Source organism: Thermobia domestica, chromosome 15 (assembly GCF_964235325.1).
Source record: "Thermobia domestica chromosome 15, izTheDome1.hap1.1, whole genome shotgun sequence".
NCBI classification, from domain to species: Eukaryota; Metazoa; Arthropoda; class Insecta; order Zygentoma; family Lepismatidae; genus Thermobia; species Thermobia domestica.
In genome coordinates, this window is record NC_137468.1 from 154,731,227 (window position 1) to 155,019,584 (window position 288,358).

A 288,358-nucleotide genomic window follows, 5' to 3' on the forward strand; every position below is an offset into this window, starting at 1 on the left:
AAATGGTCTGTAGATCCTTGGATCCACCACATTGTATAACTGAAAATCAAATGACTTGTCCAAATATGTAAATGAGGGCAGCTATCAGACACGAAAAGCTAAAATAAAGAAAAAGCAATTTTCTAGTATAGGTACTGAGTGAATCCGCTCAGCTCAGTACCCACAAAAAATGCTCACATAGCCCCTAAATTAAGCTTATATCGCACCGGGAGCCTATCTCATGCACTACACACGGAATTCTTGTATTGTGCCAGCATTATAAAACTGTTCCCTAAAATTTCAAGAAAGCCACATAACAGTCATGAAAATTAACTCTTATTGTTTCTGTTTTTGGCGCATCACATCTGAATTTTATGTTTACAAGTGTTGGATTATTAGTCTAAACTTACTACAAGTGGTTTACGACGGATAAAATAAGTGAGTTGATATGGAAGATGTCTGTATAGAAACTATTTTCCACCGGCGGTGAATTTCTGCACAGATTACAGAAGTTGTATTTTGTTTACAAGTGGAACGCTACTGTTATGATTATTTTATTGAAATATTAAAAAAAAACTTTTTTATATGAATGTACGAACACGAACTTTTAAATAGTGTAGTACTAGAGAAGAATAACAAAATACGTCATGAGACAAATAACAAAATACGTCATGAAACAAATAAGTTGTTTGTCACGTAGTTCACTCTCTCCAACCAGTATATAAGCTTCGGAAAATTAGAACTTTTATGAATCAGGAATCAGACATCGACTCAGATCTTACATCATACTTTGCGTCTCGCATTTGGACTAGAAGCCACGACGAAGATGGTCAACATTGAGTTGAGAGAGAGACCTCCGAACTACACATGTAAGTTTTATCCTTTCGAATAATTTCAGTCTCTAAGAAGAAGTAATTTCTTCTATGGCAGTCTCCTGCTAAAGGCCTCATAAATAACAGATTCTTAAACTTTGCTTTATTTGTTAATTTCTTTATTGTAAATCACTGCAGACAAACTTGAGCTCATTTATTATTTGATTTATTATGTCTGCATATTGTAAAGTAACATTTATTCTTTGTAATAAATACATATTTTGAAAATTCTATTCTTTTCACAAATACTACTGAATTTAGCAATTTTACTGGTATTATGAGAAAGATACTAACCACTATACTAAAAGGTAAACACTCAGTGAACTAAAACCTTTTAAAGTAAACATGGCTATCCCCGCAAGCAATAGAGACTAAAATATTCAAACAGCACATTAGCTTTTGCTATGCTAAATAAAAGAGGCCTAGGTTACGAAACTACTTCTTCATGAGCATTGAAATACAACATATATACGATTTCTGCATGTCTTAAGGATTTCTGGCTTATATTTCTTTTGGTTTTTAAAGTACTTAGTAAACAATGGCTCGTAGACAATAAAATAACAATACTTCATCAACTCCTCCTACTATAGCTTTTCCCATGTTCATAGATACCTTTGCAAATTCCGAAGGTCAAGATGCGGAAACATTCATTCAGAAATTTGAACGATTTTCTTTATTGCATAAGTTAAATGAAGATACCCAAAAACAAGTCTTCAAACTTTCGTTGACCCAATTCCCAGCACTTTGGCTTAACAGAAATGAGCAATTTCTAAATTTATCGTGGTCAGCCTTGAAAGCCAAGTTTTTGGAACAGTTTTCCCCTTCTTCTTCCTCTCTTGAGGCCACATTTTTGTTTCAGAAACGGCAACAAGAAAAAGATGAAAAACTCATTCCGTTTTTGTATGAGAAATATGACCTCTCACAACGCATTACACCTCCCATGCCTTTTAAATCGTTCTTATTGCAAACAATTATATCTCTGCAGCCTAGATTTGTTCCTTTGTTTGCTCAACATCAGTTTGAAAATTTTTCACAGTTAATAAACAAAGCACAGATTATAGAACATTCAGATACTTTATTAAGATACAGGACGGAACAGGAACACAAACACGTTGCATTCCAAGACTCTGCTACCTCCCCTCCTTCCGCATTGTCTTCCACGGATGAACAGTTAGAAAAAATATCAAAACAACTTGAAGCATTGCAGGTAAATTTAGCAACGCGTGCAGAGGACAGTCAGGTTATTGCTTCAGTTTCTCAACAACAAGGAAATTACAAACAGTATTTCAGGAAATCCCGTAGTGTTTCTCCTTACAAGAATAAAAATCAAAACAATGGTCAAGGTAGGCAAAATAACTCACAAAACAAAAATAAGAAGAAACGTAAGTTTTCCAATGGAAAACAAAATTCTAAGAGGTTTTATCAACAGTATTATGCTGTTCCCCCTTTTCCATATTACATGCAACCTTTTGGACAGCCATATGGTTCCTACTTTCCATCTTTTACTCCACAAAATAACTATCCTGCGTTAGAATATGGACCATTATCAAAAAACGGGAATCAATAGGGGATGGGAATAGTATGTTTTTTCGTACTCCCACCCCGCAATTTAATGAATTAATCCCAATATATTCTCTGCCCACTAGAACAAATTCTGTATATTCCCCCTCAAATTTAAATCCGGAATCACCATCTTTTATACCTACTGCAAACACAAGCTTGCACGTTCCTAGAGAAAGTATCGATACTTTTCATGAAAGGCAATCATTTCACTTGCCGTCCAAGGCAACAGCAAGTCAAGAGTCACATACCAGTTTATTATACTCACAAACTAATTCCCTTGCAAGTGATATACCTAAAGCTACTACTATATGTGTGAAACAAAACAAGCATGAAACACATGCCGTTCAGTTTCAGCAATCACATACTAAAGTAACAGTCCCTTTAGTATTTAGGAATCAACTTCCGTATGTAACTGGTACCATATCGAATCAACAGTATAACTTCTTACTGGACACAGGCGCTATGACATCTCTGATACATTACTCCTTAGTGCCGCGTAATTGTAAGATATTTCAACTAACTACTAAAGTATATGGCATCAGTTCTACTCCGTTACATTTAACAAAAGCAGCATACATTCCGATAGTTATAGCGGGTAAAACTTTTCAAGTTTTATTCCGTAGTTCCCCCTATTGCCAATATTCCTATTTTACTTTCTAACAGATTTTTGACAAATCATGAGGCTAATATTTCATATAAAGCTAACACTGTTACTCTTACCCATTATGGGGACACCCATAGATTTCCTAGGGAAAGTGACAAAGAAACATCATTGTCAGCTAAAGTGAATAGAAACTGCAAATTCAATTTTTATGTTAGACAAGGTACAGCCATTCCTCCAAATTCAATACGGTATGTTCCTCTTACTCTTGATACTCCAGTCTCGAATACTGAATTTATTGTTCAAAATCCAATCATTAGAAATATGCAAGGTTGTGTATTCATGCAAACAGCAGTAAATTCCAATATGTATTTACCGATAGTATATCCGTGAAATACTAAGAAATATTTGTAGAAAGGAACACATATAGCTCAGGGCGCTTTATTACCAAAGGACACACAGAAGGCTCATGTATATCTCATACGTAAACTTTACGAACCAACGAAAAAACAAACACGTGATAAGGTGGCCAAACGTCTTGAAAAAATCAAACCATACATAGACTACAGTAAGTTTAATATTAATCCTGATTTAACGCCAGATCAACAAGAGAAAATACTTTCAGTTTTAAAAAGACATCCAACATGTTTTTCTTGGCATAATAAGGATTTCCAAGTTATAGACTGCTACTCTGCTACACTTAATGTAGTAAACAGAGAACCGTGGACAGTTCCTACATGTACCATTCCTTTTCGTCTTCGTGCTAAAGTCAAAGAAAAGATACAAGAAATGATTGACAATGGAATCATATCAAAATCAGACAGTTTCTATAGAAACAATCTCATTGCAGTTCCTAAACGAGATTCGAACCAAGTACGTCTCGTCTTAGATCTCAGAGAACTTTCATCCCGTTCAAAACCGGTCAGCGAATTATCCCCTGGTGTTCAGGACATATTAGACCAATTAGCACAGGCTCGTTACTGTATAAAAACTGACATGGAGCAAAGCTTTCATCAGGTCAAATTAGACGAGGCAGATCAAGAATTAACCAGTTTCAGCGTGCATCAATTAGGGTTACCTCACAGTCTCTTTAAAATGAACACTTTACCCCAAGGTTTTCGGACATCAACTTTAATTTTACATAGGATAGTTGAAGATATGTTTAGAGATTTCTCCCCCAAAGAATTTCTTTCGTATGTGGACGATTTAATTTTCTTTGGAAATACGTTTGACGGAATGCTTAGAGTCTTAGAAAAAGCATTGCAAACTGCAGAAAAATTTGGTCTTTTATTTAGTCCAAACAAAACTCAATTTGGAGTACAGAAATTTAAATTTCTTGGATACATAATAGATCAGGGCACTATTTCACAGGACCCTGACAAAGTCAAGGCATTAACTTCATTGGAACGTCCGAAAACTCCCAAGCAGTTAAAAGCATTCTTAGCTGCATTGCAGTATAATAGAATGTTTTATAACAAACTGTCAATAGTTGCCGCCCCATTACACATATTTGCTGCAACAAAAGAAAAGCTGTTGAAGTGTACCCCAGAATTAATTGAAGCCTTTGAGAAATTAAAACAAATGGTCACTTCAGCCCCCATGTTACAAATTTACAACCCGCCGCTGAACATATGCTCGTCACAGATTCCAGTTCCATTGGCTGTGCTGCGGCGCTTCTGCAGAAACTTCCAAATGAGAAACACTGGTCTATTGTACAATTTGCTAGCGCTACTCTCCCACCTAGAGTAAAAGCATACCCTATTTATTATGCTGAACTTTTTGCGGTGTTTTTCGCTCTTCGTAAATTTTACAGATATCTCATAGGTGGACACTTTACTATTTTGACAGACAATTTGGCATTAGTAGCTGTCAAGAAAACTACAAATCTCACAGCACAAATAGTCAGGTGGTTAAGTTACATACAAATTTTAGATTTCACTATTCGCCACATTAAATCCAAGCAGAATGCCCTTTGTGATTATCTTTCACGCCATCCTTTAGATTTATCCCCGGAAGAATATGAAGAAATAGAACCGGAAGAACATCCCTATGCTTTCTTGGTTTTAGATAGTAATACTGATATAGCTGAATTACAACGTTCAGATCCGAAATTTTCTAAAATATACAGGGTGTTACAAAATAAGGAGACCACTCATCCTAAGTATGCACTTTGGTCCAAGCAATATCAAATACAAGATCATAAATTATACAGAATCATTTATACACCAGCAGAAACTAAATTACGACTAGCATTCCAGATTCATTGAAAGATACAGTCTTTCAAGAATTTCATTCAGACACCCATCCTGGTTTTCATAAGTTAAAATTTCTAATCAAAGATAGATATTATATACCTAACTTACAAAATTGGCTCCGTTCAAAATTAAATGGATGCATAGAATGCAATAAATTTAAGCGAAATTATCGCCCTAATGATATTCACATACAAACACATCAGCCGTCAGTACTCTTTGACACCTGGTTTGTGGATGCTATAGGCAAATTACCCACGTCAAATAGTTACAATTATATTTATGTGGCTACAGAAGCAGTAACCTCCTATGTAGTGGCTAAACCTGTCAAAGATATGACTCCTGATACATTTCTCCAATTTATATATGAGAATATCATTTTGCAGTATGGTTCGCCAAAATGCATACATATGGATAAAGCTCCGAACCACACCGCCATTAAAGTACAGGAATTTTTTAAATCACTAAATATTCAGGCAAGATATGCGCTTCCCGCATCACATCGCTCCATTGGTTCTGTAGAGGCAGCAATCTCCAAAATTCAATCTGCCATTAGGTGTCTATCTAAACTAGACCATTCCACATGGTCTCAGTATGTCCAACAAGCTGTAAGTGTTTGTAACAATACGCCACTGACTCAATCAGGTACAGCTCCTTTCACATTACTTTATGGCCAACAATACAGATTTCCCATAGATAATATCTTACAGATACCTACAAATAAAGAGGACCAAGACAATAGACTATTACAAATTGATGAACTCAGGTCTTTGGTTCATTTCCATAAACATAGGATCTTTCAGCAATTAAAATCCAAAACTCAAAATAAGCCCAGGGATTATCCTTTAGGAAGTCAGGTTATGGTTAAGAAAATGCACACAAAGAAGGGTGAGTCACCATCAATGTCTGCACTCTATACAGGACCACATACAGTGAAAGCTAAGTCCTATCACAAAAATGAGTATATTATAGACATTAATGGTACATTGCAACCCATAGCCATAGATCGTTTAAAGCTTTACATCCCTGATACATCTCCAGATCCTATTTTTCAAGCCAAATATAGAAAATACATGGCTAATAGTGTACCCAAGTAGTATTATAACTATAATGTACATAGTAGATACATATATCTCATTTCTATGAGTACTTTTTATATCTCTTATAATTGCTATATATATGTATATTTACATGTAACATTGAAATGTTATACATTTCCTTTAGGTTGAGATGAGAGATGAAAAAAAAGTTAGTTATTCTGTTACGTTATTGTTTCATATGCTTTCTTTCTAATTGCAATATTTTAATGCACAGACATACTTATTTCAATATATATATATATATTCATATTTAGTATTTGTATATTTAGTAATATATTTAGTTCATACATAAAATATGTCTGTAAATAGTTTAGAATATAGGTATAATAACATCCTCTCCCTTACTCTTACAACCCTCTCCCCTATAATTAGTACAACCCACCCCAATATAGATCTAGTACCTACTCTATTCCTCAATCCTTACTATCACTCAAACAACAGAGTTTGATTGACAAGTTTATGGGTATTTTAGGTCTAAAAAGAAATTTGGTTCAAAGAATCGAAATTAGGTTAACATTACTTTCTAAAAGGAATTTTTAAAGGTATTACATATCTCAATTTATTTATTTTCAATAATATGACAGAAAGTCCTTCAGTTCTTCCATATTCATCATATTGCAAAAAAAAAAAAAAAAAAAAGTCAATAAAGGTTATTCCTCCTTCTTATATATAGTTTCCCACTCACGTCACTTCAATTCTGTTATTTCTATATTTTTATTTCTATAACGGCATTTCCCGTTATGCATATACTTCAATGAAATTTCTCCGAAGTGTGCGTGGTTTATTTCAGAGCCAGTTTTCTTTCAGATCTGTTGAATAACGTATGTATGTAATAAATCCTCTTTCCCCTTATCCCATTAAATTCGCGTTGTCACACCCTATATCCTAATCCCTCTCACTCATGTATATATATTATTTAAAATATCAGTCATTAATCTCTCTCTCACCTCTCCTCATTCTACACGGCTCCATGCCATCGCTCAGCTGTATTCAGCCTCCGAGATGATCTCGCTTCCAGAGATCACAGATGTCTACGTATTAAGGACGACCAGTCACGATGATTGACCGAAGACAGCAATCTACACAGCATTCCTGATACTTCAATTGTCATCAGCAGCATCCCAGGCAGTCAACGTTCCAGTTTCCAGCAGGTGTTTCCAGTGGTTCTCCAGCAGACGCCTCATCGAAGTGGACTCAGCATGGACACGAACCAGTCATCTCCAGTGATCCAGTCCCACCTGATGGACCCCAGTTCAATTTCCCACCCCACCCCCATGTGTTTCACTCATTACATTCACAACAAGACGCCACAAACTATCGTCTTCAACTATCGTTTGTGTTACATCTTGTGTTCATCATCTCTCTCCAGCATCATGGTTTGGTAGCTACCACCCTTGCAGATGACCAGCGGCAGTATTGACATCTTAAGACACCAGTTCGCAGCCAGGGTTTCCGTCATCCGACATGATGTTCAGTGCAGTCATCCCACGAAGAGCTGGCCTCTCAACAAGGATGCTCCCTGTTACGTCGCCCCTGCCTGATACGCAGTCAGCGTGATTCTATGGAGTCGCGACCATGAGAATCAGCACGCTCCTGTCCAATGGTTTCGTCTCTTACCAGATGCTCCATTTCTCATGTCACCGATCATCACAGTTTATCATCAAAGGAAGACGTTCCTTCTCAGCCGATCCACTTTGCTGTTTCTTCACTGTCAAGGTCAACTTTCTCCAAGACAATGAACTCGGTTTTCAAGTCACCGTTAACCTCTATGCTTCTATGTTTATAAACACTAGTGAAGTGCTTTTCAGAAAGTGAATGTGTTTTCATTTTCGTTTTCTCTTCCCAGTGTACTCACTATATACAGTATACATCCATCACTTCGAAATTTTTGAAATATTAAAAATATTATTCTTTTTTTAATTTGATGCTAAAACATTCAAATGAAAGAACAATTTTAGCAGAAGAGGCTATGTTATGATTATTTTATTGAAATATTAAAAAAAACTTTTTTATATGAATGTACGAACACGAACTTTTAAATAGTGTAGTACTAGAGAAGAATAACAAAATACGTCATGAGACAAATAACAAAATACGTCATGAAACAAATAAGTTGTTTGTCACGTAGTTCACTCTCTCCAACCAGTATATAAGCTTCGGAAAATTAGAACTTTTATGAATCAGGAATCAGACATCGACTCAGATCTTACATCATACTTTGCGTCTCGCATTTGGACTAGAAGCCACGACGAAGATGGTCAACATTGAGTTGAGAGAGAGACCTCCGAACTACACATGTAAGTTTTATCCTTTCGAATAATTTCAGTCTCTAAGAAGAAGTAATTTCTTCTATGGCAGTCTTCTGCTAAAGGCCTCATAAATAACAGATTCTTAAACTTTGCTTTATTTGTTAATTTCTTTATTGTAAATCACTGCAGACAAACTTGAGCTCATTTATTATTTGATTTATTATGTCTGCATATTGTAAAGTAACATTTATTCTTTGTAATAAATACATATTTTGAAAATTCTATTCTTTTCACACATACTACTGAATTTAGCAATTTTACTGTTATTATGAGAAAGATACTAACCACTATACTAAAAGGTAAACACTCAGTGAACTAAAACCTTTTAAATTAAACACTACTAGTATAAAACCATTACAAATACTATTGTAACTCGTATCATTGCTAAAACCCACTCGTTTTCACTACCCTCGCTTATGCGGATACCCACCTTTGCTGACGCGCCTGTTCCCTTCAGACGTACCCTCTCGTTAACTCTCGGGCCCTACAGCTTTGCTCTGCTATGACTCGGTTAGATAGCATTCGTACTTTTCAGTGGCGACCTAGCGCAGGTTGTTTTGTGCTTTTTGGTCTGTGGTTTTTATGCATGCATCTGGAGGCTGTATTTACACGCAAATCGTAAAAGATTTATAATTTTTCAACAATTGCTTCTGATACCCCCTTGAATTTTAACTATGCCATCTGGATATTTTCATGTCGTCCAGCATAAATCATTTAGAAAACAATAAGAAGGTAGTGAAAGAATTCTAATTTTTGAACAATTATTTCAAGTGGTGCGTCAAAAGTAAATCTTCACGCTTTTCTAACATGTTAAATTTTTTTTTGGTATACAAATTGCACAATAATCACCTATTTATATTCTCTTAAAAGATGTAATTACATTTGCTCACAGCTGTAGTGTTCGGGCGGATACCTTCACTGCATACCTTTCGTAAGGTCTTTATTCTTGCATTTTTATAATAATATAAATCCTGCTACAAAAAATAATATTTTTCGTATGACTGTATTAATACTATTTGTGTTTCTCTTGTCCAGGCAGCATTGTTTTGAGATTACAGCGAGAAATAAAGTTGAATGTCGTGAGGCGCTACTTTTCTCTGATTGGTAGTTGTATGTAAGTCCAAATGAAAATAGAAACTGCTTCTATTTCTTCCAAGTTAAGATCTAAATAAGCACAGTAAGAAATTTCAACCTGAACTAGGGCCAAGTTAATTCTCACACGATCGTTAAGTAAGGTCTTGAATTATAGATCATGAATCGCAGCTTTACTTCAGTCCCGTCTGAAATAGGCTTAAGTAAGGTCGTGAATTTTAAATCGTGAATCGTAGCCTTACTTCAGTCCCGTCTGAAACAGACTTTAGATGTAAATATACTCCACGTTCTAGTGCTTGCAAAAATCCTGCAGAGTGAAATGGGTGCAAAAGTGGCAATCGTCTTTTCTTTATGCATACGTACACACACACACATACACAAACATGTATATGTAATATATATATATATATATATATATATATATATATATATATATATATATATATATATATATATATATATATATATATAAATTAGGGATGGCCAATTCCGGAATATTTACTTTCCGAAATCCGGAAAGTAAAATGAGAAAATTCCAGATTTCGGAAAAATTCCGGATTCCGGAAAAATTACGGAATTTGAAAAAATCCGGATTTCGGAAAAATTCCGGAATTGAGAAAAACTTCCGGAATTTGGAAAAATTTCGAAATTCGGAAAATTCCGGATTTCGAAAAAAATCCGGAATTCGGAAAAATTCCGGAATTTGAAAAAATCCGGATTTCGGAAAATCCAGAATTCGGAAAAATTCCGTAATTTGAAAAAATCCGGATTTCGGAAAAATTCCGGAATTTGAAAAAAATATTTTTTCTTTTTGTAATCCTAGGAATGTATGATGCAAGTTAAGCTGAAACTTACATTCTAAAGTATACACTACTCAGTCTTTCCATGGTTAATGAGATGTAGTTCAAAAGTACGATATACTCCTAATATTTAAAGAGCTCCTCCGTGGCTAAGCGGTTAGCATACGCGCTTTTGGCGTGGGAGGCCCGGGTTCGATTCCCGGCGGGAGCTCATGTGGTTCGGATTCCACGTTAATCAGTAGGTCCACGTCTCATATAGCCTCGCTGCTGAAAAGAGGCGTTAAACTCAAAATCAACTCAACTCCTAATATTTAATTTTTGTTTTACTGTGATATTGTCCAGAGGTAAGACATATATCACACTGAGATAAACAACTTGACATAATGAAGATGTTATCATACGTAGTTTTTCAGAAAATCGTGAGAAACTAAATTTTATGAAGCTAAAATATGCCTCGCTTGTTGCCAGTGTGATACAATTGATAACTTTTATGCTGGAATAGTCTTATTATTATTATTATTATTATTATTATTATTATTATTATTATTATTATTAATCGTTTATGTACTGTAAAAGAAAAATATGAACCGTTAAGTATTAGTTTTATCTGTTGTTTTTTGATATCTTGTAACAGTAATAACAAACTGCTTGTAAATACGCAATGATTATCAAGGACAATGGCATATTAATGTAAGGACCACTCTGCAGACTAGCAATAAATAACAGATTAGCAATAGTTGCAAAAAAAAGTAACTAAATTAGGCACGTCAGGGGACATCCACGTTGCGCATTATGTTCGCGAGAATATAGGGACGCATTGAGACTCTAGCAAAGAACGTGGTGTTATCATGTTCGTTTGGCTAATTTTAATAAGGTCAGCCTGATGTATAAAGTTGTTAGTCATATTATTACTCCAAGGGCCGTACGATGGAGGCATTAACATTAATATTAATGGCACTAATGAGCACTTACTTGCTCGAACGGTTGACCTCATTTTTGAGATGATTCTTAAAAGTGGGCGTGTTGGCATGCAGTTAGAAGACCTATATCCATTATTTAAAAAGCACACGTTATCTGTGGAGTACTAACGATTTGAGTCACTATCGAACACTAACGTAGCACTAGCGACGTTTAAAGTCGAAATTGGGGTCTGACATAAGAGGCTTGTCAACTTCACGGACATTATATTTTCCTTGAATGCGAGAATTTTGCGCCCGGGAAATTTGAGCCTTACCACAAATATAGGGGAAAATGCTCCCCAATATATTTGCACTGGGATGCTTGCGCCCTACCCCAAAAAGAGGAAAAAATGAGCCGGCTATATATTTGTACTGGTATGTTTGTGCCCTACAATTCAACTTATTTTTGTATTGTGTAAAGTAACTTCCACTCACACTTGAACTATGGTTGCCTCTCATCGTCTCCGTGACACTCCATCCGTTATAATATTCCGAAGAAATGAAAAAAATACAATTTTAGTTCACTAAAAGGCAATCCATACAAATATAATTTTTTATTATACTACAAAATTTACAATAAAAGTATAAATGACTGATATATAATTATTTATTAATATAATCAAAGAGTATAATTTAATCTACAAAAGGCTGTTTGGCTCTACCCAGATATCTCTGTTCACAATCCTTGCGAGTTGTTTGGCTTTTCAGGACACAAAATATAGAAAAGGAAATGTAAAGCAAATGTAAAATCAGTTCAGTAATATTATCAAGAAAACTATGTACTGTACAATGTGTTTACTTGCTGGAATTACACTTCAAACACACAATTGCGTCCAGTCGTTCTTTCAGAAAAAATGTTCCGGGGAGCACACTTAGTATTCCGAAGGGGGGTCACTGCTCGTACTATTCTATTTATTACTATATTATAGACGTATTGTTTTGGACTCCTTCGAGGGGGCACTCTGAGAGCTCTGGGGAGGCCAGTGTTCCCTCTGAAAGAAGCAGTGATTGCGTTGATCCGTTGTGTTCTTTTGGCTTATTTTGAAGTTTATTCTCCCCTTATATAGCCATAATGAAAATAAATCACAAATGGCATGGCTGTGGGGGAGAATTGTTTATGCTGTAATGTCAGCCTCTCCGAGCAAATGCGTAAGCTCGAATAGGTTCTTTTATTTCGCAGGGCTCAAACTTCCCGATGGAGGTACATCGCAGGCGCAATTTTCCCTGTTCTTGAGGTAGGGCGCAAATTTCCCAGGCGCAAAATTCTCGACACCGTTTGAATGACCTCGGAAGACTATATCTTTTTCAATACTTTTTTTATATTCTTCTACTCGAGATTTCTTCATAGCTCCTTATTAAAATACTTATTAACATATCCTCATTTTATTGTCCTAACCAATCAATATGGGTATGTTGTCAGTAAAATATTTAGATTGATCAAGCCCCTGGTGTGTATCCACAGTATTTCATATCATCTCCCCGAATAGAAATCTTGGCTAAATGAACCAATATATGTTGCCAATAAAATAGTTTGGATTTTTTATATTCTTCTAATCGAAATTTCTTCATAGCTTCTTATTAAAATACTTATTAACATATCCTCATTTTATTGTCCTAACCAATCAATATGGGTATGTTGTCAGTAAAATATTTTGATTGATCAAGCCCCTGGTAAATAACCACAGTATTTCGTGACAGACCCCCCCCTTCCTATTACATTATTCCAGCTACGTGCCTTACTCAGCTAATTCTCTACATTGTTTACCAAGCACACATTTTCTAAAGCGGAAAATACTCTCTAAATACCTAAGCTTATTATTTTCAGCAGATGCACAACTTGGGTAACATTCTATCTACATGAATGTTATATATGTCAATTACTGGAAACCTCTTCTCGCCATCTATTACCATATTTACTATATAATGATTACCGGAAATGATTGATTTGTACCGCTTCCAGTTTGAATATTACATTCATCAGGGAACTCGATTCTTAACTATTGACTCTGTACATCGTGGCCAAAATTGATGGTAATCCATCAGATAGTTCTTGAGACTGTTTGTTTCACTAACGGACAGAATGAATATATGGCTACAGAGTTTTGAAAAACTAAATTCGTTAATGAGTGATGATGGAACAAATATAAGAAAGGGAACCAAGAGTACCACCGGGAAAATTTTCGAACACAAAATTAGCCATCGAAAACCCACATGTCCTGGGTTAAAATACCATAGATGAAAACTCTACCACTGAGTCATCAATCACCCGCTTATTAGTTTTATTAATTATTATATTAATATAAATTAATGAATGCCTACTTATGTTAATTATTGAACAATTACATTGTATACTTCGTAAAGTCAAAAATTATAAATGTGTATTTACTGTACATAGGTACGTTGACAATAAGCGAATGTTATTAGAATATTTGTTGAGATTTATTTCTTTTCCTTCACTGCTTTTCGTCTGGTTAAAAAGTAGTTTGCAGTGCTTCGAAGCAGCTGCAGGTGGGAACACGATAATGTTTGAGACATACCGGCGACTTTTTTACGTGTGAAAATAAAACCTTTCTCATAAAGCAGTAAATAACTGCAGTAGCAATTGTCTACGTAAATGATAAAGACATATGCAACTACAAGAAACTATAGTGCGTCCAGTAAGAGAACGTCTCTGACAGCTCGCAGTGACATTGCCACTACTCGCGTGTCAAGGTTTTTGTCGGTCCAACATTAGTGGCAGTTTAATTAATAGTATAAAACAGAGTGATCGTGGTTGGTAACACTAGTAGCTATCAAAGTAGGGACTGCAATGTCCCACCGCATGTGGTAAGAAACGTCAGAGACCATATCTTGTTGGCCGTGCTATAATATAAGTATATATATTCATTATTGCTTTTCTTTTAACAGCTACTAGCTAGGGATGGCCAATTCCAGAATTTTTACTTTTTGTAATCCGGAAAGCAAAATCGGAAAAATTCCGGATTTCGGCAAAATTCCAGATTTTTTCCGAATGTCGGAATTTTTCTGAATTACGGAATTTTTCTGAATTCCGGATTGTTTCCGAAATCCGGATTTTTTCCGAATTCCGGAATTTTTCTGAATTCGGGAATTTTTCCTAAATCCGGAATTTTTCCCAATTCCGGAAAGTAAATTTTCCGATTCCGAAAATTAAAATTTCCGGAATCCGGAAAATTTTGGCCATCCCTAATATAAACAATATGTAGCAAATTTTATTTTTTTCCATAGTGTCTTGTTCAAACGGAGATTGCTACGCAGAAACATCCTTGCTTAATACACAGATATATTATATTAACGGTAGCGATTTTAGTGGATTTCGAATCTGATCTAGTGCTAAACAGAAACTTATAGTGGCAACGATGGCGCCATCTGCGTCGTTTTGGTATATGGTACGTTCTCTCGCTGGTGACTGGTATATACTAATGTTGGATGTTTCATAAAATTTTGTTTACTTCCCTTACAGTGTCAGTTCCTACAAGTTTTTGAATTAACGAACTTTACTTGTGAAGTAAGAATATTGCTGGTCAAGTTGAGGCATACCACGTTGTATAAATTTTACAGTGCATATAAAAATATGTTTGAGAAGAACGAATTTGCGTAGGAAAGAGAAATAAGGTGAAGGTTTACTCTATGGATCCCAAATTTTTTAAAATTAGAGAACAAATTAGTAATAATATTTTAATAGACTTGTGTTTTTACTAGTGAGATGGATATCTACGTAAAAGTACATTAATAGAAGTCGAACCTGTTATCCAGGAGTTCGACCTCCATAGTACACAAATTGAAGTCAGTATAGTAACTCACGACGCGCAACTTTAGAAATGTCCGAAAGTCAAGTGATCCACATAGTTGTGAAATTTACGTTATTAGTGTGTTACGTTACTTCGCAACATAAATACACAAACAATGAAAAGAAATCGGGATTTTGGGGGCCGCGGTGGCTCAGTAGTAGAGCGTTCACCTCTGGTGCATGGGGTCCCGGGTTCAAACCCTGCTCCCGCCAAGTGAACTTTGTGGTGGACAAACACCGTGTGCGTGGGTTTTCTCGGGGTTCTCCCGTTTCCTCCCACTTTCTTCATTCCACCATTTCATTCATTTCTCATAATCACCGTCTCCTTTAGCCTAACCGGCATAACCGTGGGACGTAAAACTCAAAGATTTCATTTCATTTCATTTCAAATCGGGATTTTATCTTTGACATCTTCAGTAACATAAAAATATATGATTCAACACGTTGGCTAAGTAATTTTTTGCCATATACAGTGCCTGCTCTCTACGGACACACCCCGTTGCTTAAGGCTAGTTTTAGACGGAAGCATTTATCGTAGCATTTCTCGTACCAGATGTGCTGCCAAAAATCTTGTATAATATTCTATGGCATCAAAAGTATATTGTGCTTTTACACGATAGCATTTTGATAAGCATTTAGTCGTGACGTAGCAAACAAATCACTGCAGAAGAGCGCAATTATGGCTCCAAAACTATAAACAGATATTTAAGTCACTATTTCTTCTGAAGCCCTTTTTCGCATATGCTTATTATGATACAAAGGACTTTTAACGGTGCAGTTATACTATACAGATCCATAGATTTTAAAATTTACAGAAGAAATTTGTAATATTATAATATAGTAGTGTATAAGTAATGGAAATATGGTGTGCACTTACATCTGAGATGCGTATTTACGTGGAAATATAAAGATTAAAGTCGAACCTGAAATGCACGTAATCTTCAAGAAGCTGCCATAAAATTTTGGCAAGTCTGTAATTTCCCCCCGTTCCTACTACTGCTACTACTACTACTACTACTACTACTACCACCACTATTACTCCTACTCCTATTCCAACTACTATTACTATTACAAAGTGCTGCTACTGTTACTATTACTAAGTACTCTTACTAATACTTACTCCTCCTACTCCTATTCCTACTACTACTACTTACTTCTACTATTATTACTCTTACTACTACTACTACTACTACTTCTACTAATACACCTACTACTACTTACTTCTCCTCCTCCTCCTCCTCCTCCTACTACTACTACTACTTATACTATGGATCCGTATAGTAAAACTACACGTTGCCACCTGTTAAAGTGAACCTGCACCGGAGAATGCAAGAGCACACCTCAGAAATGATTGCTGAAGGTACAATAAATGAAACGAAAAGTTTTTTTAAATGAATTTCTGTGGATCCGTATAGTGAAACTGCATGCTTTTAACTTTGTACAAACAAGGATGTTCCTCATATTTTTTTATCAACATAATAATAGTATCCCTTCTCCGACTCATTTTTCTTTACTACAATTCAATTTCCCATACAAAACAAAGAGCATGGATATTTGAAACAAAATCTTTCGCTTCCTTTTAACACACCACGGCGCTGCAATCGAAGCAGAAATGCTGGGGAAAATGCTACGAAATAGAGCAGGTTCTATCGACAAGAAATGCCATAGGATATGCCATGGCATGGGAAATGCTATAGCATTTGCTACTTTACACGGTAGGATATCAATGATACGATTTTTGCTACGATAAATGCTTCCGTCTAAAACTAGCCTAAGCTCGGGCCAACTGCTGTGATCCTGCTCTGTCTCGATTAAAGAGGGTTCGTGTTTTTATGGTCACGGAGCACAAGTTGGTCGTTGTTTATGTACAATAGTTCGAATTGTTTAGTACAATGAAACCCTTCTAAAGTAAATATGTATAGGGGAATGCAAGTCCACTCTTCAGAATGATTGTGTAAGATGCAAAAAGTTGATTTACTGAAAAAGAAGTAAATATGCATTGAATTTATGTATAGATCCGTACAATAAATCTGCACTGATTTAAATAGTTTGTAATACTGATGCCCTTTATGGTTATTAATGAAGGGTTGCTAGTGGTTTACGACGGTTAAAACCAATTATTCTCTATTAAAGACAGGGTTGGCTGGTTTAAACCAAGGTGGTTTAAACCAGCTGGTTTTTTCAAAAAAACCAAATGGTTTAAACCAAAAAAAAGAAAAAAAAACGAAAAATGCTTTAAATCGTGTGAACTTCATGGTGGCGTCTCCACATATCACACCCTCTTCATTCCGTTTATCTACTTTTCATTTCTTAATCAAGGGGTCCCGTGTTCAATTCTCGGTCGAACCACAACCCATCTTTCAAGTGTAAACCAAGTAGCGATTCGAGGTGTCCCTTTGAGCGAAAGTCTTCTCCCTGATAACCTTGGTATTTCATAAGGATGTTAAGCCTAAACATACAAAGGAAACCAAATTATATATTTCTACTTGCCTGAATGCCTGTTATTTTATAAAGAAGCCAAGGTTGCTTAAATATATTGATAGAAATTGGTAAAATGTGTCAACTACTTACGTAGCTTCCAACATCAGCTTGGATTCGAATTTGTTTTAATTTTATTGAATGATATCTACATACCAAATTTTAATTTAATACATCAGTTTTAGCGTAGTGATTATGATCAAGTTGACCTTAAAATTTTACATACAAATACACTTAAAGTAATAACAGGATTTTCCCAATGGCTAAGGCGGGAGTTTCCCGATTTATATATAATTCAGTATAATGTTTTTACTTATGTAACTGTTTATCATTTTGTTCTTCTGAAATAACTCTTGACATATTATATTTTAACAACTAGGCCTATGTAAAGATCAGTACAACGTATTTTTATCAGGAGTCCTTTGTGAGGGAGTCGGCAATCGCATTTGTGACCAATTAGTCCCGGTTTCGTGTCGAAATGGATAATTTCTCTTGGATGTAAGCCGAGAAACGGTTTGGATTCTGCTTTAAGCTTATGTGACCACTTCCAGCATAACCTTGTTGTTCCATAATAACACCAAGGCGAAACAAACTAATTTCTGTCCATATCTAATATAAATACATAGAGTAAATTATTTAAACCAAAAAACCGGGTTTAAACTAAAAAACCTGGTCTTTTCGTTTTTTCAATAAAAATCATGGTTTTTGCCAACCCTGATTAAAGATGACTGGACTGAATATAGATTTTTTCTCGCCGGGGAGTGTTTCGCATAGTGTACAGAAACTAAATTTTACGGATAAGTAGTGATGGGCAAATTCTCAGTAAGAAATTTTTGGGGAATATTTCCGGGAAGATGCAAAAAAAATGAAAATTGTCCGGGAATTTATGTTCAATCACATGAAAATTGCATTCTATTACTATATTACGATTTCAAAGGCAAATTCGTTTCTTCTATCACAGTATGTAAATATTTTTGTCTCCAGAACATTCCTTAAAATGTATGTTTTGACCGGTATTATATTATTTCATTATATTTAGAGAGTACGCATAAATATATATTTACTTACAATATGTTCTATGCAAGTAAATATGTGGAAGAAATAGTATAGTAAGTTCACATACTCTTACACCGGTAAACAGTTCAGGTTTATATGTAAGTGGATTTTCTAAATTTGACTCTATTGCTGATATTATAAACATATTCATTTTTTAAATGTTAGAAACAAGTAGGTTTAGTAGCTGCCAGAAAACATAATTCTCACCATTTTATCAACTTTTGGGCATACATATTCATATTCAAAATATTTCCAAGGTACTGACTTATCTTTATAATTTGCACGTAACATCGCCACATACGACCTTCCTTCCTACCTATTTCTCGAAATTTAATGCGGTAATTCACATGTATGTGAAGTCCGAGTACTTCTTCAGAAACTCGAGTCAGAGACAGTCGAAATTCGGTGTGCATTAATAGTACTTCATCTCAATTCTACATAGTTTTTACATTACTTTACAGACTGGTTCGTTTCCATCATTTGTAAATTAGTACTTTTCCACTTTTTAGAGCAAATGGAAATGTAACTAAAAGAATCATATTATTAGATATATAAAGTAGTCTTAACGAATTTTAATTTCTTTAACCTCCAAATTATTTAAAACCTAGAAGTAAATCACAATAAATGAAAATAAAGTGTTTAATCATATAATTGTTAAATTTGAAGATAATGTAAAGAAATGGAAATAAATTCCTTCCCGGGAATGTATATGCCAGGAAAAAACCCAGGAATATTCACATTTTTTATTTTCCTTCCCACCGGGAACATTTCCATTGGCCATCGCTACGTATAAGTGAGCATTATGTGCGTTATAAGAACTAGTATCACTGTGAAAACCCACGCGCTGTCACCAATTTTGCTTACACGCGGACGTACCATCTTAGCTTTGCCATAACTCTGCTACATATTCGTGATTTTTAGTTTCATTTAATACAGGTTAGTTTGTATCTTTTTTACTGTAATTTTTGTTCCAAATGTCGTGACGCTGTGTTGTTACGCAAGCCATGAAATAATATTAATTTTCCAACAATTACTTTTACTACTTCCTTTAAATTTCATCCATGGTAAGCGCGATATTGTTATGCCGTACTAGTCAAATGTTTCAGAAGATTAGAAGAAAAAAATTAGTTTTAATCTGCATATATATATATATATATATATCAACGGAATGTTTTCATCTGCTTTGCTCTAATTTTATTGAATCAAAAGATGTGGTCATTCTATAGAAAATATGGAAAATCGATTTAGGCGCCGTCGAAAAATGTTGTCGCCCCTCATCCAAGCTTCAATACATTTCATTCAGTCAAAAATTTTCTTGTACGCCTCACATACGGTGTACTGAAATACAAACTATCACTTAACTTAGTGTAATATGTTTACTCCATAGAAAATACCAAAGGATGATTTAGAGGCCGTTCAAAAATGTTGTGGCACCTGATCGAAGATCCAATATATTTCATTCAGTCAAAAATTTTCTTATAGGACTTATATCTAGTTAACTACAAATAGCGTATCGAAACACGAACTATCACTTAAGTCAGTATGATGTACTTATTCCGTAAAACATACCAAAACTATATTTACGGGCCTTTCAAGAATTTTGTTTCCTCTCATCCAATATATTTCAATCAAAAATTTTCTTATACTCCTTATCTGGAGAGCTAAATATATTGTAGTCAGACCCAAACTATCAATGAAAGCTCTGTATGATGTGCTTGTTCCGAAAAAAAAAAAAAAAAATGAAAACTCGATTTAGGGCTTTCAAATATTTGTGACCTCTGATCAAAGAACTAATTATTGTCCGAGATAGTAGTTGTGATTTTTTTCCATAATTCATAAAATTCTTGGCGAAGACCGCTATCTTTTGATCCGCTTTTGGATCAGTCCAAAAATTCTTCTTTTTCTTATTGTTTTTATTATTAAATTCTGATGGCGTTTTCCATTTAATATAATTAACTTTTTACTAATGTTAACGATTTATATTCAGTTCGTTTAGTTACACTCGGATTTCAGTTATAGAAGTTTAGTGAATATGGTATTCATCCATGTAAAATTTGCTTTAACAATAATGGCTTATGATTTAAGTTTCAGACAAGTAATAAATATTACTAGTTATTTATCACTGTGGTAAGCGTACGTTCTAGTTTTCTGCATTAACTAACTAGCTTTATGGCCTATGGAACCCGGAGATTCTATGCCTCGTTCACTAAAGTTCTCCATTGACTTCTATCCTTAGCCAGCTAGATACAATTTCTACTTTCCTATTTCTGGGAGATCTATCTTAATATTGTCCTTCCATCTACTTCTAGGATCATTTTAATGGTCGTTTGCCGAATGGATTTCCAGCTAAAACTTTGAAAGTATCCCTACTTTCTTCCATTCTGGCTATGTGATCTACCCACATCAGCCTCGTAGATTTGATGAGCTTAAAAATGTTTGGTAAACGGTACAAATTATGTAGTTTCTCGTAATGAAATTTCCGCCATTCATCATTCTCGTTTCTCTTGGGTCTGAATAGTCGTCTCATAATCTTGTTCCCAAACCCTTTGTCTGTTTTCTCCCCTCAGAGTAAGCAACAATTTTTTTTTTTTGCAACCATACAGAACAACAGGCTTGATTATCGTTTCGAATGTTTTAAGCTTCAAGTTCCTCTACAGAATTCAGGATGACAAATGATTTTGAACTGAATTATAACACGAATTCGGTGCTTTTGGTCGATATGTATTTCTTCGTCAATATAATTTTTGTCTGTTAATATTGATCCTAGGTATTTGAAAGTATCCACGTTATCGAAAGTATTGATTGATATATTAATGCACCCATAGTTTGCAGTATTATGATCTCGTCGGACTTCCATGTATTTTGTTTTCTATGTATTATTTCTGAACCAAAGTCCCTGCTAGCGGTTAATATGACCTCTGCATTTCTTTCGTTTTTTCTTCTATCATCTCGTATTGAATTCACATCATCAGCATGTCATTACCTGGTTAATACCATTTTGCTTTAGATCGTGCTGCAATGATTGATTTTCCTTATAGCATACTCCAGGACAAAGTTGAAAGATTTTCGAAATACTTTAGAAATTTATGCAAAAAACAGTATATCGTAAATTGATTGATTGATTGGGTTTAATGAAGACATAAGCACCGAGGCAATAAATAAACCAGCAAAGGACTTAAAAAACTCATAGAACGTGAGCAATATTACAAGCGTGCCTAGAAGGAAGTACGCGCTCAACAATATCAATATCAGTGCCCAATGCACAGTCAAGTGTAAGCAAAACGTGTGACTGATCTGAATATTGAGAACATTTTAAAATTGTCCCGAATACTCAGTAGGGCAATACGGAGGACTCAAACCATGCAGCAAATTACTGTGTGAGATTAGACTGTTCGATACGCGAACAATAAAGAGCTCTTCATCTTGACGTGTAGGGCGAGAGAACGTGCGTGGCTTAAGTGCGTGAAGTTTATTTTCATTTTCCTGGTCTTAATATGCTTGCCAACTACAAGGAATCAGTGAGTGGAAATGGCTACAGAAATCGGAGCGAGGAAGACTATGCTTCAATACAATCTCGAACAAGTGCACGTGGTTGGAAGCTCTATCACGTTTTTGATTCTCCGAATGGTGACATGACTAGGCACCAAGCAGACAGCGGCACAAGTTCGTTGCTCTAGTTGGTGACATCTTACAAGAAAGTCTTGAACGAGGGTGTACTTACCGAAGATATTCTGTAGGCTCATAACTGCCCTCCGAGAGTCAGTGCAAACCAGCATGCGAGGTAACGAAAGTTTAATCGCATGCTCGAGGGCAGGCTTAGTTGCAGTTAATTCAGCAGTATATATATTTAACACAAGCGATGCAAACTGAATTGTGATAATATCATAAATTTATGACTCGTATTGTGGTGGAAAGATTTATTTTTCACGTACTAGAAGAGAACCGTCAAAGTTACAGGATGGAATGGTATGTTCACCTAAACCAGCACTAGTTAAACGGAAGCAGTAAAACTTCCGGGTTTTTTGGACAATCTGAAAGCCACAGCGTAACAGAAAGACTTATTTCGTTTCCAACCATTAATGATCCCGACGTATGCTTTTGCCTGATAAACTCCTTAATAACCCACATGAAGTACGGAAAGAATGCGTACAAACAAGACTTCCAAAAGCACTTTGCTTAAGGTTTACTCAAATTCTTCACATTATATGTAGATTTGCTTTATGGAAGAAAGATAGTAGTTACAGGCTGACAGGTTAGAAGCATATCTTTGCGTCTGTAATGTAAATGGAGGGTATTTTACCCAGTTCTTAGTGTCGTAGGGGAAGTAGTTATCAGTAGTAATATAACTTTAATCATTGCTAGTTTACGTAATTTCTTAACGTTATGTTAAAGAAATGTAATTTCAGTCTTCCCGATCATACTCAGAATATGTAGTAAATGAAACTGGATGACTCAAACGATTAGTGAAATGAAACGTACGATCAGAGGGAAGACAAAACGATGAGAAAGCTCATGCACTCACTACTGCTGAGTAGTAGCGTACACAGGATTTCTCCAGGGACAGGCACAAAATTCAAGCAAAATTTTTGCTAAACCGATAAAATCCAAGACGGCAAAATTAAAGTAATAGAATATACTGTATTTTATACACATCATTTTTCAGTATATAGTATTCTATTCAAAATTGACTATATACCATTAAAAAAGACTAGATTCAAGAGTCAATCATCGCAGAACATCGTGTAGAACATAAACGTCGCACTACCGAAGAAGCTGGAAAAGTCTGTCAGTTACGAATAAATATGAAGATGAAAGCTTCGAACCCAACTTTTAAACTTACTGAAGTTAGTCCACATAATTGGCATGTTTAAAGGATGTAGTGTATTGTGCCTTCTAGAAGTCACACAGACCTTCGATGCGTACCAGTTATACAGTTCCGAAAGTGTGTATCTCTAAATATTATGACTATTGTGATTGACTTCGAAATGGCAATGATGAACGTGGTCAAAATGTTTTCGGATCAAATATAAGTGTGAAGAGTTGTATCTACTAGTCGTCACATTTTACGTGAAGGACAGTTTACGAAATATGTTTGATACAGGGAAGATAAATCAGTACATGTAGTGGAATGATATCGTGGTTAGAATTTCTACTAGTGAACCATATTGAAAGTGATCCGAGTTACGTAATGGAAACGCACCACCTAAAATACAGACCTGCTAGATTATTTTGGCTTATGTAAGGAGGACTTTTCGTTGAACTCAATATCCAATTGAGGGTCTGAAGAGTAATTTAACCGCCATCATAAAATAAGTTGGCCTACTATTTACCAATAAATAATGCGTTGCATCGAACGGTAACTTTCTGTAGTTGATTGAATTTAAGTGCTTATCCATGTGGAACATATAATTCCGAATATTTAATCGCTATCTCCCTTATCCTATCGTGGGATTTTATATTTCATTTCTTTTTCTTTGATAAACCTCTCACATATACAGAGGTCTTAAATGGTATAGTTATTCTTTGATTATAATTTTCCACTATCTTCTAATATTTAATGAATATCTTGATTTCATTCTTTGTATTCCAATATGTGGCCGAGGTATATAATGGTTGAGTGTAATATTCATTAGTTTAACCAATTAATTTTAGCAAAATAAAATATAATAATTATCCATAATAATTGTTCATTCGGAGAAAAATAGTAGTGAATAAGAATGTATTACAAGGAAGAACTACCATATTATTTCGATATATATATCTGTTTAGCTAGTATTGAATTTCACTTTCCTTCTATATCTTTGTATGTTACTGAGAGGTTTCGTGAAACGCCAGTGTCTTACAATAAAGTGTAAAATAACTTTTATTAAAAGGCTCAGAATTAAATGGTGGCTATTTCGTAAACGATGTCTCACACAACACATGTTTTTCTCCATGAACTTGTTAATTACGAAGATAATACATACCTTTTATTTAAAATTATCACCTGCCCTCCGTCACCTAACCTTTGAAATCTTGTTTTTTGACTTACACCCATGTCGCTGACAGACCAAATGAATATTTTGAGTGCAATTTTGTTTCAAATAAAATCTTTATTGTCCTTTATATCAACCAAATATATTCTTCCTCTTTCTAGATGAACGCATTTTTCTTCTGTCCTGTGCAATATTGATCGAATCCAAATTATGGGTGGTTGAGTCATGTTATTTTTACATCCACACTGAATGGAAGAGTTGGCTAATTCGAGATGTGTGCGGTCAGGATCCGAAGTTCTCGCGATATATCAATTCTAACGAGCAAGTTGGAGCAGTAATATAACCGAATGTGCAAAATTAATAGTTTGTATCGCAAATTTCTTGTTACGATTGGACCATCAGTGCAACTTGGATCATTTCCTTATCAGTTCCACTAGATAGACATACGTCTCAGGACAAGAATGGTGCCATATTTAGTAGTTTCATATTCATTTGTAGTGTGTCGTCGTAAGCGACAAACATTTTTGACTGAATATTTCTAATTAGTATTTTTGCTTGTGTTTTTTCCTTTCTAAGAAAAGCAAGTGCCTAAATTCCATTTTTCTAGTCAGAAGTAATTGTATTTTACTAATCCTAAAGCAAACAAAGCTACTTTCTTTCATTCATTTAAGTAAATATGAATGTTGGTTGTAAATATGAGTAAATATGGTCATTCGTATCATAAGGCACATATCTGGATAGAAGTAGCGGATGTTGTATAACCCCAGGGGCAGGATATGCCAGGGGATATGGTACCAACAGTTCCTTGCATTTCCGTGCCACTTCAATTGAAGTCACTTTTCTAAAGAGTGGTTTGCGCACCATGAAATAATTGCATACATCGATGAAATAAAATAGCAGGAAGGCCATTCCTTTTTTTTGTATAATAGTAATATTTGCGTTTGACATTGAAACTATTTTTTCATCCTGCATATAAAGGCAGTCTCAAGCATATTTGTATATACTATAGTCTGTTGTTTCTACATACAAGGTAATATTACTTTATTATTATAGCCTTTTATTAGAATTCAACTTTCTTTACGGCTTGTCTATGTACCAAGGGACAATATTTTGGATATAATGAGCAAGGTAATTTATTGTAATGATCTTAAGGGTATATATGTTTGAAATTAAGATGGCTAATTCCATATTCATTGCATGTTTTTCAGGCAAATGATCTGACAAATCTGCAGTATACTTGATTTACATGCATGATGTGTTTGCGGTTATTAAACTTATTTTGTGAAGCAAAAGTTCAAATTCTAGTAGAAATAGGTTATGGTCCTTGTATAGTAATTTTTATCACTCTTTTTTAAAATTATTTGCTGGAACCAGCCGATTATTATTAGAGTAAGCATAATCAAAAGTATAACATTAACTATTACTTCGCAAATATTGTGAACGTACCAAGGAAAAAGAAAACCCTTCATAAATGATCTTTGAATTTATGTAGCCACGTACGGGTCAGGAGGGTAGCGTATGGGAAGGTCCCAGCTAGGGCATATATTGTTTACTTCCATCCCTGTATTCACCTGACATGACTTAAAATACACCCTGGAAATTCTCAGGATGGACGGCTAGGAATTCAATCACAGAACATCCCCAATACCAGTCCAACGCACTGCCACTAAGTTTCGACTGGTGTATGGGCAAGTATTACAATTTAACAAGGTAGCTTCTATTGGCAAAAGGGATGAACCGCAAAATCGTCGTTGCAAGATTGATCCAAACAACATTCAACATACTCAAGATAGAATATTAATCACTTTCCCAAATATTGTTAAAATTATTGTTTGCTATATAACTATCTCAGAATTTCCTTTCTATTTGCTAAACAGTTTCCAAGAATGACATAAATGTCTTTTTACCAAATTTTCAGTCCTCTTTCTTCGAAACTAGTTTCGTTTGATTTGGCCATTTCGTTTTCAACGCGTCAATTATTAACCTGGTACTCCTTGACTCATTTATGTTATAAGATTTCTACACATTAATTTTTTCAATGACATGTATTGCTGAAACCTAAGTCTAATTTAGGTTATTAGGACTTTGAAGGTGACTTTCCACCGTACTTATTGGATGATGGTCGTTTCTAAAACAATTTTATTTTTCGTTATCATTCCCATAGCGTCGAATACTATAATCTGTCCCACGTAACCTGATAGGAAAAAGAAGAAGTTTTTTCCCCAACCACGCTCAAGTATAGGTGAATGTAGGTGTGCCGTATTTCACCACCAGCCCGCGCACACAGAGGTATAAAGTGTATCTAAATGGTATAAATAATAAATTACAACTTTCATAATAACACTAAGTATTTTAAAACAATTACATTTGTCTGTATTAGTGAGGTAAGTAACACGTGTTTTAATGGAAATTTGATTGACCAGTTGTATTGCTGATTTTCCTTCTTTTTCGAAGACGGGCTTGTGACATAATGTTGAAATAACAAGGGATGGCAGTGTTTCTGATTGAATAGGTATTTATTTATTGATACAATAATTTCATAATATATAAACGAAAACCGAAAATGAAATCTTTCTAAGTTTTACTCCACACGTCTCGCTTTCCAACTTCAAAAAAAAATCGTTTTTCTCAATGTGTTCCAGAGTTGGATTCCTAGTACGGGTATGTATAAAAGGTGTTTTACCGACCCAAGTTGAAGTGTTGGATAGCTTCGTTTTAAAGGAATCTTGTTTAAAATATACACCTAAAGATAAATTATAGTCCATTTTCCTGGATCATAAACCAGTGGAAATACGTTTGGGTGCTCAGTTCCTTTCCAGGGTTGGAAATTTCATGTTTGCTGTTAGCTTTCTCTTTGCTGCATCTCCCTACATTATGGGAAAAATTAAATGGAATCTTTAAGTTTTACGTCCAACGTTTATGCCGGCTAGGCTGAAGGAGACGGTGGTGCTGAGGAATGAATGAAATGAAGGGAAATGGAAATGAATGAAGAAAGTGGAAGGAAACGGGAGAACCCCGAGAAAACACACGCACACGGTGTAAAATCGAAAACCAAGTACAATATGTATGGGTACATTATTAGAGTGTTAAGATGATAACAATAGAACATGAAATGCTAAAAGTCCACTTCTCGTTTCCTCTCTTATTAACAGATGTTCTTACATTAAAACAAGAGAAATATATATATATAATTGTTTTCCAATAATAATTTTGTTTGCTGTGCGCCTGTTGCAGAAGAGAGAGAAATGACTTTTTATTGTCTTTTAGAAATGTTATCGGTCTTCATTAATTGGAATAATAATTTGTAGTAATTAACTTGCAAGCGAGAGACGGTTATATCGTCCAGAATATAAAATGAAATCTTTGAATTTTCCGTCGCACAGTTATGCCGGCTAGGATAAAGGGGAAAGTAATTAAGAGAGTGAATGAAGTGTTGGAATGAAGAAAGTGGGGGAAACGGGAGGTTCGAAGGTAACCGGGCACGCAGCGTTTGTCCCCACAAAGTTCACTTCGCTGAGCTGTAATCGAACCAGGGACCCCATGCACCTTAGTTAAAATCTCTACCACTGAGTCACCCCGGCCCCAGACGGGCAGGATTGTGTAATGTTGATGTTGGTTTTTAGTTTAGCGTCCCTTTCACCAGCGAGGGTATATGAGACGTGGACCTACTGATTAACGTGGAATCCGAACATGAGCTCCCTCTGGTTTTGTAATGTTGTGGCAAGAGTTGATTATTGTATAAAATAGAAAGAGTAACGATAAATACGAGTTCGTTCAATTATACAAAAATTGCGAACGCTTTGGCTTAAACAGCTCAAAGGCTTATCGTAGCAGAAAAACTTTTCGATTAGATTTTAACCTGCAAAAAGTGAATATGCCGTGTTTGTTATCAACCATCCTTTAAAGATTGTTTTACATTGTCCGAAAGCCTTCTCTTTCGGCCAGCTAATAGTTTCCTTCGCTAAGGCTTTTTGAGTAGGACTTGGTGATTTGGTGCGTGTTTCACATACAAGCAACGTGTCACGCTTATCTTATACGTATTAACTTTATTATTTCTATAATACACGATGGCCCTTAGTTGTTGTGAAATAAAAGCTTGTATAGCGTTTTAGTTCACCTGAATGTATGCCTCTTTTGCTCCAAATATGTTTATTAATATTTTATTTTAGAAACCCCGCAGTTCCTGTTCGTGTATTCGTGTTACGGATCTAGTTTCACATTCATACAAAATTGGGCAGATTGAACTCTTACTGATTTAATGTTTTCGATATTTGTTAAGACAATAAAATGTTTTACTAGTACATAAATAATATGCAATACTTTTCTACAAACAAAAATTAAAAAGAGTAATTGTTTTTTACTCGGCATTGATAGGTAAAAAGAACAGCAGTGCTTTCTCAACATTGGGTGCGAGCGAATTGACGTACGAATTTAGAGTTTACACGATTCTGTTTAGTAGAAAGCTTCCCTCCCTGTGATGGTCAACGACTATCCTTCCCCTTCTGCAATGGTAAGTGGTGAGAGGTAGGGGAATATCTATCAGGTTGCCTGCAACAGATTTTAGTTGTTGTGTAGCTTACAGAATGAAAAACGTAGAATTTCTGTTTGCACTTAGTTTATTTGAATACTTGTCACAGCTTGCGACTAGGGCATGCCAACTTGATTATAATTAATAAAACGATGAACCAAGTAATTATTCATTATTACCAAATAAAAAACTTACACTAATCGTACTTTTAATGAACCAAATTCTTGGACTGAAAAGCGTTTACGTATAATTCTCTAGGAAAAGTAAAGATATGTCTTACTTACACATTTATTTTTTCCTTACAGACGCTATTATTACGTCCCTTACTATCTTTTAAAGGAAAAATTTTAAAAACATCACTAAAAGACAACTTACGTTGTTAGTTAATATTTATGGGATTATGCGTAATTATCTGAACCATTAACTATGCTAAATAATTTATTTTTCATAAACCGCCTTCTTTCAGGTATTTCACCTTAATCTGCTGTTCCATACCTGTTGAATTGGAGCATTGTCACATTAAAAATAAACCAAATAACCTCTGTAAATGTCTTCGGAAATATTATGATAATGTCATAATTTCTTTCAAGAAGTAATAAAAAGTAAGTCATACTTACCTCAAACCTTTTTCATCATGATACAATTCACCTCAATAATACCATGGTTAGAGGTGTGCACGAATACGTAATATTGTATTCGCCGTATCTTAATTCGCATCAGCAAACAATAAGGTAAAAATTACATATAACTTATTTTTTCCTACCACAATTTTGACTTCAAAAGTGTCTAACATTAAAATCTTTATGTTTTGTGAGCTATATATATTATATCATATTAGTAAAACTTCTCCTAGGCAATAAATACGATTCTTTCGTATTGTAAATGAACTATGCAAAGGAATGGAATAAAATTCATGCAAAAAACAAAGAAAGGAAAAAAAAAGATAACGAAAACCTTTAAAACCTATACATTTAAGGTCCCTTTCGCAATCAAATTTTGTAACAAGAAGATTATCAAGTTGTTCATATGGTATATCTCTGTTAATTTCAGAGCAAATCTGTTTTAAAAATCTCTTAATCTCAATAAATGTAAGCTACTTGTAAGCGTCTTTGGTTAAAATACAAGTTACGCAAAAGAAATTTACATGTTGTCACATGTGAGTTTTTACAAAAAAAAATCTGGTGAAACAATTTTGCTTTAGTGGTTATTTGCTCCTTAATCTTACATACTCTACTTCCTAACGTCAATACTCGTGTCTTCAGAAGTATTTGTAGTTTTATGCGCTAGCAGCACATCTAAAATACACCCTCAAAAAGCTATAATGCAGCGGATATCCACATCCGCGTAAATTTCTTACGTCGATGCATTGACGTATCATTTAGCTCCGATGATACAAATTGCCTCTATAGTCTAATATTATGAGCTATCAGAGATGTTTTTGAATGTAGTAGATAAGTTTGTCATGTTTTTAGGTCTTGGTTTGTTGAATGTAATATAATGAATAATGTTTCTTACTGCTTTAAGAATTGTTCATTTCATTCAAACGCTTACTCTTGTAGGTTTTAAATCTCTAACGTAAACATCTGTTTGAATGAAATAATTTTCGATTTCTTAAACTGTTTTTCTATTTCAGTTAAAATGAAAACAGAAAATGTGTCTATTGCCTACTGCAATTATGAAGTATGTAATAAAATTGAAATGAAAACAGAAAGTGAGTGTAGTAAGGGCTGTAATTATGAACTAAGTAATAGTAGCTCTAATTATTTTGAGCATCAGCATCTGCTTTCAACGTCGTGTATGTCACATTTAAAATGTAACGAAGAAGAAGAAAGTGGAACGCAGACCGATAATGATTTTAAAGTATCTATTTTGGGAGAAGCTATAACGAATGATTTTGAATGCGATATGGGAGTTTCTACCCAACACATGTCTGTCATTACTGGGGATCAAACGGAAGAGAACTTTCAGCAAATTGATTGTCAAGAAAAAGGTGGCAGTAGTCCTGGAATCAGGTACGTTTCCATGTGTTGAATTCTTCAGAGTTACTGTTTATATAAATATTTCTTTCAGCGCTTGCATTGTTTTGATAATTACCCTGTCTTTGTCTAGCTTTAACTAGTGAAGTAGCAGAGAATTGAATAAAATAAGGCACAATCAATGGCCTAGCTTTGCAAGCATCGAAACACACTTGTCTGACTTACACAATGGAAGTGCTCCACGTTTCCCTGAATATTGGATCTACTTTTTACTGTGATGAAATCTTATTACCTTTGACCTCACTGCCATACATCATTGTCATTATCAATATTTATTACGTTGAAACTCAATGTAGTCAGAGTAAACTAATAAATTACAAAATCAGGATTCGCCTGATACACAGAGAAATGTCCTCGTACAGAAATTCATAAATACCTAACAACTCCTGGAGATCGCTGTCTCTTAGCTGTGCTTGGTATTTTCGGGTTGATCTTAAAAGCACTAGGCAGTAATCTGTATCAACCATTAGCCACAGATTACCGAGTTCTCGTACACAAGCTTTTATCTCAATTCACTCAGCCTTCAATTGTGTCCTTACCAGCATTATTTCAATTGGCTCAAATTTACCTCTCCCGTGCTCTCGAATTTCTTTTCGATAAAATGCCACCATAAGAAAAGTTTGTGAGGATAATATTTTCCAGTATGATTGATAGGATCAACTTGCAGTGAGCTCTCAACCAAGACTCACAGGTTTCTTTCAATATTTTCATAGCAATTGCTAACATCCAACTGTATCTTACATTGCGCGATAAGTCCGCTATTTATTTCATCAGTTATACATGCTGATGTAATCCAGGAGGAGTGGACTGTTATTTGGTGTCGGCTACGAAGCGTCAAGGCTAGGTTAAATACTCCTTTTGTCCAGAGGGTTTCCAACACTCCGAGTACTAAAATCCAAGATATACTCTCAACCCGGCAGAGGAGGGTACATGTTGGAAATCTCATTTAGACTCCCCTCAACCCTCCTGAACTTTGACTCATTTGGAGGTCTCCTAAAATCCACAAAGTTCTTTCGATCCTACCCTATCTACATAATTTTACGTATTGAGGTACCACATATTATTACTGGACCCAATAGCATGCGCTAATTGCAAATTTCGGAGACAAGATAAACATTTCCATTAGCAAGCCGAAGAGTTGAAACAATAAATGTGGCACTAAAATAAGTGCCGAAATGTACAGAAGCCGTGGAAATTACCAGTACCTACTGTCTCACTGTTGAGTAATGTCAACAGTAATGATTATTTTTATAAACGCACTACTATTAAAAATAGGGTGGGTTGAATTCAGGTAACATTTTAATGGGTAACGATACATGAAATTTGTGCTTCGTGGCGTCCTGATAGTGGGACAAAAAGAATTTTACGTTTAAGTGCTGTCTATTGAGGCGAACTTTGAAGAGATGGATTTTACATCAATTACACCCAGATATGAAGTACAGATTGTATACGCATTCTGAACTGCTACGTCCAGTAATATAGTAGGACAGATTCCAGACAAATTCAGATCGGAGCTCTATTCAGTTACAAAGTAAAATGTGTTAAAAATAATTCATTCCAGATTCGTTTGTTGCTAACAACATTTTCTTGGTTTTGTTGTTTTCAATTAGTGCCTCAGTGTAGAGTGCAGAGTAAATATTCTCAAATTCTTACATGCTGAAGCAACTGGCAGCACAAACTCTTATCAAAATTAGTCTTTGTACAGAAGATATTTCTGTTCTAGAATGTCTGGTTTATAATATTGCACCATGACGAGAAGAACGATCAAACACTCTAGCACAAACAGCGGATACATCTTTGATATTGCGTTCAACATCGACCAAATGACACGAATACTTTGGTTGAATAAGTTGTGTAGTTGATGAGAGAACAACTAATCTAGCGACACATGAAAGACCTATTACCACACTTTTTTTTTTTAATCCTCAGTCCATTACTATGCTTCAGCCTATTTCACGCTTTGTAATTGATATTCCTAAGCCATTGACGAAAGATCTAATTTCTGATCAGCTGTATTTACTAAGGACATACATACTAACTCAGTAAGGGGCACAAAATTCAGATCCCTGTTCTCTAATAGTTCAAAACTTCACATCTATGTGCCATAAGCAATGCATTATGTGTAGCTAAATCTAACCAACTACTTCGATTGTACATTTCAAACGAATCTCCATCAGAGGAAGTAAAACGTTCGGTACGATTCGTTCTATATTTCTATGCTCCTGTATTGCTCTATATTCTATCCATACTATCAAAATGGTGTAAAGAACTATTACTTCATGGTATCACTATCAAAAACTTACTCCTGAGGACCACATGATAATTCTCTCCGTTCCCTTCAATAACTCCTATTTCTGCCAAGCTGAAAACATGTCGGCGCATTCCTGAAGCATGAAAGAAGACTCCCAGCAGTATGTAATTTTTCTGCTTTCATAAAAAGCAACAAAAATTGAACCTCAGAGCTACTACTTACATGAAACTGGGGAGTACTCCCATCCTCCCTCCATCTTTACTTGATGACGTTGGCGATGATATTCTGCAGGGTAATCAGCAAATTCTACCAAAGTATCAGTGTCATTCGGTCGAAGTTGAACGCAAAGTCAAAGATATATCCGCTGTTTATAATGGGTCTTTTGTCATTTTACTCGACATGGTGCATACAAACCAAACATTCTAGAACAGAAATACCTTCTGTACAAACGAAGTCTAATTTTGTATGAGAGTTTGTACTATCGGTTGCTTTAGCATGTAAGAGTTTGAGAATATTTATTCTGCACTCTACACTGTGGTAGTAATTGAAAATATAAGAAAAGCAAGCTAACGTTGTGACCTCAAACGAATCTGGAATGAATTTTTTTTAACACATTTTAGTTTATGCTCCGATCTGACGTTGTTTGCAATCTGTACCACTATGCTATTGCAGGTAGCAGTTGAGAATCAGTTCTTTATAGGACATAGTACCATGAAGCTGCTTAATGCATGGTAGAAATTCACAGAAATTGGCGATTGTCAAAAGTTGTTTGTGCATTAGTAATTTCCACACATATATTGGTATCGAGAATAAATCCTTATTAATGGAAGAATCGACAATTATATGTATATTCAACAACTAATTAAGAAGATTATTTATTAATTCCAAACAAATTAAGCCGCTTACAACATCTACAGTTTAAAAAACGTTGGATAAACTGGAACAGTGAGACCATCCACTCTCCTGTCCCGCAACTCTCGCCCGGTATTTGCGTCAAATACAGCACTCCTATGTTTGTTGAGTAATACTATTATTTAAATCAGACTGTAAGTGATTTTTTTTTTTTTTGATCAGAGACTTCAGAATAAGACTTCATATAAAACAGATCGCTATCTTCATTCGAAAGCCCACTTCATTGAGTTTAAATATTTGCGATACTAAGAATTTTTTGGTGAAAAAACAAAGAAAGTTAAACTAAAAATGTTCTTCAACAACATAATAGTGAAATCAACTCATTAATATTGGGGACAAAAGTCGATTTTAACCTTGTCAAATTTTTATGTACAACAAGCGCTTTATTGATTTTTTTCCACAAATTTAGTTTTTTCCGGAAAAATCCAATTTACTGGTTATTCTAGTGGAGCTGTTAGAAGTATACTCATGGCACACTTCTATCACAAAAACAGAGACCGCCTTCCAGATTCCTAAATCATAAAGAATGAACTTAGCTCTCTATGAATTTAACTCTGCTTACTTGGAGACTCATTTTCTGATAGTTGGAAATCGTACGATAATCAGTGCATACATGCCGTAATTTTGTTTGTGCATAGTGTATGGTCAAAACATGCTTCCGCAGGAGGAAAATGCAGTCATTTTTAAGTCGAAAAGTTGATCGATTATTAATATTTTAAAATTATAACGATTAAATAGACTAACATTCCTCGTTACGTCTTTTATTAATAGTTTTTCTGCCAGTTCGGGTATTACAATCATATACTTTTCTTTGGTTACCTTCCTGTAACCAAACCCAAGTAGTAATTCATCAAAACTTCCCGAATTCAACGAGGTAAAACCAAGGGAATTTAAAGGAAAAGAAAACGTTATGATCTGATATGCATACCTTTGGTTGCACAGCATATCAACTATCTGATAACTGGTCTGATGCAGTTTTAGAACCTACTTCAACCGAATGAGTTGATTGTCATAGAACTCAATGTACAACATCTTCCGTGGGGCTCCATCGGAATTGCTGATCGTATGAGTGGGATGCTTGTTCTTAATTACCATAGTACTACTCATACTTACAATAGTTCTACTCAATTTTTTTTTAAAGAGCTCCTTCGTGTCTAAGCGGTTAGCGTACGCGCCTTTGGCGTGGGAGGCCCGGGTTCGATTCCCGGCGGGAGCTCATGTGGTTCGGATTCCACGTTAATCAGTAGGTCCACGTCTCATATAGCCTCGCTGCTGAACAGGACGCTTAACTAAAACTCAACTCAACTCAAATTTTTTAAAGATCAATTCCTTAGTTGTATATAGGACTCTCTCTTGTGGCGTACTTCACCTGAAAAGTACAAATAGTGATCATTAAATTTATACCATCTTTCACGCTTTAACTTATGCGGAAGGCCGACAGTGGAAGCTCGGTGAAGTAAATCCTCTTGATTTATATATCTTCCAGTAGATTTATTACCATTGCTTACGGTTCTATTTCTGAATGCAGAGGCAATGGTCTATAACAGCGAATTCCGTTGTCGTCTGCAAAAATCCATGAAATGCTCTCATCGCACTTTGGCGCCCGTGTTAGATATCCTATTAAATATTGAGAGCACTAACATTAGAAAGATTACATAACGTATCTCCTATAATTATTATTTGATGTCGAATTTGCTGCATAAATGACCACTGTTCTTATTTTACTCATACTATTTCTGCTATTGTCGATAAATGGATCCTGTAGACTAACACTACCGGAATAAATAAAATATTCCGCCGCTATGTTTCTTCTGCTTTTTATATTTGATTCTCCACAATATTCGGTCCAAAATAATTTGTTTCTTATTTGTGCTCGATGCATTTTTTAAATTAATATTGTGCTTGATTTAGAAGATTAAAACGTACTTTTCACGGCAATCCAATAGATCTTTGCCTTTCATAAAGTATACATGACTCCTACTGGGACTGAGTTTCTCTCTTATATTGTGCGACGTCTCGCGCGATTTACGCTTACATTAACGCTGCCATTAGTTAGCTGATGTTGGCGTTTCCGTTTCTATTTCAGTCGTTCCACAGCAGACACTCTACTCTTGTGAGATGTAAGCTTTTCGAATGAACACCTGGAGTAATGTCATACTCTTTGTTGGGCGAGTTTGAGTATAGATTTCGGTGTTTCAGGTGCATTACAATCTTTCATATCTCAATAGCCAGGGTGAGGAAAGCCTCCTTTCATTGTCAGCATCTGGTTGCTATATTTTTGGACATACAGCAGGCTTACGAAACAACTTGCTCGTTTGAATTTTTAAAATAGCTATATAACTGGACTCTTTGTAGCTACATGATGCAATCCATAAACAGGTTTATAGATTAGCATATCTAAAGGTAGGTGCGTGTTCTAGTTTCCCAGCAATTTGTACAAGAAAGTGATATTGACAAAAGTAGTTTTCTTAATATCAGTTTGATTTCGCTGTTAACAATATTCTCTCGAAGATGCAGGCTCTTCTCTGTGCCCAGCTGTATATTGGTAATCATGATCATTGCCGCTCCAAATTCTTTTGTGGTGGCGCTCGACAACTTGAACTTACTTTTAGGGCTCCTATACTTCGAAAGTTCTTATTTGCTGCTTGAACTTCGGTTTTTACACATATTTCGGTTTTTAGGTAACAACATAGAACAGTGTACACATTCATATAACCAACACAGTAGCGATAATTATCCTAACTTGTACGTATTTCCGGAACCGTCTCTCCTTTTGTTGAAGCGGGGTACGAATTTGTTTTATTGTTTTTTAAATTTAAATTCTTTGTACAGCACTTAGAGTGTATTTAAATCTTGGACCTAGTCAACTAATTCAAGGAATATGTACTATGGTTTACATTTACATTTTAAGACTCCTTCATTCACGGTTTATCCCGGGACCACGCAGGCGCATGCACTACCACAACAAGCTGTAAAGGAAAATTTGTTTGTGCACTTTTTATTCCAAATGGAGTGCTTATCATATTGTTGCGACTATGCCGTAGCAAACTTAATTCAAGTTAGAACATAATTGTTTAACTTACTCATCAGTCAATTTCTCTGCACAGAAGCTTCTTTACAGAGTACGTTACCTTCGTTTTTTACTAGCTACTGATGGTTTCAGCAATATTTTTGTTTCTGCCCTTTATCTTAAGGCAAATTAACTAATTTTGGCTTCCACCGTGAGGTTTGTCGAAATCTACGAAGCTCATATTACTTGCATTTTTGATCACCACCGTAGCGTGTGCTTGGGCTACAGATTTATGTTATGCTCCTACCTTCCTACGAGGGTAACACGGCGGACCAAATTGTATGTTGATCCATTTCCTTGCTACACGAATGTAACTTTTCTTCATGGCATTTGTCACCACCAAGTTCTGATTTTCCGTTTATATATATAGTGCAATGAGTGAAATATTATTTGATAAATATAGTTTATTCTTTTATTACTGCGAGTTCATTACTGTATTTTACACACAGCTCAGCTTGGTTTAAATATGGTTCAATATATTGCAACGCATAAGGACATGGTGAAAAGATACTAGCTCCATGTTACTTTAATTGCACCAGAACAGTTACTGTTTAGTTAGGTAGTGTCTCGCTTTTCGTGAAAAACGGAATATTGAACTTCGGCTTTAGATACTTTTAACTTACACTGGCTCACAAACTACCGACAACAGAAGAGTAAGTGTAGCTAATTCGCTAGTCAAGCGGTTAAAAAAGCTAATGCTGTGTTACTCAACTATCGGCTTAGAATAACGCGTACTTCCTGTAACTGGAGCCTACTAACAAGTAAGATGCGGTATTTTGAACGAGGGAACCTCCACGTAGTGTTTTTCTTGGAAGTAAATGAGTGTGTGCGGTTTCCGATCTTAAATGGTGTGATTGCTAATTCTTTCCCAAATGTTATTCAGAGCACTGGTCATTAACGCTATAAATAAATTTTAGCAAAATTTGATTAACTAAACTTAAGGAAGTCAATTAACATTTACGGTATTTCCTTAAAATTGTTACCCTTATTTTGAAATGCTTGTACACAAACTGTTGCAAAACTCTTCATTTTTAAGTCTTTGCTAACTGGGGATTCAATATCTCCTTTTTAAATATTTATAATTAATTGTCAATTTTAGTTTTAGTGAAGGCTGACACGATGGCTCACTAGTACAGCCCTTACGTCTTACGCGTAGGGTTCAATCTTCGATCACCAGTCAAGTAAATTTGTGGTGCACATAATGACTGTAGGTTTTCTTGAAGTACTCCCGTTTACTCCCACAGTCTCATTCTACTAATTTTTCCGTTATCAATCACATCCTCAATCATCCGTATCTGAGACTAAATGGCATAATTATAGTACGTTAAACTTAAATATTTCATTTTCGAATCGAAGGTGTTATTAAGTGTATGAATTAACTCCTTTTGGTTAACAAAAAAATTTCTTTCGAAATTAATTTAACGTAATTCATTTATATATATATATATATATATATATATATATATATATATATATGTGTGTGTGTGTGTGTGTGTGTGTGTATGTGTGTTTGTGTATCTGCTTGCTTTCTCACAATCTATTTCATTTCACATCACAACCTACCTTTGTCACATTATTTCACCAGTAATTCCATAAATGGTTTGCGGCCTGCAAAAGCCTTTCAGTCATTGCTATCTTTCGCTGGTAAAGTCTAGGTAAATATGAGCAGCATAGGTTTACAGTACTGTTGACTTTAAATTGTATTTTAATACGCGGCTTTATTTCTATTTGTATTTTCATTGTATTCCAACATAATTTTTTACTGCTTTCTTTCCACTCCAGTTCTTTATAAAATGATACTTTATTTGTTTAAAATACATTGCTAAGTTTGACAATAAAATTTTAAAATAAATAAATGAAAATAAAATATCATCTTTTGAAACATTATCCCCTTTCCGCCAACCCCATATAGTTTGATGTGTGTATATTTTACAGAGTTCAATGCTTCTGTATGTACTAATGTTTCTTGAGTTTTGCCAAATTAATGTTTAATGCTTTATATATTATTTCGTTTGTGCTATTAATACTACAATATAAGAACATGTTAACACTAAACCAAAAGCTCGAAATTATTAAAAATAAATTATGCTTTAACGGTGTTTACTTATTTTGTGTTCTCATAACTTTTAAATGAACAAAGACAATATAATTTATTGTTGACTTTAGAAATTCTTGTATTGTTCCTAACCTGTTCCAATTTCCGGATATCTGTTACTAATTTGTTTTCCAGTAGTACAGGTAATTGTTTCGCAGTTTGAGGTTATTATTAAAATTGAAACATTCAGCAACCTGTAAACAACTCACAAAATAATAACTGTATCAAAAACAAAAGAGTGAACTTTCCATGATACACACTATTGTTTGGTATCCAGATATTGTTTTAACTTTATTTTTCATTTCTGGTTTCATAAAGATTATATTTTTCAGAGCACGGATCGGGGTTATTTCACAAACGAAAACATCTTCCTCTAAAGCTAAAATATTTAAGAAGTACAAATGTTGCAGGAGAAACAGTAAAAATGCATGTTTGAGAAAGCAAGCAAGAGTGCGTACAGTGGAGAAGGAGAAACATTTAATTTGCGGGATGAATGGAAAGGGATCCAGTAAAAAATATGGTGACAATCGACAGATGACAATGCATACAGGTGAAGAACTTCACACGTGCGAACTGTGTGGCAAAGACTTCAGTAACAAATCTGGTTTTACAGCACACTTGGTGTCCCATAAATGTGAGAAGTCGAATATATGCCACCATTGTGGGAAAGGATTCACTACAAAGTCTGGTTTAAAAACACATATGCTAACGCATACAAATGAAAGGATTAACAGTTGCCAGCAGTGTGGAAAGGAATTCTATACTAAAACACACTTAAAATGCCACATATTAACGCATACGAGTGAGAAGCCTCATAGTTGTGACCACTGTGGAGGAAGATTCATTAAGAAATGTGATTTAAAAAGACACATCTTAACACATACAGGTGAGAAGTCTCATATATGCGCACATTGTGGACATTCATTCAGTAGAAAATTTCATCTGAAAAGGCACATCTTATCGCATACGGGTCAAAATTCCAACACCTGTCAGCATTGTGGAAAAGGCTTCGCTGAAAAATATGATTTGAAAAGACATATGTTAAAGCATAGTGGAGAGAAGGTTCAGATTTGTGAGCAGTGTGGAAAAGGATTCACTCTAATGTCTTCTTTTAAATCCCACATGTTAACACATGCAGGTATATGGCCTTATATTTGCGAAACCTGTGGAAAGAAATGCAGAAGAAAATCTCATTTGAAAATCCATATGTTAACACATACTCGTTTAAAGCCGTTTACTTGCGAGCATTGCCCAAATCAGTTCAGTACTAAAACTGAATTCAGAAACCACATATTAACGCACTCTTAAGATTTTTATGAATGTTGAAGTACACTTAATAGGAAATTGCTTATGAACATGTACATATTACAGCATACAAATGACAATTAAAATAACTGCCATTTTTGTTGGATTCTGTGACAAATATAACTTCAGTAGATACATTTTATAAACATGCAGGTTAAAAGCTTCATACTAGCTTCAACAGGATTCAGACATAAATGTGCCTTGGAAGGTAAATATATCTACTTTATATATTTTGTGAGCCTACTATCTTAGAACATTATAGTTCTAAGCAAAGGAAAGAGGCATTCATTTATATAGCAAATTTTAAAATATATATATTAACCATACCACTAAGCACAATTGGCACCACTATCTATGTGACCGCAGGTACTAGCTCGTTGCTAAATGAATAGTTATTTGTCCTTATTTGTGCCAGAAAGCGGTCGCCTGCCCTTTCTTTTAATGTGCAAGAGATATCAAGTGAAAATCCAAACAAGATTTCTGACTAGAAGTAATTTGAAAGGTATAAATTGTTTAAAAAGACGATATTAGTGATGGATTAAAAGAATAAAACCATACTAAATATTTCAAGCCTATGTACATCTCATAATGTACACACTGCTACCTAGACGTTAAAATAATCTATTCAAATTTAGTTTCATTTGCGAGGGAATCTTGATAATACAATGAAAAACTATATTTAATTTGTACTTACGGGAAAAAATAGTTGTGACTCCAAAATATGTTAATCTATAAATTAATTAAACAAAATAGGTTCTTCTAGTAAGTAAAAGTAATGTCCGTTGGAAGAGGATATTTTAACGTATGTTTTAATCGTCACGAATATTCTAAGGTTAATGTGCAAATTACCTAAAAAAAATCGAATAATCTTACTTTTAATTAATAATAAGTTTTATGATATAATAGGCCTCTAGTTCCCAAAATAATTCTACAAATTCACAATGTTTCCAATCCTTAATTAAATTTGCTTTCGAAAATTAATTATGTCGTTGAAATCAGCGCAAGTAATACATGAAAATTTTAATGTATTTATTCGTAATTGAATTAGTGGGAATACTGAGAAAAATACCTTGATGCATGTTAATAAGTATTTTTGCATCTAGAATATAATCAGATAATTAAAGTGGTTTTAAAGGAAAGACTCTTCCGGTTTGACTGATTAACGGTACCAATCAAAAGACTACCAAATTCATTACAAAATGGGAATGGTCCTTAACTACAAAATTTATTAATGCATATGTCTAGTTTTCAGGAATATAAGTATGAAGTATAAACTCATGGTCATTTAAAGCACAAAAATTGGATTGCTGATGTATTTGAAGCATTAGTTACGTTTTCTATAGTCATATTGTTGAACATAGATGTAATATGATATTGTTTCTTTAGCACAATCAATAGAATCAATGAAGAGTTCAGAATGTTTCAACTAGAGAAGAACTCAAGATATACAAGGGATGGAAGTAGCACTGAAAATACTGATGACCCTGCTTGAGTCCGAACTGAAAAATATCACGAGAGATTTCTTTGCTCTGGGGCTAATTTTTCACACAGGGCCACCTCTTAAAACCATTGTTTTGGATTATTCCTCTAGACAATGTAACTTAAAGAAATGAGTAATTCATTATTGTAATAAAGAAATGAGTAATTCCTAATTGTACATTAGGTTTCAAGGATAAATTTTGCTCTGGACAACATTGTGTCTTGTTTTTTTCTCGAGACATCTCGTTCCCTCCCACATTCTCATTTCACAAATTCTTCCATCATCATTGACTTGTTGTATTCATCCGTTTACCTTACACTAAAATGCATAAACAGCCATGAGCCGCATAAGAGATTTTCTACCTCCAAAGAAATGCCATTTAATAGATGCCATGACACACAAGCGCAATTTAACCGTACCAGTGCAATTGAAAGGGCAACGCGAGGCGTTAGGAAAGTGCTCATAATAAGAGACAATTTACGCTATGTGCGAAAAACATATATTTTTGAATACATACCTAGACACACAGACGCACATATTTTATATGCAGCAAATATATATATATATATATGGTGGAAGGGAACAAGACCGAAAGCTTCGAGAGAATATTCTACACATAAAAAAAGGAAAGGTTATAATGAACACGTAGGTTCAACGCGGCGGCGTTTTCAAGCGTTAGCCGTGCAACGTTTCGCTAGCCTCTTCTTTGTAAGTGCAATATCTGCCAAACAAATAAATATATTGACGTTGGGTCAAACGAATGTAACGGAAGTCATTCTCCTTCTCCACCAAAATGATGGCGCTAACACTAAGGTGCACAAGGGGACTGTCGAAAGAGAGGAAATTCACCAAATGAAATGCAATAGGGGACGTGAAAATGAGAAATAGGTTCAAACGTAAAATGACTCGGTTATGTTTAGCATACATAGGGAAAGTAGGGATTCCCCACTCCAGCGTCGGGGACCAATATATATGACAGAATACACCACGAACGAGGTGGTTTGTTCGGCCGACGGTAACTCAAAAAGGGCAGTATCGCTTCCGAAAATTGTTCTCTAAAACGATCTCCGAATTGTTAACGACGTTAGTTATGAGTTTTGTGTTCAGATTGATGTTCATGCTTTTCTTTAGCACATAAAATGAATGAAGATTTCAGAAGGTTTCAACTGGAGGAGAACTCAAGATATACGAAGGACAGAAGTAGCACTCTGAAAATACTGATGAACCTGGTACAGTCCGAACTGAAAAATAACCGGCAAAATTTTCCCACAGGGCCACCTCTTAAAACCATTGTTTTGGATTATTCGTATACACGATGTAATTTTAAAAAATGACAATTCCTTATTGTACATTAGGTTCCAAGGATACAATTTTGCTTGGTGGAAGAGATTAATATCGGTATTTATTGTTTACAAACAACAAACTGTTCTAGAAATATACTTTTAGCTGCAGTGAAAGGTTACTTGAAAAAATTAAATCTTTTAATTTTACTACCCACGTTTATGCCTGATAAGCTAAAGCGGACGGTGATGATGAGGAAATGAATGGAAGTGGTGGAATGAGAAGTGGGAGGAAACAGAAAATTCCAGACACACACGGTGTTTGTGTACCACAAAGTTCACTTGGTGTAGGGGGAAACAGGGACCCTACTCTTCAGAGGTGAACACTCTAATACTGAGCCACCACAGCCCGACATATTACTTGAGTAAAATAAAAAATAATAATAATAATAATAATAATAAAAACGTTTGATGAGATACAACAGAGCATTAATGCACTAATAGCACTTAAAGATATTCAATTTTGTGGTCAAGTGGCTAAGGCATTTGGTTACGTTTGGATTAGAGTTTAGCGTCCTTGTCAATACCGAGACTATTTGAGACTAACAAGGGAGCGATTCCTGTTCTTTCGAGCTAAAGGTGCTTATGCTAAGCATACAGCCACGAGGGAGTTCTGCTATGGGCTACGACTTTGATCCACGTTAGAGTGCTTTCCTCCAGCACAAATCCTAGTAGCGGTTCCTAATCTACTGTAGCAAGTGGTCCCTTCTTCTGTAGCCTTGAATTTGGTATAATGGCTCAGTGGTAGAGCTCTTACCTCTGGTCTGTGGGGTCTCTGGTTCGATCCTCTGCCAAATATGTCTATTGGACAACGTTGTGTCTTGATTTCCTCGAGCAATCCCGTTTCGTCTCACATTCTTATTCCACCATCAGTCACTTGCTTTATTCATCCATTTCCCTTATCCTAAAATGCATGAGCATGGGCCGTTAAACTAAAGAAAAAACGTTCTTTTCATTTTAAAAAAGCATGGGAGCTCAAAAAATTAAATTCAATCAAGTAATAATGCGAAAATCAAAGTTGCTGCTTGATTCATATTTTTAATGCCTATTATTTTGTGGAGCATGATGAATGATACATATATTTAAAAGTATTACACTTTAATAAAATTATGGTACTTCTTGGGTTTATCTCGATCAACTGAAGTCAAATAGAAAAATATACCAAAATTAAACTGTACCACATCTATGTGTCGTATTATGGCTTCAATCACTTTGTGATGTGAAGAATAAAGAAATCATTAAATCCTTGAATGATAGGAAATAATGACCGCTGTGTTAAAAATATTTGTTTTTCTAGGGGGCCGGAGCTATACATCCAACTTTTCCCCTTTCTTACACTTCCGTCCAGGTTAATGAGCCTGCTGTCAACATACACGTACATAAAATTTATTTCAGGAGGTTGAGTGTCCAAATTCAACATTGAGGGAAATTATATTAAAATTTGTAAAATTAGACTAAATTTACAGAAACCTTGGATTTCGGGGTCCAAACCCCCAGCACCCACCCCTGCGTCTTTGTCGCTCAGTCTTATTTATTAGGTAAGTTGTAAGTTGTCTAAAGAATTATGATCATTCCGTCATATATGATTAAAATCATACGAACTTTAGATTTTAAGGCAGTTTCACAAGGTCGTTTCAGTTCGAGGAAGAGTAAGTGGACCGTAACGATAGCCTTCATTTTACATGCCGGAATACATTTGGAGATAAATAATTTTCCGACATCTAAAGAAATATGTAACTGAAGCGTAAAACCGTGTGCCATTTCCACTTTTAAATTTCTCTAGAAAGGCATAAGCCGCATATGAGATTTTTCCTTCAAAGAATTGCCATTGATTACATACCATGCCATGCAATCCCAGTTTCTCCATACCAGCGCTGTTGAAAGGGCAACGCGAGGCGTTTAAAAATAGGCATTCTGCTTTTGTTGCGCTCATAATAATGGGATCTTGCATCGTTTGGCCTAATCCTCGTTTCACCTAACCAATTATCTGACACTTTTATGACAGATAAAAGATAAGCTTTATTCCCGCCATTTTAGGCGAAATAAGGATACTCGTTTGGCCTAATCCTCGTTTTGCCTAAAATGGTGGACTATAGAAAAAATCGCGGAGATAAAACCGGAGGGAGCCATTGATTACATACCATGCCATGCAATCCCAGTTTCTCCATACCAGCGCTGTTGAAAGGGCAACGCGAGGCGTTTAAAAATAGGCATTCTGCTTTTGTTGCGCTCATAATAATGGGATCTTGCATCGTTTGGCCTAATCCTCGTTTCACCTAACCAATTATCTGACACTTTTATGACAGATAAAAGATAAGCTTTATTCCCGCCATTTTAGGCGAAATAAGGATACTCGTTTGGCCTAATCCTCGTTTTGCCTAAAATGGTGGACTATAGAAAAAATCGCGGAGATAAAACCGGAGGGAAATTTTTCGAAAAAAAATCCCTACTATGTGAAGAACTGAGAAATACAAATTAGTTTTCCCATAACTAATTTGTAATAGGACTATTTGCTTTCCGAAAAGTGTTTCGACAATTGTACCAGATTTCATTCCAGTTTGAACGCATTTTTGTAACTGTTAATGCATTACAAGGGATCCTATTGTGATTCTATTGTAATTACAACTCGTATGAAATTTGTAGCTATTCCGAGCTACATATGATAAAAGATCCGTAAATTTGCTCATAACTTAACAATGGACAACTGTGATCGAAATGAGTGATTTGTGACAAATCGCTCTGCTGACAAATTGCTCTTTGGATAATTCCACAATTCAAACATCTCAATGTGTTACTGACAAAGAAAGAAGAAAAATATATTTCATTTCTTATTAATACTTTTGAAATTACAACTTTTGAGTTGAATTTCCACTCGTTTCACACACTACCGGGAATGTCCATAGCATAAGTCTCTGAGATGTACAATGAGACTGAAATCCGGGCTTCTCGGTGGTTGTTTCAGCAGGAAGAAGTTGAATGCTCCTCCAAACAGATGGTGGCCAACCGGGATCTGTTACGAGGGTAGTTGCCCTGCTGGTACACTCCATTTCCACTCGTATGACAGAAATAAAGATATAGTTGACTCTGGTGATCTTCGCACTTCGATACAATACGAGTGAATAGTAGGTACCAAAGGTCCAAAACATTACTTACAGAAAAACACTCTATAAATCAACATGGTCTCCGTTATTTTGTACAATTCCAACCTGACATGATTTCGTTGGGCTGGCACCAAATTATAGATCACTATCGGCGTGATGAGATTGAAAACGAGACTCATTGCACCAGGGTTTGCTGGTTTAAACCAGCTGTTAGAAATAAATAAATAAAACTGGTTTAAAGCAAAACACGAAAAATGTTCGTAAAAGTGTAAGTGTTCGTAAAATCTTGATGAACACACACTTATGGGTTATTACGTTTCACTCCCGTATATTATTCGTATTATATTCAGACCTAAATTTCCCATTCATTACTCAAAAAGATTATACTAGAAAAGCAACTTTTGTATTTTTTTTATAAGTTTATGAATGCTTCTTTTGTGATTTTTAAATAGTTTGTTATTATTGTTATGCAATTTCAATCAAAGAAAAATTCTAAATATTGTTTCGTTCTAATAATGTTTACTATTGATAAAATACATCGAAATGCTGTAGTTTTGGGGGGAGGAGGGTTCATACAAATTCCACGAGAGCCATTTATTGAAATCAGAAGTATCTTTGGTATTTGTTTATGTATAAATAGGTCAGAGCCAAAGTGGACTCAAATAATTCGTATCTTTATTCACTTTTCTTACTGATATGCAAATTAAGTCTATTTCTTCTTCTTCTCGTTGTATTTCTTTAACTTGGACTAATATAAGTCGTAATGAACTAATTTGGACTATATCAGCTCTTCTGTACTCTGCAGCATTTTGAAATTGTCCATATGTAATTCTGTATAATGGTTTCACTTGTGCAACTGGTTATCTTTTTGTCCTTCTGAAATGACTCTTGACAGTTACATTAACAAGTACCTAAAGATCAGCACAACGTATTTTTACCAGGAGTCGTTCATGAGTGAGTCGGCAGACATATCGCATTTGTGGTCAATTAGTCCCGGTTTCGAGTTCAAATGGAGGACAATTTCTCTCGGATGTAAGCCGAGAAGCGGTTTGATTCCGCTTTAAGCTTATGTGACCTCTTCCAGCACAACCCGGTTGTTGCACAATAACCCAGGATGAAACAAACTTATTTCTCTATATATGTGATATAAATACATACAGCAAATTATTTAAACAAAAAACCTGGTTCAAACCCAAAAAATACCGGGTTTAAACATAAAAAACAGGTTTATTGTTTTGTTTTTTTAAACATGGTTTTTGCCAACCCTGCATCGCACCATGTTACTCGTTTCTATGGTCCAGTCACAGCATTCTGTTGCCAGTGTAAAACGTTAACGGTAGTGACATATAATGACAAGTAGTAACCTCGTGGGTTATCGGCTTCCGAAGTCCATACGATGAAGCGAACGTTGTCTACTAACTATCTGGCTGAACCCCTTATTCAGTTGGGTGTCTGTCTTGGCTAAGGTTTACTGGTGTTCGGTGCAGTGAGCAAAGTTATGAAAACATTTATACCTTGTTCCCTTACATGTGAGTTTCTTTTACATTGTTAAATTACTGTAGATTTCCAAATTATGCAGATTCAATATTGAAACCGGAAATATATCTATAACTTACGGCAGGAATAGAGTGATAGTGTGAGACATGCAACCTGTTTATCGGAAGCTGAATTGTCATCATAAACGATTTCTCGTTATCTCTTACGATTTTAAATATTTAGAAATCAATATTGAAACCGAAAGTTGTACTAGTTCTTACTTTAATAGAAGACTCAAGCTGAGATGAAATATATTCTTAAGATTTGGAATCCATACCATAAATCGTTTGGATCGTTAGAGAACGTGTCGATATATATGCGATATATGAGTAGGCCAATGGCAAAACCCGTCAAATTCACTTAAAAAAAATGAGATAGTGGTTGCTCTGGAAACCTTAGTTGGAAAGCTATTATTTCCAAACAGTATTCAGTAGAAAAAGCCATTTTAACTAGTTGAAAATTGAGATTGAAATATGTGTCAATTACCAAAACTTGTTAAATCCATCATGACAACAGATGCAAAACCAGTTAAATTCCTCTTCCATATTCAGTTTCATGAACTGTTAAATCCCAAATCTGCAAATAACCTCATGAGAAAAGCAGGATCAAACCCGGTTAATTCCATATTTCATACAATTTGAGGTTTCGTACTGTATAGGATTATCTGAATTTAGTTTAGTATATGAGTTTGAGTTCAGATTAAACTATATGAGTTTAGTAATCTGAATATTTATTGCAACTCTTCGTAAATCATTCGAAATTTTATTTGGCAGGATTTGAAGTGTGTGCTTTCATTTTTTTTGGACTGAAAATTGAAAAAAAAAATGAAATATTTAGTTTTAAGTCTCACGGTTATGCCGTTTAGGCTAAAGGAGACGGTGATGATGAGAAATGAATGAAATGGTGGAATGAAGAAAGTGGGAGGAAACGGAAGAACCCCGAGAAAACCCATGAGCACGCTGTTTGTCCACCACAAAGTCCACACGGCGCGAGCTGGGATCGAACTAGGAACCCCAAGCACCGGAGGTGAACGCTCTACTACTGAATCACCGCGCACCGTGGACTGAAAATGAAGACACTATATGTCTTAACCTAATTGTTCGTGAAACTTTTCTGTGCTTATATTCTTTTCTCTGATAATTACTAGACAAATGCATGCAAAATCGAAAGAAAACGATACTCTAAGCAGCGATGATCATAATTTTGTTATCAGACAACACCAAAATTGTCTAGAAAACGTACAAGACACATGAAAAACTGAAACGAAATGTAGCCTAAAAGACAAGGTGAGTGGACTATCCTATGCTTAAAAGTCGTTTGTTTTGTATTTCAGGGTAACTCTTTACTTTGAACAGAACATTGTTAAATTAGGTTCTTCTCTAAACAGCCTCTTCAGCTTCAGCAGAACCTCTTTCTTAAAATGTCTCGTGTCAATTATCATTCAAAATTTTAACATGCTTCTGGTACAACATGTTTTTTTTAAAAATGCCACTTATTTACCATTTCTGATTCTCCTTCTGCCGCTGTTTTGCTCAAACTCAACATTTGCACATTTTGTTTTGCTATATTTCAAATTCATATATTGGGATAATTGGCAAATTAATATTCACCCTATGTTAGTACATAAAAAGTTACAAACTCTTCCAAAATATAGTCATTCAGTTTAGAAATGTATACAGATAGGTATAATTAACTCCGCTTGTAGTTACGAAGGGTTTGACGATTGAAAGCAGCTCAAAGCTCACGTTTTACAAAGAGGTTTTTGAGGAATAGAAAACCGAGAAAATGGTGATGCACCAGAGGACGACGGCGATATGGATTTCCATTTAGTAGATGATGATGGAGAGGAGGTTACATAACTCAATTTCTTTGCGCATTTGAGTCCATTGTTTTCAATTTAGAACAAAATTAATGCATTTATGTATCCATATTCATTTGTGCCAATCTGGTGCAATGTATAGTTGATAATACATTCCCCCCTTCCCCAATATTTTAGTAGGCATAATACTGATTTCTGACTCTGGCTCCCTTTCTTTTTGATAGGTTTTGTATCTTGAGCCTCAACAAAAATGGCCGCTAGTCCAGATGCAAAAGCTGTTATTTCCATTTACATACGCAAAACCTGTTAAATCCAAACTATTTTCTAAACGCAATTCACAGACTAATGTGATTATACAGCTTTCCACAGACCAACACTCACATTATTCTTAATTGTTTAATGTTCTCTAGTTTCTAATGTTATTTTACAATTATGACGTGTTTAAACAGTTTTTCTCGATTTGTCACAAATTTTAAAATGTGAATTTAACGGATTTTGCTATTCGCTTACTTATATATATTCGTATATATCCATGGTCCTAGTAAATACATAAACAAGTTTTGGTAATCCTAACTCCTCGAAAATAGTTAATATAATATTAGTCTATATATTTTGCATTTCTTAATTCTTTATATACTAGGGAATTTTCTCTTATATAATTTCCCTGTGTTGAATTTGCACGGTTTTTTCTTATTGTCCACCATTTTAGGCGTAACGAGGATTAGGCCAAACGAGGATCCTTATTTCGCCTAAAATGGCGGACACAAATCTTATCATTTATCTGTCATAAAAGTGTCAGATAATTGGTTAGGCGAAACGAGGATTAGGCCAAACGTGGCGACACGTAATAATGGACAATTGACGCTATGTGTGAAAATCGTAAATTTTTGAATACATACCTAGACACATAGACACACTATATATATATATATATATATATATATATATATATATATATATATATATATATATATATATATATATATATATATATATATATCAGGTGGAAGGAAAAAGACCGGAAAACTTCGGGAAGTGATTCTACAGATAACGAAGAAAAAGTTAAAATGATCATAGATCCAACTTGGCAGCGTTTTCAAGCACCAGCTGTGCGACGTTTCGTTGGCCTCCTCCTTCTAAGTGTAATATTTGCTGAACAAATAGTGATATTGACGTCGGGTCAAAAGAACACTAACTATAAAAATATGAGCTAATTTACTCTCGGCAACTGCAAAGAAAGGTATACCGAGTGACACAATAGTATACACCTTCCTTCTATTGAAAAAAGGGAAAAATATATTCTTACTGCGTGCTTCTCAGGCACAACCCGTGTACTGAAGTACTAGGAAATAATACATCTATATTCTACCCTCGTTTTATATTTTCTCTAGTCTTTATGTTTTATTCGCAATGCCTTGTATTGAATTATTCGATATCACATGAAAACAATGTCTGACAATATGAGCAACAAACATAGCTTCTCTTCACTCGTTTTAACCGAGCTAAATAAAATATGTCCCTCTGGTTTTGAGGACAATAATTCTTTACAGGTCTCCTATTTCCAAGTGTTTCAAGAGGGCGCTAAGTAGCCCTGTTTCGCAAACAGAACTTACTAAACCGAAGCGATCAATGTTAAATCCTGTACACATTAATGCGCAGAGCATTGTCAGTTATTATACTGATTCTCAAGTTCTTTCTCATTCCGTTCTGAATCTGAATGCTATATTAGTTTCCGAGACTTGGAGGAAGCCAACTCTTTCTAATGATCTGATAATTTTTAAGTAACTTCAAAATTATCCGAAATGATCGCGCAAATGACACCGATGCAAAAATTCTTTGTCAGTCAGCTGTTCATTATAGTTTGGAATCGGAGTACATCATTCTTGAGATATATATTGAGAATCAAAAATTACTTTTGGCATGTGTGTACTGCCCACCAGAGGCATCATTCAAAAGTTTCGAAGATATTTCACATATCTCACCACTTTATATCCATAGTCTGATACTTTGAAACATGAACTTTGATTTATTATCCTTTAAGCTTGAAGTAGAAAGATTCCGCGAAGTTATTTCATCATTAATTTTTTTTTCCATTTGACCTTTCGAAGCTTCGTTTCATACGACTACCCCAGATTCACTTCTTGACTTAATTTCTCATATTGTTAGAGTGCTGCATTTCGGTCAATTTTCAGTACCTGGCATTTCACGTCATGATCTTATGTATATTTGCTTCTTATGTATTCTTATGTATATTTCTTATGTATTCTTTTAAGACACCCAAATTCAAACCAATAGTCGTTTTATACAGAAACTTAGCCAACATTAACAATGAAGCATTTGCGTGATGCTGCGTTATTGCCTTAGCATCTAGTTAATTCTTTTCCTTCTGTGGATGACAAACTATGTTATTTAAATGAGCTAATTATGTATCTCCAGAACATTCATGTCCCCTAGAGAGAAAAACGTGTTTCTCGTTCTCCTTTGCCCTGGATTACAGATGAAATTTGTAGCTTAATGGCTTGTCGCGACAGAGTGTATAGTAAATTGAAGGAAGTGCATAAATTAAATCTACCCAAATCAAAAGACAAATTTGAGAAATATAGGATTCTTAGAAATAGGTAGAATCAAGCCGTGCGTAATGTGAAATTAAAATTTAGCTACACCCTGATCGAGAATAAGAATCCCTCCCATCTTTCAAGTAATTTGAAGTTACTTGATACTCGTACCAGCAAAGGAGGCCAGACTGATGTAGTTGCACTTTCTCTGCCGATTGTCTTAATAATTATTTTTGTAGAATTGATACTTCTAGCTCTAAAGTAACGTTTCCGCATCAAATTTGAAACGTAAACTGTGAGATTTTCGATGAGGGTCGATTTTCCAATTTTCTTCCTACCTCCAAAAGTAATGGTAGTTAGGTGAAGGATGTAAATTTAAAAAATGCGGTTTTCAAAAAGTGCCGTAACGATTTTATTTATATTCCATACATTAATATTTCATTAAAAATCTTGTACTGTGGTACAAGCCTTTCTTCCTGGAAAATATGCAAAAGTGGTAATTATACTTACTGTTGAGGATGTTATTTTCAGACGATTTTCTCAAGAACGACTAAGGCGATTTTGTTCGTATTTCATGAATAAATATTCATGATAAATTTAAATTAATAATCTGACAATATACTCATTTTTCCTTAAAGAAATTCGTAAGGGGTAGTTTAATCTCGGAGTGAGTTTTTCCAGACGATTCTCTCAAAAACAATTCAGGAGATTTTTTTTCATATTGTATATACTTCATTAAGAACCTGTTAATATTTCTAACTCGTTTTTCTTTAAAACCCGCAAGGGATATTTTTTGAGGATGAGTTTTCCCAGGACGATTTCTCCCAAAAATGACAGGCAAATTTGTTCGTATTTTATAAACTCAACAATGCAGTATTATTAGAGTTAACCCAAACAAAATGTCCAAACATGAGACATATATAAATGTATATACAAGGTGTTTCTAAACAACACCGACATTTGGGAGGTGATTCCTAATACCAAAGCAAGACAAAAAGTACAGACCATCATGGGTGCACAAATTCTTCCTCTCGAAGTTATAGGCTGCCGAAAACATGGAAAAATGAAATTTAAAGGTCCATAGCTCCAAAACTATGGGACCTACTGTAGGCGGATCAAGACTTCACTTAAGAACTAATATGTGCACTATCCAAAAATGCATGTTTCAGAATCCCAAGGTACTCACGAAGCAATTTTTATAAAGTTAGTTTGGCTACGGGCACAATTTGAAGTACTCTCCAACTAGCTCTATAAAAAGTGTTGTGGAAATGCCGGAGAATTCTGAAACTTCGATATTTGGATAGGACACATGCTAGTTTCTAAGTGAAGTCTTGCCCCAACTACAGTAGGTCCCATAGTTTTGGAGCCATGGACCTTTAAAGTTCATTTTTTTTTTCGTGTTTTCAACAGCCTGTAACTCTGAAAAGAAGCATTTATGAACCCAGGTTGGTCTATACTTTTTGTCTTATCTTGGTGTCAGGAATAACCTTCCAAACATTGTTGGTGTTGTTTTGAAACACTCTGTATTTTATTGAAGTGAACAAAATAATATGCATGAGTAGAAAACTCATTCGTAGTTTCCAAGGAAATGAAGAAAGGTCAATTAATTTGTAAACCTAAAAATTGATGCGCTACGAAAAACATTCCAATTATTGAAGTGACGCTGGTACAGTCTTTCACTACCTTCATAATGATTGTAGAAAGATAACGGCACAGTATAACTAACGAGATACAGCGTAACATTATCATAAAATCTGAAATGTTGATTTCTGTTGAACTAAAATTATGTTCCCATATAACACATATACAGTCGACAGATCACGTCGACTAGATGCGATAATATGCTTGAGGGTAAAATTATTATGTGTAGTTTTCGAGAAAAGAGGAAAAGTAACTTCGATGGCGTTAAGAGGTGACATTCATTTCTAATAATAATAACTATATTTTATATTACTGAAAGAAATTGTTGTAAGGGTCTATTTGTAATTTGTACATTTTAGAAGAATACAGTGTGAACTATATAAGATTGTTGACTCTTCCTAACTATGACACACATACTCTTTAGGCACATAATGCTTATAAATATTTCACTAATAAGCTGACAATATGGCATTACTATCTTTTTTAAAAAAGATTAAAAGGAATACTATTGTGCGTAAGTATTTCGAAATTGGCATTCTCAGAACGAATCAGACGTTTTTTTATTTCACAAATATATGTTTCATTAATAACGATGTAAAGATGCATAAACTATTCGTCATGAAGATATTCAGAAAAGGTAGTTTGCTCTTAGGAATTAGTTAAAAAAAAAAAATTCCTCAAGTATGTTTCACCCAATTTTGCTAATAGTTTATAAACAAATACTTCATTAATAACACTATAAATAATACCTCGAAAAATCGAGAAAGGATAGTTTACTTTTAAGGTGAATTTTCTTCAAACGAACGTTTTCGAAAAGATTTTATAATTTTATCCTGTTTCTTGAAAATCTAGGGAAGAACTTCAGCATAATTTAGGTTAGCTTCTGAAATTAGAGCGAGAAAGTTTAGTGTTGGAACCCCTGTCTTTTACGTAGGATTTAGACTTCCTGGACTTCGGCATCTATGGCAATGTTAGCCCGTCACGTATGAGGGATTACGTCTTTCGGCTAGCACACTATCCGGTTATAGGGAAGGAAGCGGCCTGGGACCTGTAAGTTAGGTACCACTCCGACATTCGCCCAAAACCTCATTCAGGATGGCTGGCCTGAAAAAGCGTTTTACACTTTTTGAACCGACTGTCCCCACTGGGAATCGAACCCGGTACCGCTCGCGCCGAAATCGAGAGCGTTAGCGACTACGCAACGAGGTCCCCCCTGTATTTTACTTTTTAAATTCTTTTCTCCTAGACCTTAGTATATTTGCTTACTGGTTGTGTTACATGCTGATGCGTGTTGGTTTTTAATTTTTTTTTTAAACTCAACACACTAGATAAGGTTAGTGAAACTTTAACCATCGATTTGTATAAATTATCTGTCATTGTGTAACCATATCTGTAGGATATGAGAACAAGGCAGAAAGTAATTCAGAAAAGAGACAGACTTTTACTGTACTTCAGAAAGAAAGAAAGCGTAATTATTATGGGATAGATTATGAAGATATAGATTATGGATATATTGATTGATTGGTTATAACAAGATCAGTATAAATGTGAATTACGTTTGATTGTTTAGCAAATATATAAGGAAAATATAAAGGCACAGATTAAGAATAAAAGATTAATAGAAGAATTAAGTAGTGTGTTGATTTTTGATACGATTTCTACATTGGCACAGTTATGGTGAAGCATTCTACGTTTTCAGTATAGCGATGTTACCAAGCTTTCCTCCCTTCAACAGTGAAACGGACCGAATAGAATCCAATTTAGAACGATTTGAACATATATGCTTAGTAACCCACATTCCTAAGGATAGGAAAGTACCCACATTAATAACCATCATGGGTACAAAAACATAGAACAATTATGTAATATTTGCTGGCCTTATATTCAGAATTAAAAGAAGCAATGAAAACGTACTATGCAGGCAGGGCCGGATTAAGGGGAGCTGTAGCTCTGTGCTTCCAGGTCGGGGCCTCTACTATGATCAGAAAATCAACTGGCTATCTAAAAAGAATCATAAAGATACCATCATAAAATAAAATTTGAAATATACCGGTATTTCTTTAAATATTCTACTGTACTTTCACAGAAAAGTGTTAGGTGAAGTCAGTCGGGGCCACATATTTGTTCCAGTCCAGGGCCTCCAGATGGGTTAGTTCGGTCCTATATGCAGGAAAAGTGAATGTAATCTCTGAAAGATACCAATTTCACTCTATAAAGCAAAAACCGTGTCAAACGATCATTAGTTTTGTTTTAGAACTGAAAAGCAATCGTCATTTTGCGAATGTAATGTTTAGACGAAAATTTACGTGATCAGCTTGTTTTTGGAGTACCTGATGAAGCCATAAGGCGAAAACTGTTAAATACAATGGATTTGACATTTCAAAAACTTATTGGTATTGCTGTTACTATGGAGAGTACTGAATATCAGTTACCTTTGTATAAACCAGGTCCAGTCAATGATGTCAACACAATCCACCGTTCGAAAAATCGTTCCAAAGTTACCGACCAACATACAGCCAGTTCTAGTTCATCATCACCAAATTCGTTACCGAAACCACCTTCCAGTTGCAATTACTGCAAATTACGGCATAAGAAAGGAGCATGCCCAGCGTGGGAAAAAATGCTTGAAGACAGAATCATTTTGTGTTAGCCTGTCGTTATGATACCTCTGAACCAAAAAATTACAAATAACAGATACTTTCAGTAGAGGACATGCAGTCACCGGAAAATACAGTAACATGTACAGAACAGGAGGAACTAGTGAATTACCTAGTTTCATGAGCTTTCAATATCTTGTAAAATGAACGATGATGGATCATCGTAAGATAGTAATGCTTCTAGATCAGTCCGATACGAAGATTAGCAAGTCCAAAGTCGAAAGGCTAAAATTTCCATATGAGGTTTAAACGGAGTGTGAAACTTCCAGATCAGGAGGAAATGCAGCTCATGAAGAAGGAAAGATAGTTAATTATCCGTTCATGGGATCAGTTGATGGCGGTACTAATCAAGTTATCTCTCCCACGCGATTGAAACAAATACTTTCAAATTGGTTTACAAAGCGAAGCTGAAAACAGGAAAGTTTCTGACTTAAAGAATTCCAAGAGTGATGGTAGTGTTGAGTCGAAGAAAATTGATAAGTCCAATTTACTGCAAGATCAACATCGAATTATATTTCAGCTGATTGAAAAGCAGAAGAGTATGCAAGTCACAAATTGATTTTCTGATGGTGCCGATTGATTTTCTGATACATAGATGGTGTAAGCGAAAGAAGAGAAACAAACCCCTGGAGTTGCAAGATAAAAAAAATTGATTTCAATTCCTAGATTTGCATATTATATTCACTGTAATTTTTTTAGGTTGTGATTTTGTAAAGGGGGAGAAGTGTAGGATATGAGAACAAGACAGAAAGTAATTCAGGTACGACACAGACTTTTACGGTAGTTAAGAAAGAAGAAAGATTAGTGATTATGGGATAGATTATGGATATATTGATTGATTGACTATTACAAAATTAGCGTAAATGTGAATTACAATTGATGTAGTGTTTAGCAAAGACTATAATGAAAATATAGGACACAGATTAGGAATAAGAGATTACTGGAAGAATTAAGAGTAAAGGTTCGGTTCTTGGGTCTAGCCTGGAAGGAGCTGAGCGATTGGAATGAAACTTGCAGGACTCATAGCTAATCAGACAGCAATCAATCCGCGGAAAGACAAAATTTACCATTTGCACATGCAAAGGAGGACGAGGGCAAGTCCCTGAGAAATAGTCCAATGGAACAAAGCTTACAAATATTAATCTAAATAACGTCGTGAAAACAAATATTTTTTTTAAAAAAAATTCCACTGCTAATTGAAAGTAGTAGATGGGAGCATATTCCTGCATAAAATCCTATGATTCGTCTCTTGGGTCTAGCCTAGAAGAAGTGATTAATTATATATTTAATTAATCTCTCTTTTTCCTACATGTGTGACCATTTGTAATGTTCATACTTTACCATGGGGTCATTATAAGATTATGGAAAAAGATAATCAATGTAAAATATGTAAATAATATTTTAGGAGAAATACATAGAAGTGATGTCCTATCAGGATGAAAGAAAAATATTGTAAATGAATTACATAAATCTGCTAGAAAACACTATGCTAGAATTCCTGTTATTACCAAAGGTATTCACAATTTATGGCAGGCAGATCTTGTAGAAATGAATAATGGGAAATTAAAAGGTCTAGCAAAAATTAATAAAAATTATAAATATTTATTAACTGTCATAGATACATTTAGTAAAAAAGCATGGCGGTGCCTGTGAAACAAAAAACTGGTGAACATGTAGCCAAAGCTTTTGAGTCGATTTTAAAGCAAAATCAGATAAGTCCTAATTATCTTCAGACGGATAGAGGCAAAGAATTCTACAACACATACTTTACTCAATTAATGAAAAAATATAATATTAAGCATTATTCTACATATACTGAAATAAAAGCTAGTATTGTCGAAAGATTTAACAAAACATTGCGTAATTTAATGTGGAAACGCTTTACTATACAAGGTAATTATAAATGGGTTGATATATTACCAGAATTACTAAAACAATATAATCATACTAAACATAGCATTATCAAAATGAGACCTGCAGATGTAACCAAAAAAACATGAACAGGTTTTATTATCAACCGTGTATTGTAAAAAATTTGCTTCCTTTAAAGGAAAACCAAAATTTAAAGTGAATGATTATGTTGGAATAAGTAAGGCGAAGAAGCAATTTCAAAAAGGATTTACTCGTAATTGGACGACTGAAATCTTTCAAATAGCTAAAGCATTCCTGACAAATCCACCGACCTACCACTTAAAAGATAGCAAGCAACAACCTATACAGGGACGTTTTTATGAACAGGAATTAATGAAAACCAAATATCCTCATACGTATTTGATTGAAAAAGTTTTGCGGAAAAAAATAATAAAGCCTATGTGAAATGGTTGGATTTTCCAAAAAGCGAAAATTCTTGGATTGATTTAAAGCATACTCTATTGTTAAAAAAAAAAAAAAAAAAAAAAAAAAAAGTCAAGAATTTATAGGTAAATCATGTCGTCACGAGTATTTCTTGTAGATTTTATAATTTCAAAAGGTGAATTTTATATTTTAAATTCTAACAACAGTAAATTCCCGTTGCGTAGTTAAATTGTCATCATCATCACGAGGTATACTAAATCAAATTTTTCTTCAACAAACGCTGTTTTTATGTAAACGAGAAAATAAAGCAAAATGGTTAAAAACGTTATTTAAAATAAATGTGATATATCTGTAATAGAGAGAGAGAAAAAAAATATGGAGTGGAAAATTCCTTTTACATGTATGGTAGCAGGTCCTACAGGCTGTGGAAAATCATATTTTGTTAAAACATTTCTTGACCATTATAGTAAGTTATTTAAAAATATTGTATGGTGTTATGGTGAATGGCAACCATTGTATGATACTCTTTCAAACTGTACGTTTAAAGAAGGTTTACCTCAAAATAATGAATTTCAAGCACACGAGGGTCCACATCTTGTAATTATTGATGATTTAATGCGTGAGTGTGACCATCGGATTGTAGATATTTTTACTAAAGGTAGCCATAATAGAAATATAAGTGTAATATTTATAACACAGAATATTTTTCAACGAAAGGGAATGGGGGATATTTCGTTAAATTGTCATTATATTGTTTGTTTTAAAAATCCTAGAGACCAAGCTCAAATTAATTATCTGGCACGACAATTGTATCCAGGTAATACAAAATTTATTCAAGAAGCATATCAAGATGCAACTCGAATTGCACATGGTTATTTACTTTTTGATTTAAAACAAAATACTCCTGATGAGCAGCGAGTTGGAACAAATATCTTTCCAACAGATTCTTTTAATTATGTTTATGTGCCTGTAAAAAAAAAATAATTGCAATATGGTTTATATTCTAACAACTATTTGTGCTTTAATATCCGTAAAAATGATTAGTACGGAAAATGCACATTTGTTAATACTTTTAGCAAAGTCAAAACCGAAAGCACGTAAGGCAATTTTACAAAATGCAGATCTTGATTTAATTCGCTCAATTTGCGAATGTTCATATAACGTATTACTGGGAAATATTCCGTTAAATAAAACAGAGATAAATAAATTAAAAATATATAAAATGGAACTGAGATATTTGGTGAAAAAAGGTCCGTCATTAAAACAAAAGAAAAAACGAATAATTATACAAAAAGGTGGTTTTCTTACTGCATTGCTTGCATCTATTTTAGGAAGTATATTATCAAGTTTAATTAAGTAATTATGCAAAACGCACAAAAACTAATTTTAATCTCACCAGAGAAATTACATCATTATCAAACGATATCTAATCTTGATGATGGAATGAAAGAAATTTTAAATAATAAAAGTTTAAATGCAGAAGAAAAATGGGTACGATATAGAGAGGACTTACAAAAATATTTAAATATAATTCAAAAACCGGCAGCAGTTACAAGAACAACAACTACTACTACTATTGATAAAGATTAGGAGGAAGAAGAGGAGGAAAAGGAGGATGAAATAATATCTACTCTCCAAGAAATTTGTAAACGTAAAGCAAGACCTTTATTACGTAAATTGAAACAAAATCCTAATATTCAATGGGATGAGAATGGAAATGTAAATATTAATAATAAATTAATTCCAGGTGCAAATATAGCGGATTTGGTATCCGATTTTGTTAGATGTCGTAAGAAAAATATTTCAGTTGCCGGTTGGAAACCTTTTGCTACATTATTCGCAAAACCCAATATACCCTTAGAGTACATCGGTAATCCTCAAAGAATAGAATATATTAGAAAACTCACACAAGTAGAAGGTGGGGAAAAGGACGATGATGATGATGAGAACAAAGAGGATGGTCATGTCACTACCATGGAACGTTAAGCTCAAGCAACAAATCAAAATATCCTATGTATAGAGGTCTACACTTTTGTAATAGTGTCCTATATTTGTCTTCTTGCTCGCTCCTGCTTAAGTTAAAAATTCCTGAATGTACAAGAAATTGAATTCCTTACACATTCATCTTTAAATGCATCAATTGAGTACAGTTGGGAGCTTTTCTTGAGAAATGAACTATTCCATGCACACATAACGTCAAGGCTTATCAATGACTCCCCAACTCCTCGTGAATCCTGGGTTCTATACCAATCATAGAAATGTTTTCTTCACCTTTGATACATCAGAAGATTTTGGTACGACTTATGTAGCCGCAATCTTAACGCGCACTTAAGAAAATATCAATAATGTTGATAAACTGAAATCATGGTGAAATATTGAGTTTAGCAAAACGAAACGTAACGGAAATCCAAGATCTTGCCCTCAGGAAATGTTCTTTCCATAGCGCCATAGATCAAAGATCAGATCAGAGAGACAGTGAAAAAAAAATGTCATAGATAGGGGTCGACGAACGTCAAGGCATTCTATTGGATAATGAAATTGATAGTTATGTCAAACTTCATGTTTTCTTGGGATCACTTTAGTGAAACAAAGGGAAGCTATATTTATATACACAGAGGAGATATGGGAGAGGCTTCGTGGCAGATAACAGATGGCATATAAATGCCATCGTCAATATAGTATTTTGTGTAAGTGCTGTGCAAAACAGTGCATCTGATATATTGTGGTGACTAAGTGTGAAGTGAATTAGGATACCGCCACGCCTCCGAAACGGAAGTTCGTATTTAATTTAACTCTAGAGAAAGATTATACTTTCAAAAAAAATCGGGTCACAAAATATAATCTGAGAATCAGGTTTACGCCCCCCCTCTCCAGCCCCGGATCCATATGTGTCCCATTTTTGCAAATTAAAATTCTGGTCACTTTTAGGCTACCTCATCTTCCAGAAAGCGAACCGCACCTCCAAACGATACCTCTGGATCCGCTAGTGCTTCTGTATGCCACAGTTCTATACAATATACCTACTGTTATCGTTGGAAAAGAACTCGTCAAGGCACCCTTGCGAAACAACATCAAAGATAAACGGTTTTATTTATTTTTCTGTATGGCTTAGTTCTATAAAATGAATACATGGTGTTACTGTGAGTGAAGAACCCGTGAAGGGTACAGTGCGTCCCGCGCATAGAGCACCCTGCGAAACACCACGTTAGAGGAAAGTGGTTTTAATTGTCCTTCTGTATATCAGTTCTATATAGTAAATTCATATAGTCATTGGCGCAAATCCCGAGAGGATGAGGGGGACATGTTCCCAATCTTGGAACTACGGGGGACTGTCCCCTCAATAATTCGATTTGAAATGTGTTTTTGGGGGAGAAATGTGATGATTTGTGTCCGACTGCCACAAAGGAAAGTGAGATGAAATTGATGTCTCTTGGCTTGTTTCATTTTAAAAAAAGAATCGTATTCTTTCATATTTCAAACTGAACTTCGTATCCTGGCGTATTTACATCACATCAATCTGTATTAATTCAGCTTCCGTTACCTGGACACAAATTGCAATAAGTGTCAGAAAAGGATATGTGCCTCTCCTCATGCTGGAAAATTGTCTCAGCTGTCGATAGGGCACAAATCCCGAGGAAATGGGGGGCCTGCCCCCCAATTTGAACACATTAAATTCGTCTTTAATTATTGTTAGTCTATTTATTTAATTTCTGTAACGATTCCTATAATGCTATTGAGATCATCATCATTTTTCTCAAATAATAGTATTCTTGCGTCATACATAATTGATTTTCTTTCTTCATAGTTTTGGGAAAGTCATTATTTAAGTTATTATAAAATAAGTATCCTAAAATTTAATGCGGTCTAAGTAGAAGCATACCAATTACAAATATACATGTATTCAGATTTCAGAATAAGTTCATGGCACTGATTTGTAATACTGATATGTACCACTATTTCATCTACATCGCCTGATATATAATATACAACATGTTCACCTCAGAAAGCAGATTCATCTGAGTCTCATCTGCCCCTTCGCCACCAAAAAAAAGCCTTAAATCTGCCCGTCTGCCAATATTGAAGACAACTGTGCTCCCCCAGTTTCTTTGGGAGCCACCCTTGCACCGCCACTGCACTTTATCCGATTGTACACTAATGGAATCTATGACTAAAAATAATGGACATTCACTTTTGCCCAATTTCAATCCGACATTTTGTTCTGGAGTATGGCTGTTTTTGCATTTTTCCGAAAATTTTCGGGTGGTCATCGCTCCGAGTCATTTCTACACCCAGGTTGGTCTATACTTTTCTTTTTATCTTGGAGACAGGAATTAAATCTTCCAAAAGACAGACAGACACACACACACACACACACAAATATATATATATATATATATATATATATATATATAACGTAATCACGTTTGTATGAGCGCCCTCTTGGTAGACTTGTCCATCGCCCTCATTAGTAAGCCAGCACGGGCCTGGATCTTTGTGGATGTTTGATACTGTAGCATCCTTAGTTTGTAACAAAATTTCAGCCTTTTTAATATTATTCTAAAAGTTACAAGAGTGTAAAGATAAATAGTCCACTAAGTGTGTTCGTGTCACGTTATTTTTTTTTTTTTTTTTTACTCTAAGAGTGTCAAACACGAGTGTCCTCTAAATAAATCTTATCTACCCCACTCGGGGAGGGGGCTAGAAGATTCAAATGACACCAATGTACAATCACTTACCTCTGTTTCTTTTGTAGCTCCATCTCTGGATCACCCTCGGCCTCAATAATCTCTACCAGTGACTGCTATCTTGATGTTTCCTGTATAACACCAACGTGTCGTGATCTTAAATGGTACCACAAGCCAGTCGTTGAATTTCGATTGTGGATAATACTTTGACAGTAATTGCATTTTGAAGAAACACCATCATTTTCACGAGTGAAATGTTCCCATATATTCGACTTTCCCATTGTAAATACTTCCCGAAAATATCTCTTCTTGGAGTTCTCTTATATAGTTCGAAACAAGCTCTGCGTTGGTAACTGATATAATGAACTCGGTTGGGTATTCCTCATAACGAATTAATGCTTCTCCCACTAGGCCAATAAACACATCAGAAGTGTTGATATCGTAGGACACGTGTCCTTTCTCTAAACAACAATCTTTTATTGTTACCAAAATATTCAGTCACAGCGAATACGAAACCACGTACCGTATCAGCAAAGGCGAGTACGAGATAGCTAGCTAAAAGCAGTCTCAAATAGCTATTACGATTAGAACACGCCGCATCAGCGAAATAAGATACTATTCAATTTCAGTCAGGGAGTAAAGCTTATCTGTATTAATGATGCGTTTCTTTTCTTTTGTTTATAACTTCAATCAAACCAGGCAGGGAAGGAAATGTTGCTCTTTCGCAACTTCAAATTTCTCTTCAGTTTCGTTTCGTCCCTTCGTGTTCCATCTCCAAACTTTGTCCTTCTGTTTCGATTTTTTTCGTTTCTCGAAACATTTTTCGTTTCTCGAAAAATTTTTCGTTTTCCAAAAAATTTTCGTTTTTCAAAAAATTTTTCGTTTTTTCGTTTTCGAAAAAGCCATTTTTCGAAAAAGTATTTTTCGAAAAAATGTGGCCATCCCTAAACGGTACCCACACACACAACTCGTCTGACTAACGTACCTGTGGAAACAAAAATGACATTAAACAAAACATTGAAGTCTACAACAAAGGCTTTATGAAATGTGGATGTTAATCGAGCAATACTTATAGAAACATTGTAAAATGTAGTTCAGAAATCAGATTTTTCATTTTAAGCGGATATTATATTTGTAATACATAAACTCGCATAAAGAAACTTCAAAGGATTGTGAAGAATTAGTCAACTATACTCTACAAGTTTCTAAAAAAAAAAAAAAAAAAAAAAAAAAAAAGTGTACGCCTTTGTTGGAGCTTTATTCTTCAACATAATAGCTACTACAATACAAAGAATTGAACACTTATTACACTTGCCTATTATATATGTACTTTTTCTACGTGACGAAGGCAAAAGCTGATTGTACAGTTATCTACATAAATACCTGCATTTCATATAATGGAATTATAAGATCAGCGTTCCAGGTACTTATATAGGTGACTACATTTCCATTACGGGAAAGTTAATGTACGGTACATATATTAATGAAAATAGATAAAGTAAGATTAACATATTTATTCAACTATTAATATTAATTCCAAGACAACTTCGGGTTATTCGTACGTATGCTTTGATTTTATCATAACGCAGATGTTTATTTATACCATTTGAGTCCACTTTCTTCACAATTTAACTTTTTAGGTTACAAATGAACCCTTTTCTATATGCCTAACTAAACTTTCAAGTTAATATAGTTTCAAGTGAAGTAAACATATTTAAACATCACAAATGTCCTTTAAACCTCTTTTTTTTTGTGGTAATTTCTACATTTGGTTTTGTTTTTCAACTGGCTGTTTTGCGTTCCTCACCAATAGACCTAAAAAAAAACACATTAACACCTCAATAGTGTCATTAACCTATACATATTCAATTACATCAATATAGTTGGTATATTTAAAACTAAACAGGCAATGGATACTAATAAGCAGATACAACACATACAGCATACATACGTTCAAAGTACGTCCAGCGGACGTTCGATGTACGTACACAGTGCCGTAGCCAGGAGGAAGGGGACAGCCGGGAACATGCCCCTCCCTTACCACTGGGACTATTTTTTATTTACCGAATACATGTTTTCTAGAGATTTATTATTTTTTCAAGACAATCATACATTAGGAGCTCAGAATTTTTACCTGCTCTGTTAGTTATTAATAAAATAATTCCTATCCTCTGTATTTTTCAACTTTCAAAATACTTAATTCAATTGTATACTTTGAGTGAGTTGTAGATAGTGTGAATTCATCCGATAATTGCAAAATTATTGCTAGGCCCCATATTTTGTCAAAAAAGAGTATTTTTTTTAAAAAAACATGGCAATTAAATTATTACAGAAAGAGTTTATCGGGTACTCAAATTGGATACTTTAGGAAGATAGTTAAATCATATCTTCGGTTCTCTATAACAGTGGACAGATTAAATGGTCTGAGACATTTGCCATAAAACAGTGACATTGAAATCAACGTACAGTATTTTTTCAGCCTGCTTGCCAGAAACAAACGTTGGCTGAACATCGCTCTGTAAAAGTAGTCACAAAATCGGAGTTAAGATGCAAATTACAAATAAAGGTTATCGTTAAGGCTTGGATTTCTGGCATGTCATGTTTTCTTTTTCTTTCTTTAATCCTACAGTCCCCCCTATCGACTTCGATTTTATGATTTCGCACCCTGAAACTAATAGGAACTAATGTTTTAGCTTTTATTGTATCACCATTTAAGAAAGAAACCCAAAACCCTGTAGTTTATCATATAAGAACGAAGCATTATTTACATGGTTTTCTAAAAAGAATCTGGCAAAAGCGATTTAAATTTTAAAAAGCCGATTTAATTGAAAGAAATAACAGAAACGATTTGAAAGATCGTGATTTTTCATTTCTCATCACGGTTATATCACAAACTTTGAAGTGCTTTATCTACATTAAGAGTATATCATTTAGATGTTGGTCTCTTTCATATTAAGTTTCTCATACATTAATGTTTCTGTTTGAATTGACACGTCCGTAAATGTTCCTAAAAGTGGCAGCCGTATTCTGAACTTGCATTCACAAAGTAACTTGTACAGTCATCCACACAAGTATCTGCGCCCTTCACCGTTATAATTTCATTAGTGGGGTCTAGGTACTTAAGTGGGTATGAATGCTACTTTGTACACTGATTCCACTGTTTTTCACTCATATTTTTCTTAACTCGACTAACTTTGTTTCTCATCGAAAAACGAGCGAGGGAAAACTGGCGGTGCAGTCACACTGCTATTAATATAAAATTAAGGATTTATGATGTACGCTACAGAAAGGAGAGGAAATGATGCATATCTGCTTTATTAATCTTGGAACTCCCTATTAAATATTTAATAGCGCAAATATTTAAACGTTATTTCACATTTGCAAAACCTACGTAACAAACCATTTCATGAACATTAATATATAGGCGTCCCATTATACAAAACTAAAGTTTAAAAAATCAGCTATTGGAGACAGTTAAATTTAAGAAATGATAGCATCCAGCTTGCATATCCTTTCTGTCCTACTACTTAACCGATATCTAGATAATGCCTCGCATTTAAATAGCAAGTATACATGTAAATAATATAATAGTAAACATATATCGATACGAACCTACGTTACTACAATCTGAAACTGCTTCTTTGAAGATTCTGGTGTTGTTTGACTGCTACGGCTGGTAACTACAGTTGCTGTTGAAGCCGAAGTCCCTTTTAGCAAAATAGCTTGTGGCGGAACATGGATATCTATCCGCTATGTCTCCTATCCCCGGATTACAATCCGACTCCGAACTGTGGGAGTAAAATGTGGTGAATCTTCCTTTTCGCTTCCGTGTTTTCGTTGAACAACCTCTTCCCAGGGGCGGGCGATCGGGGCGATCGCCCACCCCAGAAGAGGAAAATTTCTTGTTTTATATATATAAATAATATCCATCCCAGAGTTTAGAGCCCTTAAAGTAGCATTATGACAACCAACCGCCCTCCCCAGAAGTCGGTCCTGGATCCGCCCCTGCCTCTTCCCCTGTATTCAGTTCTCTTTAGGTTTCGTCGAGCTTGGTCATAAGTCTCTGTATAAAATAAATTCTTAGATTAATAACAGTTTGTGCAGGTACCATGTGAAGAAATATTAATAAGTAGAAGTAAATAACTGAGTTTCATTTCAGAGTGTAAAATTACAGGTACTCTCAAATTATGCAGAGCCAGAAGTAGTATACATACAACTTCATGTTCCAATAAGGTCAAAGATGGAACCTGTTTTTCGTGCTCTGAGTTCATATGAAAAATAGCGTCTCGCTATTCCTTATCACTATTAGGAATCAAACTGAAACCGCAGGAGCTAAGTTTTTGTTTCATAAGTAATTAATATTGAAAATGGAAATTGTCTATTTTTACCGATTCTGGTTTAAGTAGAGAAATATCCGACAATATGAAACTTATTCTTGCAATGCTGAATCGATTACCCTAAACCTCTCACCGTTATTGTCCTGATACCTGTCATTAGACTGACGGACGGACGGCGGACATAGCCTATCTAGAACACCTCCAAAACTTACGCATACTATACTTTAGAAGTATAAAACTAAGTCCAATGAAAACTGTTAACAATGTTATTTCATTTAAGTTGTTTGATGGATATTAACATCAACCAGCATTATTTATTGCTAATAATTACTTTCACTTGAAATAAAAAAGTTTCCGTCTTCATGATCATAATCATAATCATAATTTATTGCATCCGTTCATCGTCATACAACGAAATTGGACATGTCATTTATATATATACCAGTATACACAAACATACATACTATTATTACATATAGATTCTTATGGTTTCACTAATTTACTTACTATACATTTAATTTTACGTATACGAATTAGTTTTTACATATTCTTCAACCGAGTAAAAGCAATGTTCTATCAAGTACCTTTTAAGCTTGGATCTAAAGCTATTGAGAGAGACCTGATTTTTTACACATGATGGAAGTAGATTGTATAATAGAGTACCTTTGTGCGCAACTGATTTATTGTATATATTTGTTCTATGTGCATGCAAGTGAATGTCGTCTTTACTTCTTGTGTTATAACTGTGAATGTCTTTGTTAACAATAAATTCACTACTACATTGTTTTTTCAAATACATTAATATTTCGAACAAATACATTGAGGGAAGAGTCATTATTCCAAGTTCCTTAAAAATATTTCTGCAAGAAGAGTTCCATTTTACTCCTGCAAGTATTCTTAGTACTTTCTTCTGTAGCCTAAAGATAGCAATACTTTTAGGTGCATTTCCGCAGAACATCAAGCCATATTTTATTGTAGAATGAAAATTTGAGTAATATATACACTTAGCTGTTTTTACATTAATCTTACCTCTTACACATCTAATTGCATAGCATAGTTTGCTTAGCTTACTTCTTACCTGTTCTATATGTGGTTCCCAGTTGAAATTATTAGATATTTTAACTCCGAGAAAGGTAGCAGTTTCTATATATTTAACTGTTTTATTTTTTATTTTTATTATTGCATTGGCTTGATTACTTTTACCATTGTTAAAATTTAAGGCACATGTTTTATTTACATTAATGATTAGGTCATTTTTATTCATCCAACTTGAAAGTTGGTTCATTGCTGTTTGGCAGTTCGAAGCTAATTCGCATTCATCTTTCCCACTAACTATTATGTTTGTATCATCTGCATATAAAGTCACACATGAACTATTAATACTTTCAGAAAGATCATTTAAATAAAGAAGAAAGAGAAATGGTCCTAGAATTGATCCTTGTGGTACTCCACGATTAATAATTTCTTCACTTGACACACATTTTTGAATTTTGTTTTTAACTATTCCTGTGATTTCAGTTACTTGTTTCCGATCTTTAAGGTATGATTCAAACCATTTATTTGCTAAACCTCTAATACCATAGCAACTAAGTTTTTCTAGCAATATATGATGATTTACTAAATCGAAGGCTTTTGTTAGATCTAAAAATATTCCTATAGATATTTTTTTCTCATCCAGTAACTTTCTGCAGTTTTCTAGAAAATGAAAAATTTCTGTCTCAGTAGATTTACCTTTCAAGAAACCATGTTGTGTGTTGGATATAATAGAATATTTATTAATAAAATCCAAACCCGATTGAACATTATTTTTTCCAGAATTTTACCTATAATGGGCAGCAATGATATCGGTCTATAGTTTTCCATTTCATTGAGTTTACCTTTTTTGTGCAAAGGTTTAACGTTAGCAATCTTTAGTTTATCAGGAAAGGTTCCTGTGGCGATTGAAATATTTGAGAGATAACATAATGGTTGAACTAAATATTTGTAACAACTTTTTAATAAATTGTTAGATAATTCGTCCGACCCAGCCGAATTCGAATTTTTCATTTGTTTTATTATGATGATTATTTCACTCTCCGTTACTGGTTTCAAGAATATAGATTTATCACATTTTTTAATTTTAAGTTCCGATAAGTTAGTTTTACTAGTTCCTTTGTTTTTAATAAGAGTTTGCCCTACATTTGTGAAATATTTATTAAAAGACGTTGCTATGTCCTTTGGATTTGTCATGTTCACGCCCTCATAAATTATGCTATTTATATGGGTACTACGTATTTGCATGTTGAGTTCTTCTTTAATTATTTTCCACATTGCCTTTGTTTTATTGTGTGACTGAAGAATTTTCCTACCGTTATAATTTTGTTTCGCTATCTTCAACAATTTTTATAACTAGTTTTGTGCTGTCTGTAAATTAATTCATTCATCCCGGTAGGTAACTTTTCCTAGTTTTGTTTAGTTGTATGTTTACCATGTTTGCTTTTAAGATTTCAGGTGTAATCCATTTTATTTTTTTCTTCCTTATTTTACTAAAATTATTTTTATTGGAAATGCTACTTCAAAACTATGTTTTACAGTATCATATATTTTCTCATATACGTCATTCACGTCGGTTAGTTCATAAATATCATCCCACGTCTCCAAGCTAAGCAAATAAACAAAATAACTAATATTATTTGAACTAAAACATCTCATTATTATAGGTGTTTCATTGGGTTTCTCTACAGTTGGAGGTGTTTGTTTTAAAATGTTTACTTTTACAATTTGTGCTTCATGATCTGAGAAACCTGTATTTATAACTTCTGACTCATAATTCATGACTAATGGATTTACTAAAATCTGGTCAGTGTTAGATACTGAGTTTTTTATTCTTGTAGATAATTTAATTGTGGAATTTAAGTTGTATGTTTGAAGTAAACATTCAAAGCTTTCATTGAGTTTTTCACTTAGAAAATTTACATTCAAATCACCTACAATAATTGGAAAGTATTTTTAACATGAAACTACGCCAAAATTTTATCCATCTTATTGATAAATATTTCAATGTTACTGTCGGGCGTCCTATACACACAAATAATACATATTTTTTGCAAAGGTATCTCTATTATGCAACATTCAAACTGTTTTTCTTCATTAAGTTTTTCAAACATAATACACTTTTTTACTTTCATTTCGTTCTTAACAAAAATTCATGATCCACCTCTTGATGAATTAGTTCTACAATATCTTGCTGCACAGGTAAAGTTTGGAATTGCAATATAGTCAATCTCATCATCTCTATGCCAATGTTCTGTTATACATATAATATCAACATCTCTGTGCAAATCATGTAACTGTACTGTTAATTGGAGTTGTTTATCTGTATTAAAACATTGTGTATTTTGATGGAAGACTGTAAGTGGGTTATTTTTATTAGTAGGAATTTTATTATCGTATTTCTTTGGAGGCTGATCCATATTTTCACATATTGACGTGTTTTGTTGATTTTTAGTGTTCAAATTAAATTTATTTTGTTCGAATTCGTACCTTGATTCTAATATTTACTATCTGTTTGTGCAATGTCACACATAAAAACCACCATTACTGAGTTTAGAAGGAGGATTTCTAATTCTGTTTGATTGTCGTATTGGACATGGTATTTCGCTATTACGTTTCTTATATGTATCAACCTTCGTTTTTTCAGTTAGTTCTATTACCGGATAACACATATTACTAATATTACTGCTAATCTGCCCTTGCACTAAAACGTCATTATTAGAATCTTCAGCTTTGTGATCTACCTTATGATCTGTCTTCTGTATTAAACAAATTCTGTCCACATAGTTGAGTCTTTCATCATAACGGTTTACATTACCTTCGGCACCTATGTACACTACATTGTCTACATTACTTTGCACATTGGTTAGATCATCTATTTTATATGAAAGCGGAATTGCATGGGAATTTATACTATAAACTACATTTGCAGTTATCATTTCCTTTATTTACTACACAAATACTCTTTCCCTGTACCATTTAAATGTAGCCCATGTTTTGTATGATAACTTCTAGGAATATTCTGAATATCCAAAATTTTTACATTATGGAAATGTTTACATAAGTTAAATATCTTACTATTAGTATCGCTTACTGCTAAATTTACACAAGACAGATTGTTAAGATCATGGCGAAAGGGTATTGTGACTACAATAACATTTGTATGTAATAACATTTGCGGAGGATTTCACGCAATGTTCTAGTTACATCTTCCGCTTCATTTCTTGCCACATCATTAGTACCACCAATCACTAACATTGTATCCTTGTACGTCATTTCTTTGATACTTTCAATATAGGAGGCTGCTACCTCATTCAGCTTGGCATTTGGTTTCACAAACCCAGTTACATTGGTTAACTCTTCATTTAAATATGAAGCTACACCACGACCATGACTGTCAGCTACAATAATAGTTTTACTAGGCGTACAGCATTTTAACCTAAAGTTCTTCTTTTGAGTTCCCTTCTACCTACCTAAACTGTTCCTCTGCACCTTGCACTGAGATTTGGTTAATGTAGTATCCGAATGCTTAACTGATGCATTCAACTCATCAGAATTCAATACACTAAATCTGTTTTGGGTACTTACTTGATACTGTTGATAAGCAGTTTTCTGTTCAGAGGTATTAACAGATTTATTAGTTGAGGTTTTTGATCTGACTGTAGTCCACTTATTGTTTAAACCTTGCACTACTGTACAACATTCTTGTTGATTAGAAATAGTTCTTCTGTCGCACACTGGATTAACCTTCTGGTTCCCGGACGGTTTCTCTACACGAGCTGGTTTACTCTGTCTTTCCTGATTATCTTGAGGCGATGATTTGACTAGCAGCGGAGGATTATTTTTAATACTGTTTGTGTTCGTGCACTTTCTGACAACGTCACTCCAAGTAGTTTGATATTGCTTTTCACACACTGTTGATTTCAGGCACTTCTGGTCTTTGTTCATTAGTGTACACATATCTTCCCTTAATAACATTACAATTTCACGGAGTGTTTCAATTTCTTCATGTAGTTTAGAAATCTCCAAACACATCGAATCAACAATTCCTATGTTACGCTGATTGTCTTTTGTTCCATTTATACACAAAACGCAACTCCAAATTTGAGACTGTTTTTCATTGCTTATACCGATGTTTTTTTACCAAAATCAAAATGTTTCTTACAGATTGAACACTGAATTCCATTTCTTGATATTCCATTACACCTACAACAAGTTATTTCTTCATTATTAGATACATCTTCTCCAGCTTTAGCTGCATGTGGCACAACACTTTCCGCCATTTTAGATATTCTACAATGTAATCTACATATACTCTCTATTCTCTCCATAGAATCTACTGTACTATACTCTCTCCATAGAATCTACATATACTCTCTATTCTTCTATACTTACATATACTTTTATTTTTCATATACTCTCTATGGAAATGTCCATGTGATAACGTATTCTTGAATTATGGTAACTAAAATTAAAATTTTACTCAACCATGTGCCTTCATAAATATAATTTTGACTTAATTTTAGACTTCCAAACTATGCATATGTATAGGAGGTCTTACAGAACGCCTATATCCGCCTGTCAATAGGTACCAGAACAAAAACTGTAAGAGATATTGAGAAGCGCTTTCCGGGAATCGATTCAGCGTCCCAGGAATAAGTTCCACCTCTTCGGATATCTTTCAACTTAAGCAGGAATTCATAGAAATTAACCATTTCCGGTTTCAACATAACCATGAAACAAAAACGTAATCGATACCGGAAGTGGTAAAAATTCGCTAGTACTTCCGGTTTCAATTTGCAACCTCATTCTGTTGCAGCAAAAAAGCCATTGAAGTAAAAAGGTAATGGAAAGCGACATGAAGTTTTCGGTAATCGATTCAGCATTACAAGGCTAATTATATGTCTCGCTTTATTCCCTAGATGGTTTAGGAGAGCTACTACCCACAGAGCAATGAAATATTTTCAAAACGTTTCTAAGACATGCCATCATTTTCCTTCAGAAAATGTATCCTACTCCACTTAAAGAAATATATTCTATATCTTGTTGAAAATATTTCCCAAATAATACTGAAAATATTCTCTGAATACACTATAAAAAGTTCTAGAATATTTTATACGCCGTTAGAAAATGAAATCTTTGAGTTTTACGTCCCACGGTTATGTCGGTTAGGTTAAAGGAGACGGTGATGATGAGAGATGAGTGAAATGGTGGAATGAAGAAAGTGGGAGGAAACGGGAGAACCACTAGGAAACCCACGCACACGGTATTTGTCCATCACAAAGTTCACTTCGTGGGGGCGGGGATCGAACCCGGGACCCCAAGCATCAGAGTTGAATGCTCTACCACTGAACCACCGCGGTCCCTTTTACGCCGTTAGAAAAGTTTTCCAAATATGTTTTCTGTACAATTTACAAACATTACTGAAAATGCATTTCAAATGTTTTATACAGTTTTAATGGAATGTTTTTTTAATGTTTCTCATGGAATATTTTAAAATTGTTTACTAATAACAGAAAATATTTTTCTACATATGACAAAATATTTTCTTTATATGACAAAATATACTTAGTGAATATTTTTTGAACATCACAGAGAATATTTAGAGAATAGTTTCTCTATACGACCGAATATTTAGGGAATATTTTCTGTACATGACAAAATATTTAGAGAATATTTTCTATACATGATAGAACTCGAAGCCCGTAGGCCAACTGAGTTACTACTGCAGATACGAAAACAAGGTAAAATATAGAAGTTTTGTTTTTATAGTATACCGCCCAATAGTAACGAAAAGTACAACGCTGACACTGTTGGACAACACTAAATGAAAGAAAGTGTGGTTTGAAGTTATTTGGACCAAAGATAACGGAAATACACAAGATATAATGCAAGACCCAATTTCGCGTCCTTTGTATCTCCTCTCTCCCCCCAACACCGTGATTCCTACGCCACTGGCGTGGATATTGCATTTGCATGTTTATCTTTCATTGTGTCTCCTTTCAATTCATGTCACTGCAGCTAATTTCAAGCCACACATTCTTTCATTCGTCTAGCCCAACATGATGTATGGTAACGTATTTTCTTTATTGGGCGGTACACTAGTACAGAAACAAAGGTGTTGTTGGAATTTAAAAATATCGTTACATATCTTACCTTGTTTTCATATCTGCAATAGTAACCGAATCGGCCTATGGGCTCCGGACTTTTGCGTCACTCTGTATATATACCGCCTTCTTGCTGGGAACAAATAGTGGGTTAACAGGCTCTGACATAGCAGCTGGGAGAAAACAAGATTCTTCTGTACAATTTTACCTGCTTAGACGCCTTTGCCTCACTCTGTCTTCATGGCGAGGAAACAATGCGTCCCACAGACTCTTTTAAAAATGGCAATACTGGTGACAATCGCGCTAGTTTCTTATACAAGGTACACTCGTGTCCGAAATGATTGTCGCATATCTATAACTGTCTTCTTGTAAGAATATAATTTAATGATTTTGCATGTGACTTTTAATACTGATACTATGTGTATAATTGGAAAATACATATTTGTGGTAAATTTCATAGGAAAAGAATTATAAATACGAAAATTAGAATATGTAAAACAAAATGTTGCTAAATGGACAAGAAGTTTTATTTCCGTTTTATTGCTCTTATTTACTGCTCTTTTGACATGAAATTTACCACATATTTGCCTTTGCCGATTATACACATACTAATATTATATGAAATACCGGGCGAATTCGTTATCAAATTATACTCCTACAACAACATATTTATAGACATGCGACAATAATTTTTTACATGAGTGTACATCTGCATATAACAGTCCAGTGAGAATATCTTAGATTCTCGAAATCGTATTGAGGAGAATTCGATTTATTCAAATACTGTGCTTAATTATCTCTCATTACCTGAGAGCAGCTTGTTTAGAAAGAAAGGCCACTGCATAAAAATAAAAGAAAATGCCTGGTACAGAAAGTCCACAAGACGTAAATGCGATCTCCAAATATCCGCTCTGGTTACATCCTAGGCGCATCCCATGTGATGTCACTGGGATCTCCAAATATTCGTTTTCCTTACATCCTTGAGATATCCCATGGGATGTCGCTGCGATATCCACGTTACCTCATTGGAACATAAATTGTTACATGCCAAAATGATGTTGCACTGTTACTACTGGTGTGTGGCCAGGCCGTGCATATATGTTGGGGTATTATGTGACTTACGAGATTTAAACTGCATATCAGTGTGTTCACAATCGTCGATTGCCAGTTTTGAAAGCGGCTGTATTGGATTCATTTTTTAAAAACTAGAAAAAGGATTGAAGTTTACACATCAAATTCAAGAAAATTCTTAGCAATCCTTTTCCTATCTAAAAAATAATAACTCCAATATATCCGCTTTGAAAACTGGCACGCGATGATTGTGAAGACTCTAATTTGCAGTCTGAACCTCGTAACGCAAGACACCCCAAAATACATGCACGGCGTGGCCGCATACCAGTAGTAGCAGTGGAACACTCAGAAACATTCTGTATGTAAATAAGATTTTGAGAAAAAAATGCTTAAGGTTATGAAAGCAAACTAACATTATATAGTTATTATTTACACTGTCCACTGTAATAAATATACATATATATCAGTTTATGTCGGTTAGTAGTTAAATAAGTATGATCATATTAACACACAAGTAAGTTTGTCTCCAGGAGACTTTCGTTCCTTCACTCGATACTAGACGCCAACTCCTTGCTTCTGCCAACACCTGGGAAAATCCTGGTTGTCATGTCACTGGTTGGCAGTGTATTTTAAAATTTAATAAGAGGAATACCAAAGTTCGTATGTCCCTACATAACACAAATATAGTGGTGGTAGATTTAATAGCTCTGGCAACACGTGTTTTAGTTTCGTGGGAGCAAAAAACTGAATATTGCAATTAAATGAGTGTTGGAGACTAACTTTAAGAATTCAGTCCATGCCTGATGGATTTTTCACCTCATAGTTCGATACAAAACAGTTTAGTAAAAAAGAATGCACATTGGCAATTGTGTAAATTAACCATTCTGTCTGCACTCATAAAAGGCTGCGAGCACTGTTCTCACGATGATTGAGATAACAAAACGTTAATGCGTGGGAATGCAACGTTCAACGCACACCTGTTTTCACTGTAACTACTTCATGTCTAAAAAGATTTCTAAACGTTAATAATTATTGTTTTGAAGAATATATACAAAAACAGTCTCAGTAGCGAAAATCACGAGTTGGTAACTTCACTCAGGGAAAGAAAAAATTGCTGTTTCAAAGCACTGTGCTAATGAGATGAGTTTGGTTCAGAAAGAATAATTTCTTTATATTATCGACGTCGACGATAAGTCGGAGCAACACCTGCAGGCAAAGAAAGACCAGAGTTTCTCACCAGCTCGGAAACGTTAAGAGAAAACCAAGAAAAATAGCTTCTCCTTGTCCGTGAATAAAATAATAATTTTGCATGATGATTAAAAGTTAAGAAAATACACAGTCTTTCCAAAAATGTAACCTTGTGGCCATGCTAACGGTCACAACCTGGCGATCCATAAGGGACAAACACATTGCGAGTAAGCGAAGTAATGCGTTGAGAATTCTGGATAAATGCATGTTAGAAAATGAGTTTGGAGATTTTTAGCTTCTTTTCAAAATCTGGAGTATGCAACACTGCTCCTGATTCACTGGTGTGGAGGATTATGGGGAAAACACTGGCAACACTGCTTTCGTGGAACACTATTCGCAGTGAATAATTTGGATAGTATTGATTTCTCACTATAAATCACTAGGGCTATTTATTTATTTGAAACACTGTTGACCCACATGAATGACTATCAGCTGATTCCAGATTCCATAAGTGATTCTCGAAAATTCCATATCCAGATGTCTTCCTTCTTTCCTCTTTCTTCTGTGGCGAGAGTTAATATCGGTAAAATCCAGTTTCCTTGGTAATTGAGGTTATGGGGCATGAAGACATTTGTAGCGCATAAGTGAAAAACTCTGTTTTGACATTGTGAGAATAAATATCCTCACTTCGCTGTAAACACTTGCTTTAAAATAAGCTTTTGGTATATACACTATTCGTTTGTGATGTGTGTAACACTTTGGGCTAAAGCGATTACGTGAAGATAAATATATATTTTCTTTATTCTTATGTTTGTTCTTTTTTAACATTCATGCTTGAATCGTTAAAACATTTAGATGAAGACTAACGAATATAGATAAAACGTAGAAATGTAAAAACGCTGAATATCTTTAGAATACTTGAGTATATCGAGTGAATATGCTAACTTTAAATAGGATTATTAAAAAGGTTTGATTTATTAGTTTGATTATGAATAATCATAAGAGTAGGGGAGAGGGGGGTACATTTGAACATCTGTTTTCGAATATTAGTTTTTGCTTCCAAACACACAGTAAATTTCCTCCTAGAACTGTAGCAAAAACTAAATATAATATACATTATATTTGCCATAAAATAGAGTACTTTGTTTGATCTTGTCATTCTGTACAAGGGCGCAGGGGGTGTCGTCCAAATGTACCCCCTTGGGGGGTAGATTTAAACAAGCATGGGGTAGATTTGAACATACGTGGAGCTGTTTTGAACAAACCATTATTTTACTAGAATAATCGTTATTTTCAGGATGAATTCGTTTACGAACAACAAGACTAATGTAACAAAGCACCATTAACGGTTTAAGGCACAAGAATTAACCAATCGCATATGGCAAGGAAATAATGATAATAGTAATAATTGCTGAAACATATATGCAGGCCCGTATTTGTATATTGTGCGCCTCTGTGCTCTAAATAATTTGCCTCCCCTTCGGAAACACATCTGAATTGAGTTGAATTCCTAGTTTTGGGGGTCACTGAGATGAATAGTGACAGTTTTAATCCAATTCAACTGCAAGGTCATACTCAACTCCCGAGTGAGGCGGGCGAGAGTTTAAAAGTAATCGAAAACGACAGATATTAGTGTTGAATTCATTGTTTTCGAGGTCGCTGAGCTTAAGGGTATCAGTTTTCATGATGTTCAAGTTCATCCTCACCCCTTGGGGTGGGAGTAGGAGAGAATGGCTTTTTAAAAAATAACCAGATAAGCTAGCTAATTAATAACTACTGTAATTAGAACGAATTAAACATTTTCTCGCTCTTGCGCGGGACTCTGAGTGTGATAGTATTAAATATAACTTTATTATGAACCTTTTTTTAAAAAATCCAAAATTTTGCCGCCCCCTAAATTGTGACGTCCTGTGTTCGAGCACAGAATAGTAGTTACCTAAATACGGGCCTGCATATAATACGTTATACGTTACACACACACACACAAAAGGATATGTGGACAACATATCTATAGGCGTAGGTGTGATCTGAAGAAAAATTTAAAAGAATACGATCATCGTAGCATATCTGTGAAAATATGATTATGATTCACTTTTTAATTTTGCTCGTCATACCTGATAGGCTTAATGGAAAACCTATTACTACTAGCAATTTAAGAGATCTAAGAAATTACATTTTTTTCACCACTAACCGGGTACTGGATACAAAATTTATTCTACCCTAAAATTCTGCAAATCAACATGAAATGTCAGAATTTTTGCAGTACGCTTTGTCTCTCCAGAAGTTGTGGGATTAGAAAGTCTACACACAATATCAGCAGTTGGCACTGAACATTTGTCTTCCTTGTCTGAGAGCACAAACATGTTGGTGGTACTTATAAGTTTCAGAAAAGTAGAGGTAGAACAATGTTCAAATGTGCCCCCTAATTTTTGTTCAAAACTGCCCCAACCGGCATGACCAAGCGGAATTTGGTAATACCCAGATAGTATAAACTATTGTGAAATACAAAGGGCAACATTAGATAAGTAAATTAATGTACTTGCTTCTGCAATGAATGGCAGATAATATCAAAACACAGGCTTCTGTCAAAATTCTTACAAAACTTCACAAAAATTCCAACTTTCCACCCCACAAATGTAAAAAAAAATACTGCTGTACATCAACAGTTACACTAAAATGGCAGATAACAGTTGACCGTCACGCAACGCAGTTTTGTCAAACTAAAAATTTTGAAACCACCAGATATGCTATTATTTCTAGCCTGTTATCCTAAATGTTCAAAGGTACCCCCTGTTCAAATGTACCCCCCTCTCCCCTATAGGTTAATTCACCTGGAAAAGAATTTTAATTCATGGTAATCCAGAGGATTTATACGAAGGAACATTCATGAGATTAGTTTCGTGTGAACATTAAGAACACAAAATCTTGTATAATGACAAACAAAACAGTTTCAAATTTCCAAATCTGGGCACAATACACATATATACTCTCAACAAAGAATTCTTTCGAAAAAATATTTGGAAGCTATCCCTTCATCTATGTGTACTCGAAACACCGCATGGATTCACGTGCCAGCACATATATCTTGTTGAATTATTTTAACTAGTCTCATTCATTAACTATTGAAGATGCCAAATTTCAACTAAACTATTCTTAATCCTGTTAAAGTAAATATGGTTAACCAATAATGAATAATACATGTAAAATAATATTCATTAGTCTTTATATGACAGTAATATGTTCAAAAGACGGTTATGATGAGAAATGAGTGAAATGATGGAATGAAAAAAGTGGGAGAAACGGGAGAACACCACAAACACAGTATTTGTCCATCGGAAAGCTCACTTGGCCCCAGCTGGGATTGAACAAGGTTCAAATTTTGGATTACCATGTACAGTTCGAGAGTTACAAAAATTTTCCTGACTTTTTTTAAGTGGGAGGTTTTGAGGACTTTTCTTAACCATTAATCTGCGTTCAAAACTGATTTTCATACATGGGTAGAATAGATCACTTCATGGAATAAGATTTAGTAATTTTTAGAAGTATCTTGCATATATAGTCTTTATTCTGTGTAACTGTCTCAACCCCACCAGACCCTAGAAAAATTAGACTACGATGCGGATTTGTAAAAATTACTAAGCAGCGACCAAACTAATAAATAAAAACCGCCAGTTAGAAACTACCACACTTAACGGTAAGTGATCATAGTTTTACATTGTGAAACTACAGAAGACTTCCAAACTGTGTAAATTTACTTCGGAAAGCGGAAGTATTACATTTATAACTTTGGGCTATAATTGAATGTATAAAAAGGTGAGAGATGGTACTTATTCCTACGGTAATGAATTCACATAAAAGTATTGCTTCTCACAATCTATCACCGTTTGTTCCTTTTTGGTGATGAACTGGAAATGGTCAATTTCTACCACTTCCGATTAGAAAACAGGGTTGGCAAATTCTGTGGAATCTATTCTTGAGACGCTAAATCTATTCCAATAAAACGCTTGTCGGTATTTGTTCTTGGTTTTGCTCTAATGGACAGACAGACATATATTTTTGTAAGACGTGCGATACATATGTATAGTATAGTTTGAAAATGTAAAAAAAAAAAAGTAAGAGATTAGCGGCTTTTAAAATATATATGCTTATTATTAAGGGCAATAGCAGAAATTACCTCTAAATAAAGTAATATTTACATTTGCAAAATTCTTTGCAAACAGTTTTTAATCCTTAAGCCTGTCTCAGACAGGACTGAAGTAAGGCTGCGATTCACGATCTAAAATTCACGACCATACTTAACGATCGTGTGAGAGGCAACTTGTCCGCCAAGGGTGGATAACTTAACGAAATGTGCAGTATTTACAATTTGTTATCTGTTACGGTTACTATTTTGTAACCCATTTCTGCACCTAGTTAATAACGTTATTAGTCAGTGTAACTTCTAAGATGGTACGCTCTGAATTACGTTACAATGAGTAACGTTATTCAATGGAACATTGTGCATTTCGGTACTGTAGTTACAGTTACCAAGGGATTAGCGTTACTCGAAATACCCACCTATGTCGTACCTGCTTGAGATTGTTAAGATAAAACTGGTTCCACTGAACACCAGTTCTCTCTGGAACCCAAAGTGTTTTGTTCCTTGATTTTAGCGATATGAAACGTATTGAAATTCTGCAGAACATTTTTGTGTAAGTAGACATTTTTGTTATGATGAGTACAATTTCTATGTTTCTCTTTTCTTTATTGGTTACCTTTTGTACCTGTATTTCATCTTCTTCAATTCTGAGCGTCTTGGAGTTACACTTGAGTAACGTTTAAACATCCTTGGCGACAGGGAGTCTAAGGTTGGCTTTAAAAGAATATCCATTATACTAGCAAATAAATTCCACGTTTTTCAGTCTGTTTTCTTTTTCCTCATACTTAAGATTCAGTAAACACTTTAGGCCCCCAGGCACATGTACTTTGAGAATAACATTACTTTGATTGCTCTGTATTTAAAAAGAGGAAAAAGAGAAATAATCAAAGAGTGAAGTTTTTAATATAAGCTTATTGATAAGGTTTTTACTTCTTGTGATGACACTGCCGATAGTTGAGTTGATTTGGAGTTTAACGTCCTTTTCGGCAGCGAGGCTTTATGAGACGGGACCTATTGATTAACATGGAATCGAAATCACATGTGCTCACGCCGGGAATCGAACCCGGGTCTTCCAGGCCAAAGGCGCTAAGCGCTTAGGCATGAAGGAGCTCACTGCTGGTAGTCACCATACATGTTTATTTTACAACAGTCTTGCACTGACCAATGTGATTGAAGCTCGAGCTCACTTCCCAACAAGGATCGAACCCGGAGCTACATACACCAAAGTTACACATACACTGGCCCCCAGGGAAGCAGGAAGGACATTTCATTTGCTTGCAATCAATTTAGTTTATAAATCAAATACACATCAGACATCAGTGGCGTAGCGAGAAATTCGTCAATTGGGACCAACACACAAGATTTGGGAGAAAGGATCTTCTAAGGGGGTGCACCAATAACTACCATTACATTTGAATTGAATTGGAATTTTTTAAATGCCTTTAGGCACCTGTGGTGTGAATGAGGAAATGCTCTGGAAATCCTAAGGATCTGTTCTCGGTGAATCCTTTTGTTGAATTTTTAGAAAATCGACTTTATCGATTTTGCAAAACATCCCTTTGATTTAAGTCCAAATCGAAACATGACAGAAGAAAATTTCGGAAAGTGTTGCTATTTTCACTCCTAGCTTCTCACTTTAAGTAGTGTATATTTACAAGGAAAAGTGTGCGCGTGCACCTTTGCACCCCAATAAATCCGGCCCTATATATATATATATATATATATATATATATATATATGTGTGTGTGTGTGTGTGTATGGGTTGAAAAATCCGGAGTGCCAGGTCACCATAGCGACTTGAAATATGAATCTGGTGCAGGGTTGTTTTGTTTAGAACAAAATGTTTAAAACAAGTGATTAAAACTTGTTTTAAACATATTTCTATTTTATCTTATTTTTGTAAAAAAAAAAAAAAATCTGCCAGAGAAAGAAAATTGTCAAAAAGTGCTACCCATTCAGAAGACTATTTTCTTTTCATGTGAATGTTTTGACTTCTCGTGGCAATGTGGTAATCTACAGTTTATTTTGTCTCATTTTCTCCCTTTGATTTTTAATGTTCATTGTATTGTTTAAATACTTATAAGTTAACTTGCGAGAAAGTTCCAGAGTCGAAGGTTGTACTACTTGTAGAACTGATATTAAAAAGTAAATAAAAGAATTATCATGGAAACAGATTTTTATGTTGCATTTAGAAAACAAACATAGGGTTCTTGCGGTTCTAAATTGCGGTTCTGAAATTAATATATCGCAGGCATTCGTTGATATAGTAGCCTACATGTTGGTTCTCACCAGGTACATTCACGATGTGTCCCCTCGAGATTCGTGTAAAATTGATTTAAATACAAAGTTCTCTGCTGTCTAATGTGTATTGTACTAAATGTAGCTACCCATGCCGGTAATTGGCATATTTATGGGCCTTCATATATCCGGAATTCTATCATACACTACCATAACGCTCGGACACAAAATTTCTTTTAGTTTCTTTAGATGTTACTCACTGGACATGAATATGGGCATATGCAGAACAAATTGGATCAAGTACTGCTTCTGAAACATGTTACCCACCTCGGCCGCCATCTTAGATCCGCCATATTAGATTTTACTTTCGGTTTTTTTCAAATGGAAATAGGTGCAAGTGTTACATCGGACACGTGCAAGTGTTACGTTTATATTCACTGGTGTAATGTATTTTACCGTAGCTTGCACCATTTGGAAGGTATTACATGTTCATTCCCTCCAGGCACTTTGCGAATAGACATTGCAGATTAATATCAGTTACGCTTACGTTTTTGATGTTGACAAATCAAAACAATTTCTAACTGGAAAACTATTAACAACATAGATGTCATAATCTTATTACATTTCCATGAGTGATTGTTATTACTTCCATGTTATACTATAATAAGGAAGTTTTGTATTACTGTCAAAATGCCTAATGTAGATCCAGTTACGGCCAGAGTTGGGTAAAGACCTACCATTTCTGTATTGATATCTGTGTGTCTGCATGTATATAAGTTCAGAGAATATTTCATCAACGATAACAAATAAAAGATTGCATATACACACGGGACCATGCACAACTTTCTATTTGGTTCAATATGAACTGCTTGACATTTAATGGTACAACATCCGGTCGCCTTACGCCGGGAACTAAAAAGAAAAGTCCTAATATCAGGATCACAAATAGAACATACTATATGTAAGCGGAATCCACTTTCAACATCGCAACACTAATGGGGGGCTTGAGCCGGGTGATTCTCCCTTGCTACGCCACTGTCAGACATGACCTACAGCTTAAGGGGATGTCTTCCCATCATCAGAGGCTTCAGAATCTTCATAACATGTAAAATTTAATTCATAAATATCTTAGAAAATACTGCATTTAGGAACTTGTAATTTTGTACAAAGATGGTAATTTTGTTGCCAAAAGCGGCCCATACACGTACACACTTGCATGACCAACATGCATGAAAGATTTGTTTCATCATGCATGTTGGAAGAATTTTTTGCCCACACACGTACCAACATGCTGTCCAACTTACTAGTGGTTTGAGAAATGTTGAGGACCAGAAAGAGTCGAATGGCAAGACAATATGATTGCTATCAGCAAGTAGTAACCATCGAGGTCTGTTAATTCTACATGTCAGTACACAGGAATGTGTGAAAACGTAGTTGGAATAATGATTTTCTGTCTCTCTCTCTCGCTTATAGATTGCTTCTGTGTTTCTTTCTGATACGACAAAAATGAAAGTTCATCGTAGTACCACAGGGGTGTAGCTACGGGGAACCCATCAGGGCTAGTCCCCCCAAAAATGATTCAATAAATAACCAGGTTTTAAAATATCATTGCAAGATTACCTCACTTCAGACATTTAAAACTAACTAAGTTTACAATAATTAATAATTTACGGTAAGTTATTTATCTATCGAAAAATAGTACGGTACCTCTTCCGTGTACGGAATAACCAAACGTACAACCTTGCTACCACGTATGCTACAACCGATTGATCTAGTGCTCCTGTGCGGATCATCTCCAAATTGGATTGAGAAGGTTTCGATAATGGAACTATATTATTATACACCATTTATAATATTTTGTGAGTGTGATTCTTCTTTAGATTTGTGTCAATATAAACTACATAAACAAATGGACTTCGATATTTTTTCTTTTAACAGCAGATTACACAATTTACTGTGATTTATATTTGACAGTTTGAAGAAACACATTTTAACAAGGTACTATAAATACTGCTACAAAACAATGGCACTAAACTGATTTGTAAGTACATTATATTTTTATAATGTGATTTTTTGTTTTTTAAATTTTTTTATTAATAATTACCAGATACAGCTCAGAGTCCATTTTATGCTGTGTGAGCGTCCACGCTCACAGAAGGATCAGGATGATGTCCTTAACTCATCAACTCACTTGAGGGTAATTGGAAGGCCAGTTGGAAGTTGGCGAGCCTAGCGCGACGAAGCCTAAGAGCGAGCCACCCAGCGGGAAGAAAAAGAGAAGACACCTACGCCTCGCTCTCATTTTCGATTCAGGTCATTCGACTCGGATTCGTCTCTCAGAAACCAGTGAGGAGCTCCAATTCTTCATAGCATCAGTGATATGTAAAGTCATTATTTTAATCAGTCCAACGCAGTCTCCAGTTGAAGAGCCAATCATTCGAAGAAGAAGCTGAGGAAACTATCCGGGAGAAGACAGCTTCCAAGAAGAATCCACCACGTGGGTTAAGAAGGGGCACACATAATTGCGGTCCTTGAGCGTCTTCCAGCAACTATAAGTTAAGTAAAACGATTTCTTGGGAACGGTGGACGAATACCTTAAATTACCTTTTTTTTTTAAAAAAAAAAAGAAATCATTCATAATTTTATCACCCTCCATTCTCTTTGCATTCTGTCCATGTTATTATTTCATTAAGTCAGCCGACATCAGTATTGCGGACAGAATTTAACTTCCACTTGTGTCTAGCTTACCTTAGTTCAAATAAATAGTTTATAATACCTAAACAGTTCTCTTGTTTAGTTATTGAAACAGTGTGCCTTTTATGTCTAGGTAGCCGCTTCACGGCCTATCTCTCTGTGTGGTATTTCTCTCTGCCATCGCGTGTAACCTCTGTTGCTATCGACACCGACAATAAACTTGTTTATTGTTCAGGGTTTGTGTTTCCCTGGTTTTATTGATTGAATAATTTTCCAAATTATCACAATCAATCAAATCGGCGAGCACAAATATGAAGATTATGAGACTTAGGTGCAGTTTTACTATAAGGAGGCAGGTTTAGGGCCGTGCTCGATAAAAAAAAAAGCTTTGGCACACAGTGTGGGATTTTGCAGGGACCCATCAGATAAAGAGAACAACAATTTCACGCTTTGTTATAGAGAGAGGGAACCGATACAGTATAGTTTTAACGTTTTTTGATTCACCTTCTATATTTACTGCGAACATCTCAAAATTTCTATACTATTTTCTGCATTTTGTTTCTGTATTTCCGGTAATTCATTCACATTCGTCCATTTTTTCATCCATTTTAGTAGTTGTAGAGCATTATTTTCATGTTATGGTGTTTTATTCAGAAGTCAAATGTATGTATGTGTATGGAATATGTTAGAGTCGTGAGTGAAGTGCATTCTATGTCCGCTGATTTAGGCACCGAGCGAAAGTCTTTGTTAAGGAAAGTTTTCGACCACGTGGCTAGCATCATCGCCTTCTTTGTTTCCACAAGCATCACGTTCATAAGTTCATTTCTTTCCTACTTCATTTTTTCTCAAACAGTGTTATTTTCGTGGTATTACTAGGTCAATTCATAATTCTTCGAGTAGCCTTCCCCAAATAGAGAAAGATCGTATTCTCATTCATTAGTGTATGATATTACGTTGTGGGAAAATGGCGATGAACATCGACACTTTTAAAGAAGCAGTGAAGTCCCTTATGGATGATCAGTCAAAAGAATTGACGGAAAAATTGCAATCCAATAAAGAAGAGCTCACAGACCAGCTCAATAAAAACAAGGAAGAGCTCGTTGACCAGCTCAACGAAAACAAGAAAGAGCTCACGGAAGAATTCAATGAATAGCTACAAGCCACAGAACGAAAACTTTCCGGAACAATGACAACTATTGAGAACCATATGCGCTCAGAATTTAGTGACGCGAACGAAGAAATTAAAAGCCAACTATCGACGATGTGCGACGTCGTCATTTCAATCATGCAACACACTGAGCAAGCTCTGGAAGAAACGCGGAAGAGTATCCAATCCCTTGATAACCGGTGTTCTAGCCCAGAAACTGTAGTTGCTAACAATAAAAGTGCTATTCTTAATTTGGATCACAAAACGGGTGTCATTTTTAAAGCCACACAATCAGTACAATCTGACTGCGCGAACGCCTACAGTCATATCTCTTCCAGAGTTATTAAAGTTGACCATTCCCTTAGAAATTTCGCCCAGAACTTTAACGACTGCATATCGAATCTTACAAGCGAGATGGAGAGAAACCGTGATGCTAGCACCCGCCAATCTCAATCTGTGCTAGCACAAGTCTAGGCACTACGCCAGGAAACTTTTACCGGTCAATTCGAGCTGCATCAGCGTTTACTAGCTCTAGAAAATAGACAAGAACGGCACTATCGTTCTTCGGAACACGTTCAAATGCAGGGTCAAGGGGACAACTTTTCCCAAGACCAGCATTTTCTGAATGTAAGGGAACCCGCCACTGTGCCCTTGTTCGGTGTCAGGCAACGTCGCACACCCTCTCGATCCGCCCAGTTTTCACAGGCGACATCCGCATGCGAAGGTGACCTTAGCCCAAAATTTCAGGATGAGGCGTGTGAAAGTGAATCCTCAGGATCAGAAAGTGAAAGTTACCGTCACCCTACACCTCGCGTCAATGTCCGTTTTTCTGATTTGGCCCACCTCAAGAAGTTTTCGGGAACTGGTGCTTCTCTATTACCTGACACGTTTTTGGCCAAATTTGAGAGCGAGATGTCATTTCTTCGAGTTCCTCGTTCACAGTATCTAGAATTGTTGCAGTTCTGCCTCGAAGGTGACGCCGTTTCATGGTTTCAGGTAAACAGAACGAACATTCAAAACTACCAGGAATTCCGAACTGAGTTAAGAGCACACTATCAGAATAGCTTCATAGTCGCAAATAAACTGACTTCATTGCGAACGCAACATTTTTCGCCATCTCGTCACACCTCCGTCGAATCGTTCGTAGTGAGTCGTTTTCAAGACATTAGAGCCTTGTGCCCTTCTATTTCTGACACGGAAATCGTTTCCACTCTGATTCCTTTGTTGCCTACGCGATTTCAGACCTACCTGGTGGCAACACAACACGAGAGGTTTCATGACTTTGTTTCGTGCGTTCAGAGGCTTGAAGCGTTACAGGGATCAGGACAGACACCCGTTCCGCTGCGCCCGGTTTCAGTAGATATTCAGCGCCTCGCCTCAGCAACAACCCTCGTCCTGCATATTCGTCTCAATTTCCCCGTAATAATAACATGCAGAATTTTCCAGCATCAAATAGTCACGTTCCTTCCCGCACGTTCCAGAGGCAAGTTAATCACGTTGCGCTTGAGAATGACGAAACCTGTCGCAGGAACCGTGATCACTTAATTGAATCACAGCCTTCTCGTGCTTCCCTCAGGCGTCCAGCACGAGCTTCACGTAATAGACGCCGTAACCGTAACCATAGCTTACAACCACGTGATACACAGGAATCTTCCCATTACCGACAATCGCAGGTTCGATTTCAGTCTCCTGCATCGGAACCGGAAAACGATTCCCAGTACGAGAATCGCAGGCCATCCCCACGACGCCCTATAAGTGACGATGAAATGTACTACCAACAAGAGCAGCATTTAAACTGACTCGCAGCTTTCTTGGTACGGAGGTCAAGAATAGCTTAGAAACCGTGAACCTTGGTAGTTAATCCTCCAGTGAAGGAACTAGTTTCCAGTGTAAAACTGGATATAAGACCTTTTACGTCAGGCAGTCATTGCTATATGTAGACCCACGAAGTGATACTTCTCAGTTTGTTAACCTTAGTGACGATGACAACGAAAGCGAGGATGAAATACAAGCCCTTTCGAATGAGCAGTTAGACTTTCTCGAATGCACGTGCAGTTCGAAAGTCGTAGTAAATATTCTAGGTAAAGAATATACGTGCTTGTTGGACGGAGGAAGTGAATGTTCCCTCATAAGCAAAGACATGTGGTCTAAAATAAGCACTATTGTCTCGTCACCGCGACTCGAACCAGTTCCTCACGTATCACTCGTCGGATTCCACGGAGGCAAACGCGCCCATGTAAAGGGTAGAATTTCTATTCCCGTGAAGCTTGGTCAACTAGAAATTATACCATTTCTTGTAGTGCCTAATATTAACGAGCAAATTATTCTCGGACTAGATGCACTTTCACAGCTGCGTACTATACTTGATTATGGTAATTGCACGGCTACTTTTCATCATTCCGACTTTTGCGCTATTTTAAATATTTTGCCGGTGGCCAGTGCGAAAGAAAAACACAAAAGTAGTGATAATACTCAGTTTTATAGTAACAACATATGTGTCAGTACGTCTGTTGACTCTCAGTCAAATTCTAACCACGAACATCGTTTTGACGGGAGCTACGAGTTGCATTACGATCCTGACGATGTCACTCTTGAGAGTGACGAAACTGTTTTGATTGTAAATTCCAAGAAGTTAGTAGCATTAAGTCGTACTTGCGTAGAAGAAAGTAGTAACATTTTTAATGGACGGGGTATATCTCCAGAGCAGCATCCAGAATTATTTGCTACTGATGCTGAAATACTTCAAGTTGTTGAATCTTCCCATGTCCCACCCGAATACAAACAGGATCTCACTGATATACTATTCAAACATCGTCACGTTTTCGCCAAGTTTCCCGGTTTGTGCCGAGACTTCCAATATGACTTTGGTATCACACATACTGAACCGATAGTACGAAAACCTTATCCCATTGCTTACAAATATAGAGAAGCTGTTAACCGTGAGATAGATAAATTGCTTTTCCTTGGGGTGATCGAAAAGGCCTCTTCCCCACATTTAAATCCGCTTCACGTGGTGCCGAAGAAATCAGGGGAAGAAGATGGACTGCCATCCATCCGTTTAGTAACAGATTTAAGAGGTGTTAACGCCGTTACACCATTACATCATCAAAAACCAGAGAAAATAGACGAGCTTCTCGGCAAGTTCAGTGGCAAAAATCTCTTCAGTACTTTAGATTTCTCTCAGTCCTATCTACAATGCAAAATTTCTCCCCAGTCCCGACCGTATACTGCATTTTTATATGCCGGAACGCAGTACCAGTACACTGTAGTACCTAACGGTCAGAAGAACGGCTCCACTGCCCTGAACATGTGTTTGAACCATGTGCTAGGTGATGAGTTATCACGTCAAACCATAAGGTACATCGACGATGTATGTTTAGCAAATTCTAGTCCCACTGAGCATCTTTCTTTGTTGGATAAAGTGATAGGTAAAATCAAATGTTCAGGGATGACACTGAACTTATCGAAGTGTGATTTCTTTAAAAATGAAACACAGTTTTTAAGCTTTAATATCACCTCCCAAGGATACAAGAAGAATCCCCAGGCTGCAGACGCCATTAAGCGCCTCCCCAAGCCTCACAATGTGAAATCTCTTAGGAGATGGTTAGGCATTATTGGATGGCACCGCCGTTACATTCCCAGTTTTTCAGTCTTAGCAACACCTCTCTTTAATTTATTGAAAAAGGACTTACGCTGGCAGTGGACTGAGGCCTGTGAAATCGCTTTGAATAAGCTTGTCAATCTCGTCATTGAAGACGTTATGCTATCCTTTCCAGACCATAACAGACAGTTTTTCATCCAAACGGACGGTAATCTACAAGCCGTCGCTGCAGCCTTCTTTCAATTTGATGAGAACGGCAATAAGCGTGTCATAGAATATTTCTCGAAAATGTTATCCCCCGCTCAGTCCAAATATACCATAACGGAAATTGAGGCTTACGCAATAGTGTGCGCCGTAAAGAAGTGGGAAGCATAGCTACTTGGCACCATTTCACGGTCCTTTCAGACCACAAGGCACTCACGTCGCTGAACAATGTTTGTTCATGGAACCCTAGGTTATCACGTTGGTTCAACGTTTTGATTTTTCAATAGAATACGTCCCGGAAAAACAGAACGAATGTATTGATGCATTCACACGCTTGCTTCCTTCATTGGAACACAAAATTGTGAGAACTCACGCTCTCAATGTGCTGAACGATGACGTCACACGTGTCACCAGACAGGAACTTATTTACATGCAACGCAGTGAATCTGATTACCATCCCATCATTCAGTATATTGAAGCAAAGTCTGCGTCTCAAACAGCGTCACCTGAAATGCCTTCTGCGTCAAGCGACACCCAACAGAACGCAGCGACCCCCGTGGTAAAAGATCTTGGGACACCCTATATAAACTGCAAGATGGCATTCTCACAATAAAAGACTTTCGCTTCCCAGATCGTTTTCGCATCTGTCTCCCACACCAGTTACGATCCAAAGTCATAGAGTCGTACCACAACATGGGTCACTTCGGTAGAGACAAAGTTCTTTCCAGCATTTCGCGAGCGTTTCACTGGCCACAAATGCGCAAGGATGTTGCAGGATACATTCATGATTGTGTCACATGCATGCGCACAAAACACCAAAAGATCCCCACCGCACCTTCCACGAGATCCATTATTCCTAACTCTAAAGGCGAATTAATTTCTATAGACTTATATGGTCCTCTCCCACGTGGCAGGCAAGGCGAAACATTTCTGCTCACTGTCATGGATTGCTACTCACGATTAGTCCAGGCATATTGTCTGACGAGGGCAACCACTCAGAGCATAGTAAAGTGTTTAGAGAGCAGATATTTTCAACACCTGGGAGTACCACTAAAGGTGTTAACGGATAATAGTCCACAGTTTGTCTCTAATCATTTTAAGAGCTTCTTATCTCGATATAACATTAGACATCTGCGGAAAACTCCTTACCATCCGGCTTCGTCACCGGTAGAACGCATTCATCAAGACATGTCACGCTTGTTTCGCCTATTTTGTTCACAGAAACATCAAGACTGGACACCTTTTGTATCTCAAATAATTATACTGCTGAATCACTCCATTTCCTCGTCCACTGGAATGTTAGCAGTAGAGATACATTTTAACGACGACCCTAGTATGGCCATCGCTCGAGTATGGCAAACCACATTAAAAGAAAAAGAATCGAACGATAACGCTTCCTTTTGGCGTAAACGTTTACTTATAGCCGATCTCAAGGGACGACGTAAGATCGAGCGTCGCAACGACAAATTGCAGCAAAAAGGCGAAAAGCTATCCACAATTAAAAAAGGTGATCTCGTTTTCTTACGCTCACATCCGGCGAGTAGCGCCATTAATAAACAAATTTACAAATTTTTCGACGTATATCTAGGGCAACTCCTCTGTTACAAACGCGTGGGAAATAAGGCTTTCGAGTTGTTAGACTTAAGAGATGGTTCCTTGCATGGCACTCACTCTGTTGACAATCTGAAGCTTTGGAAGCCATCAGCGGAGATGAGAGAGAGAAATGGTTGCAGGGCATGGGACCAACGAATACGGCTGACAAAGACGATTAGGACACGCATTTTGTTTGAGCGAGGTTGGATAGTAAACTCAACCCCCCCTCCTTCAATTTTCCACCTCTGTCACTTTCCCTTGTCTAACATTCACATTTAATAACTAATTTTTAAGCGCATACCCCCATTCTCCTCCACTGGTCCTTTGCATAACGTCCAAACCAACTCAACAAAAGTGTAATACAGTGCCTCGAACTGTGCTCAACAAAACATCAGTGTCATCTTTCACTAAAGTGTCGTGCAGCACAAACTGCCAATGTGGTCAGAACTCCTCAGTGCATCGTCATGTCACTTCGAACAGTGCTTCATACGCTACTCTGCTACAACCGTAAGTGTGTACAGTTCAAAGTGCGTCGAGTTTTGTCGAACTCACATTTTGTCACGGAACTATAGCACAAACATTCCCAATAGTGCATCATGTTAGTGCGTCACGAACGGTGCCAGCTGTCAGTGAAAAAAAACGATAGAAAGAGAAAAACAAACCTGCATCTAAGTGCATAAATAACAAAAATTATAACAGTAGATCTAATTAGTGTTGTTTCTATCTCCAAGTTTATCGTATATTACTATATAATCATTTCACTGAATTCCGTTCATAAACTGCATACTATATTAAACATATATTTATGTGTGTATGAAATAATGTGTAACTGGAGAGGAATCACATAATTTATTCTCCAAAAGACGCTGAACCATACAACATATATATATTGTAAAGTGTGTAAACCTAGATGTATAAGTGTAAATAGTCACCTGCTTTACCCCCCCCCCCCCATCAGTGTAGAGTGCAGCGAGCTCAAAACTTCGTTTTCGTTCTGATCTTATTCACAGCTTCAACTCCATCAAGAGAACAAGATCATCCATCACACAAGACAAGACACGAGCCAGCACCGACAGATGTCCACAACCAACACCAATTAAATTAAAAATAATATAAAATGTTTTTTTAAGGGCTCCCGAGCCAATATGTAAGGGTGATGCCCATTAACCAAAATTCAATTTGTAAGAGGGTGACCTTTGTAATTAACTTTTTCTTTACATTCAAATTCATTGTAATATTTCAATTCATTAATTTCAAACCGTACACTGTGACCAAGAAATCTTCACCCACATTTTGTCAAGTATACCAGGATCATCTTCATCGTGAGTTCTTCCTCTCGAAGCACCAATCTGTGAGCGTCTAGGCTCACAGAAGGATCAGGATGATGTCCTTAACTCATCAACTCACTTGAGGGTAACTGGAAGGCCAGTTGGAAGTTGGCGAGCCTAGCGCGACGAAGCCTAAGAGCGAGCCACCCAGCGGGAAGAAAAAGAGAAGACACCCACGCCTCGCTCTCATTTTCGATTCAGGTCATTCGACTCTCATTTCGACTCGGATTCGTCTCTCAGAAACCAGTGAGGAGCTCCAATTCTTCATAGCATCAGTGATATGTAAAGTCATTATTTTAATCAGTCCAACGCAGTCTCCAGTTGAAGAGCCAATCATTCGAAAAAGAAGCTGAGGAAACTATCCGGGAGAAGACAGCTTCCAAGAAGAATCCACCATGTGGGTTAAGAAGGGGCACACATAATTGCGGTCCTTGAGCGTCTTCCAGCAACTATAAGTTAAGTAAAACGATTTCTTGGGAACGGTGGACGAATACCTTGAATTACCTTTTTTTTCTTAAATTCATTCATAATTTTATCACCCTCCATTCTCTTTGCATTCTGTCCATTTTATTATTTCATTAAGTCAGCCGATGTCAGTATTGCAGACAGAATTTAACTTCCACTTGTGTCTAACTTACCTTAGTTCAAACAAATAGTTTATAATACCTAAACAGTCCTCTTGTTTAGTTATTGAAACAGTGTGCCTTTTATGTCTAGGTAGCCGCTTCACGGCCTATGTCTCTATGTGGTATTTCTTTCTGCCATCGCGTGTAACCTCTGTTGCTATCGAGACCGACAATAAACTTGTTTATTGTTCAGGGTTTGTGTTTCCCTGGTTTTATTGATTGGATAATTTTCCAAATTATCACAATCAATCAAATCGGCGAGCACAGCTGGATACCTAACAACAATAACAATGGAAATAATTTGGGAAGGTATCGGTCAGGGCCTGTTTAGTAGGTACCATCCCGGCATTTGCCTGGTGGGCCTGAAGAAAACCCTGGAAAACACTTCAGGATAGTTGGCAGCGGGAATCGAACCCACGGCCTCCCAAATGCGAAGACAACGCACTACCACTTGAACTGGAAAATCAGTCTTATGCAGATAGGTTCTGTGTACAAAGGATTAAATTGAAATAGTTTTGCACAAAGGTATAACGTTTGGTCCGGGTCATTAACTCTTGGTTAAGCATAATAAAAACTACCTGGTACATAATGTTTATAGAGAAAAAAGCTTTTAAAAACAGCATTTTTAGTTTTTCGGACGGAAACCAAAATTTTCCGTTTTTTTCAGACCTTTTCGGCTTTGTACATTGTAGCTTCCCCCTTTAAAAACGACGCCCCCTCTAGATAAACCTGCTGGCTACACCCCTGTAGTACCACAACTTCGGCATGTGAATTTCATCAGCGGCAGAAACATTTAATTTGCTTTTTCTTATTTTGTTGTGCTTTCTTCTGTACTTGGAACACAATGTGTTTATCCTGCGTTTGACACCATCAAGTGTGGCGTCAAGTTAAAAATCTCTCAGCTTTTCTAGTTTTTCATGTGCAGAATTCTTTACATTCTTCTCCACACAATAGTCTTTTTTTAATTTTACCTTCCACAAACACGGAAGTTCTTTGTATATCTGAATAGAATCCTTTCTCATGTAACGCAATCATCCATCTTCAACGACCTTGGCATGCGACGGAGGAGAGAGTCACGTGATTTCTTCCGCTGTCGTGATTGGCGGACCTAAATATAAAACAGCCACCTTGCATGAACGAGCCCATACACGGTAAACATGCATGCAGAACGGCAAAAACATCAAGATTTTGAAAACTTTCAACATGAATGAACGAGGCCATACACGATCAACTTGCCTGTGGTTTTATCATTTTTCATGCAAGTCGGGCTGTTTCTTCAGGCATGTGTTTACGTGTATGGGCCCCAAAAGAGTAATACAATTCAGATGACTGTCACAATTTTGCACCTAATTACTTGGATTAATTGTAATGCATTCTTCCGTATTGAGTTGCTGCAGGTAGAGTCAAAAGACCACTTGAATTACTATGGATGACATTCTTTGAAGAACAAATGCTGAGGAGGGATGTATTATGACAATTTGAAACGTGAAACCCGTGTCTACCCCTCCAGTTTCATAATCATTTATGCCTTGAGCAGTCTCCCTTCCCACTCCCACCCCCCACTGATTTCCCACAACTTTACGACGCAACTATCTGAATGTGCTTTTTCGGCGTAAGTTGGTATGATTCACGTGTCAACAAAATACTTCGCAGAACAAAGATAATGATCTTTGAAACCTCAGTATGGAATGTCTTTCCAATTGCTTTTCCACATTTTTTGTTGCTTGAAAAGGATGGATTCTCCTTCGAAGCAGTAGCTTTAATCTCTTCCACTCACAAATGTACAACCAAAAAAAGTCTAAATATTTCTTACATAGTATGAGGTTTCTGTGGTTAGAACAGATTAATTGTGTGCAGGGATGGGAAAAATCAAGTTTTCGTTGTAAGTTTTTTTTTGTTTTGTTTGAATAACTAGAGTTTGGTTTATCAAGACTCCATTATATATTTCGCGTGTGTCCGTGTGTGACAAAAAGTAAATAAATAAATAAATAAATAAAGTATTTCATGGATCATTACCAATTTTTTTTAAATACAAAGAGTCAAGAATTAGGAAGTGAGTTTGTTATTACAATAGTTTTCTCAAACCGAAAGTGGTTTAAATAAACCATTTCCGGTTTGATCATTGATCATCATAGATCGAAAAACGTAATACGTATTAAGATTCAGGTTTCTGTTTCGTAAGAACATATTTAATATATATTATTAACTCTCTAGTAAAACCGGAAGTGGTTCATTCAACTATAATTTTTCGTTTCAATAAATATTGGTCTACATAGAGCAAGAGCGGCAAAAGATAGATGAAAGCAGTTTGCTCCAATCGAATAGCTCTCAAGTGTCTCAAAAGTGCAGTGGCGTAGTCAGGGGGGCTCAAGCTCTCCCCATTAGTGTTGTAATGTTGAAAGTGGATTCTGCTTACATGAAGTATGTTCCATTTGTAATGTTAGAATTTTTCTTTTCAGTTTCTTTAGTAATCATAAGGGGGCTTGAATTTTTACTGCAGATGTAATTAAGTATATGTGTATGTAGTACTTTATTCCTCAGTACCTACCAGCTAAATTTAAACCAAATTAGATGTACAAGTGCCCAATCATCTAAGGAAGACCCAACTCAGTCTCTGTTTCGTTTCGAATCGAATATTGGACCAAGTGTCCCAAATCTTTCTTACCACACATTTAACTTTGTCACTAGTCTAGGCCAGGAATACTATTGCAAGGAGTAAATGTTCTGCTAAAATCGATGGGTTTAGCAACTTAGAAAATAATATAAATAGTATTTCATTTTTCTAAAAACAATGGACATAAAGTAAAATCTCGGAGATACGCTAGTATAATAATAATAGCTACAAATCGTCTCCCTATCAGTTAAGATTCTACTATACTGTAAATAGAGTAACACAACAATTTTACTTTTTATATTTTTGCTATATTTGGTGTAAAATACATAAAACTAAAACCTACATAATATAAAACTGTTGCATGATTTCCCCGGGGAAATTCTGAATTTCTGGGGTATTTTTCACCAGGCTAACCTCTGGATTAATTCCCTTTCAGCTGTTGTACGCAGTTATAAGTTAATAGTACATATTGATATGACATATTCGACAATCTCTGCTAAATAATTCGAAGGGGATTTTGCCATTTTAATTTTCTTGCTGACTTAAAATAAAACTTTTATTTTATTGTTAGGTATTATGTATGCACGTAATTTTAAGTGAACTAGACATATCTTGCCATTTTCGGAGTCAGCTGCAAAATGTTTAGAGATGTGTTGTCCCTTCCGTGGGTTTCCGCACAAAAGAAAAAAGCACTCATATTTTATCGTTAGTATGTATATATATACAAGTTCAAGGTAACTGAACGTGTTCTAGCGTTTCTCTCACTGGCATTAAAATATTTCCGAAGGGTCGAAAATATTTCCCTTGAACGGGCTTTTCATGTAAAAGATAAAGTTCATAATATATTATTTTACTTACTATTGTAATGTATGTATGAACGGAGCTACAACTGAATCAGTCATATTCTTCTACTACTTTCAGATTTAGCTGCAAAATATTTCGAGAGGGGCCATTAACTCTTTATACTAGTTTTCACAGAACAGGAAAATAAACATTATCCCTTATTTATTGTTGCTATGTTTGCACTAACTTTCAAGTAAATTGGATATGGTTTTCTATATTATTTATTATTTAAAAGATAAGTTCACTACCTAGTTTAAATCGAAGTAGTGGAAATGAATTTAAAGCTTCAAAAAGTATATTCCATGAAAATCTAATATTTTTACGAAAGATATCTTGGACATATTTCTTAATATAAAGAAAGGGGCGAGGGAGTGATTCATCACTCATTTATGACCGATTTTAATTACAAGAACAGGAGATTACGGAAAAAGTCAAAGAAATATGTATAATACTGCATCAAACCGAATGAGATTTATATAAGTTATTGTGAAACTATAAATAATCGGGGGAGGGTAAAACCACTAAGCTATTTTTTACTGATTTCGGCTCTATGTAGAGTGAACGATTAGGAAGCCTTAAGGAAAATATACGGCATATTACACTAAAATCGAACAGTTGTAACCGGGGAAGGCGACTAAACGCCTTACCCCATACAACAAATATCTATGGCATTCCCCACTTCCTAAAAAAATACAATGGGCAAAGATAGGCTCGGGGGACGACATGACGTCATGCAACCCCCCTTGCTTTTCAGAAAAAATAAAATGAAATCTGAGTTTTACGTCCCACGGTTATGCCGGTTAGGCTAAAGGAGACGGTGATGATGAGTAATGAATGAAATGGTGGAATGAAGAAAGTGAGAGAATCCCGAGAAAACCCACGCGGTGTTTGTCCACCACAAGGTTCACTTGGCGGGGGCTGGGATCGAACCCGGGACCCCAAGCACCAGAGATGAACGCTCTACCAGTGAGCCACCGCGGCCCCACTTCCTTTTCAGATCCACTACCCATACACTGAGAAAAATTCGTTCTCCGGACAGCGGTATATTGTAGAAATATACAGAATCTACTTGCTTACTACAGAAATCAGTAGGGAACAAACGTTATCCGTATGCTACATAGGCCCTGCCCATAGATGTTACATCATGCCGTTGCACGATGTGGGATATCTAATAGTCTTCCTTATACATATATGTATGTTACCTTCGTCAGCTATATGTTATATACGTCCATTTGCATGTGAGATCCTGATAGCCTATATTGTTTCATACGGAAAGAATGTAAAACGCCCTTTTCCAGGAATGAGAAAATCTCGAAAATAAATCAAAATTCCTGAATTGGATTACCACTTCGTTAAAGATTCTTAAAATCCAATAAAACAGAGTGATGAGTATTTCTAAATATCATACACTATGATAATTTACAAATTTTGAATAGGTAATAAAGAAAAAAAACTAAGTTCTGTAATACTGCTTTGTTCCAACGAAATAACGCACTGACTCGGTTCTAGAAAAAAAATGACATTTAGGTTCTTGCTTAAGCAGTAAACCAGCAGTAAGATTCCGTATTATTACAACCTCTATATGTATCCCTGTTCACATTACTATTTAACAAATTAGTTTATTCGAAATCATAAGCTCACATTAGAATAACAATTTTATTATTTTAGGTCGGTTTATCATTACAAGACGGAGACAAGTTTGAAAAAAAAGAAAATCCAGTTTGATTAATAACTTAAGACAATTGTATCTTATAACAGTTTCATAAAGTTGCATATCGATACTTCAATTGATATATTTGATAATCACAAGACAGTTTCAGCGAATCGGTACATTAGTTACAATATATCAGACCAGGACTGATATTGAGTAGCCAACTACGGAACTTTACAATAATTGCTCTTCGACTAAATTCGTATCATGACTGGTTTTACACACAAGAAAAAAAATCTACCAAATACTGATCCATCCCCTTTTTAATTATCTATGAAAAAACTGAACGTTTCATTTCTGAAGACATAATTATCTAACTGTCACTCATATTCTACAATGTCCTCCAATCTGTGTTGCTACTGTATAACTCCAACTGAGTTCTAAAACTGTAGCATATATCAGATATGGCTTAAGCATTTAGCCCGCCCTCGGACAACACACTAAATATTTTATTTATGCACTACAAAGAAAAGAAAGGAAAAGAAAGAAAAATAATAATGGACAGCGAATTATGTACATATGGTATGATTGATGATAAGAAACGTAAGTACGTGACAGGATATTCTCAATACTAATATGGAACGTTATTGTTTTATTTATTTACTTTTTCTTTTTTACAACATGCAAGAAAATTCATACTAATGTAGTGGATCAATTCATTAGTTTGTCAGTCATATAAATCTAAGAGCCACAAGGTGAAATCAACCTTCATAAAATATTCCGGAGCTAAGCTAATCATACCGTGAGTTTACAGTAACTAAGAACATGTACCGAATACGCAATAAGGGTAAATTCGCTTATATTTAAATGCATTCCGACTTAAGATTCATTCTATCATGCAAAATTTTGAATTGACTGTAAAGATTAATAGTAACGTGGAGACATTTATGGCAGATAAGTGAGATGCGTAACGCAAATGAAATTTAGCTATCCATAGTACTTATATTGATCATTTTTCGCAAGATTATTTCCAAGAGTTATTAGTTTTTATAAAAATTTTCAAACTGTTGAATTCCACAATACACTCCTACGTCACCGACGCCATCCTAGAAGACGAACTTTTATCTCCATAAAGATGTGGTTGTTAAAAATGAGAAAAATCAGGTTACCTGGAAGCCAGGTACAATTACTTACAGTCTTAAGGAGCCCGATAACAGCCCACTTTCCCTTCTCCAAAAGCCGGGAATCTCGGCTGTCACCCGTCTTCTCAAACTGAGTTTATAGGTTTGCTTCCGTCATGGCGGTTTGCAAACATTAATGACCAGCGTGGAGGTCAGAAAATGTTAAATAAAATTTTGTGAGAACTCGGCAACCGAAAGAAACTATTAAGGTTATTCCCAAATCACTTTTTTTATCTAGGTTAATGGCACCAATCCAATAATTTCATAATATACTAAATTTTCGACATCGAGTTCTCTCACCCCCTTTCCTGCTGGTCTTTTGCTTTCTTCTTCTTCTTCTTCTTCTATACCTAACTACTCGTGCATTGCCTATTTTATGTATAATTATTAATTCACACTATAGTTAATTGCATTAATTTAGAAAAATCAGTATATCAACAACTATCATTAGAATTATGTTTGCTTTCTCCCAATTTAGTGATTTTACTGTTTATAAATATAATCCTAATACTTCTAATATTATTAATCAGTTGAGTTTGATAGTACCCAGCAGAAAACTTCACTAAAGCTTCACTGAATTGTCATTATTATTAGGCCTAATGCTCTATTGATAATTAAGTATAAAAATACAAGAATTTTGGATTGAAAATCTTGGTGAGTAACAATAATACCATTTTCAAATTAATAAAGTGTGTAATACAAATCCCCCCTTCTTCTATTCAACAATTTAATATGATTTTGAAATGTACTGGTAATGTTTCATTATTATTATCGTAATTATATTTGTATTACCGTAATGTAGTTCTTCGTCAGCACAATGCACATTGTGACACCGGTTAATTTATTTATACATAATTATATTCCGCCTAACAATATAGGTTTTACAAGTCAAACGTGTGCTCAGATATAGAATAATAGCCTAAATCTATATAATTACGAAATATCAGAGAAAGCAAAGGTTTGCCAAGGTGTGCCAAACCGACCTAACAGCAACTAACCTATGTAATTAACACAAACACACGAACATAACAATAATAAAATAAAATGGCACAAATGCACAATACGGGAGCCATCAAACATGTAACGAGTTTCAATATATGCATACCGGTATTAATATAATGTAATCACTACCGGTAAACCGGTACGTTACATTTTCCCCAGTGGCCTGGAAAAACAAATTCAACAATTTTTATATATATATATAACTATTTAAAATATTTTAACAGCTAGTCCCGTTTTTCATGAGAACAATTGAAAAGTTTCACATTTTCTAAATTTTGTGTAGGTACTTCTCTCCCCTTTAAATCTTTTAACGAAACAGAGTTATGATGCACTTTTGTACCAACATAAGGCCCGGTATAAACAGGCATGTACTTGTGAGTAATTCTTTTGAACGCATCCGATAGAAAATGTGTTCGAACCATTACTAAATTTCCTTCTTTAATTTCTACCACGTTATTTTGTAATTTTCTTTTTCTTTTCGAAAACTATCTTGGTTCAACCTGAATATGACGTCTTGAATTCTCCATATTCTGCAATTCCGGAGGCCAAGGAAATTTTTTCCTAAATCTGTCAACAGCCGTGCTGCACAACAATCTTACTATTCGGTTCAATTCTCGATGCGAACGTTCCAGGATCCCGTTAGCCCCTGGTTTGTATGGAGAAATCAAGATATGACGTATTTGATATTTTCCGAAACAGGAACGGAGTTGTTCATGAACGTAGAAATATTATTACTATTCATCGACTCGGCAGTAACAGAAGGATACGGCGGGTGTAATGCTGAAGTAACCGAAGTTACCACCGGCATGTTAGAAGAGAAAGGAGAACTAAATATAGGAACCGGAGGACATTGGCCATATGGTGGTTTCAAATTATACATTCCAGGTGCAGCATAAGGGACTGGTACATTTCCATACACTAAAGGGTAAGGTTGGACTCCATTCATAGGTCTAAATTTGTTAACTCCATTCGTCCCCCAGCTTGATTTCAAATTCCGATTCCTCCTCCAATTTTGACGTTGTCGTCCATTATTGTTTCTAAAATTTTGACTAGTTAAAGTTCGAAAATGGTTCTCGTTTCCTGAAGTTTCGTTTTTCATCGGTTCTGTTTGAACAGCATTATCAATTCGAGTCGAGTTAGACTGCGAAATAAAAGTCTTCCTTATTTGTGGTTTCCTATTCTGAAATTTTACACCACTGAAATCTGGACAAGAATTGGGATTACATTCTAATTCCGCTATCCTTAGTATTAGATCTTGCACGGTAGTGACCGATCCTAACTTTAAAATTTTCGATTCTTCGCTTGGAAGACAATCTAATATTAGATCCTTTAATTCCTGATCAGAAGGCGATGTCACAATGGAGTTATACTTCTCTACAATATGCCGAACGAATCCCAACAAAGAAGAGTGTTTACTTTTGTCATACCGCAACGAATAGAGATGGCGCTTTTGTGCTCTCTCCATTCGCTCCGATATGTACTGTAATTTAAATAATCTGACAAAATCTTGAAATGTTTTGATTTGATTTACTACACTTCTATACCAAATCTTAGCTGACTTTTCTAAACATCTTGCAATTATATATAGGTGGTCCCTATCGGTTAGTACATACATATTCATTGTCTGCATCAAATCATCTAAAAAAATTTGTGCCACTCCCTGAGTTAACTGTCCGTCAAATCGTGGAAAGTGATGTAATTCGCGCAGGTAAGATCCCGCACCCATTTTGTATGAGGGAGTTTTCCCATTGTTTACTTGTCTTATCTAGATCTGAAGTTTCCATTTCTACATTATCATTTACAACTATGTCTGCCCTTTTACATTGCATGACGCACGGTTCGCGACACGACGTCCTCTTTCTACCGGTTTTATTCCTAAGCCGTTTATTTTTATTTTTATATTTATTTCTCTCTTCATCCGAGTCAGATGATGAAGATAGATTTATGTGTACGACGTTTTCTTCTCGGTTAATTCGCGTCCCATCTAACATGAATACCGGAGTCTCATTGTTTTCATTAGACATGTTATTCTCGATTCTAACAGGCTTCGATGTTTTTCCAATTAAATTCTGGTCAATGGGGCTCGACTGATCTGAATTATTTTTATTTAGGTGATCATATACTAAGGTCTTTAAACTTTCAGTATTTCTTTTGCATAAATCGCGCCCATGTCGATGTGCATCAACTACGTCCTTTTCTAACACTTTCACCATGTTCGTTGTTCACTCATTTAATTCATACAGCTTCCGGGTTTCTTCAGCTTGTTGCTCTTTTACAACTTTTGTTTCTGTTTCTACAGTTACACTAACTTTACTAATTTCAACTTTCAATGCAGATATTTCTTTGGTAACAGTTTCTAATTTACAATCCATATCTTCAGTCGATTCTTTAAGATCTAATTTTAAAATACCTACATCAGACTTAACCTTATCCATATCTCTAGTAATATCAGTTATTTCCCTAGAAAATTTCTCCTGAACATCAACTACAGATTCTCCAAATTTAATTTTTGTTTCTTCAATTTCAGATTTAAGCTGCGATACTTCATTTCTTAACTCCCCTTTCATAGACGAAAAAGATTCCTTAAGAAATACAATGTCATTACCCATCTTTTACATTTCTGATTTTAATTCACCTATATTAGTTGTCATTTCATTACTAATTTCCGTTCTGATAGATGACATTTCTGTTTTTAAGTCATTTATATTTGTCGCTATTTCTGCTCTAAATGAGGACATATCAAATCTCAACCCTGCAATAATCGTTGTTAACTTATCTAAAAGAGGACCACCCCCTGGGCCGCGGTGGCTCAGTGGTAGAGCGTTCACCTCTGGTGCTTGGGGTCCCGGGTTCGATCCCAGCCCCCGCCAAGTGAACTTTGTGGTGGACAAACACCGTGTGCGTGGGTTTTCTCGGGGTTCTCCCGTTTCCTCCCACTTTCTTCATTCCACCATTTCATTCATCACTCATCATCACCGTCTCCTTTAGCCTAACCGGCATAACCGTGGGACGTAAAACTTAAAGATTTCATTTTCATTTCATTTCAGGACCACCCCCTATTTCGATTTTTGGGACAGATTTATTTGGCTTTTCTTTTCTACCAGTAACAACAATGTCATCCTGATCTACAACAGCATTGATCTCAGCCCGTACATTCATTTCAGTATTTACTTCTCTATTTCCTTGCACTTTACATGTAACGCAATACCATTTTTCCTCCGATTGTCTTAGAATCTCTAATTCAGCTGATGACATATTCAGACATTTTATATGGAACCATTGGTCACAGCTTTCACAACAAATAGCTACATTGTCTTTAGCACTACTGCTATCACAACAACTGTACTTTTCTGGTTCATGTCGTCTCACTGATACTTCACTCATTTTTTTTACATAGTAATTGGGTCACGCATCTCCAATATCTACCATAATTATCCCCACTGTAATTACAGAATCTCACACCAGTATTACATACTACAGCGAAGTTAATAATCATCCTTGGCTTTGGGTCGCCACTTTGTAAAACGCTCTTTTCCAGGAATGAGAAAATCTCGAAAATAAATCAAAATTCCTGAATTGGATTACCACTTCGTTAAAGATTCTTAAAATCCAATAAAACAGAGTGATGAGTATTTCTAAATATCATACACTATGATAATTTACAAATTTTGAATACGTAATAAAGAAAAAAAACTAAGTTCTGTAATACTGCTTTGTTCAACGAAATAACGCACTGACTCGGTTCTAGAAAAAAAATGACATTTAGGTTCTTGCTTAAGCAGTAAACCAGCAGTAAGATTCCGTATTATTACAACCTCTATATGTATCCCTGTTCACATTACTATTTAACAAATTAGTTTATTCGAAATCATAAGCTCACATTAGAATAACAATTTTATTATTTTAGGTCGGTTTATCATTACAAGACGGAGACAAGTTTGAAAAAAAAGAAAATCCAGTTTGATTAATAACTTAAGACAATTGTATCTTATAACAGTTTCATAAAGTTGCATATCGATACTTCAATTGATATATTTTGATAATCACAAGACAGTTTCAGCGAATCGGTACATTAGTTACAATATATCAGACCAGGACTGATATTGAGTAGCCAACTACGGAACTTTACAATAATTGCTCTTCGACTAAATTCGTATCATGACTGGTTTTACACACAAGAAAAAAAATCTACCAAATACTGATCCATCCCCTTTTTAATTATCTATGAAAAAACTGAACGTTTCATTTCTGAAGACATAATTATCTAACTGTCACTCATATTCTACAATGTCCTCCAATCTGTGTTGCTACTGTATAACTCCAACTGAGTTCTAAAACTGTAGCATATATCAGATATGGCTTAAGCATTTAGCCCGCCCTCGGACAACACACTAAATATTTTATTTATGCACTACAAAGAAAAGAAAGGAAAAGAAAGAAAAATAATAATGGACAGCGAATTATGTACATATGGTATGATTGATGATAAGAAACGTAAGTACGTGACAGGATATTCTCAATACTAATATGGAACGTTATTGTTTTATTTATTTACTTTTTCTTTTTTACAACATGCAAGAAAATTCATACTAATGTAGTGGATCAATTCATTAGTTTGTCAGTCATATAAATCTAAGAGCCACAAGGTGAAATCAACCTTCATAAAATATTCCGGAGCTAAGCTAATCATACCGTGAGTTTACAGTAACTAAGAACATGTACCGAATACGCAATAAGGGTAAATTCGCTTATATTTAAATGCATTCCGACTTAAGATTCATTCTATCATGCAAAATTTTGAATTGACTGTAAAGATTAATAGTAACGTGGAGACATTTATGGCAGATAAGTGAGATGCGTAACGCAAATGAAATTTAGCTATCCATAGTACTTATATTGATCATTTTTCGCAAGATTATTTCCAAGAGTTATTAGTTTTTATAAAAATTTTCAAACTGTTGAATTCCACAATACACTCCTACGTCACCGACGCCATCCTAGAAGACGAACTTTTATCTCCATAAAGATGTGGTTGTTAAAAATGAGAAAAATCAGGTTACCTGGAAGCCAGGTACAATTACTTACAGTCTTAAGGAGCCCGATAACAGCCCACTTTCCCTTCTCCAAAAGCCGGGAATCTCGGCTGTCACCCGTCTTCTCAAACTGAGTTTATAGGTTTGCTTCCGTCATGGCGGTTTGCAAACATTAATGACCAGCGGGGGTGGAGGTCAGAAAATGTTAAATAAAATTTTGTGAGAACTCGGCAACCGAAAGAAACTATTAAGGTTATTCCCAAATCACTTTTTTTATCTAGGTTAATGGCACCAATCCAATAATTTCATAATATACTAAATTTTCGACATCGAGTTCTCTCACCCCCTTTCCTGCTGGTCTTTTGCTTTCTTCTTCTTCTTCTTCTTCTATACCTAACTACTCGTGCATTGCCTATTTTATGTATAATTATTAATTCACACTATAGTTAATTGCATTAATTTAGAAAAATCAGTATATCAACAACTATCATTAGAATTATGTTTGCTTTCTCCCAATTTAGTGATTTTACTGTTTATAAATATAATCCTAATACTTCTAATATTATTAATCAGTTGAGTTTGATAGTACCCAGCAGAAAACTTCACTAAAGCTTCACTGAATTGTCATTATTATTAGGCCTAATGCTCTATTGATAATTAAGTATAAAAATACAAGAATTTTGGATTGAAAATCTTGGTGAGTAACAATAATACCATTTTCAAATTAATAAAGTGTGTAATACAAATCCCCCCTTCTTCTATTCAACAATTTAATATGATTTTGAAATGTACTGGTAATGTTTCATTATTATTATCGTAATTATATTTGTATTACCGTAATGTAGTTCTTCGTCAGCACAATGCACATTGTGACACCGGTTAATTTATTTATACATAATTATATTCCGCCTAACAATATAGGTTTTACAAGTCAAACGTGTGCTCAGATATAGAATAATAGCCTAAATCTATATAATTACGAAATATCAGAGAAAGCAAAGGTTTGCCAAGGTGTGCCAAACCGACCTAACAGCAACTAACCTATGTAATTAACACAAACACACGAACATAACAATAATAAAATAAAATGGCACAAATGCACAATACGGGAGCCATCAAACATGTAACGAGTTTCAATATATGCATACCGGTATTAATATAATGTAATCACTACCGGTAAACCGGTACGTTACATTTTCCCCAGTGGCCTGGAAAAACAAATTCAACAATTTTTATATATATATATATAACTATTTAAAATATTTTAACAGCTAGTCCCGTTTTTCATGAGAACAATTGAAAAGTTTCACATTTTCTAAATTTTGTGTAGGTACTTCTCTCCCCTTTAAATCTTTTAACGAAACAGAGTTATGATGCACTTTTGTACCAACATAAGGCCCGGTATAAACAGGCATGTACTTGTGAGTAATTCTTTTGAACGCATCCGATAGAAAATGTGTTCGAACCATTACTAAATTTCCTTCTTTAATTTCTACCACGTTATTTTGTAATTTTCTTTTTCTTTTCGAAAACTATCTTGGTTCAACCTGAATATGACGTCTTGAATTCTCCATATTCTGCAATTCCGGAGGCCAAGGAAATTTTTTCCTAAATCTGTCAACAGCCGTGCTGCACAACAATCTTACTATTCGGTTCAATTCTCGATGCGAACGTTCCAGGATCCCGTTAGCCCCTGGTTTGTATGGAGAAATCAAGATATGACGTATTTGATATTTTCCGAAACAGGAACGGAGTTGTTCATGAACGTAGAAATATTATTACTATTCATCGACTCGGCAGTAACAGAAGGATACGGCGGGTGTAATGCTGAAGTAACCGAAGTTACCACCGGCATGTTAGAAGAGAAAGGAGAACTAAATATAGGAACCGGAGGACATTGGCCATATGGTGGTTTCAAATTATACATTCCAGGTGCAGCATAAGGGACTGGTACATTTCCATACACTAAAGGGTAAGGTTGGACTCCATTCATAGGTCTAAATTTGTTAACTCCATTCGTCCCCCAGCTTGATTTCAAATTCCGATTCCTCCTCCAATTTTGACGTTGTCGTCCATTATTGTTTCTAAAATTTTGACTAGTTAAAGTTCGAAAATGGTTCTCGTTTCCTGAAGTTTCGTTTTTCATCGGTTCTGTTTGAACAGCATTATCAATTCGAGTCGAGTTAGACTGCGAAATAAAAGTCTTCCTTATTTGTGGTTTCCTATTCTGAAATTTTACACCACTGAAATCTGGACAAGAATTGGGATTACATTCTAATTCCGCTATCCTTAGTATTAGATCCTGCACGGTAGTGACCGATCCTAACTTTAAAATTTTCGATTCTTCGTTTGGAAGACAATCTAATATTAGATCCTTTAATTCCTGATCAGAAGGCGATGTCACAATGGAGTTATACTTCTCTACAATATGCCGAACGAATCCCAACAAAGAAGAGTGTTTACTTTTGTCATACCGCAACGAATAGAGATGGCGCTTTTGTGCTCTCTCCATTCGCTCCGATATGTACTGTAATTTAAATAATCTGACAAAATCTTGAAATGTTTTGATTTGATTTACTACACTTCTATACCAAATCTTAGCTGACTTTTCTAAACATCTTGCAATTATATATAGGTGGTCCCTATCGGTTAGTACATACATATTCATTGTCTGCATCAAATCATCTAAAAAAATTTGTGCCACTCCCTGAGTTAACTGTCCGTCAAATCGTGGAAAGTGATGTAATTCGCGCAGGTAAGATCCCGCACCCATTTTGTATGAGGGAGTTTTCCCATTGTTTACTTGTCTTATCTAGATCTGAAGTTTCCATTTCTACATTATCATTTACAACTATGTCTGCCCTTTTACATTGCATGACGCACGGTTCGCGACACGACGTCCTCTTTCTACCGGTTTTATTCCTAAGCCGTTTATTTTTATTTTTATATTTATTTCTCTCTTCATCCGAGTCAGATGATGAAGATAGATTTATGTGTACGACGTTTTCTTCTCGGTTAATTCGCGTCCCATCTAACATGAATACCGGAGTCTCATTGTTTTCATTAGACATGTTATTCTCGATTCTAACAGGCTTCGATGTTTTTCCAATTAAATTCTGGTCAATGGGGCTCGACTGATCTGAATTATTTTTATTTAGGTGATCATATACTAAGGTCTTTAAACTTTCAGTATTTCTTTTGCATAAATCGCGCCCATGTCGATGTGCATCAACTACGTCCTTTTCTAACACTTTCACCATGTTCGTTGTTCACTCATTTAATTCATACAGCTTCCGGGTTTCTTCAGCTTGTTGCTCTTTTACAACTTTTGTTTCTGTTTCTACAGTTACACTAACTTTACTAATTTCAACTTTCAATGCAGATATTTCTTTGGTAACAGTTTCTAATTTACAATCCATATCTTCAGTCGATTCTTTAAGATCTAATTTTAAAATACCTACATCAGACTTAACCTTATCCATATCTCTAGTAATATCAGTTATTTCCCTAGAAAATTTCTCCTGAACATCAACTACAGATTCTCCAAATTTAATTTTTGTTTCTTCAATTTCAGATTTAAGCTGCGATACTTCATTTCTTAACTCCCCTTTCATAGACGAAAAAGATTCCTTAAGAAATACAATGTCATTACCCATCTTTTACATTTCTGATTTTAATTCACCTATATTAGTTGTCATTTCATTACTAATTTCCGTTCTGATAGATGACATTTCTGTTTTTAAGTCATTTATATTTGTCGCTATTTCTGCTCTAAATGAGGACATATCAAATCTCAACCCTGCAATAATCGTTGTTAACTTATCTAAAAGAGGACCACCCCCTGGGCCGCGGTGGCTCAGTGGTAGAGCGTTCACCTCTGGTGCTTGGGGTCCCGGGTTCGATCCCAGCCCCCGCCAAGTGAACTTTGTGGTGGACAAACACCGTGTGCGTGGGTTTTCTCGGGGTTCTCCCGTTTCCTCCCACTTTCTTCATTCCACCATTTCATTCATCACTCATCATCACCGTCTCCTTTAGCCTAACCGGCATAACCGTGGGACGTAAAACTTAAAGATTTCATTTTCATTTCATTTCAGGACCACCCCCTATTTCGATTTTTGGGACAGATTTATTTGGCTTTTCTTTTCTACCAGTAACAACAATGTCATCCTGATCTACAACAGCATTGATCTCAGCCCGTACATTCATTTCAGTATTTACTTCTCTATTTCCTTGCACTTTACATGTAACGCAATACCATTTTTCCTCCGATTGTCTTAGAATCTCTAATTCAGCTGATGACATATTCAGACATTTTATATGGAACCATTGGTCACAGCTTTCACAACAAATAGCTACATTGTCTTTAGCACTACTGCTATCACAACAACTGTACTTTTCTGGTTCATGTCGTCTCACTGATACTTCACTCATTTTTTTTACATAGTAATTGGGTCACGCATCTCCAATATCTACCATAATTATCCCCACTGTTATTACAGAATCTCACACCAGTATTACATACTACAGCGAAGTTAATAATCATCCTTGGCTTTGGGTCGCCACTTTGTAAAACGCTCTTTTCCAGGAATGAGAAAATCTCGAAAATAAATCAAAATTCCTGAATTGGATTACCACTTCGTTAAAGATTCTTAAAATCCAATAAAACAGAGTGATGAGTATTTCTAAATATCATACACTATGATAATTTACAAATTTTGAATACGTAATAAAGAAAAAAAACTAAGTTCTGTAATACTGCTTTGTTCCAACGAAATAACGCACTGACTCGGTTCTAGAAAAAAAATGACATTTAGGTTCTTGCTTAAGCAGTAAACCAGCAGTAAGATTCCGTATTATTACAACCTCTATATGTATCCCTGTTCACATTACTATTTAACAAATTAGTTTATTCGAAATCATAAGCTCACATTAGAATAACAATTTTATTATTTTAGGTCGGTTTATCATTACAAGACGGAGACAAGTTTGAAAAAAAAGAAAATCCAGTTTGATTAATAACTTAAGACAATTGTATCTTATAACAGTTTCATAAAGTTGCATATCGATACTTCAATTGATATATTTGATAATCACAAGACAGTTTCAGCGAATCGGTACATTAGTTACAATATATCAGACCAGGACTGATATTGAGTAGCCAACTACGGAACTTTACAATAATTGCTCTTCGACTAAATTCGTATCATGACTGGTTTTACACACAAGAAAAAAAATCTACCAAATACTGATCCATCCCCTTTTTAATTATCTATGAAAAAACTGAACGTTCCATTTCTGAAGACATAGCCCTAATTATCTAACTGTCACTCATATTCTACAATGTCCTCCAATCTGTGTTGCTACTGTATAACTCCAACTGAGTTCTAAAACTGTAGCATATATCAGATATGGCTTAAGCATTTAGCACGCCCTCGGACAACACATTAAATATTTTATTTATGCACTACAAAGAAAAGAAAGGAAAAGAAAGAAAAATAATAATGGACAGCGAATTATGTACATATGGTATGATTGATGATAAGAAACGTAAGTACGTGACAGGATATTCTCAATACTAATATGGAACGTTATTGTTTTATTTATTTACTTTTTCTTTTTTACAACATGCAAGAAAATTCATACTAATGTAGTGGATCAATTCATTAGTTTGTCAGTCATATAAATCTAAGAGCCACAAGGTGAAATCAACCTTCATAAAATATTCCGGAGCTAAGCTAATCATACCGTGAGTTTACAGTAACTAAGAACATGTACCGAATACGCAATAAGGGTAAATTCGCTTATATTTAAATGCATTCCGACTTAAGATTCATTCTATCATGCAAAATTTTGAATTGACTGTAAAGATTAATAGTAACGTGGAGACATTTATGGCAGATAAGTGAGATGCGTAACGCAAATGAAATTTAGCTATCCATAGTACTTATATTGATCATTTTTCGCAAGATTATTTCCAAGAGTTATTAGTTTTTATAAAAATTTTCAAACTGTTGAATTCCACAATACACTCCTACGTCACCGACGCCATCCTAGAAGACGAACTTTTATCTCCATAAAGATGTGGTTGTTAAAAATGAGAAAAATCAGGTTACCTGGAAGCCAGGTACAATTACTTACAGTCTTAAGGAGCCCGATAACAGCCCACTTTCCCTTCTCCAAAAGCCGGGAATCTCGGCTGTCACCCGTCTTCTCAAACTGAGTTTATGGGTTTGCTTCCGTCATGGCGGTTTGCAAACATTAATGACCAGCGGGGGTGGAGGTCAGAAAATGTTAAATAAAATTTTGTGAGAACTCGGCAACCGAAAGAAACTATTAAGGTTATTCCCAAATCACTTTTTTTATCTAGGTTAATGGCACCAATCCAATAATTTCATAATATACTAAATTTTCGACATCGAGTTCTCTCACCCCCTTTCCTGCTGGTCTTTTGCTTTCTTCTTCTTCTTCTTCTTCTATACCTAACTACTCGTGCATTGCCTATTTTATGTATAATTATTAATTCACACTATAGTTAATTGCATTAATTTAGAAAAATCAGTATATCAACAACTATCATTAGAATTATGTTTGCTTTCTCCCAATTTAGTGATTTTACTGTTTATAAATATAATCCTAATACTTCTAATATTATTAATCAGTTGAGTTTGATAGTACCCAGCAGAAAACTTCACTAAAGCTTCACTGAATTGTCATTATTATTAGGCCTAATGCTCTATTGATAATTAAGTATAAAAATACAAGAATTTTGGATTGAAAATCTTGGTGAGTAACAATAATACCATTTTCAAATTAATAAAGTGTGTAATACAAATCCCCCCTTCTTCTATTCAACAATTTAATATGATTTTGAAATGTACTGGTAATGTTTCATTATTATTATCGTAATTATATTTGTATTACCGTAATGTAGTTCTTCGTCAGCACAATGCACATTGTGACACCGGTTAATTTATTTATACATAATTATATTCCGCCTAACAATATAGGTTTTACAAGTCAAACGTGTGCTCAGATATAGAATAATAGCCTAAATCTATATAATTACGAAATATCAGAGAAAGCAAAGGTTTGCCAAGGTGTGCCAAACCGACCTAACAGCAACTAACCTATGTAATTAACACAAACACACGAACATAACAATAATAAAATAAAATGGCACAAATGCACAATACGGGAGCCATCAAACATGTAACGAATTTCAATATATGCATACCGGTATTAATATAATGTAATCACTACCGGTAAACCGGTACGTTACAAGTATGTACAGATGGAATTGGAATACTTATGCAGAAAGTATTATAAAACATGCGTTTTTAGTTATACGTTTGTTGTACGTTAAATCCAAAAACTACAGGATAATACAAATTTAACATACAATTTCACGTATCACTGATTTTTTCTCGCTGTAGTTGTAACGGAAATTATCGAGAAAAATATTTTTTAAGTTCAGGGGGAAGAGGGTTGAAATCACCGCTCATTCTTGAGTGATTTTAATTCCAAGCACTGGGGATTATGAAAAAAAAAAAAAACAACAACAACAACATTATATTGTATCAAAACCGAATGAATTATAGGAAATTTACCATTGAACTCTAAAAGATATGCATGGGGGCTAGAAGGGTAAACTCATTAATTTATTTCTTATTGCTTTTAACTCAGAGCAGAGCGAATAAAAATCGGGAAGCCTCAAATAAAAGTACGCCAAATTACCCCAAAATCGAATACTTTCTAACTAAAATTATCGTTGACCATACATATATTTTTTAAAAAAATTATGGAGAAAAGTGAACTTAAACTTTTATTCTTGGCAGATTTTAACCTAAAATTGAGGGATATACAAGATGTCATAAAGAAAATATAGTATACACCAACTTTTGTCATAAAAATATTTTACATAGTTTGAATTGAAATATTGTTTTCCATGCACATGTGTAAACTTGCAACATGGGATTGAATTTACTCCACTTTCCCCCGCAGTATACTTTAAGAATTTTAACCCTAAACAATAGCATTATTGCTGCAAGTGAAAGGAAGACACATAGCACGTAACCAGATTCCGCTAGTCTACCGTAGTCTCAACTTAGGAAGTTTTCCCATTGTCTCAAAATGCTGGGTAACACTTTAGCTCCTACTGAGAATTGAAACCAGGAACTACGTGGGGTCTACTGAATTCAGATTCCCCGCCCTCACTAAACTTCGTAGGTCGACGAATGTTTCTGAACTTTCTTACCACAAGTATATTTGTTTCATATCGAAATTAATGATATGGCCTAAAAATAGTGTTTTATATCTCTAGCACTATCATTTTTTCTGAGAAATATGTGGCACTAATTGACAATTACTTAGGCTTTTCAGATGTTGAATAACACAGGTTAAATACTACAATATACGTATAAGACCCCCCCAAAATCTTTGGATCCATTAAAAAAAATGGACGCGTGCCTGGTGTGCTCTAAACATTCATTTATTTATGTAACAATATTTCAAATACAGCCTCTAAGGCCAATTTACAACAGAATATTTTAACATCAATAGTGGGAAAAGGAAAGAAGAAAATCAGGCAGGATTTATGCTTAAAGATAACATCCCGACATTCACCTTGTGGAACCGCCAAAAAACTGGTGTAATTAGTCAGGGTAGCAAGCCACAAGCTTTGCACCTAGGATCTCTCTTTTGCGAAGGAAGAACGCTAACCACTAGCCTACGCTCCTTAGACATAATAATAATAATAATAATAATATATCTTTACTCAATATAGTGAACCAATTGGGGATCTGCCTGGATTAAGAATCAGCAAACTCCGCTATCCCGTGGCCATGCATCACGCAATTTTCTAGCTATTTTGTTTTGTTTTAGTAATAATAATAATAATATGATTTTCACAGGCTTGCGCCCCCATTCATGGAACAGGTCTCACATCAAATAATCCTACTCTTGTTGTGGACAGCGAAGAGCGCTATGGAAATAAAGCAAGATGAAGAATGAAAGACATTGTCTATTTTTCCCTCTTTGTTCCTTTGGCTCACTCTATGCTTCCCCCTGACCCTGCTACCCCTTCCACGGTTCCACCTGCGTTGTGGCTGACTTTCTCCTGTGATATTTACAGAAATCGATCAAGTTCTTTTTTCTCCCTACTGCTTTAGATTTGCAATAATAACATATGAAAGTGAAATTTCTTTCTATTTCACCACCTGAAGGACGAAATTCAATGTGACCCTCTGAAGAACAATACAATTGATACCATGCCCGAGGAACTCTCCAAAGATCTATAACTATGAACACAATACCTTTACCAAACCTGTCTGATCAACTGTGTTACTCATGTGGCAAATAGTCTTTGTAACGAAATAGCTTCTGTTCCGCACATTTTCGTTCCATTAGATACCCGCATAGGAAAGAATCTCATTCTGGTGGTACAAAAGTTGGATTTTTTGCCCAGAAGAGTTATAAAGCATACCAGAAACAGATTTGTTCCTTCAATTAGTTACGGTACAAAAACGTTACATGCTTGAATAACGTTATTGCCTCATAGCGAAAATGGGTGTTATGACTTGTACCCACCGAAATTAAATAACCAATAATTTTGTTACAGAGAGCTATTTTCGTTACGTTACGGTTACGTTAAGTTCCTAGTTCAGGTTGAAATTTTCTGCTGTCCTTATTGGATCCTGACTTGGAAGAAATAAAAACAATTTATATTTTCTTCTGGACTTGCACACACCTACCAATCAGAAAAGAGTAGCGCCTGACGACATTCAACCTTATTTCTCGCTGTAATTTCAAAACAATGTTGCCTGGACAAGGGAAACATTCACTTATTTTATCCGTCGTAAAGCACTTGTAATAAGTTTAGACTAGTAATCCTACACTTGTAAATATAAAATTCAGATGTGATGCGCCAAAAACAGTAACAATGATAGTTAATTGTCATCACTGTTATGTGGTTTTCTTGAAATTTTAGGTAACTGTTCTACAATGCTGACATAATACAAGAATTCCGAGTGTAGTGTACGAGATAGGTTCCCGGCGCCGTATAAGTTTACTTTAGGGGCTGGGTGGGCATTTTTTGTGGGTACTGAGCTGAGCGGATTCACTCAGTACCTATACTAGAAAATTGCTTTTTCTTCTTTATTTTAGCTTTTCGCGTCTGATAACTGCCCTCATTTACATATTTGGACAAATCATTTGATTTTCAGTTATTCAATCTGGTGGATCCAAGGATCTACAGACCATTTTTCAGTTGATACAGACTCCTCCATGTTCGTATCTCGCTGCTGAATTTTCGGAGTTACTAATTTCAACAGCGAATGGAATGCTGAATAATCCATTCTGTAGATTTTTTTTTATAGGAACGAGGAACTTCTGTAAGTATTTCAGGTTATAGTTAAGGAGCCGTACTTCCCATTTAGGGAAGGACGAGAAACGCCATACTTTGAGGAATTATTCATTGAATATCTACCTACTTAAAAAGTTGGTAATATACCCAATTTTAATTAGTTAATGAGTGATTTGAAATTAAAGAAGACGTGTGTGTATTCCGCTCTCGTTGTGTTGTCAACGTTGTTTATTTACCTAGGCGTTTTGCGCTTTTCAAATGTTCGATGCCACGTCATGAATGGAACTGTGCGTGTGCGCATTGATGTAGGTGGCGACAGCTGTAGTCTGTAAGAAGAAGAGCAAGAAGACAAAGGAAATGGCGGGTGGTATCCTCATGTGCATACCGGCGTGCTCTGAATGCTCCTTCTCAGAGTATGCCATAGTGGAAATGACGGTAAAACAGAGGACAGATGAGAGTATAAAACTTTTGCAGCAGCATGGCGTACTTCCTTTAGGTAAGTTATGTTCCAAATGTTGTAGGGATGCGGTTTTTTGTAAGGAAAGGAATGTGTTTCGTTGTCAGAAAACACGTTTCATTGGAAATTCGAAGAGGAAGACGAAGTGCTCCTTTTCCTCTTCACTTTTCAAGGAAACTTTTTTTTCTAGGGCTAAACTCGATTTTTTAACGGTGACGCGCCTTATGGGTTACTGATGTTTGAATAGTCGTCCAAACATCAGTAATGCTACTATGAATCTCAATATTTCCAAACCCACATGTGTCGATTGGTTTAGCTTTTGTCGTGAGGTTTGTGTTTGCTGGGCTATGGATTCCTCTACTAAACTTGGGGGTCCAGGGATAACAGTTCAGATAGATGAGTCCAAGTTCGGGAAACGGAAAAATCACTGCGGTCGTGTGATTGATGGCACATGGGTGTTTGGAGGTTATGAGGTTGGTTCTGGCAATGTATTCATGTGTGTCGTCAAGAACCGAAGTGCTGAAGAGCTGTTAAGCGTTCTTCAACAGTGGGTGAAACCTGGTACAACCATTCATAGCGACTGCTGGAAGTCATACGATAGGTTGACTGAGGTTGGATTTCAGCACTTCAGCGTGAATCATAGCTTGAATTTCGTAGATCCTGAAACTGGCGCTCATACGCAAAATATCGACCGGTTGTGGCGAGACGCGAAGGACAGCATTCCGCGATATGGAAACAAAAGACACCATTTCGTCGGACATCTGGCCTCCTTTCTTTTCAAAAAAAAGTATCCCCCCACAACGCGGTTTCACAACTTCCTATTGGAAGTGGGTAGATTATATCCTCCAACCATTTGAGGTATGTGAAAATGAATGCTTTCTGGCCGTTATTCTCCTTTTCGTTGCATTTCTAAATATTGCCCTTGTACTTAACATATACGTTTGTCTAGTGCCCTTGTACTTAATATATATGTTTGTGTAGTGCCCTTGTACTTAGGCAATTGAACCCATATCGCATATTTCGTGCACGTGGATACTTCTTACTGTTGCACTAGGTATAAAATTGATTCTATTTGATGTACAAGTGGTAATACAACACATAACAAACCTAGATCACGGTGCATTCTCACTCCATATTGAAGTGTGAATGCAACATCATCTGGGTTTCTTATGTGTTGCATTACCACTTGTACATCAAATAGAATCAATTTTGTAGCTAGTGCAACAGTAAGAAGTATTCTCGTGCACCGGAGATGAGAAGTAGCTGTTCTTAACAATTACTGTATTTCATTATTCACCATTGAAAATACGGTGCTTTCCTGTGCATTATTGCGGCGAAGAATTCAATCCCTGGTCCACCAGCTCTTCTTAACTCCTTTTCTCTCACTCGTTTTTTTTGGGGGGGGGAGGGCGGATTTTGTGTCAGCAACAGAGCAAATATCGCTGCTATGTTTATTTCATCCTCTTCGGATGAACTCATATTGTGAAATAGAAAAACAATAATATTTACGATTACGACAGTTGATTGCCCTGTGCATAACACGTTTTTCGTCTGTTTAATACAGCGACCACGAGAGGCTCTGCTGGTAAAACCTACATAGTTTTAAGGATCGTCCGAGACCCCTACATCACCTCAGGATAAAAGAAATTGCATGGAAGTTTGAGTTAAGCAACTCTCTTAAGTTGTAGCCTGGGTTGAGGTCTTAGTTCAGTTCCGTGTGAGACGGGCTTTACTTTAGCAAAGAATCTGCTACTAACAACACAATTAGACATTCAATTTAAGTGGTAGTTGATAGAAATTGAATTAAATATAAAGCATAGAAAACCAAAGTATCACTAATTGTAGAGTCATTAGAAAGGCGTAAACAGCTGTATGTCCATACCATATATACAAGACAGCAGTGGTCTTCCAACTTGTATTTTCCGTTTTCTCCTGTTAGATTAACAGTCAGGGCTACTTCATTTATCATCAATTTCGATAATATACCCCATATATGCTGCTTTCCCACCAATACTGACGAATATGGATGTCTGGAAAATATAAACAAAGACCAAGTCGAATAATTTTATTCCGAAACTAAGATATGTGAATAAAAACAATAACATCAATATTTTCCTTAATTGTCCTCTCCTGCTTTCAAGTTTTCTAAATACAAGATGTTCATATAATAATTGGAGGTTTTCATAAGTAAAATAAATAGGTATTTACTGTCCTAAAGATTGTAACTTCTGATATTAGGAAGAGAAGCTGATCAAGTTGCAGATACGTTAAAAGAATTCATTTACGTTTACTCTTACGAGGAAAATCGCTAGAAGAAGGCAATCTGAGCATGGAAGAATGCCACAGTGTGATGTGTGGAAGGTACAAAGGACTCACACACTGAGAGATTGCATTTTTGCATCTTAAACTTGATTGGCTCCTCTTCCGAATGGTATACTCACAGCCACGTAAATGAAGCCAAAACTCTAATTCTACGCCTCACAGAATGCGTTTTACACTTAAAGAGGCGGATGATTAATGTCAGTGACGGTTAAATAACTGATGGAATGAGCATCTGAGAAGAAAGAAAAGAACATGAGAGAACTCAGGAACCAATGTTGTCCACTACAATCTTACGTAGCCTGGGATTGACTCCCCTAGCAGTACAGTACCACTGAGCCACCGTGCTCCTACAGCCGCGTAAAGTACGAGCAGATAACAGCTGTACTATTGACGCTAGAAACTGGCTTTTCTTTTAGGAACACGCTGTATTTACTGGGACATGAAGTACAACTGCTTATTCACCCGGTATTTGCAATGTAGATGTTAGAGCATAGTATATCATGTGCATTAAATGTGTAGAGGAAATCACAAGGAACGTAATGATATATGCAAAATATCCGTAACCATCGTATACGGTTCAGTACACGCTTAAGTTCGGTATGACTTCTTGTAGCCCTGGTGCCGAGAAAGCAAAGGCAAGGAGACTTCGTTGTAACAAGCTTTCTAGAAGGCAATGTTCTGAAACCTAACCCATAGCATGGTGAAATATTTTGTCTTGGAAAACTTACTGCTGTAAACGGTTGTTGCGATTTAAAATGATTATTACGACATTTTAGGGTTTTACTGGGGCAAGGGTTAGAACAGTTAAGAATGGGTGTAGCTTCAGGAATATGAATGTAAGGAGTCTCTTAATTGAATAAATTGCCGATGAATTAGAATGCAAATGTGAGCGCGTGGAAGTGGTACAGTTGTATTGTAGGTGAAAATGGGGAGGGGGTTACGGAGTCAGAAACCCCCCCCCTTTGATTGGCCCAGAAATAAAGCCTACCTAATAAGGGTAAAATGTCGACGTTTTGGGGACAAAAACCTTCCTTAGGTCCGAAATAGGTCTAGTGCCGGCCATAGGCGAACTACTACTGAAATGTCTTGGCTACTTCGGTAGGCGTGCTCCCACCTGAAGAAAAGCAGAAGTGAGAATAATATCTGCCAATCATGTGGAGAACATTTCAAAGATGAGAAAGAAAGTGTGAAATAGATCCGGTGTCTCCATTCCTTGGATTGGTTCTATGATCTTTTTCAATGTTTAACGCGCTATGGGCCTGATTTCATGTGCCTTGGTTGCAAGGAAGAAGATGATTAGTTTTCTTGTTCTTTGAAAATTTGATCCTTTCTACTTGATCTGTCATGTCTACCTAAGCCTGATTTGTTTATAGCCTTACTGGAGCACTCAATTCTCTTCGAGTTTTATTGCTAATATTGCAGCTAGGCCCTATTCCATCATGTGTAATGATTTTGAATTGGTTTCATTCGTAGTTTTTGTTGTTTAGCTGGTATAATAATTTATATGAAGTGATTAATGTTTTGTTTAATTAATAATGATCAAGAGCGCCCATCAGGGGGGCAAGGTAGGGCGCTCGTCATCCTAAAGGAAATTGTACTTCAGAATATCGAAAATGCAATAGAATTTTTACATTAGTTACAGCAAAATTTGAAGCATTTTTGAAACGTCGCTTATACTTGCCCCCTTGAAAACCACAACATGGGCGCCCTTGATAATGACCAATAAAATGTAGCTATGATGAAAAAATATCGATGTGTCCAGATTGCAATTCAGATGTTATCAGTTTCTAACACTTATGTCAAATAGGCCTATAGGATAGTGCAATTAGTAACAAATAGGTAGTACTGCGAAGTAGGCACACCTATTGCTAAATTGGGACCAATTGTATTTTGTACTTCGACGGAACATTAATAAATTTCTACACGCAGCAAGAAAGCAACAACACATGTAGTTAGTCAGGTTAATATGTACCTCCAAAATAATCAAGTCTGCTTTATTTGCCAATTATATATTTGGTAATATACGCAAATATGAAATTTATTGCGAAATTAGGCCTACTTGCCTTACATTTCAAATATAAACTTACGTGTGCAATGTCCACAGGATTCAACTACTTGCTGGTGAATTACTGCATTTACGTTCTCATACTCTCCAGATCCAGAAGGTTTGGCATCACTGTTAGGACCCATCCGATTAGGGATCCTTTTGGCAATATATGTGCCTTCGGTACTCCTAGTCTCCTCTCGTGTAATATCAGACGTTTCTCCAGAAAGCTTGTTAGGCGCGCTATACACTACGAGATCAATCCTAGGAAATATCTTAGGATCTATCCTCGGAAAAATGTTATGACATATCTTGTAGGAAATCCTACCCTTTTTGTGCCATACACGTGAAGAGTTTTCCTGTCTGACGGAATGAGGTTTATCAACATTGTGAAATAGTTCTATTTAATAAAAGTACAAAGTTGAAGAATTACTATGCTAACCACACTGCACATTTTTTTAAATATCAGGCGCTATATTGTTAAATTGGATACATCTAAAATGAGAAAAAAGAAAAAAAGGATAAAAGTAAGAAGGGTGCTGGTATACTTTTGGCGCACCATATTTTAGAAGATTTACAAGTAAAATTTAATACTTCGCATAAAAAGACATATTTATAAGGAACAAATTTCTGCAAGCAACATTATTAAATACAAAGTAATACACCTGTATTTTATGTTTACAACTGTAGGGTTACTAGTGTAAAATCATTATAAATGTTTTAACGACGGATAAAATAGGTGAGAGACAATGTTTAGCACAAAGGGACCAGCTAATTTTTCTAAGAAATGTTACAATTTCGGTAGTTTCTATTCACATTAGTTTAGGTTGGTTTAGGTTAGTTACGGTTATGTTACGTTAGATTATATTAGTATATGGGTCCAGCTCAAAAAGTGATAGAATTTCGCTTACTTCTATTAATATTAGGTTAGTTTAAGTTAGCTAATTTCATTAGGTTAGATTTAGTTAGGTCTAAGTACTTGCATCTTCTATTTCTCCTGTAAATTTGGTATATTTTGCCAACTTCTGGACCCCTTCTGCGAAACATTTACCTAACTGGGTGCATATGAAAGATGACCGGTGATACTAGTTTCCACCACCAATGTATTTCTGCATAATTTACAGAAGCTATTATTTATGTTTACAAGTGGAGCGCTACTACCACGATATCATGATAAGTGCTATTCAAACTCGTATCATTGCCAAAATTCACTCGTTTTCACTACGTTCACTGATGCGCCCACTTCCTTTGCTCGCATCCCCTAGCTGACGCTCGGGCCCCCGCTTCTGACTGGGTTCGATAGCATTCGTACTTTTCAGAGGCCACCTAGCACAACTTGGTTTGCGTTTTTTGCAGTATACTTTTTATACTATACATCCTTACCCCGTATTTGTACGCAAATCGTAAAAAAAAAAAAAAAAAAAATGTAGTTTATCAACAAATGCTTTTGATGGTCTCCTTCAGGAATTTTGTCTATGCTATGTGAGATATTTTCATGTCGGTCAACGCAAATCATTTAGGAAACAGTGACAAATTATATTTTTTCAATAATTATATCGAGTGGTACATCTAAAGTAAACCTACACAATCAGAAGATCAGTTGTGTTTTCACTTGTTTTGTATTCACTTTCTCTCACCTGATGTCGCTTAAATCGAAATCTTGCGAATTTTCTTTCCGAAATAGAGCGTGCTCTAAACAAGAGAAATCTCATAGGATCTTTCAGAACACAGGAAATGACATGCGATCTGATGCCATACACGTTGAGATTTTGACTCTAGGACAAATCGTAAGAGATTTCCTAGGATCTATCTTATAGTGTATAGTCAGCCTTACATACGTAGCTATAATAGAAACAAGAAACTGAATGAGGTGGGATTTAAGTGCAATTCTTAAAATTGTTTTTTAAAAAAAGTGCTTTTCTCATAACATCAGGAAACGGAAGGATATTTTCCCAAGCTGAAACACCAATACCAATTCTTTGAAATGCCACATCTATCCAGGGCCGTACTTAAGGGGGGCCAAGGGGACATGCTCCCTTACCAACTAGTGAAATGCCAATGTTACTATGTAAGGTGCACATTTATAAAATCGAAAATAGGTGGGATCGGTTTTCTTTTCTCTCTCTTACTTCTCCTAACGTTTTCGCTTTACAGAAGTTAGATAAAACCTTCTGTCACTATCAATATTAGCCAGAGATTCTCGTTCTGACCAGCGACCATCCAAACTAAACATATGGGGCCTTATGCAGTCGTTTTGACGTGTGATTACTGACTTACTAAAGAGTTCGACTAACATATGTTTCCTGTAGTAGTCAGCCCTTTAGCATGACACTAATCATGTGTCAGAATGACTCTGCATACGGTGGATTCTCTTTACATTAAACTATTATATTTTACACATACTCGTACAACGCGAAACCATATTACATCAAAGTAAACAACAAAAAGATGCCATATTAAACTTGAAGGTTATATATATTCATTCTGATAAAAAGTTATATATACACTCTGTGATAAAAGTTGATAATGTTACACCGGAATAGTTTCTATTTGCTACCTTGTTGAAAAAGAGAGAAACTCTCGCAGACTGGGTTACACGTTGTCTTGTTCAACATTCCAGTGGTTACCTTGTGTTTATTTCCAGGAATCAGGAAGACGCACACTTTTTCTATCTTTAGCTGACCCTTCAGAGATAAACTGAACGAAAAAATATTTAGGTATTGGGTGTGGCAGATGTCAAATCTTAACAAAAAAAAAAAAAAGTAAGTTGCAGTGAACAAAACAGGGCCTTTCTAAAACAGTTGTTACGAATCTGTAGTCTTCGCAAGGAAGTTCCACATTTTTTTTCGAGTAATTATTGCAAATTGAAAAGAGGGGGATGTTAAAGGTATGTGGAGTGAATTTCTCTGGGGGGTGTCTATCGAAATTTGGAATGGTGTTGGGGGTGTTAGGGAAATGTAGGGAAATTCCTGCACACTGCGACATCGAGCTGTGCCCTCGCCCCGGGAAGAAAAATACCAGTATATAAGTCAATAAGGGGGCTCATCGACTTAACTGGCCCGGGGCACCAATTCCCCTTTCGCCGCCACCACCTTTATACACTCGGTGCCCGAAAATTTCACTACAGACAGCAGAAGTAAATATTTCCGTTTTGCAATGTAATGAACAAACTAGGGAATCCTTACCTGAGCTAATACAACCTGACTATTTATAGCGCTCGTAACGACTTATAGAGCTTATCTGAGCATTGGTAGTCTATTACCGAAAGGTAAATGCAGCGATTTCACAGAAATGCCGTGATTCCGTGTAAAAAATATTTAATTTCACTAGATAAATAACAAAAATGGGCATAGCAGGAAAACGTTACATTTAAAAACTGAACTTACTTGTGTGATGTCCACAGGATTCAACTGCATGCTGATGAATTATTTTATCTACGTTCTCATATTCTCCAGATCTAGATGGCGTGGTACCACTCCTCCGTTTAGGGAGTCTTTTGGCTATATATGTGCCTTCGGTACTTCTGGTCTTCCCCGGTGTTGCTATATCAGACGTTTCTCCAGAAAGCCTTTCGCTTACGTTGACTGCCACATACGTAGCTATAATGGAAACAAGTAAATCAATGACGTGAGAATTAACTATACTTCTTTGAAGTACTTCTTGTAATTGAAATAAGAAAATGAATGAGGAGGGAATCAAGTGCAATTCTAAACAAAAAAAAAATGCTTTTTCCATAATATCATTAGACGGAAGGATATGTTTCTAAGCTGAAATGCCAATAAAAATCCTTTGAAATCCCACATCTATCAATATTCTTTTCGTACTGTGGTTGGAAAAATATCATTCGACCTTTCGATAGAAAAAGCGGCCTTTCCTTCCGTACTTCTTTTCTTTCCAAACCATAATCCAGAAACTTATTTGTTTTAATTTACCAAAATCTTTGGCCTGGTGATACCACATGAAACATGCAGATTGAGTTTTATGCCAACGATTTTAATGTTGAAAGATACTACTATATGCTATGAACTATATAAATCCACAAGATAAAAGCTGGAACAAAACTAGATGTTACAGAATATTCTAAACCTTAAACTGTACCAAAAACACTGGATAAATGTTAAATGTCTATGTGTGCATCCAACCAACTATGATCTTTCACTTACACTTCTTTTTCTTCTTCTTTTTGTCAGTGTTGCCAATCTTCGAATGCTAAACTAGTTACAACCAAAAGAAATTCCTAACATACTCTCCTCTCTTGATTGGACACAATGAACAATTAAGGAACATAACACAATAAACTCATACAATATTAACAAAAAGGAACTAATTTAGTTATTGAACGTTTGTAAGTCCCAGATTTTGTTCTGATTTTCACTACTCTTACAAGTTCGTCTTGACCCTTGTACACCTCGTCGGCTACTCCCAACTGCCAGGATAAAGGGGGAAGATTGTCTTCTTTCACTAACACTATATTATTCGGTTTCAAATTTTCTGATATCTTCATCCATTTGTTGCGTTGTTGCAGTCCATTGAGATAGTCTGTAGACCAACGTTTCCATATGTATTGTTGCATCTGTTGGATACGTTGCCACTTAGAGAGATAAGTTTCCTTAATATCGGTTATATCAGGTTCAGCCAAACGAATTAAAGGCGAACCAATAAAAAATGGCCAGGACTGAGATAGCTAGGGTCTGTAGGATCACTCGAGAAAATGGTGATAGATCGCGAGTTGAGACATTCTTCTATGTGGGTCAATAAGGTACTTAATTCTTCATATGTGAGTGCAGTATTTCCAATTACTCGCCTTAGATGATATTTCATTGATTTGACGGCACTTTCCCAGAGACCACCAAAATGTGGAGATCTCGGAAGAATAAAATGCCATGTGATGGCTTCTGAGGCAGCAAATTCACTAATAGAATCCTGAAACCCTTCTGAAGTGAATAATTTGTACAATGAATTCAACTCATGATTTGCCCTGACAAAATTGGATCCATTATCACCGAAAATATGGGAACACCTTCCTCTTCGAGATATAAATCATCTAAGTACTGCTATGAATGCTGATGCGGTTAGATCAGTTACTAATTCTAAGTGAATAGCTTTAACTGCTAAGCAAATAAATATGGCTATGTATGCCTTGCATCTGGTACGAATTCTAGGTGCATTCTTCAAGATCACAGGACCAGCATAATCAACTCTGGTGTTACAAAATTGACGTGAAGGAGTCACTCTAGGTGGTGGAAGCTGACCCATCAATTGTTCTGACGTTAAAACCTTCAGTTTGAAACACGGCAAACATCTGTGTAGCACTGCTTTGACAACTTGTCTAGCACGTGGAATCCAATATTCTTCTCGAAGAGATGCTAAGAGTAATTGTGGTCCAGCATGCAATAAACGCAAATGTTCTGCTGTAATGATAAGTCTAGTTAAATGATGGTCACGAGGGAGGATCAATTGGTGTTTATTGCTATAAGATAAATCAGAATGTTCAAGACTTCCTCCTACTCGCAAAAACCTTGATTATCAATAAATGGTTGTAAATCTCTCAATGAACTGTTTTTGGATACGGGAGATCCTGATGACGTATCTTGAATTTCTTCACTGTAACAAGTACGTTGAACAATTCGAAAACATGTTTGTAAGGCTGCCTTTATCTCATCAGCTGATAATGCATGATTCCTTCTTGTAGATTTATGTGTCACATTGTAAATGAATTTTTGACAATACACAACAACTCTAAACAGCTTCCCTAAAGTGGAAAACCTTTCCATAAAGTTCGTTGTATGATTAATATTCACCAATACAGTCTTGGACGTTATCCACTTCTCTGGAATCTCTATTTCCATCGACGAATTTTCATTATGCCATGACACTGAATTCCTTATCCATTCAGGTCCATGCCACCATAATTTGGAATGCTGTAAAAGTGTAGTGCTTACTCCTCTGCTGATGAGATCTCCAGGATTTTGTTGTGACGAAACATGTTTCCAAACACTGATGTTGGTTATTTCTTGAATTTGCGAAACTCTATTTGCTACAAATTGCTTCCAACGATTTGCTGGTGATGCAATCCAAGCTAACACAATTTTAGAATCGGTCAATAAATGAATTTCATCGATTTTCATATCAAGAATAGGGATGGTTTTGTTAACAACTTTCGCTAAGAGTACTGCACTACATAACTCTAATCGTGGAAGCGTTACTCTTCTGGTTGGAGCAACCTTTGATTTTGAGCACAATAAAAAAACATTTATATCACCCATCTTGTTTTCTGATCTTACATAGATACAAGCTCCGTATGCTTTTTCGCTAGCATCACAAAATCCATGAATCTGAATGTTCGTAACTTGGTCCTGGACTAAGACAAACCTATCAATTTGTATCCTTGTGATTATGGGTATCTCTGCGAATAAATGATTCCAACGTTCCAATAGTCTTTCAGGCAAATCATCATCCCAGTGTACATTGCATAACCATAATTCTTGGAAAAACATTTTGAAAGAAATTACAATCGGACTAATCAGTCCCAAGGGATCGAAAATTGACGCAATGATGCTTGTGACTTCACGCTTTGTAATTCTTTCATTTTTTGATAATGATGTATTTGTCAGTGCCTTACTACAAATCAACAACTTATCTGATGATGGATGCCATTCTAAACCCAATGTCTTGATCCCGTCATTCCGATTGTATTGAAATGGAGTTTCCGTCTTTTTCAATTCTGGTGAGACAGCTTCTAACAATTTAGGATGATTTGAACTCCATTTTCGTAGAACAAAATCCTGCGCTCTTCAACAAATTGATCAACTCTGATTGTAACACAAGCGCATTTTCGACATCATGACTTCCAGACGCCAAATCATCAACATAGAAATCACGTTGGATTACTTTAGATGTAACTGGGAAGCGCTCTGCCTCTTCTTCTGCCAATAGTTGTAAGCATCGTGTTGCTAAATATGGTGCAGGCCTTGTCCCGAGAGCTACAGTTACTAATTCATAAGTTTTAATTGGTTCCTTGATTGATTTCCTCCATAGTATTCTTTGAAAGCATGTATCGCCAGGGTGCAATCTTATCTGTCGGTACATTTTCTCAATATCTGCACTAAATACAATTTGATGCGTTCTTAAACGCAATACAATAGAGCACATATCTTGTTGGATAGTAGGTCCAGTCAACAGAACATCGTTCCGTCTCTGTTCACTTCATCTCGCGGAGTTTTTAAGTTCATAAGCTTAAGCGCATTCAAATTTCTACTGACCGTATTAATAAATTCTTTTAAGTTCTTTGCACTTTCTTTATTAACTGATTCGATGTTCATCAGGCCTTGTATGTATGTGGCCGCTATCAATCTTTTATTCTCATAACGTTCAACGATTAAATTAAAGGCTACCTCATAATTCTTTTCTGTCACTGGTAACGACTCAATTAACTTATACGCTTCTCTCTTCAAGGCTGACCTAAGGTAATGAAATTTTTGTATAGCTGGCAACCCTTTATTGTTGTGGGCCATGACCTTGAAATTGTCGATGAAAGGGAGGCAATTCTGAGAGCTACCATCAAATGATGGCAACGATAATTTGGGGAGTCTAACTTCACTGACAACACTACCATTAGTTTCCTTACCGTTTGCGTGTTTTTGTTCATTATGCGTGCTAATTAAAGCTTGTATTTGAGAATACACACTATAGTACGTAGTTTCAAACTCGGCTCGATATGATTCATCTTCTTTACTCGATTCATCTTCTAGTTCGATCTGACACTGAACATTTTCAAACTTGTCCCACACTTGTTCTAAATGTTTCAAACGAACATGCGGTTCTTGAATATTTTGTGTTGTATCAAATTCCTGCACAAATTTTTGCATCCGGGTGAGTTGTCCTTTATAACTTGCTCTTTGTTTTAGCAATGTACTATTCTCTTGGTCATCCATTGTAACGTACTTGCCAAAAAAGGTGCTTGTGATAATAATACGTATACAACAAAATTACAGCTAATCGAACAACTGTTGCACTCAATAACAAAACCAATGTTCGTTGTTAATTTCGCAATAACAAAACCAATGTTCGTTGTTAATTTCGCAATAACAAAACCAATGTTCGTTGTTAATTTTGCATAATTACAATCACTCACTTTCGTTGCTAACTTGCGTAAGCTACAATCACTAACTACCTATAAACATTTGAGTCACTACTCCTGGCAACCCTCACTTGTGGATGAATTAATTTTTATTATTGCTAACTTCTCTCAAGTCACTAACCACACCAATCCACAAACAATTTACATTGTTTGATTCTTCCAAAGAAAGCACCTAGATCACGTTCATGAAAAGCACAGTTATTAATGAATTGCAGACACTACTGAATATTATTTCACTGTAACTATCATCTCCAAAACATCCAGGCAACGGAGGACCATAAAATGATACCACATGAAACATGCTGATTGAGTTTTATGCCAAGGATTTTAATGTTGAAAGATACTACTATATGTTATGAACTATATAAATCCACAAGATAAAAGCTGGAGCGAAACTAGATGTTGCAAAATATTCTAAACCTTAAACTGTACCAAAAACACTGGATAAATGTTAAGTGTCTATGTGTACATCCAACCAACTATGATCTTTCACTCACACTTCTTTTTCTTCTTCTTTTTGTCAGTGTTGCCAATCTTCGAATGCTAAACTACAGTCGGCGAGAACTATCTTGGCAGTGACGTCAACGGTCACAGTTGCAAGGCTACCAACTTACGCTATTCACAAATAGTGCTTAGATGGCACACTGAATGCTTCGCACGTCACGTCGTAACTACAGTTTAAAATCATGCTGGTAGCGAACTAGAGAGATTTTAGATTACAATGTATTTGAATAATACTAGCATATATATATGCATTGTTACGACAAAGAAAGAAAAAATAAGATTAGATCCTATATTTATGTCGTCAAACGACAATATCTTTCCTTTCAAAAAGCAGTTTCCTATTTCCATTAGAAATTTTTTAAAAACCTAAATCCAACTTGCGCAGTATTTGTTGTAATGCCCACTCAGAACCTTAGAAGTCAATGCTTTTCCTAAGTTCGCACAATAATTTATTTTAGGTGGCGACAATGCCTTCAGCATAGAGATTGTGAATTGTTCTACGAACTACTACTTCATCGAAAGAATTAAATTTGTCTTTTCTGTGTATTTGACCTTGCTTTACAGGGTGTTACGACGGGTTGTCCAGACTTTACTCCTTCTCTTTCACAATTCGCCACACGGATCTGTCACTGACACATGTCGCTCGCGAGGTTTCATGAACACTATCAAATTTATTATTGTTTGCTGCAAGAAAAGTTGTAAACATTAGAAGCAACGTCTCCTGCATCACAATGCAACGGCTTGCTTTTCTTTAAGGTACTATCACCCATTGTTATACACAAAATTTCGAGAACGAGAATAAAACAAAGGATTGACAACTTTCACCAGTCAGCACAGACTGTACAGCCCTACAGAAAGGAAACACGTGCTTTTCAGTTCATTTCATTTCCCTTTTGTTTTTTAATTTGTTTGTTTTTCCTGGAAGTGCTGTTCTTATGTCCTATTGGTAAATCTTATACTTTTCGAAGTTACATTCACTAACCCCCACGCTCTGTTTAGGCGGCCAGGAAACACGTTCACATATCATCCTCTAACTCAAGGACCGTGATAGATAAAGACATGGGGGTTACTTTAAAATAAACTTTGAACTTCCCTTCCCATTTCGTCCACTGCATATTTGTGTCTATCTTCAATAGAACGAAAGTTTGTAGCATGTTGAAATCTGAGTGTTGTTAAAACAGCATAAACATAAATGGCTATTATTTAAAATTATTTTCCACATCTTTATAATATAAAATTCAAATATAAAATAACCATATTCTTCATGGAAGTTATATAAATATAAAAGCAAAAAATGTAGCATTTATGTCTCCTCGAATTCCAGTTATCGTTATACAAAGACGACAAGTATATTTATCAAAAACGAATCTCCATTTCGGTTCATTTCCTTTCGCTTTCCTGTTGTAGAGAACGGAGCGTGTTTTTAAGTTGGTATTTGTGTTCGCGCATTTTCTCTTTCCTGGGATTGGACGTTGAATTGAACGAAGCGTATAACCAGTGGGATGGCATTTGAGCAAGAGCGAAGTCTACGTCACTGCCAGATAATTCTCGGGCACTGTAGTTACAACTAAAAGAAATTCTTAACACCTGGCTAATTTAAGAAAGTAGATGAACATTAAGACACGCTGGGACCATGGGCGGCAATTAGGGGGGGGGCAAGAAGGGGCAGTTGCCCCTTCACTTTTTTGAAGTGACTCTTTATTGTATATAGTTTCATTTGGAAATGTAAAGTTTTTCTATGTACTACTGGTTCATAGAAAAAATGGTGCCATATAATATTTACTGTTGTGTGAGTACATATTGCTTATTTGTTTTCCCGTGGAGTTAAGATAGCTACAGGAATTGCATTTTAATTGCAATCCAAAGCAATTAATATTGCAATTGCTTATTTCTTTAAATGTCGCGTTGCTCTTGTCAATTTACTTGATAAAATATGGAATATGATATACGATATTTTAACTGTAAAAGATAGTATCCTATTAGTTATGCAACCTTTCGTCGAATATCCAGATCATGTCTTGCCACCCTACTTTTAACGTCCAATCGCCGCCACTGCCTGGGACATTCCGCTAATGAGAATATCATTCCTGAAACACACTAGAAAATCAAGGCTTTATGCACTCCGCACTCGAAAATTTCATTAAGGACAGCAGAGGTAAATATTTCCGTTTTGCAATGTAATGAACAAACTAGGGAAACCTAACCTGTGGTAATACAACCTTACTATTTATAGCGCTTGTAACGATTTATAGAACTTATCTGGAGCAATGGTATTTTATTATCAAAAGACAAATGCCGTGTTTCCATGTAAATTATTTAATTTTACTAGATAAATAAAAAGAATGTGTGGTGTAAGAAAAGGTTACGTTTTAAATATGAACTTACGTGCGCAAGTCCATTGAATTCAACTGAGGGCTGAATAATTATCTGGTCTAAGTTTTCATACTCTCCAGATCCACAAGGTGTGGTTTCGTTGTGAACACTTGCCTTTTCTGGGTGTTTTTTGGTCATACAAGTGCCTTCGGTAGTCGTGATACCCTGTGGTTTTCTAATATCAGACAATTCTTTAGAAAGCCTTCCGTTGGCATTGTCTTCAAACAAAGCTGTAACGGAAACAATAAAAATTATAATGGGAAATTTACAGTACAAGTAATCTACATTGGCAGAACAATTTCTAAACAACGTGGTAAGAGAAAAATCGTGTGAAAGTAATTTTTGTTCAAAGTGGTGGGAGAAAAATCGTGTGAAAGTAATGCTTGTTAATATTACTATTAATATATAAAATATGTGAAACCTGCATATAGATCTCACATCGCACCAGAAATCTTTACATCGCATAAATATACATGCTTTACGTTCGGCACCTCTTTTCAACACTTCTATGATTATGTAATATCACTTGATAGAATTGGTTATGGCCAGGTTAGAATCAATTGGTTATTTGGGGAGGGGCGACAACTCCTCATCTATATCGTTTGTGTTTGTATAGATCTCCTGCAACCAATAAAAGCGCATCCATACGGAGTGAGATAGTACTATCTAAATGCAGGCTACGCATATATTACAAACGCTTATTCTAATCAATCTGCTTACAAAATTTTCTGCAAATGCATTTTTGCCGAATAAAAGCACATTTCGCACTGTCGTATGTTCACAAGGTGTATTTATATTCCTAAAGGCCAGGGTACGCCCTCCTGAAGTGAATCTTTTTTACCCAATAATGAAACTCACCCTTTGTAAACACTTTATGCTGCTTAGAGTAAATCTTTCAATAAATGAAATTAAAAGTTATAAAATTATGCTAATTTTTGAACAAATACTACCAGCATCCCTTTGCGAAAGAAACACATGACTTATGATAAAAAGTGGTTCGCGGTGGACGACATCGTGTCCGTGGGTTTCCACGGGGTTCTCCCATTTCCTCCCACTTTCTCATTGCACAATTTATTTCATCATCATTCACTTGCTATCTCATCCATCTCTTTGGCACTTACGCTTGCGTAAACGTGGGACGTTAACCACAGATTTCGTTTCGTTTCATTTCTATGATAAAAAGTCTGTACACTAAGGAAAAGTCAATATGTAGAGCTTTTTCTCACATTTATACAATGTAAATTTAAAGATGGACTTACATGTGTAATGTTCACTGAACTGAAGTGACGATGGAGGAACGATTTCCTCTTCACTTTCATCTTCATCGGGCATAGAAGTATCGCTATCGTAACGGCGTCTTCTTTTCGTAAACGTGTCTTCTCTTGCACTACTTTCATCCACTGTTGCAATCTCAGAAGTACCTTCAGCAAGTCTCTCTCTTTCTTTGGCTTTCAAATAATCAACTTTCAAAGAAACAAGAACATATGTGAGGTGAGAAGCAAGTACATTTCTCTACCGCTGAGAAAAGAAGATACTGTATTTATTCGAATATAAGCACTCTTCAAATGTAAGTGAACGTGGCCGGCTTTCAGAATTCATATATATTATGTGAATACAAGCATTCTTCGTAAGATTAGTAAAGAGAATTCACACAACTAGCAAACTATCATCAGCTGCAAACCCAATGACTAGTAGGTTCAAGGGTTGTAAACCTACGTCATTGTATGTGTTTTAATTTCAAACCCGCTCTACTTCGACTGTGTAAAGAATCTTCTGCTACTTAAAAAAAAATGTGATTGCTAATCTCACTTGTGAAATAGGTTTATCAGCTGGAGAAAAGCAGTTATATTTATACGTAGCAAAGCACGGTAACGAGGAGCTATCACTTGGTCGAATGATGCCACTGATACAAAGTATTATTTCCTTGTTGCAGTTTAACATCCTACGGTTATGCCTTGGCGGCATAGGCGGAGTTTGCCATTGCATATTGGGGGGCATGCAAGGGGTCTAGATAAAGGGTATTTAATGACTTCAACGGCTTTACTGTCATGCTAATAGTTGGTATGATATGTAAACGATGTAGTGGAAAAGGGTAAAATAAATCAAGAATTGCATTAATTTTAAATCTTTAATAGTTAAAAAGAAGTATTAAACGAGTATTAAGTTAAAAGCATTAAGTTAAGAATTTAACTTCTTTATTAGTTAAAACGTATCAAACGATAAACAAAAACATTAAGTCATGACATTGAAAATGATATGTCTAACTATTGCATTGAGAACTTCGAGAAAAACACATTTTTAATTATTGAGTAAATGATCAATACTTTGAGGGTTTAGGCCTATTTTTACATAAGGGTTATCTTTCTTTTTTCCTTTTTTGAGCTGTAGATATCAACCAAACTCTCTATATCCAATTTTCTTACAACATCTGATTCTGAGTATAGGACCATTAAGTTATTCATCCTTTCTTGGCCCATAGTGCACCGCAACCAGTTGTGAATCCGCCTCATTGCTGAAAAGGATCTCTCACAGGTGGCACTATTTGATGGCAAAACGAGAGCAATCTTCAAAAGGGTGCCAAAACTTGTGTATGTCTCTGAGCCGGTCGTTAATACAACTTCCATTAATTTTGCAACAATTTCTTTTAGCGGATTTCTTTGCAGATCTATACCAGAACTTTCCATAACTCTTCTTAAAACTACCATTTCTGCCTCTAGTATATTTCTATCAACTTCAGGTATAGAAAACATTTTGATGAATGGTTCTGCTCCAGCTTCATCTACTCGGATAAACCGTTCGCATTCTACTCGGATAAACCTTTCGCTGGCATCAGCTATTTCCAAAGCTTCGCCGCTGAACCTTCTTTTAAGCTCTTCTGTTAAAATGTCTAGCAAAGGGTAATAAAAGTCATTTTTGTAGTTATTTTTGACATTTTCATCCCTTTTCTGCTGGCCTACTGAACTACAAATTACAAAATCATCTAGGGTTTTCGATATCACTCGAGGTCGTTTAGGCTTGGAGCTATTATCTGTAGCTATACCACTCTCATCTTTGTTTTGAAAAATCCTTAGGTCAAACTCGTTATCAAAAGCCTTTATGTCTAGCCATTTCTTGTCCCATGAGACTTGGTTTCGATTGTTAGTTAGCTCTTCGATCACACCCTAGCAACATTTGAACTTTGTGCAATTGATGAGTCAGCTTTTTGTAGAGCTTGGCTAAGTACATTGATTAATGGCAAGCACTGAGAAAACACTGACAAACATACGATAAAATCCAGTGAGGTTACAGACGAAAGCAGACCCTTTGCTTCAGGGTTTTTGGGATTCCTTATGTCAGAAGCTGTAGCTGTGAGTGCAGCGATAACTGCGGAGTAGTTTCTTTTTACAGATAAAACTGAATTGGCTCTGCAAGGCCATCGAGTATCGCTTAGTTTGTGAATTTCATGAGGTCCCGGGCTGGTAATGTTTAGCTCTCTCTGAACTATATGAAACTAAGCGTGTGTGTCAGGATAGCTGAAGTATTGGTACAGACATTGCATAATTGTAAAGAAATTGCAGCTTAAATCGTTGTCCTTGCAAGCTGCAACTAGAACTAGGTTTACTTTGTGAGCCAAGCAGTGGACATAGATTGCGTAGGGGTTTTCTTTTTTGACGATAGCTTGTAAACCATTGTTTATTCCAGACATTACCCTCGCTCCATCATATGCCTGGCCAACCATCAACGAACGTAATCCAATATCTCCTAATTTTTTTAAATATTACATCAGCTAATGAAATAGCAGACCTTCAAAGTGACACATCTTCAATGGCTATTACTCTTTCTTTGATCCCTAGTCCTACTAAATACCTGACGCAAATGCAAAGCTGCTGAGTTCTATGGGACTTTGCTTCATCTACCATTAGTGTAAAAAATCCAGAGCTATTTATTTCGTCTACAATCACTCTTAAAACTTCTGTTTTTATGATGCACAACAACTCGTTTTGAATATCAGGGCTAGTCATGTTAAAATACTTATAGTATTTTTCTTTGAAATTTTCATCGTACTTAGAAAAAAAGTCACATAATTCCAAGAAATTTCCTTTGTTGCCTGACATATCAGACTCATCATGACCCCTTAGAGATAAACCCTGCTTTAACAGATATAGCAATATATCTATTAACTTTTTCATATAGTCTCTGTTTTCTAGTACTAGTTCTTTGTGGTTGTCGGACAATAATGTTTGCACGGACTGACATGGTTTTCTGTATTCAACCCATTTTGTCATAGAAAAAGAATGTGCTATACTAATGGCATGCTTATCTAATTTCTCACCAGCCTTTTTCCAATTTTTCATACCCTTTTCAACAAATAACTCTTCTCTGTTGCTTGAGGGAAATTGCCTACAGGCAAAGCAATAAACTGCTGTATTCTACCCATTCATGCTTTCTGTAGTACAAAACAGAAAAGTTGCGCTTTCTACTACCTGGAAAGTCTGTCAAAGGAAAATGCTGCAAGATTGGACGACCTGGTCCGCTACAAAGATCACCTAGGTCATTTGCTGAAATTCCAAGCGAAGGCGCAAGTTCAGTCTTTCTTCCTTCATTACGAGATGGCAGCGTTTGCAGGTTAGGAGTCTGTTTACAAGCATCACTTTGCAGTGCTGGAGTGTTATCCATAGTTGAAATACTATTATTTGCAATAGATTTTTGTTCTCTTTGTTTAAAAAACGAACGAATGTCAGGCTTAGGTTTTTTGCTTATTGTTTATACACACATAACACACCACACTGTCTAAAACTCACGAGATGACGGCTTACACTGAACTACTGAACTGACAAAAATGGCGGGGTTGGTGGCGCGGGATATACTCAGTCTCTGTCAGGGTTGCCACACTCGAGACTCGCGACGATGCCAAACACGGGTCTGAATTATGCTAGATTTTTGAAAATTATGCCAGATTTTCAAATTATCTTTCCTAACTAATTTTAAAGACCCGACCCTACTTATCTTAATTATTTTAATGACGTGTTTCAACTGTATTCATGTACAAAGCTAATATGACGCTGTCAGGAATAATAATGAAATAATTTGGTAAACGGCACATTATAAGGGAGGAAGGTCGAATTTATTTTTTATGAATGGTTCACAGTTTAAGGAACATATTCACAACATGCCACTTCCGACACAGCCCTGAAGCATTTCTTTTAGTGTAAATTGAAAGGGACAGAAACATCCCATATAGCCAGACATTCAGGTTTCAGTTGACAGTAATAAAACTATGGGTAAGTAAATATGTTTTGTAGAGTCACGTTTTGCTATTTTTGAACATTTCTCTGAATTCAACAATAAATTACAACCGCGGAAATACTGACTGGTTTCATTGCTCCAACCATCGCTTCAACTAAGAAGAATAATTCCAGACGGTCCTTGAACTATCTAAATTTTCGTTCTTTTTCTGTTCATCAGAGGGAAGAATGAAATTATGCTAGATTTGGCCAATATGCTAAAGTCAAGATGCTAGATGCCAAATGCATGTTAATTATGCTAGATCTAGCACCAAGATGCTAGATATGGCTTCACTGGTCTCTGTGTTTGACAGTCAGTATTCCCAACGGTAATGTTGCATTTCCCTGCAGCGACCAAAAAAATATCCCTATACATTGGGTAGCCTCAAAGATGTGTTTAATCCATTTATGATAATGAACGAATTATATTTTTCAGTAACAATCGTGAAAAATGGTTAGGAAGCAATGCAAATAAAGAAGATGTTATTACTTTTTAACGTAACAGGTATAAGTTGATCAGTTGATTAAATAATGATATTAAGCACCTAAAAAGGTTTAAATTGTTTTAGCTTAGATTTTTTGGAGGGGCATGACCCCTCCAGGCCCCCCATAAATCCGCCCATGCTTGGCGGCTAAGGAAGACGTGGACCTTACGGAAATTGAACCACTTTTTTCGTTCAACTATATTCCACCGGGAATCGAATCTGGGACCTCGCGTACTTAAGGCAAGCGTGCTAGCTACTAGACCAACCGGAGATCCTTCATTATTTGACACTCATCAGGAGGTACAAAAGGATTGAGTTCTCTTTCCTTCAATAACGTCAGCAGTACGTCATGTCTTTCAGAAAATTGATGGTCTTTTTTGTGTGCAAACTATAAAATCCTCGGACCTCCGCTTGGTCTAGTGGCTAGGACGCTTGCCTTCGGTGCGTATGGTCCCGGGTTCGATTCTCGGTGAGGGTACTGTTGAACGAAAAAATGTGGTTCGGATTCCACTATAATCAGCAGATCCACGTCTCCTTTAGGCAACATGGTATAACCATGGGACGATAAACACAATGCCTATGAAATCCTTATTCAATGCACATATTTTCATAATTTAATTTTCGTACCAAAATAATTATTGGGGCCTTAGAATTAGCGATCGGTCCGATTCCAGCCTTTACACATGGTAGTTTTTGTGGTCCTCACGTTTAATTCCACATTCTCATTCCACTAATTATATCATGATCATCTGTCCCATTTAGCCTACAAGGCACATTGGTGGAACATAAAACGGCTCAAATTTACTTTGGGTCACACAGTGACTTCAGCTCCAGTCCTTTGGCTGTCAAGGCCTCTTTTGTCTAAACTGTGATAAAGGTAGAAAACAACGGAGCTTCTAACCTCCATCGCTGGCTCAGAAACATTTTGTGAAGTAACGCTGGAGAACTTATATGTGCCACCTAGAGTTACCCATAAGGTTGAAGGAAATATATTTTATATTAACGTCCCACGATTATGCACCGAAGCTAAAAGAGACGGTGCTAAATACGGAATAGTGCAATGAATAGTGGAAGTAAATGGGAGGCCCCGAAAAACACATATCAGAGTTTGTTCACAACGGATGGAATCGAACCAGGGACTGAATACTGAATCTAAACTAACGGAATATTGCTGCTACTTCAAATACTACCATCGCCATTGCTATTACTATCTCCAACCAGACCGTACTTTTCAGGGCAGATTGGAGCATGTTGTCTTTTGTAGGTAGAGTTCTGGAACACCGGTCCACCCTTTCCATTGAGTTGTAATTAAGATACAAATTTTGCTAATATAATGTTTGAAAGGATTTTAAAGGATGTTGAGAGAAGAGTGATGCCTCGATAATTATTACAGTCAGTTTTGTTGTCTATCTTGTGGATTGGAACAATGATTGATTCTTTCCACTTTTGTGGCAATTTTTCCTTGTTGTAGATAAAGAGAATGAGTTTGTGTATCTTGTTCCACAATTTTTCGCCTCCAGCTGAAATTAACTCAGCCGGAATTACGTTTACACCCAGAGATTTGTGTTTGTTTAATTTCATTATAGCGATTTGTACTTCTATTCGGTTGGGTTCTGGAATATACGGTTCTGCGGTGTGTATCTCCGTTTCTCCACGCACTTTAGTTTTTGGCTGCGTGTTAAGCAAATCGTCAAAGAAATCTTTCCATCTATTTAAAATGCTATCTGTGTCAGTGAGAGCTGTTCCATCAGCTTTCTTTAATATAAGCACGAGGTTGATCGCCTTTCTTATATACGTTGAACCCTTTATACATGCAGTGTTGGGAAGTAACGTAACGCAAGTAACGCGTTACTTGTAACGCGTTACTTTTTAAGTAACGTTTCCTAGTAACGCGTTACATTTTTTCCAAAGTAACTGTAACAGTAACGCGTTACAAATTTTTAAGTAACGTACCTAGTTTTCGTTACTTTTTTCGCGTTACATTTCGGATGAGTAACTACAATATACAGTGACTCACATTAATATTCGGACACCATAGATATTACACATAATTTGCTTGCTGTACATGGAAAAAATAATAAATGGGAAACCAACGGAAAACAAGCATAAAGGCAATGGTTTGATCTAACAAATATGCTATCAGTTAATAAATTATGCAAATTAAGTCTACTTTATGAGCACGCAATTACAATATATCGTATTTTAGACGCCACTTTAATATTCAGACAGTTGTTTTGACGTTTGTTTATCAATAGTAAGCGAGACAGCGGAAGAGTTCCAGTTGCAGTTTAAGTTGTCCCGAGACAGGACATGTGTACCTGCTTCGTTTATGAGTGATTAGTGTGACCAAGAGAAAGCATAAAAGGAAAATGGGGCGGAACGGACCATTGGCCACCTCTCTAAGTTGGCCATCTGCTTATCTTGGCCTAGTTCATCTTGAACCAGCATTTTCCCATAAGACATTCGTTACTTACTACTCTATAAGTTGGCCACCTGTCTATCTTGGAAGTTGGCCACACTGAAGCAATGTTTACCCTATGATGATAATGATAAATTTACCTGTGTATCTTGGCCACGAAAAATACAGTTTTTTTTTTTTATTTTTCTTAACTCTTTCGAATTCCCATATGAGAGGCAGATGTTCTGTATTTTCGACTGGACACAAAGAAACATAGATTCGCACGATTTGTTCTTGGAGGTCAATGGCCAGAACACTACTCTCATAAAAGGGTGGTGAAGGAAGATGTGAACGTATTTGTTTACCCTGTCTGTTTTGGTAAAGGACCATTCCACGCGAAAGTGAGCCTGAACCCAAATTTTCGAAAACTGTCAAAACCAATGCATTTTTACATTTATATGAAGTAAATAGAACGAAATTTACTTTTTCACAAAGAAAAACTTTTTTATACTTAGAATTCACGTAAAATTTTAAATCTAAATTGTGAATTTGTAACATGACAGCTGCGAGGAAATTTTTTATTCTTGTTATCGGCAACATTTTACGGAAATTTGTGCATGTTTGGCTGAAGTAACTTCGAGCTATTTAAGATGCTTCGTTTTGCTACAAGCTGCAGTTGAAAAAGTGTTTACAGGATAAAAATTGTTTATAATATCATTAAAGATATAAACGTCAACTTGAGTGTCCTGCCCGTGACAGAAAACTACCAAAAGTTATTGTACTGAATTACTAAATTTGAGAATGTGGTTCGTACTTAGTAGAAGTAACAATTTGCACCTGTACTTCACATTTAAAAAATTTTGGACTAATGCTAATAATATATTTGGATTTATTTCAGTTTGAAAACTTGTCCTGCCCGTGACAGTGGGCATGCAATTGGTGGGAAAGTTTGTGAACATTGGTTATTCATGATAGAAATTGATTTCATGTGCACTAAAATAAAGTTTTCTAAGCATGAACATTATTTACTTAAATAGCGGATTATCTATTACTGTCAGTATGATGTTTTAACTTAAAATAAGTGCCATATAAATATCATTAGCGTCACCTTTCTGTTCGTTTCAAGGGAGCAGTAGATGGGATTGGAGTACGTACAAAATGGCCAGTATGGAACTTTGTGAAACAAAAGAAAGTAATTGTAGAATGTGCTGGTGATTTCGTAGCAGCTCTAAGCTCTTCGTTTCAAAATATATCTGTTTTACTACTATCATCAGCAGAAATTGAAAAAAAAAAAAAAAAAAAAGACGCTTTGAATAAAAGACGGGAAAATGCTCTTGTCAATTGAATGTCCCCAATCAAAACAGTTTTTCCTGCAATTTGACAGCGAAAATTTGGTAGTTCGTCGAACTTTTAATCAGAGCTTCATCCCGTGTAAAATCTTTAACTCCAAACAGACTTTTATTCAAATTCTGAAAATGATGATTCCGAAAGACATGAAACTATCCTGAGCGACGACTTAGGTTTCCATGTTAACAAGGCTTGTGTTAGGCCAGCTGTTGAAGATATAACACAAGGAACATTTTTGTTGATGGATTTTTTCTCTAGTGGGCAGAAAAAGAAAGCATAGACATGCAATCAAGGATCTTTTAAAATATTAGATATATTTTATAAGATCCTTGCATGCAACTATCTCACATAGCCCAGTGGAAGAGGACGAAGAAGTCAAGGAAATTCGTATGAAGACCGTAAGCGATTGCGGTAAAATTTTTGAGACTGTTGAAGTATCTTACATGCATTTCAATCAAACCTGTGATACCAGCAGTGCCGTGGCGTTGGGGGGAAGGGGCGACGGCGCCGGGCGTCAAAGTATGGGGGCGCAAAACTCAGGAGGAAAAAATAAAAGATATATAAAAAATGGAAGGAAAAAGTATTCAATAGTGCTCAAAATCAAGGAAAACCAGGGTTAATTTTTGAAAATTTTCTTACGCATGGCGCCAACCATGGTGACGCTTTGCGGCTGGTCTGTCGACCTCACTCACATTTACGGGGGCGCCGTCGTATACTCTCGCCACGGGCGCTGATTTTCCACGGCACGGGCACTGGATACCAGCAAATATTTTATATACTGTTAGACAGTGTTTTGTACGAAGTTCCCTACAAGGTGCGTGTAAATGGGCAAATAAAACCATTTCCTAAAGTGTAGGTGGTGAGAAATAAGTGTACTACATATTTTTATTTTATGTGATAAAAGTGAGTCCCAAGTAAAGTAAATAGAACTGTTTGTGTACAATGATATAACAGAACAGCAGAAATTGACTTATTTTCGATTTTATTTCAGTTTTCAAATAATTCTTTTCGAGATTTTGTGTGTTGATTCACACGGTGTCCTGCCCGTGACAACCATGTGTCCTGCCCGTGACACAGTAAAGTTGAGTTTTTTCATTAATATAAATATTTGGCAAATTTCTCTTAAGTGAAGTTTGGTCAAAAATTTCATCATTTATACTTTTCCGTTTAAATAAAAACATTTTGAGCTAAGAATTCACAGAGTTTTGTAACATTCACTTGGTGTGTCGAAAGTCACTTCTCTTTTTTGTCCCCGCCCGTGACAGACGATTAGGAATTAATATTTTCTACTCTAAACAGAAAAAAATACTGAAAACATCAGCTACATATACTCCTAAGTCTGTACTGTTCATGTATCATACAATTAGCAGGATTTATGTTGTATTTTTAGAAATATACAACTTTAAAGCAACAAAAATGTAGTGTAAATGTCCTGCCCGTGACGATGGAATGGCCCTAAAACCATTAGCTATATCGGCTCCTTTCATCAGTGGGAAGCTTTAGTAATTCCGGAAAATTCTCAAGATTAAAGCTCAATTGTCATTTATTGGCACCTGACTGCATGTCAAAAGGTAGCGGAGGTTTTGAGATATGAATTCCCTCAAGATTTTCTCAAAACATCTTTTGCTCCGAGGGAAACACTTCTAATTCATTAACAAGAGGTAGTTAACTACAATATTAGAATGTGCATATCTGCCCAAAGGAATAAAGCAAATATGTCTAGAATGAACCACCATTCAGTAACAACTGAAAAGAAGTCATATAAATTGCATATTAATTTCTCAATTTATAACTTAGCTTTTCTTGTTTTCAATCTGAATAACTCAGTGTGCTATAATATCAATTTCAACAAACTGCGTACATACACTTCTATTTCATGGTTGTTTGTGTTATTGTGTTTCCAATCCGAATAATCCAATGTACCAGACTAGTTTTCAGGAAGAGAAAGGTATGCATATATATATTAGACATACTATCAAGAGCGCTGATCCTGGGGGGACCGAGGGGGCCCGGGCCCCCCAAAGCTCATGTGGCCCCTATTTTATTTATGAGTATACAATATTTGGTATAATTTGAGTGCATTTTGTCTTAAAATCTTCATATATATACCTTCTGCATCTTAATGGCCTCCCTCCAAATTTACAAAGAAATCGGCGCTCTTGCATACTATAGTAATATTTTCTAGTACTGTATGATTACTCTACATACATTTATAAGTAGCTGTCGTGCCACTGCTTATTACAATTTTACAATCAAGTAATACTAGAAATCCTATTCTAAAAATACACAAATCACACTTATTTTCTGTAAATTGGCCACCTGTTTAAGTTGGCCACTTTTCGATGGAACCGGTGGTGGCCAACATAGACAGGTTTCACTGTACAACGTTTAAGCAACGGCATTTAGTGATTTTTCACTATGCGAAAGGTCTATCGTACAGGGAAATTGCAGATCTACTCAATATTTGCAAAAGCACCGTTTTGACATTGTGCAAAGACTTAATAGAGAGAATTAGATCGAGTCAGAGCCTCGAAAGGGTCGACCTGTGAAACTGAATGATGGAGAGAAACGCAAATTGATTCAGAAAGTGAAAACAAATTCCAGAATAAGTGCGCCGAAATGAACAGTAGAACTGTATGAAGACACAGGGAAGACAGCGCATCCTGAAACTGTGTGGCGAACGTTGTGAAGTGAAGAGTTTAATGGGAAAATAGCTAGAAGAAAGGACTTTTATTAGTAAAATTAACAAAGATAAAAGAGTTAAGTTCGCTAAAGTTCATATTGAGAAGCCCGCAACTTGATGGAATGGCGTGTTATTTACGGACGAATCAAAATTCAATCTCCATGCGTCCGATGCCAAGGTAATTGTGTGGCAGAAGCCAAATACAGAGTTAGATCCTGCAAATTTTCAACCTACCGTAAAGCATGGAGGAGGAAGTGTGATGGTATGGGGGTATATTTTTGCATCGGGAGAGGCAGAACTCGTGTTTGTTGAAGGCATTATGACAAAGGAGGTTTATTTGAATATTCTCTGGCAAAATCTCCACCAAAGTGTTGAAAAATTAGGAATTATGGGGATGTTTAAATTTTACCAGGATAATGACCCGAAGCATGAAGCGCATGTGGTGCGCGAATGATTGCTGTATAATTGTCCGAAAGTGTTTGAAACACCACCGCAGAGTCTCGACCTTAACCCTAGAGAGCATATTTGGGATGAGCTACAGCATAAGGTCAAACGGGTACAAGTAACGTCACGAGACGATTGGAAAAGGGCTCTCCGCGCAGCATGGGATGACATATCGCCCCATTCTACCAACAAACTTGTTGGAAGCATGTCCAACCGTTTACATGAAGTCATGAAACGTCGTGGGTTTCCCACTAAGTACTAGTGAAGCGTTTGTGAGCGAGAAACAACACACACAAAACATATATGTAGTAGGTGTCCGAATATTAAAGTGAAGTTGCAAATACACAGTGTCATCAGTATCTGTAAGTTCTTTCTGCTTCTTTCGTTCAAGACACCGTATTTGTACTTCGTTTATTTCTGTAAATATATGAATATCTAAATATCTATTTTTTCACTCACACGGCTCTAATTTATTTCATAAACCTTCCTACTTTTAAGAAAATGAAAGTGTCCGAATATTAATGTGAGTCACTGTATGTACATTTTTTTTCGGAAACAAATGTTTCTTTCCTGTAAGTGAATTTCTCAGAATGAAACAATCGAGCGTGAACTACGTATGTCAGTGACCGACAGTCACAGAAACACAGAGAAACAGATAAATTCGTAGTGCCACTTGCAGTTTTTTGAAGATGAGGACAGCCTTAGGGAAATCACGTGTACTGATTGCAAGCACCTGGAAGATTTTGTCGTAGATTTTGCCAGCTCCAAATCAATACATTCAGTGAGTGAACTAGGAGTGAAATGGTGTCGGTAGTCTATTTTACTTTGATTGGTATTGTTTTTATAAAGATGGAGAACGAAAATATTTTACCGTTCGCACATTTGAAAGAATACTTTTTTCTTAAGAACTGAGGATGATGGTGGACAGAATTTAAAAGTAAAGTGTCTGAAGTGTCACGGCAGAAAATATTTATCAACAACTAGCGTGCCATAATTAACGATTTACAATAAGGGCTTAATATGACTAAACTGTGTTCTGATGAGCAGGACTACTTTATTAGTAGAAAATAGTTTGCTGATGGTATGTGATATTGGAATTCTTTCAGATCAGTTTGCTTATCCTACAGTCCAGTTGATTATAGAGTAGTGTAATGTTTCTCTATATTCTTTATTTTTAATTTTACATAACAACATTGTTATTATTATATAATTAGTTTAGCAGAAATGTTAATAAGCAACCACTTTTCTAACAAATAGGGATGAGCACGAGTCAAGCTAAAACTCGACTCGACTCGCATTCAAGTCGAGTTTCGAGTCAAGTCAAGGGTAATATCCTCGAGTCGAGTTCCGAGCCGATTCAGTTTTTCACGTCGAGTTTCGAGTCCAGTCGAGTTTGATACATGGCTCGTTCGTTTTAAGTCGTCTTGAAATCATGGCCTACACTGGAAAACGAAAGCCATGAGAAATGTAAGCTAAACAGTAATATGGAATACTTTTATTGTTGCTCACGAGAGGGGACACTGCTCGCATCTCGTCTCGTCTCGATAGCGAGACCACAAGAGATTTTTTTATAACAAGCTTAGCTCGGCTTGGCTCAACTGAGAAGATGGCTCGAGCCGGCTTACTTGGGGTGAGCCATCGGCTCGAGCTGGCTTGGTGGGATGAGCCATTTGCTCGGTTCGGCTCAACTGAGCCGAGGGCTGTAGCCGAGTCGGTTGGGTGAGCTGTTGGCTCGGCTCACTTCTCGGTTCGGGTCGATAGTGAATGAGGTGTGAGCCGAGCTGCTCGAGTCCTTGAAAATTCTAAACCCGGGTCGAGCAGTTTTGAATATATTTGGCCAGTGACCTATAACTTTTAACATTGTTTGGCTCGAGCCCGAATACTCAACCTAGACCCTCAACCTAAATTCAGAAGCTCGTGAACAATGTCCTTGAATCCTAGACTTCACGACTACCGAGGATGGCAAACAATTAGTTTTTTTAGTATTCAAATACAAACCGCCTATCTTTCATTTTTATATACAATGTTGTTATAATAATAATAATAATAATAATAATAATAATAATAATAATAATAATAATAATAATAATAATAATAATAATAATAATAATATAAGTTGTAGTAGTAGTAGTCTCATTGATAATAATTATACTGTCTATGTAATATACTTGAAGAATGTACTCGAAACTACATACCGGATTTGGCTCGAGTCGACTCGAAACTTGATCCCAATTCGAGTTGAGTTGGAGAAAATTTTTCGAGTCGAGTTCTCGGGTCGAGCTCAAAGATGTCTGTTTCTAGTCGAATCGAGTGTGATAGAAAACTCGATAGAACTCACTCGTGTCCATCCCTACGAGTAACGCAGTATGGCATTTTATCAATGTTACATTATATGAAAATGTTCATATATCAAGTAAAAATTTGTCCTTGCATTTATATAAAGCGATTCAGAACGTGCAATAACGTTATTATTATTATTATTATTATTATTATTATTATTATTATTATTATTATTATTATTATTATTATTATTATTATTATTATTATAGTGGTAGTAATAGCAGTACGGAAAATTGAAGTCATATTTTTTTTCACATTTTTAAAGTTTCGGACCTAAAAGTAACGCGTTACTTTCGAAGTAAAGTAACAGTTACTTTGTGGGGGCGAGTAACGCGTTACATTTTAAGAGAAAGTAAAGTAACTTGTAACGCGTTACATTTTTACAAGTAACTTACCCAACACTGTATACATGTCCCGATTTTTTAAAATTTTTACTATTATCTGAAGTTCCTTAATTTTACCTTTCAAAAAAATATCTTTGTTTTAAAAGTTTTGGAAGTTTCCCGCCTGATGTCTACGTAATTTTGTGTAGTTATTTCATTTGGATTCTGTAGCCAGCATAATTTTGCCTGCTTTCTCTTCTTTGCTAGTTCGAACCATGGTTTGTTCCTACATATTTCCGCGTGTCACAATTTTTCTTTTGAGAGAGGATACTTCGTAGGCATAGAAAAGAATTCAATTGCTGGAATTTTTTTCTCCATAATCTTAAGGTTACATCTGTTAACTAAAGAGTATATGACATGCGTTAGATTTCTGTAACGATTCCTGTAATGTTATTGAGATTATCATCATTTTGCGCAAAGAGTATTGTTGCGTCATACATAATTGATATTCTCTCTTCATAGTTTTGAGGAAGTCATTATTTATATTATTCTATTATTAGAAAACAATTTTAACGTGGATCTTTGTGGATGCCTAATTAGAAACATACCAATTATTAATATGCATATATTCAGATTTCAGAATGTATTCACGGCAGTGATTTGTAATACTACTTCATCTACATCACCTAATATATAATCTACTCTACAACAGTTGATCAGATTCATCTATCGTAATATGAGTTTCATCTCCCTTCCCTAGAGTAAGCCTCAAATCTGCCCACCTCCCAATGTTAAAGACAACAAATGGCGTATTTAGGATTTTGTTTCCAGGGGCTTTACCCAACACAAGGAAGTAAGTGAACAATTGCGCACCCGAGTTTCAGCATTAAATATATTTTAATTTATGCATAAATTGAAGTTATAATGGCAAGAATTGCAGACCGATAAATCCTATATAATGTGATACAAAAATTTAGGAGTGAATCTAACCCTTTATTCTATTCATACAAGAAAAAGGAAGCATCCTCTTGGCCTTCCTAATTTCCCAGGCTAATTATTCCCCATTTTGATTTTCTTTAATTCAAATATTTCCTTGCTTTGAAAATAACTAAACGATATAATTTTTCCTTTGTTATAATAATTAAAGTCCTGTCATGTTGATATCCGAGCAAGTTGGTATGGAACACCAGTTTCGCTTATCAACTCCTCTCAGTTTTAGTGTAACTGATGACGGCCGACTTGAATCACAACTGACAACGGTCGATAAAGTATGATAGGCGAAATGAAAGAAAGTAACGCCAAGAAAAAGGAAACAGAAAAGTAGAAAGAACGAAAGAAAGAATTAAAGGACACAGTTCTTACATGGAATGAAATTTGACAAATACAGTACTGTTTCTGAACAAAGAGCATAAGAAAATGGAAAGTTAATAACATTCTTAGAAATGGTAAGAAGGAGTATTGTTTTACGTGCAATGCGAAATAGTAATAAATTTATTTCGGAGGTAGCTTGAGCCTGATAGCCTCCTAAATACACCATTGAAGACAATTCTGTTCCTTTGATCCTTCACAGCATTGTTTTTCAACTTCATAAATATTTTCAACATCGTTTATATATATATATATATATATATATATATATATATATATATATATATATATATATATATATATATATATATATATATATATATCAGAGCCCTGCACGGGCCGGGCGCGCCCGGTTCGGCCCGGTGCCCGGCCCGGCCCGGCCCGACCCGTTTCAAGTAATATCAAACTGGACCGGGCCCTAACCGGGCCGGGCACATTTCGGGCCGAGCCGGGCCGAACCGGGCCGGGCACATTTCGGGTCGAATCGGGCCGAACCGGGCCGGGCACATTTCGGGCCGAATCGGGCCGAACCGGGCCGGGCACAATTCGGGCCGAACCGGGCTGGGCACATATCGGGCCGAGCCGGGCCGACCCGGCTCGGCCCGGATACTCTGAATTACAGTTCGGAAACTAATGTTGTCAGCCTATTTGTTTTTTTAATGTCCTTCACTACCTCTATTTTTGCCGTGTTTGTACGGTCTTACTGTCAGAATATGTTAATCGTAATGTGTTTGGGAAACTGACTCTTTATTCAAGACTGCGATGTACTGGTAATACTATTACTACTTCTACTACTACTATTACTACTTCTACTATTACTACTACGACCACTGCTAATACTACTACAAGTGCTACGACTTCGCGTCAGAGTTGACATGTGTGGTGGTACCGAATTTACCTTCTAAGTACAGAATAAAATGAAGAAATGCTAGTTATTATGGCCGGTCTGCGTAGAATGTGAACCGATGCTTGATCTACGTGGGACAACAGTGGCTCAGTAGAAAAAACACTCACATCTGGTGCTAGAGGTCGTTAGATCAATCCCTGCTCATGCAATGTGATCTTTGTGGTGGACATACACCGTGTGCATGGGAGTTTCTGGGATGGTCCCGCTTCCTCCCACTATTTTCTTTCGACCAATTCATCCCATCATTATCCGTACAGCCTGAGCCGTAGTTACCTAAAGAACGTATGATAAAGTCAAGTACTTGACCTAGTAAGTAGAATTTGGTACGCTACCATTAGACCACGGATGCCAAAACCATGAACTGGCGTGGTCATAAGATCAGTGCAATTTGTAGTAATGTTCAATTAGGAAGGCAAATATCGAATGGTGTTACATGTTCATGTATTGTTTACATATAGTATGATGCTACAAATATAACAAAATATCATGATCAAATAAATCACCAAGTCGCCAGAGTCGATTAGGTGTTCCTGGGACGGTGGCTCAGTGGTTGAGCGTTCACCTCTGGAGTATGGGGTCCCTGGTTCGATCCGAGTTCTCGCCAAGTGAACTTTGTGGTGTACAAACACCGTGTGGGGGGTTCGCGGCGTTCTCCTGTTTCCTTCCACTTTATTCATTCCACTATTTCATTTATTTCTCATCATCACCGTCTCCTTTAGGCTAGTCGGCATAACTATGAAACGTAAAGCTCAAAGATTTCATTTTCATTGTTTTGTTTTCGTATTACTAGTAATAGCAGTAGTGGTATTCGCTGTCGTATTAGTATAGTAACGAAAGCAATAAAATCTTACAGTTTTACGTCCCATGCTTATGCCGGTTAGGCTAAAGGAGACGCTGATGATGAGAAATGAATGAAATGGTGGAATGAAAAAGTGGAAGGAAACGGTAGAACCCGAAGAAACCCACGGGCACGGTGTTTGTCCATCACAAAGTCCACACGGCGCGAGCTGAGATCGAACCAGGGACACCAGGCACCGAAGGTGAACTCTCTATCACTGAGCCACCGCGCCCCCAAAGTAGTGTAGTAATGAGGAGTAGCAGTAGTGGTAGTAGTAATTGTAGTAGCTTTGGCAACAATAGTGGAATTAGCACTAGCATTCGTACTCATAATAGTAATAGTAGTATTAGCAGTAATAGTTGTAGTATTAGTATCACATACGGTGTAGCAGTTTTACCTATATGATGCAGAGCCCTGCAAACCCAGGCCCGAAGACGGCCCGGCCCGGCCCGGCTGGATCTATATTCTGTGCCCGGCCCACCCGACCCGGTTCTCGAGCCGGGCGGAGTACGGGCCGGACCGGGCCGGGCACAAACGGGCCAAGCGTAACCCGGCCTGAGAACAACCAATTGTGATAAGTCAATCGTTCACTATTCAATGGAAAATGAGAAATGTGTCGTCATAACGTTGCACTGTATATTTGCCCTTCTCAAATGGAAAAAATTGTGTAAAAGGTTACCCAAGGTTTGCTTTCTATATCCCTGTTCCGTCTGTCTATTTGTTATCTATGCTTGCTCTGTAAAGCCATGTTTATTATATAATACAGCTCATGGACGTAAAAGTCTTATACTACGCTCACTAATGCGTTACGAGTAACAGGAAGATAGGTGAAACTGCTACACCGTATGTAGTACTAATATTACAACGACTACTGCTAATACTACTATTACTATTACTACTCATATTACTATAGAAATACGATAGCAAATACTACTACTGCTATTACTAGTAATACGATAAGAGAACGACAACTAATAATAACACCACTACGTCTCCTATTAATATTACTACTACTACTATTACTGCTACGACTACTATCGCTACTCCTATTAACATTACTACTAATGGCAGCGAAGCAATGGAGCACAGTGTTCTTGAGCATTGGGAGGCGGACAGATTTGAGGCTTATTCTGGGGGGCATCAATTTCATCTCACTTCCCATTGTGGCAATCGGACACATATCATCACTTTTCTCCCCAAGAAACACATTTCAAATCGAATTATTGGGGAGGACAGTCCCTCCAGTTCAAAGAAGGGGATTTGTCCCCCTCATCCACCCAGGATTTGCGCCAGTGACCACTGGTATAACACTACTACTACTAATACTACCGCTGATACTATTTCTAGTATTACTGCTACTAATTGTAAGGCGGATACTACTACTACTGCTGCTGCTAATACTACAACTACTGTTTCTGCTTACACTATTACTACTATTACTAATTTCGTATTTGAATTTAACAAATCTTCTACGTCGTGTTTTCAGTGTGTAACGTAAAGGAACTCTCTAATATGAGCGGAGTGGGCCGAAGCAGCGTATCGTGGTTGGCAGAACAAGGCCACTTCGAGTCTAGTTCCAGACGTCCAGTATCTGTCTTTCACATTGTGTTGTCTGTTGGCAATCAAGTCAACATGGACCGTCTGAAGGAAGTAAAAGAAAAGCTTGCAAATAAACAATCAGTGACGACGCCAGAGGGGGGCAAGGGGGGCGAGCGCCCCCCTAATAGTTACTTCTGCCTCCCTGACTGCCACCTAGACTGCCCCCCCCCCAGACTCCTACAATCTTTAAACATTCTATATGTAGTATTTTATATCAGTATCATAACCAATCTCATTGTCAAATTGTAGTCTACTTTCCATGCATTTACTATGTGACAGATTAGTCCTCAAGCTTTCTTCTTTGAGCGTCTGGGTATGCACGCATATTTCTGTTTTCTAATTTAGCGCCTTTTGAGGTAAATTTTAGTTATATTTCTTTCTTATGATTTTTAATTATTGTGCCTAGCGAACAACAGTAGATGTGGTCGACTTGTATTCTTCTCATTGAATCAACTTCGATTGGAAACAACAGAAAAGTAAAACCAGTTACGTAACTTCTTTGTATTTATCCAGGTTTGAAGTTTCCAGTTTCATATTTTGTTTTATTTAAAGGTTCTATACTTCTTTTTTCTGAAACATTATTCTCGACTTTCAGTATTCAGAGGATGTGGTTATAACAGCTTAGTTTGCAACTACCAGGGCTTAATTTTTTGAAGGAGATTAAAAGAGTTGTGTCTTCCATTCCTGCAAATGATAATAATAAATTTATGGAATTAAATTGATTCCCAATAAAACGTATTGTCAGAGTGCTGATCTTTAGTTAGTAATTGGTTTATACTAGTGCTCCCTTATTTATTTTGTTTCAAAGTACTGACGTGATGTCTGCCATATTGATTAGGAACTGCTGAAAAATTCGTAGTCCAACCCAGAAGGAGTGCACGTGGAATGGTGAAGTTTTACTTCTTCTACACTTCCCCCGCGAGTCAATATACTACCTTGTACAGTGCTCCAGATTTTGCAGAAAAGTTAAAAAATCTGAAGATTTCCTTGCACCACTGTTCGTAGCACTATCTCCTATCAGATCTAAAATGGCGTCTTTTCAAGTGTTATTTAAGTTTGGGAAATAAGTACACGTAATAGTTAGACGGAGCTAAATCTGCGGAATAAGAATGATGATCTAGACATTGAAATCCTAGATTATGCAATGTCAGTTGTGTTCGCAGGGGCTTGATGGACAGGTGTATTCTCCTGAAGGAATTCTTTTCTTTTCATTTTCCGCGGCGTTGAACTTTGAATTTTTCTTTCAGTTTTGTAAGTAATGTAGAGATTCTGGATTCAATATCTGACCGTTGCGGAGGTAGTCTATGAGTACGATTCCATACTTATCCCAGAAGAATGTTGCAAACAGTTTCTCAACCTATTTCTGTGTCTTGAACTTTTTGGGGCGATGGAGAAATGAGTGCTACTACTCCATTGACTGTTGTTTCGATTCCGGATCATAGTGGTACACCCATATTTCATCTATGGGTACTATTCGTCAGCGAAATTGATCAACATTACGGCAATTGGAAGACGACTTCTCTTAATGCCGTCACTCTTTTATTCTCCTGACAGATTTTTTGGGAAACCATTATGTCGAAGAACTTGAGAATACCCAAGCCATTCTGAATTATGTCACCGACGAGTTCCAAAGAAATGCCCAGAATCTCTAACACAAGTTTTGCTGAGAAAGTAAAAACTGAGAAAGCGGGGTGCAGCCAGACCTTAGACTATAATATGTATATCGTGAGTTTGCTATACACTTTAAAAACTATATAAATAATAGCTTAAATTATTTTTATCACTCAGAAACTGGGGTGGCCTAGGCTTTCCGTCCCCGGGCTATATACACCACTGGCTCAAATGCTGCAATTTTCAAGAATAACGTCACAAATTGCATCTGTGATTTCGGGAAGAGTCATTGCTTTTAATCATCCTGGATGTAAAGCATAATTTGAGAAATCGCCACGTTTATGCTAAGCCATTTACTGTACTGCACTGTATATAACGGAGGAGAGTCCCGTGGTGTTTCACTGATTTCCTAATTAATATACTTCGGTGACTTTCCTTGGTGGAACAAAAATGTTATAACAGTTAGGATCTGGATGTTTGTGAAATTATTTGTTTGGGGACACATAATCACTTCAGAGGCCTGAGAAACAATAAGAATTTCATTATTAATATGAAAATTTGTATTTGTACATACAGAGATATGTTTTTCTAAACTACGGTTTCATTTTTCTACCTAGTACCTACATTCCTTTTGGATTAGACTAGGACATTTTCAGCAGCTCCTCGTAAATTCTCTCTCTCTCTCTCTCTCTCTCTCTCTCTCTCTCTCTCTATATATATATATATATATATATATATATATATATATATATATATATATATATATATATGTATGTATATGTATATATATACAGGGTGAGTCAAAATAAGTGTTACAAGCCAATATCTCGCGAACTATACATCATATAAGAAAAATATTAAGAGACAATGTACAATACAGAGGCATACTTACCTCATCAAGAAACCTAGCCTGTCTCGTGTTTGTTAGTGTGTCAGCGAGGACCAGGTATTGCAATACGTACCTGAGAGCATAACACACATACTGCACTTACAGGATAGACGAAAGTTATCGCTTTCGAAGGGTTCCTTGTCTTTTGAAACTCATTACACTCATCTTATTTTCTTTCTCATCTCATAGTTGCTCATCTCTCATTTCGACCAGTGGGCCTTGGGCCCATCACTGGTTGACTCGATATGGCGACTGCAGGACAACATGTCGGACTTCCTACGGTAATAGCTGGTCCTACCGTATCCTCTGCAGATTCGGATATCAGACGTAGGCACCGAGATTCACACCGTACCGACAAAAGCCCGGAAAGATCACGATGTCCAGTTATAGGTCACCATCACGCACCATCTCCGAAACGTCATCGCCGAGATAGCATCTCAGATTCTGATAGTGAGCGACTTAGAATCGACGACACGGAGTTCCCATCGCTATCTGACGGTACAAAACAACCAATCTATTCGTTCTTGCTTACAAATTTCGACGCAAAATATCAGAACGAAAAGCAAATATATCTTCAACTCACTAAATATTATCGGCGAGCTCAGATCTCTCAAATTGTTGCCACCAGAAATGGGATGATCATCAAATCTCCTGATCAGCATCTCGCTACCACCATTCGTAACAAGTTCAGTTATGAAATTTTTGGCAAGAATGCACAACTCTCTAAACTGACTGACCGGAGAATCAAACAGCCACCTCCGCCACCTCGCACGCCTGCTTTTTCCGTGGTCATACGAGGTGTAAATCCTGACTTTACGGACGATGAGATTTTACAAGAACTCACAGAGGAAGGGCACAAAGTTTCCAAGTGCATCCGCATTAGAAACGACCGAGGTCCCACTTACATGGTCCGAGTGTTATCTCAATCGCAGGACACCATCAACCAGCTTCTTGATAACGGAGCTTATATATACCGCAAACGGCATCGTGTCGAGCCCTCACGCACTGCACGACCAGTACCAATCCGCTGTGAGCGTTGTCAAGAATATAACACGCACACCAGCGCCAACTGCAGGAATAATTTGAAATGCGGATACTGTGCTGGACTCCATTCCACACGTACCTGTCCGAACCTGCAGCGTCCACCGCAGTGCTCCGCTTGTCCTGAACAACATCCGACTTATAGCTTTAAGTGTCAAGCTCGACCCGCACCTTCACCGGACAAACCTCACTTAGTGGCACCACTTCGCACTCAAACTGAACCAACGACCGTCCCCACTCCTTCCTCCAATGTACCACCTGATTCTCAGCCTGTTACAGTATCTCAACTTCTTCAGTTCATCACATTAACGCTACAAAACGTTCATCCTTTTCTACGGCCGCATGTACTACAACAAGTACAGTATGCTGCCCGCTGCATATTCCACGTTACCTTCAATGCCACCTATACAGGCCAACGAGTTCACTTTCACACCACCCGCTTGGAAACATCTGTTTGAAATTATGAATTTCTTCATGGATATCGTTATTATCTTTCTCAACATCAGTTCCCTCAATCAACATAAACCTCTCTTCGAACAACTTCTTCTGGAAGAACATGCATCAGCGTTTCTACTAAACGAAACGCATCTCACACCTCGCATGTCTTGTAAGTTCTCAGGATACCAGATCTTTCGAGCCGATAATCAAACACCAGCCCTCCGCGCCAATGGCGGCGTACTCATTGGATTTGCTTCTCAGTTACCTTATCGTACTTTCCAAGCTCCTATTTCCAACCTTCCAGAATATCTTATCACAACCGTCTATTTCAAAGCTTTATATATCACCTTGGCGACCATCTATGTTCGCCCCGGCCATGCAATACCATACTCCTTTCTTCAGTATATCGCAAACAATTTTCGCCACTTCATTATCATGGCCGATATTAACATTCATAGTAGACCCGCTTACCAGAAGGCTCAATTCCAGGACTTCGTTACAACACGCATACCTTGCATTCTGCATAAACTTCCAAAATCAACACGCCCTCTCTCAGATACCACACCGGATGTTGTCATCACCTCAACTACCCTTGCCGGCAAATGCCATATCGAAGTCTTAGACCCTCTTGGCAGCGACCACCTTCCAGTCAAGTTAACTATCAAACGTTCCTTTCGACATCACTGTTCTGTAAACGTTCCACCGAGGGAGGTCCCTAGATTTGACAAAGCTAATTGGGATAACTATAGAGTTCATCTCACTTCTAAGCTTGAACATCTCGAGCCACCAAATACGGAGGATGAACTATACTCGGCGCTGGATACTATCACCTCTTCTATCCATACAGCATCTGCCGAGAATATACCTACCTCGCAAGTACATCCATGGCGTCCTCGATTACCACCTCAATACCTTCACATGATCAGACGTTCTCGACAATTTTATCGAGATTACGTACGTACAAAGAACGAGGAGGCTCTCCGCCATCACCGACAACTCCAACGTACGGTTCGAAACTACGTTATAGCCTATAAACTTCGAAACTGGGTCAAAACGTGCAATACACTGGACGCAACTTCACATCCTACCAAATACTGGAAGAGATTTAATGCATTGACTGGCAAACTGACTCGAATACCTTATCCTCTCATTGACGGTGATCATCCACTCACCTCAGATAGTGCTAAAGCTGATGCCTTTGCGAATCACCTCCAAACCATCTTCACGCCATTTCCTCCTGAAAGATCTGAACGACGCCATCCGGCATATACGTTTAATGTTGATTCTCGTCATCTTCAACCCAGTACAGAACATACCTTTCCAGCTCATCACGAACTTACCACACCTATCACAGTTCCAGAAATTCGTGAAGTCACAGCTCGCAAACGTAACACTGCTCCAGGCATGGACCTTATCACCTACCGTCACATTAAAGAGAGTCCTTTATGTTTACTGTTCCTGTTAGCCCATATTTTCACTTTCATTTTACGTACCGGTTTCATTCCCGTCAATTGGAAAACCTCAAAGACCTTAATGTTTCTAAAACCTAACAAGCCAGCTACCTCAGTATCATCTTACCGTCCAATCCAATTAACCACTGTTTTCTGCAAAATTCTCGAACGCATTCTTGTTAACAGACTTCATCCACATTTCTCTCGCCATCGCATCATTCCACTCCATCAAGCAGGTTTCCGTCCTCGCATTGGTGTTCATGACCAGCTCTTACGCCTTACCAATCTCATTACGAATCATTTTACCCGCTCACAGCCATCATGTTTACTTCTATTTGACCTTGAGAAAGCTTTCGATAAGGTATGGCATCTTGCGCTTTTCTTTAAGCTTCTGTCCTGTAAACTACCAATGTGCTACATCCGATTCATTTTCAACTTTCTATCATGTCGCATAACATACATATCTGTAAACAACTCCTTATCACACCCTGTCTTTATTCATTCCGGAGTTCCACAGGGCTCAGCATTATCTCCACTTTTGTATCTGCTCTTCGTTGCCGATCTTCCTCCACTTCCTTCAAATGTACATCTCTTCCAGTTTGCAGACGACACGGCATTTCTTGCTCTCGGCAAAACGATCCATCAATTGAACACAGCACTCCAATCTGCCATCGATATCTTTGTTAGTTGGTGCTCGAAATGGCGATTACGCCTAAATTCTGAGAAGACTCAAGCAATAGTTTTTCTTGACCCTAAGAGACGGTCCCGCGTCCATAGAAACCCAACACGCCTGAACCTTACTGTTCTTGATACCCCCATCAAACCAACCAAACACGTTAAGTATCTAGGCGTTACATTCGATACTCACCTCACATGGCGTCCTCACTTAGCTCAGATTATCACTAAAGCCTACAATAGACTGAATCTTCTTCGCCGACTTTCTGGCACAACCTGGGGTCTACGAGCAGATACCATTCTTACAACATATAAGGTGTTCCTACGACCCGTCCTAACCTATGGGTTCACAGCTTGGGTCGCTGCTCATTCAACCTTTTACAGCAAGCTCAAGATCCTAGAACGACACGCCCTGCGTATTGCATATCGTATAAAGCTACCCAGCCCTACACAAGATCTGTATGATCGCATCTCCTTTCCTCACATCCTGTACCACATTGAAAAGCTTCGACTTTCCTACATCACCAATAGACTGGCTCAGAAGCATCCCCTTTTCCTTGATATTCTACACAGTGATATCGATTATGCTCCACAACATCCTGTTCGCCACCCGCCACTCTCCCTCCTCTTTACTTTATACCGTTATTCACTCCCACCAAATCATCCAGATCAAGACATCGCAGCTGCCTTTGCCATCCATTCAGATTCGCACTACATCTTCCCATCATACGCACAGTAATCCATCTCTTCTAACAGGGCTCATTGTGTCTCTCATCATGATCCTGAGCAGCCCCAGGATCGGAAGATAACATGCATTCGTCTAACTAACCCTTCCCTTTACTGTGTTGTGGCGTTCAATGCACCTCACTCTCATCTCCATCTCATCACCTATCCTAATGATTATGGCTAAAGGCCATAATGTCTACTCTGGTACTTTAATACTATATAATTTATAATCAATAAAGTTAATATAAATTATTAAATCGCATAGACCATCCCTGCTGCCTCCTTTCTATATAATATTCCTTCTCTTCCCGAGAAAAGGGCGTAACCCTTGTAAGGGGCTAGCATGCCTTCAGCATGCTAGCATTGTAAAAAAAAAAAATAAAAAAAATACAGAGGGGCCTAAGAAATGAGTCAAACATTAGGTTTCCCCCGCCCCCCATTTTGGGGGGAGGGGGGTGAACGTGAAATTTTCAAATGGGAACATAGGTCGAGTGATACCTCGTTCGAAAGAGATTGAAAAATTGAACAATTTTTGTCGGAAACAATTTTTGATATGGGACACCGTTTTCAAGATGGGCCCCAAAAATGGTCCTGTATCCGATAAAATTTCCAGTACTTATAAATAAGTGTTACAAGCCAATATCTCGCGAACTATACATCATATACGAAAAATATTAAGAGACAATGTACAATACAGAGGGGCCTAAGAAATGAGTCAAACACTGGGTTTCCCCCGCCCCCCAATTTGGGAGGAAGGGGGGTGAACGTGAAATTTTCAAATGGGAACATAGGTCGAGTGATACCTCGTTCGAAAGAGCTTCAAAAATTGAACAATTCTTGTCGGAAACAATTTTTGATATGGGGCACCGTTTTCAAGATGGGCCCCAAAAATGGTGCTGTATCCGATAAAATTTCCAGTACTTATAAATAAGTGTTACAATCCAATATCTTGCGAACTATACATCATATAAGAAAAACACTAAGAGACAATGTACAATATAGAGGGGCCTAAGAAATGAGTCAAACATTAGGTTTCTCCCGCCCCCCATTTTGGGGGGAGGGAGGTAAACGTGAAATTTTCAAATGAGAACACAGGTCGAGTGATACCTCGTTCGAAAGAGCTTGAAAAATTGAACATTTTTTGTAGGGAACAATTTTTGATATGGGACACCGTTTTCAAGATGGACCCCAAAAATGGTCCTGTATGCGATAAAATTTCCAGTACTTATAAATAAGTGTTACAAGCCAATATCTCGCGAACTATACATCATATAAGAAAAATATTAAGAGACAGTGTACAATACAGAGGGGCCTAAGAAATGAGTCAAACACTGGGTTTGCCCCGCCCCCCAATTTGGGAGGAGGGGGGTGATCGTGAAATTTTCAAATGGGAACATAGGTCGAGTGATACCTCGTTCGAAAGAGCTTGAAAAATTGAACAATTCTTGTAGGAAACAATTTTTGATATGGGGCACCGTTTTCAAGATGGGCCCCAAAAATGGTCCGGTATCCGATAAAATTTCCAGTACTTATAAATCGGAAACGTATGAGTAGGAAACGATTAAACAAAAAATAAAAAACGGAAACATCATAGGCCATGTGGAATGATGCTGTCGTGGTGTCCGCAGGGCCCTAATAATGGGGCTCCGGGACCAATTTCAAAATTATTAATGGGAATATACCTGTAGGTTGAGTGATACCTTGTTTGATAGATCGTGAAATACCAAACAGCTTACTACAAAAGTTGTTTTGATTTCAGACAAGCCCGTCACAACAGCATTACCACAACCTAATATCCTGTAAAGTAGTAGGATAACGTTTAGTAATTCTATGGGTATGTGCGATGTTAAAAATTGTAATTTCAATCACTGTAAAGCAAATAATTTCAACACTTACCATGTTACAAATGATGCTCGATATGTCCTCCATCCTGCTCCACACACCTCCGTAAGCGGCGGCATAGGGATGTTCGTACATCATGTAGCATCTCTGGAGTGATAGATGCACACACATCTTGGATACGCGCCTTCATATCATCAGTAGTTGTTGGTACGTTGGACATTACCCGATCCTTAACATAACCCCAGAGGAAAAAATCAAGTGGGGTTAAGTCAGGAGATCGTGGAGGCCAGTGAATAGGACCTCGACGCCCAATCCATTTATTCGCCATACGGTGGTCCAATAAGGCTCTGACCTGACGTGCGTTGTGTGCTGGAGCACCATCATGTTGATACCACATTCTTATACGTTCAGCGAAAGGAATATTCTCTAACAACTCCGGGTATAGTACATCACTGATAAATGCGGCATAGGTATCACCAGTAAGACGTCCATCAAAAAAATATGGCCCAATGATATGGTTACCAAGGATGCCACACCATACATTAAGAGACCACCGATGCTGATGAGCAACTTCTCTCTGCCATAGTGGATTTTCCCTAGCCCAATAATGCATATTATGTCGATTTACGTGTCCTGTGTTTGTAAATGTAGCTTCATCGCTAAACAAGATGGTGGATATGAAGTTGCGCTGTCTGTTTTCCATACCTTCCAACCATAGACAAAATTGCAATCTGGCATGAAAATCATTGCCAGATAGTTCCTGATGTAAGATGATATGATACGGATGAAACATGTACTCGTGCAAAATACGCACTACAGATCTTTGGCTAACTCCACTGGCCTGAGCGAGATATCTCGTGGTAACATGTGGGTCTACGTGCACTGCTGCCAATATTCCTGTTGCACGTTCTTCATTGGTTGCAGAGCGGTAACGACCCCTACCTCGTCCCCGGACAAGACTACCATGTTGCCGCAAACGTCTCTCCAATCGCAGAAATGCCATGTGAGATGTTTGTTGGCGTTGGGGATAGCGCATTGCATACATTCGTGCCGCGCTACGATAGTTTCTTCTACATTCCCCCAACACCAGCAACATATCTACACAATGATCATACACCGCCATTGCTCTATTCAAACGCTACCCAAACTAATAATATCAATACGATAGTGTTCGTTTACTTATACGGAAAACTTATCACCAAAGTTTATATCCCGTTCTTTCTACGTCTGCACACTTACACTTACATTTATTACGTTTCCATAGCGATTACATTAATAGTTGACGATCAAAAATAATCTACAGATATTTCTTTGCAACTTTCTTTTCTTTGTATAAAACGGCTCAAATAATTCGCCTCTGATCCTTTTTTTTTTTTTTTATAAGATGGTACAGATTGTTAATGCAATATACAACGTTATCGTTGTACTATGTTCCGAAGGCCATCGGTTCCATTCCCCAGGCAATGACATTGACGGGCTTTCCTTACTCTAACTGGGCACATGCTGAGATGTTGCCTACAAGTAGGGCCTAATAGGTACCTTCCTATCCCTTTCTCATAGGATTGTAGTGATTGAGGAACGACGTCTTTTTACGCATACGTATTAGTATTATTCATTGTCTTATTATTTTCATTCATATTATTATTATTATTACTAGTTTTATTATTATTTTGCGTATTCTTCTTCTTCTTCTTCTTCTTCTTCTTCTTATTATTATTATTATTATTATTATTATTATTATTATTATTATTATTATTATTATTATTATTACGTTATAGGTCGATTTTGCCTCCGAAAATTTTACTTGTTATTCACTTACAGTATGATGATGGAACCTCGTGTTCGACATATTTTTAGGCCTGTTTGTATTGTATATGGACTCTTAACACTTTTTATTTGATGCAATAATTCGCGTGAAATTTTAAAATTGTTCCCGGGGCCCCATGATGGGGTCCTGGGGCACCACGACAACACCATTCCACGTTGCCTATGGCGTTTACTTTTTTCATTTTTTGTTTCATGTTTTTCTACTTAGCCGTTTCCGATTTATAAGTACTGGAAATTTTATCTCTTACAGGACCAATTTTGGGGTCTATCTTGAAAACGGTGCCCATTTTCAAAAATTGTTTCCTACAAAAATTGTTCAATTTTTCAAGCTCTTTCGAACGAGGTATCACTCGACCTACAATATGTTCCCATTTGAAAATTTCACGTTCACCCCCCTCCCCCCAAAAATGGGGGCGGGGGAAACCTAATGTTTGACTCATTTCTTAGGCCCCTCTGTATTGTACATTGTCTCTTAATATTTTTCGTACATGATGTATAGTTCGCGAAATATTGGCTTGTAACACTTATTTAAGTACTGGAAATTTTATCGGATACAAGACCATTTTTGGGGCCCATCTTGAAAACGGTGCCCCATATCAAAAATTGTTTCCTACAAGAATTGTTCAATTTTTCAAGCTCTTTCGAACGAGGTATCACTCGACCTATGTTCCCATTTGAAAATTTCACGTTCACCCCCCTCCTCCCAAATTGGGGGGCGGGGGAAATCCAGTGTTTGACTCATTTCTTAGGCCCCTCTATATTGTTCATTGTCTCTTAATATTTTTCGTATATGATGTATAGTTCGCGAGATATTGGCTTGTAACACTTATTTATAAGTACTGGAAATTTTATCGGATACAGGACCATTTTTGGGGCCCATCTTGAAAACGGTGCCCCATATCAAAAATTGTTTCCGACAAAAATTGTTCAATTTTTCAAGCTCTTTCGAACGAGGTATCACTCGACCTATGTTCCTATTTGAAAATTTCACGTTCACCCCCCTCCCCCCAAAATGGGGGGCGGGGGAAATCTAATGTTTGACTCATTTCTTAGGCCCCTCTGTATTGTACATTGTCTCTTAATATTTTTCTTATATGATGTATAGTTCGCGAGATATTGGCTTGTAACACTTATTTTGACCCACCCTGTATATATATATATATATATATATATATATATATATATATATATATATATATATATATATATAGAGAGAGAGAGAGAGAGAGAGAGAGAGAGAGAGAGAGAGAAAGAGAGAGAGAGAGAGACGTAGCATATAGTACTGGACGAATGTGTTACTTGTAGCATACGCGAAAGTAATTCAATTTATGTTTAGGCTTCAAAAGTTTCATTGAAAAATATTTCATGTGCAGACGTTACTTATTTGTTAGCTACAAATTTTACTTGAAATAACTTTAATTTATAATCATATAGGTCTAATATAAAAAACAGCAACGAAATTACACAATGTAATGTAAAATAAGTCAAACGTAATAAATATGTCATTTTTGGTATGGCAAATAGCCGTCCCCCGAAAATGTATCTGCCCCTCCTTTGCCCCCCTAAGAACTTAAAGCTGGCGTCGTCACTGTAAACAATTCAAGTTAACTGAAAAGCTACAAGGACGAAGTTCAGCATTTTGCTGGACCAAGTTTTTAGTTGTAGTTGACTCGGAAAGTGGTAGTGAACAAGGGTTCGTGTCCTGTAAAGAGTGTGAAAAGATTTTAGTGTACAACAGTACAAAGTCAGGAACAACTCACCTAAATCGACATGCAAGAACGTACTGTTCATCATTAAGTGCATCATTGACTGAAAACGAAGATAATGAGAGGAAATCATCTGCGAATTCTTGTGCATCCAATACCAAATATTCAGGTTATAAGAAACTGAGCTGTGAAACTGTGAAAAGTGACTTGATAGATAAGTGCGCGATTTGCGACCATTCGAAACTGTAGCGGGGAAAGGTTTTACTTCCCTAGCACAAACACTGATAAACCTAGGTGCGACATACGGTAATGTCGATGCGACAGACGTGTTGCCGCATCCAACGACGATATCGCGAAAAACACAGGAACGAGCACGTGCATTTCGCGAAGCGTATATGCCAGAAGTACGTGATGCTCTGCAACGCGGTGAATTATCATTCCAAACGGACTTGTGGACCGATAATTATCGCAAACACTCATATTTCGGACTGACAGTACAATATTTAAAAGAGTGGAACTTAAAAAGTCATGTGTTATTCACTAGTGCATTTCCAACCACACGAAAGACTGCAGAGAATATTAAAAAAGAATTAGTTAAACAACTATCTAAGATTGGAATCTCACAACAAGATTGGAGAAATGCTCCGTTCGTCACTGACCAAGGAAGTAATATTGTGAAGGCTTTAGAAGATAATAAACGCTACAACTGTTCAAATCATCTACTAAATACAGTTTTGCGTAACGCTTTTCAATACAACTTCCTCCAAGATGAGCTGCCATCAGTAAAAAACCTTTTCGATTGCGTTAGTAAATTAGTTACATATCTCAAAAGGTCTGGGTTGGTAACCCGGCTTCCACACACTGTTAACCAAGACACTGAGGTAAGATGGAACACTAAACTCATCATGTTAAGATCTGTGGAATCGCAGGTCGTCGACATCCGGCGACTACTAGAAGAGCACAAAGAAGATCAGCGTTTAGATGGCCTAGATGAATCCTTAATGAAAGAAATTACTACATTTTTAGAAGATTTCTACGATGCCACCAAAGCATTGGAGGCAGAGAAAACAGTAACAATGCATTTGATACTGCCTTGGTTTGACAGACTAAAAAAACTTTGCAGAGTTAACAGTGAAGTGGATTCGAAAGATATGTCACAGATTAAGGTTCGAGTGGAAAAGTTTCTCAATGAGAAGGTCGACATTAGTATGGATCATAAAGTGGCGACCTTCTTGAGCCCCAATTACCGTCATCTGCGAGCAATGTCTGTAGATGAGAGATTATCTGTCTACACAGAAGTACGCCGCCTTATTTCGTCAGAGTCATCTACTGCAGTTGGCTTCTTTGATTCCCGTGCTATGGATAATAACTTAAGCAGACAAGATTTGGAACCACCTACCAAGAAGAATAAACTAATGGATTGGGAAGATAGACACCCAGTCCCTGGTGAATTTGATGATGAAGTAGACATCTACCTCAACATGTCATCATGTGTAAGAGAACTAGATATACTGCAATGGTGGAAGCAACAAGAGCAAACATTACCAAAATTGTGTAAATTAGCGCGTCAGTATCTCGTCATCCCTGCTTCTAGTGCGTCTACTGAAAGAGCTTTTAGTACTACAGGCTATATAGTTCAGGAACGGAGAAATGCTCTAAAGCCTGAAACTGTTGACTCTGTTTCCGTGCTATTCCATGCGTACAAGGACATAGAGTAAAGCGATGTTCATTTTGCACTATTGGTTTCTTAGGAAAACTTATATTTTCATTTTCTTAATATCAACTATCCCTTCTATTATATGTGATGTTAAGAGGCATTTTTGATAGCTGATATCAATACATTTTTCATTCAGGGGACTTTTGAGGTATTTTTCGTTCAACATTGATATGTGTGGATTTTGTTTTGATTTACTACCTCGCATTCCGTCATATAGCTCTGTTATTTTCTTGTTACGAACCGTTCCAGGAACACTTAATCGACCCTGGGGTCTGGGTAATTTATTTGATCATTGTTTTTTGTTATTATTATTGTAGCATCGAATTATAAAGAATACAGGAACAATTTGTAATTGTTGTGTTTTGTTTGTTTGGTGTATGTATGTATGTTATACTATGTTATACTTATGTACTAAATTTTTCTTATCTTACAGCAATAAAGATGCTCCAAGTAGAAGCAGAGACCCGAGATTAAATTTAGGACTCGGGTTAATAAGAAAGCCCCATTCCCAGTCATGGGTAATGAAAAAAAAGAAAGAGAGAGAGAGAAAAAGAAATAATAAGTAGAGAGATTAGAAAGAATTAGGGGCAGTTGCGACTGCCAATAAGTCCAAAGTAATTGGCAATGGCAGGGATAGTGGTGGATATGATAAAAAAAAATAATAATACAGGAACACGTAACATGATTTCGAAACTGCCTTGCTAATTGAACATTACTACAAATTGCGCTAATCTTATAAACACACCAGTTCGTGGTTTCGGCCTCCGTGGTCTAATGGTAGAGGACCAAATTCTAATTAGTAGGTCAAGGACTTGACTTTCTCATATGTTCTTTAGGCAATTACGGCTCAAGACGTATGGATGATGATGGATGAATTGGTGCAATGAAGACAGTGGACGAAAACGGGCTAATCCGAAAACTCCCACGCTCACGTTTGTTTGTCCACCACAAAGCTCACATAACACGAGGAGGGATCGATCCGATGACCTCTAGCACCAGATGTGAGTGCTTTACCTACTGAGCCACCGTTGTCCCTCGTCAAGCATCGGTTCGCATTCTACGCAGACCGGCCATAATAACTATTGTAAAGTATGTACCACTAGACATCAGGGGTGGATCCAGGGGGGGGGGGCGATCGCCCCCCTCCCCCCAGAAGAGGAAACTTCTTATTTTATATATATAAATAAAACTCATCCCAAAGTTTGGAGCCCTTAAAAGTAGCAGTATGACAACCCACCGCCCCCTCCCCAGAAGTCGGTCCTGGATCCGCCCCGGCGGGTATACTCTGACGCGAAGTCGTAGCAGTTGTAGTAGTAGAAGTAATACTAGTAGTAACAATAGTAATAGCAGTAATAGTATTAGTAATAATAATAATAATAATAATAATAGCAGTAGCAGTAGTAGTAATAATAAGAGTAGTAGAAGTACAGTACTTTACAGTCTTGAATAAAGAGTTAATTTCCCAAACACATTACGATTAACACAGGCTGCCAATATTAGCTTCCGATCCATCTTTCACAGTGTTCGGGCCGAGCCGGACCGGCCCGGTTCGGCCCGGCTTGGCCCCAAATGTGCCCGGCCTGGTTCGACCCGGCTCGGCCCGAAATGTGCCCGGCCCGGTTCGGCCCGGCTTGGCCCCAAATGTGCCCGGCCTGGTTCGACCCGGCTCGGCCCGGAATGTGCCCGGCCCGGTTAGAGCCCGGCCCGTCGGGCCGGGTCGAGCCGGGCACAGAATTCAGATCCATCCGGGCCGGGCCGTCTTCGGGCCTGGGTTTGCAGTGCTCTGATATATATATATATATATATATATATATATATATATATATATATATATATATATAGGGTTTTACAACTCTTGGAAGGTGACTCCTGCCACTGAGACAAGAAAAAAGTTATCTTGAATTTTCGGCTATCGGATATAGTTTTGGATCTACAAGGTACCGAAAGGTAGGAAAATGACTTTCGGACTCCAATAGTTCGGAAACTATCCAACATAAAGAGGGCGGGTAAAAAAAATAGCTGAAGAAGTCATACCTGCTGTATTGAAATTTGTATATTTCACAATCCTACCATGCACGCGCGAGGGATTCCCTAAAGGAATGTAGGGAGTCCCGGATAGTCTGCCAAATGAAAATTGGTCTAAATGGATATGAATTGATAGGGTTTCTACCAGGTAACAATAATTCGTTTGTATTAAGTGGATATCTGGAACAAATATTTTTAAATATATTTAATGCAAAATGGCGGACATCTTCATGCCCTTTGTGTGTGGTTGCATAATTGCCAGGTACGGATGCTGGCCGACAGTGATGTTCTGAGTGTTAAGTGTAGCGAATTTGTATTCAAATGCTATAGAAAACAGTGGCGTAGAGAAGGGGGCAGAGGGGCCGGGCCATCCCCAAAGAGGTCCGACAATGTACTCTGGTACTGTGATGTTTGTAATTTTTATATATTTTTATGTTTATATATTTTTTGTTTGTATTTTTTCTATATGTACCTGTAACAACACTTGCCCCCCCCAAAAACACACATCCTGGCTACGCTTAGAGAACAACAGATGAAGCAGGGTGATTCACATGTGTGGAAACACTTAACGAAAAATGCCCAGAAAAGCACTCATACTTAGTAAACGTGAGTTCAAAGCGTCGGAAATGTAAGGATTAGCTTCAAGAGCATGAAAGTCATTGCCAATTCACCAATAATATTCCCTCAAACCGATGGAATATGATGTGCACGGTTCCATACCAATAAGGATGCAGAAACTGAGGCCAAGTTGAATTTGTGCAAGGGGCTCACAAAGAAACTGGGTAAACTAAATGAATGTCACTAGTGGGATTGCATGATCGATATTGAAATGTGGCCAATGTGTGTGTTGATGTCGACATGTACTTAATGGACAAATGTCAACATGTCCCACTACTGCTGGGACAGCGTCCCACGTGCGAAAAATCCGAAAATAACTACTCGGGTCTTGAATCTGAGGCCGTGGCCTCCGAGTAGGATTGGAAGCTGCGGCCACTCTAGCGAAAGCGAGCGCTCTAGCCCTGAGGCTTCGATGGATCCTCACTTTCTCTGTATTCATTTCTTTGAGGAGTACCCACTTCGTTTGGCAAGCGCTCTTGTACAGCCTCCCGTCATTTGTGCTTGTGTGTTTCATTTTGTTACTCCTACTGCACAGCTGTAAACAATCAGAGCTTTAAGACGTATCTTCCTATTTCTCATGTCGTTTTATTTTCCAATTGTATGGTGTTCCAACAGTAGTGTTACATGTGCCAAATTGGTTGATTTTCGTCTTTGTCTTGGCATGTGTACTGTGTGTAAGATACGAAATTGTGGAGGTGTTTTCCGATATTTCGAGTACGTAATATGTCCCAGAAGACGTGGACATGATACAAGTTTGTTATTTTCACAATCTATCAGAATTTGAACCATGGATTAAGAGATATCTTTTCATATGTGTCGACTGTGAGACAGTGTCCCAAACAAAGAGGGACATTGATATAATCGTATTCTAGTTAAGTTCTCACCAAAAAGTGCACCAGATGTAATAGCAGAATGTACAACGTTATTTTCCTAGTTTTCGCACGTGGGACGGATCCCAGCAGGGTGGGACATGTTGATATTTGTCCATTAGCTACATGTTGATATCAACACACACATTGGCCACATTTCAATATGGATCATGCGATCCCACTACTGACATTCCTTGAGTTTACCCAGTTTCTTAGTGAGTCCCCTTGCACAATTTCAGCTTGTCATCAGTTGTTGCCTCCTTATTGGTATGTAACTCTGCAGATCATATTGCATCGAATTGATGAAATATTATATTCCATCGGTTTGAGGGAATATTATTGGTGAATTGGCAATGACTTTCATGCTCTTGAAGCTAATCCTTACATTTCCGACGCTTTGAACTCACGTTTACTAAGTATGAGTGCTTTTCTGGGCATTTTTCGTTAAGTGTTTCCACACATGTGAATCACCCTGCTTCATCTGTTGTTCTCTAAGCGTAGCCAGGATGTGTGTTTTGGGGGGGGAGGCAAGTGTTGTTACAGGTACATATAGAAAAAATACAAACAAAAAATATATAAACATAAAAATATATAAAAATTACAAACATCACAGTACCAGAGTACATTGTCGGACCTCTTTGGGGATGGCCCGGCCCCTCTGCCCCCTTCTCTACGCCACTGTTTTCTATAGCATTTGAATACAAATTCGCTACACTTAACACTCAGAACATCACTGTCGGCCAGCATCCGTACCTGGCAATTATGCAACCACACACAAAGGGCATGAAGATGTCCGCCATTTTGCATTAAATATATTTAAAAATATTTGTTCCAGATATCGACTTAATACAAACGAATTATTGTTACCTGGTAGAAACCCTATCAATTCATATCCATTTAGACCAATTTTCATTTGGCAGATTATCCGGGACTCCCTACATTCCTTTAGGGAATCCCTTCCGCGTGCATAGTAGGATTGTGAAACATGCAAATTTCAACACAGCAGATATGACTTCTTCAGTGAATTTTTTACCCGCCCTCTTTACGTTGGATATTTTCCGAACTATTGGAGTCCGAAAGTCATTTTCCCACGCTTTCGGCACCTTGCAGATCCGAAACTATATCCGATAGCCGAAAGTTCTATAGAGAAACTTTTTTCTTGTTTCAGTGGCAGGAGTCACCTCCCAAGAGTTGTAACACTTATTTTGCAACACCCGCTATATATATATAAAATTTGGGAACGGTCTTACCCGTCTTGCCCCCCAATGTTGAAGACAGATTTGCGCCAATGGTCTTTTGTAATGATGTTCCCGCATTATAGGTGTCTTTCAATTATAGTGAAATTTACTTAGATGAAAATTGTATAATTATTGCTAATATTCATCTGCGGTTATTTCTGGTTTTGCTCTTCTGTTTCAAAATTATTTTTTCATAGTGATGTTTAATCTTCATCTTATATTTTGGGCATTTTTGTACATATCGCCGTTTAGCAGATACATTTATAATTATTAAATATGATTTGTTTATTTTTATTTTGTATGTGTATATCAAATAAGGAGTAAAACACTGTATGGTACTAAATTTTAGATGTTACTGGCAACGTTGTTAACAATTTGTATTTAATGTAGCAGAGGTCCGTTACAGCGAGTGTCTCGAGTGTGTTGGTGCTCTTTGAGGAAGAGAGTTTTGTGGAATTTTCTATACACCTACACTACATTTACAGTTTCTTTTACATATACACGTATATACATCCCCTTCTTTTTTATACTCTTTCTTTTTTCATTTTACACTTCCCAATTTTCTCTAAGTTTTTTCCTGTTCAACTTGGCTCTGAACCTTTTTCCCGATTTTGACCTTTTCCTGAGTTTGACCTTTTTGCGATTGTGTCCTTTTCCCCCAATTATGTCCTGTATTTTATTCATTTTTTTCCTGAATCACAAATCCTCCGTGTGAGGTATTCACTAGACAATTTTGCAAACGTAACACACGTGACTAGGGAGCTTGTGCTCCTACCTATCTTACCGGTAATGGTCTGCGACAAGGCAAGATGTCTGCTAGTGTAACCGCGGGGTAGCCGTGTAGCAAATAACGTCTGGCCAGGTAAGAAAAAAAAAATAAATAAAATGATTTTCTTTTACGAACGAAAAGTACAAATGACATTAAATGAAGATGATATACTGATAGTGGCACCTTTTCCGTGCTGGTCAAATTTCGGCATACGACTCGAAGCACTTATTGAAAATTTAATATTTTTAATTTCCTTCTCATTTTTCTCCAAGAAATTTTTCGTTTAGCGACATGACAATACTTAGCATACCTGAAGTTAAAGGGACTACCAGAATTAATTGTTGAATATTTTCAGTTGTTTTAGGATTAGTGTTTAATACAGCGTTCAAATATGTGGGTTTACTATTACAGTAGTAAAAAATAACTAACCTTTGCTACATGGTCCTGGAAAAACGATAATTCTGTATAAACGAGTCTGTGCAGGGCAAAGCTAGCGCGCCCGTGTGGTACTACAATTTTGATCCGTAGGGAGCAAGCGTATAAGTGAAAATACTGGGAGCACTGGTTTTCGCAATGATAGTTTCAATAGCACTTGCCATTGTTTCACTTTTTTAAACAAAAATAGAAAAGTACTTTGTGAAGAAATACACTGCCGGTGGTGAATGGTATTCAGTACAGTATCATTCATGTGAACCCACTTATTTCAAATGTCGTAAACCCCAGGTAATAATTCACCAGGGTGTCTATTCGTCACGAAAGTCCCGAAATCAGAGAACGGTCATGTGAGTCAAGAAAAAATCTCGAAATTTAGTGTTTGGGTCACGATATTTTTAATCTTTACAAATATAAGTACAGACTGAAAAATGTCGTTCTGTAAACCGTCAAAATTCACTAACGAAAATGTCTATGCTCGGCTTTAAACGCTACCAAATCGCAAGCAAAGCACGCTTCTTTTACATGCATGAAAATTCAACTTAATTCACACCCAAATTCGCCTTTGACAATGTTACAAAATGTTACGTTTTTGGTAACGAAAAGGTCATAAAATTTCATTTTGAAATTTTAGTAGAGACCATGTACACTAATCACACTGTACTTGTAAATCTTAAACTCCGCTGTATTTGTATTGTGCAGCCTTCAGAAACTTTCCCCTTATAAACACCTCTTAGCATGCAGAGTATTCAGCTTTACCTGAAAATTTTACAAGATATGGTGTACAGTAACATGAGTACCAATAGTAGAATGCAGTGTATGCACAAAGTCAGAAAATATTTAATACAATTGTTCTTAAGTTAGCAATTTAGAATTGTCAATGATAATAATTATAAATTCGGATTTAATGAATTAGTGCCTATAAAGCAGAATTGTATATGAAACGATATTGTATTTTCATAGGAGTTTTCACTATTGAGAACGTAATACACTGTTTTCAACTCTACATTTGTAACATTAAAAACCATTAAAACAGTTAAAATGAATGAGTGCATATCAAAGACGACTGTGTTTCCAGCCGCGGAGTATTTATAGACAATGCTAATAAAGTGTATTTTTTGATACTTGTATAGAATTTTAAGTACGAAAAAATTGGAAGTGCTTTAAACAGTGTGAGCTTATGTGACATTGAGTGGATTTATGTACATATCCTTAGTTGCTGACGCGCCTTCTGACACCACCATTCTGCTTATTTCCCTGACACGGTTACAGAGTGTGTTAAGGTCAAACGTTGTTAAATTTGATATATACACCAATGTCCAAAATTACACTGGTAAGCATGGATTAGGTTCTCTCGAAAGTTATAGCTGTTTCTTAATAATTTTGACATGCTCATTCCGTAAATGAAGACTGTTTCTATCACGTATAGTTTGTGCTCAAAACTGCAGTATAATACTTTACTTAATTTAATAGAAGAAAGTGCTGTTTCAGATGCTGTCAATATATGACGCCATGTAAACATGTACGAAGTACATGTACTTTTACGTTACAAGTCCCTCATTTTGCAACTGAGTGTGAATAAAAATAATATAAGCATTTATTTTTATTGTGTTGACATGCTGTTGTTAAACTACTTTGACTTTGGGTATTTATACGCCTATTTACTTATAAATATCCATAGTAGTGTTGAAAATGTGTTGTTTTATATCAGTTATCGCAGTGTGTGTACTTATTTGGCGAGTGACGTGTTCTTTGATATGATGAAAAAAATAAAAAGAACTTTTTTGGGCAGTATTTGGTGTCTCCCGTTGATGGGCATTGACTGAAGTAAGTTAACTTGAAAAGAAATTCCTATTGTGCTTCATTTGTCAGTTTTGTGTTGTTTTAGTTAATGTTGAGTGACTTAAACTAGTTAAGAAATTGTTTTAATATACTTATTTCAGCAATGCTGTGTATTCTTGGATATCTTGCGGTGACTCAAGTTAGGTATTAAAAATATTTTAATGTGCAGGTACTTTTTTTTGGTAGTGTTGTGTCTTCCTGGTTAGTGCAGTGACTCAATTGTTAGAAAATGACATCGCGTAAATGTTTGAATGACCATAATATTTTCCTTTATGTGTGTGACGGTTACAGTTTTCTCAAAAGGACTCCCTATTACAACTTTCATAAAGGAAGTGTACTTGGCTTATTTTGGTATCAAATTAGGCGATCAAGATAAATCGTGGGCACCTCACAGTGTGTACAGAATATGTATAGAGACACTGAGATCCTGGGCAAATAGTAAAAAGAAAGGAATGCAGTTTGCAATACCAATGGTGTGGAGGGAGCCTCGAAACCATCATGATGACTGTTATTCGTGTGAAATAAATGTTAAAGGATACAACGCAAAGAAAAAGGTATTCTGTATCCGCATAACATAGCTTCAGCAATTCGGCCCGTTCGTCATGGTGAAAATCTACCGATTCACAAGCCACCAGCATCTATGGATGTTTTATCATCTAGTAGTATTGAAGGAGATGTTCCATGCGAGGGTGATTACAACTATCATGGCACGATTCCACAGCCGTTTGCACATTAAGAACTTAATGATCTTATTCAAGATTTAAATGTACCAAAGGAGAGTGCAGAAGTTCTTCGGTCTAGACTTTGGTCGAAAATCTTTTGGCCAGTGGGACTCGTTACTCATGGTATAGACACCAAGAGAGAGAATTTGTTCCTTATTTCTCTGAAGAAGACGGGTTAGTGTTCTGCAACAAAATTCCCGCTGTTGTAGATGCATTGGGTGCTTCTTATAACGCATCTGATTGAAATTTTATAGTTGCTTCGAAATCCAGACTAAAAGGAGTTCTTCTGCACAATGGAAACAAAATTGGATCAATTCCTGTAGCATACACTGTTACATGGAAAGAAACGTACAATACCTTGAAATTAATATTTTCTAAGATAAAATACGAAGAACACGGTTAGTCTTTTTTCGGGGAATTAAAAGTCATAGGTCTTCTAATAGGAAAACAGCCAGGATACACAAAATACCTATGCTTTTTATGTGAATGGGATAGTAGAGCCAGAGAAGCACTGGAATGTGAGAGAATGGCCTCAGCGCTGTGGTTTGTCTGCAGGTAAGAAAAAGTTTAATACGCACTCCACTAATTGGTCGCAATACTGTGCTGCTTTCACCATTTCATCTGAAACTGGGACTTTTGAAGCAATTTGTGAAAGCTGTGGACAAGAATGGGCAGTGTTTTCTATACATAGCTAAAACTTTTCCATCACTGAGTGCAGCAAAACTTTCGTAAGTTATTTCTACAGGGCCACAAATTAATAGCTGTTAGTAGATGACACATTTGAAAATTCATTGAGCGACTTGTGAAAGAACATCTAGTTAAGTTTCAAAAATGTTGTAACTTTCTCGGAAACAAGGGGGCGCGGTGGCTCAGTAATAGAGCGTTCACCTCCGGTGCTTGTAGTCCCTGGTTCGATCCCAGCTCGCGCCGTTTGGACTTTTTGGTGGACAAACACCGTGCTCGTGGGTTTTCTCGGGGCTCTCCCGTTTCCTCCCACTTTCATCATTCCACCATTTCTCTCATCTCATTATCACCATCTCTTTTAGCCTAACCGGCATAAAAGTGGGACGTTTAACTAAAAGATTTGATTTCATTTATTTTTTCTCGAAAAAAAAACACCTTATGTAACAATTGTAGAAGATATATTGATCCATTTTCGCGCAGTTTGGTGTAACATGAACCTCAATATACATTTTCTACATTCTCATGACTTTTTTCCTGCCAATCTTGACGAGGTCAGCGAAAAGCAAGGCGAAAGATTTCACGAAGATATTTCTGAAATGGAGAGCAGATATCAAAGCAAACGGAATATCACAATGTTGGCAGATTATTGTTGGATTATGAAGAGGGATCGTGAAAGTTACGACAGATGTTTTAGGAAAACAAAAAGGCGTGCATTTTAAAAGGAATAAGTGGCTTCTCAATGAACTTGAGAACCAGCGCAAGTAAGTGTATTCAACATTAAACCGTAGGAAAGAAGGTTTATGATGGTATTATATGTGTATAGCATTCTTTAGTGTAACCAAGGCAATCTAGTTTATTTGTTTAAACTGTTTTTTAATTGTTCTGCAGTATTATTCGTGCCTTCCGAAATTATATAATACTATATATGTATATTTGTAATGATGGTAGTGTTCGAAATGAAGATTGTAAATTGTAATAAAACCTGACGTGATAGGCATAAATGGATGTCGTTTTTGTAATCAGTACCCAAAGATCATTTAGGATCACTTATTTGTAAACAGCCCACAGTTTTTTTTTTTTTTCAAAATACTGATCAGTATTAGTGTCGCATGTCTATAAATATATTGTTTAAAATAATATAATTTGATAACGAATTCGTCCGGTATTTTTTATAATGTTACCGTATACATAATCGCCAAAGACATGTATGTGGCAAATTTCATGTCAAAAGAACAGTAAATAAGGGTAATAAAACAAAAATAAAACTTTCTTGTCCATTTAGCAACATTTTGTTTTATTCATTCTAATTTCCCTATTTTTGAATCTTTTCCTGTGAAATTTACTACAAATATACAATTCCCGATTATACACATAATATCATTATTAAAAGTACACTTTAAAATCATTATCAAATTATATTCTTACAAGAAGACAGTTATAGATATGCCACAATAATTTTGGACATGAGCGTACATAGCTATGTCTGGATAAGAGTATGAAAATATAAATGAAACATCTGTCTTCTTATGCGGAGAACTGTTAAGTACATGTACGTAGAAAGGTGCTCTTCCTTCAAATGAGGCTTTTCTTCATTAATATAAACAGCGTTCAATTCAAGCGAAAATATTTTGAATATACATACATGAGAAAATACAAAATTACGTTTGTATTGTTTTCATTTTCTCTATGATATATAATTGCACTTATATATTTCTAATTTTCTCTAAAGGTAACTTCTATAGGTACTGTCACTTGGACTCCAGGAGATGCTCTATTCTCATTAATTTAGGTAAACAATCTCAATATGTTGATTATCGCTTTCTCGACTTTACGTCAGTCTTCGCAGTTGGGGTCTATTAGAGGCACTTAAATATGTTCACATCTGTTGCCAAACTTGCATTTCCCATCGTATTCAAATTCAATGGAGGTGGGACCTTAAATATTTTCGACGTATATTGAACAATTACGAGTCTCACTTTTGGTGTTACCTCTATAAAAGCCACCCAAATTTGAATGTTTTTCATGCCGTATCATCTTTAGTTACAATACTGAGTAACAAACGTGATGTTCTAAAGTTTTTGCTTAACATGTAGATTTAGATTATATAATTACCTGACGCGTTCCCGTTTGAGAAGATATATAGTCCAACGAAATGGGCTACAAAATTTGATACATTCCACCAAGTAGGATAACATGTTACAGATTAAGCAATAAATTTTATGAATATTGCTCCATCTATAATGCACCAGACTGTGGTGAACCGCCCCAGGAGAATGAAATGTTATTTGAGGAGACATTTGTAGACATCTTCGAGGTGTCTGACGCAATATTTAGGTTTTAAAATGGCCAAGATTTGGTTCATGTGTCGTTAGAGGGTAATCCAGATTCCCAATTACAATTCTGTGGGGTAATATCGAATGCAGAATCGCGTGGTGATGACATCATTCGAAAAGTGTAAGACCGAATTCTAAATTTTCAGTCTCTATTAATAGGAATAACTGTTCATTCCGCAACAGGAATCTCCCTGAGAAACTTGGACTAAAATTGAATGAACCTGAAGTTATAGTTTGACAGCCCTTCGTCTAGATAGGTGATTGTGCCTATTGTTTTTAAACTGTTACCTACTATCTGTATGGCAATTTGCTACAGGGTACAGTTATCCACAATCATAGCAACAGTATAATAAAACTGTTGCTGTAAGCGCACAAGTTTGTTGGAAACGAACCACTTAATCGTTGGACACGTCGACGAGATTTGTTGAATGCCCTAAGCTCGTCCCAATGAACCATTTTTGGGGGGTGTTGTTAAAGAAAACAGTCTTCAAGAAAACCACGTACTATTGAGGACATAACTGATTTCATAAGAGGAACATGGCAAGGAATTAATAACGAAAACCTTTGCGTCAAAGTCTGCTTGACTGTAAAAACTAGATTGCTGGAATGTTCACGAATTCAAGGTCTTCACTTTGAGAGTCTCTGAGATTGTATTCAATTGTAATTTGATCATCCTGATTTCTGACCTCATTAAGTTTTTGTTTCTCCATAATCAAGAGCTCATTATACAATACAAAACTACTTCAAGAAAACAACTATTCCTACTTTTGTTCCTACATGTATGTATATCAGTGGATGTATGTGTGTGTTCTAATATACGTATGGAGCAGTGGGAGCAATTTCATATAAAATTGATACACATATTATTTGAAATCTAGAAAATAATAATTTGCTGGTAAGTCCCCTAACATTCTAGAGTGATTAGGAGAGCGACTTATAATCGAAAATGACCGATAGTGATATTGGGTCCATGGATTACGGGTCTTGAGGTAAATGGTCACAATCTCGATATTGAATAAAACCAAATTTAGTTCCCGTTACCACCCTTGAGGAGAAAGGATGATATGTATAAAAATCGAAGCTAATCAACATCTATGTCAAACCAATAACTTTTGAAGTCTAAATTATTTAATAATGGTCCTGCATTTCAGCCCAGTGCAGGTGAGAACTTCCTAGCATGTGTCGAGGCAAGGAGTGTGTACATATAATCAATAATGATCGATATTTGTGTTAAGTCTTTAGTTTTCAGGGTCGCTGTGGAGAACCGTTTCTCTCTCGATGCTGCTTAATTTCAAGTTCATTCCCTAGTTAAATTAATGTTCTTCTAGCCTGCTTAGAGAGTTGGAAAATGAAACTGTCTAAAAGATTTTTAAAGTGATCAAAAGTAGTATCGAATTCGTAGTTGTCATAGTCGAAAGTTAATTGGTGACAACTCTTCTGACAAGCTATTTCAGCCCACAGTGGAGGTAAAATCTCCCTAATTCACCTAGGTGAGTGTGGAGATGTAAAACTTGTAAAATATACTTAAAAAAGTTATTGTTGTTAGCATCAAATCCATAGTTGTTGGGATCTCTGAGATGAATAGTAACACACCTGTTTCTGTTTAGGTCCATGTTCAGCCTCATTGGCACCTATCCGGGGATGGAAAGGATTGTGTATAAAATAATCGAAAATTAGTGCGGATATGACCAGTCCGCACTCCTGTTGCCGTAAAGCTCCATATTAAGTGTCCATCAGCGTGGGGGTAAGAAGGAATGAAAACGAAAAAGCAATTCATAGTATGGAAAATAAAATTGGATTAATGATTCTACTTCATTAAATAATCATATGAAATGTGTTGGGAAAGCCAAAAGATTCCGAATTGCAGGCAATCGAGTTTTGCGTCGTAAATCAAAAGCAAAACGTCATTTTATTAAAATCGCATATCTCTGACAATATTGAAAGTATTCGCATCTTTAAAAGCAGGAAGGCCATGCAGAAAATTTACGTCTAATGGATATAACATCAGTTACATCCAAATACTTTTTATTTGGAAACTTCCGAACTTCAAATTTGTACCTTCAGATTCGGGTCCTGAACTATGATATCTCAGAAAGTAATGATAGTACATAAACAGTATCTCTATCCAGTTTACTCTACAATACTTCACGTAAATGCTCCATTTTTGCTGACAAGATGGCTATAACTTTCAGTTATACAGGAGGAAGAATGCAAACGTAAATATTAAAGTTCAAAGAATTGTTTTATGTAGAAATATATCGTAAAATTTAGTATATTACTTGTGGTGGAAATCAGAAATTTTGAGATCGTTGCTTTTCTAATAACTGAATGTTACAGAATTTAACTATTATGTATCAATTAGCAGAGTAAGTAAGTTGACTTACAGAAAGTATTTTTTGGTACTACTAATTAGCAATACTACTAACGAAGACAGATAAATTAATTAAATTACATAAAAAAACAATATTTTGCTAAGAAAAGATTACCATGGCATAGAAATATTTTAGACAACAATAGTACCTTTAGACTAGTAAACAAATATTATGCTTTGTATTTTGTATTGGAATTTGGAACAATTTTGCTTCCTCCAAAGAATGTATAGTTGGTCAGAAAATTTTTTAACTTTATAATAGCAGGTGCAGGGAATGAAATATTACGTAAAATGATAGTGTGAAGTGATAAAGATACTATGTGATAAAGTGAATAAATTTTGAGTACTGTAATGACAGTACAGAGTGTTAGAAACATTGCGCTTGTACACAAATACCGGGTATGTGGACAACCTATTTGTCGATGGCTTATGCAACGGTCGTTAGATGCACTGATAGAACAATGTATACAAAGATACACCTAATCGTTGGGTATTTCTGCGTGAGCATTACATAGAGGAATGCGTTCAGGTACACAGTATTCCAGTGAATGTCTCTGACAGCACATACTGGACCAGGACTACAATATTTTGGACATACTCAAATAGTACTGTTTATTAAAGGAGTCTTCAAAGTCAAATTTCAAAATTACTGTACTCTACTATTAACTTCTACAAAAAAAAACTTAATTAGAGCATAATAGCAACTTTGAATCTGATAAGCAACTTCGATTCAAGATATAATATCCGAAGAAATCTAACAAAATATACCAACTTAATACTATAACTATATAACACTAGCATATATTTAGGTTTTTAATATTATAATTATATAACGCTAGCATATATCTATGTTTATTTATGTACAATTGTGTGTAAAATTATATTAAATATAAACATAGGATATTGCTTAACCTACTACGAAACACATTCCTCAATATTGATAAACTAATGAGCAGAATCAATACGATACTATTTCCGGAAACACATTAAAATACGTAGAATACCGTTTAATTATCCGTTCTCGATATTCTACATCGTCGAGTAGATCGTAGAAATCATGCACTACCTTTTATATATATAAAGGAGAAACAGTACATTGCACAGTGGGCCAGGAACTCCGAATACCTGGCAAGAACCCCAATAATAAAAGTTCATGGAAGGGTCTATTACCTAACGCATATGATCAAGGAAGGTTCCAACCGCATACAGATATTAATGTTACTGATATATGTCCGCAGGTTTGGTCAGGAGAGAAAACCAAAACTAAACTTTGTAAATGTTCTGTATTCATGTGTGTTTTGTATGTTAGAGAACGTTAAGTTTGCGATATTTTTACGGATGTTAGCGTCATATCCGCGGATGGGTACCTTGTTGATTTCATCTGTGTATATCATAATTTAATGACAAACATATATTTTTGACGTTAGATGTAATTTGTCAACTCTGTAGATGTTTATGGAGGAATAGGTTGTATATCAGAAAGAAAAACACATTTTTAGAGTTTCGTGGGTTTTTAATCTGGGAAAAGCGGATACATTTTTTTTTTTTTTTTTTTTTTTTTGCTAATGTACTTGAATTATTTATGTTTCACGAACGGTGAAACAATTTTGCCCGCTTAGATTGTAATTCCATATTTACTGTGAAAGATGTGTGAAATTTTCTAACCAAAATACAGCATTTAACAGCAACTATGTTCTCTTTTCAGAAAAATGCCCCATATAATAAATAGAAGAAAGCTATTTGAGTTTCTGAAGAATGCAGAAGGAAACAGAGAAGCCAATAAAACAACAGCTCCTGCGCTTTGTGGAAGAAGAAATATCAGGTGAAGATATGATATGTAGTGCTGATCAAAAAATAGTAGTCGCCTTTTGCTATCAGATATTCCGGAAGCTCGACAAATGCAATTGCGAGTACGGTAGACGAAAAGTATGCGGACTGGCTGGATACTGATATTAATCTGAGTGATTGTGAACCACAACGATCGATCTCGGTGAAAGTTGGACACCCACAGGTAGACTCTGCAGAAAGCAGTGAAAGATCAAAGTGGAGAAAGACTGAGGCAATTCGGTAAGCCGAGAGTGGAACCACCCTTCCTTACGCAGCCGCGATGAAGTACAGAGAGCAAAGAGAACTTGAGAAGTCAAAAATACTAGATAATTCGAGGCAAGTCTTACTAGAGCGATCAAGATTAGGAAGTCCTGGACACAATCAGACAAACGCTCTGCAACGTCGTCCGATCGAGATAAGGCTTTAGCATTATTTCTGGAAACCAATCTCACTAAACGTCAGTAAAAACTTCTTACGAGTGAAGCGTCAGTAAAAACTTCTTACTTCATAATATTTATCCCGCATATAGTCATGTATGGGATGGAAAGAAGAAGTGCTTTCTGGAGGACATACAACTGAGTGAGTCGTTTTCGGATGTGCAACTTCAGTATCTACTACATCACACTGTGAAAAGGTTTTTGGAGGTTCAAGAATCAGTCTTGGAGAGCATGTCACGAAAGTACCGTATGAGGCTAACGTTGATCAGCAGGTAAGGCTGTGATAGGAGTAGTGGTCAGGCCCTATACAAGCAGTCGGCTAGTAAAGCTGGGTTTCAGGATTCAGACAACATCTTTATTTTATGTGTGCCATTGCAGCTGTTCTTCGATAAATAAGCTGAAAGAGTTGTAGTGTGGCTGAATCCCTACCCATCATCACCAAGATTCTGCTGTCCAGTTCGGCTCCAATTCAAGAAAGAAGCCGAGAACCTGGCACGAGAAGAGGTGCAGCGAATACAAGAACAAATATCAGCGTTAACATCAAGTAAGGTGTTTGTTGAAAATATGGCGTTTCAAGTCCAACACAGTCTCCATTTGGCGATAGTAGACGGCAAAGTCTGCAACGCTATTATGCACACAAAGTCTGCACAAACGTGTTATGTATACGGCACAAAACCTAAAGATATGAACAGATACAAGAAGACCTCCATCAGCAAGCCTGAAATCAGACAGCATGTTTTCAAAAAGAATTAACTTGGGAAATAGGTGCGGTACCCAATCATAATTTACAAAGACAATTCGCACAGAAAAGACGGACTTTTTTGTTATATAGATCATATAAAAAGTGGCAACGATAGTTTGTGATCTTTCAAGATATAAAAAAGTATCACATATATGATTTCATTTGTTGTTTTCACTTCCGATTTTTCTGTAATATATATACCCATATTACACATATGCAGAGGATAATATGGGGATACCCATATTATACCTTTGCAATTTGTGACCGCCATATTGTATCCGCTATTTTGAATTTTACCCTTTTGGTGTCAAATTCGTACTGAGCGACCTTCTAAAGTTATGTATACCAACTTTCATAAAAATTAAAGCACGTCTTCCAATTTTGGCCTGGTTTTCGGTGTTCCTGGCCCACTATGCATTGGCCGTAGACAATATGATATATTGGAACCTAAATATATTAAGTACTTATCAACTTTCTTCGTTACGGGTAGAGATAGTTAAATAACTTTGAATTATGTATCTACTTTCGGATAATTTCCCCTTAACACTATATCTAAAATTAATTCTACATCAGTATATTACATTCCTTCCGTACGAGCCCTCTGCATTCCATGTCTGGATGCGTTTCCTTCCTTGTTTCCTTCCTTGCAGTAGCAATCCAAGCTGACGACTCGGGCGTTGACGACGTCTGTAGCGAGTGTTTCGGTCTTCGTGTACGGTGGCGTATGTAATCAATCTCCGATGCGTTTGTTATTTTGCTTATTTGCAGGCTTCATCTACCATGAGGGACGAACAATTACAGAGAAGAATCTAACTCGAGTGAAGCACTGCAACAAGCAGTACTATCAGTGAGCCTACTAGAGGAGACAGTCCATTTTGTTATTTCCGTAGTGTATCTGTGAAAACTATACACTACGCAAAGTAAGCAACAAAAGTTTTCAAGCACCGACGATTTGAAGCAGAGCATTATACACGAGATGAAATTCGCTGATAATACAATGCTGCGAAATGTAGCAAAAAACTAGGACATTTCTTCAAGATACAATAAGCTACCATAGGCATTCTTGATTAGAAATGTGTTGTTCGTGTAATCCATGTTAATATCGTAAAATATTAGCCATCAACAAAAACGAAGTGTCAGTCATACAGCAATCGATAGATCTTATCTCGGTAAACAAAATGATACAGGGAAATGCAAATCGACAGGCTTAGTTGTCTAGAAAATCAAGAGAAAATCTAAACCTGGAACTCGATGCTGTACAGTAACCACTTAGAACGAAATTGATACTGAATTATACCTACATTCTAGCAAGAAAATATTAGTACAATTAGTGACATCTAACACAATAATCTTACAATAGCACATGTAGTATTAATTCTAAAACATTGTTCCTAACAGTGACCTGTACAACCCTAAGAGTGGCGTACATACTTCTTGTAAATTGAGACTTAATTAATTGGATTATGTTTAAATCAGCTTATGTTGTCATTGCATAATAATCGATATTGCCGTCTAAATTTAATTTAATATTTTTTGATTATATATATATATATATATATATATATATATATATATATATATATATATATATATATATATATATATATATAGTGTGTGTGTGTGTGTGTGTTATTTATATTTATTATTGAGCTAGTAAAGTGAAATTAATATTCAGCTGTAAATGTTCTCTTTTTAAGGTTTTGGAGCGACAGCAATTTATTTGGGAAAACACCAATTAGAAACTAGAAAATCCTTACAGAATTATTAACAAGTAGATTTTACAATTATCGTGATGGAAGACGAATATAAAATTGCTTGTGAATTAATCCCTACGATATCTAAAATTGTGAAGAAAGCCGAGGAAAACACAGTTGAAGAAAATTATGTGGGATTCACGCAGGAAATTGAATGCAAGTTGCCAACAGTTCATGTAGGTAACTTTATAATAGATGATAGCGTTAGTACTTCTTCTTCCAAATTTCTTTCCATAATAAAAGAAGAACCTGAAATCAACGCTGATGAAATACATTTATTCAATTGCCATGGAAAATTGAAAACTGAAAAACGTGCCGGATCTCTGGAATTATCTGATCTATTGCTGAATAACAACATAGGACATGGAATGGATAAATGTGAAGTCCAAAGGTAATATTTTAACTTTATCTATTAGTTCTTTTATTGTTTCGAAAAAGAAACGTAGTTTTTTGTTTATTTTTTTATTTGTTGCGAGCTTGCGTCCACTGTCGCTTGTAGTAAAGGAAAATGTAAGAAAATCAACAGATCCAACGTAATTTCACTTCATCATTTAGTTGACCTACTAGAGCATATAAAGTTGTGAGTTTCGGTAAAATAACGACATTGATTATGTTTTCTAATACAATATACGCAATGCATTTAAAAAGCTACGATAACAACAAAACTGTCAAGTACTAACTTCCGTAGAAGAAAATTATAATTATCACTTCGCCATTTAAAATGTTTAATAAGGTTAGAATGCGTAGGTATATACTTAACCGCTATCATTCTGACTTGTCAGTAAGCCGTTCTGTTTGAATATTCACTGAGTTTTGCCTTCCTTCAGTCGAAGAAGTAGTCAAAAATGGTATTCTATATAATAGAGTTAGGTCTAGTTTCAACATTTTAAAGGTTTTTTTTGTTTGAAGGACCTTTACAAATAGCTGTATTTCAATCGAAGTTACATCGATGAAAGACGTACATTATCATTATCAAAGCGAAATATATATATAAAAATATATATAATTATTATATAATATTAAATATGTAATAATTGGCTACATTGCCTGTCCATATGATTTTCCTAGACTTAACGAATCAAACCATTTCAAGAAAAAAATGTAAATTATACTTTTGCCTGTTGTGAAATTTCCCATTTTCGTCCCTCGTGCTTCTATATATTTGCCTTAGAATTTTATTTTCAAACATTTTCAGCTTTCTTCCCGGAAAATAAGTAGTTATGTTCCGTAACAATAGAGCACTATTGGCAAAACTATTGTTTTCTATATTCAAATTTTTCTACAGAAGTCGTGAACACCTTGAAAAGTAGCCGACATTTAATTTCTCTATAAATATGGTTTTGGTCAGTTAAAGCTAATGCTAAATATGTGAAGGGTCCATGTTGTCGAAAGCATTACGTGATATTATACAGGACTCATAACTTCCTCTGTTACGGTCATAGTGAATATCCACGTATTTACTTTTCCGTGCTTCTACTTCTGAACCCGTATCCCTACAGGCGTTTAATAAACCTCTCTTTTTCTTATTATTGCCGTCATATGAGATCTACATTATACTTAGCCTGGTGATAAATTTTAGTTCTTGTGCCTGCTGTCTCCTTTATTTTCCATTGTACTGTATTCAAGGATAAAATTAAATAATAATGGCAACCTTTGTACTTTGGTTACCTTGTAACGTTGTTGTCGCTTTTCTGGAAGCAATAAATGATTGATGTATCGAGTCTCCAATAATTTTATATTCATATGAGATTAGTGTTGATAACCTAATCCTTGAGAGGATTTTATAGATTGTTGGGAAAAAAAGAGATGAGTTGGTAACTATTACAACAAGTTTTGTAAGACTTTTGTAGTTTCTCACCTGAAATCAGTGAAATTTTCTGCACCTTTATCATTCGGATTTCGTTGCCAACATGTTTTGATCTTTTATCTTCTCTGCTAATTCAGAGGATCGACGCATGTAGTGTTTTTATATATTTTTGTCCCTCTGTTTTTCTTATGATGAGATGTTGTTAATGCAATCCCTAATTTTAACCCAGGCATCATTAACTAAAGTGCATTTAGAATTGTTAAACCAAGAATCTATTCGACACTTCAGTTTGATATTCCTCTCTGTCCAGACCGTCTTAATTTTTTTGTTTCTATCGACTTTTTTCCTAACAATAATTTCCTTCCTTTTATGCGAAAGCTCCAACCTGCAGGACCCTGGAACTACCTCATGGCTGTATGTACGCACCTGTGATCCAGATCCACATTCTAGTCGCAGTGTGAGCTCACCTTGTTTGGTACCCACGTGTAGATTCACATTTCTTATAGACTATGAATATTACGCTAAACTTTTAATTAACCAACCAATAGGAGGAATATGCCTTGTCTTACCTTGATAGAAGAAATCTTGTCCTAAACGTTATCGGTGGATCACAAACTGAACTAACAAGGCCAATATTTTTATAGTTTCGTCTGTTATTGGGGACTAAGGAGTGTGCAATACTTTTAATACATGGTGTTAGCAACTGTGCAGTTTCAGCCAGCCGCCACCAACGATGTTGGTTCTAGATAAACAAATGCCTTCTTTTATTTAAAACTGGCCTAGCGAAGTAATCCGCTTAGTTGGATTTCTGTCGGCGAAATACGTAACCTAGGCTGAAATTCACCGGAAGCCCGTAGAAGTTTATGGAGAGACTAACAAAGTGGGTGAACGCGATTTTTCCTAGTAGGGAATCTTCAAACTCATCCCACGATTCCGCAAGTGGTTCAACTTATATAGAGATTGTCGAAAAATAACCTAATATATATACTTTGCTGTTACCTATATTGGTTGTATGAACTAACATACATGTTTCACTGCTGTCTTTCTGGCCTTACTTTCTGATCACTCCTTGTAATTGGTGCGAAAACTTGAATCACTGTGACAAAATATTTGCTGGGAGAACTAGCCATTGTAATGGAAAATTTGTTGGTAGAAATACCAAATTGGAAAATCTGATTGCACATAATTGAAAAAGCTTTTGTACATACCTACTGATGGGCACCGGGAATATTCCCGGTGGGAAGGAAAATAAAAAATGGGAATAATCCCGAATTGTTTCCATGGATTATAAATTCCTGGGAAAGAAGTTATTTCCATTTCTTTACTGTATATTCCAAATTATGAAAACCATATGACTAATAACTTTATTTTCATTTATTCTGATTTACTTCTAGGTTTTAAATAATTTGGAGGTTTTTAAAAAATAAGATTCGTTGACTGTATTTATATCACTAATATGATTTTTTAAGTTCCATTTGCATTAAAAAGTAGCAGACTATTAAGTTACAAATAATGAAAAGGAAAGAGTTTGTAAAGTAATGTAGACATTACGTAGAAACACAGATGGAGTATTATTAATACACCACGAACCACCGTTAGTAATAGACATCGGTCTTTTCCTGTCTCTGACTCGTTTTTCTGATGAGGAACTGGGAATTCTCTTACTTGTGAATTAACGCTTAAAATTTCGAGAAATAGGTAGGAACAAAGGTAGTGTGTGTGGCAATGTTACATGCAAAATTATAAAGATAAGTCAGTATCTTACCAATATTGTGAACATAAATATGTATGCGCAAATGTTGATAACATGGTGAGACATGTGTTTTCTGGCAGTTACTCAATCGAATTTGTTTATAACATTTAAAAATTTAATCTGCTTGTAACATCAGTTGTAGGGTCAAGTTTAGAAAATCCACTTACATATAAACTGTTTAGGAGTGTAAAGATATGTGGACTTTCCATACCATTTTCACCACATATTTATTTCCATAGAACATATTGTAAGTGAATATACATTTGTTTGTACTCGCTAATAAAATAACATAATACCGTTCAAAATATACATTTTGAAGAATCCTCTAGAGACAACAGTAATAATATACTGTAAAAAAACGAATTTAACTTTGAAATCATAATATAGTATTAGAATGAAATTTTCTTTGTGATTGTACATAAATTCCCATTTTGGGGAATCTTCCCAGGAGTATTACCGAAAAATATCTTCCCGTGAATTTACGCATCACCGTACATGCCTTGAGTGTGGTAAAGCCTTCGTTAACCATAAAGTGACAGATCACATATTTTAGCGATAATACTTTTAATGTTGATTATGGCTTTAAAAAATATTCTCCATATTGGCCGTATCTAGGTCCGTTGCATTGCATGTTGCAAAGCGTGCTTTGAAAAAATTTGCAATTACAAATGGGTTGTCATGAATATGAGAATTCATACACTTGCATTCAATATGAAAAGCATGTACTAAGGTAAAAAAAAAATGCTCGCGTATACTGTAACTTCCACATTTTCATTAAAAACTCAGTTTTCTTCATTTATCATTCCTTCTTTGTGCTTTCTTTAACCCTTAATACACCAAGCGGGGTCCTCTAGGGACCCCAGAGAGTGATATTTGGTGATGCTGCTGAAACTATGAGAAAGCACAAAGAAGGAATTGAAGGAACCAATTTATTTTCGATTTTTATATGTGATCTGCATCCTTTGGGAATATCTGCTACATAATTAGATCAGTGATACGTTAAAAAAGTTTTTTTTAAAAAAAAATAAGTTGAGAAATTGAAATAATACATTGGGTCCCTAGAAGACCCCAGCTTGGTAAACAACGTTGAGGATTTAGGATTGGTGCGTTAAGAGCTAAAAAGCAGTATAGTAATGAATAATTATTTATGATTTTTGAGAAAAAATAAAGCAAAATAAGAAAATTATGAGAAAAAACTTTAATTGTCATGAAACTTTAGTCTGTGAGATAGTTACGCGAAGTATTTTACGAGGGAAAATGACTCCACACACTGCACAAGTATTAGGAACACTCACAAATACGTAAAGTTGAAAGAACAGAAAATAATGTATTTTTGAGATGAACATAAAATCACACTTTACGCAAAGTTCCAATATGAAAAATCAATCAACTTCTTCAGTTCAAATTACTGAAAAAGACACACAATACATTTTTAAAACTCCAAGTGTATGCCTGGTTTTCAAGCACACTATTATCAACATCACAATGCACTTTCATAAGTTGCCCCTGTGGTCATGCATGTCTCATAATGCTGCTGAAGTTCTGGAAGCGAAGGGCGGCAGTTCGAGCCAAAGTACAGTAACTTACTTGTTTTTTTCAATGTATTGATGGCTTCTTTTATAAAAAGTATAAAGTGTTTCTATTTTGAAGTGCTCGAAAAACGCGTATAATTTGATGGACATGACGATGACAGTTCATGTGATTTGAAGACGTTAAAATAAGGAATGTTAAATCTTTCTTACATTATTCTTACATTCTTACAATGAGAACAGATCTCAATTCCTGGCCGGGAGCTAAAGCGGTTCAATTTTTAGGTTAATCAATACATCCACGTCTGATACAGCCTTGCTGTTGAAAAGTACGTTAAACTCCAAATCAACGCAAGTCATTAAAAACACATTTCTGAATTAAATACAAACTTGGAACCATACGTCCAAAATGAAAATTATTCATGATCCTGATACCTATTCCTATATATATAGAGAGAGAGTGAGAGAAAATAAATATAGTTGTACTTTTCATAGGGCCGTACTGGCTTAGCGATAGAGCGTTCACCTCTGGTGCAAGACGTCCCTGGTTCGATCCCAGCTTACTCACTGAGATTTCTGGTGAAGAAACTCCGTGTGTGGAGGTTTTCTTGGAATTGTCCCGTGTCCTCCAGTTACTTCGTTCCACCATTTTCGTTCATTTTTTATCATCACCATCTCCTTTACCTAGCCGACATAAGCATGGCACATCAAACAAAGATTGAGTTTCATTTCATTGAAAAGATTAGTATAATTCATGATCTTCATCTTTATAAATCAAATTCAACGATCATAGAGATGTATACTGCTTAAGATTGAATTAAGTCGCAATTTCAATAATTTGTAATATCTTAGGTTTCTTATTTATTTACATCAAACGTTTAGTTATTTTATACTTTATAGCACGAATATTAACTGTTATGTAAGACAGAATTATCTATACTTTTCACATGGGAATCCTGGTACGATTCCAGGCTGGAGCTCATGTGGTTCGGATTCCACGCTGCTGAAAGGGACGCTAAACTTAAAATCAATCCAACTCAACAATTATCTATATATTGAATTTAGTTAGGAAATTCGTATTGTTATCATAAGAGCAAGAACACGAAAATGAAATGTATAATAATGGTTGTATATGAAATAGAGTTTCAATAATGGTGTATTGCCTCACCAGTCTGGCAATAGTTGACAGTTGAAACTGACAATCCCATCATTATAGCTATTTCGCTTCAATGTTTATGCAAATCAAAGTTCATGTTCAAAGTGGTGCCTGAAATGCATTGATATGCCAGACGAAAGCAAGCAACAAGTCATTACTCAGACAATGGAGCCATGAACATCTATCGTGGAAGTCCTTGTTCGAATCTCGCTGCGATCATTTATTATAGTTTTGCATATTGTAGTCGGGAATCAATAACTACGAAGCACATTTTCATTTGCTGAAGTGTTCGAATCTCTTCTATTTCTAGCGGTAGCTTCTATTTCTATGAGTATATGCAGCTGGTTGCTCCTACAGCTCATAAAATAGTATTCTTTCATTTGCTAACAAACAGGAACAACTCCTTATTTGGGTATATGTTGTTTGACTTAAAGCGACCATTGCACAACTGTTTAGTAAGTGATAAGATTTAATGTAGCGTTCTACTTTCCTTCAGGCAATATTGTACTGATCTTGTAAACGCAAAATGAATGGAATGTTTTTGACATACTTCTCTGTGACTAGTGGCTCAGGACAGGTTTCGATTTGTTTATTTCCTATTTTTCTGCCATGAATGCTCCCTTTAGAAATGACAGCTTTTGTTTTGTTCCGCATAAACAAATTATTTCGTTCCATCTTTTTTTTTCAACGTTTAATGCTTTTGCCAAAAATAACATTCTCCAGTGAAGCTAAATAATCATCTGTTTGAGAAGAAATCATATCTAAAGTTCTACTTTCCTGTTTAAAATTTAATATATTTTTCCTGTGCTACAGATGCTAAACAGTGATTTATTTGTAGAGTGGAAGAGGAATTTACGCAACTACTCCTTTCCCAGGCTGGGAAGAGTAGTTCCACTCCTTTAGAATCCTAACAATTATCATAAGCATTATCAGTAAGGCAGTATTCCTTCTACACTGCTGCAACTATGGTTTGTATCTCAAGTATGATAATAATAAATGTAAAATAATAATAATAATAATATTTTAGTGTCAGACTTTAAGAGATTTTTAGTATCATATAATCATGAAAATAGTCACTACTTGTTACCTACTCAGTTGGTCTTCTATTCCCGGCCAGAGTTCATGTGGTTCGGATTCCACGTTAATCAGTAGGTCCCGTCTCATATAGCCTCGCTGCTCAAAGGGACGTTAAACTCTGCAATGAAATGAAATCTTTAAGTTTTACGTCCCACGATAGGTTTTGTCGGCTAGGATAAAGGAGACGGTGATGATGAGAAATAAATGAAAGGGTTTAATGAAGAAACTAAGAGAACCCCGAGAACCAGTGCCGGATCTAGGCCAGGGCGGGGGGCCTAGGACCGCCAGTTTTTTGGGTGACAAAAATAATTTTAGCTATTATTTACACATTTTTGAAAATTTATATACCTATCATATTCTGGGTTCTGGCTGTGGTCCACCTTTTACCTTCTAGATCCGCCACTGCCGAGAACCCACGCACACGGTGTTTGTCAACCACAAAGTTCGCTTGGAGCAGGCTGGGATCCAACCAAGGACCCCATGCACCAGAGGTGAACGCTCTACCACTGAGCCACTGCGTCCCGGTTTAAACTTTACGAGCCTTTTGTAGAGTCGTTTCGGCGTATGATTAACGTCATACTAAAGAAATGGCTACTGAAGTAAATATGTTACTCAACCTCTAGTATGGCGCTAATCACGCGTCAATACGACTCTGCATAAGGCCCTACAAGTGTAACATGTACTGATTTTGATAAAAATTGGCAGGTAGATACTACACATTAAATAAACAAGTCCGAATTTTGTTTATTTTCTGCGGGAAAACGGTTTTAGGGGGAAAAGCCTCGCACAAAATTTTGAAAGTTAACGTCTGAAAGAAAAGAAGTGGAACGAAGTAAGTAAAATTGTACACAGACATTGTAGACGTAAAATGAGGGAGTACGTGTTTCGTCTTTCCTCGAAAGAACGGTTGAGTAGGACAGGGACCCCTCCAAACATTTGATCACGAAATATCAAAAGTGCTAGTGACAATACGCATTTCACTGTTTGATCAGCACTATCAATGGTGCTGCCATGTCTGCGTCAACTGTTTGACGTCGTTTGCTGAAGGTTGGTCTAGTGGTTCTCATACCGTTGCGACGAATCCTCTTGAGCAGAAACCACAGAGGCATAAGATTGATATGGACATGCGAACATAGTCACTGGCATGTTGAATGCTAAAGTCCCATTTCAACCTGTCCTACAGTGATGGAAACATATCCGGAAAGATACTATCGTGCTGAGCGCAATTTGTCAGCTTGCATTCTTGAGCGTCATAACAGACAAACGCCCAAGATGACGGTGTAGTCAATGGTTACAAAATGCTATCACATGCTGCATTTATATCCAGGGCAATCTGAATAGCAACCGGTATATTGGTGAGGTTTCAGCGTCCAACGTTATGCCTTAGCTATAAGCAACATCAGACGCCATATTTCAGCAGGACAATGCGAAGCCACATGTAGCAAGGAATGTGCAAACTTTCTTAGTAGAACGCCTGTTCTGGTGTGTCCTATCGCCTGACGTGTCGCCCATCAAGCATGTCTGCGTACGATTAGGTGCGAACTTCCTCGTCACAAGCAAATGTGGATCCGTCGTTCAATCACCTACAAACCGCGTGACAGGAAATCCCCCAGGAAGATATTCAGTACCTTTTCAATTTCATGCCAGGGCATATCGAGGCGCTGATAGCATGTGCTGGATTCACACGATAAATTTTTCGCAGATGGCCCAGGTGTGTGCAGTTCTGTAATTCTAATTATTTGTGTATTGTCATGAACCAAATCGCTGGAAGAAACTTCATTGTTCTACGATAGGTCTTTCTCGATGTTGCTATTTTCATAAACAACGGTGTATCTATTCATATCAGTAGTAGGGACCCGCGTATATCTAGTCGAGTCAGCAAAAATTTTTATGACGTCATAGGTCAAAGGTCAATGACCTGGCCCATGTCTTATGATAGGAAATGAACCCATATACATGACCATATAACCATATAAGGTAATAGAACCTCATCAAAGGGGAGAAATTGGGCCAAAAACCAAACACATGGTACAACATATTGCTTATGTTTACATTTTAGCAATTTTTACCCATGAAAGGGAACAAGATGGACCGCCCAAATTTATCATGATACATGTTGAGGCATGTACTATGATACCGAATGCTCAAATTGGAAAATTTCCAAAATTTAAGGGCGTTGGCCATGGTACCCCTTCCAAAAATTTAAAGGGTGCATCAATGTACCCATGTCTTATAATAGGAAATGAACCAATATATACATGACCATATAACCATATAAGGTAATAGGACCTCATCCAAGGGGATAAATTGAGCCAAAACCAAACACGTGGTTGTACTAAAATTTGGCAATTTCGTACCCATGAAAGGAAACGAGGTGAACCACCAAAATTTATAGTAATTTATATTAGGGTCCTATACTATAATACCAAACATATAAAAGGGACAATTTCCAAAATTAAAGGGGTGGGTCAAAGTACCCCTTCCGGGTGCACAAATGTACTTATATCTTATGATAGGAAATGAATCCCCATACGTGACCATATAACATATAAGGTAATAGGACCTCATCCAATGGAATAAATTAGGTAAAAAACGAAACACGTGGTACAACGTATTGCTTACGTTTATATTTTGGCAATTTTGTACCCCTAAAAGGGAACGAGGTTATAGTAATATATATTAGGGTCCTATACTATTATACCAAATGTTTAAATTGGGCAATTTCCAAAATTAAAGGGTGGTCCAAGGTACCCCTCCCAAATTTTTCAAGGGGTGCATTAATATATCCATGTCTTATGAAAGGTAATGAACCCCTGTATACGCCCATATAACGATATAAGATAATAACACCTCATCAAAGGTGATAAATTAGGTCAAAAGACCAAATACGTGGTTGTACTAAAATTTGGCAATTGTGTATCCATGAAAGGGAACGAGGTTGACCACCCAAATTTATAGTGATACATACTAGGGTTCTATACTATTATACCAAATGTTTAAATTGGGCAATTTCTAAAATTGAAGGGGTGGGCCAAGGTACCCCTCCCAAATTTTTAAAGGGGTGCACCAATATACCCCTGTCTTATGAAAGGTAATAGACTCTTGTATACGCTCATATAAACATATAAGGTAATAGGACCTCATCCAAGGGGATAAATTAGGTCAAAACCAAACACGTGGTACTACGTATTGCTTACGTGTATATTTTGGCAATTTGGTACCCCTAAAAGGGAACGAGGTGGACCATCCAAATTTATCATAATACATATTAGGGTCCTATACTATAACACCAAATGTTTAAATTGGGCAATTTCTAAAATTTAAGGGGTGGGCCAAGTTACCCCTCCCAAAATTTTCAAGAGGTGCTTTATTATAACCATGTCTTATGAAAGGTAATGGACCCCTGTATACGCCCATATAACTATATAGGGTAATAACACCTCATCCAAGGGGATAAATTAGGTCAAAAACCTCCGAAATTTGAATTTTTGGCAATTTTTTACCCATGAAAGGGAACGACATAGACACCCAATACTGATAGAGGTACATACTATGGTCCTAGGCTACCATACCAAATTTTTAGATTTGGCAATTTCCAAAATTTAAGGGGGGTGGTCCTATGTACCCCTGCCAAAATTTAGGGGGTGGGCCATGGTACCCCTGCCAAAATTTAGAGGGGGTGGTCCTATGTACCCCTAGGTCATTCACCCCGGCACATTTGTGCACTCCTTTAAAAATTTGGGGGGGTACTTTGGCCCACCCCTTAAATTTTAAAAATTGCTCATTTTATATATTTGGTACTATAGTACTAGACCCTAACATGTATTATGATAAATTTGGGTGGTCCACCTCGTTCCCTTTTAGGGGTACAAAATTGCCAAAATATAAACGTAAGCAATACGTTGTACCACGTGTTTGGTCTTTTGGCTCAATTTATCCTCTTGGATGAGGTTCTATTACCTTATATGGTTATATGGTTATGTATAGGGGTCTATTCCCTATCATAAGACATAGGTACATTTGTGCACTCATTTAAAAATTTGGGAGGGGTACCTTGGCCCACCCCTTAAATTTTTTGAAATTGCTCATTTTATATATTTGGTATTATAGTACTGGACCCTAACATGTATTATGATAAATTTGGGTGGTTCACCTTGTTCCCTTTTAAGGGTACGAAATTGCCAAATTTTAGTACAACCACGTGTTTGTTTTGGCTCAATTTATCCCCTTGGATGAGGTCCTATTACCTTATATGATTATATGGTTATGTATATTGGTCCATTCCCTGTTATAAGACATGGGTATATTGATGCACCCTTTAAAAATTTGTGAGGGGTAACTTGGCCCACCTCTTTATTTTGGAAATTGCCCAATTTAAACATTTGGTATAATAGTATAAGACCCTAATATATATATATATATATATATATATATATATATATATATATATATATATATATATATATATATATATATATTACTATAAATTTGGGTGGTCCATCTCGTTCCCTTTCATGGGTACGAAATTGCCAAATTTTAGTACAACCACGTGTTTCGTTTTTGACCTAATTTATTCCCTTGGATGAGGTCCTATTACCTAATATGATTATATGGTCATGTATAGGGGTCCATTTTCTATCATAAGCCATAGGTACATTGATGCACCCCGGAAGGGGTACCATAGCCAATCCCTTAAATTTTGGAAATTTTTCAATTTAAGCATTCGCTATCATAGTATATGACCTCAATATGTATCATGATAAATTTGGGTGGTCCACCTTGTTCCCTTTCATGAGTAAAAAAAAAGGGCCAAAATATAAACATAAGCAATATGTTGTATCACGTGTTTGGTTTTTGGCCCAATTTATCCCGTTTGATGCGGTTTTATTACCGTATATGGTCATATGGTCATGTATATAGGTTCATTTCCTATCATAAGACATGAGTACATTGATGCACCCTTTAAAAATTTGGGAGGGGTATCTTGACTCATCCACTCAGTTTTAGAAATTGTTTAATATAAGCATTTGGTATCTTCGTACAGGTCTTCAATATGTACCACTATAAATTTGGATGGTCCACATTTTTCCCTTTCATGGGTAAAGAACTACCAAAAATCAAATTTCGGAGGTTATTGACCCTTTGATAAGTATTTAGCACGTTATATGGTTTATTACCTTCATATGTTTATGTTCTCTTTTAAATTTGGGAATTATAAAATAACATAATTTGGTAAACGTTTTCTAGGACGCATTGTAGATGTTGGTATTCCTCTTATGGCCAAATATTCAAAATTTAAAGGTTATTGACCGGCTTTATTATTGAATAAGTACAGGATTTATTACTTTTTCATAAGACACAGGTGTATTTGTGTACCAATCTTAAATTTTGGGAGGGGTACATTTCTTATTGTCATATCAATAATTGGTAATTGTTCTTAAAATTGGATAGTATCTCATTCATTGGGTAAATCATTATGATCACGTGATCAGTTATTGACCTATGATGGGGTTAGGAGTCCAGGACATTGGTACATTTAAACTTTGTAGGATAATTTGAGAATAGTCAAATGAAATTGAGTCATTGGTATTGATTATTACAGCCAAATATAAACGTAAGCAATACGATGTACCACGTGATTGATCTTTGATGAGGTAGTGTACAGGGATACATAGCTAACCTTATTGAATCTTATAACTCATAGTCTTAAGGAAATACATGCTACAACACTGGCAAAGTTATTGTTGATGCAATTTGATTGGTTGATCACTATCTTTCGTGCAATCTGATTGGCTGATCACTATATTTCGTGCAATCTGATTGGTTGCTGATTTTCAAATCTTTGCTGCATTCAGTTTTAAGTTTTGTTTAACATTTAAAAATCTTGGTTTCGTTCAACATTTTGCACTCATTGATAAATATGATCAAAACCGTTTATTTGTTAATCGAATAGTTAAAAACCGGATAAAGTTTGACGGTTAACCGTGAAACGTAAAATTTTTTTAGTTTGAAAATTTTTTGTTTGAAAGTTTTTGTTTGAAAACTCTTGTTTCAAATTTGTTTGATTTTTTTTTGTTTCAGAATTTTGTTTGAAATTTGTTTCAAAATTTTTTGAAATTTTTTTTGTTTGAAAATTTTTAATTTTTTGATGCAAAATTTTGTTTGCAAATTTTTTGTTTAAAATTTTTTGTTCGAAATTTTTGTTTTGAAATTTTTTCGTTTCCAAATTTTTTTGTTTAAATTTTTTTGTTTCGAATTTTTTCAAAATTTTGTTTGAAAATTTTTTCGTTTGAAAATTTTGTTTGAATTTTTCGTTTCCAAATTTTTTCGTTTCAAAAAATTTTGTTTCAAAGTTTGGTTTGATATTTTTAAAAGTTTGTGCACTCATTAGTAAAGAACCGGAACTGTTTAGAACTAAAACCTCTGGCAACATTGTGGTGCAATAGTACACATCAGAATATGGGGTTGTACTTGAAATGAAAAAACACAATTCATTGAAATGGATCATTTTATTACACTCCACATACATCCATACCAGATAGTGGTTCTGGATATTGTCGATACAATGTATTTTGAACTTCTTGCACTAGTTTGTCTTTAGCATATAATTTTAATTCCAATTGAAGTATTTTAAGTTCTATTGCAATATCAATTGGTGGAAACTCAATGTCCATTTGATCACAAATAAACTGTTTATCAATACAGGTATGCACCCACGAACGATGTTGACAACCATCACAATATCTAGATACATGTTGTACAATATGCATAACACATTTTTCAAAATAGTACTTTTTCAGGGATATACTTATTTTGTTGCAGACTTCCACTGCATGTTTCACACACTCGAATACGCTGATGAATTTGTTCCATTCCGTTTGCGTTAGATACACCATGTTGCGAGGGACATGGAATGTACTCTTTTTACGTAACAGCACCATCTTCTCTTCGAGGACTGTACGCAGCACCACTTCATGATTTGAGCCTAATGATTTGACTATGGTCATATTCAGCTCATCATGAAAATAATCATTCATTTGGTCGATTCGTGAACATAATATTTGCCATTCTTCAAAGGTCAGTTGTACACCAAATTGTTCTGCTTTGCCCAATCGAATCACAGGTTCAAATGTTCTAGCACTGATACCAATCATCACATGTTTTGTTTGAAATATATTTATTGGATAATAGCTTGCGAAGATGAACTCTTTATCGTTAGAAGTACACATCTCTCCTCCTGAAAAGCACTTGCTCAAATGATTTCGTGGGATGACAGTGTATTGGTTGATTTATGGAACTACGGCTGACGTCATTGGAAAGGAATGTGCTGACGTTTGAATTCATGGTTTCATCACAGTTGCTGACGTCATGCTGACCAACCAAATTCATACAACTATGTCTGACGTCAAAGGAATGTGCTGACGTTTGAATTCATGATTTCATCACAATTGCTGACGAATCTGGCTGTGTACTAAATTCAAATTGATGACTTCGACCCAAGAATCCTTTGTAACATAAAGATACAGATCCAGTATTTAAGAAACGCAGCAGTTCTTCTTGTTTTGATGCTTCCATGGGTAAATATCTTGCTCGTAAAATTATATTCTTATCATTTTCAAGCTTCACTACTATTCTAAATCCAAACTTTGTAGGGATCATTTGGCTAGCTAAGATTCTATAAGGTACATTCTGTTGTAAATCAGTAATCTCGGTAAATGATTTCATCACATCACGTGTGTTTAGAAACTGCAGACAAGTAGCCATGATGATGTTATCATGAATACTAACTTGAACGATGATGCAAAACTGATGACGTTGCATTATCATGTTCTGACGTGTACTATTGCACCACAATGTTGCCAGAGGCTTTAGTTCTAAACAGTTCCGGTTCTTTACTAATGAGTGCACAAACTTTTAAAAATGTCAAACCAAATTTTGAAACAAAATTTTTGAAACGAAAAAATTTGGAAGCGAAAAATTCAAACAAAATTTTGAAACGAAAAAAATTTTCAAACAAAATTTTGAAAAACAATTCGAAACAAAAAAATTTAAACAAAAAAATTTGGAAACGAAAAATTTTAAAACAAAAAATTTCGAACAAAAAATTTTAAACAAAAAATTTTCAAACAAAATTTTGCAACAAAAAAATTAAAAATTTTCAAACAAAAAAATTTTCAAAGAAAAAATTTTGAAACAAAAAATTTTGAAACAAATTTCAAACAAAATTCTGAAACAAAAAAATTTAAACAAATTTGAAACAAGAGATTTCAAACAAAAACTTTCAAACAAAAAATTTCCAAACTAAAAAGTTTACGTTTCACGGTTAACCGTCAAACTTTATCCAGTTTTTAACTATTCGATTAACAAATAAACGGTTTTGATCATATTTATCAGTGAGTGCAAAATATTGAACGAAACCAAGATTTTTAAATGTTAAACAAAACTTAAAACTGGAAACATAAATTTCAAACAAAATTCTGAAACAAAAAATTCAAACACAAATTTGAAACAAGAGTTTTCAAACAAAAAATTTTCAAACTAAAAAAAATTACGTTTCACGGTTAACCGTCAAACTTTATCCGGTTTTTAACTATTCGATTAACAAATAAACGGTTTTGATCATATTTATCAGTGAGTGCAAAATGTTGAACGAAACCAAGTTTTTTAAATGTTAAATAAAACTTAAAACTGAATGCAGCAAAGATTTGAAAATCAGCAACCAATCAGATTGCACGAAATATAGTGATCAGCCAATCAGATTGCACGAAAGATAGTGATCAACCAATCAAATTGCATCAACAATAACTTTGCCAGTGTTGTAGCATGTATTTCCTTAAGACTATGAGTTATAAGATTCAATAAGGTTAGCTATGTATCCCTGTACACTACCTCATCAAGGTCAATCACATGGTACATCGTATTGCTTACGTTTATATTTGGCTGTAATAATCAAAACCAATGACGCATTCTCAAATTATCCTAGAAAGTTTAAATGTACCAATGTCCTGGACTCCTAATCCCATCATACGTCAATAACTGATCACGTGATCATACTCATATTTGACAATGATTTACCCAAAGAAAGAGATACCACCCAATTCTAAGAACAATTACCAATTATTGATATGACAATAAGAAATGTACCCCTCCCAAAATGTAAGATTGGTACACAAACACACCTGTGTCTTATGAAAAAAGTAATAAATCCTGTACTTATTCAATAATAAAGCCGGTCAATAACCTTTAAATTTTGAATATTTGGCCATAAGAGGAATACCAATGGGTCCTAGAAAACGTTTACCGAATTTTGTTATTTGATAATTCCCAAATTTAAAAGAGAACATAAACATATAGATGTAATAAACCATATGACGTGCTAAATACTTATCAAAGGGGTCAATAACCTCCGAAATTTGATTTTTGGTAGTTCTTTACCCATGAAAGGAAACAATGTGGACCATCCAAATTTATAGTGGTACATATTGAAGACCTGTACGAAGATACCAAATGCTTATATTAAACAATTCTAAAACTGAGTGGATGAGTCAAGATACCCCTCAAATTTTAAAGGGTGCATTAATGTACTCATGTCTTATGATACGAAATGAACCTATATACATTACCATATAAACATATACGGTAATAAGACTGCATCAAACGGGATAAATTGGGCCAAAAACCAAACACGTGATACAACATATTGCTTATGTTTATATTTTGGCATTTTTTTACTCATGAAAGGGAACAAGGTGGACCACCCAAATTTATCATGATACATATTGAGGTCATATACTATGATAGCGAATGCTTAAATTGAAAAATTTCCAAAATTTAAGGGATTGGCTACGGTACACCTCCCAAAAATTTAAAGGGGTGCATTAATGTACCTATGTCTTATGATAGAAAATGGACCCTATACAAGACCATATAATCATATTAGGTAATAGGACCTCATCCAAGGGAATAAATTAGGTCAAAACCAAACACGTGGTACAACGTATTGCTTACGTTTATATTTTGGCAATTTCGTACCCCTAAAAGGGAACGAGGTGAACCACTCAAATTTATCATAATAATACATGTTAGGGTCCAGTACTATAATACCAAATATATAAAATGAGCAATTTCTAAAATTTAAGGGGTGGGCCAAAGTACCCCTCCCAAATTTTTAAAGGAGTGCACAAATGTACCTATGTCTTATGATAGGGAATAGACCCCTATACATAACCATATAACCATATAAGGTAATAGAACCTCATCCAAGAGGATAAATTGGGCCAAAAAACCAAACACGTGGTACAACGTATTGCTTACGTTTATATTTTGGCAATTTTGTACCACTAAAAGGGAACGAGGTGGACCACCCAAATTTATCATAATACATGTTAGGGTCCAGTACTATAATACCAAATGTTTAAATTGGGCAATTTCCAAAATTTAAGGGGTGGGCCAAAGTACTCCTCCCAAATTTTTAAAGGAGTGCACAAATATACCCATATCTTATGAAAGGTAATGGACCCCTATACATGACCATATAACTATATAGGATAATAACACCTCATCAAAGGGGATAAAATCGACCAAAAACCAAACACGTGGTATAACGTATTGCTTACGTTTATATTTTGGCAATTTTGTACCCCTAAAAGGAAACGAGGTGGAGCGCCCAAATTTATCATGATACATATTAGGGTCCTGTACTATAATATCCAATGTTTAAATTGGTCAATTTCCAAAATTTAAGGTGTGGGCCAAGTTACCGCTCCCAAATTTTTCAAGGGGTGCATTAATATACCCATATGTTATAAAAGGTAATGGACCCCTGTATACGCCCATATAACTATATAGGGTAATAATACCTCATCAAAGGGGATAAATTAGGTCAAAAACCCCCGAAATTTGAATTTTTGGCAATTTTTTACCCATGAAAGGGAACGACATAGGCACCCAATACTGATAAATGTATATACTATGGTCCTAGGCTACCACACCAAATTTTTAGATTTGGCAATTTCCAAAATTTAAGGGGGTGGTCTTATGTACCTCTGCCAAAATGTAGGGGGTGGGCCATGGTACCCCTGCCAAAATTTAGAGGGGGTGGTCCTATGTATCCCTAGGTCATTGACCCCGGGCCAAGGTCATTGACCTTTGACCTATGACGTCACTAAAATTTTTGCTGACTCGACTAGATATACGCGGGTCCCTACTACTATATCCAGATTTCGTCAGATGGAATATGGTGCAAAAATTATGCTTTTGTAAAGAACACTGGAATGATTGTTGAAGTTGTATATTTTCATACTAGCATTCATACGACTCAACAGCTGAATGTGATGTTTGGTGTAAATTCCCAAGTTGCACAAGGTTCCTTTGGTTAATTTTCACCTAAACAAAATGAAATTTTTACGTTCAAGATTTTGGTCAGTTCTGATTTGAAGTACTCAACTGAATAATTTCACTGTGCTTTTCTTAGCTTATAAAGCTTAAGACTTCGCTTCGCTGACTATGGTTTCTTAACAGGACTATCACCAACCTCGAAAGCTGGCTGATTAAGAGAATCTAATTGTTCGCCAGATAACAAACTCATCTTCCACACCATGAGAGACTTGTAGTAGGTCTTGTTCAGTTAGTGTCATTGTTTTTATTCTGTCGAAACATTTAGAACACAAATTAATCACTGGAAACATCTTGATTTTGGAGTTTTGAAATGACCACTCTTATTCCCGAACTCAAAAAAGCTTTTTTACTACTCTTACATATCGCTGTTATGGATATGTAAATAATATACTTCATTCTCCTGTGACCCCAGTCAGAAGACATTTGAAACTCACTCTTTTCCACGGAACACCAAACAACGTAATCAGCAGGATCCTCATGAAAGTTTACATGTACTGTTGGAATACAATGTATTCTGAATTTCTTTACTTGTCTGCCTATTGCCAATTAAACTGTGAATGAATGATTCCTTTTTTCATGTCCTAGCCAAACACAGAATGGTTTGAATTGTTTCAGAAAGTTATGTTACATTCGTAGATGATTCCAATTTATTCTAGAAGATTCTGACATTTTGAAATAATCTTTATGTATCTAGAAGGTTCTGTTATATTGTGGTATGGTCAAGATGGTTCTACAGTGCTCCAGAAGACCTTTCATCATTTGGGAGGTTCTATGTAAGGGAAATCTATAAAAATTAAAAGATTTTACATCTTCCAACTTTATTTAATTTATCGTTTTTATTTCATGACATTGGTCCCAGTGGATGATTCACAAAACTATTATGAAGAATTTCAGAACCGAAGTAGTATGTTTTATTTTTCAGGATAGATAGTAGCTTTACAGGTGACACCCCTATTAAATTCTCAGAATTTTTCGGATTAGTCTTTGAATAAAAAGAAAGTGAACTTCATAAGCCACGAAAGTTAAAACATGAACATCGTATATAAAATCTTTTAAGTTCAAAAGCGAAAGTTTCCCTTTTCAGGGAACATAGCAGTTTGTAGTATTGATAAAATATTTTGGATTGACACTTTTGAAAAATATTTCAGAATATAATTCAGAAGAATAAACTGAAATTTGGAAGTTTATTTACAAACGAAGTCCACTTTTAGCAGTAAGTTATTATCTTTCAAACAAAAAATAGTTATATTGAACCGTTCTAGAGATAAAGTGTCTTAAAGTTTTGCAGAAAAGAGCACATGACAAATAATTCCCGATGCCGACCTTTGCAACCATATCAGCAGTAGGACCTTTATGTGGGCAACCAATAAAACGGGTTACTTACTTTGTTCTGCATTTTGACATCTGAGATTATCAAGGTATCTCTGCCTGAAATGATATGAACTATGCAATGTAAAAACATGCAAGGGGATAATTAAACGAGATAATTAATTTTTTCATAAGCATCGAAAGTTTTATGGAAAAATTATGTCCGGCTGCAAATGTTTCCCTCTGTCTATTTGTATCTGGACCGAAAATTGCAAATTATTTCGAAGCTGCTTTTTTTCTTTAAATTGATTCGGCGTTCAAAAATTTTTAAATTTCCTCCCCTATCTATCTATTTTAACGAAAATTGATAGAAATCAACCGTTCCTGCTTTCAACGTTAATCGCCATAGAACGAAATCGACAATAGAAGCCGTACGGGGAATCGATTTTATGTCTTTTGAAAATGTACCATCGCTTTCTGTAACTTATTAAACTGGAAGTACTAGAAATATACTAGAACTTCCTGTTTAAATATAGATCTCCATAGAGCAAAACTGGTAAGATAAATCGAGTTTTCTTTTTGGAACCGATTGAGCATTCCACCATAGGTGTGTTCTCCACCGTTAACCTTCTATTCAGATCTGAATCGGTAGCTATTAACCACTTCTGGTTTCAACCTTTAACGCTGTAGGAGAAAAACTGTAATAGAAAACGACAAGAGGTTTATTGGAAATCAATCAACGTGTTAAGAAAAGATCTCTAACCATAACACACTACCACAGGTAAAACAAGAAATTTACGAGTACGGTTTCATTTTATTTTCATGGAGCAAAAACGGTAAGGGTTATTGCAAAGCGATTCTTCGGCATCAATTAAGGATACCAAGAAGAATTTTCATAACGACTTCTCTTTGTCAACCAAAAGTCATAAGGAGATGATTTTCGGTATCACTGATCACAATAAAGCAAACAATTAATACATAAAGAGAAAGTAGCGGGTTTTCTAATACAAGGCTGATTATTCAATATTGGAATTTATTCCTGTACTTTAACCAGAAGTAGAAACCACTACTTCAGGTTTCAATGTGGATGGCTAAAGAGTAAAAACGGTAGTATGTGCCGAGTAATGGCTTTCTGATGTGGTTTTATCTGTATCCCACTATTGAAACAAATTGATGGAATCAGTGATTCCTCATTCCGACACTGATTACAATAGTGAAAAACGGTAATACATAACGAAAATCTGGTCTCTGATACACATTCAACACCACAAGAATAGTTTTTATGTCCTATCTTACTTTTCTACTCCAAAGTGAAATGATAAAATTTTACTATTACTTCCAGTTTTATTATTGCTCTCCATGAAATGAAGTTATGTGAGCCACTTTTATATGGATTCAGTATCTAAAGATTAGGTTTAATCTCAGCGTTACTTTTCTGGTGAAACCGGGAATAGTAAAATATAAAACTTTAGATTTCAACATTCATACCTATATAGTAATAATTTTAAAAGATAAAAAGAAACTACTTTTGATTATACATTCAATGTCAGATAAATAGGTTCCACTCAGAAATTGTCTCTGTACTGTATTGTAGGAGAACCCCAAACCCGAAGGTTATTACAAATTAATTTATATATTCCATCAATAAGCCTGTGCAATATAATGGATGATGCTGTTATATTTTACGTGAGTGGTTTTGGATTGGTTTCCACGTCGGATTCTAGGTTGCATTTTCAATCTTCCTTTTTTGAGTCTTTACTCCTTTATGCTTTAAAATAGCCGTGTTGGCATGACTATGGTACAATTGTCAAAGATAAAACTCTAACAATAGAATGAAGTAAAAATGTTAGGAAAGTCCAAACTTCTTGCTAAATGAGAAATTGATTATAGAATATATTATGTATCTTCCAACCGTTAAGAAATAACTAATCAAAATATCAACATTTCATTCTTAAACTGTGAAAAGTCAGTTTATTATTAACAACTACTGCTCCAATAGGTAATTTCGTGAAAACCATGATAACTGGTTAGATATCAATACCTCCAGAGTTCGATTTGTAATGTTGTTAGAATGTCATAACTTCCAAATTAATACTAAAAATAATTATGGACATTTATCCTTGTATAGGGGACACGAAGACTTAATGGTAAAGAGCTTATCTCGGGTTATATGCGGTCAACGGTTCAATCCTCGGCCAAGTAAGTTTGTGGTGAACACAACGTTAATGGGTTTTCTCGAGGTATCCGAATTTCCTCCAAGATTCTCGTCCCTCAAATTCTTCCACCATTATTCATTTGCCGTAATCAACCGTTTCCCTCAGACAAATGTCAAATCGCGGAACGTTCAAGTGTGGGATTTCATTTAATTTTTCACTCTTGGCTATGAATTGGAAACGACTAAACTATTTTAGTTACTTTAGAATGCAGTTTCCAACCCTGACTCGAGATTGGCAACGTCAACATCATGACTGTAGATTGGTTCTTTCTTGCGTTACTCTGATGCACATAAAAGTGCTTTAAATGCTTGCCCTTTTGTACAACCTCAATCACACTTTTAACGCAAAGAAGAAAATGCTTTTTATCTAACTCCTTGTAGACAGTGGCCTTAGAGAGGAGGGCGAGATGGTTTTGCTGTTCAGCTCTTTACTGGTGCTGCGCGTTCCATAGTCCACACAATGAAGGTAGGCGTACTGATGGACTGTGGGAATATACTAAGTGCGAAGGAAAATTAAAAAAAGAAATATTCCGGTTTTTCCCCACTGGCATATAAATTCCTTATTTCAATTTCTTTACTTTATTTTTCATATTATAAGAAAGATATACCTAATTACTTTACTTCAATTTGTTATCTTTTACTATGGTTTTAAACAATTTGCAGGTTAAAAAACGAAAATTCGTTAAGCGCACTTTATATAACTAATACCATGACTTCTTAAGTTCCAGTTTCATTTGCACTAAAAAGTACCAAAGTATAAAGGCTGGTAGGAAACTCCAGAGACAAAATTCGGGAGGTGATTCCCGACACCTCAACAAGAAAAAAGTCCTTTTGCACTTTTTTCTAGGACACATAGTTTCGGAGCTACATGATGCTAAACGTGGCAAAATACACTTTAGAGAGCTATATCTTCTCTATTTTGAATGACAGAGGTAAGGCGGCATGGTCACCTCAAAGGAACGGAACCTGCTCTATTCAAAGATGGGTATGTCGCAATCGTGAAATCAGTGTACAAGGGATTCCCCAAAGGAGCGTAGGGACTCCCGGAGAAACTGTCAGGTACAGATACATCAAAATAGGCGTTAATGGATAGGTTTCCCGTCTAGTAATCATAATTAGTTGTAACCATGTCGAGATCTCAAACAGACGAATTGATGGACGCGTCTTATTAGGTGTGTGTGGTTGCATAACCACCAGGTACTTATAGTGACCAACAATGAAGTTGTAGATATGAAGTGTGGGTGAATACACTTCGGGAGGTGACTCCACAACTGGAAACAAGGAAACAAGCCATGAACAGAAGTCGAAAGAAGCGACGTGTTCCAGCAGGAACTGAGCAAAAGGTCGCCCACACACCTTGGGTAAAGTAGAATATCTTCCGAACAAATTGAGATACTGACGTCGGTCCACAAAATGAGAAAAAAAAATCATAATCAATGGAACTGATAGTGCAAACAGAATGGAGCAGATGGAACTGCGCAAGGGAGTCCATACACGAAGAAGGATATTCCGCAAAGCAGACATGGTAGAGGCAGTGAAAAGTGCAACAGACGTATGTACTATGAAGTGTTACGTATGGCTTACGTACGAACTTTGGGGTGAGAGCTGGAAAAGTGGGGATTCCCCATTGGAGCGTCGAGGACCAATTCAAGGAAACACCGCCGGACATGGTGTTGGTGCAGCGGTTCTGCAACAAGCAGAGTACGCAGACATTGCAGGGCCTAGAATCAATGTAGGCCCTACGGAGTAGGCAACTGAGGCATAAAAGACATGGACAAAAGTAAGCATGCATACAGGCAAACATGGACTGATACACTACAGCTCGTACTGGTGTCCATGATGAATAAGTATCACAAAGAATGACACTATAGGTTTCAGAAGTCTTACCTGTGGCAACACTAAAGAAGATGCACAAAATGACGTTCACCACTCTGAACACAGGCATTCAGGCATCGTCGTACAGACCGGCGCACACGTCGAAACGTGTCTGCTTCTTCCCGCAAAGTGTCACAAGCGGCTCGGACGTGTTGTTCCAACGTTTGGATATCAGGTATCGGAGTGGCATGAACAACAGTTTTGAGATGCCCCAATAAATAAAAATCCAGAGGGTTTAAATCCGGCGACCGGGCAGGCCATGACATAGGACCGCCACGGCTGATCCACTTACCCGAGAAAACTGTTCAAATAATTACGCACGAGGCGACAGAAACGCGCCTGGGCACCGTCGTGCATATGCCACATACGTTGTCGTAAGACCAACGGGACACCCTCCAGAAATGTAGGAAGTATCTCGCGCAAGAAGTTCAAATAGATAGGCCCAGTGAGTCGCTGCGGAAGAACAACTGGTCCAATGAGATGGTCACCCAGAATCCCTGCCCAAACGTTGATACGAAACTGGTGCTGGTGGCAGGCCTGTATCATTCCATGTGGATTATCTACAGACCACAGATGACTGTTATGAAAATTCTAGATACAATCCTTTCCAATTGGGCTTCATCAGTAAACAAAATAAAGGAGAGAAAACCGGCAGTTGTTACCACCAAATGGAGAACCTGATTACAAAATCCAGCCTGGGAGGAAAATCCCCTGGCGATAGACCATACAATCTGCAATTGTTGACATGGAGGATCGACAACACTCTCTCAAGACTGACATTATGCTGACGGGTAAGCTCCCTGGAACTTACACTCGGGTCATCGAGCACACGTCGTAAAATACGTTCTTCGGCATACACAATGCGTTCCTCATGTGGTCTTCCCGTGTCATACATAGCAGGGTGAAACGTTCCGATCTCACACAAACGACGAAACAGCGTTGCAAATGTTGTATGATACGGTTGGCGTCTATTGGGATATCGATCATTGTATAATCGGGCTGCTTACCTACCATTTCCATGTGCTTCTCCATACACAAAAATCATCTCGGCCTGTTCCTGATTGGTGTAATGGGCCATTGTCACAACACTCTACACTATAAACGCGTTTCACAACACACAACGTACAGTAGTTGCCCACTTCAACTTCACGGATGACTGACAGACAAGGTAAGTCTGCTCAATGGTGATAATATTGTTTGTTGGTTGTGCACTCAGTGTTTCTTCAGTGCTAACTCTGTGTGCATAGAAATGACCTGGACTGGCCACTTGGGGGTCCTCTCGAGGCAAATCAACAAAGTACGGTGGTGTGGTTTAGCCTATGGTAGCTATGGCCCTCTGTTGTGACCGTGCAATGTTCCCGAGAATAGTCAATGTTTCGCTGTCGACAGTGTTTGAATAAACGAGGGGGTGCAGGGGAAATCACTCTCAGGTAAAAACTTATCCCTGGCTTATGTCATGAAAATAACATAGTATCCCTGGCAGGAATAATTTAATACCACTGAATTGTTGGTTAACATCAGTACCTGCTGGTTATGGATCTTCACCGCAGTTTTTTTATAATATTTAGAAAACACATAACATTATAGGAAAAACAAAAACATAGTGCACTAGATAATATTCTGCATGTGATACCGTTATCACAACTCACCTATCTTCTTTGGGTGTGCCGCTATTTACAAAACCCGCAAAAAAATGCTAAACCTTTCGACAGTTGCAAGTGGAAAGCGGATAAGTGAGTTGTGATGACGGTATCACATACAGAATCATAATATCTAGCGCACTATGTTTTTACTTTCCCAATATTTGTATTTAATTTGAATATATTACAGAAAAACTATAAAATTAGCGGTAGTTTAAATTTCGCTGTGGTGAAGACCCTAATGCAACTACATATAGCGAATATGACGTGTCCACCATTTTGTCCCTGTTTGTGATCTCGACATGGTTACAACTAATTATGGTTACGAGGTGGGAAACCTATCCAGTCAAGCCTATTTTGACGTATCTTTACGTAACAGTTTCTCCGGGAGTCCCTACGCTCCCTTGGAGAATCCCTTGTACACTGATTTCACGATTGCCCATCTTCGAATAGAGCAGGTTTCTTTCCTTTGAGATGAACATGCCGCCTTGCCTCTATTATTCGAAATAGAGAAGATATAGAGCTCAAAAATGTATTTTCCCACGTTTTTGGCATCATGTAGCTCCGAAACTATGTGTCCTAGAGAAAAGTGCAAAGGGACTGTTTTTCTTGTTTCGGTCGGGAATCATCTCCGGTGGAGTTTCCTACCAGGCTGTATATACTAATTTACAATTGATGAAAGGGAACCAGTTTGTAAATTACTGTAGAAATTCTGTAAAAATAGAGATTAAGTACACCCCGAACTACAGTTAGTAATAGATACTAGCGCAAATCCCGGGTGAATGAAGGGGACATGTTCCCTCCAACCTTGGAACTGGGGGACAGTCTTCCCCAATAATACGATTTGAAACGTGCCTTTTGGAGAGAAATGTGATGATTGTATCCGTTTCACACAAAGGAAAGTTAGACGAAATGTATGCTCCCCCAGACTAAGCCTCAAATTTGCCCGCCTCCCAATTTTGAAGACAACTCTCCTCTCCTGATCCTTCACAGCATTGTTTTTCAACTTCTTAAATATTTTGAACATCGCTTATATATGCATGTATATAGCTATATATACAGTAACATAGCGTGAAGTTTCGAAATCGGTAGGCTTAAATCAGACCCATTTCTCTGCGCTTCCTGTTACCCATACTCTTCTATAGTACCGAATGCCTTACATGCTTTTCATCTTTTTCCACAAGCAAGAGAGATGAAATGGGTTGCTTATTCTTCGTTTCAACTTTTTTCTGTATTGTGAGATGGGTGAAATGTCTCGTTCGCCCTGAGATCATCCACTAACTTTCCCGATAAACTTGTAGTAGGTCTACATGTCGTCTCGCTAACACACTTACATACACGCGTATCACACAAAACTGATAGAAGTATAGTCTTTCAGGAAAGTAAGTGTACACCTGTTTTTTGAGTCTGGTATTCAATCAAATGTTTACTGAGGGGCAAGAAGAAAAGTCTAATCTGAATAAGACATTTTAGAAGGGCACAAGCTGTGAATACGAATAGTGCATAGTGCAAATAAAGGACGACACCGGAGAAAAAGGTAAACGGAGAAAAAAGAGTAAAAATTGTCGGAGTGGGAACATAAAATACAAATACCAACAAATAGGCCGAAAACTAAACATTTACCACGCCATGATCTTGGTGTAGTGGCTAAGGTGCTGGCTTACAAATGCAAAGACGTCAGTTCGAATCCCCTGCAAGGAGATTTTTTCTTAAATTTTGTTAATAATGCATACAGCTCATGAGAGATGGTAAAAGAGGTTGTATTTAGACTTTCGTAGCAACTATTATTGGTAATGTTTAGTATGGATAATAGCTTTTGTCTTTCCGTATTGCCTTTATTCTTGTCTTCATTTCGAAAGACACAAATATCCGAACAAATGCCACAAAAATTCCTCTTATTTTGAATGTAAACGCCATTTGCAATTAGCAAAGAATAAAATTAAACGTTATAACGTAGCTGCGAAAAGTAAAAGAAATGGAAGTGGAGGGGTTCGAACCCATACTCGTGGTCATTAAAAATACAATTACTACATGCCTTAAACCTCTCAACTACGATTTCTACGTTAAGTACTGGGAGGCTCGCGTTTCGGTTAGGCTGGTCAATACGTTTTGCAAAGAGACCCGGTTTAACTCTGATGCAGCACGGGTGCGAGAAAGGAGAAGTGTGCGAGGCACTATTGCCAATCAACACTTTCAGTTCGAAAGTTGCTCTCTTTCTGTGTGTCTATCCTCTATCTGTATATATAATGCTTTTGTGAATGCAATAACCACCGTAATTTTTAGTAGATTGAGACCAAACTTGGCACAAACGTTAATTGTTGAAATATCTAAATGAGTTCGTTAGCCACAATAATCAGATGAAAATGTTCAAAATGGCGGCAGTTCAAACTCTTAAAAATTCCAAGGGGACTAGATTTCGCCCAAAAATGGGTATTCAGAATGTTTGAGTGACTTTTTCTCTTTTTCTGAAATATTTGTATGCAGGGACTTATCCTCTTTTATTGAAATATTGGATTAATCACCTAAAGAAAGTTCACGCCCTTTCGCTACAGCCAGTTTTTTTTTTGCAGAGGTGGGGGGCTATTTTCCTATCGAAACAAGACTATTGTTAGTGATATGAAGTTACACGTTGAAAGTGAAGTAACTTGTAAACATGTTATTTGAAAGAATAATACAATGAATGTGCTTTCCCCTAACACAGAAAACTGTAGTACTGCTTGTAGACGATCCAAGAAAGCTTGAACGAGACTCTTGTTCAAGACCATTCAAGACTATTTGATGAAAAAGACGTCAGCACTGACGTCATTTTTCTCTTGAATTCAATAGTTTTGTTCAAGAAATTTCGTTTCTGTCCTGTTCTAAACAATCCAATTCAAGGGCATTCAATAGCCAATCAGCGCTCGAATTTAAGGGCAGGAAAATACAAAACAAGTATGATGGCGTCGTGAGACAGAGCTGCAGTTGAATAAATATCGTTTCGTTACTCTCTTTCATAATTATCTGATATTCCAAGTATGTATTATAATAAACAAAGCTAATATTTGCGCCGGAAGATATTGTTAGTTTTTTTTTTGTTAATAATATTCCCGATTTATATAGTTATAATGTTTGCATGCCCATAACTTTTGTCAAATTTCGAGGCAATGAGAAGTATAAGTATTAACTTGAGAATGTAATATACAAGAATACCGGGTGTAGATTAAGGAAGGAGAGTCCATTAAATAAAAAATATATATAACTGACTTTTCTTGATTTAATAAGACGTTTTGTACTGTTATTAATCTGTGATAATATCAAATAATTGCGTACAGATTTATAATATGCTCGCAAACTGAAGTATCCTGGAAATGACATGTTATCCTACTGCAATATAATTATTTTATCACAAAATCCCCCGTAGTATTTGAGAAGTTATTTCTTAAGGTAGAGGTTGCTTTCACGCTTACAAAATAACTTTATTAGTGCTTTCCGGTAAGGTACAAATGTGCATCCTAACATACGCTACATACAAGATTGTGCAATAATAGTAATAAATAAATAAAATCGAGATGCTATTTAACAGTGTCGGGGCAGAAGCATTGAAGGGGGTCCACGGGAGAGTAGTCCGTACGGAACAGGCGCGTCATCAACGGAAGTTATAGTACAAGAATATGAATCATGTATAAATTCGAATAGCGCAACAAACCCTTGACATCGTATTTACTCATTTGAACTGAACTATAGCTCTTGTAATGATTTGATACTTGTAACATTAAACTTCTAAACATAAAATACTGGTTTCCTAAATTATACAGGCATGTTTCGACAGTGGGAATTATTACGGTATCTCAGATAATTCTCCTTCATATATATACACACACACACACGTTTTAACAGTAAAATTACTATTCGTTTGACGGGTTATTCTTTAACAGTACCAAATTGGGATAGATTTGTGAGGAAAGTCTAATGCAGATATGGGCGGTAAGTCCTGTAGCTGAAAAATATTATCATTGCTTCGTTTGGTTTTCTGTGATTTCAGCCTTTTCTTTAAACAGTCTTCGAAGCCAAAGCATAAATAACATCAAAAGACAGTCATTGCCTCGTGATACACACAATTATAGGAAACAGATCGATTTTTTTTATTTTTGAGTGTGGTTCTGTCATCAACACGCCATTTGAAGAATCAGATTTCTTTTTTAAAAAAAGCTAAGTATAGGGCACGATTTTATACCTAAGCAGCACTTTAACTTTTTTAACGTTACCTAGCCTAACTCGCATTTAAGGTAAAAGGGACAAATTACTTAGTGAAAATTCGATGGGATTGCTGCGAAATTAATTGATCTCTTTTCTAAATTATTTAATATAATCTATTAAATTACAAATGCCTACAGAATGCAGAAAGTTACGAAAAATATGCTAATATTGTAGGTATTCATGCGCAGGTCTGAACTAAATCAGTACGCAATTTTGCTTTCATTTGTTTTCATAGTTACAGTCTCTTGTTTTGGACTGTCATCTATTAACAAGAATATAAAAAAGATTCAATACCTCTATGATCGTGTAAAAGTTGTTTCAAGTCCGTTGGAGACTCTTGTTTAAGTGTCTCGAACAATACTCCTTTAAACGTGTAAATTTGATGCATTGAATGGTCTTGTTCAAGCTTTCTTGGATCGTCTACAAGAAGCATAAATCATGTATTTCGGGTTCGGGAGCGTGAATGGCGAGGAGTGTTATTTGATTTGCTTTTTAGTATCACATTGCATTGCAAACAGTGGTAGGAAACATTAGTGGTAAGTAAAATAATAATAATAATATTATTATTATGTCACGAAAAGGTGTTTGTGACAACGCAATATCTCCCTTACAGGCAAGATATTAGCAATTTATATAAAGAGAACGTGTAATGCGCCGCTATTCCGAATCTATACCACAGCGCATTACATATTTAGAAAGTGGTGACAAGGATTCAAGTCCGCACTATATGATATAAATTTAGAAAAAGTAATGGATTCCTTCGAAACGAAAAAATATAATTTGGATATAAATGAGATAGAAAACAAAATTGCAAATGTCGGAAGTTTAAAAAAGGTGAGAAATGAATTAACTATGTATAGCTAGTTTTACGTTTGTTCGGGAGAGATTTCACTTCTCTCTCCCCTTATTATAATCTGCCATTATTTTAGGATGACATGATTTCAAGAAAATATGATTAAAATAGTCAAAATCTTAAGCTTCACATTAAACTCTTCAGTATTTACTATGTGTCCATTATTTTAAGTAATCAAACTTGTGCGATAAATTTATTATATGTTATGAAACCTAATGACATGGTAGATGAATAATTAGAATTTGAATTTAGTAATACAGTTGCAGATGTTCTGTAGAAATGTGGAATTCTGGCGCAAAAATTTATTTAATATTTTAAATACCAGACGAATGGTTCTGTTGAGATGATGCAAAGAGTAGCTTGACGTTTGTGATTATTTGGGAAGTAACAGTAGTGGTTGCAGCGGAGAAACAGCGTACCTGTAAAAATATAATAATAATAATAATTAATTAATTAATTAATTAATTAATAAAGAATAATGTATTTTAATATAATAAGAAAAGATAGATAAGAAGAAAATAATTTTATATGAGAAGAGAGATTAATAAAATATCGCAAATATTATATGCATATGTTTACGACGTATTTTAATTATTAAAAGGAAAGTTAAAAGCTAAATACTTACCTCGTGTTTGTTGTTCCCGCTGTCTAATATTGTTTCCTGGACAAATTATATAAATATACTTGCGCCGAAGCTGAAATGAGAAAAAAGGAGCATTTAATATATATATACAGGAACATCTACATATAAATATTTTATATGAAATCTAAACTAATTAATCTACTAAGAAGTTAACCTAATAATCTAATCTAACAAAATCAAATAACGAAATATATATATGTATTAGTAACAACCTATTATAAAAAGATTCAGTGTAATGAAACAAATCACTTACCTGTTGTATTAATTTAGACTGTATGCATTAAAATGTTGTTGAATTCAGAATGGTAATGCTATTTCAGTTGATGGTAGTATTGCAAATTTAGTTATAATATATATAACAAATCTATATTCTGTTTCCATATTATTTGCGTTTCGGATAAGTTCCCGGGTTGTTGCTTCACATGTCGTCGAGATCCTGTTTATTCTGACTGATTTCCCGAACCATTATGTGTGAGGGTGGCGACTCCGTTGACGCTGGGCCAAACTTTGGCTCAGTTCCTGTTAGGAAATGTTCCTGTTGCAGAAACCGAGCCCACAATTGAAATAACTTAACCTAAGAACTTTAAGGACTTGTTGTACTGTCAGAGAAAAGTGGATCCCATGTACCATCTTATTATGTCGACATATAAAGGTGACAGCAACATTATCAGTTCTGAAAATGTTCATACAGTAACTTCATTTAAATGTCAATAACACTGTGTAGTACTGTGGAAGGAGTGCATTACAGTAAAATGGCGATCCCAGTCATCAGGATTGGATTGTGACAACAACTTTGTGGAAAACAGGAACAATGTGGTAATAACCTGGGAAAATAAATTTGATTTTTTTTTTAAAAAAATGGCAGATATGAAAAGGGGAAGAAGATGAAGATCTTCCGAGCTATAATTAGAAGAAAATAATGGCAATTGTTCGTAATGTTAGTAAATATAAGAATTCTAAAGATGATGATAAAGAAGATAAAGAAGAAAGAAAACGCAAACACCAAGAAAAAAAGCAAGAATCAAATTAAAAGATTTTGAAAGTGAAGAGAAGGGAAAGGAGAAAAAGAATAAAGATGGGCGAAACGGAGAAAATAATAAAAGAGAAAACAGAAGATGTACAGGAAAAGAAAGAAGTAAAGAAAAGTCAAAGTGATATAAAAGATGAGAAGAAGAAGAAAAAACATAAAAGTTACGACAAAGAAGAAAAAATAAAAAGGGATAAAAGAAAACATAAAGATAAGTGTAACAGTGAAGCAAAGGGGAAAGAAAAGATGAAGCATAGACACAAAGAAGAGAAGAAAGAGACGACAATTATTAGAAATGATTCCGCAAAATGTAAAATAGACTCGAGGAAAAATGAAGAGAACGCGAATAAAGTAAGAAAGAAAATAAGAAGCGATACTGAAGAAAAGTATGAGAAAAGAATGGAAGAAAATAAGCGATAATGAGGAAGAGAAGGCCAAAAAGGAAAGAAAACAAGAGGCAATACTGAAAACGATAATTCGAGAAAAGAAAGAAAGAAAACTAGAAGCGATACAGAAGATGTAAGGCCAAAAATGAAAGAAAGAAAAGAAGAAGTGATACTGAAAACGATAATTTAAGCTGAACCTTTTACTCACTGTTGCTGCCGGTGGCATCAGTTTTCTGAACGTAGATGCTCTTGTCAAATCACGTGTTTGGCCATACAATATGTGTCAGCACGATTAGGGTTTCACAGTAACCCCTATTCAAAGCGGATCGATTGAAACGAACCATTTGTGGTGTTAATATTTGTCATCATAGGACGGAAACGGTAACTAATAGTAATAAACGGTTTGTACAACCGATTGAGCGTTTGAAGTGGAAATACCACAGCACTTTACCAAACTGGAAGTTGTTGAAAGTTTCTAAACAGGTAGTTTCAATACTGATTTCTGTAGAGTAAGGACGATAAAGGACATCGAGATACGGTTTCGAACAATTCATTTAGGTTTTCAAGAATAGGCCCATCACCTCCTTTAACCTTCTATTCAAACGGTAAGCATTTCAAGTTAGCCATTTCCGCTTTTAGCTTTTACCTTTACGGAACGGAAAAGGTAACAGATATAGAAAGGCAGCTTTCTGCAAACAATTGAATGTTTAAATTGAACATATCATTATTACCCATTGAACTCTACATGAAACGAACATGGTTCAAATTTACTATTAAAACCGGTTTCAATATATTTTTTGAACTTTTATTGCCATACAACAAAAACGATAGCATGTAACCAGATTCAGTTTTCTGCAAGCGTCTGAATACAATATATAATGACAATTCGCGACACTGTCAAATACGTAAGTTGTTCAAGTTTACCATTAGATTCAATTTTAATACTTGTTTTCTTAGAGGAAGACTGCTAAAATCTATCAGGTTGCAGTTTCTTATAAACGAATCTCTATTCAAATGCTATGTTCACTTCCTCCGTTGAAGTTCAGTCAAACTGGAAGTGGTTAGAATAAACCGTTTCTGGTTTCAATGTTTATCGTCAGAAAACAAACACAGTAACACACAGTGAGAAGCGTTTTTGAAAGCGTTTTAGCATCTTAAACATATATCTACTATTCACAGCACTATATCAGAGCCACATTTGCTTCAAACTTAACACTACTTCTGGTTTCAATACTGATTTCTGTAAAGTAAAAGTGGTAAGAGATATTGAGATCTGGTTGTGTTCAATCGAATCAGCTTGCCGAGGAAACGATTTATCTTTCTCGTTGAGGACCTGTTCAAACCTGATGGGATTAAAATTATCTGTCTCCAGTTTCAACATTTATCATTATAAAACGAAAATGGTAACAGATATCGAGGAGCTGTTTTCTTGCAAATGATTAGTATTCTTGTTATCTGATTTTCATATGGAGATACTGGATAAGATGTAAAAAAGCTCTTCTGTGATCGGATCAGCGTTCCAACGATATGTTCTATTTCCTTCCCTAACTTTCCATTCAAATTCGAACTGCTTCAAATTAACGACTTTTCTCTATAGAAGTAAAGGAGTAACGCATAGTTAGTAATAGTTTTTGAGATGGATCCAGCTTCCAAGGAACAGATTCTATCTTGATCCTCTTATTCTATATCAACAAGTTGTTACAGATATACTAGTGTATTCGCATATTTCGGAAGCATTAGTTTCACACTGTTAAACGATATTCACTTGTTTAAATTGGGAAAGTATATCGCACCACCGCACCAGGTTGATACTGTTAGTCATCCATTAAACAGTTGTGGCTATGTAACAGATATTTGGCAGAAGTTATGTGAATGGTTAAAAAAATAATGCCGCCTTCACAGTTTGTCCTTCACTGCCATCAGTTTAAACCTTTATCCTGGTTTAAAATGTTATACTATTACAAAGGAATGCTGTTATTTTGATCTTCAGCCAATGATGTATGACACGGCATGTTTTTATTATTCCGACATTTACTTTGAATATTTCACACATTCCGCCAACACTGTATCACTTCTCCATAAACGCAAATATTTTACCATTTTTTTATCATCTTGAACTAGATCGTGGTAGTTGTCTTTGCGTAAACAACGTGTTTCTGTGAGATTTTTAAACACTTTTTTATTTCCTTATTTCCATTTGTATGCAATACTTTGGCTGATTCATTCCCTGTACTAACTGGCTTATAAAGAATAGCTGAGGATATCAGCTCTCTGCTAAAGCCGACGTGTTATAATAAATTCCTAAGTTCATGATTTTGATTCCGAATTGGGTCAATTTTCTGGTATATAATATATTACTTAGTGCATGAATAATTATTTCCATAAAGTTTCGTCCCGTTCATTAAAATTTATTTTCCATGCATGTCCTCAAAGTTTAGTAGTTTGTAAAATATTAAGGATTAATACCAGTAATATCACTTTGTAGGAGACATTTGCTTTGGATGTATAATAATTTACGTAATTGTTAGCTGTTGCTGTAATCAATGGAATAAGTGGTTAGAATAGACCTATCACGCAGCTACAGTTTTACTTGCAATCGATCAGAAAGGTAAATATATCGGTTGACCAGATTTACAAAATGTCATCTCAACTGCAATCAATTCTCAAAAAAGACGAAATTGAGAAAAGGATAATTTTCTCTTCTATCTCACCTTCAATTAAACTTAATTGTCACAAGACGAAGGTATCGGTTTACATCTCTTTCCAGCCACGATTATACGATTGTTTTATTTTATTTTTTAATTACTAATCTAGTATGATCTACCGATCTTCATAAATGTGGTTAAGTTTTCTTTATTGAACTAGTATTTTTCGGGAAAAAAAAGTCTGCACAATTGTGCGTGTTCTGCTGGTATTGGATATGTTGGTCACTCTATCTATGTGCACAATTGTGTACGTGAGAGCTGAAACGGTTAAAGATGCTTATTAGCAAGCAGGAAAAAGACTCGTTAAATTTTGATTAACTTACTTCGCGTGATATGAACTAAAAGAAAGTTAAGGTTGCTATATATAGTTAATATTTACAATAGGAAGACATCACATATTTTTACAGATATAATGAAAACTATATGTTTACGATTGACGGGTCATGTCTAGTGATGGGCAGTGGGAATATTCCCGGTGGGAAGAAATTTAAAAAATGGGAATATTCCCGGGTTTTTTTCCCTGCCCTATAAATTCCCGGGAAGGTATTTATTTCCATTTCTTTACTTTATCTTCCAAATTATAAGAACCATATGACTACTTACTTTATTTTAATATTTTATGACTTCTAAGTTTTAGAGAATTTCTAGGTTAAAAATTTTAAAATTATTTGACGGTACTTGATATAACTAATAATATGATTTTTTAATTTCCATTTGCACCAAAAGGGGGGTGTAAGGTAATTGTTTAGTATTGGGGGCCAAAACTAGCAAAAAGTAGGATGATTTACGGAAGAAATGAGTTGATAGTGATGTTCAAGTAGTCAAGAAAGTATCGAACACATTTTTTGGGGGGGCAGTAGAGGATTTATACAAAACGGAAAGGTAAGTGGAAGTGATTTATGTGAGAAAAGTAAGTGAATTGTTGGTAACGGAGACAGAAAACAACGTTCTATGCGGGCCTCTAACCCGCCTTCATTTCCTAACGCTCGCTCTGCAATGCCGTCTGACTTTAATGTTGGTAACGTAATTTAACGTATGAGACCATAAAACAACCGCATCGGAATAGAACATCGCAAAAAAGTAGGTGCAAAAGCTGGCCCCCAATGCTAAAGAACAGCCAATATTAGCAAAGTACTAATTTACAAATGATGAAAAGGAACCATTTTGTAAAGTAATTTAGAATTATGTAGAAATAGAGATGAAGTACTATTAATAAACCGTGAACCACCATTAGTAATAGACTTTGGTCTGTCTCCTCTCTCTGACTCGAATTTCTGAAGAGGTACTCGGACTTCTTTTACATGTGAATTAACGTAGAGAATTTCGAATAATAGGTAGAATGAAAGGTCGTGTATGGCAATGTTACGTGCTAAAATATAAAGATAAGTATCTTGCTAATTTTGTGAACAGAAATATGTATGCTCAAATGTTGATAAATTGGTCAGACATGTATCTTGTAGCATTTACCCAATCTAATTGGTTTATAACATTTATAAATTTAATGTGTTTATAATATCAGTAATAGAGTCAAGTTGAGCAAATCCACTGACATATAAATTTAAACTGTTACTATATAATTTACTATACAGTTTTTTCACACACATATTTAATTGATAGAACATATTGTAAATAAATATACATTTATGCGTACTCTAAATATAATAAAGTCTGAATAAAGTCACATAATACTCCAAAATGTACATTTTAAAGAATCCTCTATGGACACCAGTAATAATATGCTGTGATATAAAAACGAATTCAACTTTGAAATCATAATATAGTAATAGAATGTAATTTTCTTTCTGATTGAACATAAATTCCCATTTTGGGAATCTTCCCGGGAATATCGTAGAGGATGCATTAATATCAGAGATAAACTAACGCACATGAATTCAGTGTTCTTTAATAATTAGAAGAACATCAAATAGACGTTTTAATAAAAGGATGTAAGCTCCACATAATCATCTTGTTATACTACACGCTAACATGACATCTAAGCAAAACAAGTTTTTAATTGAAAAAACTTCATTTTCCTCTCACAAATACCAATCACATCTGTGTCTATTATTGTATACACAGAAAATGTCCTTAGGAAATCATGACGATACTTGACGATTTGAGTTTAAGCTAGTCGTCTCAATACACACTTATATTTGGATTGAGCACATTAGACATTCCTTTGTGTCATGTATCTGCGATCAACAGAACCAACAGAAGTTTTTGCGTAGAAGCGATGAATGAACTTCTATGTAAACGCTTCATTTTAAAACAAAATAGTACGAAACAAATTTAATAAATATTGGTGTTCGCAACTTCGAAATTATTTCTACGTGAGAAGTAAAATCCATCTCCCGCAAAGACATTCGTCAATTATTGTATACAAAAAGATTAAGTAAAAGTATATTAGCATCCATTTTCGAGTTATAGTACTTGTTGGTCACTGAAAAATGAGTAACGCTATGGTATATCACTGCATACGGTCTCAATAAGGCTATTTATAGAAACCTCTTGATAGTTCATCATTCTGTATTTCTACAAGATGTCGGGTAATAGCACAATAATATCAGATCTCAACATATCAAAATATAAACAATTTGCTCCTTGTTAAGCTTCTAATTTTCAATACCATAACAAATATAATAGGAAACAACTACCTTCGCATTCCTTGTGTATTTTTGGTTTCTGTATTTCCATTTCCTTGGTGCTTTCATGTTATTAGTCTCGATTTTCAATTTCTTGTTTGATATCTTCCTTTACAGGTTCCATGCACTTACTGTTTCAGGAGAACTGAATACGACTCTTACAAGAGAAATAATTTTTCGTTCAGATCAGAAACTTCATATTTCCAAAGAATCGTACAAGAATTTTTCTCAGCCACATTCAGTAAAACAGTTAATACATGCACGTGAAAATCTTCACATTTACCAACAATATGGAAGTAGATTCAGTTCAAACGTTCAGATTCGAAAATCAGATTTGGAAAGGCAAATGATTACACATACAGGACAAACAACTCTCAAGTATCATCAGTATGGGGATCGATTTGTTGAAAAATCTTCTTTGGATAGATCAATGTTAATATATTCAGGAGAAAAAACTCACACGTGCGAAGTGTGTAGAAAGGTTTTTACTCGAAAATCAGATTTAACAAGGCACATGTTGATACACACAGGTGCAAAACCTCACGCGTGCAACGACTGCGGGAGACGATTTGCTGCAAAATTAAATTTGGCGAAACATATGTTTATCCATATAGGTGAGAAACCTCACCCTTGCAGAGAATGTTACAAGGGATTTTTTCGAAAATATGATTTGGAGAGGCACATGTTCATTCATACGGGTGCAAAACCTCACACCTGCCAAGAATGTGAAAAGGGATTTATTCGAAGATCTGATTTGGAGAGGCACATGTTCATATATACGGGTACAAAACCTCTTAAATGCAATGAGTGCGAAAAGCCATTTGCTGATAAATCATCTTTAGCGAAACACGTGCTTATACACACTGGTAAAAAACCTCACATTTGCCAAAAATGTGCAAAGGTGTTTTGTCTTCAATCAAATTTGGCGAGCCACATGTGTATACACACAGGTGAAAATTCTCTAACATGCGAAGAATGTGGAAAGAGATTTCGTCGAAAATCAGATTTAGCGAAACACGTGTTCATGCATACAAATTAAATACCTCACTCATGCCAAGTTTGCAGCAAGGGATTTACTTTAAAATCTCAATTAACAAGGCACATGTTCATACATAAAGGTAAAAAACCTCACGCGTGCAAAGTTTGCAGCAAGGGGTTTACGCGAAAATCATATTTAACAAGGCACATGTTGATACATACAGGTGAAAGACCTCACGTATGTTATTACTGCGGCAAGCGATTTGCTCAGAAATCAAATTTGGCGATACACATGTTGCTACATACAGGTGAAAAACCTCACATTTGCGATAACTGCGGAAAAGGATTTACTTTAAAAATAACTTTGGCAGAACATGTGATGATCCATATACATGCAAAACCTCAATCGTGCCCGGTGTGTAGGAAGGGGTTTTATCAAAAATCATTTTTGAGGAAGCACATGTTTCTACATACACGTGAAAAATTTACTCGTGTCAAGTGTGTGGAAGGAGGTTTAGTCGCAAATCAAATTTAGAAGCACATGTGTTTTTGCACATAAGTGAGAAGCTCTAACATGCGAATAGTGTGGTGGGCAACTTCTTCGAAAATCAGCTTCAAAAAGACACATGTGAAATCATATAGATCGAAAACGATACATGTTTCAATATTGTGGAAAGCGACTTATTCAAAAATCATATTTGGAAAGCTACACGTTGAAACACATTGGCGAAAAATGTCATATATGCCAAGGAGCCCACAAATTTATACATTCGGGTCGAAAGAGACATGTGTCAATAGCGTAGAAATTGTTTAACTCAATTCAGTTTCGGCGAAGCAGATGTTGATACAAACAGGTGTAAAACGTCACACGTTCCGTGACTGCTAAAAGGCATTTTTTGGAAATTCAGCTTTGGCAAGTCATGTTTATGCGTGCAGGTGAAAAAGCTCACGCATTTCAAGTTTGTGGCTATTTATTTACTGAAAAGTTAGCTTTGGTGAAGCACATGTTTCTACATACAGATGAGAAATGTTAAAGCTGCAAGGCGTGTACAATTTAATGGTAAATCTCATTTGGGAAGGCACTTATTTCTACATGCAGGTGAGTAATTTACATAAGCTTTGAGTGAAAATGTGAGTTTGGTAGAAATAACGTTTACAAACACGTTTTTACACAGGTTATACAGAGAAAGTTATATAGTACGAGGAGTGTGGAAAGAGATCTGTGGAAAAATTAGTATTGTCAAAACACATATCAATACCTAGAGGTGAAAAGCTGTACAGCTGCGATGATTATGGAAAAGAATTTATTAAATAATGACATTTGGGAACACTCGTTAATTGAAATTGTCGAAACATTTCAGGTATGCCGAGAGAGTGTACTGAATTTACCAAGAAATCATCATTGGCAAGCCAAATCTTAATACATTCAGGTGAGAGGATTTAAACTTGCGAAGTGTGCACAAAGGGACTTATTCGAAAATCAGATTTAGCAATGCACATGTTAATAGATACAGGTTTTAGATCTTCCACATGCCTGGGCTGTGATTCCATATTTTCTCCAAAATCACATTTACTAAGACACATGTTAAAACATTCTCGTGATTATCCTCTGATGTGCCAAGTCCGTAGGAAGGGAGTTGTTCGAAAATCATATTGGGTAACATTTATGTTAATACACACAGGTGGAAAGCCCCTTATACTCCAATATGTGCAAAACTGCATTTAATTAGACATTATTTTCGGTAAGTGCATCTTAATTCATACATGTGAAGAAGTTCATATATGTGGCATCAGTGCAGAAAGCATTTTTTTTCTTTTTGGGAAATTATAGATGGGGAAGCACTTGTCAATGTACGTTTAAGAAAAGCGTCGAACATGCCAATGGTGTTGAAGGATATTTAGTCGAAATTCGCATTGGCGAACACATATGGATGCACAACGGTAATAAAGCTCAAAATTGCGAAGAGTGTGCGAAAATATTCAAAAAATAACATTTGGAAAGGCTCATGTTACAACATATAAGATTGAAAATATATTTGTCTTCTGTGTGCAATGGAATATAGCCAAAGGTCAGATTTGAAAGTTATGATTGTACATACTGATGATTAAGTCACACGTGCGAATAGTGTGGGGACCGAGTAACTAAAAAAATCGAACTTCGTAACTATGAAAACGAAGTTCGTAAAAATGTACGTTTGGCAAGAAACATGTTAGAACATGCACGAGAAATCCTCGCACCTGGCAACAGTAAAGACGGAGATTAATTCGAAAATCACATTTAAAAAACTCTCAAATGACAAGAGTGACGGAATGTATTTAGTCGATACACACTTTGCAAGACAAGTGTTATTATATAGAATTATAAGGCTCGAACATGCCACTATTGTGGAAAGCGATATAGTCTAAAATCAGTTTTGGCAGCACATATATGATAATACCTATTGGTACAAAATAACTCTCGATAGTTATGTGGAAAACGATTAGTCGAATTTAATTTTGCGACCAAACATACACGATGAAACCTTCAGAGTCTGAGTGCTAAAGAGAATTAAATCGAACTTTAAGTTGCTCAACACATATTATAGCATGAACGTAAATAACAGCATAACTGACAAAGGAAACAGAGATATTTATTTCGTGTTATTTTTCGTAAGACTCCTACTAAGATATGTAAACGGTGAATATCTTCTGTGCGGAAAATATTTTCTGACGTTGACTGATCGATCGCGTTTTGCTAAAACCGCGATATTTTGACCTGATTTGAGACAACATTTAGATAAAATAGTTATTCAAAGCTAAAATCTACCATTACATAAGTGAACGGATACAAGTGATACACGCAATTTGTACCAAGAGTGTACGAGGGATACTAATAAATATTGCACCTGGGAAATCAGGCGCACATGTAGGAACGCTCTGACGTCTAAAAGTACTGACAGGGACTTAATGAATGATCAGCCTCCCAAGATTCATTTTAATATACACGAATGGGGGTACTTTGAATCGAAGTGAATAGTAACCACACTTAAGACACCGCGTCTTAACACATGCCGAGAAAACCCTCATTCATTTTACTGGTGAAAAGAAGTTCAAAATCATATTACAAATCTCAGTTTCATCCGAATGTAAGAGAGCAGATTTTATAATTACTAAATTTCAGAAATCCATTATATTTATATGCCCATATGAATAAACATTCATACACACCTTTCATATATGAATTAGTTAGACAAATATTTCTTTCTGGCAAAGCTCGATCACATCATATACTGGTGGAAATACTGATTCCTTCAATGTTATTAATATATTGTATACTCTTTAGGTGGTATTTCATTTACGATTAGTGTCTATATTCTCTGCAAGAACTTATTTATTTCTGTAAGTTTTACACCGAAATTAGAGGCAAAGAAGAGCCTTTTTAGTACTCAAAGCAATACCGCGTTTCTCGAAAACGTAAATGCAAGTTAAACATAATTTGAGGCAGCGGAGTAAGTGTGATGTGATAATGTTAAAAGCTTAAGTAGAAGCTTGGTATTTTATCCCGAATGCAGTTCACACAGTTTTTAGAATTATATTTTTCATAAAATACAACATGTATAACACATTCAAACTGATATCATCTAAAACCTGTGCGCATTTGAACCAAATTTTGTAAGAAAGTATCCCATTGTCTAAAGAGATAATCTTAAATATGGCGAAGCTCGCTCACAAGCAGAATTCGCTCAGCTCGTCTGTATTCACATGCTTACTTACCCAAGGTAACTATTTGCGGATTTTAAGGAAATTAAACGGGCGAATATACCATTCTCTATTAAATCGGTATATTTGAAAGTTCTTGGGACAAGGGCAAGGCTCGCTCACTTCCTTTTCTGCGTAACTACCAGCAGCACATAACCAAAATTCAGCGACCTCAAAAATAATTGTCTAGAGAATGAAAATCCCTTTTTGTTCCCGAGGTTAGGTCGGGCTCCTTTCGTAAAGAGAGCATGTACGAGAGCTTTGCTCCTCATAAGCTTGCGATTTCTTCTCATTGTCTGTATTCCTGGTGCTATAACTTACAACGCACAAAATCAACGTATAATAATGGTAAGGGAAACCCAGAAGTTGTATGTTTAACTATACGCATTATTGTTCATTTTTTCGAGTTCTGTCTGACATATATATCCAAATATGAAACCAGAAAGCAGTATTCATCAAATAGTGATATTTAAAATTATAATACTAGCTCCACGTTAGCAGAATTTTTAATTTGTCCGACTAGGACGTGTATGCCTCACTCTTAACACGACACATTTATTGGTACTAATTCTGCATATTATCATAATTAGGAAGCTATCTAAATTAAGAGGAATTGTAGTACGGTTAGGAAAGCCACCCATACTGTAGCCTGAGAAATGATGCGCAGACTACAACTTTCCCAGTTGAACTAGCGGTAAATTTATTTCTCATACATCTGCTTTAAATGTGTAAGGGCGTTCAGTACTTTCCTCCATCATCTAGAATATTCCATCAGTTTCTCCACACTGAGTAGACATTAAAAAAACTGTGGAGTGCCTTAATTTCAAAAACAGGCAGTTTCTTAATTTCAGAAATATGGTTTTATTGAAGTGTGTAATAATACACTATCGAGAAACGTCGAGCGTGTGTCCGTAAACAATCTTGGTACCCCAGGCAATATTAAAAATAACTAATGAAGGAAACGTTCTCAGAGAACCAATCGAAAGATGTAAATTGATAATTTATATATGAAAATAGAATCGTCTATTTGCGAGAATTTTTAACTGTAGTGTATACAATATTGAAAAATAAAAATATGAAGTAATCGAAAGTATACGAGTTAGGGTTACTGAATCAAATGTCAGAGTAGCAGTCGCAGCGGATAAGGCCTAACGATCTTCCACGACTGACAGTTTAAGGTAATAGTTACCCAAAGTGCTTTATAAGTCTGATAATTGGACGTAAGGTATTGCACCGTGAAGGTGTGTGAACTTTCCGCAAAACCACTACATTTTATAATTTCATTGTGTAGTGACACAGATACCTTGCAGATTCATGAAGAAATTTGTGTTGTTTAAAAATATACGTCATTTAAAAAACAACAATGAAAATGTGTTTTTGTAGCTTCTGAAAATTTGAATGTCTTGAATGCTAAACGCAGTAGCCAAAAGTCACACAATTGTAGGAGATATTGTGTGAGATGAAGTATGGCGTGTGCAAAACATGATATCGCCAAAGGTTTAATAATTCATAACTAAACAATTGTAACCATTTGAGGAAACCCGGTTGCAAAGGAGAAGCTCGACGTTTGGGTGTCACACGATCTCCCTAAAATTCTAGATCAAAACTACTATCAAACTCTACTGAAACAAGGAATTCAACCTATTTTTGAATTGACTATTTACAAGTGACGAAAGATGCATAACGTACTATAATGTGCGAAAAACATCGTTATCGACGTGAGGAGAATGTCCGCTGTCCTTAAGAACCCCATACTGCTCTCAGCAAGATTTATTGTGCGTTCGGTGGGATTAGAAGGTTATGGTACGTCACAAACTGCTGATTGAGAACTGGACGATACAGTTGTACTTCTACAGTCGGCAACTAGCTTGTTTGGTCATAATAATCCAAAACTAACGGCCAGAAGTTATCTAAAGAAAGAGTGACATATACTACACTTACAACGCCAGACCGCATACACTTTTAACAATCCCTCAGAAATAGCGTGAGTTTGGTGAGAAAGTTACAATGCATCCACTGTATAACCCTACTCTGTCACCGTCAGACTCAGTTATTTAGGTCTCTCTGGAATTCTCTGAGTTGTGTTGAAACGATGTTTTTTGAAACGAGGCAGGTAGAAAGTATGTGTCGCAATTCTTCTTTTAGCGGAGAAAATAGCTGCATTTTAATGTTTCCCGTTGTTCAAGCTTTGCTTACAATATACGTAAATTTGATTAAAACGACTCGCTCAGCAAAACAATATGTTTACTTTTAAAGTTATTAATAGGTAAGTTACTGCAATTTTCAGCTTTGATTCATCAGACACGATCCAATCTGACATTATAGTGTCAGATGAAGCGAAAATAAATTAATGGCGAAACTGCTACACGTTAATACTTTTCACTATAGACGTTTGTTTTGCTCAGTGAAGAGTTTAAATCAAATTTACGAAGATCTGCAACTCATTGTGCAATCCAAAAGACACGTGCTCCTATCAGGAAAAGAAAGTTGTACCCTGCGTTCCAAAAGACAATGGAATAGTGAATTAACTACTATTATGTTTTCAGCTATAAAATTTTGCCTTTACATTTCATATAATATTGCTTCGTAATCGAATTTGGATAGAAAAGAATTAAAAAGGATTATTCAAAGATATGTTCTCAGTCTCTTGGAAGATTAGGAAAAATTGATCTAGTCCAGGATTTGAACAAATTATCAACAACCATTTCCAGAAACCACCCGGAAATGTTTATAATGCTACCTTAAATTCGTTTGTATAGAATTATTTCGTTCCACGATAGCAGTCAGAGGGCTGGGTTTGCTGAAAGTAATTATAATTTGCGTGTCTTGCTACAGAGGACCATCCGCATAGGTTCTATTTTCTTTCACGTTAGAATAACTAATGTATTAGAGTTTATATCTGCAAAATAGTAGCGCATGCAATGATCGTTAATAACAATAAACCAGCAATAGAATTTCTGCAATTACCTAACGAACAAATTTTCAAGAATAAAATTCATAAACTCGTGATTACCTCTTCAGAGGATCTTAGGCTTCATTCTTACATGAAAGGAATTGAACTAGTTAACAGTATTTTGTGTAAGCTCAAGAAACTGATTAGCGTAGGTGAGAGGTTAACGCATTGGATTTGCAAGAAGGAGATTCGTGTTAGAACCTCAGAATGTCAGAGCTTTCCAACATTCTTCAATCTTAGCCCATATTCCATAAAGCAAGCAACATTATTTTCTGTGGACAATGAAACATGTTAGGGTAAGAAGATTAACATGGAATCCAAGTATTACCATCATTGGAAACAAATCCTTACAAAGTTATTTCCTCCAATTGTTGTATATTTGATATTTTTACTTTCTAACTCATGAATGATGAGTGTTTTTACTTTCTCCTCTTATGCAGTATGTAATGAAATAATATATTACACACACAACGAGGTAGAGTCTCTTTAATATGTGGCATAATTTACCAAATTGCTCCATAGAATAAAGGTTAATCTTAAAATGGGGATGTTTTTCAAGCATCAATTTCAGAACGAAAACATTTTTCACTGTTCCACAAGCTTACCATATGTTACTTGTGTTGTGTTTGTCCGAATGTTGTGTTACCAAAAAAAAATACTAGATCGGACCAAATGGAGATGTAGCAGTCAGGGAAAAAGATAATTTTGCTTTGACTGTACATCAGCGTGAGTGAGTATACGAATAAAATAAAATAATTGTTCCGAATGCAGATTAGAAACACATGAAAGATACAGTCCGTAAAACTAAAATTGATTTGTTCTATCGCAACGCGTATCTATGACAAAGGTTTAAAATATAAAATAATTTAATAATTTATTTTGTTGCATTGGTTGTAAGAGAATCAATGTATGACAGTGCACATAAAACCTAAAGACGGGTTTACTAGTACTACTGCAAATATGCCCAGTATTCGAAAGAAAACGGATGGTATATGAATTCGAATGACTACGAAAGAATTACTATAGTGAGAATCCTTTAATCTTTATATAAGATGATTCGAACTGTTCTAGGGATTAAGTTTAAGGAGGTTCAATGGTTACGAGTATAACGATGAGGGCCTTCTGAAGAAAGCGTGTTCTCCTCTGCCTATAAACAAACTGCGTAGTTCACATTAATTACAATGCGTATCCTAAGGGGGAAGGAGGAGGTATAAAATGTATCTGAAGATAGAGTATCCACAACTTAACGTGGAACCCGAACTACACGACGGGAATGGAAACCCATATCATCTTTAGCTGTATCATAGGGAACAGAGGGACATGTAAAAGTAATCTAGCATCAACGATATTAATGCCAAATCCATAGCTTTTGAGGTCATTGACACGAATTGTGATACACCCGATTTCGTTCACATCAAAGTTTAGCCCTATCGGCATGGAGGTTTAAAGGAAGGGCTGAACATTAAAAATTCCTAAGTGGAAGATATGAATGTCTATTCAATAGTTTTGGAGGTCGCAGAAATGTACTCCCGATATCAATAGAGCCCAAGACTTTACACTTCTTTAGCGGCAATATTTTTTATTTCCTCCTGCTGGAAATGCATTCGTACTATTTCATTTCGATTGAAATATTTATTCTATTGGGAAGAACTAGCCTCAAATATGTCTTTGAAATATTATCCTATTCTTCCCGTGGAACACCGGGTATATCAACTAATAAATAAATAATTTAAGAAACAATGAGTATAATTAATTAAAATATAAGTATGTACTTTTAATGTTGCACACGAAATGTTAATTTATGCTTTAGTAGAAAATGGAGCATCCAGGATATATTCTGAGGTAACAGGGAGAACACGGGAGGAATAGTTTATTAAAATACTGTCACATTTATCGTTGAATAATTTCGCACAATTTATTTCGAGATTATCGAGACGAGACTGAGACCGCCATTTGTCGATCGATAGAAGACTAATACTGTAAGCAGTCTTGTTTCCATACCAATCCCACTACAGGGCTTGTTCTCTAGTACTGGTTGCGTAGTGCAACTACATAAGAGTCCTATATTTAAATATTTACCACACCTTCTCATGGCGGATTATTCTAACATAAACTACCAGAGCCTTTATGTAATATTAATTTTAAATACAGGCCCTACTCTTATACCTGTTATTTTCTTGCAAAAGAGAGTGAAAAATATAACAGCTTGTTGATCGTATATAATCCTGCAGACATAAAAGGAACTAGAGTGTCGGACTCCGTGGCGTAAATAGTTACTACCTTAGTGTTAATCATGATAGAAATGTACAAGGTAAGTTCATCAGCGAACGCGTTTCCGTCCTGTCCTCGCAATGACGTCCACTTCGACACACGCTCGGAACAGGACAACAGGAGTAACCGCTTGCTTGCTCGCTTGCTGTTGTGTATTTTCTTTGGAACTTGGTGTGAAATTACTGTTTTCTCCTTACTTTCAGCTCAATTGCTATTTATAATTTAGATGTTTATTATACTGGTGAAATTTCAAACCGTCATGGAAGTATGTGTTATGCCCTTTTAAATGCAAATAAAAAGAAAAGTCGGTTAGAGGGAAGCAAACTGTGCCCCATATTTTTTCGCTTGATTCTTGTAGTATGTGACGAGACAAACACGACGGTACCAAAATTATCGAAATTGCACCGGGGGAACATGGGAAGTTTGGGTAATTTTGTAGCTCGGTATGGGAAATGAAGGGGAGGGAGCAAACTGGACCTCATGTTTTTTTCGCTTGATTCTTGCAGTACGTGACGAGACAAACACGACGGTACCAAAATTATCGAAATTGCACCGGTAGAACGAGGGTAATTTGGGTAATTTTGTTGTAAAATGAAGGGGAGGGAGAAAACTGGGCCCCGTCTTTTTTTCGTTGATTCTTGTAGTATTTGTCGGGAAAGGATTAAGGGAGTTGTCTGCCAGGGCCTGTGTCGAAAGTGCCATCTCAGCATTTGCCTGGTGTGACTGAAGGCAAACCTGGAAAACCCTAAGTCAGGATGATCCGTTTTCAGTGGTATGGAATTCAAGACTTCCGAAATGCTACGGCTACGCTGTACAACTGAGCTGGGGATCGGTAAGTACTTTGCAACCAAGCGCTGGCTCCCTTCTCTTGAGTTCGGTAATGTCGTATCCTTTATATCAGAGAACATGTACTGTTTGAGAGTTGCCAGCAGTTTAAAGCGCTCGGAAATTAAAGTGCTAGAGACAAAACCAGGAAGTAATCGAGAGTCAGAGGCAGGGTTTGAAAAAACCCGGGCTTTTTTGAAAAAGCCCAACCCACCTGGGCCCATATGGGTTTTTTCGGGTTTAATTGGGTTTTCTCGGGTTTAATTGGGTTTTCTCGGGTTTAATCGGGTTTTATCGAAATATTTCAATGTCTTTGGGGTAAAAGTGTTAAAATGCCTTTTATGTTTCAAGATTGTCATTGTCACAACTTGCAACAATTTTCTACTCACTGCTGTTTTGAAAAAAATGGCCACCTTGTTGAAATTTTACATTCGATCGCTGAGAACCTCTATACAGCAAATTTAGCATATCTCGTGCTTCCACCGTCAAAATTTCAACTTAAAAGACTGAGAATTGCGCTTCGTAGCGTGGATACTCGCTGGTTTGAAAAAATGGCCGCCATTTTGATATTTTACGTTGGTATGCCGCCAACATCTATACAAAAAATTTACAGTGTCTCATGCATGTACTCTGAAAATTTTAACTTGAAAGGCCGAAAGTTGTACCCTGTAGTGTGTGGTAGAGACACACAAACGAGTTGAGTTGATTTTGTGTTTAACGTCCCTTTCAGCAGCGAAGCTATATGAGACGGGACCTAGTGATTAACGTGGAATCCGAACCACATGAGCTTCCTCCGGGAAGCAAACCTGGGTCCCACGCCGAAGACGCGTACACTAACCGCATAGCCATGAAGCTCGGCAGATAAACGAACAAATGTAGATCAAGTCATCCAGAAGCCTGACTGACGTTCGCCAAATATGAATACCAAAAGGGGTCTATTAATTTAAAACAAAGATACAATTCATGTTGTATGAAATAAATAAATGTTTTAAAACGTCCTATATGAAATTAACATCTTCCAGCGTAAATAAACCTGCCATATTTTCTCCATGAGAATACGGAACACCTCAGATCCTCCCTCTCAACTTTCCAACACAATGCAATGAACTGTAATCTGATTATGAACAAAAGTGTAATAGGCCGCGGTGGCTCTGTGGTAAAGCGTTCACCTCTATGGAGTTCTAAGTTCGAACTCAGCTCGCGCCAAGTGAGCTTTGTGGTGGACAAACGCCTTGTGCGTGGGTTTTCTCGGGATTATCACGTTTCCTCTCACTTTTCTTCATTCCGTCATTTCATTCATTTCTCATCATCACCGTCACCTTGAGCATAGCAGGCATAACCGTGAGACTAAAACTAAAAGATTTCATTTTATTTATTTATTTTTTCAAGAATATAATAGGCGAAAGTTCACTAAGCAGCAGCTGCTTTTCTCTGTTCGTACCCTGCAATTAATTGTACAGACTGAAGATACTTAAAAACTTAAGATGTGCTATAAAAATGCTTTACAGGAAAACAATATGCAAGTTATTTAAATCAGTATTACAATCTACCTTCAATATTCTTCGCGCGTTTAGCAATATTTATTTACATGGCTGTATTTGCCAAAATTACGTTCGTCAGTTTAATCTGATGAAAAGCTTATTTTTCTCCTTGTGTTGTGTGTAATTGTCAGGACCAGATTCACATTTTTTTAAGACCTGGAGCGAAGCACAATTCTGTGCCCCTAGCCTCTGAAAAAGATTATAATTCTTGTTAACTTACCTAATATGTTGCTGGAGAAAAGGTCAGTCATCTTCCCTGTGTTTGTAAATGTAGAAACATTCAAAGCCATTATTATTATTATTATTATTATTATTATTATTATTATTATTATTATTATTAATGTTCCGGAGAGTATCCGAGTTTCCATCAAGTGCAATGGAAAAAGTAGCATTGCGAATTTCACTTGCTATCAAGTTGAAGAGGCTGGTGTAATAACTTCCTCGAAACTGTTACATGCAACAGCGTTCTGTTCATTCACTAATTACAGGATTCCCAGCCATTGTCAGAATTTTTTTGTTTTTCGCTTTTCGACTCATAGTAGAAATGGAACGGAGTTAAAATACGGGACATTTCTCTGTCCCGACTAAATTTACGGACAGAGACACGGGCCCAAAAACAGGACTGTCCCGTTTTTTTACGGGACGTATGGCAGGCTTAAGCGTAAAATAAATAGTTTTATTGTTGAAGTATTCATTTCCGATCCTTCTGCGTTTAATTCGGGAATTTCCCGAGCACTTCTTTCATGGCGTGCATATTGAAACTTCCACTAGTACGGAAATTTGAATTCAACACTTGAAATAGTAAACGTTACATAGTCTTCGGAACCCCGAGCAATTAAGCTTCTTAAGTTTGACAAGAATTTTTACGCTATTGCTGGTGTTGCTTCTACAGAATGCATATTTGAAGAGTAGCAACAAATGACTGAACTAAACTGTTATTGTTGGGAAACCAAATTTTAGTAGAAGAAACTTCTGTTTTACATCAAAGGTAAGAAATAATACTAATAGTTTTACTAATGTATTTACATATGTACTATTAGTACCGGCACCTATGACCTTAAACCCGTCAAACGTATGAGTGATAATGTCCCACGGTGTCGCCAAGTCGACGATCACACTATTCACGGAAAATATTTTCTAAAGTACAAAATTGCTTCTTTTACTACAAATAGGCTATAAGCATAATCCATACATCAATTTGTTCTATAAGTATCTCAAGCTAAAGTAACTTTTTACTTTTTTAATTCATTTAGTGCATTCAGAACTTTATAAAAGGTCTTATGTTGAATGTTGTTGTATACCTTAACGTGAAAGCCTCTAATTCGCCCAAGGAAAGTCTAAAATCTGATAAAAATCACTTACAATGTGATCACCTTAGTTGTACCAATAATATACTAACAAATAGGTCAAAAACCCAGGTGGGTTTTTTCAGGTGGGTCCAACCCGAAAAAAACCACCGGGTTTTTTCGGGCTGGGCCCACTTGGGCAAACCCTGGTCAGAGGCAGTGTCGATAGCAGATAATACATGTTGTTAGTGCTCTGTATCTTGTCTTTCTTGAAAGATTGGCATCCGAACAACAAAAAGAATGATTATTTCAGAAATAATAAAAACTTATGCTTTCTTCTAATAATAAACCAGGCGTGACAATTTGAAAATAATTTATTATTATTATTTAATAGTTGTGATGCATTTGTTGTGACAGTGGCGTCGCAAACGGTGGGCGATGACCCAAGGCCTCGCGCTATAAGACCAACGATCCTAAATACAATTTGACACTGTCTTTTGTAAAGACCCATCGATTCAAGAATTAGGAATATAAATACAAATAATTATGAATTCGGATTTATTTGCGTAAAACATTACAGAATGGTGGCTTAAAAGAAACTTATCATCTATTCTTGTAATATTGTAATTCCTGTAATCTAACATAGGCGACAGTAGGTGAGCTTGAGACGTTACAAACTTCTCTTGCCCAGGAATCCGCTAACATTTCTCGCCGAGCGCATCGTAAGCATTTAGTACGCCGCTAGCTGAATGTTGACTAGTGCTCTCAACGGGTCGGGTCGGGTTGAAGACCGACCCGACCCGAGTGATCCGATCCGATTGACCTGGCCCGAGCTGACCCGACCCGACAACCCGACCCGTTTGAGAGCACTATGGTCACGACACTGGGTGAACGCCAAAATGCACTCCCATTGGGAATTAATCCCGGACCACGTGTACCGAAGTCTTACATGTTAACCACTAGCTAGATTAAGCGGGGGATTTGTATATGCATCTTAATGAATATTTGGCACTTTTGAAGTTTGGTTATTTATTTTTACAACTGATACCAATGTCCGACGTGGGAGAAATTTATTTTTTCTTGCTTTAGTTCTATGTGACGAAATTTTTATTCAAGGTCAGTGTTTTCACCTGCTCGGACGGCAGGGGGTCTTCTCGGAAGGCAATAGCAAGAGTCTCTTGGCGGAGACAAAAGGAAATCGTTTAACTACAGTGATAAGGGTTGAGGAAACGGGAGAACACCTGTGATTTTTTCCAACCCTTCAACTTTCATTCCAAAATAGGTTCTTAGGATTCCGGGAGCCGCACCACTTTGATTTTTCTTTCTCGGTAAATAAAACGTATTTTACAGTATATATAGTTGCAAGTAAGAAGATACATAATATGAATTTTGTAATTTAAAATTTAAAAATACAGCATGATAATTAATTATAAAGTACTAATTTTATTTCATCACTTTCAGCCCAACAAATGAAATTCAAACAATTCGCACCCTGGGTCTTGGTCATCAATACTGCGTCTTATTCTTTGTCTTGCACAGTCAAGTCTTGGTCCTGCATTTCGTCATCTTAGTGATCTTTCATGTTATACAAGAGCCAAGAATGCTCGACTCATCGGTACAAATGAATACCAAGTGTGATTTTGATTATGGTCTTTCATACTATACGGAAAGCAAGAAAATATGCTCATCGCTACTTAGTGATCACCAAAACAAGGCCAAGAGCAAGATTACTAAGCACTTCGTCTTGCATATCCAATCTTTATCTTGTTCTTGTATCGGTGTCCTTGGGCTTGGTGAAATAAAATGAAATATTAAGTTTAAGGTCCCTCGATTCTGCACCGAGGCTAAGGGATATGGTGACCATGAGAAATTAATGCAATGGTGGAATGAAGAAAGTAGGAGGAAACAGGAGAACCCCGAGAAAACCCACTACACGGCGTTTCTCCACCACAAAGCCTACTTAGCACAAGCTGGGATCGAACCATGGACACCATGCACCAGAGATGAATTCTCTACCACTGACCACCGCGGCACTGCTTGGGCTTGGTCGTCCATATCCAATCTTTCTTTTGGTCTTGCTTAAACAACTTCTAGTTTTGTTCTAAATCCAGACTCCATATTGGCGTAGATATTAATATTACAGTTGATTAGTAAAATCAATCTTCCACATTTAAAAATTAAAGTACACACAAGTACAAAAATAAGCATTTACCATGAAAACACTAGCTGTAAGTTATCAAAATAGATTTATGGCTTCTATAAAACCAATCGAAAATTGCTATTTTTAATTAGGCAGCTAGTGAAAAACAGCAGCTTTCGACTTCAGCCGAGTTTAAGCTTAACCTAAATTAAAGTGAACTGGCCGGACTGATCGACCCGACAACTCGACCCGATTGACCCAACCCGACCTGAGCTGACTCGACTGACCCGACCCGACCAGTTTGAGAGCACTAACATTGCCATATGAATCGGAATTAATTTCTTTATAATAACTAGCGTTCGAAAAATGCTTCTTGCCAACGCAAGTGTAATGTTATACTGCAGTGTATAATTTTGTAAACTTCCCAGATTTTACCACGATTTTCAATATTGAAGTGAATTAGAATGCCGACTGATTTGTATTTTCTTTCTGCTTTGTCGAACACAAAGGAGATATCTGCGAGATAAGACATGTAACAGAGGTTAAAAGAATGTTCAATTGGTGAGATGAATGCATGCACTCCGCAGATTTCGATGAACTAGAAACAGTTGGCAACTCCTTGTCATATTTTTCGTGTGAAATTTTAAATTCCATTACGATCAATCGGTCCGCATAACTGTCATACCATCGACAACGGATCAGCCTGACTTAGGGTTTTCCAGATTTGCCTTCAGTCACACCAGGCAAATGCTGAGATGGAACTTTCGACCAGGCCCTGGCAGACAACTCCCTTAATCCTTTCCCGTCACATTCTACAAGAATCAAGTGAAAAAAAGATGGGGCCCAGTTTGGTCCCTCGCCTTCATTTTACAATAAAATTACCCAAATTACCCATGGTCCCCCGGTGCAATTTCGATAATTTTGGTACCGTCGTATTTGTCTCGTCACATACTACAAGAATCAAGCGAAAAAGGATGGGGACCAGTTTGCTCCCTCCCCTTCATTTTACAACAAAATTACCCATCTTCCCCGGTGCAATTTCGATAATTTTGGTACCGTCGTGTTTGTCTCGTGACATACTACAAGAATCAAGCGAAAAAAGATGGGGCCCAGTTTGCTCTCTCCCCTTCATTTTACAATAAAATTACCCATGTTCTCCCGGTGCAATTTCGATAATTTTGGTACCATCGTGTTTGTCTCGTCACATACTACAAGAATCAAGCAAAAAAAGATTGGGCCCAGTTTGCTCCCTCCCCTTCATTTTACAACAAAATTACCCATGTTCCCCCGGTGCAATTTCGATAATTTTGGTACCGTTGTGTTTGTCTCGTGACATAAAGAATCAAGCGAAAAAATATGAGGCCGTTTTCTCCCTCCCCCTTCATTTTACATCAAAATTACCCAAATTACCCATGCTCCCCCGGTGCAATTTCGATAATTTTGGTACCGTCGTGTTTGTCTCGTGACATACTACAAGAATCAAGCGAAAAAAGATTGGGCCCAGTTTGCTCCCTCCCCTTCATTTTACAATAAAATTACCCATGTTCCCCCAGTGCAATTTCGATAGTTTTGGTACCGTCGTGTTTGTCTCGTCACATACTACAAGAATCAAGCGAAAAAAGATGGGGCCTAGTTTGCTCCCTCCCCTTCATTTTACAACAAAATTACCCAAATTACCCATGTTTCCCCGGTGCAATTTCGATAACTTTGGTACCGTCGTTTTTGTCTCGTGACATACTACAAGAATCAAGCGAAAAAGATGGGGCCCAGTTTGCTCCCTCCCCTTCATTTTACAACAAAATTACCCATGTTCCCCCGGTGCAATTTCGATAATTTTGGTACCGTCGTGTTTGCCTCGTCACATACTACAAGTATCAAGCGAAAAAAGTTTGGGCCCAGTTTGCTTCCCTCTAACCAAAAAGTCTATTTTACCAAGTTTCCACACAGTATAGAGGTATTGTCTGTGGTGCGCTTTCTTTCCTTAAATGGTATCCCCAGTAGGCCTAATCCGCTTGACTTTGTCAATCATAATTTCTTTCCTAAACTTTAATTCTCACTTCACCACTTTCTTCATTTTCTTGAAAAATTCTCCTTTGAGGGAAGAATTTGCCAGTTCCTTGCTCATTTATTCTTATGTATGTTTGAAACCGAATGAAATAATACCTCAGGTTCACAAATGTTATCAAATTCATTTTTTAATGATACCTGTTAATTTTCTAATGATATTGTTTCCTTGCGAACAAGTTCTCCATGATATTTAAGAAAATATTCGTTAGTTATTTTGATTTGTAAGTTCTTTTGATGAGAATGTTAGTTCTCGTTTTGACATGAATTTTGTCAAGTCCTTGAGGAGCTTCTATTACATAGAGCTGTGGATATTTGATTTTAAAATAGAAAGCTAGCATCTCAGCTATAAATTCAAGACTTTGCTCTTCAAGATCATGCGTATTAAACGAATACCGTAAGACGGGGTTACTTTGCAGAAAATATAAAAAGAGTTTCACCTCTGAGAAGAGATAGTCCTCTGTCGCCAAACCATGAACAGAAAAGAGAAACTTTCAACTGGGACCGTAAGATAGAGCATCTAACAGTATTTTAAGATAGAACATCTACGTGTATTTTGGCTATAAGTTTGGCGGTTAACATCAGTTCTAATTACTAGGAGGGTTCACTGTTGTAGAGGTATGGAAAGCAGTCACTGTAAAGGCCGCCAAAATTTGAAAGATATCACGCACAAAATATTCCGTCAAAGTTAAGTCAGTTTCGTAGAATACTACTGTGTATAATGGGACTTTCATGAAATCGTTGAAATTGAAATGTAAAACGTTTAAAGTGATAAAAAAAAAGGTAAAACTGGGAAAAGGAGATTTCAGCCTTTACTCAAGATTACTTTGCACCGGTCCAAAATATCGCCTAGATAGGAAATTATTACTACTGGAACCACCCACATTGTAAATTTAGCTAAATTTCCTATTTAAGAGGAAGTGAAAATGGATAGACTTGAATATCGTGCGGTAATGATTTTTTTTTTTTGGATGTATTTACCCCTACGGAAATTCATACGAAGTTGACAACAGTTTACGGGGACATCGCTCATTCCATGTCAGCCATTAAAAAGTGGGAAGCTGAATTTAAACGCGGTCGCTTATCCCTCAAAGATGACCCACTTGAATATAGGCCGAAAACTGTAACCACATCGGAAACAATCCAAAACGTGCATGATATTGTGTTGGAAAATAGGGGAGTAAGATTAAGTGAGATAGCTAAGAGTATGGGGATATCGGAGGAATGGGTGCGAAACATCTTGCGCAAAGAACTGGGGATGTGAAAGCGCTGCGCAAGATGGGTGTCCCATTTGCTGACTGGTGACCAAAAGCAAATGCGTAAACGATTTTCGCAGCAATCTTTGGACCGATTCAAAAGATATCCAACCGATTTTGTGCGGCGATTTGTGACAATGTATGAGACAAGGTTTCACCACTACACGCCAGAAATGAAACAGCAGTCCAAGCAGTGGCTGGAAGCCTGTGGTGCAGCGCCGAAGAAATTGAATACGATCGTATCGGCCGGAAAGATCGTGGCCCGCGTATTTTGGGGTGCGAAAGGGATCCTGTTAATTGATTACCTCGCAAAAGGGAGTACAATTACAGGCGAATATTACTTCTACCTTCTTGGCCAGCTGGATGCCAAAATTAGCGATAAGAGGCCTGGATTGAAGAAGAAAATCATGTTTCACCACGACAATGCATCTATGCACAAGAGTGCGTTAGCGATAGGAAAACTACGGGATTTCGGGAACGATTTGTTGGACCACACCTCATATCCTCCTGATTAATCACCATCGGACGTCTGTCTGTTCCAAACTTGAAGAAATTTCTTGCTGTGATGCGCTTCACATCGAATGAAGAAGTTGAGAGGGTCGTGAATGACTATTTTCATAACCTTCCAGACTCTCACTTCCGGGAAGGAATACTGATGTTGGATAAACGCTGGGCCGATTGTATTGAAGTTAAGGCAGATTATGTCAAAAACTAGAATTATTTTTGAACTGAAATTCAGGCCGTATTTCATTGTCAGGCCGAGAACTTTTCACCCCGCCCTTGTATCTAGTTTCTGGTTTATTTTTGTTTATACCAGAGTCTTTTTGTTCGTTTGGAACCTTTATACCAATATTATACTAAGTAGTCCATTTGAAAATATCAATGAAGCAGGAGATGATCGTATAGTTTTCAAAGGAGTGTGTAACAGAGCATAATTAATTTACTTTAACCACTGAACCACAACTTGTTTGCTAACTTTGTATTCATTTTGAATATACCGTTTATTTAATAATCTTTGGAAAGTCTGATACGCTCTTTCTGCACTTCCGTTGCTCTCCGGCGAATACGGTGGTGCATTTAATAACTTAATTTTTCGCTTTTCGCAATATTCTTGGAATATTCGACCATTGAAAGGTGCTCCGTTATCATTTACTATAGATTTGGGGAACAGTTTCTTCAAGCATTCTAAGGTAGCAGCTGTATTTGTAGAATTTACTATCTACACTTTAATCCAATGTGAAAGCGTATCTACTATAATTAAAAACAGAAAACCCAATAATTAGCAATGACCTATGTAAATTCTATCAAAAGGTTTACTACAGTGTGTCCGCAAAGTTATGGAACCGAAAGTTTGATTGCGTATATTATTTGAAGCAAGAACGGTAAAGACCTGACACTTGAAATAAATGTAGCGTGTTCTACGTAGATATTTTTAAGATCTTGACCAAAGTAGGAATTTGTAACGTTTTTCTGTACTAACGAAAGAATCAAAAGTGCAAAATTAAAAAAACGTACATAATGAAGAAAATCAATATTCAGTTACAGAAAACTAATTTCCTGCGAGTTAATTCTTCTGTATATGTACAGTGTGCATCAACGTTTATCCATTGTTGGTAAAATGTGACAAAGTTGATGCAGTGATGCTATGTCAAAAGGCTATTTAATGCAAGTTCGTAAACTGGGTGATTCTTTTTTTGGGGGGGGGGGAGAAATGCTGTGGTCATAAAATTACTGTAGTAGGTGTGTTTTAGCTTAGTTAATAATAATCAATGAGAATTTGTGCATAATTGACAATCTGAGTTTTCATGCAAAAATGTGCGATAAAACTTTACTCATCTACAGCAGGCAATCCTGGAATCCTCGTGCAAAGAGAATGGCACTTTAGAGCAAAGGCTCGAAGTAGCTGAAGCTTCTTGTAGACACAAATTTACACGCTTCACCATGTTTCTTGACATCTTTTAAAGAGTGTTCCTGGTGATAGATTGAATTTCTCTTTCAATGCTTGTCATCAGTTCCTCAATGGCTCTGGAGCTATTCTTGTATACCACATTTTTCAGTTAACCCGATAAGAAAAGGTCAGGTGATTTTAAGTTCGCAGAACCGCAGAGCCACAAATTTTTAGGTGGTCACTAAAGGATCCTAAACATTTGCTGTATAGCGTCCTTCTCTTTCCTCGATGATTCCAGGGTTGCCAGTTGTAGGTAAGTAATTGTTTTATCGCAAATGCTTACATAAATACTTAGGTTATAAATTATGTGCAATTTCTCATTGCTTATAATTAATTAACCTAAAACACACTTGTTGCAGTAGTTTTACTACAACAAGTGTTTACAGAAGCCGCGTTTCTGTCAAAAGCACCCATTTTACAGACTTGCATTAAATAGTCTGTTTATATGACAATACTGTATTAACTTTGTCACATTTTAGCAAGAATGTATAAACGCTGATGCATACTGCACAGAGATTCACCCGCAGGATATCAGTTTTCTGCAACTGATTATTGATTTTCTCTATTCTTTACATTTTTTTATTTTACACTTTCGGTATTTTTTGTTACTACACCAAAACGTTACAAATTCCAACTTCGATCATGACCTCGGAAATATTTCAATAGAAGACGCTTACGTTTGTTTCAAGTCTCAGGTGTTTACCGTTCTTGGTTCAAAAGAAACACGCAATCAAACTTTGGGTTGAGCAACTTTAAGGACACACTGCAGAAGCAGGCCGGGAGGAATAGTTAGTTTAGTCTTATGTTCATTATTAGCCACCGCTGCACAAATCTAACAATTTTGCAAGAAGCCACGCAAAATATTAATCATATCCGGCCACCAATCTTCTTCAGATGCTGATTTCATAGTATTATATAAACCTATACAGTATTGGTGTAATTTTCTTATGTATCGACCTTTCAACTTTCTTGGTATTAATATCCTTGCTTTATTAAAAAAAAACACAATCTTTCTACAACTCTAATTGAAAATATTTTAAAACATTTCCCTATATTCCTTGAAATCAAAACAAGAAGGCAGTTTCTTTGGCCAACCTCTCAACATCCAGTCTTTAATTTTTAGAATACTGAGATCCTTCCTAGATTCTTCCTCTTTCTCCACTTTCTACAAAATAGTGGACGAGATTTCACTAATAAGGTCAGGTGCAACATTTTCTTCCTCTGTCGAGACTTTCAGAGGGAGACTTGATAAATAACTTGCTAATTTCACAGATTTACTATATACAATGTCATAACCATAATTTGTTAATAAGAAAATCCGTCTCTTAATTCTCGGAGAAGCAACATCAGGTGCAGGGTTTAACCTTAAAATCCATTTCACATACTGCGAATTAGTTAAGATTTTAAAATACCTTTCGAAAAGAAATTTGTGAAATTTTCGTACTCCAAAAATTATGGCTAAAACTTCCCTTTCAATCTGAGAATAATTCTTTTCTGCAGTGTAGCTTAAACACAAGCAACTGTCTTCAATTGACCGTCTATTTCATTGTATAATACTGCCCCTATTTCATATCGCGAAGCATCTGTCATTAAAACAACTTTAGTATCTTCTTTAAAAGGATGCAAGATTCTAGCTTCCTTTAACAGACTTTTTCCCAATTGAAATTCTTGTTCATGGTTACGTGACCACTTCTACCTTACACCTTTTTTCAATATAACGAAGGAATATTTGTAGGCAAAGAAGGTAAATGTTTATGATAGAAATTCAACATTCTCATGAACGACTCTAATTGCATAATGTTCTCGGGAGGGGTGTATCCAAAATTGGCTTCAATTTGCTTTTGCAGCTAAAATATCTTGTGAAATGTCCTAACCCAAATACGTAAGAGATGTACAAAGAAAATATTTTGGTCTTTATTAACCTGAATACTGTAGCCTACTTACCATCATAGATCAATGTAATGAAAATTTGTTTTTAAAGAATATTATCGTAGAATTTATGTAAATATAATATGTAAGCCTTCTGTAGAGGTTTGCTATTAAAACCGCTATAAAACACATGTGGCAGGTAACTTTACTTTAATGGGTCAATAATAATAAAATTCAGCGTATACGCAAGTGGGCATTTTTTAAAGGGGTGCTCCCTAGACTCTTGAAGCCGACGGCCCTCAGCAATGCCAGACCGCCCGTGGTCTAAGCATTGTTCTTGTTGCTTGTGGTGTGGCAGATCGTGAGGTTCATAGCGCAATAGAACATTTCAAATTTTTTGTAACTTTTCAAAAATGAATCTTATTATTCACACACTAATAAACGTTTTAATAAAAAGCACAGACCGAAGCTTAAAACCCACTGTATTTAAAGTAATAATATGTAACGGTTTCGGATATCTAACATATCCTTCTTCAGACACTATTGAACATAAATGAAAATACAGTCATATATATAGTCATTGTTATTTAAAAAAAATATTCTATTTGCTGAGATATTCAGTTAATTCCATAAGTCTTCGTGTTCACTTTCCAACTAATCACGTTCCTTTATTTTTGGTTCTTATAAGGGGCTTCTATTATTTTCTTTTTCTCTGCTATTCAAACTTCCTTGCCATACTTCATTTATGTGTAAGCCCCCTGCCCAGTTCATCAGTCTATCTCTCCCTGCCTTCTTTATCCAATCTGTTTCTCTCCACTTCCTTATTATCATTCTTTTCTCCATCTCCAATACTTCCGTCCTATATCAATTAATTAAATGATTAGTCTCCTTAACATCTTTGTATATGGCATTGGTATCTTTCTTTCTCCTCACATCATCTTTATGTTGTTTTATCCTTTCTTCCATTCTCTTTCCTGTCTCTCCTATATTTGACATATCTCAGTCCTCACACCATACCCTGTAGATGACTCCTTCCTTTTCATTAATCGTTTTGCTGCATTTTCTATTCTTCTTCTTTGTTGATCTTAATAAACTTTCTCCACTCTTTCTATTAGTCCTGACCCCTCCTTTCTGCAATAAATTCTTAAGTTTCTCCGTTTCTCCTCCCATACTTTCTATACCATGCAATTTTCTACTCCCATCCTCTTTCTCCCTCTCTTCCTCTTTCTACATTCTTCTTCCTTCTCTAACTCCTTCTTGCTGTAACCGTTCTTGTCTGTCTGTAGAATTTCTCTATGCTCTCCTTCCTTCCTTCCTCTTCGTCCTCCAACATTTCTATTCTTGTCATATTTGTTATGAAATCTCTTTGTACTGCTATTCACGTCGCTTCTCTCATGGCAGTGCACTCCCGCTGAGCACTCTTTCTGGTACCACCTCGTAACCAGTCCTCCTTGTTTTATTATGGTCATGTCTAAAATGTTTATTGGTCCATTTTCTTCCAACTCCATGTCCAAGCTTATTCCTTTTTTCTTTATCTTCCACACTATCTTTGAAGTTCTCTAATTGTCTTTTAGTCCCTTTCCACTAACCTAGATAGTCATCCACATTTCCGGGTAACGAAGTGCACTATAAACTATCACTTTCTGAATATACGATGATAATCTCCCTTGTTTATACTTCTATGAAAACAACAGTATTCCCAATATAATTAGAAACGTGTTGCCGTCCAGTTCGTCCCGAAGCGAGTTTTTCTCAAAACATCTGGGACATTAATACACTTAGTATCTAAACTTCTGTATATGGTGCAGGAGAGACAGTAAATGTAAAACACGCTACTATAAACTCAAATTTGCACTTTTGGACACTCCAACAATTAAACTCAGCACACCTCCACAACTTCATGTATCACTGCTTTCATTATTTCATTACTTCGTCGTAATTTTAGAACCAACAACATTTTCTTTTCAAACCAAATTAACCATATATGACTTGTAATTTCTTTTCCAATTACTGTTCCTTCACTTCAGTTCTATTTAAACAAATTTTGCGTGCTTTTGTCAGTAATAGATCGTAACAACAATGATATTTAGACGTCCTCCTTGTTGAATCGGGCTCTCTTTCTACCAGCATTCCGACCGTGAGTTCCGGTGAAGTATGCAAGTTATTATTTCTATTACTGGCTTTTAATACATAAGTACAGTTATAAAAACACAATGGAGAGTTTAAAATTCCTTTGAATAACTTATTTACTAAACATTACAATAAGTAATTGCATAGATAGCAAGAAAATTAACTTTTCTGATAGACAGCCTCGCGCCGGGTCGGCTTTCGCAAATTTTGACTAAGGCAAATAGCGATATTTACAATGCTATTTTCAAACTTTGGAAATTTCGGTGTAACGGTTCGTGAAAGTATTTATGCATTCTTCTGTACAGAGAACAATAATATATAATTAACTGAGGCGGAAAATAAGTCCGTCTCACTACTGTTTTGAGCGAACAGAAAGGACTCTTTATTTAAATGAGCCAGAGTAAGTAAGGCTTTCGGTGAATGGTTAGCTGTGTGGTTTTCTAATTTCCCGGTCTGGGTTCGATTCTCCCCTCCCCTTTTATACTTTTCAAAATGTTTCATTTACAAGGCTGAGCTCCAGTTCCATGCTGCTAAATGAAGATAATCTCCAATGAAGAAATTCAGTGATGATGTAATCCTGAAAAACAAAGGAAGAAATATGAATGGAGAAAACGAATTATAGAATTAATTCTGTTAATGGTTCTATATTTGATGTTATCCGTTAATTTCGTACATCAAAAATTGTTTTTAATTCACACTATATTATCCCCTTTTCTCCTTGTGTCTCAATGTGTAAATTTTTACAAATATTATATAAACCAGGAACCCTCAGTTATATTTGCAACCTAAGGGGAAATACGCTTAGGACGGATAAGTTCTGCAAATCGTTTGAGAGATATCGAATTTTGCATTTTTAACATTTACAAATAAATTACTGCATAACAATAGTTAGCATTTTCAAATGCCATTTAACGAATAACGAAATCGGACAAGTTCTTCTTTTGAAGTAGTATTACGTATCAATCAGTGGCGCCGTAATGAAGGAGCTCAAGCCGTGTTAGGCCTCCAAAATTTTCATTGGAGGCTGAGCTCTTCCCCCGAATGATCTATCCATTCTTTAATTGATTTAAAGGTAGGACTACTGTTAATAGATTCAAAACTCAGTGCAAGGCTTTGTGTTTACTTAAATAACCTACTACATATACCGCATAATCTATCCATATATTATTTGACACCCATATATGTATAGACATTAGAAGTAAATTAATTTGTTTATAATCCCTCATTTGACTTAATTATAAAATTGTTTAAGTCCCATGACAGTTATCTTCTCATCGGCGCCTCAAGTGTCCGTATATTTTGGTCTGGTATTGTGCTGTTTACCGTGAGTACAAATATCTAAACACTCCCTTTTGTCATTTCGTTAGCCAGCGTTTTGCCTCACTCCTGCACAAAAACACACTTTACAATTTGTTCTTTTAACAGATGGGGAAACTTCATGCTGCTGTTCAAGGTACTCTACCACGCGTAATTAATCTTGGAGCGGGCGTTGGTTAGGTTGCCTAACTCACGGATTTTGTACCTCAAGAATTTATGTGTCCCACTGCACACAGTGTTGTGTATAGAAAACTGTCGAACAAGTATTACCTGCATTCAATTTAACGGCTACAGAAATTTCAAATGTGTTTTTCTTTCTTCTATTCCTCAACTGTATGGTGTTTAGCAGTGTGAACTACGTACAATTTTGTCGTTGCGGCCAGGTAGGAACACTTTGTAAAACATAATGCAATTTCCAGGATACTTAGTATAAAACCGCACCGTAATATAATGACGGATCCAGAGATGACGTCAGCAAAGAAAAACGTTCCCACGACCCATTGACCCACGAACGACTCCTACACACGACCATTGTCCCACCTTGATCAATTTTAACCAACTGAAATACTTTGACCCACTCTGATCCACAACCCATCTTGATTCAGAGTGACCCACTCTGATCCAAGACTCACCATGATCCACTTTGTTATAATCCATTAACCAAAGAAAAGATTGACACCTTTTTATACCAGATATAGTTGAATTATACGTCGTGAAAGGAAGTTTTGACAGATATTATACAGTATAACTATAAAAAAAAAACAAGTGAATGCTGAAAAATAAAGCAAAAGAAGATTAGAATGAGGATAGCCCTGTTTCAGTTAAACTTTCAGGTGCCGAAACTGAAAGACGCGATCTGAACAATGAAAGAAATAAACTACAACTATAATGCGTTACTGTACGTGGAGACATTTCAATTCACAAGCTATAAAACCTAAAGTTATGAAATATAGGAGAAAGATAATACAATAAGCCATAGAAATTTAAAAACACGTTAAATGGCACCCGTTCCTGAGATATAAGGTTTAGTATTCTCCATAGGAAATACATGAAATTTTAACTTTTAACCCAAAAAAAAAAATTCATTTAAATCAGTGTAGGTAAATAAATTATTTATTCTTCCGATAACTATCTTGAAAAACGAATAATTCATCATATCTAGAGTATTTCTTAGAATGTTTTAACTTAACAAAGTTTGGCTCATATTGATATTCGACTTATAATGACGATTTTCAAGTTTCTTTGAGAACAATATTACTTTGCGGACCCATTTTTAAAGGCAGATACTCCACTATGTCTCAGGTATTTCTTGGAATATATTAATACAATGAAGTAACAATAGAAAGTTAACCATTCGTCCCGTTTTTTGGGCATTATCTCCGAAAGAACACTTTTGTAGTGGATTGCTTATATCCCAGTTTGTCCCAGTCTTTTGAATGTTCTTCAGAGTTCCAAAATGACATCCTTTTATCACATGTTTCAATTTCGAGAAAAGCAAAAAGTCACAAACACTCAAATCCGGTGAATAAGGGGTTGAGGAACAACAGTAATGCTTTTTGAGGTCAAAAATACACTGTTGGAAATGGCCGTGTGACACGGGACATTGTCATGATGAAGCATCCACTTGTCTGCAATGTCTGGTCTCACATGAATCACTCTTTTCCTGACCTTTCAAGAACACTTTTATAAAACTCTTGGTTGATAGTTTACCTTGGTGGAACAAATTATTTGTGTACAATATCCTTACTGTCAAGAAACAAATCAGCATCGTCTTGATCTTCGATTTGCTCATTCGACATTTCTTCGGCCGAGGAGACGACGGAGTGTGTCACTCTTCGCTTTGCCGGTTTGTTTCAGGATTGTACTCAAATATCCAGGATTAATCACCTGTGATCACACAACTGAAGAATTCTTGTTCATTCACAATCCTCTCAAGTAGATCGACGCACACCTTTTTTCGATTGTCCTTCTGTTTAGTTCTGAGGTTTTTCGGCACAAATCTTTCGCATGTTCAAATCGTCTGTCAAATTTGATGTACGGTAAAAGTGTTTAAATTTAACTGTTCACTCATCATTCTTTTTGTTAAACGACGGTCTAATTTCACAATAGCTCCCACACCCTCATCAGAAATTCACGGTCGGAAAGAGGGATTGCCGCCGTCGACGGTGGCAGGCCGCCAGAGGCAGGGGGCACCCCTCCGCGACAGCACGACGATTCACTTGTTCAAAGTTGCCGACCTTTTGCAGAGGTGGCATGCGATCGAATATCGTAAAATAAAATGCCCTTTGCCCACCTTCTGCCGACAGTTGCCGACCGTTAGAGTCGGTAAAACAGTCAGAAAGGCCTCTTTCCGATCCTCTGCCGACTCCCTATGCCGGCCTCTTTTCGACAGCAGCGCCGGCGCATTATATACTCATTTTCGGCACTTTGCCGACTGCTCGGCAAACAACTATTCGTCGTGGTCGAAAATCGCGCGGAAAGACGCCGGTGTCCGGCAATCCGACCGCTGCATCTGGTCGGTATGGATAAATTGTCCGACTGTAGGCGACAGGATCCTGATGGAGACGTTCAACGTTTTCGCCACTTTTTGAAGTTGAAGGTCTCCCTGAGCTAGGTTCATCTTCAACGTGTTCTTGGCCTTCCAAAAATGATTTGTGTCAGCGGAAAACTTGTGCTCTTGATAAGCAGTGATCCCCATAGGCCTGTTTCAACTTGTCAAAAGTCACTTCGCGGATTCATCAAGTTTAACACAAAACTTTTTTGTAGAACGTTGTTCTAATTTTTGATATTCTACTTCTGTAACATACTACTTCACTGATGGCGTTGTCAAAAAAAGTGTTAGCTGTACGGGGTTGTATCTCGGACTGAGGAAGTGAAAGGGACAAACAAACCGATCTAGCACAGGCCGGAAGACACAACGTTGCCAGATCGCCCGCAGTGTTGTCAGCCTCATTACTTTTCTCACACACCTTGTAAATCCTTTCTTCGTTATAATTCTTGTCATTCTCGTCGTGTCCTAAGAAATACAAATTTATGTACATTATTTTTAATCTGAAATTCTGAGTTTGATCCCCAGAGAGATATTCCATACGTTATGGGTACACTATTTGTCATACCAGCATTTTGAGCGTTAGAAACGATTTGCTCATTCAATGTTTGTTTGAAGAGCCTACTTGCACTACGGGCTAAAAGAAAGATATGCACTCCACAATTAATATTTTATTTTAAGTGAATAATATAATTAAAAATACCCCAAAGTTTTATCTATTAAACAGCGCCACTGTTCGCTCTCTTATTTGCAATGAACGAGAATTCTTGATTTTTTCTGTAATGTGAAGTTAGTCTAAAAGCATTCGCTTTAGTTCTCATAATTTTCCAAAGAAGAAAAGTGTTGGAGAACAATACCAAAGAGCAGGTCTATATATACACTGTATAATTATATTCAAAGTATGAAAACGAAAATCTGTGCTGCTAGCGAAGCACGTTTATAGAATTAAGTCATCCAGCCGAAGGAAGGTGGGGAGGCAGTGGAGCCAAAACCATGCTTGTGTCTTACATACACTGACATAGGGTGGATCCAAAAAAACTTATTTTCGAAATCGATAACGGCTCACACGGGAAAAGTTGCCCACCTATAACTGTAGTTCACTGATTTTTTTTTTTTTTTTTTACATTTTTCGGACGATGTCTTCCGATGCCACAATCGTCCTAAAGTTTTGGAAAATTCAACATGGGCAACACACATTAGATAATATGTAAACAGTCTATTTCATCTTCCAATACGGTTCGGAAGAGCATATTTGTCTACGTAATCGTTCTTCAACTTTATGTGCTATACTGACATCACCAATATGTGCAGTTCTTTTCTCATTTTAACCATAAAATGGCTTAAAATAACTCAGAGCTCAAACCAGGAGGTGACTGCACGTCGTGCTCCTCTGACCTACCTACCCAGTAGACAATAAACATGGTAAGGCCTAAAGTTTAGATGACGAAGTATTGTTTCGACTCAAAAGTGGGAACATTTTTCCTGGACAGTAGTTTTGCTCGAATGAAGCCGTCTCTTTTTTAAGATCCATATTTCTTCTCGGGCGCTACAGTAGCTTCTTGTACCATCGTTTCCATTGCCTGGGTATGACATGGAAATTCGTTATTGATTTAGCAGCGACTACTGAACTTTTGATGTTTACTTCTACTTTTAACGATGTAAGTGCTTTAGTCAAGGGCGATTCAGTGACTTTCGCGGAGGACTAGCTTATTATATCATAATCAGTTTCAAAGTTAATGTCAGGCATGACAAACTCTCGAGCGGATTTCTTGGGTACCATGGCGCAGGCCTTTTTTACTCGTCTCCATCCAAGAGTCCGAATAACTTGAGAAGAGCCGGTGATCATCGCCAGCAACATATTTTCAGGATGTGGGAAAAATCCATTTGTTTGGAGTATCGAAAAGACTATTTTCCTCAGATTACCCGATAAAATTGCTGACGAAAGCTGGTCGATCTTCCACACGTATCGCGCCCGATCACTGCAAGAAGGATGCCGTCGAACCGCGAACCACACCGTTATGTACACCTTCACAATGAACGTGACAAGACAAACTAAAGAAGGACTACGCGACTCTTTGTTTATGTAAAGGCATGTCGCCGTCACTAACGGGAATGATTCACGCCAAATATATACGAAGGCCAAATATATGTAAAAATGTAATATGGTGGCATCATCGTAGAAAACAATCGATCGTAATTTTTATGATACTGAACATAGCTCTGATTTTCTTTCAATGCGGTATCGTCAGTACTAATTTAGCACTAATTTAAATATTTGGCATAGTTTACAAAATTTGTGCTGTTAAACAAACATCAAAATAACAAAAAAGATTTGGCGTGGCTAGAGTGAACCTAGCGAGACCCACTCAACCTATTGAGATGAAACCTGTATACAAAGTTAGTGTTAAATTAGTGCCGACAATACCGCATAAAAGGAAAATTAGTGCCACTATCAGAAGGCCAAATATATTCGAAAATATTTTATGGCAGCATCATCAAAGAAAACGATGGATCCTCATTTTCGCCATATTAGATTTTCGAATATATTTGGCCTTCTGATAATGGCACTAATTTTCTTTTTTTTTTTTTTTTTTTGCGTTATCTTTAGCACCTCAGATATATTGTTTTATGCGTTATCGTTAGCACCTCGATTGTTTTCTTTGATGATACTGCCATATTAGGATTTTCGACTAAAATTTTCCTTCTAATAATGGCCACATTAGATTATACAGTGAAACCTCTCTAAAGCGGACAGCCGTGGGGAATCAAAAATTGTCCGATATAGAGAGGTGTCCGCCTTAGAGAGGTTTCAATATTTTCTTACGTAAATTAGTAAACAATGTAATATGCAATGAAAAAGATATTTTTGCATATTGCTAAAATTATACTGTACCTGCATTATCCTCCGCTGTCCAATACTCTATGTTCGAGGCACAATATGGAAATAATATGTTATAATTCTCTGCACTTTGCGCTTATCACTATTTAAGTTTTTGAGACAATATGCGCACCCACGGACAAAAATATCAAATTTGTCTTCTGCTTGGTTAGAAATTCCAGTGGGACAATAGAATAAAGTGTCATCCTAAACTGCAGCCAACTGTCAATCACTTTTACGTCTAGAACAGGTTAGGTGGGAGTGGAATGCAAGCAAACAATATGAAAGTGTTGTTAAACAGAGAAGCTTCGTCTGGGTTGCTGAGCAGACAGTTGAGGAAGCAAAATGATGACACATGTATGAATTACTAAAAATGCATTTTTTTACAGTATTTTCAACTTGTTTCTAGAGATAGTGTCCGTAATACAGAGGAAAATAATACCTATAAAAGACAGAAAAGACTATCCGTGTCCGTACTAGAGATTGTCCGCTTCAGAGAGGTTTGCCAATACGTTTTTTCCTATTACAGTGTGTGGGGATTACAAAATGTGTCCGTTACGGGAGGTGTCCGCATTATAGAAGTGTAGTTGGTAGAGGTTTCACTGTATATGCGTTATCGTTAGCACTTCGATTGTTTTCTTTGATGATGCCGTCATATTAGATTTTCGAATATAATTGGCCTTCTGATAATGGCAGTAATTTCCTGTTTCTGCCTTATCGTTAGCGCCTCGTGATGGATGGCGGAGAACGACGTGCAGTCACTTCCTCGTTTGAGCTCTGGGTTATTTTAAGCCTTTTTATGGTTAAAATAAGAAAAGAACTGCACATATTGGTGATGTCAGTATAGCACATAAAGTTGAAGAACGATTACATAGACAAATATGATCTTCCGAACCGTATTGGAAGATAAAACAAACTGTTTACATACTGTCTAATGCGTGTTGTCTATGTTGAATTTTCCAAAATTTTAGGCCGATTGCGGCACCGGAAGACATTGTCTGAAAAATGTGAAAACAATTCAGTGAACTACTGTTATGGGTGGGCAACTTTTCATGTGTAAGCAGTTATCGATTTCGAAAAAAAGCTTTTGTCGATCCACCCTAACTGACATGCCTTCACGCACGGACCAAATACAAATTATTCAACTCCTTCTGCTCAGCTGGCTCAGCAGAGCAGTCAATCACGTCGATTCGAAGAATCACAAATGATATAGAATATAAAATGCCTTTTTAGGTATTGTAGATACTTTAGAAATCTACCTATTGCAGTGATTTTCATTTAAGAATTCGTGAAAATTTCTGTGTAATTTCTCAGATCACCATCTCCTGATACGAAAACCACCTTCAACCCAAATGTATATATATATATATATATATATATATATATATATATATATATATATATATATATATATATATATGAAAGCATAAATATATATATGAAAGTAACTATTCAACAATCCCATGAGGAAAACTACGGTGTGCTGACGGCGATCCTCTACAGGTGGCCACGTACGTTTCGGGTGACCAATGTTCGCCTACAAATTAGAAGGAATGTCCCAAGTAGCACAGTCACGTTATAAACACGTGTCTATTAGGGCATCGAATTCGAAGTGACATCTTGAAAATTTGGAATGTCTTTATCACGTACCAAAATGGTACGAAAAATGATGTGTCACACATGTCCTAAATTGTGTGTTTATCACGCACCAGAATCGTACATGGAATCGACGTGTTGAACAACACAAATAATTGACGCCTCTTTTAGGTGCTGAAAGCGCGGACGTTCCCTGTACAGCAATTGTAGTTTGAGCAGTGCATGCTTCGAGTCGTACCTGTAAGAAGACTGCACGTCTGATATTTGCATTGCAAAATCGTGCGTCTTTGTTCAAGTAGAGGTTTGTAATGTGTTTATGCACTTTCTCGATGTTGAACACAAAGTCAGTTGGAAATCCTTTTTGGTGCTCTTATATTACTAAAATTCAGCATTTTCTTGGGTTTTTGCTCTGCTTTGTTATTTTCGTCGTTCAATTACGGGTACAGAATGAAATGACAAACTACCAACACTTAGGAAACTTAACGTAAGGTTGCTGTTATGACTTATTTATTTATTTATAGTTGCTTATTTCACATTAATATGTAGAGTCAGTGCCGTTCTGGCTAGGTCGGCTGCTCGGCGGTTACCGAGGGCCCAAAGAGGCCCTAGAGCCTTTGGGAGGGCCCGGACACATAGGAAAATAAATATTTAAAACTTAAAAAATAACTTAATTATCATATTTTTAGAATACAAAAAAGAATTAACTACTGATAATTTTAAAACACAACATCATAGTTTAATGTAATGCTTGAAAACCAGTTAAAAAAACAACCAGTACCAGATTTATACATAACAAGCTATAGCTTAAGGCGCCACTCTTGTAGGGGCCCCCAAAATTTAAAAAAAAAAAAATAAGTAAGATATAATGACATTTTTTCCTATCTAACTTTAATTTTCAGTTCACAGTTCATACGTTATCTTCTCTAATAACATTACCTAGATACAGTATCGAAAACTATTTATCTGTTATACTATTTCCCTTCGGATTTTATAGTTGCCGCACTTCCCTTTGTGCCAGTTTTCATAGATTCATTGTTCCTTTCTTTTCGTATTTTTCACAGGTTTTCCTAAAATTCTCTAACATTAACATTGTATTAATTCCAGACAAAAACGAGTGAAATAGTTTACTAAACATTTTTATTTAATTCCAAGATATTTTCCTATGTGTGTTCATGGGCGTCGCCAGAAACTTTCGCAGGGGGGTCAAGAACAAACGCTAATAATAGACACACACACACACTCACACACACACACACATATATATATATATTAAACAAAATCACAATATTATAATTAGGAAGTCATGCAAGTACATATACTATGTTGACTTTAGAAGAACTTTCCGAACACAGAATCGTATGTTCCCTCCTTAATACTTCATAATAATTCCTGTTTTCAACATCTCAAACATTGAAAGAATCAAGGAGAGAGAGAGAGAGAATGCATGTTCGAGACTATGTGGCTACCGTACGTGCCTTTGGTGTAGGAGATTCGAGTTAGATTCCCGGTACAAGTTGAGCTCATGAAGTTTGCATTCCATATGAAGCTTTAGGTCCACATCTCACCCTAGGGGCTGTAAACGAAACCAAACTCAGAATAAACCAACTCAAAAAGAGAAAATTTTATAACAGTACTGTGTTTCTTGATGTTTATTTATCAGTCCTTTGCGAAGTCATGCAACAACGAGAATGCTCTCGGGATCTCGATAAATACAAGAAAATATTTTTTGTGCATGAAAATCAGAACCTAATCATTTCACATAAATAGAAATTTTAAAAAATAACACGTGCAAAAATGTATTTACGAAAATATCACGATTTTACTTACCATACAGGAAAAGAGCAGATTTTATAAGATATAAACGTCATCATCTTCGTGTTTGTAAATAACTAAGCCACCAGGTAGAAATAATTCCTTGTCTTGTTTCATAAAATTCACACAAAATGCACAAAATCTTTCTTCCGTAACCACTTAACACAACGCAGAACAATCAAATTATATTTATTTAAAAAAAAAAAAGCGAACACACAATATAAAGAAAGTGCACATAAAAAATCTCTATATATAGATAAGCATTATTGCGTGTCGTATAGGTGTACTTCTTGAACAAGAATAGCATACGCCTTGGTTCTTTCCCAAAAGCATCCAACACGTCTGATATGAATTCTGTTTTTATTTTTATTTATAAGTTCCCGATGAAGACTCGCCATACACAATCCTGCCAATCTTTCTTCAGAGATAGTTGACCTTAACCACGTTTCACACGTCTTAGGGTGCTAAAACTTCTCTCAACACTACATGTTGTAACGAGAAGGATAACCATTACTTGTATTCCTTGCTTTATTGCCGGATAAAATGTGGCGTGATCCATCAAATCAAAAAGAGAGAGTTTCTCTAAACTGTCTGCATCTAGATTTCTGTTTTTCCATAGATCGTACCAGCATTCAGCTTGAGGAAGAAAATTGTCAAATTCATAAATTTCATTTATTTCATCCATCATCTTCATGAATAGTAGTTTAGAGGTATTTTTATTTCACGGGGATGTAGTGTGAAGAGTGAAAAGCCTGGACTATGTTCTTCCGAAAATCTACTATTTAGCGATTGTAACAAAGAATCTATGTGCGGTATAAATATGGTTCGCCAATAATATTCTTCCACATTTGTGTATGGAGGATTAGCACGATGAACTTGTCGAGATGCAAGTCTGGGAACTGACAGCTGAATATTCAGTTCATCAGCAACACGAATACACTTTTCCAAGATCGAATGAAATGTAACTTCAGCTGTATCTCTCTGTTCTTTGAACATACAAATCAACTCCGAAATGTGTCATTTTGCCGCCATTAAGTTCAACTGAACTCCTTTAAATATTGTCCTACTGGCTCAAGGTACGAGGAATATTGACTGATAATTGACAAAGAAACAATAAAGGCTCCTGTTGTTCCAACACAAAAAAGACGATAAGCATTGTTTTTCTAGTTTCAGAAACTGTAGAATTTATTGACAGTTCTAACGCACACACTATTTCTATGAAATGTTCAGAAAATTTTCTGATGCTCCTGTACTTGGAAGTCCAGCGGGTTTCAGAAAGAAGTGGGATATTTGGAATATTTTTCTTCTTAATGGGCTCTCGCGAAAGAAAATTTTTATTTCTTTGATAACATTAATATCCACCGTGTTTCGTATGTAAGAAACGGAACATAGCTTATTAACAAGATTAAGCTTGTGTGATGCACAACGGTAAAAAAAAAAACGCTTTTGGGAATTGTCGTCTGATGATGCTTTGTACACCGTTACTACATCCAGCCATGGTCGAACAACCATCGAAACCCTGCCCTACAAGTTCACACTAAGGTAATCCACGTTCTTCCAATGCTTTTAGAATTATTCTAGCAATATATGCGGCGTTTAACTCTCCTAATGGAATGAAACCTACGAAATCTCGCATCTGATTTTCATAAAACCGAATACCTAGAGACAATAATATCAGACCCTAATATCAGCTGTCTCAACTGCAAGCACACTATAATAGTGGGAAGAAACCATTTTAGGCTTTATATACTGTTCATATAAAGTATTGCCTGCAACTGATATCAATTCATTTTGAGTATGCACAGATAAGCATTTTGCATTTAGAGCAGCAGTTTCAAAGTGTTGCTTTAATGTTATATCTCCTGAATATACTTTAAATTGGAGAAGATCGTAGAAATTGCCAGATTTAGCATTCTTTCCTCATGTGTCGCGCACAAGGAGGATAAAGACAAATCATGTGTCGCACAAAAGACAATTGTCTCAATGATTGATGACCGTTTTTTCGGTTTTCCTCAACTTGCTTCCGAGCCGCTTCATCAATTTTCAAATCAACGGGCAAACTTTTCGTAGACATAACATTCGAAAATAACTGAGCACGTTCTGCGGACGCCCGATGCCATTCAGATTGTTCGTGTTGTCGAGCAGATGCGAAAAAATCCTTGTATTTTCTGAATAGTGTTAGTATAAAAGACCCTTGCAATCCTCTTTTTACCGGATATCGAAAAAGAACACACTGCTTGCACAATCCCCCTCGCAACTTTCTAGAATATGCTAGCCACGGAAATTCAACAAACCACTTATACAAAAAGGGGCATTTTCCTGGCATAACATCTTGTTTAAAATCATGTATCGGTCGGGTGCCACGGCGACATCAATATTTCATATCGACCAGTGTCCGACAAACTTGACGGCAAATTTAAGTCTACATAATTGCCAATGTCTTTTGGGTCACAGGACGTCTCCTCACCTAATAAAGTTGTACAAGGGGACATTTGGGGAGAGGGTACACTATCGATATTGCCTTCCGGTAAATCTTTTTCTTCGCTCAGATTTTCAACACACAGAATACCACGTTTGGTGTTTTCCAATTTTGAGGACACTTTCTGTCTTAGAAAAACATCGAGTTTCATTTGCTTGTGCTTATGCATGATTCATTTTTAAAAAGTAATTCTTTCTAATTCACTCACCTACACATGAGATATTAAATAAATTATAAACTAAGGGGAAAACACCCACTAAACTCTGAAAGAGACTAGATATCGAAAACCACACACATTTATCACTTTCCGACACTCCCGAGCAACTTTGAAGTTTTGAAAACGAAAACCGCCTATATGACACACCAGAAACACGGATTTCCAATAACTGCGCACAACCAACTATGCAAAACTAAACCTTTCTCTTCTTGAAAAGGGTCAATCTCCAATCTCCCCGCTAAAAATAACATTTTACTTTTAAACCGCGGGGTCTCATAGGGAAAACAGCTCAATTTCTTTCTGCTCAGAACGCTACTAAGAACAAGGAAGACAATGTTTGACAGCATTAGAATCATTGTCCCTGCTGCTCCATTTGCAGTTTTGTCTTCTCGACCCCTTCCCCTCTCTGTAGTCCATCAAGATTCTTGGTTTAAAAGGAGGCGGGGTCATTCAGGATCAGTAAGTACGCCAAAAATTTTTACTTGGGGGTGTGTTCAAAATAAAAGGGGGTGTGTGCTCTCAGAATAGTGATATAATTTTTAAACAAACTCAAACAAAAAAACAGTATATTTTGTTACGCAACTATTGCAATACTACTAATAGTATTATTATTATTATTATTATTACTAATAATAATAATAATATCAGCTACATTCAATAAAGTAAGTTCGCACATTTGAGCATTTATTATTATTATTATTATGAAACTAAGTAATACAGTGAAACCTCTCAAAACGGACATAGGTGGAACACGATTATTTGTCGGTAAATGAGAGGTGTCCTTAATGGAAGGGTTCTCTCTCATAACACCACACTACACATATTTATGGAATGGAAGAATAAGAAAGTTTGTCCTCTTATGAAGATGTCCACTATTGAGAGGTGCCTATTAAGAGAGGTTTCACTGTATTAGGAATTAACCTCCACTATTTTACCCAGTAATTACACATGAATTGATTACATACGAGTTATTGTAATTATTTTGCAAAATTCTGCTATTATTTCAATTTATTCACCCCCAGCAAGTTTTAGTGGGTGATATTTTTGCAAAACATTAATTGGGAGAAAATCTCTCGTCCCATCACATTCGTTTAGTAATTAATACTGTACATAGTTCCAATTTCATTATTTTAATATTCTAACCCTGTTGTTAACGTTAATTGTTGTAATATTATTTGATCTCTTAATCTCCGTTTCTGCCCCTTCCTGGCTACGTTATTGGCTCTGAATATCTTTCATTAAAAAATTATTCATTGATTAATGGTTTTCCAGAAATCCAGTTTTTCAATTTACAAATATTTTGTATCTTTCTGTTTTGTCTTCTTTAATATACCCAAATTTTAATAATACTTGGGCTCATAGTGGTCTGGTCTCTTGTAACTAGTTGAAAAGTGACCAAAAATGGTCAAAAGCACACGAAAAATTGACCTAAATCTCATTATACCCCTTTTTTATTTTTGTCAATTTCTCCATCACCTCTCTCTTTGTTTGTTGTTTTGTTTCTTTACTTCTTCTTTTTGAGTTTCCTCCTTTCTTAGTTTTTCAAAATAAGCTTTGTAGTTACGGTAAGCAGACTTAGCAGATGTAAAAAGCTTCTGAGTAAGTGGAACCAGTTCTGGCCGATTTCCGAATATCTTCATCCCAGACATTATATTTAACTTCGCATTAAGAGTTCTCAAAAACGTGAAATATTCAAATTCACTCTTCTCTCGGAAATAACCGCGGAGCCCAGGAGAGTAGGTAGAGCTGGTCTGTTTTGTCAATTGTTTCGATCGAAATACCACCCGAAACAATGAGGTCATGTAGTTCTCGAAGCCGTACATGAGAACGAGTTCGCTTCGTATTTTGAAGTGAAATAAATAAATAAGAATATGGTCTTTTTTTCTAAACGCTAAACCTTTTTAAACTTGATGTAATAAATAACCTATATGATACTGATTGATACAATTGGATTTGGGGGAGTATTCCTTTCCCATCCAGAGGTGTGTGTAAAGAAATTTGGAGGGGTGTTAGGGGGTTTTGGGTGGGTGTAGATTACTCCCTGTTCAGGATCACCTTGCTACAGCCAGAGGGCAAACAGGTGCAGAGGAGTCGGTGACATTATTGCCTTCACAAACAGAATTATACCTTTTGCGTTATTTTTAACATCAATATGTGTTAAATGCTCATACTTTTCCGATTGTTGCAAAGGTCAGACGAATGTGTCAGAGAAACACTTTTATTCTGCTTTACAAAGGAAATCACTGCAGAAGTATTACAAGATGTGGCTCTCCATTTTCTATGGGAACGATTGAGGATAACTTGCTTGATTCTTTCAACGTTTGAGATTTTGAAAACAGGAATTATCGTGAAGTGCTACGGAGGGAACATACGATCCTGTCTCCGGAAACTCCTTCTAAGTCCAATATATATACTTGACTACTTCAAGATCAAGGTAATATTAACTAGATTTCCAGGGGGGCAACCGACCCCTTCGACCCCCTGCCGACGCCCATGTGTGTGTTCTCTGCATGTATAACTTCCTTAAAACAGTCATTTAATCACTCGCAAACCCACACAGCAAGGAATATTTTCTCAATCAAAAGAAAATATTTTCCTTGGTTTCCAAAAGGTTTTCCTTCTCTGGAGATTTTCATCCTGGTTCCCCCAATGTATTCCGAACATTTCCCGAAAATATTTTCCCAAAAATGTTTGTAAAACATTTCAGAAATTACCGGGAGTACATTTTGAGAATGCTTGCCGGAAAGTAAATCCAGGAAAATATTCACAAAATATATTAGAAATATTGTTTTGGATCTAATTTAATAAGTTTTCACTGTTGAGAAGGGAAATATTTTTGAAATGATACTAAAAATGTTTTCCATATGTGATACGGAAAACAATGAAACGAAATATACTCCACATATTTAAAAAATGTTTTCTAATACATTATTTGCAACATTTTCTATTTTTACGAGAAAACGTATTAAATATATATTATAAAAAACATTTAGAATATTTTAAAAATAAATTATTTCATAATATAAGAAATATATTTTAGTAATGTTTTAAAAAGGTTTACATAATTTTTACAAAAATATTTTGGTAATCTTCTCCTATAACTTAAATGAAATATTTTCGTATGATATTTTAGTATTATTTCCGGAATATTTTATCAAATTTTGAATATAAAACTTTAAAACAGATAAAAGGAAACATTAAAAATGAATAGAAAAATGTTTTCCATTCTGTTTTGGAAAATATTTTGTCTTTAGTGAACAACATTTTCTGATATAGGTCTATTATAGAAACATTTTTACATTGTTTCCAGAATATACTCTTCCGTTACTGGAGAAAACACATTCCTTGTTAGATCTGAGAAGTATCCCAAATATTTGCCAGAAATATTTTTTAAAATGTGTTTGGAGAACATTTAATGAAGTACAGGAAGCAGTGGCGTTAAATAAGCTTTCCGGGCTTAAGCCCCACCGAAATTTGTTTTACTATATTAACGTAAATGAAATATCCTGCACAATTTTCATATTTCCAGGAATAAAGTCAGCAAAAATTTCCTCCACGAAACAAAATCGTAAATACGCCACTGACAGGATGTGCATTTTTAGAACGTTAGTAGGAAAATAACGTAAGGAAAATTTTCACAAATTGTAATAGAAATATTGTGTTGAATGTAATGTAATATGTTTTCAATGTTGAGAGCAGTGGTAAAAGTGGATCTGAAAAGGTGGGGGGACGGTAGGTAGCGGATGACGTCACGCCGTTGCCCCTGACTATCTTTGACCATTGTATTTTTTTTTTTTAGGAACTGGGGAGACGCCGTACATATTTTTTCCAGGTGGGGGCGGCGTCCCCCGCACTTTTTACCCCTAGTTGAGAGAGAAAATGTTTTCGAAGTAACACTAAAAATGTTTTACATAGGGTCTACATGATAAAAAAACAGAATAGGCCTGTGAACACAATAAAATGTTTTCCAACATGTCATATGCAATCTTTTCTATTCTTACAAGAAAACATATGAAATATAATTTTTAAAATATTTCGAATATTTTAAAAATAAATTCGTTCGTAATATGAGAAATATTTTTAAAACGCCTATTAATTTTGTATGGAAATGTTTTTGTTACCTTGTCCTGTAACTTAAATGAAATATTCTCATGCAATATTTCAGAATTATTTCCAGAATATTTTATCGAATGTTGAATAAATTCTCTCACAAGAGTATTGTAGTAGCATTATTACCAATCACTAGCAGCATCAAATAAATATATTTGTTAAAAATTTGAAATTTATAATATCTTGTGTGACAAGCCATTTATTTGAGATTGCAAAATAGCATCGCTACATCAACCGTCATTTGTTTATCACAAGTACCAGCATTCCTGGCGCGATATGTTGAATTTGAATGTTGATCTGTCTCTGTCACCTTATCCCCACCTGTTCTTACTGCATATTATCTTTATTTACAAAGATCTACGTTATTTAGCATCTTATAAGCATCTCTAAAGATTCATTTCAATTCCTCATCTTTTTCTTTTGATCATAAAGTCTATAATGGCCGGGAGAGCGATCTTCGCTAAGGCAAGTTGCAACCACAAAAGAAGAAGAAGCTGTCTCTGTGAAGTTGTGACAACAAGAACTTACAAGAAAAGTCGGTAAGTAGAACGATTACATAAAATAATTTAGCTTTATTGTCTGTAAAAGTTATGACAAATGGTAATAGTTAAGAACAGCTACTTCTCATCTCCCGTGCACGAAGATACATCTTACTGTTGCACTACCTAAACACCCTAAGTACAAGGGCAAGAACTCAGTCTATTACCTACTTTTTAACATCCTAGATAGTCAATGAATAATTCCTGAAAGTATGGCGTTTCTCGTCCTTCCCTAAATGGGAAGTACGGCTCCTTAACTATAACCTCACAAATTAATAAAGGTCGTGGGAGACTAGATTTCTACTTTTTATGTTTATACATAAATTCCGTGCAGGTTTCTTTTGGCTCACCATTCGAAATAATTGCTGAAAAATGGATTATTTTTATAATTTTCTTTTTATTGTCTCCTAAGTGATTTTCGATAGGCGATTTGAAATACGTCACATGGCATAGATGAAATTCAAAGGGAGCGTCAGAAGTAATTGTCGAAAAATTACAGTATAATTTTTAAAATATTTCGAATATTTTAAAAATAAATTCGTTCGTAATATGAGAAATATTTTTAAAACGCCTATTAATTTTGTATGGAAATGTTTTTGTTACCTTGTCCTGTAACTTAAATGAAATATTCTCATGCAATATTTCAGAATTATTTCCAGAATATTTTATCGAATGTTGAATAAATTCTCTCACAAGAGTATTGTAGTAGCATTATTACCAATCACTAGCAGCATCAAATAAATATATTTGTTAAAAATTTGAAATTTATAATATCTTGTGTGACAAGCCATTTATTTGAGATTGCAAAATAGCATCGCTACATCAACCGTCATTTGTTTATCACAAGTACCAGCATTCCTGGCGCGATATGTTGAATTTGAATGTTGATCTGTCTCTGTCACCTTATCCCCACCTGTTCTTACTGCATATTATCTTTATTTACAAAGATCTACGTTATTTAGCATCTTATAAGCATCTCTAAAGATTCATTTCAATTCCTCATCTTTTTCTTTTGATCATAAAGTCTATAATGGCCGGGAGAGCGATCTTCGCTAAGGCAAGTTGCAACCACAAAAGAAGAAGAAGCTGTCTCTGTGAAGTTGTGACAACAAGAACTTACAAGAAAAGTCGGTAAGTAGAACGATTACATAAAATAATTTAGCTTTATTGTCTGTAAAAGTTATGACAAATGGTAATAGTTAAGAACAGCTACTTCTCATCTCCCGTGCACGAAGATACATCTTACTGTTGCACTACCTAAACACCCTAAGTACAAGGGCAAGAACTCAGTCTATTACCTACTTTTTAACATCCTAGATAGTCAATGAATAATTCCTGAAAGTATGGCGTTTCTCGTCCTTCCCTAAATGGGAAGTACGGCTCCTTAACTATAACCTCACAAATTAATAAAGGTCGTGGGAGACTAGATTTCTACTTTTTATGTTTATACATAAATTCCGTGCAGGTTTCTTTTGGCTCACCATTCGAAATAATTGCTGAAAAATGGATTATTTTTATAATTTTCTTTTTATTGTCTCCTAAGTGATTTTCGATAGGCGATTTGAAATACGTCACATGGCATAGATGAAATTCAAAGGGAGCGTCAGAAGTAATTGTCGAAAAATTACAGTTATTATTTTATGATTTGCGTATATATATATATACGGGGCCGGATGTATGACGTAAAAACTACAGTGCAAAAAATACAAATCAACCTGTACTACGTGGCCACTAAAAAGCACCAATAGGCAGGGCTCTAGAACACAGGTCTCTCTTCCCATTTATCTGTAATGTAGACAGAAATCAACGTGCCCTGCGGGGCTCTAACCCGCTTTCACTTGCTAACGCTCGCTCGGCAATACTATGTGAATTAAATATTTTACTTTGGTACAGAAAAAAAATCTATTAACCTATATGGGGACCTGTGTTCTAGAACCTTCCCGCACCAATACTATCTGAATCAGAGCAGGGCGAAGGTGGAGGACAGCAGGAGCAAGTGGATGATTTCCAAAGGGAAAAGATGTGGGCAAGTGTACTTTAGGCAAGGCAGTGGCAATAACCAATTCATCTGAACCTGTTCCTGCACTTAGTTACAGTTCCCAAGAAGGAAAGACAGAAAACGACGTGCACTGCCGGGACTCTAACCCGCCTTCACTCGCTAACGCTCGCTCGGATATTTGTACTTTATAATGTTACTGCCTTGCCCAAAGTAAAGAGTTACCAGGTGTATATTACCATTTTAAGGACAGTTTTACTTCTGGCGTGTTTCTTTCAGAAGTAATGTTCCGGGTGCATTGCTAATACTATTCTAGTTATTATTATAAACGTATTGTTTTGGATGGTCCGGAGGGGGGGCATTGCCCTCCCAAAAATAGGTCTGGAAGAAACACTGTTCGAAATACTTAGTGAGATATAATTCTTTCACCACTTTCTTTCTTGTGTATTCAATAGTTTTCGCCAAGCGAAGTAAAAATTTTTCACTTGGCATAGATAAAATTCAAGGGGACCGTCAGAATTAATTGTCGAAAAGTTACAATTCTTTTACGATTTGCGTATATATACTGAGTCCTGATGTGTGGATAAGAAGTACAGTACAAAAAATAGAAATCAATCTCTATTAGGGGGCTACTAAAAAGCACGAATGCCATCTAACCGAGTCATGGAGGGTGATGGTGGGGGCCCAAGGGGGTGCTTCCGAAGGAAGCAGAACCATACTCTTCTATTTTGATGACGGGATAATGGCGCGTATATTACCATTTTAATGACGTATTCACGATTTTTTTTAGGGGAGAGGAGCTTGGCTAACTTTGTTCCTGGAGATGAGAAAATTCTGCAAGATGATTTATTTACTTTAATATCGTAAGTACAATTTCAATGGGCTTAAACCCGAAAGCCCCCCATTAAATACACCACTGGGTTATAATAATTGTGGGGTTCACTCGAGCAGACATTTACACCGAGAACAAAATTTATAGGTAAAATGTGAAATATTTTTCGTGAAGGAATAAGAGTGTGAATGTAAATTATTTCTGTCATTGCACAGCTTATTGAAATGGATTTTGAATGCAAATAGAGTAGAAGTAAGCGGCGGGAATTTCCGGTTCATACGTCAGTTGTGAACATCTGCGATGGCCGTAATGTGATTTTTTTAAAGAATTGTGTAATAGAGAGAGAAGGATTATAAAGTTTCTGCAGAGTCATGGTATGGTGAAGCGCGTAAAATCAACTGCGCAAAGTGTGGAAAAGATGTATTCACAAGGAAAAATTCAGTACAGAGGCATAGCCCTACATACACTATTTTCAGTTGTAAAGGTGAGAAAGAAAGGGGGTGTAACACACGTGTATTAGCTGTGAAAGGTATTTTTTTAAAGCATCGAAATTAAGTGTTTTTGATGATAAGAATAATTACAAATATTGTAAATGACTATTCTCTCTTATGCGTACCCCTACCCCCCCTGTTGCTGACGTGCTTGCTCCCTACGCTGTCGCTCGGGCCCCTTGCTGTGCTTTTGCCCTCACTCGGTGAAATAGCGTTCTTGTTTTTTACTGGCCACCTAGCACAAGTTGTTTCGCTTTTTCTTTTAGAGCTCCTCATTTAGTGCATAGGGGGGCGCGGTTGCTTAGTGGTAGAGCGTTCACCTCCGGTGCTTGGAGTCCCTGGTTCGATGCCAGCTCGCGCCGTGTCGACTTTGTGGTGAACGAACATCGTGCTCGTGGGTTTTCTCGGGGTTCTCCCGTTTCCCCCCACTTTCTTCATTTCACTCATTTCTCATTATCACCGTCTTCTTTTAGCCTAAGCGGCATAACCGTGGCACGTTAAACTTAAGGATTTTTCATTTAGTGCATGTTCTGCAAAAAGAAACTGGAAGATGCAAGAAATGCGTCAAAATTTGGTAGAACAGCCTGCTCGAGTATTGCCTAATTCTGTGTGCAGGTTTACTATTGGCGTGCCGCTCGAAATATTTGTTGAAAAATTATAATTCTTTCGCTAATTTTATTATTCTCGTCTCTTAAATGATTTGCGGCAGGCGAATGTAAATATTTCACCTAGCATGTATAAAATTCAAGGCGGCCATCAGACTAGATTTGCCGAAAAATTACAATTATTCTAGTATTGTATTGTATTCAGGGTTTGCCCAAGTGATTTTTGAGATTTTCGTTAGTATATTATTGGTGCAATTAAGGTGATCACATTGGAAGTGATTCGTATCAGATTTTGGACTTTCCTTGGGTAAATTAGGTGCTTTCACGTTAAGGTATACAACATTCAAAGTAAGGCCTTTATAAAGTTATGAATGCACTGAATGCATTTTAAAAAGCCGTACCTTAGGTTGAGATAATTATAGAACAAATTAATGTATGGAATGTGCTTATATCCTATTTGAAGTAAAATATGCAATTTTATATTTTAGAAAATACTTTCCGTGAATAGTGTGCTCGCTTACTCGGCGACGCCGAAGGACATTATCCCCCATACATCTTATGGGTTTAGGGCCATAGGTGCTGGTAGTACTAGTAAATATGTAGTGTATTAATAAAACTATTAGTATTATTTTTTATAATCTTTGATGGTAACACTGGTATTCTTCAGTAGAGTTTGTTTTCCAACAACAGTTTAGTTATTTGTTGCTACTTTTCAAATAAGCTTTCTGTAGAATCAACACCAGCAATAGCGTAAAAATTCGTGTCAAATTTAAGAATCTTAATGCTCGGAGTTTCGAAGAGTGCGTAACGCTTACTATTTCAAGTGCTGCATTCAAGCTTTGTACTAGTGGAAGTTTCGATGTACAGTAAAGAAAGGTTGAATTTTCGGAAAATAATAATAAACCTTCGTCGCGAAAGAAGTGCTCGGGAAATTCCCGCAATTAAACGCACAAAGCATCGGAACTGAATACTTCAACAATAAAAGTATTTGAAAAAAATGAAATGAAATCTTTCAGTTTTACGTCCCACAATTATGCCTGTTAGGCTAAAGGAGACCGTGATTATGAGAAATGAATGAAATGGTGGAATGAACCAAGTGAGAGGAAACGGAAGAACCCGAGAAAACTCACGAGCACGGTGTTTATCCACCAAGAAGTCGACACGGCGCGAGCTGGAATCGAACCAGGGACCCCAAGCACCGGAGGTGAACGCTCTATCACTGAGCCACCGCGTCCCTAATAAAACTGTTTATTTTACGCTGTAAGATATTTAGTTACATTTAAGACATATTGAAACATTTACTTTATGAAGTTGAATTATACAGAGTGTTTCAAAACCACCGACAACGTTTTTGAGATGATTCCTGACACAAAAAGTATAGACCAACCTGGGTGCACAATTGCTTCCTTTCGGACTTGTAGGCTGCCGAAAATATGAAAAGATGAATTTTAAAGGTCTATAGCGCCAAAACTATGGGACCTACCGTAGTCATGTCGAGACTTCACTTAAAAACTGAGATGTACACTCTCCAAAAATACACGTTTCAGAATCCTGCGGTACTCACGCAACAATTTTTATAGAGTTAGCCTTGCTACTGGCATATTATTTGGAGTACTAACCAACTACCTTTTGTTCATGTTTTCGGCAGCTTATAACTCCGAAAGGAAGCATTTGTTCACCTAGGTTGATCTATACTTTTTGTCTTACGTTGGTGTCAGGTATCACCTCCCAAAGCGGTGTCGGTGTTGTTTGAAACACACTGCATATATGTTAAATGTTTTAAATTAATTTTCTGGGAGAACGGTCTTGCAACAAGTGCTCGGGAAATTCCCGTAATTGAACGCACAAAGTATCGGAAGTGGACTTCAACAATAGAACCATTTATTTTACGCTAGAAAATATTTAATTTTATTTAAGACATTTTGAAACATTTTATAAAACATTGATTTGTTCTAAATTTAATTAATATATTTGTTTTCAATTAATATATTTGGTGTTCATATTTGGCGAATGTCAGTGAGGGTATTAGGCTGATTCGTTCTATATTTGTTCGTTCGTCTGCCTGTACCACACGTACAGCAGGGTACCACTTTCCGTCTTTTAAGTTTAAATTTTCAGGGTACAAGTACGAGACAAACTAAATTTCATGTTCAGATTTTAGCGGCATACCAACCTAAAATTTCAAAATGGCGGATATCCACGCCGCAGTTTTCAGTTTTTCAAGTTGAAATTTTCAGAGTAGAAGCACAAGACACTCTAAATTAACTGTATATATTTTGGCGGCGATCCAACGTAAAATTTCAAAATGACAATCATTTTTCAAAACAGCAGTGAATAGAAAATTGTTGCAAGTTGTGACAATCATAATCTTGAAATATAAATCACATTCTGACACTTTTACCCTAACGACATTGGAATATTTTTTAAAAAACCTCAATTAAACCCGAAAATACCCGAAAAACCCCATATGGGTCCAGGTGTGTTGGGCTTTTTTCAAAAAAGTCAGGGTTTTTCAAACCCTGATTGTGTTGTATTTATTTTCACACGTTTTCATACAATTTTTTCACAGCGTGAACGTATGAGTTGGACACGTCACAAGAACATTGAATGTGTACATATTTATACATTTAAATCTACATCCAATAGTAAAATAGCGTCAATTTAAGTAAAAGAGGTACAATTTTTCATTATTCTAATTTACATACAACGATATAAAACAATATAACAGTTAATAAAGCATTACATTATACATATGCAAAATATATATATACTTTAATCCTTATTTACTACAGACATTTTTAACATAAGTGATTATAGATTTGCGAGATATTCTCCTACAGATAGAAGCAGTGCTCGAATAGTTAGTACTTGATTGCTTTATTAAAGCCGGATGTTTTGTTTTTCTAAGTGGAAGGAAGCTTGTTATAAATATTCACTGCCATAGGAAATGTACTATTCTTATGCACTTTTAAACGTGAAGACTACATTAAGATCCAACGCTTGTTTTGTATTATGCATATGAATATCTGAGTTCAACCAGAAATTGCTTGTTATACCTATCTATATATCTTTTTTACAAATTTTAGAAGTTCATATATATATAAAGATGGAAGAGATAAGATTTCAAGAAATTTAAATAGAGGTTAAAAAAAAGTTCGAGAAGAACTACAGTGCCAAGAATAAAAAACAACCAAAAGTCATACTAGTAGTGCTTCTCTTGTAAATATAAAATACAGCTTCTGTACAATGTGTAGGAATACGGCGCCGGTGGAAAATAGTATCTTATACAGTTGTCTTTCATATGCACTTACGTATTTTATCCATCGTAAAGCATTTATAATTATTTTACACTTGTAACGCTTCACTTATAAACCTAAAATACATGTATATTACTTTGAATTTAATTCTATCGCCTGCAGGAATTTATTTTTTATAAATGTGTCTTTTCATGCATAGTTTTGAATTTTACCTGCATATCTTCCAAAATGTGGTGCGCCGAAAGTAATCCAGCACCTAAAATTTAAAGGTCTGAGTGACGACTGACTGATCCTCGCACAAGACAAGCCGATTAATTTAAAAACTTGAAATTTCGACAGTACATAGGATTTGTGACGTATGGTACCACTAAGGAAGATTTTTTGGAAATTCTACGTGAAAGGGGCGGGAAGTACTTTAATAAAGTGGCTATACCTCTGAATGTCTTAGGCTTAGATGCTTGAAGTTTTATTTGGACTTCTCATTTAAAATAATTTGATACGTTTTTAAGGGTTTTTTGATATTTTAGTAAAAATGGGAAGATAAGAGGGGAAAATGAAAAACAGGGGATGGGTTTGCAATTATTATAATCAAATGTCGATATCCCGGAAGATTTGAAGGTTAGGAACATGGAGTTTGGAATTCGGACTCATCATTTAACATAATTAGACACGTATTTCAGTTTTTAATTATTATTATTATTATTTTGACACAACTTAGAATGGAAGAAATAGGGCGGATACGCGGAAAGGGGTGAAAAGCATTTTAATAAGATGGCCACATCTCCGAATCCCTTAAACTTAGAAACTTGATGCTTTGTATTTAGGCTCCTCATTCAAAATAATTTGCACGTGTTTCACTGATTTTTGATATTTTAGTAAAAATTTGAAAAAAAGAGGGGCAAAGGAAAAAAAGTTTTGGTTTGAAGGTTAGAAACATGAACTTCTAATTTAAAATAATTAGATAAATAATTAAGCTTACTTATTTAAATATATGTCCTAGAAGGGAAGAAGAAGGGTGCTGACGGCGATGGAGGGAGAATGGAGGTGGTAAAAATTATGAAATGAAAATGAAATCTTTCAGTTTAACGTCCCACGATTATGTCTATAAGGCTAAGGGAGATTGGTGGTAAAAGTTAGTAGACACGTGTCCGAGAGTTTTTGAAAATTCCGTATATTAGAGTCAAAGAGGCTCAATTGTTGGTCTGACAGTGAAGCGAGTACGTTTAGAACTAGTTGAAACGTTTAGAAAGTACGTAGTTCATCTCTGCTGCATGGGGTCCTTGGTTCGATCCCAGCTAGCGCCAAGCGGGCTTTGTGGTAGACAAACCGTGTGCATGTGTTTTCTCGGGGCTGTCCCGTTTCCTCCCACTTACTTTATTCCACTATTTCATTCATTTCTCATCATCAGCGTCTTCTCACCCTGGATGCATAAACGTGGGACGTTAAACTAAATGTTTCATTTCATCTTAATTTCCATGTACAAGTACCTGCTTCTTGAGTTATACATAATATTTTCAATCTGTGAACAATGCTAAACTAGTGTATTAATATAGGTTGCTGACGTTATAGTGCCTACAATTCTCCGCAGAATTTGATATTTATGAATTCTGATAGAACAACTTCGTGTAGGCTTTGCTTTGGAAGTAATTTGGAAATACGTGACTTGTTAAACAATGCATGCTGGAAAGTATCTCTCATCCATGTTCGCGAATAGTTTGTTTTCTGCATTACTACTCCCTGAATACAGCGTGGGTGTAAAGTCAGTTCTTATTTGTAACAATGAATATCTCTAAAACTAAACAAACTATCACAGTTTTATTTTCATCGAATACATTATTAGAGTGCACCATTTGGTTATTAAGTTACACTTCAACCTATGCACCCGCATTTTCCACAACTTCTAAAATGTTAACAGCATCACACGCCAGCTAAGCTGATGCTAGTTTCTAGGATAATCTAGTTTAAAAATAAGTATTGACTTTACAACCACCGTGTATATTCTGAAACTGTTAAAATATTCCTCGTCTTCCTGCTATTTTTTATAGATACATTGCTTTCATCAATTTCTAATTTACAACGGCAGGTTTGGCTGGTTTAAACGGCTGTTTTTTTTTCTTTTTCAGAAAAACCAACAGGTTTAAACCAAAAAAGAAAAAAGAACGAAAAATGCTTTAAATCGTGTGAACTTCATGGTAACGTCTCCACATATCACACCATCTGCATTACGTTTATCTACTTCTCACCTTTTAATCAAGGGGTCCCGTGTTCAATTCTCGGTCGAACCACAACCCATCTTTCAAGTGTAAACCAAGTAGCGATTCGAGGTGTCCCTTTAAGCGAAAGTCTTCTCCGTGATAACTTTGATATTTCATAAGGATAAGCCTAAACATACGAAACGAAACCAAATTGTATATTTCTACTTGCCTGAATGCCTGTTGTTTTATAAAGAAGCCAAGGTTGCTTAAATATATTGATAGAAATTGGCAAAATGTATCAACTGCCTACGTAGCTTCCAACATCAGCTTGGATTCGACTTTGTTTTAATTTTGTTGAATGTTATCTACATAACAAATTAGTCATTTAATATGATACGTTGACCTTAAAATTTTACATACAAATACATTTAAACTAATAATAGGATTTTCCCAATGGCTAAGGCGAAAGTTTCACGATTTATATGTAATTCTGTAATGTTTTTACTTCTGTAACTACTTATCTTTTTGTCCTTCTGAAATGACTCTTGACAATTATATGAACAACTAGGCCTATGTAAAGATCAGTATAACGTATTTTTATCAGGAGTCCTTCGTGAGTGAGTCGACAATCTCACTTCTGACCAATTAGTCCCGGTTTCGTGTCGAAATGGACAATTTCTCTTGGATGTAAGCCGAGAAGCGGTTTGGATTCCCTTTCAGCATAATAACACCAAGACGAAACAAATTAATTTCTGTCCATATTTAATACAAATACATAGAGTAAATTATTTAAACAAAAAAAACTGTTTTTTTCAATAAAAACCATGGTTTTTGCCAACCCTGTACAACTGCTTGAAAATTAGTATGCAATTTTTCTTTACATTGGAAAAATAAAACGTCAGTGCAAATATTAATTTTTGAGGATGCGCCAATTGCAACTGACTCTGTGACACTGTCGTCTAAAATCAATGTAATTTGTTTAAGGGCATCAATTGTATGCTCTAAATTTCCATTACTATTACTTGAGTGCTTAATGTGTATTTCATTACAGGTCAAGAAATGAAAAACTGGGAGGTCACAGCTTAGAAGCCATCACAAGAAACATCATGAAAAAGACAAGTGCAATAGCTGAGCAATTTAGTTGGCACGGTGCAAAAGGAAAGAGCTTTCCTCGTTAATCACCAACGCAATAATAGGTAAGAACTCTCCCTACTGTTCTTTAATCTCATTTTCAGAGTGGAAAAGAATATAGAAGTTGCCATTTGAAGAGGGATACACTATGTTTAAAATATTGTTTAAAAAAAACATTCTGGTGCCCTTTTTATTTTCTTCGCTTTAAATACTTACTATTGTGCCATGAATACTTCTCAGAATCATCTTCCTGTAAACTATTTCCCAAAAGCATATACTGCAACCGCTGTTATAACATTTAAAAGGCTTTGGAAATCCTTATTTTAGCAAAATGTGCAATTTTCCTGTCCTCAAGTGACACGTTACATTTAAGTGTCCGTAGAAGAGAGAGCTGAATGTGTATAAAATATAGTTCATCCTTTTACTGAATTGTTCTGTCATGTTGGTAGTTTTCTTGAGCTTTTCACGATTAATTCGTACATTATCAAAATTATTCATTTGTATAAGGCAAAGTAATATGCATGGCCTGCTCCGTGGCAAAGAAATCGAGCAAGGTAGCGGCCATCAAAGCCTTAGTAGTCATCTGGTGCGACTGAGGGAAAAAGAATGATCGGGCCCAGATTTGAGATCGGAGCCTTCGGAATGAGACGCTAGTTCTTCATCAACTCAAATGCTGCCACATGTTTTCAAATTATTATTATTTTTAATATTAGGTTTAATATTTATAAGATGCTATACTTTTTAAATATAAAAGTGCGACCGCTTCAACATGTTACAACGTCCGTAATTAAGCTACAGTCTGAGGTATGTCACTTTCAGCTTTAGCTGTTGTCTTCCTTGCTCTTTACATTTTCTTCAGGATGTTACTTTTGTAACACATTATTGTCTTCACAAGCTGCTGTAGGTCCTACACAAACATTTTAAATATTTTTGTAAGTTTAAGATGTAATAATTGATCTCTAATCATTCCCTGCTGTTATTATGTTATTAAACACTGCCTATTATTTTTATTTTCAGAAACTGCAACACGAGAGAAACGTAACTAACGATGAGATCGCGTAGATTATTGGGATTTAGCTTCAACATGCCATGCAGAGACGAACAAGAAAATCAGTTAAGAATTCAGCTGCAGTTCCACAGAACTTGAACTGACAATTCGCAGCGTCGAAATTAGAGTTAGTTGTGGTAATCAAAAGTGAGATTATACAGAAGCAAATAAGTATTAGCGTGTCAGTGACATAATTTTCTAGAACAAGTTTATCAAGTTAAAATGTGAATTTCTGATATTTGAGAAGATTGTTCTTAATGTATAGAAACAAATAATACGAGCAGCATGAAGATTCTGCTGAAGAGAATTTAAATAAATAAAGCCAGAATAGTGTACATTTATATTTTTATTTAACTACTAACCGATATATATGTATATTTATTATAGTGGACAGTGTAAATTATAACTACATAATGTTAGCTTGCTCTCATAATTTTAATTTTTTTTCCCTCAAAATCTTATTTATGCTCAGAATGTTCCTGGGTGTTCCACTGCTACTACTGGTATGTGGCCACGCTGTGTATGTATGTTGGGGTGTCTTATGTCATATTGCGAGGTTCAGACTGCAAATTAGTCTTCACAATCATCGCGTGCGTTTTCAAAGCGGCTATATTGGATTTATTATTTTTAAAATAGGAAAAGGATTGCCAACAATTGTTTCTTGAATTGGATGTCTAAACCTCAATTTTTTTTTTAATGGATCCAATACAGCCGCTTTCAAAACTGGCAGGCGACGATTGTGAACACACTGATATCCAGTTTGAATCTCGTAAGTCACATAAGACACCCCAACATATATGCACGGCGTGGCCACATACCAGTAGCACCAGTGGAACACCCAGAAACCATTTGTGTAAATAAGATTTTGAGTTTAAAAAAAATGCTTAAAATTATGAGAACAAGCTAACATTATGTAGTTACAATTTACACTGATTATTATTATTATTATTCTTTTTTTTTTTGTCTGAGTCTGTGGGCCGCAATGGTTTCTCGTCATGAAGACAGAGTGAGGCAAAGGCGTCTAAGCAGGTAAAATTGGACAGAAGAATATTATGTTTTCTTCCAGCTGCTATGTCACAGTTTGGCCGCCTTGTTTTCAACCCGCTATTTGTTCCCAGCAAGAAGCCATTAGATATATATAGAGTGACGCAAAAGGCCGGAGCCCATAGGCCAACTCGGTTACTATTGCAGATATGAAAACAAGGTAAGATATGTAAGGACATTTTTAAATTCCAGCAACACTTTTGTTTTTGTACTAGTGTACCGCTCAATAAAGAAAATGCGTTACCATGCATCATGTTGGGCTACACGAATAAAAGAATGTGTGGTTTAAAATTAGCTACACCGAGAATTGAAAGGAGACACAGTGAAGGATAAACATGCAAATGCAATATCTACGCCAGTGGAGTAGCAACCACGGTGTTGGGGGGGGGGGCGAGCAGATACAAAGGAAGCGAAATTGGGTCTTGCACTATATTTTTCATTGTGTCTTTCCGTTCCCTTTGGTCCAAATAATTTCAAACCACACTTTCTTTCATTCAGTGTTATCCAACAGTGGCAGCGTTGTACTTCTCGTTACTATTGGGCGATATACTAATATAAATACAAAACTTGCTGCATTTTAAAAATTTCCTTCTATATCTTACCTTGTTTCCGTATCTGCAATAATAACCGAGTTGGCCTATGGGCTTCGGGTTCTATCATGTACAGAAAATATTCCCTAAATATTTTGTCATGTACAGAAAATATTCCCTAAATATTTTGTCATGCACAGAAACTATTCTCTAAATATTTTCTGAGATGTGCAAAAAATATTCACTAAATATATTTTGGCATATGTAGGAAAATATTGTCTGTGTTACTGGTAAATAATTTTAAAATATTCCATGAGAAACATTTTAAAAACCATTCCGTTAACATTGTATAAAACGTTTCAAATACATTTTCAGTAATGTTTGGAAATCGTACAGGAAATATTTTTTGGAAAACTTCTCTAACGGCGTATAAAATATTTCTAAAACGTTTTTGAGTATATTCAGAGAATGTTTACAGTATTATGTGGAAAATGTTTTCAACAACATATGGAATATATTTCCTTAAAGGAAGTAGGATACATTTTCTGAAGGAAAATGATGGCACGTTTTAGAAACGTTTTGAAAATATTTCATTGCTGTGTGGGAAAAGACTGAAGCGGTAGCTTAGTCTATTATTGGATGTTTACAGGAAAGTTGGCGTGGGTCGATGAAAACTTGACCCACCACCCACCGTGACCCACGACCCACTGACCCACTCTGACCCACCACCCACCATGAATCAATCTCATCCACTTTGACCTACTCTGACTCACCAAAATCCATCATCATCAACTCTGAACATGATCCACGGCCTCTTCTAAACTGACTAAAGACTTTATACTTGTAATAAAACAAGACTGTGAAATTGTCACTAATTGGAGTTTGAATTTCTAGTCATTCGCTCAAGCACCACTCTGTTACAATAACAGTGGATCTGACCTAAGGTATAAAATGGTTAAGTGTTTGTCAGTGAGGAAATAGAAACAGTTCGAGGTGGGGGAAATTAGTGTGTGCCTAAATATACTTGTACTAAGAGAGTATTCTTTCAAGTGTTAATTTCTGAACCCATTCCAGAAGAAACTTCTATTCGCAGGAAAATACCCCTGTACAATATGGAAAAGGTTATGGTTTTTCAGTTCACAGTATTTTTCTCACAAAAGACTTGAAAAATCAGTTGTTCATACGGTATAAAGGTGCTCGGTTATTACGGTATCCGGGCTAGATCCGCGTATCGTCCCGATTGGGATTTTGTCTCTGTGAAGGGCTTGGCCATTCTATTACGCACCTGAATTCGATTCCTGTCTGTCTCAGTTCGGCAAAGCCATTCTATTAATGGTTCTGGGTTCGGGCTCCATTCTATTACGGTACAGCACAGCGCTGCCCGGTACACACCATCCTTAACCGGCCACCGTGGAGAACTCTCTACTCTTCACCCTCAAATAATACAGCTTTGCACTATTTTATTTGTGGCTTTAGAAAGTTTGTCCCCACGACAATCGTCCAAGGAAGGCGCGATACACCTCACCGTAACGGTCCAGATTTGGACGGAATCACCTGGGCGAAGACCTAAGGCGTGTTATGAAAAATAGATGAGAACATCACCCACTTTCATAGATTACTTACAACTGACATAACAACCATAATCTTACTTCCCCCCCTTCCCACGCCCCCTTGTCGTTATAAAATATTACCTGGGGCTGATTTACTTTGACGACTTACGTAAAAATCACCAAAACATCCACATCAACAACACTATTTTTACTGATTGTTTACACGGTTTTGCGAATATCGATGTTTCTTAAAAAAGTATATTAATATCTATATATTTTCAAAGTATATTGGGTTCTAGGCTCGACTATGTTCTAGAATTTTTGTCGAGTCATTCTTTGCACACACACACTTACACCGAAAAACTAACTATTGCCTCTCATTTCTTTCCTTTTCCTCTTCTTCTACCCTCTTTTAGCACCACCAGGCGGCAGCACGATCAGTGAGAAACATATACCACACAAAGTGTACAAATTCAGATGAACGTCACATAACGCACTAACGCAGAATTTGCGTTTATACGAAAAATATTTTAAGCAAAATTTTGTTACAGTTACACGGTTACCCTCTATGAGAGCATCTCCATAAAGTATGCTCATAATTGTAATTTGTGTAATCACTAAAACACCATGTTAAATTTAAGTTACAAATATGCATAATTTCAATTATGAATATTTATTCAAAGTAGTTTACCTAAAGCAAAGAAGAGACTTACAAAAAATTAGGTACAAAGTTGAATAACACAAATAAGCCATTAATAATACAAGTATACATTTTCCGTAACACGTAATTTTCCACCTTAAAACAAATCTGAAATCGGATTTATTTCCTGTTGGTAACTTTTTGGCGGTAAATCATTCGCAGTGGAATGATGTCCATCCTTCATCCAAGAAATAACTAGCTTGTCTAGCGGTGGCCATTAACATTGATGAGCAACAAGTGAGACAATGTTTGAGCACTTAGTGTATTTCTAATATTAATCATCTGTAAATTCATAAGGGGAAATTCCCGTTCGCACCCTGTCGTGGAAATTGATAATATTGGTCGATGTAACCCTTGTGTAGGCGCTGGTTTCTTAATAATTTTTCGACGTTGCTTTGAGACTGTTCAATATATTGCATTTCATAAAACACAAGATTATATGAATTCAAAAAATACAAACAAAGTTGCTAGATGAACATTTATTATATGTAGATTAATGCGATATTAACACAATACACGTAGCTACCGTTGCTTTCTTGGTGTCACGTTTTTTACACACACACACACACTCACCCCTGCTGGGGAGAAAAAGTATTAGTTTTTATGTTGCTGCCTCTTCATTTACTTACTGGCGTTAGTTTTTATTGAGAGGAACGCTCAGTTCTGAACATACCGCCCGCCTTGAAGGAATTCCTTCAACAAATCTATGAATGATTAATTTGGTTCATGAACTTAATATACACAACAATAGATAACACAAGTTATGAATGAATGATATAAACATAAACAGAATAATGCACACACAACACAACACACTATGAATCACACAATGTACACACTATGAATAACACCAACACATTAACTCTGCTTAGGAAGCGGGCACAATTGACGAATAGATCTTGTTGTTGTACCTCTGGTAGTTTTCACTGTCGCCACTCGTACTATTCCGTCCTTCCCAGGAAACAATTGCACAATACGTCCAGTTTTCCATTTTAGAGGTAGAATGTTATCTTCTTTAATGAGCACCAAATCACCTTCCAGAAGATTGGGGAATTTTCTTCTCCACTTGGATCGTTCTAGAAGACTTGATAGATACTCCTTTGACCATCTGGACCAAAATTGCTGATGAAGTGTTGTATGTATTGCCATCTCGAAAGTCTGTTGACAGGAATAATATTTTTCAAGTTAGGTTCTGACATGGTAGTGAGTGCGTCGCCTATTAGGAAATGACCAGGTGTTAAAGGATGTATGTCGTTTGGATCATTTGATAATGGTGTTAGGGGTCTAGAGTTTAAGCAAGCCTCAATCAGTGTCAAAATAGTGTTCATCTCTTCGTAGGTGAGTGAAGCATTTCCCACGACACTCTTTAAATGATATTTGAGAGATTTAATTGATGATTCCCATAAGCCTCCAAAGTTTGGTGATCTTGCTGGAATAAAAACCCACGTGATGTTATCAGCTGCTAGAAAATTATGCAATTTTTCTTTATGGTGTTCTGATTCAAATAAAGTCTTCAATTCTTGTAGTTCCCTTTTTGCACCAACGAAGTTACTTGCATTGTCAGAATACAGTTTAGTGCATTTTCCTCGACGAGCCATGAATCGCTTTAATGCTCCAACAAACGCCTCTGTAGTTAGATCACTAACGAGTTCAATGTGAACCGCCTTAGTCGCAAAACACACGAAAAGTGCTATATATGCCTTATGGAGTTTGGCTCCCCTTCGGTTACTCGATTTAAGGTAAATGGGCCCACAGTAGTCAACGCCGCTGTGAAGAAATGGTCTTGTTGGTTGAACTCTGTCAGCTGGTAGATCTCCCATCATCTGTTTACCATCTTTAGGATTGTTTCTGAAACATGTGACACACTGATGCACAACTTGACGAACTAAGTTACGTCCACGTATTGGCCAATACGATTGTCGCAAGGATGATAACAATAATTGAGGCCCGGCATGCAATAGCTTCTTATGTTCTTCTTGAGCGATTAACTTTGTCAAGTTGCAGTTAGCTGGAAGTACAATAGGATGTTTCTGTCCTTCAGTAAGATCTGCTGCATTTAATCTTCCTCCGACTCTGATGATTTGCCTCTCATCCAAGTATGGATTCAAATTTCTCAGTTGACTTTGGTTGTCGACTTCCTTTCCTGATCTCAACGCATTCAATTCCTTGTGAAATGCTTGTTGTTGTGATAGTTTAATAAGACATTCGAGTGCTTCATGTAATTCACTTACTGTAAGATGTCCATGCTGTCTGTCACAATTAGATCTTCTCATGTTGTGCGCAAATCGTAGGCAATAAGCAGTTACACGTTGCAATCTTCTTAATGATGAATATCTGTCTAAGAGTTGACACGGTGTTGTAGAAACCATTACTGCTGTATTCTTTCGTCGCTCGGGAACATCGCTTAGGTCACAAACATCTTCCCTCGTCTGTGAGTCTAATTTCTCAGATAGCCAGGAAGGCCCATGCCACCATAATTCATTATCAAGAATTTCTGACGGTGTTAATCCTCTCGATATATGATCTGCTGGATTCTCCTCTGTTCTGATGTGTCTCCATTCATAGTTACAAGTCAGCTGTTGAATTTCCGCTACACGATTTGCAACATACGTCTTCCATTGAGAACAAGGTCCTCTTATCCATGCTAATACAATGGTGGAATCTGACCATAAAACAACCTTATCGATCTTGCAATGTAATGCTTGTATTACTTTCTGAGTTAGCTGTGCAAGTAACAAAGCTGCACAAAGTTCTAATCGAGGAATAGTTGTCTTCTTCAAAGGTGCTACTCGAGATTTTGAAGATAGTAAGTTTGCTGTGAATTTCCCATTTTTTGTACTAGATGTTACATATATACAAGCTCCATATCCATTCTGAGATCCGTCGCAAAATCCATGAATTTCTACCTGCGATTGTGTTTCTTGAATAACCTTTCGCTGAACATGTAGTGATTCCAACTCTTGAAGTTGCTGCTCAAATGTTTCCCACTCTGAATGCAATGGGGCTGGAACTTCTTCATCCCAATTCAATTTTAATTCCCACAAACGTTGCAGAAATATTTTTGCCTTAAGAATAACTGGTCCAATTAATCCTAAGGGATCAAATATGCTCGCTACTGTAGCAAGAATAGTCCTCTTCGTGATTTGTTGAGGGTTGTTTCTTGGTTTGACAGAGAAAGAAAATGTGTCTTTAATGGGATTCCACAACAATCCTAAACTTCTTGTGATGCAATCATCATTTGGTTGAATGGTGAAATTTGATTCTTGAAGTTCACTGGGTATTTTTGAAAGCAGTGAAGTGTCGTTGCTACACCATTTTCTCAAACAAAAACCACCTCTTTGCAGAAGAGTTGTGAGTAGACATTGTAATTCATGTAGTTCCTTCTTCGTGTTTGTCCCTGTTTGAAGATCATCAATATAGAAATCCCTCATTACAACTTCTGCTGCCTTAGGGAAATTCTTCTTCTCTTCTATGGCTAGTTGCTGAAGACATCTAGTGGCTAGGAAAGGAGCTGCTGCAGTACCATATGTTACAGTTTTGAGTCGATATATCTTTATTGCTTCTTGAGGGTTTTCTCTCCACAGTATTTTCTGGTAGTTTGCATCTGAATCATGTACCCTAATGTTGCGATACATCTTCTCTATATCAGCTGTCATGACGTATTGATGTTGCCTGAATCTTGCTGTTATGGAAAATAATTCTTCTTGGATTGTAGGCCCGACTCTCATCGTCTCATTTAATGAAAGTCCAGAAGTTGTTTTGCACGATGCATCAAATACAACCCTGAGTTTGGTAGTAGTACTGTTCTCCTTCATTACGCAATGATGGGGAAGATAGTAGTCTGGCATCATTGTATCGCTCTCTGCTCTAGTTATTTCTTCCATATGGCCCAAATCTTCGTACTCTTTCATGAACGCTATATATGCCCTTTTTTTCTCAGGATCCTTCATAAGCCTTTTTTCCATTGAATAAAGTCTTCTCGTTGCAATCTCCTTGGATTTACCAAGATTCCCCACATTTTCTTTAAAGGGAAGTCTGACGACGAATCTCCCAGTCTCGTCTCTCCGGTGTGTTTCATTGAAGTGTCTTTCACATTCTGCCTGCTCTTGACTTAATGGATGTTTTGTTGAACATTCTTCTATCGTCCAGAATTTTTGTAATTGCTCGTGTATTTTTTCTGTTGTGGAGAGGTGACACACATTTGTCGAAATGTGTGGTTGATTGTCTATTTTTCCAGCTACAATCCAACCAAACAATGTTTTGTGCAAGGTTGGATACCCTGCCTTGAGTTTTATTTGCCCTTCACAAAGTAGATCAAAGAATACTTCCCCCCCAATAACATGTCAATACGCTCTGGTATGTTGAAGCTAGGATCTGCTAATTCAATGTTGGAAGGTATTTCCCACGATGACGTGTCTACACGAACCATAGGCAAGTCTTGTGATATTTGCGGCAATATGATGAAGTCTAATGTGGCTGAATAATTGTTATGTCTTGACTTAATTGTAGCCTGAACGCTATGGCATGACCTTGTATTAGCATTACCTATACCATTTATGTGTACAACGCTATTACTCTTTGTTAGTCCCAATAATTGAACCATTCTGTTTGTTAGGAAATTGGACTGAGAAGCACAATCGAGAAGTGTTCGACACATTTGAAAATTACCCTGTTTATCTTTAACATATACTACAGCTGTGGATAGCATAATGCTTGGTGGTCTTCTAAGATTCTGCGGTCCACTGTTTGTAGAACGAATATTCTTATCTTCACATTCCTGCCCGAGTGATGTGGTCGCAGCGAGCGTGTTTTGACCTTGACCTATTTCCCTTTCATCTTGTGGTTCATTCGCTCTAGTGGGCGATGGACAACGAGAGTAGTGCAGTAATGTGTTATGCGTTTTATTGCATATTTTACAATTACCTGATAAGCACTCATTTGCCTTATGCGCTCGTTTGAGACAATTTATACACAAAGAAAGACGTTTAACTTCTTTAATTCTATCTCCTATAGATTTTCTCAACAATGACTGACATTGAAATAATTTGTGTGAGCCTTTACAGCTGGGACATGCATTGTTGTCGGAACACGTTCCGTGTGCTGTCGTTGAGTAAGAACTCTTTTTGCCTGCCTTATTTGTTTGTTGATATTTGTTACTTGGAACTGAGGGTGTCTCTTTAGGTCTACGCTTATTATCAACTGCGTCTAAAACTTGGCAACCCTGCTGTAAAAATTGTGTCAGCTGTGACATGCTCGGTAATTCATTCGTTGATTGTTTTTTCCCACTCCTTATGTGTTGTATTGTCTAGTTTGGTCGCAATCAAATAAATAAGTAATGCATCCCAGCTTTCTGTCGGTTGACCTAATGATTTTAAAGCCCTCAAATGTTTTATTGTGCTGTCTAAAAGAGATTTAAGCGAAACAGCCGACTCACGTTCCACCATTGGCATTTCAAATAAAGCTTTGACGTGTTTGTTAACAATATACTTTTTGTTTTCAAAACGTTCTTTGAGTAAAGTCCATGCTACGTCATAGTTTTCAGAAGAAATTTCCAAGGCTTGTATTACTTCAAGAGCCTCCCCACGTAGAGAAGAACGCAAATAATGAAACCTTTGCACTGGCTGCAGCGTGCTATTGTTATGTATTAATGCCTGAAACGTGTCATAGAACGACAA

The 288,358-nt window shown here is 36.2% G+C and overlaps 2 protein-coding genes and 1 long non-coding RNA gene across 10 annotated transcripts; 1 reads left to right on the forward strand and 2 right to left on the reverse strand.

Annotated features, from left to right (window-relative positions):
• The first annotated feature begins 14,913 nt into the window (after positions 1–14,913).
• LOC145671312 (uncharacterized) lies at positions 14,914–235,057 on the forward strand. 7 transcript variants are annotated; one of them, XR_014128503.1, is made up of 4 exons: positions 14,925–15,160; positions 31,006–31,384; positions 40,069–41,249; positions 42,428–42,726. XR_014128503.1 is itself a non-coding variant. In XM_081740290.1 (4 exons), the coding sequence occupies exons 3-4, from the start codon at positions 31,011–31,013 to the stop codon at positions 41,042–41,044; spliced, it is 1,350 nt and encodes a 449-aa protein (XP_081596416.1). In that variant the 5' UTR covers positions 14,925–15,160; positions 29,839–30,103; positions 31,006–31,010; the 3' UTR covers positions 41,045–42,726. The 7 variants fall into 7 exon arrangements, 6 of the variants coding, with proteins under 6 accessions (XP_081596420.1, XP_081596416.1, XP_081596415.1 ...); XM_081740290.1 differs by adding an exon at positions 29,839–30,103 and having other exon boundaries at positions 40,069–42,726; XM_081740291.1 differs by lacking the exons at positions 14,925–15,160; positions 31,006–31,384; positions 40,069–41,249; positions 42,428–42,726 and adding exons at positions 173,059–173,509; positions 183,506–183,622; positions 186,504–186,951; positions 224,927–235,057.
• LOC145671929 (uncharacterized) lies at positions 65,408–127,120 on the reverse strand. Of its 2 annotated transcripts, XR_014128583.1 has the most exons (5): positions 127,048–127,120; positions 126,348–126,560; positions 123,005–123,456; positions 120,478–120,625; positions 65,408–65,965 (listed from the first exon to the last, which is right to left on the reverse strand). It is a non-coding gene; the product is annotated as an uncharacterized LOC145671929 (long non-coding RNA). The 2 variants fall into 2 exon arrangements; XR_014128584.1 differs by lacking the exon at positions 123,005–123,456.
• A 48,702-nt stretch (positions 235,058–283,759) lies between the features above and the next one.
• On the reverse strand, positions 283,760–286,594 carry LOC145671667 (uncharacterized). The gene has a single exon (XM_081740865.1). The coding sequence runs from the start codon at positions 286,592–286,594 to the stop codon at positions 283,760–283,762; it is 2,835 nt and encodes a 944-aa protein (XP_081596991.1).
• Positions 286,595–288,358: the final 1,764 nt, after the last annotated feature.

Excerpts from the sequence above, each read along its gene's own strand:
- LOC145671312 (XM_081740290.1), top strand. The coding sequence starts at position 31,011 with ATGAAAACAGAAAATGTGTCTATTGCCTACTGCAATTATGAAGTATGT. Across the intron at positions 31,385-40,068 it reads GGCAGTAGTCCTGGAATCAG|AGCACGGATCGGGGTTATTT; the intron begins GTACGTTTCCAT and ends TATATTTTTCAG.
- LOC145671667 (XM_081740865.1), bottom strand. The coding sequence starts at position 286,594 with ATGAAAGAGTACGAAGATTTGGGCCATATGGAAGAAATAACTAGAGCA.